Source organism: Lontra canadensis, unplaced genomic scaffold (assembly GCF_010015895.1).
Source record: "Lontra canadensis isolate GAN:19392208 unplaced genomic scaffold, GSC_riverotter_1.0 scaffold63, whole genome shotgun sequence".
Classification (NCBI taxonomy): domain Eukaryota; kingdom Metazoa; phylum Chordata; class Mammalia; order Carnivora; family Mustelidae; genus Lontra; species Lontra canadensis.
This window is the reverse complement of record NW_022631057.1, coordinates 9,180,117-9,430,926: the sequence shown is the minus strand read 5'-3', so window position 1 is coordinate 9,430,926 and position 250,810 is coordinate 9,180,117. Positions and strand designations below refer to the sequence as shown.

At 48.1% G+C, this 250,810-nt stretch overlaps 4 protein-coding genes across 9 annotated transcripts; 3 read left to right on the top strand and 1 right to left on the bottom strand.

Moving 5' to 3' along the window:
- The first annotated feature begins 733 nt into the window (after positions 1 to 733).
- On the top strand, positions 734 to 8,710 carry LOC116879808 (tubulin alpha-8 chain). Of its 2 annotated transcripts, none has more exons than XM_032878292.1 (5): positions 734 to 796; positions 2,460 to 2,682; positions 4,103 to 4,251; positions 6,239 to 6,919; positions 8,406 to 8,710. In XM_032878292.1, exons 1-5 carry the CDS (start codon positions 794 to 796, stop codon positions 8,697 to 8,699), a joined length of 1,350 nt encoding a protein of 449 aa, XP_032734183.1. In that variant the 5' UTR covers positions 734 to 793; the 3' UTR covers positions 8,700 to 8,710. The 2 variants fall into 2 exon arrangements, with proteins under 2 accessions (XP_032734183.1, XP_032734184.1); XM_032878293.1 differs by lacking the exon at positions 734 to 796 and adding an exon at positions 1,406 to 1,424.
- Positions 8,711 to 30,240: 21,530 nt separating this feature from the next.
- Positions 30,241 to 37,230, bottom strand: LOC116879807 (alpha-1,3-mannosyl-glycoprotein 4-beta-N-acetylglucosaminyltransferase-like protein MGAT4E). Its single transcript, XM_032878291.1, is given in 5 exon segments — positions 30,241 to 30,590; positions 30,593 to 31,474; positions 32,310 to 32,406; positions 32,778 to 32,924; positions 37,167 to 37,230. Coding segments are annotated over 5 exon segments (1,350 nt in total). The 5' UTR covers positions 37,209 to 37,230; the 3' UTR covers positions 30,241 to 30,408.
- Positions 37,231 to 43,882: 6,652 nt separating this feature from the next.
- On the top strand, positions 43,883 to 131,702 carry KDM5B (lysine demethylase 5B). 3 transcript variants are annotated; one of them, XM_032878290.1, is made up of 28 exons: positions 43,883 to 44,259; positions 73,145 to 73,222; positions 75,711 to 75,833; positions 76,556 to 76,726; positions 82,367 to 82,501; positions 84,295 to 84,391; positions 85,608 to 85,717; positions 88,329 to 88,487; positions 88,935 to 89,054; positions 90,475 to 90,633; positions 92,674 to 92,855; positions 94,078 to 94,240; positions 98,980 to 99,099; positions 100,129 to 100,323; positions 103,519 to 103,700; positions 103,857 to 103,981; positions 112,376 to 112,526; positions 112,679 to 112,793; positions 113,671 to 114,026; positions 115,112 to 115,250; positions 119,398 to 119,577; positions 120,226 to 120,384; positions 124,832 to 125,317; positions 126,784 to 126,895; positions 128,012 to 128,166; positions 128,592 to 128,672; positions 129,872 to 130,192; positions 130,492 to 130,661. In XM_032878290.1, exons 1-28 carry the CDS (start codon positions 44,056 to 44,058, stop codon positions 130,540 to 130,542), a joined length of 4,629 nt encoding a protein of 1,542 aa, XP_032734181.1. In that variant the 5' UTR covers positions 43,883 to 44,055; the 3' UTR covers positions 130,543 to 130,661. The 3 variants fall into 3 exon arrangements, with proteins under 3 accessions (XP_032734181.1, XP_032734179.1, XP_032734180.1); XM_032878288.1 differs by lacking the exon at positions 130,492 to 130,661 and adding an exon at positions 130,724 to 131,702 and having other exon boundaries at positions 43,884 to 44,259; XM_032878289.1 differs by lacking the exons at positions 128,592 to 128,672; positions 130,492 to 130,661 and adding an exon at positions 130,724 to 131,702 and having other exon boundaries at positions 43,884 to 44,259.
- Positions 131,703 to 147,205: 15,503 nt separating this feature from the next.
- Positions 147,206 to 250,601, top strand: SYT2 (synaptotagmin 2). Of its 3 annotated transcripts, XM_032878287.1 has the most exons (10): positions 215,473 to 215,483; positions 237,729 to 237,735; positions 240,582 to 240,776; positions 241,804 to 241,970; positions 243,361 to 243,480; positions 243,949 to 244,116; positions 244,486 to 244,653; positions 245,938 to 246,055; positions 247,036 to 247,169; positions 248,553 to 250,601. In XM_032878287.1, the coding sequence occupies exons 3-10, from the start codon at positions 240,599 to 240,601 to the stop codon at positions 248,757 to 248,759; spliced, it is 1,260 nt and encodes a 419-aa protein (XP_032734178.1). In that variant the 5' UTR covers positions 215,473 to 215,483; positions 237,729 to 237,735; positions 240,582 to 240,598; the 3' UTR covers positions 248,760 to 250,601. The 3 variants fall into 3 exon arrangements, with proteins under 3 accessions (XP_032734175.1, XP_032734176.1, XP_032734178.1); XM_032878284.1 differs by lacking the exons at positions 215,473 to 215,483; positions 237,729 to 237,735 and adding an exon at positions 147,206 to 147,439; XM_032878285.1 differs by lacking the exons at positions 215,473 to 215,483; positions 237,729 to 237,735 and adding an exon at positions 210,661 to 210,912.
- Positions 250,602 to 250,810: the final 209 nt, after the last annotated feature.

The window sequence follows — 250,810 nt, the reverse complement described above, 5'->3', positions numbered from 1 at the left end:
CATCACTCTTCTAATCACTGGCCCTCAAAGGTGCTCCACAGCCAGTGGAATTATGTGCAAACTCTTCAAAGTAGCATCCATGTTCACCCTACAAGTCCTCTTCAATGTGCTTTACCAGCCTGGAACCCTTGCTCTCTCGCCATCGGAGTCACCTGATCTGAAGCGCTTGCCGCAGTGAAAGGGAGGTAAATCGCAATTACCTGCGCCTGGAATGCTCTCTCCCACACCAGCTTGCCCAACCTTCCCCCACCCTAGCTGCCTTTTGAGCTCTCAGCACCTGGTTCTCAACACAGCATCTTTCCTTCTGTAGCGGTTGCTGAGCTCCCGTCTGTGCCACCGTCCAAGGTTTATGCGCTTTTCGAACTAGGTCCGCCGCGTTACCCGTATAATGACTTAAGACAACAACGGAACAAACGCGTTTCTCCAAAGCGCCAACCTCTCAGATCCAGCACACGCTCCAACAGAGGGGACGAGGGTCGAGCGGCCCGGGAGGACTCGGATCCCCAAGGCTTTCCCTCCCTTTGGCTTTACAAACTGCCCAATGACCTGCTAGGGCGGGGATATTTCTTAAGGGCCCGCCCAATAACGGAGAGGGGGACGGGCCTCGCTGGGAACTCGGCCCAATGAGAGGCGCGGAGGGGGCGGGAGCCCCGCCAGGAGGCATGGCTGGCGGCTGGGCGGGGATATATAAGCCCCAGCTAGCCAGAGTGCTCCGGGATTCCTAGTGTTGCTGGAGACACGTAACGCGTCTGCAGCCAACGACCCTCCGCAAGCATCACCTGTCGGAATAGCCATGGTGAGAGGGAGCTGGGTGCACTGGCGGAGTCCACGGGGAGGGGGGTGCTGCGCGGGAGAGAGGTGCTGGGGGCGCCCGAGGGTCCCGGGTAAGGGCCAGCTGCGCGGGAAGGAGGGGAGGCCGGGCAGTCCGGGGTGTGTTGGGGGGCTTGGGCGCTCACGGCGACTACGGCGTGGGGGGCTGTGCGGAATGCCCGGGACGCCCGCCGCGTCCGAGCGCTGCTCTTCTGAGCTCCTTGCCCGGGAGAGGCGGGGAGGGGCGGACGTGAGCTGGAGAAGTTCTGCGCGCTTCGGCTGCGGACGGGAGGGAAGGGCGCGGGCCAGGCGGGGCGCCAGCGTGGTGAGGTCCGTCCCGCGCTGCGCGCAGCCTGGGGGCCCCCAATCCTGGCAGGGCTGGGCAGCGCGCTCCGGAGTTGGGAGCCTGGACCCGCCCCAGTTTTGTCCCGCGGCAGTCCGGGACAAAGGGGCGCCCGCCCCCAGCTGCAGTCCCCGCCTCCCTGTGAAGTCACACTCCTGCGCTGGAGGCCGGACCCGGGCCTCTCGGCCCACTCCGGCAGGTTTCTCCAGTTCTGCACTGTTTGTCTGGATGCCTTCGTCTCGCGCGGCCAGATTCCGGCCAGAAGTCAGAGGTGCACGACCTTGACCCCTCCCTGGTCAGGCATGTCCGTGAGCTCCTCCTGCCGTCTAAGGAGGGATATCTTTACTCCACTTCTCTTCTGGTTACCCAAGCCCGTGAATTCCCTCAGTTAAACCGAAGAGCTCAGGGTGTGTCAGGCGTCAGGGCCTCCCAGGAATCTTTAGACCCCGCCTGTGTCCTGAGCCCCCGTAAAGGCTCAGACGCTGTTTTGAAGAATAGCTCCTGAATTCGCTAAACTCTTGCCGGTTGTCTTAGAAGACCTCCTCCGCCTCTGGGACGTGTGCAAGCCCTTTCACACTCTAGACTGTGGGCTGAGAGGGTGGAGGACCAGAATAGAAAAGAGTCTGTCCCTTGTAGGAGTTACCTCAGGAGAGCTGAAAGGGCAGGGCGAGTCTTCTGGCTCCATCGTGACCATCCAGCAGCACTTACCTGGGTTGACTGTGTACTGCGGTGGGCAGGGACAAGTGTCCAGAGTCAGGGCCTATTCCCCCCCCCCCAAAAAAAGGGGAGGTTGCAGATGAGTTTTTTCAGACTAGCTCTAACTCCAGAGCCGCTGCCTCTGTTAACCCACAGACCTGAACTTCATCTTCTGCCCCTTCGGAAGGGACACAGAGTCCCCACCATGGGGGACCCCTTCTCCTAGGGGTCCAGTGCTGGAGGCCCCATCTTGGTGTGCAGTACTCTGAGCTTTCCTGTCCCCGCCCCGCCCAGCACACAGGGCACTAGGCAGTGGGACTTGACGGCTTGGTATCGGCTTTCTTTAGTTCCTGCCCCTGAAGACCTAGGCTTTTTAGCCACCTTCATTCTTGAGCCCTAAGGAAATGAAAAGAAAATGAGGTCGTTTGGCTTAAAGTGTGGGAAGGTCTGGAAAGGGAACCCAGGCTTTTGGGTTTTGGACCATGTAACTCACTGTCAGGCCTCTGGCTCCAGGGAGGGAGGATAAAAGGGTGCTTCTAGGGCCTTTTCAAGGCCCACTTGCTTCCCTTCACCATTCACACCACATCATCTCTCTGCTTCCCCCCAACAGCGCGAGTGTATCTCCATCCATGTGGGCCAGGCGGGCGTGCAGATGGGCAATGCCTGCTGGGAGCTCTACTGCTTGGAGCACGACATCCAGCCCAATGGCACCATGCTCAGTGACAAGGCGCTGGGCAGCGGCGATGACTCCTTCAACACCTTCTTCAGTGAGACCGGGGCTGGCAAGCATGTGCCCCGGGCTGTCTTTGTGGACCTGGAGCCTGCTGTCATAGGTGAGTGGGCGGGGTTCCCCTCTCCAGCCTGTATTTTTTTGTCAGCCCCAAAGTCAGTGGGGCGCTCTGCTTAGGGGAAAAGCTGTTGGAATGCAGGCAGTCCCCTGCCAAGAACAACTCTGAAGTCTGCTCTTTTGTCTAGACTCTGACTTCAGGAGGGGTCCTAAGGGCTTCCTGTGCCGAGAGGGTTATCGGTCAAACTGCTCTGCCCAGAAACTGCCAGATTTTTGAGTCAGGGGTCAGATGCAGAATGAAGGCTGCAGAAAAGAATGGTTATAAAAGCCGAAACTTTAAACTTACTTCCTTTTTCCTACCCGCAGACTCTTGAGCTTAACATTGCCTAAGGACCCGGGCACTGAGAACATTCTTAATGGCCCCCTACTCAGCCTTAACTGGAAGGAGCGGGCCCCTTAATAGGATGTGGACCTGTGGGATCTCGGCTGTTGCTGGCTCCCAGGAGGTTCTCTGCTTCCTCCTTTCTGCATCTGGATCCCCTCAGTTTCCTGTTCCTGAAAATTTTACCCTACCCTCTCCCCATCTTTCTCTTTCCTCCTCTCTCTCTTTCTTTTTCTTCCTTCCTTCCTTCCTTCCTTGTGTCTTTCCTTCCTTCCTTCTCTCTCTCTCTCTCTCTCTCTCCCTTCCTTCCTTCCTTTCAGATTTAACATATTTGAAAGAGAGCACAAGTGTGGGGGAGAGGGAGAAGCAGGCTCCCCACTGAACAGGGAACCCAATGAGGGGCTCGATCCCAGGACCCTAAGACCGTGACCTGAACCAAGGTCAGACACTTAACCGACTGAGCCACCCAAGCACTTCTCCATCTCCCCATCTTTCCAAAGACCGTTCTGTAGATGTTAAACTGTGGAGTGGGTTTTCTGCATCAGTCTGTGTTCTAGTCCCAGTCGAAAGTCATTGAGGGCACCTGGGTGGCTCAGTTGGTTGAATGACTGCCTTCAGCTCAGGTCATGATCCCAAAGTCCCGGGATTGAGTCCCGCATCGGGCTCCTAGCTTCATGTGGAGTCTGCTTCTCCCTCTGACCTTCTCCCCTCTCATGCTCTCTCTTACTCTCTCTCTCAAATAAATAAATAAAATCTTAAAAAAAAAAAAAAAAAAAGTCATTGAGATTCCCCTGGACCTCCTCTGATTCCTCACCAAGTAGAAGTGGCTATGAGGGAAGGCGCTGTTAAAGGGGCCCCCTGACTTACCCCCTCTCAGGCCCAGGGAGGACTAACTGACTTTGGAAGGGGGTCTCTGGAAGGCCTTTTGCCATTCATGCTCCCTTTTGCAGTTTTACCTAGGGGAGCTTAGCTTAACAGCATAAATCCTAGCACCTGTGTCCACGCAGCAGCGGTCCTAGCACCTGTGTCCTCGTGGGGGCTGAGACCAGCCTCTCTTACCTTTGCCCTCTTTCTTCCCCTCAAGATGGGGTAAGAACTGGCATTTATAGGCAGCTCTTCCACCCTGAGCAGCTGATATCTGGCAAGGAGGACGCTGCCAACAACTATGCCCGAGGCCACTACACTGTGGGGAAGGAGATCATCGATCTTGTGCTGGAGCGAATCCGAAAACTGGTGAGCATACCGAGCGCCCTGGACACCTTCAGGAGGTCCATGTGTCCTGACTCTCCCTTCCTGGCCTGGGAGGCTGGACATGCGTGGAAGAAAGGGAAACCACAGATCCGTGGCTGTGACCAGGGCCCGTGGTGTCCTGATGGCTCCTTTGGCTTGTCTGTCTCCTCGCCTTCCCCTAGGGGGAGCTGCGTGTCCTGGGTGTGGATCTAGGGTTAGGAGCCGGAGTAACTGGTTCTGCCCGGAGTCTGGACTCAGGCTCCCAAGCGGCTGGTTCCTAGCTTTGGCAGGTCTAACGTCCAATCCAAACCTTCTTTGAGCTTTGAGCCCTCTCTGCCCCCAGCGGGTAGGTGGAAGCTGCTCTGGCCGCTCAGCATGTTCTTAGATTCCTAAGCAGAACTTTACACCTGGAAGAGGCCCCACCGATTACTGGTTAGTTTTTAACCACTTCCCAGTTTACCCCATCCCTTGCCTGAGGCACTGAGAACCAGGAGTGAGGCCAAGTGGGAGCCGGTACTATGGCACTGGTCCTCTAGAGGGACTGTCCAGGCATACTTTTGCTCACTAGTTCAGACAGAGGACTTGCCAGTCATTGACTTGAGGAATGGGATTCTGTGCTCGCAAAAACAAAGTTCCCTTTGGGCTTCGGATTTTCTTTCCTTTTTTTTTTTTTTTTTTTTGAGAGAGCGAGAGATCACAAACAGCAGGGAGGGATAGAAGCAGACTCCCGGCTAAGAAGCCCAATGTAGAACTCTATCCCAGGCCCCTGGGATCATGACCTGAGTCAAAGGCAGATGCTTAACCAAGTCACCCAGGTGTCCTAGGATTTTTTTTAAGAGATTTTTGGGCTGGGTGGTGTGGGGAGGAGGGATGGTTTGCTTTTTGGGTTTTGTTTTTTGTTTTTTGGTTTGGTGAGGTGTTTGGGTTTTTTTAGTTGTTACCAGTTTGCATAAAGCTTGCTTTTTGTTTAAGTGATTTGGGATATAATTGCCATAGCATTAGTTTCAGGTGTACAACAGTGATTCACTATATGGATATATTGCAAATAAATGGAGAATTTTTATGTCCTCACTCCCTGTGCATCTGGTACAGCTTGACGCTCTTCTAAAAAATGTACACTCCATAAAGGGTGCATTTTTTTGTTTTAAGATTTTATCCATTTATTTGACAGACAGAGATCACAGACAGGCAGAGAGGCAGGCAGAGAAAAAGGGAAGCAGGCTCCCTGCTGAGCAGAGAGCCGGGCTGTGGCGCTGGATCCCAGGACTCTGGGATCATGACCTGAGCTGAAGGCAGAGGCTTTAACCCACTGAGCCACCCAGGCGCCCCCAGATTGATGCTCTTCTAGTCCCAAGGTCCAGCTACATCAGAAGTCAGCCTGGGTACTTGTTAAACCCGCAGGTCCCTGGATTCCAGTCTCAAGTTCGGGGCCAGGGAATCTCTATGTTCAACAAGATGCCGCCACTGCCTCCCCCTACCTCCTACTCTCTTGCAGAGTTGAGAGGGCCCAGCTGTCTGACAACAATGTTCCATCCCAGCCCACCCTCCTCACCTCTCCCCTCCCACCGCCCCTCACTTGCCACTTCATGAACACAGCAACGCCCTTTGAGGTCATCTGTCCCCTAGAACTCCAAACCCCTGTAGGTGTTGTGTTCTCTTCTCACCTCTACTGAGAAGAAACAAAAGAGCATGAGAGAACTTTCTGGAGTCACAGAAATTTCTGTATCTTGATTGGTAATGTAGGTATACACACTTGTTGAACCGTTCATTATACCTGCAATAAAATGTAGTACAAATTGTGGTACACGTTTTATTTTGTTTATTTTATTTATTTTGTTTTGTTTGTTTTCTAAATACAGAAGTGAATAAAGTTGTGGTTGGGACACAGTAGCTTTGGGGACAGAAAAGGGTTCTGTTGGGAGAAAGGGGCTGGGGAGCTAGGGGGCGGGGTGGGTCACCTGCCCGCTAACGCTGTTCTCTCCTACCCCAGACAGACCAGTGCACCGGCCTTCAGGGTTTCCTCATCTTCCACAGCTTTGGGGGTGGCACTGGCTCAGGCTTCACCTCCCTGTTGATGGAGCGGCTTTCTGTTGACTACGGCAAGAAGTCCAAGTTGGAATTTGCCATCTACCCCGCGCCCCAGGTGTCCACGGCCGTGGTGGAGCCCTACAACTCCATCCTGACCACCCACACCACCCTGGAGCACTCAGACTGTGCCTTCATGGTGGACAACGAGGCCATCTACGACATATGCCGGCGCAACCTGGACATCGAGCGCCCCACCTACACCAACCTCAACCGGCTCATCGGCCAGATCGTGTCCTCCATCACGGCCTCCCTGCGCTTCGACGGGGCCCTCAACGTGGACCTCACGGAGTTCCAGACCAACCTGGTGCCCTACCCCCGCATCCACTTCCCCCTGGTGACCTATGCCCCCATCGTCTCGGCTGAGAAGGCCTACCATGAGCAGCTGTCAGTGGCAGAGATCACCAACGCCTGCTTCGAGCCCTCCAACCAGATGGTCAAGTGTGACCCTCGCCATGGCAAATACATGGCCTGCTGCATGCTGTACCGTGGGGAAGTGGTGCCCAAGGACGTGAACGCCGCCATCGCCGCTATCAAGACCAAGCGCACCATCCAGTTTGTGGACTGGTGTCCCACAGGTTTCAAGGCAAGCTGGGAATGAAGTCGGGGGTGGGAGGGGTGCAGTGGGGGAGAGGGGAGGCGGTGAGCACGAGGCCTGTGTACCCGCCAAGAGGGGAGATTGCTACAGAGTGGCAGGACTACAAAAGCTCTAGGGATGGAGAGATTCGGGCAAATAACAGCTTTTTTATTCTGCTCAAAATCTTGTCTTTATGAAAGGAAAAGCAGGTTTCACGTTTCTTAGCCTGGCAAATAAGCACTCCCTGGGTTTGCCAGTCGGGTTGGGACCAATCGTTTACCTGTGCCAGGGACATACCCACCCAATAGGACTCCAGCTGGGAAGAGCGTGCTTCTGGAAACGCAGAAAGGCTTTCCATTCAGATAATGGGCACGACATGGTCGGAAGATCTATGAACGCAGCCCCTTCCTTTTGAAGTAATGAGGAAGAATTTGTTTATGCCCCTTTCTTTTCTCGCTCCACATTCCCAGAGGGTACTGAGCAAGTTCAAGTTGTATGGGTTTTGTTCCAGGGTGAGATTAGAAAGATTAAAGGTGGCAGCTGTGGCATTTAGAAAACCCACAGCTTCCCTGCCCGGTGTTGCTATTGCAGACGTGACCATGACGGGAGGGGACACAGGGACTCCGGTGTTAAAGCCAACAGCCATGTGCTGGGACTGAAGAGCTGTCCTGTAGCTCAAAACTAACAACCTGGGCTAGGAAGTGTGGGAGGTGAATTCTCCCAACTCCATATTAGGAAAGCTTCAGCTACTGGGAGAAAGAATAGGCTGCCTTCAGGAAGTAGTAAGCTTGCTGTCTGGAGAGGCAGTTAAGAGGGAAGTTGACTTTTTTTTTTTTTTAAACGCTGAATATGAAATGTATATGTTCTGACAGAGCAATGTTTAAGGTAGGATAGGTTTAGATCCAATTGGAGATCTCACAAGATTTTATATTTTTTAAACTATTTTCTAAACTATAGAAAATTGGGGAGATTAGTACAATTTACATGTACACTGTCTAGATTCAACATCTGACTCTCCTAGGCTTCCTTTATTTTTGCTTTGCTGACCCATTTACACTCATTTACAGACATTTCTGACCCACTGGTCTGTTTTTGTGCCTAACAAAATTAATACTCCTCCAAAATAAGAATACCTAAGTCAATATTTGAACTTTCCCAATTTCCACAAGTATCTCTCATATCCGTTTGCCAAAGTCAGGATATAATCTAGGCCCAGGCATACTATTTGTCTCTTCATTCTTTTAATGTAAAGCAGCCACCCTTTTTCTGGGCGGTGGTTTTGAAGGGACTGGTCTTAGGGTCTTGAAAGTCCCACATTCTGGATCTGTTTGTTTCCTAATGGTGGTAAACTTGCTCCCTTATCCCTGTGTTCCTTATAGACTGGCAAATGCCAGACACCAGGGGACAGCCGCCTCCGGGCTTTGGGAGTCCTTCCGCAGACCCCTCCCCGGGAACCCAGAACCAGGAGCTTACCCTGCTTGCTATTTCTTCTTAGGTTGGCATTAACTACCAGCCCCCCACAGTGGTGCCCGGGGGTGACCTGGCCAAGGTGCAGCGGGCCGTGTGCATGCTGAGCAACACCACAGCCATCGCCGAGGCCTGGGCCCGCCTCGACCACAAGTTTGACCTGATGTACGCCAAACGGGCCTTTGTGCACTGGTACGTGGGCGAGGGCATGGAGGAAGGAGAGTTCTCAGAGGCTCGGGAGGACCTGGCCGCCCTGGAGAAGGATTATGAAGAAGTGGGAACAGAGTCTATAGACGGCGAAGATGAAAGTGAGGAGTTCTAGGGGGTCCTGGCCCCTGCGAAGATGAAAGTGAGGAGTTCTAGGGGGTCCTGGCCCCTGCAGTGCCCAGTCTCTCTACCTAGTTTTGTATTTCTCTTTCCACTGTTTCCCTAACCCCCTACCAATACAGTCAGTGTTGCAAGTGATGTGGAGCTCTGTGATGTGAGGTTCTGCCCAGGCACGGGCCTTCACTAACTTCCCAACATCCTCGTCGTCCTTCTGAGTTAAGGGGCAGGGCGGCCTCTGCCTCCCAGGGCTTCCAGCCAGGGGGTTGCCTACGGGAGGACCGATCAGACCACCCTGACACATAGGCGGGGGCTCAGGACCTGGACTGTGGTGCCTTGACTTCAGTGGTGGTTCCCTGTGTGTACCCCCTTATCCCAATCCCCCCCCCCCAAGGAAAGGTAAACCTTCTAGAGGTTCTGGCGAAAGCTGCTGGAAGTTTGTCTGCCCCTAGCATTCCAGGACAGAAAGTCTGTCTCAGTTTCAATGCCAGGAAGGAGTCAAGTATGCTGGTTTTTGTTTTTGTTTTTTTTTTTAACCTATCCTCCCTCCTCATGGCCAACAGAGGGCAGTAGAGGTTGAAGCCACAAGAACTGACAAGCCAATCTGCAGCCGCCATCTTAAAATTTAGGGCTCGAGCCGGATGCCGTATGAAGTGAAGGCACAGGGTCCAAGAACCAGGATCCCAGAAGACGGGGTCTTTAGCTTGGGGCTGTGAACATCTGAAATACTTTTCAAAGTGCCTATGAGCCTTTTAGACAAAAAAGTCTATATTTTTTTATTTTTAAAGGGGTCCCTGATGAGAAAGGTACAGTTCTAGGACCTGGCCACATACGGTCTTAGAGATCAATGTATTAGTCAGTAGAAGGACCTAGCAGGACCTGGGAGGAAAGTGGAGGGTCCCTTCCAGCATGGCCTGAGTTCGGGGAGGTCTCTTTAATGTGCTTGAAAGCCCCTCGGCCAGACAGGAATGTGTTCTCTAAAGAGGTGGGATATCTCCATTTGACCAAGCTCTGCCCCTGTCAAGGCCATTGAGCGAAACCCAGCCCAGCCCCCACCAGAAGGGTAGGGCCTGTACTCTTCGTCTGAGTCTACCTGCTTTTTATTTTTCAGACTTTGAATTGCAGCGTGTCACTCAGGATGGGTCTCCGCTTTTTTTGGGCACCAGTGAGCCTTGGGGCTACCCGGATGTGTCCGCAGTGGCCTTGCTCTGGGTTCAGGGGACAAGTTTCTTAATGCTAACCTAGGAACTGATTCCCAACATCTATAAGCCTTGCTGGATTGATCCCTGAGGGGGGTTGTTCAGTGTCCTAGAGCTCATGAGCACAGCACTCAGATCCAGACTTTGACCCCTACCCGTGAAGCTGTAGACGTTTCAGAGGGCTTGTGGACCTATGTAAATTGTCAATCCCAGGCAACTGAATGGGTCTCTTCCTGAAGATCCACAAGGACTTAGGGCTTGGGTTAGAGGTAGAGTTAAGGTGTAGTAGGAAGGGAAGGAGGTTAGGAAAACGTGGCCAGCGCCTATTCAAGACCTGGATTAGTCTATGTTCAGCAAGTACGTCCAGCCTGCTCTACTGCTCTACTCTATCTTCACCTAGAAACCGAGAGCTGACATTTTCTCTCCTCTTTCTTTCCCTGCTTTTTGTCTCACTGGACACATGAATTCATACATACTAGCAGTTCTTCCTCTATGGGTTCAAACCACTAAATAGAGAGACCCCTCCTCGCCCTACAGGTGTCCCAGGCATTGGGAAGGAGAACAGCCAGTGGGAATTAGACACCTAACCCCGAGGCCCTCCTGTGATGAGAACCAGGGATCGGGTGAGTCAGTTACAAGTGGGTGGAGCGAGCCAGATAATTTATTTGGATAAACTTGCAGCTGCCATCCTCTTCTCCTATGGCCACAAACTAGAATAGGTATAAGTCACTTTCCCTTCTCTCACTTCCTATCCCTTTTCTGTGTGTATTTTCGAAATAAGCAGGAGGAGTCTTTTGTTACGTCTGTGTCTGGACTCCACCCCTCCCCTCCAACACCCACTGCTGAGCCCCAGATAGAGCCATATCCTTGGGTCCCCAGGGAGAGGCTTGCCCGGTTCCTTTCCAGCTATGGAGTCGTTGGTGGGGTAATGATGGAGAAGCATAGAGCTTCTTGCCGTGGGAGCTGTGGTCTGACACTGAACTCACTCAGTGTCTTCATAAGTACTCTACGTAAAGCATGACCCTAACGTGAGCATTAGGGTGGGGTGTTCATGCAGAGTTTTTCCTGGAGCTGGCAGCAGGTGTGCACCGGCCCTGGCCATAGCAGGGCCTAAACCCAGATGACCTCCTGCAGGTACCCCCTTCCCTTTGTAACAGACCCAGGACCTGGGACTCTGGTGGGAAGTTGGCTCTGCGGAGTCCTTGCAGAGGAGGGTGGTTATCCCGCTGGTGATCAGAACAGGACACTAAAAGGCGTTAGCCTCAATGACAGGGAAGATTAGAGCATCTCTACCGCGGCTAGCCGGTGTTAGAAGCTTGACAAAAAATTCCCACCCTCAAAAAAATATGGAGGCCTCGGCAGTTTCTTTCTCTCTCTGGTGCAGATTTTCACTAATTCCTGGTATTCAGGCCCCTCCTTACCTCTCCCCTGAGCTGTGCCTGAGATGCCTGACACCAGAGCCTTTTAGATCTGACTGCTCCGAGGTGTAACCTTGTTTTCTTCTGGATGTGTTAACGGGTGCCTGCCAGTTCTAAGGTGAAAGACAGGGTCCTGGGGTCTGACTGCTTTTTTGTGAAGATTTTTGACTGGTCTTGCTGTTCTTGCCTCTTCCCTGTATCCCTCTCCCCCTCCCTCCACCTTCCGAACTCCCCAGGGTTTCCAGTCCCTTGGCCTTTTGGAGATCGGTGATGGGAGCCCTCTTGCTTCTTGTAACCACATTGTGTCGTGCACAGTCCTAGCTACAGCAAGGAACCGATCTGGTGCCTCTCTTTGTCTTCCCTCTTCCTTAAAGCTCAGATTGGGGTGAGAAATGTGCAGGGTGCACCTAGAGGACATGGGAATCCCCAGCTCCTCCTTCTGAGAGGACTGGCACTTGAGCCAGATACTGAAGGTGTACTGGGATGGAGAGAAGGCAGGCTGTTCCCGGCAGAGACTGGCAGAGGAAAAGATACAGGAAGCACAGATATATTCTCTTCAGTTTGTAGCTGAAACTTGAGATGGAAGAAGGGGGAGCTAGAGAAAAAGATACTGACCTAAAGGACCTTGGTTTTGCCTTCTATTTCTTGAATGTTTATTGAGTGAGTACCTACTATGTAGCACAGATTATTCTAGATGCTAGACAGAACCAATGAGGCAACAGAGGAGTTTGAATTTTCTGCTGTATAAAACCTTCAGTGGCTGTCAAATGCCAGCATCCAGGGTCACCTGTCCTTAAAGCAGTGGTTCTCAGGCTAGGGTATGTCACAGACGGTTTGGGTTGGCACACCTGCAGAGGGGGTGTTGGGCGTGCCGCGGGGAGAGAGCTCGGCTGCTACTGCAAGCATCCTACGAGGCACAGACAGACCTCTCAACAAGAACTGTCCTGCCCCAAAATGTCAGTCGTGTCGAGACTGAAAACCTTGCCTTAAAGAATTGCTTGGCAGTTGCAAGAAGGGTCAGTTCCCAAGCACAGTGCAGGAGAGGGGTAGAGGCAGCTGTGGTAAGTGAGGTGAGGGCTGATGCTTCACCCAGAGCTGTGAGATGGGGAAGAGAAGAGGTTGGAATCCCAATATTTAGGACCAGCTGGTGTGGCCTATGGAGAGAGTTGTGCATGACCGGATTCCTGCCATGGACGCCATGAGATGCTGTCCCTCCATGTTATTCTGCTTGGGTTTGGAGAGGAATTCGTCTTCAGACACTGTATTCCATCTCCTAAGGCTGCCATAAACCAAGGACCACTGACTGGGGGGCTTATGCAACAGAAATCAACTTTCTCACGGTTCTGGACACTGGAAGTCCGACGTGAAGGTGTCGTCAGGGTTGGTTCCTTCTGCAGCTTCTCCCCTGGACTTACAGATGGCCATCTTCTTCCTGTGTCCTCACATGGTCTTCCCTCTGTGCCTGTGTCCCCATTTCCTCCTCTTATGAGGACACCAGTCATCTAGGACTCACCGTATGACTTTATCTTAATTACCTCTTGAAAGGTCCTATCTCTCATACAGTCCCAGTCTGAGGTATGTCAGCATATGAATTTTGTGGGGGCACAGTTCAGCCTTTAACAGACAATGCTGAGCTTGAGTTCCCTGGGGGTCAGCCAAAGCACACGGAGCCCCCGGAGATGCTGCTCTGAAACTCAGGGTCCGGGCGTGAGATCACCCATGGAGAGTACCGAAGGACAGAGGAGATGCCCCAGAGAGCTCTGCTGTCCAGACAGATAGAGAGACCTCCCAGCCCAGGGGAGAGAACAGTCACAGAAGGTTTGGGGACGGGATGTGTTTTTAGTCCTTGATGCTAGAGTCAGAGCTGCAACAGAGACAGACGGGTACTGGTATAGTTGGGTCTGCAGGTGGGAAGTTGGAATTCCTGGCTTCTGTTTTTTATTTTTTATTAAAGATTTTTATTTATTGGGGCACCTGGGTGGCTCAGTGGGTTAAGCCTCTGCCTTCAGCTCGGGTCATGATCTCAGGGTCCTGGGACTGAGCCCCACATTGGGGTCTCTGCTCGGCGGGGAGCCTGCTTCCCTTTCTCTCTGCCTACTTGTGATCTCTGTCTGTCAAATAAATAAAATCTTTTTTTAAGTCAAAAAATTTTAAAAGGGGCACCTGGATGGCTCAGTGGGTTAAAGCCTCTGCCTTCGGCTCAGGTCATGATTCCAGGGTCCTGGGATCGAGCCCCGCATCGGGCTCTCTGCTCAGCGGGGAGCCTGCTTCCCCTCCTCTCTCTCTGCCTGCCTCTCTGCCTACTTGTGATCTCTATCTGTCAAATAAATAAATAAAATCTTAAAAAAAATTTTTTTTTAAAAAGATTTTTATTTATTTGAGAGAGAGAAAGCACAAGCAGGGGGAGGGGCAGAGGGAGAAACAGACTCCACACTGAGCGGGGAGCCCGGTGTGGGGCTTGATCCCAGAACCCTGGGATCCTGACTCAGCTAAAGGCAGACATTTAACCAACTAAGCCACCCAGGTACCCCTATTTTTTATTTAAAGTAGAAGAATTCATCTTTGGGACACTTGGATGACTCAGTTGATTAAGTGTCTGCCTTCGGCTCAGGTCATGATCCTGGGGTCCTGGATTCGAGTCCCACATCCCTGCTGAGCAGGGAGGGGCTTCTCCCACTGCCTGCCACTTCCCCCAGCTTTTGCCCTCTCTCTCTCTCTCTCTCTGACAAATAAATAAAATATAAAATGTTAAAAAAAGAATTCATCTTTGATTCATTCACATGAATGGCATAAAAAGAATAGGATACTACTCGAGACTTTTGATTTTCTGGGGGTAATGGGAAGAAGCATCCCTGCTCTCTACCCAATGAATCTGAAAATGCCCAGCAGCAGACATCGCCTCACCCCCTCTGAGCCCTCAGGGTCCTAGACCCCTCAATGCAGCCACTACCAAGGAAGGGGTCCCTGGCATTGGGGGGGGGGGCACCTGAGTCTAAGCTTAGAAGGGAAGAAACACAAAGAGGAAGCTACGTGAACAGATTACAATATGCAACAAAGATGAGTAGGAATGGGAATAAAGTCTGGAGTCTAGTCTATGGGGTTGATGGTGACTGGGTTTTGAAGGCTGAATAGGAGTTGGCCAGAAAGGAACAAGGCAGAGGGCACAGCATAACATCTCAGAACTACTACAGCTAGATTTCTGCTGCCAGGGCCAACGATTCAGGGCAGAATGGTGGGAGACAGGTGAAAATTCAACAGGAACAGGCCATGTCTTCACAGCACAGCTATCTTCCTACCCAAACAAGAGGTCCCTATGAAGAGTGAGAAGAAAGGACCCTTCCTGTGCTTGAGCCTTTGAGGACAGGGCCTATGTCTCAGTCACGCCCATATAGTGCAGCCCCATGGTGCCCATTTGGGTACTAAGTTAAGGTGACGGACTCAGGTGTGAGTCAGGAAGATGGGAGTCGGAGTGCTCTGTTAAGGACAGAAAGATGGTGACTGCCTGAGACCTCAGAAGTCTGGGAGTTAAGGTTCAGAAGATGGTTATAAATGCTGCTGACTGCCCACATCCCTGGCTCCTTGTTTCCCACCTCACAGTGAAGCGGGTTCCTTCGTACTGGGGAGAAAGAACAAAGCTGGAGACAAAATTGGTGACAGAGCTCCGGGCCCCAGCCTCAAGCAGAGACTGCTTTTGCACTTCCTGGAGCATTCTGACACACGCACACACACGCACCAACCAACCCCCCCATCAGAAGAGCCAGTGGGCGCTCTGGGTGCTGGCTTGGCCGTGACTTGAACACCTGCTCACGAAGACCTGGGCGGACTCAGCCAAGGCAGCTGTGTGGAATTCCCTTGTTGACAGGAAGGGCTGGGGGTGCTGCAGCCCGCCCGGCTTCCTCTCCCCCTCTTTGCTCTAGCCTTCAGGAGGGAGGCGTGCAGTACAGCAGGCTGGGAAGAGGGATGACCCAGCTCTCAGGGGAGGGGTGGAGACCTCGTCAAGTAATTCTCTCCTCCGGACACTCCTTGTCTGTAAGTTGAGGCCATGGACCAGATGTCCAGTTAGGGACACTTCCTGTGTATGGACATGGACACAGAACCTAGGCAGTAAGGAAGAAATCCAGCGACGTGGGTGTTCAAGGGGCAGGTGGGCGGGCGCGCGCGTGCGCGCGCGCGCACACACACACACACACACGCGCGCACTCTCTCTCTCTCTTTCTTGCTGATCTAGAGTCTGGTTCTTCCCATCAAGTCTGAGCAGGCTCCCCGCCTCAGGCAGGCTCCTTGGAAGGCTGTCGCTTGCCTCCTCTGGGAGGGGCTGCTTTTAGACTATCACATCAGGAAGTCCGCAGGCAAGTCCCATACAGGATTTTCTGGAGCAGCCACTAAAGGTGAAAAAGCAGAACCTGGCCCATTTGGTCACCTTGTACTAACGAGCGGCTTACCAGGGATTAGTCCCCATCCCCACTGGGGGATGGGCCCCTGGAATGGATTTCATAAGCTCTGAGCACAACTCATGTCTAATTGCTATATTTAAGACTCTGCAGAGGTGTGAGGGGCAGTGTGCAAATCCATTCAGCTGGCTTTAAAAAGCACAGAGCAGCTTAACTCATGATTAAGAGCAGACTTTGCAGCCAGAATATCTAGATCTGAATCCCAGCTTGGTTACTTAATCGCTGTGTGGCCTTTGTCATGTTCCCAGGCCTCCGTTTCCTCATCCCTCAAATGAGCCTAGAACACCAGGCCCTGCCTCCTAGGGTGGTTATGAGGCTAAACCCACAGTGCTTAGAACAGGACCTGGGACATGCAGCAAGTGTCTGTTGGCGCTCATTGCTGTCAATACGGCAGTTAGCATAACCCGCTGCAGGGGGACGAGGGGGACTTTCTGTATTGGTCTGAGCATCTTCCATCACTGTTCTCCATATAGAATCCTCTGTTCCTATTCTAAGCAATCACGTCTTTGTCTTCCCTGATGCTCTTCCTTCCCCGCAAATTAAGCTCTTTTGAAGATACTCATTCTCGGTGGTTAATTATTCCAATTTTCCTTTCCGCCAAGACCTCTCACCACTTGCATTCCTCCTCTCCCCAAGTCCCAGTGTTCTGGAGCCCGCACAATTGGCTCTGTGCGTCCAAGCTCTGGCTGTAGGCCCACCCACACAAAGCACCCCTCAGTACCTCTTTGCTCCCTCCCCTGCCCGCAGCCAGGGCCTCGGCATCTCACCCGTGCTTTCAGAAGCTTCTAGGTAGGTCAGAGGGTGCCATTCATTATGTACAAGCAGAACTTTGTCCTAATTCCCAGCCACTCAGCCAGCAGTGAGACCCAAATATTTTATCAGAGCGATAGGCAGGCATTGGCTCTGGCAGAAGGGTTCCAACAGGAAGAATCCCGTATGAATTGTGAAGGCCCTGTGTTTGAACCTCATTCCTGTGCTCTCCTTCCACCTAAAACAAGCCACCCCAAATTTCAGTGGCTTAAAACAACCATGTATTTGCTCATGATTCTGTAATTTGGGCAGAGCTTGGTGGCGGCCGCTCACTGTTGCTCAGTGGGGTTGGCTGGGGCAGCCCGAGATCCCGAGACAGCCTCACCCACGTCCAGTGCCTCAGCAGAGGTGACAGATGTCTGGGGGTGGCCTGCATTTCCCTTTCTCTCATCCACGTCCCTCATCCTGCGGCGTAGTCAGGCATTACAGAGTCGTCGGCCTCCAGAGCATCAAGCCAGAAGCTTGGGGGACTCGGGAGACTGAGGCCTTAACGCCCAGCTTCAGTGGGAGGCGTCATGGGTTGAACTGTGGCCCTTACCCACTCAAACTCATATGCTGACGTTCTTTTGGTTTTTCAGAATGTGGCCTTAATTGGAAGGTCATCATGGAGGAGGGTGGACCCCTACGCCCCTTATTAAAGGAGGAGTTTGGGGCGTCTGGGTGGCTCAGTGAGTTAAAGCCTCTGCCTTCGTCTCAGTTTGTGATCCCAGGGTCCTGGGATCGAGCTCCGTATCGGGCTCTCTGCTCAGTGGGGAGCCTCCTTCCCTTCCTCTCTCTCTCTGCCTGCCTCTCTGCCTACTTGATCTATCAAATAAATAAATAAATCTTAAAAAAAAAAAAAAAAAAAGGAGGAGTTTGGACATGTCCACAAGGAGAATACCGAGGCGGGTTGGAGTTCATGCTCGTACATCTGTCAGGTGCTAGGGTAGAGCCCTGGGGCAGAGACCACCCTAGTGGCTCAGAGGAAATGTGATCCCGACTGCACCTTGATCTTGGACATCTAGCCTCCAGAGCCATAGGACAACTTTCGGTTGTCTTAAACACCCAATCTGTAGGACTTTGCTACAACAGCCCAGCAAACGAATCCCAAAGGGAAATGAAGTCTGCCTCTTGGTGGGAAGGGAGCCCTACACGTACAGGGATGGGGGATGTGTGGCTGTCCTTACAGACCCTCTGCTCCAAGACTGCCCAAGAGTGGACGGACTAGAGAAGCCCAGGTTCTACGCCTGACTGCCCAGAACTTACTGGGTAGTGCTGGAGAAGCCGTGTGGCTCTCACCCCCTTTTCCCGGACACTAAGGACAAGCTTAGCTAAGATGACCCTTTGGACTGTTGCCAGCTTTAAAACTCTGGGCTTCCTAAGAGTTCTTTTGTAGCCTGGATCAGTATCCCCTGAAGGTTTGTAAACACGATGGCTGGTCACCACCCCCCCACTCTCGGTTTCTGATTCTATAGGTCCCGGTGGGGCCTGAGAATTTGCATTTCTAAGAAGTTGGGGCAGTGGTTCCCAGCCCAGTCTGCCTGTTAGAATTGCCTGGGGGGCTTTCCCAAACGCTAAGGCCAGGGCTCTACCTTAGAGCTTCTGTCTAACTGCTCTAGGATCCACGCTCTCGTATTTTTCTGAAAATCTCAGGTGAAGCGAATGTGCAGCCGGAGTTGAAAGCCAGGCCTCAAGGAACCCAGACTTTCACAGAAACAGTACAATAAAGCCAATAAAGTGCTTTTTAAGAAAAATTGTTCCTCAATCTGACCAGCAACAGCCCAAAGAGGATACAGTTTTCGATGATGAAAAAGGTGTTCCCTCAGTTCCTGAGGTTAAGGAATTTGACTTTTAAGTTCCTGTCACCCTCCCGGAACACTTTGTAACTGCCTCTGGTCCCATATCCCTCTCATGACCAACATAGTGCCACTGGTCAAGAAAGAGGTGGGAATTCAGTCCTCACAAGGAGGGAGAAGAGGAATCCCTCTTTTCTGCGTTCCCGCCTCAAACAGCAGCACGGACTTGAGGAGGCTCTCGGCCTTAGCAGATAAACGTTCCCCAGGTGCCTTCAGTAACTTGTTGAACTTGAGTCAAAATAACCCAAACCTACTGGGCACCTACTCTGCCCTTGACCTTGACAGAGCGAGCCCACAGTCAGGAAGTCTCTGGGCTCGTGTGCTTCATTCTTTGTGCTTCAGCGACCTCAGACAGAAGGTCAGCGGGTTCCATGGCACTGAGCTGTAATGACGAAGGCACAGCTAGGACAGGGCACCCTGGACCTGCGCCCACTTGCTGCTGGGAGATGCCCTGCTCCTTGGTTGGCAGAGGGGAATGGGAGCAGGCAGGAGGTCTGCTGACAGGTGAACCTAATCATCCACAGGACAGCCCCCAGCCAGGCACCGAGGCAACAGAGTGAACAGGGAAAGTTCCGCTGGGGTCGGGAAAGGGAGCAGAGAGGGAAGACGCAAGAGACCGGAAGTTCCAGTTTGGGTAGGGAGGAATGAGGAGGGAAAAGTCAGACCCGCCCTCCCATTTCTTCTTTCTGCTGGGCCTGCTGTGTCTTGGGGGTTGGGGGCGATGAGCACGATGTGACTGCTGCAGACTTCAGGCTAAGGGAGCGTCGAAACTGGATGGGAAGCTGCCTCAGATTCTAGGATTCTACAGCTTCTTCTTTTTTTAAGATCTTATTTATTTATTTGATAGAGAGAGAGATCACAGGTAGGCAGAGAGGCAGGCAGAGAGAGAGGAGGAAACAGAAGCAGGTTCCCAGGATCATGACCTGAGCAGAAGGCAGAGGCTTTAACCCATTGAGCCACCCAGGCGCCCCTCTACAGCGTCTTCTTTCAGCAGGTAACAAAATGCCTGCCTTGTACTGTGAAGCCTTGGGGTCCAGGGGTGAACAAACAGGCACACGACTATCGAGAGGCACACCCTCTAGACAGATCTCCCACAGTTCCCAGCTCCAGCTGGGGGGACGCAGACAGAGCAGGTAGCAGGAGGCCTGGCCTTGTGTGGGTGGGCAGGGGAGGCCCCTCTGAGGACCCCTCACTGAAGCAGAGGACAGAGTTAGCCAGATGGATTTGGTTAAGGCCAGGAAAGAGCCCATGGGGAAGCCCCAGGTCTAGCACCAGGTCAGACCCACGGAAAGAACTGCAGGAACCGTGTGGCTGCGGTGGTGGGAGCAGAGATCAGTGACGCAGTTGTAGGCAGTGTTGGAAAACGGGTTTACCCCAAAGAGCCGTGGGGCAGCCCCTGGAGGGACTGTAAGAGGCAATGTCGTGACCCAACCTGATGTATTCCTCGCCTAAAAATTCTGAGCCCTAACACATGCTAATCTCATTTGACTCCCACAGCAACCCTGTGTGGGTAATACCTTCACTGAGAGATAAGAACACTTGGGATTACAGAGGTCAAGTGTCTTGAGTTCACAGATCTGTCCCACTCCTTTCTCCTTCCCCAGGCCAGGGAGACACAGCCAGTGCCCAAGTGGACCAATGGGAGGGGAGTGGGAATGATGATTCCTGGGGGAGGGGCAGGGGGCCTGGGTGGCCTTCCCGTCTGAGCCCTCCGCTCCCAGGATGTCCAGGACTTCACAAGCAGCCCAACCAGAAGGAGGAGGATGATACCCTGAGGTGTCTCTCTGGGAAAATCTGCCCCTCCCCACCCACCCGGGGCTGGGCAGACAACACAAAGGAAACGGTCTACCTGCCCCGGCCTGTCCGAGACTCCCTAGGAGAGGGGAGGAGCTCAGACGCCGTGGGAGGGCTGATCCTGCTCGGTCTCCTAAAGCGAAGGGAGGGTAAACTGCTGTGCTCTGATCGTCCACCCCCCGCTCAGGGTCAGGGAATATTTTAAAATCTCAGCTAGTAAACAGAGCGGAACTGAAACCCATGTTTGGGTGACCCCAAGCCTGAGGGCTTCCCCGTTGAACCGCATTAACCGGGTAAACAGAGTTTACTTATTCCCAGGGAGAGCCTCAAAGGCTTGCAGCAGGATGTGAGACTGGCGCAGCCCCTCACCCCAGGTGTTGAGCACTCAGTGGGAGCTCAGTGAAGGTTTGCATGAATGAGAAACCTGGCGGGAGAGGGCTCGCTGCTGAGTCCTGGGAGTGGGGTGGGGGTGGGAGCGGGAGCCTAGGCGAGGGAGGCAGGGGTCTCTTGCGGGGCCCATTGGCTGGCAGGCTTCTCCCCAACCCTCCCGGAGTGGTGGGTGTCAGGGCTCCCCAGTCTCACCTGGGCACCAGCTGCTGTGCCGCCTGGCTGGGGCGTGGAGCCGGAATCTGGCTACCAAAGGAGAAACGCCATTCCCCGAAAAGGCAATTCAGAGGACATGAAGCAGCTGCTTTGGATAAAGGATGTGGCAGGCATAAAGGGAGGAAAAGAGGCCAGCGAAGGGGACAGCGTGGACCGACCTGGGAGAGCCCAGATGGGATGGGGGGTGGTTTGTGATCCCGCTTCGCTTCCTCCACATCCGCCCCCGCAGCCCCACTGCGTCACCAAGGGCTGGGGGCAGCAGGCGGCTGGGTGGTGACTTCTGTGAGGTTTCTGGGCAGGCATGTCCCTCAGGCATGGGGTTGGGGGGAGGGGCCCAGCCCCAGCACGGCCACCTTTGGCTGCTCTCCTACCGCAAGGGCCTCAGCCAGGGTCTGGGTTGTGGCAATCCCGTGGGACCCCTGCAAACCCCAGGTCATCTGTCTCTCTCATTTGTATTTGTATATTTTAATCTGTAAAAGAGAGATCGCTTATACGGTGTGCTTCTGAAGATTAAATCAGATAAGGTATTCCTTCCTATGAGCTTTATGAACTAAAGTGACTATAAAAAGCAAGGGGATTATTCACTCATTCAGCAAACACCCACAGAGGTTTCGGGCAATGGAATTGGAGGTTAAGCAGGAACTCACTGTCCAGACAAATCCAACTCAAGTTGCCCTGGGAGCTCTTTGAAAGGGCCGCTGAGCTGGATCCTGCGGAAGAAACAGGGGTTAGCCATGCAGAAAAGGAGGGAGGGATTCCAGACTGGGTGGGGAGGGTGTGGGAGACAGGGAGCCAAGGCACACTTGATGGCCACGACAGAATTTTTTTGTCTTTTTTTCCTTTGGGTAATTCTAGCGAAGCCTAACACTCATCCAGTGCTTACTAAGTACCCACAAAATTCTAAGGGCTTCCTGTATTTCTCACCCTTAATTCTCAGCTCTGCGCCTTATTACTTACTAAGTACCCACAAAATTCTAAGGGCTTCCTGTATTTCTCACCCTTAATTCTCAGCTCTGCGCCTTATTACCCCTATTGGTACCTGATGAGAAAACTTGGGTCGGCAGGAGAAAGTAACATCCCAAACTCGTTCTGCCAGTAAACGACCCCTGAGCTTTGGACCCTGTTAGGCTGACACTAAAAGGTGCAGTTGTAACCACTCACTTTAAGACTTCCTTTAAAAAAAAAAAAAAAAAAGATTTTATTTGTTTTTCAGAGAAAGAGAGCATGGACAGGGGGAAGGGCAGAGGGAGAAGCAGACTCCAAGCTGAGCAAAGATCCCCATGTGGGATTTGATCCAAGGACCCTGGGATCATGACCCCGAGCAGAAGGCCAATGCTTAACTGACTGAGCCACACGTAAGACCTCCTTTTTAAGAAGCCCCCTTATGATTGGAGGGAGACAAGCCATAAGAGACTCTTAATCTCACAAAACAAACTTAGGGGGGACACCTCAGTTAGGCCTCTGCCTTCGGCTCAGGTCAGGATCCCAGGGTCCTGAGATCGAGCCCCGCATCGGGCACTCTGCTCAGCGGGGAGCCTGCTTTCCCTTCTCTCTCTCTGCCTGCCTCTCTGCCTACTTGTGATCTCTGTCAAATAAATAAATAAAATATTAAAAAAAAAAAACACCTGAGGGTTGCTGGGGGGTGGGGGGATAGGGATAGGGCGGCTGGATGATGGACATTGGGGAGGGTATGTGCTAAGGTGAGTGCTGTGAATTGTGTAAGACTGATGATTCACAGACTTGTACCCCTGGGGCAAATAATACATTATATGTTAATTAAAAAAAAAAAAAGAAGTCCTCTTACTTTTTTCAACCCTCCAAAATATCCTTTCAAAGCAACATTTCCTTTCCTTAAGCATGACACCCCACCCCAGGGCGCCTGGCTGGCTCAGTCCTAGAACATGGGACTCTTGAACTCAGGGTCAGGAGTTCCAATCCAAAATCTCAATTCCTTTAGCTTTTCGTAAGAGGGTTTCTGGCTTGAGAGAGGCCAAAGTAAGGTTAGAAGGACACACAGAGAAGAGTCAGAGGGATGTATTTAGGAAGGGGCTGAGGCCTAGATTGAACTCAAAACCTGACCAAAAGCTCTGCATCTCAGCAATCCCAAAAAGCCCCAGCAAGGAGTTGGAAAAGCAAGAGCAGAATTTGGGCTCAGAGAAGCATCTTGCTTTCTCATAGCCAAGGCTAGTTTCCTTACAGAGTTTACTTCCTCCAGAGGAAAATTAAGGCAACTTTGATCAGTGACTTCCTTGGCTTCCCCTGCCCCTCACTTGAAAACAGGAACAGAGCATCCCCTTTAAGAGACAGCGTGGGGTGCCTGGGTGGCTCAGTCGGTTAAGCATGTTTGGCTCAGGTCATGATCCCAGGTTCCTTCTCCCTCTGCCCTTCCTCCTGCTCTTGCTTTCTCTTTCTCTCTCTCAAATAAATAAATAAAAATCTTTTAAAAAGGGGCGCCTGGGTGAGTCAGTTGGTTAAGTGCCTGCCTTTGGCTCGGGTCATAATCTCAGGGTCCTGGGATCGAACCCCACATTGGGCTTTCCGCTCAACGGGGAGCCTGCTTCCCCCTCTCTCTCTGCCTGCCTTTCTGCCTACTTGTGATCTCTCTCTCTGTCAAATAAATACATGAAATCTTAAAAAATAATAATAAAATAATAAAATTAAAAAAAAACAAACAAACAAAGAGACAAAGAATGTTCCAGAGAAAGGGGTGGTGGGGAAGGTAAGCCTATAAGCCTCAATCAGACACATGGCAGCCACAAGCCTGACGTCCTCCAAACCTCTGCTTGGACTTCTCTCTCTCTCTCTCTCCTTTTTTTTTTTTTTAAGATTTTATTTATTTATTTGACAGAGAAAGAGAGATCACAAGTAGGCAGAGAGGCAGGCAGAGAGAGAGGGGGAAGCAGGCTCCCAGAGGGCCCAATGCAGGGCTCGACCCCAGGACCCCAAGATCATGGCCTGAGCCAAAGGCAGAGGCCCAACCAACTAAGCCACCCAAATGACCCCTGGACTTCTCTTTAAAAAGAGGTCTGATGGGCGCCTGGGTGGCTCAGTTGGTTGGGCGACTGCCTTCAGCTCAGGTCATGATCCTGGAGTCCCGGGAGATACCTCGATCCATGGGGAGTCTGCTTCTCCCTCCAACCCTCCCCACTCTCATGCTCTCTCTCTCTTTCTCTCAAATAAATAAATAAAATCTCAATAAATAAAAAGAGGTCTGACGAGGCACGTCATTCTCAGCACTCATCACCACAGCCTGTAATCATTCCCCAGTGATGTGGCTGCTTTCTTCCCTAACTGCGTTTCATCTGCCAACCCCATGATGCCTCAGCTCATCGTTGACCTTTACCATTTGGCTCCTTCAAGGTAAGACCCCGCAGCCCCAGAGCATGGGAAGGAGGCCATATTGGGGGGCTGCACGCCCACTCTGGGGTCTGTGACTTCGACACCCGTTGCCCTCCTCGGCTGGGTCAGTCACACCCAGCCAGGACCTGGCCTGAGCTACACCCTAAATCCTACACAGGCGATCTCCTTCGGCTCCTCAACCTTTGGATGACCCTAATCCGTAGTGACAAGGCTTCCTTTTGAATTATAGCACTCAGGGTAAATCATTAGATGGCTTATGCTAAATGGTGTGGTCCTTCTGGAGGACATTAAGCCTCAAATAGGGTGCGGGTGACGATAGGAGGACCCTGGCAGCCTCTGAAAGCGGAGCCAAGAAATGGAGCACATCGATTCGGCCATCTGCAGACGAATCCGTGCTCGAAGATGGATTGTGCGACTGAGGGAGAGGAGGAGGGTGTGTCCTGAGACTCCGTCTGAGTGACTTGTGCTCCTGGAGCAGAAAGGATGGCCGAGAGGGTATCCAAGAATGTCGTGATCTAATCAAGGGCTTTATAACCTGAACTATAGCTGGTAGCCTGGGAAAGCCTCCCCAGAGCAGGGCAGGGTGGTCGCACATTGTGCTCTGAAATTGTGTTTTTAGGGGCACCTGGGTGGCTCAGTCAGTGAAGCATCTGCCTTTGGCTCAGGTCATGATCCCAGGGTCCTGGGATTGAGTCCTGCATTGGGCTCTCTGCTCAGTGAGGAGCCTGCTTCTCCCTCTCCCTCCGCCTGCTGCTCCCCCTGTTTGTGCTTTTTTTCTCTGTCAAATAAATAAACAAAATCTTAACAAATAATAATAATTAAATAGTGTTTTTATATCTTTTGAATCAGTTGCCAGCTTTTTAAAAATTGAGAGGTCTAGGGTCTTAGTTGGTAGAACATGAAATCCTCGATCTCAGGGTCATGAGTTCGAGCCCCATGCTGGGTCTATGTAGAGCTTACTTTAAAACTTTAAAAAAACAAAAATTAAAAATTGAGCAGTCTGACATGAAAATTGGGATTTCCATCTTCTCTTGAGAAATCTCCAGATCGGGCAACACAGGACCCACATGCCTACAAGGCACCCATGCAGTAAAGCTGAGCAGCCCTTCACATGGGGGTGCAGACCCGTAGGCCACAGGCCTCACCACTTTCCACCATCTCCCAGACACTGAGGCTGAGGACCAGCGGCCAGTTAGGACAACAGTGTTGCTACTGGGTTCTTTTTTTTTTTTTTTTTTTTTTTTAAGATTTTATTTATTTACTTGACAGACCGAGATCACAAGTAGGCAGAGAGGCAGGCAGAGAGAGAGGGGAAGCAGGCTCCCTGCTGAGCAGAGAGCCCGATGTGGGGCTTGATCCCAGGACCATGAGATCATGACCTGAGCCGAAGGCAGAGGCTTTAACCCACTGAGCGACCCAGGTGCCCCGCTACTGGGTTCTTACACCAGGCTTTGCTTCACCCGCCGGTGTTACCTCAGGGTCCCAGTGACACGTGAATAAGGCCCAGACACTGTCCAAGGAGAAGGTGCCCTGATAAGGTCTTAGTCCTCTTGCTTGACTTATTCACTTGCACTTGGCGCCTAGAATACTCTTCCCCCCACTCCCCTGCCTGAGAAGTACCTCACCCGTTTGACCGTCACCTCCTCTGTGAAACTGTCCTTAATGGCTCCAGGCACAGTCACTCCCTCCCTTCACTGTGCCCCCTGAGTTCTGTATTTTAGTTGTCCCTCACACTAGACCAAGAGCTCTTTAAGCCCGAGTCCACAGCCAAGGGCCTCTTACCCTGGGGCCCAGGGTCTGACACAGAACGCTCCTTGGCTTGTAAGAGGTTACTCCATGGAAAAGTTTGAACGTGAGCCGAAGTAATAGGTGTACATTGGGGAGGATATGAAAATAGAAAATCATAGAGGTTGAAACACTTCGGGCAGAGAATGAGCAAGATTTGGTAAAAGCATTTTAGACAAGCAATTCTAGGTAATTCTGTTGCAGGTGGTTCATAGACCACTCTTTTATTTTTTTTTTTAAGATTTATTTATTTATTTATTTATTTGACACAGAGAGAGAGAGAGAGATCACAAGTAGGCAGAGAAGCAGGCAGAGGGGGAGGGAGGAAGCAGGCTCCGTGCTGAGCAGAGAGCCGGATGTGGGGCTGGATCCCAGGACCCTGAGATCATGACCTGAACCGAAGGCAGAGGCTTAACCCAACGAGCCACCCAGGCACCCCTAGACCACTCTTTTAAAACGCTCTTTTAAGATTTTGAGTTTAGTTATGTAAGATAACCATGGCCAGAAATAGAAACATCTGGAAGGGTGTCCTGGCTTTTGGAGCAAGCTAAAGAATTTGGTTTCAAGCATGCTGAGCTCGAGATGACAGTGGAAGAACCAAGTGGAGGGTACCTGTAAGAGCCAGAGAGAAGCACGGAGGCTCGGATTGGAGACCTCAGAGGATGCTGCTGACTTAGGTAGCACCTGAAAACTCCTTCAGGTGCCTCTGAGCGTGATCGAGAAATTGGAGAAAGAAGATATAGATGAGAAAGAAGGTATAGATGATGAATATTGGAATATTACAATGACGAACATTGGAACATTCCCATGTTTAAGGATGGGTGGAGGAAACAGTGTCAGTGACAGGGATCACCGTTCAGAGAGGCAGGTGGAAATATAGATTTGGTATAGGATTTGTGGAAGAAAGGTGAGAAAGAGAAGGGAAGAGGGGAGAAAGGAAAGGAAAGTGGGCAATGTCATTTATTAAGTGTCTATTACATGCCAGGTGCTGAGATAGACGCCTGTCTGTATTTCCTTGTTTACTTCTAATTGGATTCTCCATCTGGACCCCCTTCAGAGTTGTTGGCACAGCAGTAGTGATCTTTCCAAAGCACAGCACAGATCGCTTTGCTCTCCTGCTTAAAACGGTTCCATCAATCCCCTGTTGCCATCAGGGTAGTCGAAACCCCTTCCTGTGCTTCTACAGCTTTTTTTTTTTTAAACAACTGCTTTACTGAGATTTAATTCACATACCATAAAATTCACTTTTTTTTTTTTTTTAATAGAGAGAGATTGAGCACAAGCAGGGTTTGGGTAGAGGGAGTGGGAAAGGGAGAATCTCAAGCAGGATCTACGCTCAGCACGGAACCCAATGTAGGGGCTCGATCCCACAACCCTGAGATCATGACTTGAGCCGAAATCAAGAGTTAGACGTTTAACTGACTGAGCCACCTGGGCACCCCAAGTTTGCCTTTTAAAGTATGCAATTCAATAGTTTTTAGATATTCACAGAGTTATGCAACCATTATGACAATCAGTTTTAGAACATTTTCCCTTTCTTTCTTTCTTTCTTTCTTTTTCTTTTTTTCTTTCTTTTTTAAATTTACTTGTCAGAGAGAGAGAGAGCACAAGCAGAGGGAGCATCAGGCAGAGGAAGAAAGCAGGCTCCCTGCTGAGCAGGGAGCCCCATGTGGATCCCAGGGCCCTGGGATCATAGCTGGAGCTGAAGGCAGACTCTTAATGACTGAGCCGCCCAGGCATCCTGAACATTTTCTTTAAAAAAAAAAAAAAGATTTTACTTTTAAGTAATCTCTACCTCCAACGTGGGAGTCGAACTTACAACCTTAAGATCAAGAGTCGCACAGTCAACTGACTGAACTAGCCAGGTGTCCCTAATTTTAGGATATTTTCATTACCCAGAAAAGACAGCCATGCCCATCTTCTTTCTTTTTAAAAATTTATTAGTTTGAGAGAGAGTGAGAGTGTGCAAGTGGGAGGGAGGGGCAGAGGGAAAAGGAGAGGGGAAAAAAATCCCAAGCAGACGCCCTGCTGAGCACAGAGCCCATTGTGGGGTTCCATCTCACCACCCTGACATGAGGACCTCAGCCAAAATTAAGCATCCCTAGAAGTCACTTTCAAATTCCCTCTTCCTCAGCCCTGGCTACTAAACTACTTTGATTTCTGTGGATTTGCTTAGTCTGGACATTTTCTATATAAGGAATCCTATGACATGTGGCCTCTTGTGACCAATTTCTTTCATGTAGCATAATGGTTCATAAATGCCGTAGCATATATCAGTACTCCTTTCCTTTTTATGGCCAAATACTGTTTCATTGTATGGGCATATACTTCATTCTGTGTATCCCTTCATCAGTTGGACAGGTAGATTGTTTTCAGTTTTGGGTCATTATGATACTGGTATGAACATTTGTCTTGGCCTGGATGTAAGTTTCATTTTTCCGAGTATAGACCTAGGAGTGAAATTGCTGGATCACACAGTAATCTCTTGAACATTTTGAGGAACTGCTAAACACTTTCCCAAGGTGGCTGTACTGTTTCACAACCCCACCAGCAAGGATGTGGGTCCCAATTTCTCTAAATCCTCACCAACACTTATTTATCCATGTTTTTTTAATCAGAGCCTTCCTAGTGGGTGTGAAGTGGTATCTCATGGTGGTTTTGACTTGCGGTTCCCTGGTGACCAACGGTGAGCATCTTCTCATGTGCTTATGGGCCATTTCTACATCTTCTTTGGAGAAATCTCTATTCAAATCCTTTGCCCATCTTTAATGGGTTGTATTTTTATATTGAGTATAAGAGTTCTTTATAATATTCTGAATACCAGTCTCTTATTAGATATATGATTTGCAAATTTTTTTCCCATCCTGTGTGTGGTGTTTCACTCTCTTGATAGTGACCTGTGAAACACAGAAGTCTTTATTTTGATGAAGCCCAACTTATCTATTCTTTGATTGCTGATGCTTTTGGTGTCATATCCTAACATACTGTTGCCTAATCCAAGGTCACCGTGATTTACACCTTATATTTTCCTCTAAAAATTTTATAGTTTTTGCCCTTACATTTAGATCTATGATCCATTTTGGGTCAATTTTTTTTATATGATGTGAGGTAGGGGTCTAGCTTCATTCTTTTGCATGTGGATATTCAGTTGTTCCAACACCATTTGTTGAAAAGACAATTCTTTCGCCCATTGAATTGTCTGTAGTCCTTCTCAAACTGGTCCTCTCTTGGTCCTGTGGCTTCATCTTCTGCCCCATTCCTTCTCCATCTCCTGTCCGACTAAATGATTTGTATTTTCCCAAATGAGCCTTTCTCACCTCTGGCCTACTTCTCAGCGTGCTGATTCTTTTACTGGAAAATCTCTCTGACCTTCTTCCCACATTACCTGGATATCTTCTCTAATTATCTTTCAGGTCTAGGCTTGGATATTTTATTTTCCAAGAAGCCTTTCCTAAGCCCCCAAAAGTGTTTTAGGAAGAGTAGTTTTGTGCTTCCAAAACACCATGTACTTAACCCCAACAGGGGCTTTTTTGTGTGCCTGGCACATAGTAGCCACTCAGTAAGTGTCTGAGGAATGGATGCATCCCAGAAGTCAAGGAAGAAGGTTGTTTCAAGAAGGAACACTAGTTAGTATTGTGTATTGCTGTGGAGAGTTTAGGGGAATGAGCTCTGAAAAAATGTCACTGGGTTTTTTACTATTTTTGTCATTACAAATAGGGAAGAGTTTCCATAGCATTGTGGATGTAGAAGCCAGTAGGGGGTGAGGGTTAAGGAGTGAATTGTTGATGAGAAAGTGAAGTTTTAGTTACAAACTGTTTATGGCCAAGTTGTTGAGGAACGGATGAAACTAGATGGGCACAATGAAACAGCTTAAAGGGGTAGAGTTAAGGGCTTAGTTTTATTGCTATCAGTCCATCTGCCACTTTCCTGGATTTCGGAGAATTTGACTTCTAATGAGAGTCACTTTCTTGGCTTCTTATGTCAATTTTAGGGACACCCCAGGATTTCCCCATTTACCCTCCTACTGTCACATTTACACTCCCCCCACCTGTGTCAACATATAATTGGTATATGCACACACACAAACAAAAACAGCATCCCCCCAAATCCAAACATTCTGGGGGTGACTGAGGCCTTCACCAAGGTGGGGTAAGCTGTATCTGCTCCCAGAAAAAGATGTCCTATAAGAATCACTTGTCTGGGTAGAAGAAAAGAAGGAACTGGTCTCTTAACATCATGGCGGCACCAAAAGAACCATAGAGCCTTCTCTCTCTGCCCCTCATTCCCTGGCATCTCCCCTATGTCAGTCAGATAGGCTTAGAATGGAATGGCTTCAAGACTTTAATTTCTTTTACACCCTTATTGATTTATCTCCAACTCTGAACTCCTTCCATATCTTTGGCATTTTGCTCCCAGAGATAAATATGCCTGATTATAAGACTGCCAACCTGATTAGCCTTCACCACCAGCCTTATGCAGCTCACATCGTTCCCCATACTTTTCAGAAATATCTCCTGATTCATCTGCCCTTCGAAGAGATGGCCCAGCAAGGCGAAGCTGGTACAGTACTGGGGCATTCCCTCGGGGTTGTAGCCCAGCTCCACTTGCCCCTTCTCTAGGGCATACTTTCCATCCACGATGGTGCCTGTCAACACTTGCACTTTGCTCAAGTTCGCCGGATGGTTCAAAATGACTGTCAGGTGGTTCCCTGCACTAACGTTGTGGGTCCAGAAGAATGATTCATCCAGAGTGTAGGCTTCCCAGGGGAAATGAACATCAAAAACCTTCATATCTGTGAAAATGGCTCCAGGTGGGTTGTCAGGAATGTAGGAGTTCTTTTTCTGAGCTGGCGTGGCCTTCTGGGTGTCATTAGAGATGTGGAAGAAGAACCTGGGGTAGAAAAGGAAAGGTCTGCAGATGATTGGGTTTTTCTGAGCTAGGAGGGTACGGAAGTGGGGGATCAGCCTGTCAAGGGGCTGTTCCTTGTAGAAGAGGAGGAGGAAATGGGCCAGGAGTGGGAGGTCCTTGCTGTGAAAGAGTTTGCCAAGGAAGCCCAGATTCGAGAACTCCAGGAGCACCCATGGGTCAGACCTCATGGTGTTCACCTTCCAATCAATGTGGGTGATAAAGTTGGGGGCAGAAAAGACATTGTCCTCCAGTAACAGGAAGTATTCAGAGAGACTTGTGGCAAAGCTCACGAGGAAGGCGTGATCTATATTCTGCCTAGAGTAGAATTCCCCATGACGGGCCTCCTTCCTCATGTCATCCACGGAGGGGTAGACATCAGGTGGAGCGTGGATCAGTAGCAGCTGCCCTGCCAAGATCTGTGGGCTGAAGAGGGTTGAAATATGGAGAACGGTTTCTCTGAGCCGGGTGAGGTCAGAATGTGCCAGGTGGACCAGCACTGTGAGACGTTTCTTCTCGCTCTTAGAGGAAGCACGGAACAGAGAGACCAATGTGTGCAAGAGGCTTCTTTGATGTGGTTGTGGCACTGAGGAGATCCCCACTGTCAGCCATGCTGAGGAGAGGCAAAATAGGGACAACTGTCAGCGTCCATTGGGTTGATGATAAAGGTGGTCAAAGGGCTCAGGGTTGGGGTGCTCTTTGGGACCTTTTCTATTTCTTTCTTCCCTCTCCTATTTCCACTCTATTCTCTCTTTTGGTAGCGGGGATGCTTAGATCATTGCTACTCAGAATGTGGGCCTTAGTCCAGTAACATCAGTCTCATCTGGAAGCTTATTAGAAACACAGAATCTGTGTTCTTAGATAAACAGAATTTGCATTTTGACTGTATCACCAAGAACCTAACATGCACGTGAAAGTTTGAGAAGCACTAAGCTAGGTGATGCTGCTTTAGAGGTCCCTTTGAGTCTTCTTTGAGCCAGAATTTTATAGCACATGGTTTACATGCTCAATAAATATTATAGTTATTATCATTCTTTTTGTTTTATCTAGTTCATCTTCCTAAAGCTCACCTTTAGGTGAGAGGAAAAGTACTTCTTCATAAGTCAGGAGTTCTGATTGTGTGACCTTGGGCAAGGCCCTTTACTCCTGAGCTTAGTCCTGATCCACGAAACAGTGGGGTTTGGACTCTGACTCTAAGGCCTCTTCTAACCCAGATGTTCTCTAATGCAGTGACTCTGCCTTCCTTTAACAATTATCTTTTCCCTCCTTCTTCCTCATTCCTGATATGCAAATGTCATGGTAGAGAGGGAATTGAGTGCCAGATTCCACTATTCCTGGGCACTGTCCTGCCTTTTCTCCTCTCCCTTCTTCTTTCCTTCCTAGCTACCATACTTTTCTTGATGTCTTTACTTCCACTAGGATCCCCCATTCTCCTCCTTAGAACTCACTTTTTCTTCTCTGCTGAACCGTTTTAAAATATTTGAAGGTAAGATTCTGCCAGTCTTCTAGTGGTCTCAGGTCTTTCCTTTTGTCATAACTGTCCTCCTAGAGCATTCACAAAAGGCAAAACATGTACCTCCTTTCATAAAAAGAATAGGGTTTAGCCCCTAGAGGCTTCTCATAAGAGAGGGAATGGCTCACTCTCCCTAGAGCGAGCCCAGCACATCCTCAGGATGTCTGACCACTAGCCAAAGTGTTGAGGGCTCCAGCTCTATCTACTCTCTTCCTTACCTTAACAAATATTGGGGGTGGGCGAGCAGCTTCCTTATGGACCAATGGGTTCAGGTTCATATTCCAACTCCCTTTGGAGCTTCCTGCTCTCAGGTGAAAAGGCATAGGTGTTCTGAGGAACCACCTGCCCACACCATTCCCACCCTACACCCTCGATTCCCATACAGAGAAGCAAGGGTTGCTACCTGGCCTTTGATAGTCATCTTGTTTTGATCATGTTCAATTTGCTCTGGGACTTTCAAGGTGATGAAGAGCCACAGGAATCCGATGCTCACAGAGGTTATGAAGCTGCGCCTGATGGAACACCGCATGGGGGCTGTAGGGTGTTGTTCCTATAGCAAAAAGTCAACATGGACAGCAGCTGGGCACTCTCTCCGTCTGTCCATGCTTAGAACTTCTTCGTCCCCTGGAAGCTTTCCCCCACACACTCCCCCATATTCTATTCTTCCTCCTCCTCATTGTTAACTTATTACCAAAGCCTGCTTTTTATCTGAGCTGGGAACAATAGCCTTATTCCCTGACCAAAAGGAATGTCACCTGTCCTGTGACTTCTGCTGCCTTCTCATCATAGGTTTGTTTGGAGATTCAACGTTCCCAAAGTTTTCCCTTCTCCAAATGATAAGGGTCAGCTGGGGCTTCAGTGATGAGGCCCTTTTTATCTTGGAAAACAGTTGCTACCACCCACCCTTGCTATCTTAAAAAACAGCCAGTTTATTACAATAGCTGAACTTGAAGTACTGCTAAGTGCTAGGCAATTTGGTGCCTTTCTTCCTTTTTAATAAATGATATTCCTTAACTTATTCCAATCTTTAATTTTATTCACATACCTTGATCAGAACGTGATTCTGTTAGAGTGAAAAAAAAAATCCTTTTGTAAATGTTAGGCTTTGGACTTCAAGCTAATTCAGCCTCAAAAGCACTTGTCTATAGCTTTCTTCCTCTGTTTCAGTGTCTTTTCTCCTGTGAGAATGTATTTCCCTGATTGTTTCTAAATGATCAGAGGAAAGGCTTTAATATGCCTCGTCACCTGCTCTTGATTCTTTCCTTCTATGTTCAACACACAAAAGAAGAGAAATGGTAGTGGGTAATTTCTGTGTTCCTGAGGCTGTAATATTCTCGAATCTCCCTGTTTTCTGGATCCCTGCCAGTGCAGTATTTCTGCAGAGCTTAACACGCTCCCTTAACCTCTTAGCTTTTTGATAAGAATTATAAAGAGAAAACTTGTACATGGTAGGAAGGCTTCACAGAGTAAACTTTCCTATTTATTTATTTGACACAGAGAGAGAGAGAGAGCACAAGCACAGGGAGTAGCAGAGGGAAAAGCAGGCTTCCAGCTGAGCAAGGATGCTGACATGGGGCTCGATCCCAGGACCATGGGATCATGACTGAGCCGAAGAAAAAAGCCTAACAGACTGAGCCACCCAGGCATTCCAGAGTAAACTTTTCTTACCTAGTTGCCTTAAGCCAGGACTTCAAGTCACTTAGGTGATTCACATACAAACCACTTGATGTCAAAGAGATCAGCTTCTTTCCTCCAGAACATAAATACAAAGATACATATCGGATTAAAAGGCTTTACAATGACAGCTGAAGGAGTTCACGGCCACAGCCATAGCTCCGTTCTCCTCAGCCCCTCCTGGGTCACCTACCAATCACAGCTGGAGGACCACTCTTCTGTAGCCCTCTGAGTTCCACAGACTTCTGGAAGAGGCAGGAGAGAGAGGAAAAGAGAGCTGGGGTGCAGAGGACCAGTCACTCCAGGCACAATGACAAGAGAGGGTGAGGCCAGCAAAGCAAGTCTTCTAGCTTTGAGCTAAGCCCCCTCTGTGATGTTACTCTTGTGTCCCCTTCGCCTACTGCCCCACCATCAGAGCAGATGCAGGACTCACTAGGGCACAGGTGTACATTTCAGAACTGGTAGCTGGTATGATGCATTCCAAAGACCAGCATCAGCATCTTTCAACAAAGAGATGCCAAGAACCATCAAACATTCCCATCACCGTGCCCTCCACTTCCCTGAACCTCAATGCCATACTCCCCCCTTCTAGTGGTTGTGCCCCGACTTCCACCCCCTTCTCACCGTCTCAGATGCTTCACCCCTGCAACGAACCCTTTCTCTTCTGTGTTACTCTCTTTCTCTCTGCTCCGCCATTCCTGTCATCTTGACAAGGAGCTCTACTATATCCCGGTGGGAACAGAGGCAAAAAGCAAAATCCCTCTAAAAATTCCTGGTCTCTCTGAATCCTGCCCATTCCTCTGCTACCCTAACACAGCAAAACTCCTCGAAAGCCTTGCCTCTGTTATGTCGTCCCACTTCATGTCATGTTTTCTCTCCTCTTAGTCAACCTCTCCGCAACTTTTCACGTGGTTGACTACTGCCTCCTTGAAATACTTTCTTCCCTGACATCATTCTTGCCACACTGATGGTTCTGTTTCTTTCCTGGATCATCCTCTTCCCAAACTGTCAATGTAGGAGTGTTCTAGGGCTCTGTCCTTGGGTCTCTTCTTCCTACATGCTCTCCCTGCTGATCTTACCCAGTCCCATGGCTTTAAGTACAAAATATTATATATGTGTGTGTACTGTATATGTATATACAGTACATGTATGCATATTTATAGGTGTGTATACATTATATCTACAGGCTTATATATATATGTATATATATATAAGCCTGTAGATATATACATATATATGCACACACACAGAGATAACCCAGAGCTGATCTTACCTGCAACCCTGACCCCTTATCCTGAGCTCCAGATTACCTGACTATTGCACACCGCCATCCGGGTGAACAAGAGGTACCTGAGCTTTAATAGAACCAAAATAGAACCATAGATTCGACAAACCTCCCCAGTGTATTCCTTCCCAAGTTTTCTGCATCTCAGTAAACAGTACTACCCTTTGCCCATTCACTCAGGGGAAGACTGTACAAGTCATCCTTGAAAGCTCTAACAGTCTACATTCAGTTGAATTAGTCCTGTTACCTTTTCCTTCAAAACGTATCCCCAGCATGAGCTTTTCTCACCCATCTCCACTGCTACAACGTGCGTGAGTCTGGGCCACCGTCATCGCCTGCCTGGACTATTGTAACCGCCTTCTAATTGGTTTCTCACTCCATCCCCATTCTCCTGCAATCTATTCTCCATGTGGCAGAGAGATCTTTTATTTATTTGTTTGTTTTTAAAAGATTTATTTATTTTAGAGACAGTGTGGTGGGTGGGTAGGAGGGCAGAGGAAGAGGGAGAGAGAATCCCAAGAAGAGTCCCCGCTGAGCCGGGAGCCTGACTTAGGGCTCTATCCTGAGATCATGGCCTGAGCCAAAATCAAGAGTTGGACACATAACTGAGCTACCCAAGTGCTCTCAGAGAGACCTTTTAAAATTGTAAATCAAATGCTATCCCTTCCTGGACTACATTCTCCAAAGGCTTGCCATTGAAAGATCAGATCCAAACTCCAAAATTCCAACTCCAGACAGTGGCCTACAAGATCCTGCCTGATCCAGCCCTCTGCCTGCCTCTTTGACTCCATCTCCCTCTACCCACTGGCTTTTCCTGGAGGAGGGGCATCATCCCTTGGATAGTCTAAGCTTTTTGTCTCTCTGTATGGTACTCTTCTTCTTGGAGCTATTCTCTGTAGACTTTCCACGAGCCATCTTCTTCCCAACATTCAAATTTGAGCCCAGATGTTTTTCTTCCTGCCTTAGGTCACTGTGCCTCAAGTAGCCACTCACCACCCCTCCCACCCAGCCTCCTATCACTCTTGTCACGTATTCTCTTTTCTTTAGCATAGGTTTCTACCAGAAACCTTATGTGTTTATTGCCTGTCTCTATCCACTGGACTAGAGCATAATCTCTTGAAGGGTAGGACTTTGTTTTATTCAGTGCTAGGTCTACAGTGCTTTGCTTGGTAGTTGGCCCAGAGAACATGTTCTACAACTAGTTATCAGCTCATTAATTATCAGGCATTATGTGATAATGGTGAATGATCATGTATGTCTTCAACAGGCACTGTGCTAGGTGCTGGGACCGTGCAGTATGCCAGAGAAAGGCAATGTGTGGCCAATGGATAAAGAGTGCAGATGCTGGACTCAGCCTGGGCAGAATCTGGGTTCTGCTAAACTTATTGGCTGTGTGTCCGTAGCTAAATGACTCAGCCTCTCTGAACCCCAGTTCCTCATCCAGAAAATGAAGATGATGTCTATTCTTGAGAGTTCGTATGAGGATTTTAAGAGATCATTCACACAAAAATGCCTAGCACAGCTAGCATTCAGTAAATTGAACAACTATCATTTTCAACCATGACAGCACTGTCATTATATGTTTACGTATATACAGAGTGGGGAAAGGGCAGAAGAAGAGAGAATCCTAAGCAGGTTCCATGCCCAGTGCCCAGCCCGAAGTGGGGCTCAATCTCACGACCAAGATCATGAGCAGAGCCAAAATCAAGAGTTGGATGCTTAACTGACTGAGCCCCCCAGGCATCTCAGCATGGTCTTCTTTTTCCTCACCCTTGGGAGAGCGTCTTCTTTAATTCCTAAACCTTCACCCCAGTTTTCCTTTGAGATTCTTACACTGATGCACGAGACTTTGAGGACCCTTCCGTGTCTTGTCATTTGATTTCCACTTCTCTGAGGGCTTTAGAGGAGACAGAAAATGGGGGGGGGTAGTAAATACTGAAAAGCACCGACACCCCCCAGGTCCCTCGTTAGCATTGCATCTATGAGGAGACCAACTCTGACACCGGGCCTGCTGCCACGGTATGTCCTGGGTGTGCGCTCCGGACTTGGCTGAAAGTCAGAGTTCTCCTTTAAGTCTGGGCATGTGAACCTGTCCCACAGGGTAGGGATGGGGCAGGAGCCCACCCCCATTCTAGCATTTCTTTCTGGGTGCCTCAGCGAGTGATCCCCCTGGCAACCATTGTTCTTTCGGAAGGTCTGAAGTTCATCATCCCCCTGGCCTCTCGAGGACAGGTGGCCCCACACAGCTCACAGCGATCACAAGCCCATTTGATTGGCCCACACACTGTTTTTTATTTTTTATTTTTAAATTTTTTTTCAAAGATTTTATTTATTTATTTGACAGACAGACATCACAAGTAGCAGAGAGGCAGGGAGAGAGAGGAGGAAGCAGGCTCTCTGCTGAGCAAAGAGCCCAATGTGGGGTTTGATCCCAGGACCCCTGGGATCATGACCCCAGCTGAAGGCAGAGGCTTTAACCTACTGAACCACCCAGGTGCCCCTGGCCCACACACTGTTTTTTAAAAAATCTGTTTGAAGATTGAATATTTCAACACAAGGGGAGCTTGTATAAAAACCTAGACTTTTGGCTTCTCTTGAAAAATTGCAGCTTTCTGCTCCCTTCCCCCCTGCCCCCCGCCTGATGGGTGATGGCCCCCGGTGACTGGACATGCATTCTCCCTGTTTCAGATGCCACCTGCTTGACTTTCCTGTTACTTCTGCCCCTTGAAGCATGTGAGTCTTTGGCCACTGCTTTAAGTCAGGTCTTGGGAGACTGGAAGACAATGTTAGATCCCGGTCTTATACTGGGCACCCATTTGGGATAAGGTGCTAAAAAGACGAGGCACAGAATCATCCCTGGGGGTGAAGTGCCATGGTCAAGGGTAGGAAGAAAACGAATAGAGGGTTGCAGACAAGTGAATGATAAACAATGAAAAACAAAAATGAGGAGGGAAGAGATGACGACCAATTTTGTATGTGATGTGGATAACATTCTGGAGGGCTTACAGAAGACGTGAGGTGGGGCGGGGGAAGGGGCAGTGGCCAAAATTCAAGATTAGACGGGTATGGGCAGAGAAAACTCACTGCTTGATCCGGATCATCTTGAAAGCTGCCCAAACAGCAGGAAAAACAAACTGGGCCCTTGTTCAAATGGAGGGTCACAGTCCATTAATGGGTTATACAACCAGCTTCCGTGGATCTTAATTAGCAAGGAAGTACGTCACTGTGTGAGGGCAAGTGATGTTTTGTGAAACTTGTATTGTTTTGTGAAACTCTTGGGATATAAACAAAAGTCCTGGAGATCACAGTCAAAGTGTGAAGCCACTGTGGCTTAGGGGAGAGAATGGCTGCGTGTTGGCACGGGAAGGGGCGGGTAGGGGTGACAGTCTGTGTTCCCTTTCCTCAGCTTTAGAGAAATCAGCTTGGTGTTTGGGAAAGATCAAAGGCTCTAGGATCGCCATTCCTGTCCTGGCTCTGTTATTATCTGGGTGACTTTGGCTCATTAACCTTGCTGAGTCTCATTTTCCCCCTCTGAAAAGCAATGCCACTAATAGCCACCTACTTCACCTTGTTGATATGTCTGAGAGACTCTGAATTACTCCCTGCCGCTGGCCCTGTCTCGTTCATGCTAGGGCAGAATTTCTCGTTGTTCACATATCACCACTTCCGGCCAGGGGAGAGAAGGAAGGGAATTAGCATTTAGTGTGTGAGACCCTGTGCGGGTCACTCAACAGGATTCGGCAGAACACTGGGCATTTCCAAGGAGCGTGGCAGATTTGGGAGTGCTCCCTGAAGTTCTGACATAATTCGTGTAGAAGTCATTTTCTTCCTGTTGGAAGACTTTCATCCCGGATATAGGGAATTCCAAACATTCCAGCTATCCAAGGCCATACAGTGTGCTGAGAGGGTCGCCTCTGTCCCCAGACCTTAGCTGTGGTGGTTTTGCTGCAGAATGAACGGAGAGGGCGTCTCCCTCTCCACCTCTCCACTTCTCTCCTCAGCACAAGGTTGTTCCACAGGAGTCCTGGGCCTCTAAAGTGGTCCAACCAGAAAGGGAGGAAACACCCTGAAGCCCTAGCACCGGGTGACTCTGGCCCTCCCCACCCCTATGGGCAGGGCTGGCCACACCGTGGGAACTGCCCCACTTGCCAGTGTCTGTTGGAGGCTCCGTGGGGAGGGGGCAGGAGGAGGGTCTAGCCCTTTGGGCCCCACACCCAGGTCAACCAAAACCCTGAATCCTAGATCCCCTTGGCTTGAATCAGTAGAGAAGGGATAGAAGGGATAGAAGTAGAGATGGGGGAAGAGATATTTACTTATCAGGTGTTTCCCCAGAATCCAGACCCAGCTTCCCAGGAACAGAAGCCCAGAGATGAGACCCTTGTCCTGGGGTGGTGAGCTGATTTGAAGAGACAGCCCCCTTAGCTGGGGGTAGGGCAGAGGATTGAGCAAAGAAGCCCCACAGGAGAGACAAGCCCAGTAGAGGAAACGGTATTGCTGGTTCCAGGAAAATGAACAGGGCAGGGAATGGGGGAGATGGATTTATCGCATTATGTGGGCCCCCGTCCAGCACATACTGATCTATTGTGGAGGCCAGATTCTTCTCCTCTCCAGCCCAAAGTTGCATCCTCAGCCAGTAGGAGCCACAGACGCTCAAGGCCTTTTTCCGTCCCCTTCAACAAATATTTCTGGGGTTTCTACCACGTGCCTGCTGCCAGGGCTAGCGGCTTCCAGTCTGGAGGAGAGCCATGTATAGGGGAAGAAGGCAATGTTAAAGACAATTACCGAGTTATGAGTGCAGTAAGAGTAGTAACGAGACGCTGTGGGAGTACACAAAATAAATAAAACAGGGAGGCCGAAGAGTCTGCAGCTCATCTCGAGATCTCAGGGTTTGTGAGTTCCCACAGGGAACATCTGACACAAAACACTCCAGGACACCCAGAGTGGGGCGGGGTGGGGGGACAGGGAGAGAGAGGAGGGCATTGAATTGGCCGAGGCGCTGAGACCGACTGTGAAGAGGCGGGGAGGAAAGGCCCGTGCACCGGGGAACTTCGGGGAAAGGAGAAAGAGCAGAGGATCACCAGGGCTGGGAAGGGAAGGGTGGTGTTCGAAGGAGTGCAGTACTCGGAGGGCGCAGACACCAGAGGTCAGGGCGGAAGGCAGGCGCACCGCCGACAACCGGAGCTCTGGAAAGTGGTCGGAGGCGGCGGGCGGCAGACCGGGTGGAGAGCGGCTCCTACACGTGCGCTACGTGCTGCGCGGGCCGCCGCCCCCTCCCTGGCTGCTGGGGAGTCGGGCCGGCCCCTCATCCTGGAGTCCAGTCCCCCCGCAATAAGCTGGGGACTGGCGGATGGGGGAGGGGGTGGGGGTTGGGGGAGGAGAAAGTCGCTCCTCCGGCTTGCAACCCTGGAGCTTGGCGGTCCTGTAGAGGCGACCGGAAGGAACGCGGGGAGCGCCTCATCACTAGGCGGGCGGATCTAGGGGCGAAGGGTGCAGATCTGGGGCGCAGGCCGGGGGCGGAGTAGGATCGCGCAGGTTCGGGGAGTGAGGCCTGGAGACCAAGGGAGCCCGATGAGGATGGAGACCGTTAGGAATGTGTCCGAAGCACTTGGGGCTGCACAAATAGGGGTGGTTTGGGGGACGGAGGCCCGGGTGGGGCGGAGTGTTGTCCAAGAGTAAGGAGGGGGTTCCTGGAGACGTGGCACTCCGAGCGGGGCTTGGTTCCGCTTCGGGCGCCTGGGCTCCAACCCCGCTCTTCCCCGGAAAGCCGGACCGGACCCGCCCAGGCCTCGCACCCAGGCCTCTGGGAGCTCCAGCCCTGGGACCTCCGGACCGGGGTTACCCAGGTCCGGCCTCTGGGGCGTCCGGCCAGCCCCAGACGAGACAATGCGGCCCGGGCCCCGCCCCCGGAGGCTGATGCGGCCCTGGCCTCGGCCAATCACCGCCTGTGGCTAGGCTCTTTAAAAAAAGAAGAGCCGGCCGCGGTGTGGCTGTCAGCTGGCGAGGGATCCCTCCGCCCATGTAAACACACATCATAAAGGGCAAGGGAAGCGTCTGGTGCGAGGTGGGGGAGTTGTCGCCTTGCGGGAGAGCCCCTTGGGTCCCTAGGTTCCCCTCACTACCCTGGCAACCGCCCCCTCCCTCAACGTCACATCGGGTCCGTGGGGAGCCAAACAGCTGCTGCCAGATCTGGGAGCAACAAAATCTCATCACTTAGGGTCACTACCGGAAATGGAGAGAGCTTGGGAGTTGGGAGCGTGAGGGAGTCCTAGTACACAGCCGAGGGTTGGGAAAGGTTTTCCTAGACTCCTTCCAGTGCCCCTCAGTTAAGTATTAGTCATTACTGATATGTCCCTAGAATTTTCCCCGAAGTTACACCTATCCGGGTTGAAGGATGCCAGTGTTAAGTGTGAAAATCGTCTTAACGCTCTCCCAGGAAAGAGCACATGACAGGAAATCAACTGCAGCGAGACCCTCAAAAGCATATATACTCTCTCGGCAAAGAGCAACAGTGATTCTTCTCCCCCAACATTTTATTATGAAAAATTTTCAAATATTCTGCAAAGTTAAAAGAATTTTGCAGCGAATTCCTCTAGACCCACTACCTAGGTTCTACCGTTAGCATTTTATTAGAACTTACTGTATCTCGTATCTATCTTGCACTGAAGACTTTTTCTCCAGCAGGATGCCAGCTGCCCCCTGGCTTAAGCGTCTGTTGCAGTGGGGAGCCAAATAGGCTCACCTAGGTCTGGAGCCCTACAGAGCTAAGACAAGCAGTACCTTCTGTAAAGGACCTTTCTGAACTCTTTTGGGGCCAAGTACTTCTGGGAAGAGTTTATTGAAGTGGAGTCTTCTCTCCTCCCCTCTTTTAAATTGAAGACTCCTTAAGGATAAGAGAGATTTCTTTCTTCTAATGAATCTGAAAGCAGAACTAGGACTATGTTGACCCAAACAGTACTTTCATGGGTTTGGCTGATTTCTGGATAAGAGAGATCTTTTTTGTGTTGAGGTCCTACTTGTTGAATTTCCTCTTTCCTCTTTTCTGGGCAGGACACTAGGCACTCAACCTGTCCCCCTACCCCGATGCCTCAAAAGTGTTCATATCTCTTAAGGTTACGTAACCTCTCTGTGCCTCCATTGCTTCCTCTGCAAAATGGACATAATAGCGGATGCCTGGGTGGCTCAGTCAGTTAAGTGTCTGGCATCGGCTCAGGTCATGATCTCAGGGTTCTGGGATTGAGTCCCACATCGGGCTCCTTGCTCAGTGGACAGCCTGCTTCTCGCTCTCGCTCTGCCGCTCCCCCTGGTCCTGTGCTCGGTGTCTCTCTCCCTCTCTGACAAATAAAATAACATCTTTAAAAAAAAATGGACATAATAGTACCAACCCAACAGGATGGTTCTGTAGATTCAATGAGCAAATATACTAACACACTCAAAGCATTTACAACAATGCTTTACACACAGTAAGCATTAGATAATGCCTATCACTCATATGCCAAAAACTCCAGACTTACATCTCCACTTCAGATACATACTATTCAGCCTGTTAAATATTTCCAGCTGTACCAAAGACACCTCAAATTCAACAATATCCAAAACGCATCCAGAAGTGAACACATTATCTCCCACCTCATATTGATTTCTCCTGTATGTAATCTAGGGGAATGTCTCAGCAATGTCAATGGCAGAGCAACCATTCAGGCACGTACCTTGGACGTCTGAATCATCCTCCATACCTTACTGTCCCTCCCCAATTTATCACTGAGTCCTAATTTTATCTCCTACATTTGCATCCCTTCTTCCTAATGAATAGCACCACTGCCTTAATTTAGGCACCATCGTTTCTCATCTAGATTATTTTTAAAGTCTTCTGCTTCTCTCACCACCGCCTCCTTGTTCTATTGCTCAAGGATCACTCTTTTCCCTGCCTCTTTCCAAAGACAGAGTCTCTATTCCTTATTAGCTGTATGAATTTGTGTAAACTTTGAACCTGTGCCTCACTTTCCATCTGTAAAATGGAAATAAGAGTACCTACATCATAGGGCTGCTGTGCAGATTAAATGATTACTCAGACAAAGCACTCAGAACGGTTCCCAGGATAGCAAGTGCTCAAGAGTTGGCTTATTATTAACATTAAAACGATTGTTTTCTCACCTCCATTTTGTTCTTGCTTTCAATCCGCTCCCCCTACCTAGAAGATCCTTCTCCATTATGCCGGATACTTTCTGCCCCTCCCCAGGTTTTACTAAGTGTATACACTTCTATCATGGCACCTACCAGAGTGTGCCGACATGATTGAATAAGCCACTCAAGTGTCTGATCTTCACCAGAGTATCAACTTCTTGAGGGAAGGGACTCTGGCACGTAGTAAATGGTCAATAAATGCGGGCCTGACTGGACTGTAACGATCAACTCCATCCCCAGGCTAAAGGCCCCGGCCCCGCCCGATTTGGGGGCGGGGCCGAGATCTCGGCGCGGGGGGGGGGGGGGGGGTGGGGGGGGGGGTGGGACTCTTTTTCCTCGCCGTGGCGGCGGAGGCGCACGGCGTGGGTTAGCGGCAAGACGTCGTCGGAGGAAGGCTGAAAAAGCCCAAGGTGCTGCCGTTGCTAATACAAGTCGGATTTGCTGTCGCCGGAGCCGCGTCTGTACACGTCTCGGACCGAGCGCAGCCTGCCGCCGCGGTCCCGGAGCCCAGCCCGTCCTCACCCGTCTCCGACCCGCGGTGATGGAGCCGGCCACCGCGCTGCCCCCGGGCCCGCGCCCGGCGCTGCCCCTCGGGGGCCCGGGCCCGCTGGGCGAGTTCCTGCCTCCCCCCGAGTGCCCGGTCTTCGAGCCTAGCTGGGAAGAGTTCGCGGACCCCTTCGCTTTCATCCACAAGATCCGGCCCATAGCCGAGCAGACTGGGATCTGTAAGGTGCGGCCGCCGCCGGTGAGTCACGCCGGCACCCCGGATCCTGCTTGCGGCTGGGGGAGGGAGCGGGGACTCGCGGTCCGGGGAGGCCCGAAAGGCGGCGGGGCGGGGAGCGGGGTCGCCCTAGAGGCCGCGTCAAGTTTGGGGCTGCCCCAGGGTCGGAGTTGAGGCCGGGGGAGGAGGACGGGGATTCTCCAGGGTTGGAGAAGAGGAGCGTGGGAGAGCGGGCGCTTCGGTGGTGCCACCCCGAGGGCCCGGGCGACGCGCGGCCGGGGCGGACGGGTGTGCAGCTCGGCTCGGGGTTCGGGTTCGGTTCCGGATGGAGTGGTGGCCGGGGTGGGCGCGGGGGTGCTTCCTGCCGGAGGCCGGCGGCGTCGCGGGCGAGGAGGGCGGGCGCCGGGCTCGGCGCGGCTCCGCGGGCTGGGGCTCGCCTCCTCCCCCGGGGTGCGGGGGTGTGTGCTGGGTGGGGGTGGGGGACTTGCGAGTTGTCGTGCGCGGAGGAAAGTTTTCAATATGGCGGCGGGAGCCCCTGGTCCTTTGTGTGGTGGCGGCGTCGGCCCGGAGCGGCCCTCACCTGGGCGCCCCACCCTGCAGGCGGGGGCACCCCCCTGCCCCCCGGGCCCCGGGCCTCCTGCTGTCCCCCGGGCCGAGCTCGAGGAGGGGGAGTCCAGCCCTGCCGGGGGGCGGGGAGGAGCCGCGGGGCCGGCCCCAGAGCCGAGGTGGTGTTGTGGGGGGGCGTAAGTGTGTGTGGGGGGCGCTTGGGGGCGCTTGGGGCGCAGGACCGGCGGCGGAGGGCCGGGTGCCCGCCCGCGCGCCCGGCTGCGCACACACCCGACTTTGTGCCGGGCCGCTCGGCTCCCCGGGGAGGTCTGGGCTGTGTCGTTGGGGTGGGGGCGAGGTCGTGCAGTAGGGGTACGTGTCAGACCAGAAGACCTCCGGAGGCTTCACGCGCACTTCCCGCGCCCCGCAACCGGCGTAGGTTGAAATGCAGCCCCACTTCAGCCCTCTGAGCCCCGTTTAAAGCGCTTCGGGCCTGGGGGCTGTGTGTGTGAGGGGTGGGGTGTTGCTGAAGTCATCCCTAACGGCTCCAACGTTCGCTGAGCAGAGCCAGGCCAGCCCTTCCTTGTCCCCCACCCCCGCCTCCACCCCCACCCGGAACTGGGTGCGCGCCTACACCCCTGTTTTTTTGCCCACCTTGCGGATGGTCCGAGTCCGAGTTGGCCTGAATCCGTTGGGATGGGCCTGGACGGGCTGGAACCGTTGGGAAGGATGTTTAACTGCTTTTCCTACAGTTGAAGAATCTTCTCCCCATTATCCTCCCCAGCCCCCACCCCACCCCCACTCCTACCCCCGCTCCCACACCCGCTGGAGGAAGATTCCGCCCCCCCCCAATCCCTTTCTTTCTTAAGCTTGCTCTTTGTAATGACATTTGGAGTTGCAGGGGTTCTGTACGTAATCCTTCTGGTTTGGAAAGGCAGTTTTGAGGGAGATCTCTGTAGGTCTCCTTTCTCAGGTCTCCCATCTCCTTCTCCCCCGCAAATTAAAACACAGACACCACACTTTGGTTTTTCTTGGACAAGTTTGAAGATGGAGATGAGACCTATGCTTCAGAAAATTACTGCTCAGCTAGAATGGGGGAAATGTTTGAAAATAGAACCATTTGTTTCAAGAAGTGGATAAGGTTGGTTCTTGTTGCTTAAGGGAAGTGTATTTCTTCTAGAGTGCAAAGAGGCCTGCAGAAGTTATAGCTGGGGCTTATTAGAGCAAAGGTTTTAATTCTTGAAGAATAGGTCATGTTTCAAACATTTAGCAGTTTGGCTTTATGTCATATGCTAGGGAGGGTGAATGTGAGTATTGTTCATTTGCATTAATGAGACTTTATTCAGAAATCCGGCAACTTGATTAAGTTCTTGGTAACCAAAATGTGTGGAGTCGGGTTCCTAGGAGTGAGAGTTGTCCTCCATGTTGGTATTGTGGTATACTAGGGCTGGGGTAAACCCTTTATTTTACTTTATTATTCTGTGCCTTTTATAGAACCCTTTCCCAGAAAGATAGTGTTGGCTCTGGTTAGGTTTGGCTACCCATTTCTTCATCTTGGTTAGGGTATTAATGGTAAGCTTTGCAAAATGTGTGATCATACTGCCTTTTCCCATTCTGAATGCCAGACAGACATGATGGCCACCATTTTGTAATGAGAGTAGTACATTCTACAGCCTGAGAAAGGGTGTTAAGTAGGCACAATCTACAAACATAACCAGTGCTCTGTTTTGGAGACCTCCTTTGTGTGAGGGGGGCTTTCTTCTTTGTTTAACAAACTCCTGTGTCAAATGGAAAGAGTTTGTTGTTGATATAACCACAAAAAGGGAAATCTTTCCAGAAGTTGTAGCTCTTGAAGAAGGGTCTTGTTGGAACAAAGGTTTAAGGATGTAAACAGTCTTTGTTTTAGAAACTGTTCTGTTTTAGAAAGCTGTGAACAAGTGGTTTCATATAGTTGAAATAAAGCAACAAAAAACCCAAGAGGTATGAAATATTGTCCCTGGTATGGCTATATAATGCCTGTGTTTCTAGATGGTTTTTATTCTCTAGTTTTTTGGAATACAAGTGGCTGTATTAACATGGAGATTGGGTCTGTTGGTATTTGCTGTGGGAGAGTAGGGGAAGAATTATAAAGCATTTCTGTTTCCTTTTGTTCTTATCTTTGTATCTTTAATTACTATTACTTACACAGTTTCAGTTTATAGCTGCATTCTGTGAGAGTCCTAAACTGTTTTGCTTCTGAAAACTTGGGGGTTCACAGAAATTTGTGAAATTTTAATAAATGTGATAAAAGGTAATAAATTAAGAAGACTGTTAAATTCTGAGTTAAAAGTTTAAAGAAGGAAATAAATGTCTCTCAAATGACGTATGTAGGATAACAAGGCTTATTTCCTGGGCTTCAATTTTTTTAACTTTCCAATAATCTGACTTCTGGTTTTGCTACCTGCAAAATGCACATTTTCATTTCCTCCTTGATGTGCTTAGATGTCTTTTTAAGGGCAGATTTTCCATGTTGCTTTGTGGTATTTGGAAGTGATTAATTTTAGGAGTGTTAACTGTTAAGCAAAAAATAGGTTGGCTGCTCAGTGATACTTATTGAGTCTCCCAAGTTTGATTGGAATATATTTGATGGCTTTAGTAACTTTCTTTGTTGCCCTCAAATGTCTAACGTTTGGCCATAGATAATTAGATTCCACATATTTTATTGGCAGTGTCCAAAAATCAGGGATTTAAATCAAACCCCAGATGGCACAATAGACATATTTTTTTTTTCAACTTTAACTTCCTGTGGGTCATTAGTTTGATCCCGTCCTCTTTATAGGCAAAGTGTAAAACTTTCGAGTATTTTAATGCAGTCAGCATCTTTGAGTGAGCCTGCTGGTTCTACCATTAGGGGCAGGGAGGAACTTAAATACACATTTCTTTGTATGGTTAGAGGTGTTAATGATATGGAGCTCATTTACTCTCATTCCAACCTATCAATCTCCCTAATTTTAGGTTTGATTGACTTTGGCCTAACCCTCTCTGTTGTTTTCCCAGTTCCTTTGGTGTCTCAGAATTTTTCTCTGGTTGGGATTCTTTAGCCACCTTAGACCCCTTTACCATTTGGAGAAAAGGCTTATCAATAAAAACATCCTTGAGTGAAAGAAAAACTTACAATTACTTTTTAAAAAATAACAGCCTTATTGAGATATAATTCATATATACCATGTAATTCATCAACTTAAAATGTAACACGTAGTAGTTTTAAGTAGTTTCAGGGCTGTAAGACCATCATCATAATGTTAGAACGTTTTCATCACTCCCAAAAGAAACCCTGTTGCCCACTTGTAACTGTCTTTCAAGACAAATTTAGGACCGTGCTGCTCAGAAGAAAAACTTTTTTTCTCACTTAGTATACTGGATTAAGTCCTTCAGGTAGTTTGCAAGTGTAAAAACAAATTTCATTTGTTATTAGTCTTTGAATGGGTGTTTAGCTGAATTTGGCTTTGCTAGTAGTAAATTGTAGATTGGTTACACGGGAGCCATGAACCTATCCACCTAGCTGTGATGTTTAGTGAACTGATCAACAAAATTTATAGATTTTTAGAATAGAATGTGAGTGGTGTTATAAATACATGAGCCAGCTCAGCTTAAGATTCATACCCCACTGGAAAAATTTCCCTACCATTGATTATAGGATTTGTTTAAACATGCAACCTAAACCTTTTTCAAGAGCAAAATGAACTGAGAATTGCCTTTAAAAAGTGTTAATGTTGTGTTAAAGCTGGGGTTAAAGCTTTCATTATTGAGATATACTGGTAAGAAAAAATTTGGAAAAATTTATTTAGCCCTCAATTTCAATTTTTGTCTCTGAGGTACTTAATTTTCTTTATGATGTGTTAGCCTAAGTTTAAGAGTATTTCTGTTTGATTAGCAAAACTTAATTATTTGTTTAAATTGAGGGACAGAAAGTTCAGGATGTTTAGGATAAAACTTTAATATGCAGATAGAAATCTTCCAGGGAGAGAATTTTCTTTCAGAAAGGAAAAAAAGGGGCACCTGGGTAGCTCAGTCTTTAAGCATTTGCCTTTGGTTCAGGCCATGATCCTAGGGTCCTGGGATGGATCCCCGCATCAGACTTCTTGCTCAGCACGGAGCCAGCTTCTCCCTCTCACTCTACCTGCTTGTGTTCCCTCTCTTGCTCTCTCTCTCTTTCTGTCAAATGAATTCTTAAAAAAAAAAGTGGGGGGGGGCGCCTGGGTGGCTCAGTGGGTTAAGCCTCTGCCTTTGGCTAAGGTCATGGTCCCCGGGTCCTGGCATCCGGGTCCTGGCATCCGAGCTGAGCCCTGCATTGGGCTCTCTGCTCAGCAGGGAGCCTGCTTCCTCCTCTCTCTCTGCCTGCCTCTCTGTCTACTTCTGATCTCTGTCTGTCAAATAAATAAATAAAATCTTAAAAAAAATATATCATTGCAAACTACTGGATAAAAAAAATTGAATCTGGTTTATGTGCTGTAAATGGGATATTTTTCTAGACTTTTGTAACTTCTTGTTTTAATTGGACCACATTGGAAGTTGGCTATAGAAAGGGATAAAGGGAGAACTTATGTACACCCCCCCCACCATGAAAGTGCTAATTAGGTTCCTGGATTTTTGGTTCCAGGAAGCCTACTTGTGTTACCTCTTTCCAAAGGCTATATAAAGGCTGTATATAGGTTTAAAAAACCAGGAACCTAGAAAATCCTTGCTTTCCTCGTTGTAAAGGCCTTTCAGCTTGATTTGTGTTGAGTTAGTAGTGTGATTTTTTTTTTCCTTTCTAAGAGAATTAGATATTTTGTAGAGATGCTAATATACCTGTTTAAAGTGTAGAACAACCTCAAATAAAACTTTTTTTTTAAACCAATCTCCAAAAAAAAAAAAAAAAAAAAAGGTTAAGTGGGATAAATGTTGGGAATTGAAAGGCTGTCTGTACTTTTCTTTCTGAAATTCTAAGTTTGAGTCACTTGAAGAGGCATTACCAGAGGCTAACTGATGAGTTTAGGGTAAGTGGGTGAGTAGAGTGGTACTTTGGGAAAACCTAACACTTGGGCTTCTCCCATTTTGTTTTATATAAAGTTGAGAGGGGTGCCTGGGTGGTTCAGATGGTTAAGTGGCTGTCTTGGGATTAGGGTTCTGGGGCGGTGGAGCCCGCTTCTCTCTCTCCCTTTGCTGTTCTCCCTGCTTGTGCTCACGCTCTCTCTCTCTCTGAAATAAAATCTTTTAAAAAAATAAAGTTCGAGAAACTTATGACTGGATTTTAAAGTGTAATTTGTGAGAAACTTGTTGGAGACATGAGAATTGTATGCAGCATACCAAGGACTTTTTTGTTAACTGCTGTGTCTTAGCATGGAAAAAAGTTAAATGAGGTGCTACCTTCATACACCTCCAAAAATTCTTCCAAAAGTACTGCTTTTTCTGTCATTAACTATTAGATGATTTCTGTGGTGAATGTGCTTTTTATACAGTCTCGTGTTTATGAACCAGAGTAATGAGGAAAAGCCGCCACCAGGGCACTGAGACATTTCTGTTCCATAATTGTGCCATGTTTGGAATCTGACTAAATGCATTCTTAAAAGCCCCCCCCTTTTTAAAAACATTTCATTGTAGACCATTCCTCTTAAAGTTTCTATCATTGCCTTATACCTTAGACACTGTCTAGAGTCATCCCATCTGGTTTTGTTTTTGTTTTTCTCATTTACCTTTCTTTCTGGACAGAAAGATTACTTTGTTTTGCCAGAGCTATTACTTCCAGTGTATAAAGTCAAAGATTTTTATTATGAAAATGCTCAACCATACACAAAGGCACAGAGAATGTAGTCCCTTTTAGCTATTTTCCTGGATATAGAAGAGCAGAAAGCAGATTAGTAGCATTGGGATTGAGAGTAAGCTAGTGCCTTCAGTTAGTTATAAAGAACAATTTTGCTTACGTTTTGTCTTATAAAGGGTGTGAGTGAGATTTGGGCAGTTAGGAATGGGGTTTCTAACCTTTAGTGAGTGATGGTTTCTTTACCCAATTCGAATGGGGATTGTATTTCTCAATTTTTTTTTAAAGATATTTATTTATTTATTTATTTATTTTTAAGATTTTATTTATTTTATTTATTTGACAGACAGAGATCACAAGTAGGCAGAGAGGCAGGCAGAGAGAGGAGGAAGCAGGCTCCCCACTGAGCAGAGAGCCCGATGTGAGGCTCGATCCCAGGACCCTGGGATCATGACCTAAGCCGAAGGCAGAGGCTTAACCCACTGAGCCACCCAGGCGCCCCTAAGATTTTATTTTTAAGTAATCTCTGTATTCAATGTGGGACTTGAACCTACAACCTAGAGATCAAGACTCTCTCACGCTCCACTGACTGAGCCAGCCAGGCACCCTGCATTTCTCAGTTTTAAGCAGTGGCTTTGTTGCTTTATTACACATTATTGGAACCTATGCAGAAATTTGACCATCTTCGGTCAACTCTTGGCACCCAGAAGTGTGGTGGTGGTGGTGGTTGGAGCAGGTTGGAGTAGGTTGGAGGCATGCTCTGCAAGCATCCTTCCATTCTCTCTCTCCATTTCTGTCTGCCAGGCTAGCTCAACTGTTCTCTCCCTCAGGGAACAAACGGTGGCAGTGTAGCTACTTCCTTATAACATGGCTTGGGATAGGCATGTTTAAAATGCTATTTGCACCAATTACAATTGCTGTAGGGGAAAAGAATCTGAAATTTCTCCTGGAAAAGGAGTTTTAAGAACATGAGAATCAAAGGGGGCTAATGAGTTGTTGCTTAGGCTGTTAGGTTCACTTTTCTGTGAAGAGAGGTAGTTTGGCCTTCAGCCTTGGTGCAGTTTCTGTTTCAGCAGAATTGCTGATAAACATTTCTGTGGTGTCAAAAGTTGAAAAGGGACAGTATGAAAATCAGGTCATTGAAAAATATTTTCTGTCAGTAAGCCCTTAAAATTTAATTGCTTTCCCCACCAAAATAATAACTTAATTTCTCAGTAGGAAACTAGTTAAACAACACCAGGCAGAAGATAATGAATGATAATCACATAATGAATGCTTGTATGTATGTATGTATGTATGTATTTATTTATTTATAAAGATTTTATTTATTTGACAGAGATCACAAGTAGGCATAGAGGCAGGCAGAGAGAGAGAGGGAAGCAGGGGAGCAGAGAGCCTGATGTGGGGCTCGATCCCAGGACCCTGAGACCATGACCTAGGCCAAAGTTGAGCCACCCAGGTGTCCCATGAATGGTTTTTTAGAACTTACTGATTTCATTTCACTTGGTAATGTGTTATTTTACAATAGATGTAAAATTTAAGGAAGATTTTGCATGGGTAAAAGTAAGCTTTATCAAGGGGAGTGTATGTGGAATTTTTTTTTTTTTTTATTTTTTAGGAAGATTTTATTTTTTTGACAGAGAAAGACACAGTGAGAGTAGGAACACAAGCAGGGGGAGTGGGAGAGGGAGAAGCAGGCTTTTTGCTGAGCAGAGGCTTGATCTTAGGAACCTGGGATCATGACCTGAGCCAAAGGCAGATGCCCAACTACTGAGCCACCCAGCGCCCCTGGATTATTATTTTTTAAGTCTGTTCCTTTATTTTTTTAAAAGATTTTATTTATTTGAGAGAGAGTGTGTGTGAGAACGAGCAGGGGAGGGGCAGAGGGAGAGGGAAAAGCAGACTCCCTACTGAGCAGGGAGCCCAACTGGGGCTTGATACCAGGACTCCAGGACCATGGCACTTAACCACATGAGCCACCCAGGAGCCCCTAAAGTCTGTTCCTTTATTATGTAAAAGAAGGAGTCGTGTGTTTCTGGATTTTAGAGCATATTCTGTCATGACCTTGGACAATGTCATTTTTCTCCAATGTATGCCTTCTCATCTGCTTTAAGGGGATCTGACACTGACCTAGGGCTGCTGTCCAGATTAATTAATTGATGGATTGCAAGGAGCTTAAATCCTAAAGCTTTATTTGTTCACTGCTAGGAAGAGTCTGGGAACAGATTTAGTGAGGCAAGAGTTAGTACAAATATGTATTCCTCCTGTTCCCCTACAGTGAAAGGATTTTTAAAAAGTGAAACTTGAAAAGTAAAAAACTCAGCATCAAAACTACTATGTACAGGATGTAATTCTTCTTTTGGTCTAGATGAAGCTTGTCTATTCTAGATATTTTTTTAAATTAGGTTAAAATTAGATTAAAATCTTTGTTTTAGGGATGCTTGGGTGGCTCAGTGGTTAAAACCTCTGCCTTTGGCTCAGGTCATGATCCCACAGTCCTGGGATCGAGCCCCACATCAGGCTCTCTGCTCAGCAGGGAGCCTGTTTCCTCCTCTCTCTCTGCCTGCCTCTCTGCCTACTTGTAATCTTTGTCTGTCAAATAAATGAATGAATAAAATCTTTAAAAAATAAATAAATAAATAAATAAATACAATCTTTTTTTTAAGTAGAGCTGTTATAAACTATTTCAGAAAATTTGCAGGTGTATATGTTAATGTGTGTCTTGTGTAGTGTGCATATCCAGGCAAGAGTTCTTATTAGGTGAGCTTTGTGTTAAGAAATGTTTAAAATCATTTAAATCTCTCCTAGTATGAGATGGCTGTGATGCTGTCAAAGCCCTGTAAATGGAGGGCTTTTATGTTACCTAACAATTTAAATAATCCCAGTTTTTCCTAAGTAGGAAATTGAGTTATTAGATTGAGTCTTTAATGTAATATTCCACAGTAATTCTTCTTGTAAAATGGGGAGAAAAGCAAAAGGCAGCAGGGAAGATGTTTATTTTGATCCTCAGGACAGAAGCCAGATTGTATTTTTTTCCTTAGTAACAATTAGTCAAACTTAAAAAATAAGCTGCTGAGAATTCCCATACAAACCTGGATTCCCCAGTTTTTTGTCCGGATGTATCTTGTTATTGGACCTCATAACATTGTCTCTTACGTAGACCCATATATACTGTTTGTACTAGTGAGTTTTTTTTTTTTTTCCCCTTGGTTTGTTTTTGTTTCAAGAGAGAGAGTGCTCAAGTGTGGGAGCGGCAGTGGGTGAGGGAGAGAAAATTTCAAGCGGAGTCTGCACTGAGTGTGGAGCCTACTGCGGGCCTTGATCCCACGACCCTGAGATCACCACCTGAGCCGAAACCAAGAGTCAGAGGCTCCACAGACTGTGCCACCTAGGTGCCCGTTTCTTTTTTGTTTGTTTTTATCTTGAATCAAGCAGTTTATTCAGTATTGCTTCCTAGATGTATTAAAAACACTCTCCAGTATGTTTAAACAACTTTTAAGTCTTTAAATATTGAGTATTTTAGTTAGGGAACATGCACCTAGCCTAAGAGTTCTTTTCCGAGCTATGTTCCTTATGTGGCCGTAGGTAGATTTTTGTGCATTCCTGTGCTGATTCTTGCCGTCTCACTGGCTTGACCAGATTGTAATGTTCAGAGAACTAAAGTTGAAAACTTAGTGTGTGTTGAGCACTTGGTTGGGGCTTTCATTAAGCTCATATTCCTATGTGGCATACATACTCCAGACTAGATACTGAAATGTTACCATTTTACTCTAATCTCATAACTCCGGAAACAAAGAACAAATCCTTATCAAACCCACACATTTACAAGGTCTTTAAGGCAAGATCGTCCCAGGGGCACCTGAGTGGCTCAGTCGTTAAGCTTCTGCCTTCAGCTCAGGTCATGATCCCAGGGTTCTGGGATGGAGCCCACATCCAGCTCCCTGCTCAGTGGGAAACCTGCTTTTCTCCCTTTCCCGCTCCCCCTGCTTGTATTACCTCTCTCCCTGTTCCTTTCTCTCTCTGTGTCAAATAAATAAAATCTTAAAAAAAAAAAAAAAATCCTCCCAATTTTCTCTGTGGTTGTACCAACTCATTTGGTGATACTTAAACCAGATGGTAATGTCTCATCTTTGCCAGTCTTTAACTTGGAGCGAAGAGATGGGGAGAGCAGGATTTCTTAGGATTTGTATTATGGTATCTTAGTTGTGGGACAGGGGCGAGGGAGTGGAGATGAGAGAGGTCTTCAAAGACAGACTTCGGAGTATAATTTCCATTTTGTAAAACTTCAGATATTCACATATTCAAAGCTTTTTCTTCTCCCAGAGAGGCTCTTATCCAGTGGCATGATGTATTATGGATAAATTGAGAATAGCCACCAGATTTTCCAGTAGGAGGCTGGCTTCGGGGATTTGTGTATGGTGTGGATTTAGGGTTTTTAAAAACTGTGCTTTGTGAGCTTGGGTGGCTCAGTCGTTAAGCATTTGCCTTTGGCTCAGGTCAAGATCCCAGTGTCCTGGGATCTAGCCCCATATAGGCTCCCTGCTCAGTGGGGAGCCTGCTTCTCCTTGTCCAGCTCCCCTGTGCTTGTGTTCCCTCTCTCACTATCTTTCTGTCATAAATAAATAAAATCTTTAAAAACAAAAAGAAAAATTGTCATTAAAGGAAAAATTGTACTTCATGGCAGTCCATTCTACTGGGTTCCTTTCACCACTTTTTTTCACTGCTAATCTGTGGCTTTTCTCCTCTTTGTTTATAAAATAAAGTTTAAAAATAAACGTAATCTTCAACTTACGTTTTAATTGCTTATCAAGATTTTTTTTTGAGAGGAATGGAGTTTAGAATTTGACTTAGGATCCAAGGTAATTTGTTTTTGGAGGTTGGTATTAGCTACGAAGTGAAAACTTGAAGAGAACAGATTCATGGAAAGAATACTAGAGTAGGAAACAAAACATTTGCCTTCTGGTGTGTGTTCCATTGCTAATGTGTTATCCTTGAGCTGTTAGCTTTAAGAGGGTCCTGACTATTTTCAGAGTTTCTTATTCCATTGAACTTGCCTATAAAAGGGATTGATGCTGGCCTTGCTTTACATAGTGAGTCCTAAAAGAGGTAAGTAAACTTACTCATAGTCACCTGACCATTATGTGATGGAGTAAGGATTTGAACCTAGAGTTAGTGCACTTAACCACTACTTAGGGGCTCTTGGGTGGCTCAGTGGGTTAAAGCCTCTGCCTTCGGCTCCGGTCATGATCCCAGGGTCTAGGGATCAAGCCCCACATCAGGCTCTCTGCTCGGCAGGAAGCCTGCTGCCTCCTCTCTCTTTCTGCCTGCCTCTCTGCCAACTTACGATCTCTGTCTGTCAAATAAATAAAATCTTTAAAAAAACCCCTACTACTTATATTGCTTCATATATTCATTGTAAAGATACAGTTACGATTAGATGAGATGGTTGATGGAAAATTATGAATCTTTTATTATTTTATTATTGGCTGTTTTATTATCTGTTTGTATTATTCTTTTGCTTATACATTTCGTGTCCTGGTGTAGGCTACCCTTTTTTTTTTCTGATGTACTCAGCAGAAAACATTTTTGTTACTTAGTTCTTGCTGCTAACATACGACAGTTTCATAGATAAGGAAACTGCTGAGAGAAGTTAAGTGACTTGTCTAAGGTGAAAAATCCTTTTTTTAAGGTTTATTTCTTTATTTGAGAGAGAGTGAGTGTGTGTGAGTGGAGTAGGGGCAGAGGGTGAGGGAGAATCTCAAGCTGATTCCAAACTGAGTGTATTTTTTTTTTTAAGATTTTATTTATTTATTTGACAGGGATCACAAGTAGGCAGAGAGGCAGGCAGAGAGAGAGAGGGGGAAGCAGGCTCCGTGCTGAGCATAGAGCCCGATGTGGAGCTTGATCCCAGGACCCCGGGATCATGACCCGAGCCAAAGGCAGAGGCTTTACCCCACTGAGCCCCCCAGGCACCCCACCAACTGAGCGTAGAAGCCAATGCTGGACTCGATCGATCTTAAGACCCTGAGATCATGACCTAAGCCGAAATCAAGAGTCAGAGAGTCAACCAAATGAACCACCTAGGTGTACCCCCTAAGGTGACACAGCTTTTAAAGGACAGGTTAGAAACTTCCAAACCATGGCTTTACTTCCAAGTTCACTGTTCTTCCTTATTATATACAGTGGCTCTCTTAATAAGTCCCACGAATTAGCTAGCTCTTCTCATTTCCTCTCATAGGCTTTTTGGGGAGAAGAGTGGTTTTCCCTAGCTTCCTTCTCACCATCCAAACACAACTGAAGGAACATCAATAAAATTAGTAGTGATACCGAATGATACTAAAATACCATTTCATTTTTAGTCTGTCTCTAAAGTTTGTTTATGAAAATTTAAATAAATCCTGTATTCTTATCCTTTTTTTAAAATCTTCATTCTTTTAGTTTATTAATATGTATGAGCTTTGCACTTCATTCATATACTATTGGTTTTTAAGCTCATTTGTATGGAAACTCCTGGCTCATCAATTTCAGTAACCACCCAGGTTTAATGGAAGAGTATCCATTAAGCCTTAGGCACCCTGAGTGTAGCCCTAACTCCCATCAAAATCATCCTGGACTCCACCCCAGAATTGAATTAGAATCTCATGGGATGCCCATATATGAATTTTAAGGCATTCCTCTGGCCTCTGGTCATATTTATTTATTTATTAAAAGATTTTACTTATTTTTGAGAGAGAGAGCGAAATGGCGGGGGCGGGGGGCATGGTTGTGTTAGAGGGAGAAGTGGACTTCCCACTGAATAGGGATCCTGGCGGGGGAACTCATTCCCAGGACCTGAGCAGATGCTTGACTGACTGAGCCACTCAGGCGCCCTCCTCTGGTCATTTTAAAAGCCGTCTAGGTGTGTTTGTGTGTGTTTATTTGTTTATTATTTTTTAAGCTTTTGTTTATTTGACAGAGAGAGGGAGAGAACACAAGTAGGCAGCGCAGCACGCAGAGGGAGAGGGAGAAGCAGCCTCTCCACTGAGCAGGGTCCCGGATGTGGGACTCGATCCCAGGACTCTTGGGAAGACGACCTGAGCCGAAGGCAGCGGCTTAACCGGCTGAGCCACTTAGCGCCCCTCCCCCCCCCCCCCCCCCCCCCCCCGCCCCAGGTTTAAGAACTGATTTTAGATAGTTCCCTGATAAGGTTTAGGCAGCTGTTAATATAAGGAATTCTCTATCCGTCGACTTTGAATTAGCAGAATTTCTCAACTCTAGGGCCAGAAACTAGAGACTCCTTTTTTACAGCTCTGGTGAATGAAGAAATGAATTGGGTCCACAGCTGCAAAATCCTTTATTTAAAACCTGCAAAAATAGAAGAGTTTTACGGAGTTTGTCCCTTTGATACCAGGCAGCTGTTCAGATGAGGAGCGATTTTATTAGGCTGCAGTTTCTGCGTATTTTACATTAAAGTGGGTTTTCTTGTAAATCAGATTATTATTAAATGTGGCAGTAAGCGTGAAATCAATAAGGCAGTTGATGGTGCTGTCTCTTCAGTAATACCAGCATGGTTTGAGATCTATCCCAGGATAAATTTAAGACCTTTGGAGGTAAGACCTGTTTATCTGCCATTGTAAGTTGAGCTTGCCTATGTGTTAGCCCATCTTTTTCTCTTTCAAATAGCAGATCTACCCAGCCTTGAACCATGGTCAGAATGATAGCATATTGAGTAGAATTGCATGTTGCCCTAAAAATACTAAGTGATCTGGCAGTGGGATGTGTAGAGCAGCTTCCTAGCAATTCCTGTTCAAGTCCAGACTTCAGTCTTTTACTTCAGATATGGCTGTTAGGGATCATACAGGTTCTAAAATTATTTCCAGTTTTAACGTTAGGCTTGCAGCTAACTGTAGCTGGGCTAAACAGCTGTTAAATATTTGCATCTAGTGAAATGAATGGCTTATTATTTATGTTTCTCTTTTTTAGTACAATTGCCAAATATGTCTTGATATGGAACATCAAGCAAAAACAAAGATTTTGTAGTCTTTTAGTATATTCTCAGAGACAGGGCATTTGGTAGTGTAGTTACTGTCCCTTTCGTGACCTTGATTTTGAATCTTGGAGTGTCCAGTTTGTAAAGTACTAAACCTATAGAACATGTGTTTACAGATACAGCAAGGCCTTCAAGGTAGGGTGTGGGCTGGTTACCTTTCCCTCCCCTCTGTACCCAGGTGGGTTTGGGTGTTGATGAGGGGAAGGTTGTTGGGGCCCAGTCCAACCTTTTTCCTCAACCCCTTCCCTTGACAGATCATTTCTGGAACCTTTCTCTGAAGCATGTAATTTTTTCTTAACCTTGGTAGCCTCCATTTTCTGTCAGAAATTGTCTTTTCCTCACTGGGATCCTACTTGGGAAAAAAAAGAAAAACGGAATCAAAACTACTTAATTAAATTTCCTTGGGGGAGAAACTCTGGCAGTATAGCTACTTGATTGTATTGAAGCAATATTTACGCCAGTTATAATTGCTGTAGGGGAGAAGAATCTGACATTTCTTCTGGTTTTATTTGGTGACTTTTGTGTCGTGAGGTGTCAATGAATGATCTGAAAGAAATAATGCTCTCCTCTTAAATTTTCATGAGTGATCTATCATGTCAACCTATTTGAGTGGAAGATGATTTATACTAGGATTTAGCTTTCTTATGATCCTTCTGGGTGATTTTTAAAAGGATGCTTCTATATAGAAGCATATAAATAAGACTTTTGGGAATATGCCAAAAATTTGTATGAATCACCTCAGTACGTAACTTTTTGGTAGGGGGATAGACCTCTGTTAGGGACTTTTTTTTTTTTTTTTAAGATTTTATTTATTTATTTGACAGACAGCACAAGTAAGCAGAGTGGCAGGCAGAGGGAGAGAGAGAAGCAGGCTCTCTGCTGAGAGATGTGGGGCTCGATCCCAAGACCCCGAGATCATGACCTGAGCTGAAGGCAGCTGCTTAATCGACTTAGCCCCCAGGCACCCCTGTTAGGGACGTTTTGAAAGAGTAAGGTCTTCACGTGATCTTGTTATTCCTTTGCTCTTACTGTTTATAAACAAGGTGGTACTTAGCTTGTTCCTGTAACTGGCCTGGAAAGGAAACCCATCTTTTTTTTGAAGTTTTGGGAGGACTATTTTCCATGGTATTTCCACCTGGTTTTGACAATAATAAATTTAAGTCATTTAGAGGTCCTACAAATACAGATCATTGTTACCAAGTTTTATTATCAGTGGTGAAGATGGGGGTACCTGGGTGGCTCAGTCGTTAAGCCTCTACCTTCAACTCAGGTCATGTTCTCATGGTCCTGGGATCTAGTCCCGCATCAGACTCCCTTCCCCGTGGGAGACCTGCTTCTGCCTCTCCAACTCCCCTTACTTCTGTTCCCTCTCTTATTGTCTCTCTCTGTCAAATAGATAAATCTTTAAAAAAAAAAAAAAAAATGGTGGAAGAGAGGGGCACCTGGGTGGCTCAGTCGGCTAAGCATCTGCCTTCGGTTTTCGTTTGCGTCATGATCCCAGAGTCCTGGGATCAGGCCCTGTGGTGGGCTCCCTGCTCAGTGGGGAGTCCACTTCTCTCTCTGTCCCTCTGCCCCAACACATGCTCTCTCTCTCTTCTCTCTGTCTCCTGAATAAATAAAATTTTTAAAAAGTGGTGAAAGAGGACCTTATTGGGACTGATGCTTAAAAAGTACATGGGGTGTCCCTTTTATACCAGTGTGTTTTCATTTACTAATAGATTCTCCTCCATAGAAATAGTGCTTGGACACTTAATACTCTTATAAAGATGTCTGTAAAATGTAAACTGACAGCTTTTACCAGGTCCTGTCAATTATAGGCATTACAATTTTAACAAAGGTCCTTAATATTTTAGTACAAGTGGTGTTTTTTGTTTTTTGTTTTTAATTTATTCATTTTAGAGAGAATGAGCAAGAAAGAACACTAGCAGGATTAAGGGACAGAGTGAGAAGCAAACACCCCTACTGAGCGGGGAGCCCAACTGGGGGCTGCATCCTAAGACTCTGGGATCATGACCTGAGCTGAAAGCAGACAATTAACTGACTGAGCCACCCTGGTGCCCCTTTAGTACCTCTGTTAATCATTTCTTTATGTTTGCATATGATTAATTTGGTAGTTTCAGGATCTTTTTGGTGGTAGGGTTTTTAGGGAAGACTGGGCTGACACTGGTATACCTTTTCTAAAAAGGTTGGCAGTACACATATAGGTCAAGAAATATTGTTAGTGAATAGAGGAAACACTTAAAGGGACTATTTTTAAAATCTGGATGGATAGAGTTCCTTGGAGGGACAGACTGGTTGGGAATTCTGTAGGGATAAGGATTATTAAGAGTTGTTTTCCAGGGGTTGGTTTTTTTTTTTTTTTTTAAAGATTTTATTTATTTGACAGAGAATCACAAGAAGGCAGAGAGGCAGGCAGAGAGAGAGGGGGAAGCAGGCTCCCCGCTGAGCAGAGAGCCCCATGCAGTGCTCTACTCCAGGACCCTGAAATCGTGACCCGAGCCAAATGCAGAGGCTTAACCCACTGAGCTACCTAGGCGCCCCTGTTTCCAGGGTTTGGGTTGAGGAATGACTCTTGGAGTGTTCTTGAGACCTTTTCAGCAGGTCCAAAAGAACTACCTCTTTTCAACTAAATATATGTAACCAGATATTCTTGATAGGCTTTAAACCAAAACAATATACTACAGCTGATTGATTAGAGAAGAAAATATGAAATTCTAGCTTTTTTTTTTTTTTTTTTTTAAGGATTTTATTTATTTGACTGAGAGACAGCCTCTCTCAGAGGAACACAAGCAGGGGGAGTGGAAAGGCACATACCCAACGATTTATTTCCATTAGCCAGACATTAAAGAGATTCGTAAAATATATGCAACATAAAACAATGCCATTCTTTTACTTTTTGATTATTGTTAAATGAATTTATTTGAAACATTTTATTTTTTTAAGTTTTAATTTATTTGAGTAATCTCTACACCCAAAGTAGGGCTCGAACTCTGGACCCCAAGATCAAGAGTAGCATGCTCTTCCAACTGAGCCAGCCAGGTGCACATAAAAGATTTTAAATTTCTGTTGTCATCAGAGTGAATAGATACAAACTAAATAGACTAAAGCTCTTTGAGGTCCTCAATTTCTAAGAGTTTTCAAAGAGGTCCATGGGACGCTTGGATGGCTCAGTAGGTGAAGCCTCTACCTTCAGCTCAGGTCATGCACCAGGGTCCTGGGATCGAGTCCCACATCAGGCTTTTTGCTCAGCTGGGAGTCTGCCTCTCTCTCTTTCTCTCTCTCGCTGACAAATAAATGAATAAAAGCTTTTAAAAAAAATAGAGGCATCCTAAGACCAAAAGTTTGAGAGTTGTAGTCATAAGAGAAACAGTTCTGCAAAGGCCTGACTCAGGAGAAATAAATCTAGGATCTGTGCATGTGTAAGACGTACACTGGTTGCAGAGGACATTTAAAACCAGTAGTAGAGGGTTTGGTAAGAACTTCAATTATCTGTGCTTCTGTGAAGTGAAATGAAAATTTAAAAGTGTTTCCTAAAGGGAAAACAATAAGCTTCCCGTATAACCAGTATCAACTAAAATGTGAGAAAGTGGGCCTTGTTGGTCTTATTTTGTCATTTTATTAGGTTTTTTTTTTAAGATTTAAATTAAGATTTAAGATTTTATTTATTCATTTGACAGAGAGAGAGAGAGATCACAAGTAGGCAGAGAGGCAGGCACAGAGAGAGGGGGAGGCAGGCTCCCTGCTGAGCAGAGACCACCCCTAACCTGGGGCTCGATCCCAGGACCCTGAGAGCATGACCTGAGCTGAAGGCAGAGGCTAACTCACTGAGCCACCCAGGCACCCCTGTCATTTTATTAGTTTTATAACATTTATAATTAACAGATATGATTGTGTTTTTGCTTTTTTTTTTTTTTAAAGAATTTATTTATATAAGAGAGAGTATGAGTATGTGCGCATAAGCATGCACGCCTGAGTTGAGGGGAGGGCAGAGGGAGAGGGAAAAGCACCTGAGGCGGTGCTGGATCCCAGGACCTGGAGATTGTGACCTGACCCGAAGGCGTATGCTTAACAGACTGAGCCACCAGGTGTCCCTATTTTTGCTTCTTTTCTTAAAGATTTTATTTTTAAGTAATCTCTGCACCCAAAGTGGGACTTGAACTCACAGCTCTGAGATCAAGAGTTGCATGGTCCACTGACTGAGCCAGCCAGGCACCCCCATGTGTTTTGTTTCCCCCCACCTTTTTTTTTCTTTTTTTAAAGATTTATTTATTTGGCAGAAAGAGAGAGAGCACACAAACAGGGGGAACAGCAGGCAGAGGGAGAAATAAGCTCCCACCTGAGCAAGAAGCCCAATAGGGACTTGATACCAGGACCCTGGGATTACGACCCTAGCAAAGGCAGATGCCCAGTCGACTGAACCACCCAGGTGTCCCTGTGTTTTGCTTCTTGAGAGCCACTTTTTCGTCAGAAGTTTGGAACATAAAACATAAAAATTGATCCAAGTAATTTTTTAAATTGACTTTTTTTTAAAGATTTTATTTATTTATTTATTTGATAGACAGAGATCACAAGTAGGCAGAGAGGCAGGCAGAGAGAGAGGGGGAAGCAGGCTCCCCGCTGAGCATAGAGCCCGATTCGGGGCTCGATCCCAGGATCCTGGGATCATGACCTGAGCTGAAGGTAGAGGCTTTAACCCACTAAGCCACCCAGGCGCCCCTGACTTGGTATTTTTAAGAACTATTAGACTTACAGAAAAATTGTGTAGAGTTCCCATGTATTCCTTCACCTAGTTTTCCCTTTTATTAACACCTTACATTACTATGACATCGTTGCTATAATTAATGAATGGACATTGTTATTAACTAAAGTCCACGCATTTTATTTATATTTCCTTAGTTTTATAGCTAATACCCTTCTTTTGTTTCAGCATCTCGTCCAGGGTACCACATATTTGGCTGTCATGTCTCTTTAGGCTTTTTTTTTTTTCCAAAGATTTTATTTATTTGGCAGAGAGAGAGATCAAGTAGGCAGAGAGGTGGGGGGGGAGCAGGCTCCCTGCTGAGCAGAGAGTCCGATGCGGGGCTCAATCCCAGGATCCTGGGATGATGACCTGAGCTGAAGGCAGAGGCTTAAGTCACTGAACCACCCAGGCACCCCTCTTTAGGCTTTTTTAAGCTGTTGCAGTTTCTCAGACTATTTCTGATTAACTTGACGATTTTGAGGAGTACTGACTGGGAATTTTGTCTGCTGTCCCACTATTGGAATTTATCTCTTGTTTTTCTCATGGTGAGACTACGTATATGGGCAACTGATTTTTTAAAAAAACATATTGTTTATTTATTTTTAAGATTGTATTTTTCAGTAATCTCTGCATTCAGTGTGGGGCTCAAACTCACGACCCTGAGATCAAGAGTGACCCTGAGATCAAGAGTCTCATGCTCCAATGACTGAGCCAGAAAGGCACCTCTGATTTTTTTTTTTTTTTTTTTTTTAAGGGCATACCTATTCTTGCAGTCTTGTCTATGGAAGGACTTAAAACTGAGAATTTTTGTATCCTCATAATGAGCATAAACCCTGTGCCACAACATGAGCCTCACCTCACTTGATAGACTAACCCATATCTCAATAAGGAGCATATGTGTTTTTACTAAACTGTTTTCTTCGTTTATGAAGTCTTGTCATCAAGTTTTCTTCATTGGCATGTTTTTACCAGTCAGACCTTTTGACTTTATACTTTTTAGCTTTGTAGAGATGTTTAACATTAACTTTTATGACTAGAATTTTTACTTGTTCAATAACATTTGTTGAACATCCACAGTACTCTTCTGTGATGACAGTCTTAATTTTCAATTAAATAATTAAATAATTTTTATACTTAGATGTAGCTGATAATCTGTAGAGCCAGAATAAGTTGTCATTTTTTTTTAAGTTTTATTTATTTATTTGAGAGAAAGAGAGAGTGTGTATGCACACAAGTGAGCACAAGCAGGGGGAGAGGCAGACTCAATATGGGACTTTATCCCAGGACCCTGGAATCATGACCTGAGCCAAAGGCAGATGCTTAACCTACTGAGCCACCCAGGCGAGCTCCTCTTTTAGCAGATCCATTAAGTACCTCTACCCTTGAATTACATACCTAAAACAATCTTAGAAAAAGCTCTTTAAGCACAGAAACCTAACAGTATATTCTCGTTTAAGAATCAAAGGTTTCAGGGGCACCTGGATGGCTCAGTGGGTTAAAGCCTCTGCCTTTGGCTCGGGTCATGATCCCAGGGTTCTGGGATCGAGCCCCGCATAGGGCTCTCTGCTCAGTGGGGAGCCTACTCCCTCCTCTCTCTCTCTGCCTGCCTCTCTGCCTACTTGTGATCTCTGTCTGTCAAATAAATAAATCTTTAAAAAAAATAAAATAAAAATGAGCATTGGAGAAGTAACTGGGCAGAGGGGTGTGAAAATAAAAGGTAGTCCTTTAACCTGGGTTGAAATTGCCCCAATGCCAGCTAGAGTTAGGCTGGAAGGATAGAGTCCTTAAAGATAAAGCTTAGATGTCCGATGGTCCTTGAAAGTTGAGGCCGCAGTGACTTTTTTTTTTTTTTTTAAGATTTTATTTATTTATTTGACAGATCACAAGTAGGCAGAGAGGCAGGCACAGAGAGAGAGGGAGAAGCAGGCTCCCCGCCGAGCAGAGAGCCCGATGCGGGGCTCGATCCCATGACCCTGGGATCATGACCTGAACCAAAGGCAGAGGCTTTAACCCACTGAGCCACCAAGGTGCCCCCCTGCAGTGACTTTTTGCTAGAAGAAATGATATTTCAGTGATCCGAACTTAATGTAAATATAGTACTTTCTATTTTTGTTTTACAATAAACAGTGCTTTATATTTGTCGTTTTAATTTTCGCCATAGTTCTGAAGGTGGCTCTTGTTTGTACATTTCAAATTGAAAAGTTAAGATCCTTCTAGTGGCGGTTAAAGAACCAAAATGCAAATCCAGGTCTTCTGACTTGTAAGTGCATTGCTCTTTGTGTCCTATACTATAATATCTACAACCTCCTGACATTCTGAGGAGCCACGCATCTTATCCATTATCATGTTTTGGTTAAGTACAAGAAGGGACTGAAAAAAGTAGGTTGGGGTAGTGAGAAAGAACTTGGAGGTACAAAAATTTATGAAAGCCAAACATACTCCCAGGACTTTTTTTCTTTCTTTTTTGAGGTTACATACCCCTTTGAAACCCTGGTGAAAGCTGTGAACTGGCTGGTAAAAATCCACATACACTCAATTCTGTACAATGTAAGAACCTCTGATTTAAGGAAGAAAGTGTGATTCTAAAGTCTAAAAAGAAAATTCTCAGTGTTTTTGTTTGTTTTTTTACTAGTGGCTCACTAAGGATGGGAGATCTTAAACAGACTTTGAACAAACGGGTGGCTAATTAAAGCTGCTTAGTGCCAAGCCTATCCAGAGGGAATTAAGAAAAAAAGGAGAAATTAGTCGTATGTAACACATTTTATTTCTTTTGGGAAGACACTGAAGTCTTGTATTACAGAACTTTCCTGGTAGACCGTCCATCAGTGAGTGGTCGGTGGATTCCACTGAGGGACTCACAAATAGTAACTCTGCTTGTCTTTTAATTTATAAATGGGGGTTTATAGTGATTATGCTCTTCCCAGTTCTTCCTCCTTGAATTTGTCTTAAGGATATCGTGTTGACATAAAACTGTCATACATTAGTATGAGAAAGTAGTCTTTTAAATTGTACTTCATACATACTTCCCATATGTGCTACTCAGATTTTTATTAAGTTTGAAGGGCTCCTGGGTGGCTCAGTTGGTTAAGCATCCAACTCTGGATTTCCGCTGGGGTCAATTCCGCTGGGATTGTGGGATTGAGCCCCATGTTGGGCTCCATGCTGTGTGTTGCGTGTAGTGCCTGCTTGGGATTCTCTGTCTCCCTCTCCTCTGCTTCCTTAACAACACCATTCCTCCCACCACTGAGCTCTCAAATAAACAGCTCAAAAAAATCTTTATTCAGGTTGATAAATCTTGGTGGCTTAACTGAAAAATTTTCTGACTTGAATTAAAATACTAACAGATTCTTTGTTCAGTTCCTTAAAATTTTGAGTTGTCATTTTGTGTTACTGTGTTGATAACCTAGAAACAGACTCCGGATTCAGGCACAAAATTTAGCTCTGCTGCACTGGATTAAAAATCCTTTGAGTTCATTTATTCTGTCGTGACTGGCTTTCATAGAACACATGCAGTTACAAAATACGGTGGTCCTTAGTTAATGTTATTCTTTGTAAACTAACCAGAATGAGCTTTTGACAATGATTTTTTTTTTAAGATTTTATTTATATATTTGAGAGTGAGAGAGCAAACCCGAGCAGGGGGAGGGGCAGAGGCAGAGGGAGAAGCAGACTCCCTGCTGAGTAGGGAGCCTGACATGGGACTCGATCCCAGGATCCTGAGATCATGACCTGAGCTGAAGGCAGATGCCCAGTGGACTGAGCCACTCAGGCACCCCTTGACATTAATTTTTGTAAAAGTTAGTTTGTCTGCAGGAGTCCGAGAACCAACTTCTGGAAAAGCCTTTTGTAAAGTATGTACTTTTTGATTTTTCTTAGTGTTAGATCTCAAAATGGTGATAGCTTCTCTGTATTTAGAAATATTAAGTATTCTGATATGTGGATGCTAGTTGGGGATGATTCGCAGAGTGAATTTTCATGGAGTTTTTGAAAAATTCTTAGCATCCTATGAAAGTTAAGTTAATCTCCCACTGGGCAATTTTATTGCACATTTCTCAGTTAAATGTACTGTAAGTTGTTGCTCAGTTAGTGCTGGGACTAAGGAAAATGTTTGCTTGATGTTTCCCAGGACTCTGACGATTTTGAAGCTTCAACTTCTTATTTAATTGCCTTCCAAGGAATATATTTTTTTAGTGATTAGGAAAACAATTGAACGTTTAAATAATAGTTTAATAATAATAAATAATAATAATAAAAAATAAGCCTTTCAAAATGAAGGCTTTAAAAAGACTTACTTATTTAAGTGTGAGAGAGAGAGAGGGCTGAGGAAGAGGGAGAGAGAAACTCAAGCAAGACTCTGCACTGAGTTTGGAGCCCAACATGGGGCTCAATCCTATGACCCTCAGATCATGACCTGAGCCTAAATCAAGAGTTGTTCCCTTAACTGACTGAGCCACCCAGGCACCTCTAAAAGACATTTTGAAGTTTTAAAAGTGAGTGAATCTTAGCAGGAAATTTATATGGGATGCCTTGCAATCTATGAACTCTTAGAACACCTAGTTAGTATGGAAATGCTCTTTTTATGCTAGAAAAATGATTTGTGAATCATTTTATTGTTCGGGACTAAAAGTTTTGGTTAGATTATATGGTGTTCCCTTTAGATACTTAAGTGTCAAACCCAAACTTATCACACTGTTATTTAATGGTTTCTTTCCTTCTTTGCTGGCTTTTTCTCCCCATTTAAAGGTAGGGTTCATTGAGGCGAGACTCAGCCAATGATATCTTAATTCTAATATTTCAATGTGAGCATTGCAAATAATATGTAATTCTTTTATTGTAGTAAAGCTTTGCAGCTGACAGTGAAAGTCTTGAAACTAAATGGCATCCCATTTTCCCTCATTCTCTGTAACTAGAAGAAGTGATAGTTTTCAGCGATCTGTATTTAATGAAGGAATGATCTTCTGAGTTTTAGTTTTTAGCTTATTATACCCTGCTGTGTGAACTTCCTTAGTGATAGATATGTTCTGTTTTCCTCCTGATGCTTTATTTTTAGGATTCATTTTATTTGAAAAAGCTTCAGTATAAAATAAGCATATATTATATAATATATACATAAACATAAATACGTACATGCAAAGACATAACTCACTGTAGTATATAAAACTTGAATATATAGATAAGATGAAATTAATTTCCTATCATTGTGTTTTGGGATTAGAAGGCCTATTTGGCAAAGAAAAAGGCCGACTTGATTAATCAGGAGATGTCTTACATTACCCATAAGTCTTAGCTTATAAAAACTATTAGGCCATGTGGACAGTATGTTAATCATTTACTTGTATATTCTTACATATTATCTTTGATACGTTTTTGGTGTAACCTTCAACCCAGATCAGTTCATTTCAGAAAGCCTACAGCTTTTATGAGATATTAGAGAGCAAAGCTCTGAGCAACATAAAGTCCTCCTCTTAGCCTGTGATAGAATATTGAGCAATGTGATTGTCTTCCACTACATTGTGTTCTATATAGTTAAACACATTGCTTTCCTTATCTTTAGTTATCAAGCCAAACAAAAATAAATAACTTGCCCCTTTCCGACCCAGGATGGAGTAGGTAATATTTTTAAATTGATTAACAAAGTATAGTATTTCTTTAAATGACAACTGACATTGAAACAGGAGCCATAGTCTTTGTGGAAGAGGCAGTGTGACAACATAAAATACTTGAAACCCTTATCTGTGATGACCTTTTTAAACAGGTAGTGCTGCCACTTTTTTTTTTCTTTTTCTTTTTCCTTTTCTTTTTTCTTTTTTTTGTTTCTTTTTCGTATTTTCTTTTTAAAGATTTTATTTATTTATTTGACATAGACACAGCGAGAGAGGGAACACATGCAGGGGGAGTGGAAGAGGGAGAAGCAGGCCTCCCGCAGAGCAGGAACCCCTGGGCTCCATCCCAGGACCCTGGGATCATGACCCAAGTTGGAGGCAGACGCCTAACGACTGAGCCACCCAGGCGCCCCTCTTTTTGGTATTCTAATAGTAAATAGCTTTGTACCAATTTCTGATCTGCATTTTCCTTATTAAAAGAAATTGTGGTAAGATGTGATCTTTTTTTTAACATAATAGTTTATCAGGCATCGCTGGTGGGCACTTTACTGAAGTCTTCTGATCACTAAAACAAAACCTTCTTTTACTTTTTTTTTTTTTTTTTTTTGTCTAAAGTAAGTTCTGTGCCCAGTGTGGGATCTGAATTAAGGATCCAAAGATGAAGAATTATATTCTCCACGAACTGAGGCAGAATCAGCCAGGTGCCCTAGACCTTGTTTTACTTTTAAACTAAAATTAACCAATAGTAATAAAAATTCTAATAATATAGATTTGAAATAATAATAATCTCTTTTGGGGTACCTGGGTGGCTCAGTGGGTTAAAGCCTCTGCCTTCAGCTCAGGTCATGATTCCAGGGTCCTGGGATCAAGCCCCGAATCATCCTCTCTGCTCAGCAGGGAGCCAGCTTCCTCCTCTCTCTCTCTCTGACTGCCTCTCTGCCCAGTTGTGATCTGTGTGTCAAATAATAATCTCTTTCCCCCTCCTATTATGAAAGTCTTTAAAATTTACATACATGTAATACTGTTGGCACGATTTTACATGTTTTAGGTTTTTTTACTCATTCAGTCTTGGCTGTCTTTCAATATTTAGAACATGTAGATTTTTTTCTTTATTGCAGCTGCAGAGTATTTTATTGCTATTTACAGATATGTCAACATTTGCTTACCTTATTCCTCACTGATAGATACTAAGGGTTTTTTTTTTTTCTTTTTAGGATTTTTTTTTTTTTTAAAGTAATCTCCACAACCAATGTGGGCTCAAACTGAGATCAAGAGCCTCATGTTCCACCCACTGAGCCAGCCAGATGCCCCATTAGTAAGGTCTTAAGTTAATACAATTCTGCAGTTAATTTTTTTTTTCTTTATATTTTGGTGTTGTGAATGGTAACAAATATTTGTAAATTCTAACCTGAGGAATTGCTGGGTCAATAGACCTTTAAAAATTTGATGTTTTCTAATTGACCTCCAGAAACAGCATACTAATTATCAGGGTCCATATTTCCTCACATATTGCTAATACTGGTGGTGTGTATATTTTAAATCATTGCTAACCTGGTAGGTAAAAACACGGGGATCTTGTGTATTTTTTGAATTTTGAGTAAAGTTGGACACCAGTCTTTTTACAGCTAGCCATTTTTTCTTGGTAACTACTAACACAATTTGTCCATTTTTCTGTGTGTTCTTATTTATTGGTATGAGTTCTTCATAGATCTAGAATTTTAAAATGCTGTATAATATTCAGTGTTGTTATAATATCAGTCATCTTTCTAACATTATACTGTAGTTAATTTCATGTATGTTGATTCCAGGTGAATTATTTTCTTAGAACAAACTTCTGGGTATGAAATAGGGTAAAAAGACTGTGAACTTCCTTGTATTGTTTTCTTAATCCAAAGTAGTTTATTTAATATGTAAGAAATGTTATTTAATGTATGTAACATATTTCAGATTGTATTTGAAATGGCTAAGGAAGTAAAAGAAAATCATCTGTAATCCTACCACCAAAGACAACCACTATTAATCGTTTTTGCTGTATATCTTTCCAATGTTATACTTTTATATTGCATAGTCTGCCTTTCTTTTCCTTCTTAACAAATATAAGGAACATCTTTCAGTGTCAATAAATAGAGCTCTACCACTGCATAATTTTTTGTCTTTTTGCTTTTTTAAATGTGTTGAAAATATTATAATATGCATAATAAAGAATTTACCATTGTAATAATTTTAAGGGTACAATTCAGTGACATTAAGTACATTCATAACCATTAACGCCAGGCACCTGAGTGGCTCAGTTGTTAAGAGTCTGCCTTTAGGGCGCCTGGGTGGCTCAGTGGTTAAAGCCTCTGCCTTCGGCTCAGGTCATGATCTCAGGGTCCTGGGATCGAGTCCCACATCGGGCTCTCTGCTCAGCAGGGAGCCTGCCTCCTCCTCCTGTCTCTCTCTGCCTGCCTCCTCCTCCTGTCTCTCTCTGCCTGCCTCTCTGCCTACTTATGATCTGTCTGTCAAATTAAAAAAAAAAAAAAAAAAAAAGTCTGCCTTTAGCTCAGATCATGATCCAGGGGTCCTGGGATTGAGCCCTGCATCCGGCTCCTTGCTTTGTGGGAAGCCTGCTTCTCCCTCTCCCACTCCCCCGCTTGTATGCTCACTCTCGCTCTCTCTCTCTCTCCCCCCGCCGCTGTCTCTCTCTCTCTGTCAAATAAATGAATAAAATCTTTAAAAAAAAAACCATTAAAACTAATATATCTCCAGAACTTGTTCGTTATTCCAAACTGAACTCTGTACTCATTAATGCAGCATAATTTTTCTTTTCTTTTCTTTTTTAAAGATTTTGTTTATTTGACAGAGATCACAAGTAGACAGAGAGAGGCAGGCAGAGGGTGAGGGGGGAGGCAGGCTCCCTGCCAAGCAGAGAGCCCAATGTGGGACTTGATCTCAGGACCCCGAGATCATGACCTGAGCCGAAAGCAGAGACACAACCCACTGAGCCACCCAGGTGCCCCATAATTTTTCTTTTTAAAGATTTATTTATTTATTTATTAGAGAGAGAGAGAGAGAGAGAGAGCGCGCGCACGAGCGCGCATGTGGGAACACAAGCAGGGGGAGCAGCAGGCAGAGGGAGAGGGAGCAAGGAGCCAGATGTGGGACTACTGAGATCGTGACCTGAGCCGAAAGCAGCTGCTTAACCAACTGCGCCACCCAGGCGCCCCCATTAATACAGCATAATTTTTATCCTTTAAATATTCTACTGTGGACATTTAAGTTGTTTGCAGTTTTCTCTACTTACAGGTAGCATAATACTTTTCCTTGTCTGATTATTTCCTCATGACAGCAGTTCTTCTAAGAATCTGTAGCAGTAGATACGTTAAGGACGATTCTTTAAAATTAGTCTTGAATGGCAGTCTTCACCACCACCCCCAAACTTAACTTTAATTTTATAATAAAAGTTAAGGTAACTAGGAAGTTACATATAAAAATTTAGTTTATGGATGTTTTGACGTTAATACAGCTATTTTGTAAAAAGATAACCTTTATGGAATAGAGGAATTTTGATTCTTTCAAAGTCAGTGATTTTTGCGGGGGGCTCCTGTCTGGCTCAGTCCGAAGAGCATGTGATTCTTGATCTTGGGGTGGTGGTGAATTGGAGCCGTATGTTGGGTGTAGAGATTATTAAAAATAAATGAACTTTATTTATTTACTTTTTAAAAAATACTTGTTTTTTGTCTTTTTTTTTTTTCTTTAATTTATTTGTTTGACAGAGACACAGCGAGAGAGGGAACACAAGCAGGGGAAGTGGGAGAGGGGGAAGCAGGCTTCCCATCAAGCAGGGAGCCTGATTCGGGGCTCATTGCAGGCCTTGATCCCAGGACCCTGGGATCATGACCCAAGCTGCAGGCAGCTGCTTAAGGACTGAGCCACCCAGGGGCCCTGTGAATAAACTTTAAAGGCAGGGTTTTTTTCAACAACTTGCGGTTCAGTAACTACTCATTTGAAAGGTGTGAAGAGGCGTGTGCGCAAGCTGCATCATTTGTATGGGGAAGGGTAATCATACATATTCTGCTGTTCTGGTGGAAAAAAGGTTAACTATTATCCATGTTCTATTTTATTTAACTGGTTAGAGATAGTGTGTTTTACTCACCTGGGGTTTTAACAGAATTTTTAAAAAATGTCAGAATTATAAATTTTTCTAATCAAAGCGTTTGCTTCTCCCTTAGGATTGGCAGCCACCATTTGCATGTGATGTTGACAAACTTCATTTTACTCCACGTATCCAGAGGCTGAATGAATTGGAGGTAATATCTTAACTGTTGTTCTGGTGGACTGTATGCCAGAGGGACTTTCTTTGAGGAATCTCTGTCACAAATCTAGTGGCTTTAGTGAAGCTAAATTATGGCCAATTATTGATAATCATGGTAAAACAAATGGCAGTAAGGCCCTCGTAGCAATCAAGATTTCATTAAAAACACCAATTGTAGTCAATCATTGTTGGCCTCTTAATTCATACACATCTAAGTTTAGGTGACAGCCACAAGAATTTAGATTTTGAAAGGAATGTACTTTGAGAACCATCTAATGGAAAAGATTTCCAGCTCTCATTTTCTTCCAAATACACATTTTTACTTAGACTTAATAACACACTTTAATTTCCTAAGAAGGGGTGAGGAATACTTACTTGGGTATTCTCTAGAGAAGAGATGATGTTTCTTCAATTTCTTTGCTACTGAAACCCTAAAGTAGAGGGTGAATGAGAGTTGCGTGTTGATAACCCTGAAATAATGTTTACATCAACCTTTTTCTAATCTGATTTTTTTTTTTTTAAGATTTTTATTTCTTTATTTGAGAGAGGGACAGTGAGAGAGAGCATGGGGCGGGGGTAGGTCAGAGGGAGAAACAGACTCCCTGTGGAGCCGGGAGCCCGATGCAGGACTCGATCTTGAAACCCTGGGATCATGACCCGAGCCGAAGGCAGCCGCCCAACCAACTGAGCCATCCAGGTGCCTTCTAATCTGATTTTAACATTGAATCATGTTTTGCTTTTTTATTAGAAAAACCAGACCTTTTTAACTTAAATGGAGCACATGTTCGCTGGGATCCTGTGGTAGTAGCATGGATTTGGTGGTAGTAGAATCTAGTGTCTGTATTTTTAAGTTGAGCTCCAAAGATACGAAAAGGGTACTAACTTTGAGGTCTTGGACTGTGTTTGGGAACATCTGAACATTCATCTCAGTTTTGCCCTTGAGCAAGATAAAACTCCTAAAACAGTCTGACTTAAACTTAATTTTCAAGGAGGGGAAAGAAAAATGACAAAAAAAATTTTTAATGAATTACAGACAACAGTAATAAAAGGAATAACATTTAATTAAGAAAGTGTCTCCTGGGGCACCTTGGTGGCTCAGTTGTTTAAGGGTCTGCTTTCAGCTCCAGTCATGATCCCGGGTCCTGGGATGGAGTCCCACATCAGGCCCCTTGCTCCGCGGGGAGCCTGCTTCTCCCTCTGCCTGCCGCTCCCCCTGCTTGTGCGCGCGCTCGCTCTCTCTCTCTCTGACAAATAAAATCTTTAAGAAAAACATTTTTTTTAGGGGTGCCTGGGTGGCTCAGTGGGTTAAAGCCTCTGCCTTCAGCTCGGGTCATGATCCCAGGGTCCTGGGATCGAGCCCCGCGTCGGGCTCTCTGCTTAGTGGGGAGCCTGCTTCTACCTCTCTCTCTCTCTGCCTGCCTCTCTGCCTACTTGTGATCTCTGTCTGTCAAATAAATAAAATCTTTAAAAAGAAAAAAAAAAGAAAAACATTTTTTTTAAAGTTTAAAAAAAAAAAAGTGTCTCTTTGGGGCGCCTGGTGGCTCAGTTGGTTAAGCAGTTGCCTTCAGCTCAGGTCATGATCTCAGGGTTCTGGGATCGAGCCCCACATCAGGCTCACTGCTCAACAGGGAGCATGCTTCTCCCTCTCTCTCCGCTTGCCTCTCTGCCTACATCTGCCTACTTGCCGTTTCTCTGTCAAATAAATAAATAAATCTTAAAAAAAAAAAAGTGTCTCCTAGTTTTCTTTTACCTTATCAGGACTCATTAAAATTGATACGGAATCACTGTTGTAAAATCTGTTTTTAGATTTATGTTTGAGAAAATAAGAAAATTTGTGCTTAGAAAAGAACAGACCTTCAAAATATCCCAATTAAGGTGCCTCCTTAGCGCGGTAGGCAGTGTGTCAAGTCTCATAAAATACCTGAATTGTAAAAAGACCTAGAGGGGCATATAGAAACTTACTTGTCATATAATTTTAACCAATAACAAAATTGTGCTAAAGCTAAAGTCCTCCATAAGTGAAGCCCTTTTCAGAGTGCCTACTTAAGGGAGTCTTACTTTGTTTAACTCTTTGCTTACACATGGTAGGCACTGAATTAAATTTTTGTTGAGTTAATGTATATTTATTCAACCAGCTTTATTTTGTATATTTTTTTGCAGTTTCTCTATTGGATTTAGGAGTGATACTTCTTCACTTAAATATCTTTTTTTTTTTTAAAGATTTTTTTATTTTAGAAAGAGAAAGAGCATGTGTGGGGGCGCAGAGGGAGAGAATTCAAGCAGTCTATGCACTGAGCACAGAGCGCCATGTGGGGTTCAGTCTAAGTACCCTGAAATGACCTGAGCCGAAAGGAAAAGTTGGATGCTCAACCCACGGTGCCACCCAGGCACACCTCACTTAAATATTCTAAGAGTGAAAATTCCACACACAGGCTTTTTAAAATAAGCTAGGTGAGATTAAAATTCATTTCTTTGTCATTTAGGCTCAAACTCGAGTAAAACTGAATTTCTTGGACCAGATTGCAAAGTACTGGGAGTTACAGGGAAGTACTCTGAAAATTCCACATGTGGAGAGGAAGATCTTGGACTTGTTTCAGCTCAATAAGGTAAGAGGCCAACGGCCATCTCCCTCATTTTAGTGCTTTTCTGCCAGTATATACTTGATCTTCCTAATCTTAAAAAAAAAAAGTTATTGTTTGAAATGTAAAATGAAATTCTCTGTTTATTTGAGTGATAATTAGGCTCTATTTGTCAGGTCTGAAAGCCTCGTGAAATACTTTGCTGCTACCTTTTGTGGGTATCATTTTAAAACTTAACAATATTTCTGTAAGATACTCCTTTCTGTTTTATTATAGCTAAAAACAACTGGGGCTTAGGGAGAAAATTGACTGAGCTCTAAAGGCTGATACCTGAAATTCAGGTTTACTTTAGCGTAAAGCCTACGTTTTTTTCCCCAAAATGGTGCCATCTCTCCCACTCCTTAGTTTATGGAGATTTTTGAGGGTCACTGCGTTAGACCAAGGATTTGTTCTTTGTTACGGATTTAATTGTTGATCTAGTTCTTCCTCCCAGAAAATCTTGACTGCTCTGGGGAGCTGAGAAGTAGCTTTTGGGGGTACAAAATGTTTATGGACTGTATTGTCAAAAGTGATCTTCTAATTTTCTAGCTTGAAATAAGTAATGCATATATATTTCCGTCTGACTTGGGAAATGTATTTTTAAAAATTACCACAGCCAAGAACATTCTGTTCTTAGAGTTGTACCTAGGTAAGAGGGAATTAGAAGTGATTTCTATATAGACATTTCTGATTTCATTTGCTGTTAACAGTTAGTTGCAGAAGAAGGTGGATTCACAGTTGTTTGCAAGGATAGAAAATGGACCAAAATTGCCACCAAGATGGGATTTGCTCCTGGCAAAGCTGTGGGGTCCCATATCAGAGGGCATTATGAACGCATCCTCAATCCCTACAACTTGTTCCTGTCAGGAGACAGTTTGAGGGTGAGTATTCAGGTCAACTTTAACCTGGTGGGTTTTGTTTGTTTGTTTGTTTTGTTTTAAAGATTTTATTTATTTGACAGAGAGAAAGATCACAAGCAGGCAGAGAGGCAGGCAGTGAGAGGGGGGAAGCAGGCTCCCTGCTGAGCAGAGAGCCCGACGCGGGGCTCCATCCCAGGACCCTGAGATCATGACCTGAGCCAAAGGCAGAGGCCTAACCCACTGAGCCACCCGGGCGCCCCAACTTTAACCTGTTTTATTTCACAGCTTATTGGTATGTTGTCTTTCAGGCTGAATGAAGAGGCCTTAATTAATTCTCTGTGGAAGACTTTGTTTTGTGAATTGTTGAGAAGATTTTGTTTTGTGAATTTTCCCTCTAGTGTTGTGTTGTTCTGTTTTGAGAGCAGCCACCCCTAGAAGTTTGTTTCTGGAACGAATATGTTTGTGGAGGAAATAGCCTTTTGCTGTCCGAGGCTGAAGTCTGTGTTTAACTTCACGAAAACCGCGTCTTCCTTATGACAGGTTGATTATTATCTTGTTATGGTTCATGCTTTTGCATTCACGTACGTTGGCGATCATATTCCTAATTGTCACATGAAAGTGCGACCTGTGAAATAACTTGCCTGCCTGTTCTCTGGCCAGCTGAAATCTCCGAGGAGATTTTCAGATACAATGCTGATATGGGGGTAAAAGGTAGGGGACTTGATAATGGATCCCTCTTCTTATAGTTCCTGGGTAGCCATGTTTGTTCTTACAAAGAGGATATCTGCCAGCTTGCTCAGATAGGAACTTTTTGTTGTAATTAAAATATAACTGTATTATAAAATCTTCCTACTTATTTCAAGACACTGATGGAAAGAGTAATGTCATAATCCGTTTATACCCTTTGAGTTATTCTAAGGCAAGAGGTGTAAGCCCTGTAATTTTAAGAATTGTTACTGTGCTATAGTGAAGTTAGAAAGTTAATAACATAGCTTCAGAGGGTAAACTACTAATCAGAACTCTGTCTTGATATTAGAGACGTACCATCTGTAATGCTCAAATCCTATAGATTTTATAGCATTGCATTTTTCTTTCCTTTCTCCCTTCTCGATTCCAGGAGAGCTTTCTTTTCAGCTTAGAAGAACATGATCAGTCTGATATTCAGAAAGTTGTCATTTTTAAATATACACATGTGAATGTTTAATGAACCCAGGGATGAAATTATTTAGAACGTTGTATTTGGAATCTATAAGTCTCTGTTTTATAGTCAGATCTATATACAGTTGCCTACAGTAGATTTTCTCCTTCATAACCTTTCCGTTTCAGTGTGGAAGTCACAATGAGTAAGAGGAAAGAGTCTGTCTGCTTTATGGGTTGGCAACATTTTAAGAATATCTATAAACTTAGGTAGTGTAAGTTTCATAGTTGAAAAGCATGTAAGCATTTATTCAATTGTAGTTTGAAGGGGAGTGGGTATTTAAAGATACCTTTTACAAACATTACGTTTACAACACAGATAAATACTTATTGAGGGGCCCGTTGTGTGCCAAGTATGTTCTAGGCACTGAAGGGTGTTCATTGCAGAAAGCTTAAAAACAAAGGAAAGTGCGATGAAAATAAAATCACTCTTTAATCCTTTCACCTGTTTTTTCTTTCAAAGCTCTTTTTATGCATATATATACACACTGGGATTGTATTCTTCATTTACAATATTATAATCTGCTTTTCCTCTGCTTAATATATCATGAGCATTTGCCATGTCCTTGAATATTTTTGAAAGTCTAGTTGAATGACTCTGGCATTCCATTTTTTTTTTTAAAGATTTTATTTTTATTTATTTGACAGAGAGAGAAAGATCACAGTATGAAGAGAAGCAGGCGGCGGGGGGGGGGGAAGCAGGCCCCCCGCTGAGCAGAGAGCCCGATGTGGGACTCAATCCCAGGACTCTGGGATCATGACCCGAGCGAAGGCAGAGGCTTAACCCACTGAGCCACCCAGGCACCCCTGGCATTCCATTTTTGTAGCTAGACTTGATTTCTCTATTATTGAATGTTATATTATACCGTGATGGCCAGTTTTTGTACCTAATTTTTGGCTCATTTTGATTTTTGAAAATAACTCTTAGAAAAAGGATAAATAGAATACATATATTTTAAAAGAATGGAGAAAGCAATAGCACAACACACGTATTAGAATGGCCAAATTCAGAACACTGACAGCACAAAGGCTGGCAAGGACAACAGAAGTTTTCATTCATTGCTGGCTGGAATGTTAAAATGACACAGCCATTCTGGAAGACACTTGGCCATTTCTTAGAAAACTAAACATACTCTGTTACCATACAGTCCAGCAGTCATGTTCTTTGGTATTTACAAAAAGGAGTTGAAAACTTATGTCCACACAAAACCTGCATACAGATGTGTTTTAGCAACTTTATTACTCTTAAGTGCCAAGAGTTGAATGCAACCAACCTGTCCTTCAGTAGGTAAGTGGATAAATGAATGATGGTGTATCCAGACGATGGAGTATTATATTAGGCATTAAAAGGAGATGTTAAAAAAAAAAAGAAAAGAAAAGAAAAAAGAGATCTCAAGCCATGATAAGACAAGGAGAGGAGCCTTAAATATATATCACGAAGTGAATGAACCAACATGAGAAGACTACACATATTGTGTGATTCCAAACATAGTATTCTAGAAAAGGCAAAACTATAGAAACGGTAAAAAGATCAGTGGTTGCCAGGGGTTTTGGGGCAAGAGGGAGGGGAGGGGTGGGGGAATATTCAGAGCCCAGAGGATTGTTAGAGCAGGAAAGCTCTCCTCCGTGGCATTATACATTTGTCCAAACCTGCAGAATGTACACCACAAGTGAACCCTAATGTCACTTACGGACTTCGTAGGTTCATCACTTGTAAGAAATGTCCCACTACTCTGGTGGGGGTGGCGACCGTGGGGGAGGCTGCGCATGTGTGTGGGGGGGCAGGGTGTATAGTAAATCTCCACCTTCATCTCAACTATGCTATAAACCTAAAACTTCTCTAAAAAAAATAAAGGCTTAATACTAAGATAAAAAAAATCATGCCCAACAAAGGAATTGTTGCAAAAGGGTGAACTGAAGCCGAGAGCAAGTTTTGGGAAACGTAACGAAAAGTTGAGTAGAGATGTACTGGTGCAGTGGCATGGAGGCTCCACTCCTGTAATCCTGTGTTTTCTTCTGTTTCTCATTTTCTTTTTTTCCCTTTCCTTTCCTCTTTCTTTCTTTCTTTTTTTGTTTCTTCCTTTCAAGGCTTAGATTTATTTTAGAGAGGGAGAAGGAAGGAGAAACTCTAAGACTCCGCCCTGAGCATGGAGCCCAATGCCAGGCTTGATCTCGCGACCCTGAGATCACAACCTGAGCCAAAAGCAAGAGTTGGATGTTGAACCGACTCTGCCACCCGGGTGCCCCTCTTGTATTTCTGTGTTTTCTAAATGTCTCTGTCTCTGTAGCATGGTGTCCTCATGCTGTGGTATCAGTCGCATCTCAGTCCCACTTTCTCAAAGGTTAAAATTAGTCTGATGTACTAGCAGTGGATACAGAGCAAACACATCAGTTGTGTGTTAGGAATTGTGGTTTGGAACAAAATAATAAAACTCTCTGGGTACCTGGATGGCTCTGTCAGTTAAGCATCTGCCTTCAGCTCAGGTATGATCCCCGGGTCCTGGAATCGAGTCCCGCCTAGGACTCCCTGCTCAGCTGGGAGTCTGCTTGTCCCTCTTCCTGTGCCCCTCCCCTAGCTTGTGCTCTTTCTTGCTCATTCACCCTCTCAACTAAATAAAATCTTTAAAAGGGATACCTCAGTGGCTCAGTAGGCTGAGTTGAGTGCCTGCCTTCGGCTCAGGTCTGTTTCTCCTCTCCCTCTGCCTCCTGTTCCCCCTGCTTGTGCTCTCTCTGTCAAGTAAGTCTTATAAAATATATAAAAATAAAACCTTAAAAAAATAATAAGGCTCTCAATCTCTAAAGTCCTTATAGAACAAAGCAGACCATCGTTTATGGAACTATATAGACTTTGTGAGAGATAGGGACCACATATATAATCTCTTAATTTCCTTTAAAAAAAAAGATTTATTTATTTTAGGGAGACAGAGAGCATGTGAGTGGGGAAGGAGAGAGGGAGAGAAACAGACTCCCTGCTGAGTGTGGAGCCCTACGTGGGGCTCAATCTCAGGACCCTGAGGTCATGACCTGAGCTGAAATCAAGACTTGGATGCTTAGCCAGCTGAGCCACCTAGGTGCTCCTAATCTCTGAATATCTGACCATCTACTTTATAAAAGTTCCTTGATTCAGTTCAGTTTGTTACCTGCATGATCACACATACTGTTAGGTATCACGTAGAAAGTTTATAAAATACATAAAAGAGGTTAATTTAGATGATAGGTTTTATTCTCATCTGCATGCTTTCATTAAATATATTCTTTTTTTTTTTTTAAGATTTTGTTTATTTATTTGACTGACAGAGATCACAAGTAGGCAGAGAGGTAGGCAGAGAGAGGAGGAAGCAAGCTCCCTGCAGAGCAGAGAGCCCGATGTGGGGCTCGATCCCAGGACCCTGGGATCATGACCTGAGCCGAAGGCAGAGGCTTTAACCCACTGAGCCACCCAGGTGCCCCAGCTTTTGTTATTCTTGTATTTCCCACCTTTCTCTGAATTCTTTATGCAAACCTTAGGAGGAAGGAGCCAATAGTGAGACTGTATAGTAGTAATGGTACCCGTAGAGCCAGGAGTTCTAGAAGAGTATTAATTTACTGTGTCTTACTCTAGCATAGATGATATACCTAAAGTGGTAACAATTTGGAACCTGCTTTTTAAAAAGTACTTCTTGTGATACTCGTGGGTCCTATTACAAAGGAGTGTTACTTGAAATTCGTATTAGATTCCATGGTAATATTTTGATGTTACTGTGTTTTGTTGTGTTGGCATTAAATACCCTCTATCAGCAAGTTTAGAAACAAACTAAAAAATAATCAAAGCAAGAAGAAACTCTTGTCTGATCAGAACCAGAAGTTATTGCTGTGGGCTACCTATTAGCCTTTGTCTTGGGAGTTAGACCTTGTAGGAATATGTTGAAGTAAGTAAAACTACTAAAGGAGAACATTTCAGTCTTATTACCTGTTTTTTCAGTTCAGATGATATCTTTGATCACAACATTGTTAGTTCTATTTGAAACTGCAGAATTCTAAAATGTAGAAAATCTATTGGGTTCCATATTTTATGATTCTAAACACTATAAAAAATCAAATATTCTTAATATGGAAAGTTATTTTGGAAACTTATAAGAAGCCTATCTAACAGTTTGAGCCTTCAATTAATTGACAGTTGCAAGCAGGGATAATGGCAAGTGGTTCATTGGGAATGCCTTGAGCCTGCTGTGGCCTGGTGTAACCTGATGTCATGAGCAGTTAAATGAGTTAAAGGAGCACCATTCACCTACTAAATTTTTTTTTAAACTCTTACGTGTGTGTGTGTATATGATTGGTAACTGCAGACTTGTGTTTATTTAGATCTTAAAATTGCAGACTTTTTATGTATCTATGCAAACAACTATAAAATATACCTTGCAAAAATACATTGAAATTCTTTAAAAAGGAGGGGAAATTCATTAATAAATTGTGTTTTATTTCTAGTGTCTGCAGAAGCCAAACCTGAGCACAGACACAAAGGACAAGGAGTACAAACCTCATGATATTCCCCAGAGGCAGTCTGTGCAGCCCTCAGAAACATGTCCCCCAGCCCGACGAGCAAAACGCATGAGAGCAGAGGTGAGAGCCTCATGAGGTTGATCAGACAGAATTCTTGAGCCCTTGTACCAATGTCTGTCTGACGCTGGATTTCTCTCATGCGTGTGCTCTTCATAGTTTTGAACCTTGTTAACCTCAGAGAAGGATGCTGTTTGTATTCTAGCTTTTACACTTGGGGAGACTGTACTGTCAAAGCGATAAGGGATTGAAGAATTCTTACTAGGTGTCTGCTGCCTGAACAGACAGCTGCTTTATTGACAGAGTTTGGAAGAATAGGCATTCATTGTGATGGTGTTTGGTTTGCCTGTTACCGTGATGAAATTAGGCAGTGTTTATTGAGGTTTGAGGCTAGGGAATAGAGAACTGGAAACTTGCCTTTTTTCTTGAACCAGAGAGGTTAGAGGATAGTGGAAACTGTTTTTCTCAGGCTTCCTGAAAAGGAGTGTGGAATCCATGGGAGATACTTATGCTAATACAGGAAATAATTAGGCAGCATGGGGGTGGAAGCTTTGAATATATAAGATGAAAGAACATGAGGGATGATCACAAGGAATGAACGGGTAAGAAAGCCAGTTTGCGTCAAGATTTTTCTGCTATGAAAGGTATATTTTGCTGGTTACCTTATTTCTGTACAGAGGTGTGAAGGTTTGGGGTTTTTGCCTACCTTAATTGGACATGTAAATGTTAGGAATCAGTGATAATGTATTAGGAACATCTTAGAACTGGGAAGCCTCGTTGCATTTATCAGGTATTTAAATCAGTCGGTTATTAGTAATTATTGGTCAAGATGGGAAAAAAAAAGGAAAAAGAAAATACCTATTTTGTTTCCTGAAGAAATGGATATAAATAAGGGGATTATTTTTAACTTAGGTAAGTTAGAGATAGGAAAAAATTTAGTAACTCCATTTTTCTGAATTAAGATTGCCTCAGAATAGGAAAATATGGTAATTTGAAGCCCATAAACATGCTTATATTTCATTAGTCTAAAATATTCTTGTTTGAGCACGTCTTGATCATGAAATGTAGAAGACATGCCCTAGTGCTATGGGTGCCTAGGTTTGCCTTGATGAGAGATGCAGAGGGTGATAATAGCACCCTGGGAGGGATTTGGTCAGCAGTGGACACCCTGAGTACATATGAATGAACACGGGCAAAAATGATCAAGTGTAGTATTGCAAACTTCACAAAAGTTGTTTTGCTTTATTAGTAAGTATTACCGCTTTGGGAAACATTGGAAATTTAGACTGACTTAATGATAGGGGAATCCTTAATACTTTAGTGATGTTAGAAGAGTAGCTTGTGTTAACGCTTTAAGAGAAGAATTAATAGAAAATTATTACGGAAGCCGTTTTCTGTAAATGCGAACCAACTTTGGAAGAAGCCAGCAAACTTTTCAAGGCTAATGAAATTATATGATATTTATATAACTAGTAAGGATTTGGCTTAGTGATTACTGAATCAAGCATAAGGTGAGTAGATAAGAACTGGGAAGCTTCTAGGTGGAAAATCAGAGCTGATCCCAGTGGGGTAAGGATACTCCCCCGAATTTGTTCCTGATCCTTTGATTCTTCTCTATTTTTTTCTTTCCCTATTTTTTTTGACCTGTCAAAGTGTAGATACTCTTCTAACTTACTAGATTTTTTCCTTTCCTTAAATAATAGTAATTTTAAGGGTACATCACACCTCTGTGGGGAGAGAGAAGCATGTTTTGAATGTCTGTTTATAAGATTATAGTCACCTGGAGATTTCAGTTGGATTTTAGAAGATTTATTTTTTAAAAGGAAATATTTATGTATATGACAACTTTTTTAAAGGCCATGAATATTAAAATAGAACCAGAAGAGACAGCAGAAGCCAGAACTCATAACCTGAGACGACGAATGGGCTGTCCAACTCCAAAATGTGAAAATGGTAAGAAAGTTTATCTACGAGTAGGAAAGAAGAGTAAAAAGTAAATTAGTAAAAATAAGTATTCATTTTTTAAGAAAACATTACAACAACTGTTGAATACTAGTTAGTGGGTTGGGTCTTGAAATAAAATCTTAGTATGTTAATGTCCCAGTTCTCATAGTGACCAGTAGAAGTAAACAGATCTGCATATTAGAAATATGACTGAGTTTCTCAGCTGTCACTAATTGTTACTTTGGAATTAGGTTAAATGGCATTCGATGAAAAAAGTGATTTATGCGTAGCATAGGTGCCTTTGACTGGATATCTGATAAGTTTATTTCAGGCATGGCAGGCAGACATGGTTTTTATATCTGAATTTTAGTTGATAATTGCTTAGCTGGCCGTTGCTTGATACTACTCACTGAGAGGTAAGTTCAGGACTCTAAAAGAGAAGTCCTCAACCCTATATGGGCAGGCTCATACAAATGAAGAAGTTAGTAAAATTGCTTCTTCTTAGTGATAGGTGAATTTAGTGGAAAGGCTGCACATTGTAGTGGAAAGTAGATGGATTTTTAAAAATACAGATCTGAATCTGAATCCTGGCCTAACCACTAACAAGTTGTATGGCTGTAGATATTTCTTAATTTCTTTTAATGTCCGTTTCCTTGTCTTTGAAATGGATTTGTTGCAAAAGGTAATCTACGGATAGCATTTAGCACAGCACCTACCTATGACAGGATAGTTCATTAATTGATAGTTAACTTTTATAGCTGAAATTGTCAGTCTTTGGAACCAGCATATTGGGGTAGTAAGTAGTCATAGGTTATGGAGGGATACTCTGTAATGTGGAGGAGGTACAGTTAAGGTCAGGAGGAACCTGCTTTCATCAATATATGTCATGCTAAGTATATATGTCAGTATAATATATGTTGGTACATGTTAAGAAGACTGTATCTTCAGCTCCTATTTTATTAAAAGCCTATAGACCTGAGCAACATCTCCAGAAGTACCCGTATCCATATTTATTACCACATTTAAATGGTCTGAGAGTTTTCATTTTATCACAAGCTATCAGCACCTAGCCCTTGAACATGGTAACAGTGGGTGCTGCTCCTGCATTGAAAAGGAACAAGGAAATTGTGTTTGTGTCCTGCGTGTGCTTGGGGGAGGGAGAGGTGAGGGAACAAGGTGAGTCAAGTGTAGTACATGAAGCTCTAACTCGGATTGCCTCTTACAGAGAAAGAAATGAAAGGCATCGTCAAGCAAGAAACCACTGAGAAGAAAGAATACATTGTAGAAAGCGAGAAGGAAAAACCCAAGAGCCGATCTAAAAAAGCCACCAATGCTGTGAGTTGACATGTTTAAACACTTTAACCACTTTTGTGCCTTACTTAGGACTGCTAGTTTAGAGTGTGACAATTAGAAGAACTTTTCATGTCGATTTATAGTATCAGTTTTTAATCGAAGAAATAAATGCATTATGAAGATAATAGTAACATACGGGGGAGGGGGACATTCACAGCCATTTTTCTGGAGTACATGCAGTTTAAAGACAGATAATGTGAGCTGGATTATATATGGAATGTTCCTAAGTCACTAGATCACGTCCAGATGGTCCGAGAGCTAGATCAGAAATCAGGTTCCTGTTTTCCAACTTTACAACAGGGTAGGAAGAGAAAGGGAAAGGAGTTGGGGGAATAGGACCTGAGCACCCAATGAGAATTAAAGGACTAGGTAACTAACCACTTACTCAAATGGAAACTTAAAGCTTGAGGACTTTACAGAGGATCTGGTTGCTTTTCTTCTTCTCTGCCCCTTCTGAGAGCTCAGTGAATAGCTTGACAACAGTGCTTTTTATCTTGGAATTTGAAATTATTCTAATTACGTGTTCTTCTATTCATAAACATCATTCCCACCCTACCACTAAAAGAAAAAAAAATACAATCAGAAAATGATCAGAATCCAGGTTTTTATTTGCTACAACAGAAAGACCGAGAAGATTCCCTATTAGTTGAATTCTTAGCTTTCCGTATTACTGAGTGATGTATTAGTTTTTAGGGGCTGCCGTAGCAAAGTATCACAAACTGACCTAAACAACAATTTATTTTCTCATGGTTCTGGAGGCTGGAAGTCTAAGATCAAGTTGTCTAGGGGGTTGGTTTTTTTTCTGAGGCCCCTCTCCTTGGCTTGTAGATGGTTGTCTCCTCCCTGTCTTCACGTGGCTTTCCTCTGTACCTGTCTATGCCCTAATTTCTTCTTGAATACTAGTCATATTGAATTAGAGCCCACTCGTTATGAATTCATTTTATCTTAACCTCTTTAAAGATCCTGTTCCAAATATAGTCACATTCTGAGGTACTGGGGGTTAAAATATCAAGATACGAAAAAAAAAATACATCAAGATACGAATTTTGGGGCTCAGTCCATTAACAGATAATAACTATGTATTTTTATCACTATGTTTGGGGGAACTTCTTAACCATGAATCCTTAATTAGAATATAAAGTGGTTTATTTTATTCATTTTTTAACTTTTATTTTTATTTATTTATTTTTTAAAGATTTATTTATTTATTTTATTTAACAGAGATCACAAGTAGGCAGAGAGGCAAGCAGAGGGGGCAGGGTGGGGAAGCAGGCTCTCTACTGAGCAGAGAGCCTGTTGTGAGGCTCGATCCCAGGACCCTAAAATCATGACCTGAGCCGAGGCAAAGGCTTTAACCCATTGAGCCACCCAGGCACCCTATTTATTTATTTATTTATTTATTTTAAATTTTATTTATTTATTTGACAGAGAGATCACAAGTAGGCAGAGAGGCAGAATGGGGGTGGGAAGCAGGCTTCCTGCTGAGCAGAGAGCCCCATACAGGGCTCGATCCCATGACTCTGAAATCGTGACTTCACCTGAAGGCAGAGGCTTAACCCACTGAGCCACCTGGGCACCCCAATATAAAGTAATTTAATGTGGTTAATGAACTTAAACATTTTTCTTTTCTTTTAAGCATGGCAAAATGGAAATTTTTTCTTTAAAATTCGGTTTTTGGTTAAGCTGATAATTTATTACTGAACATGTTGTTCTTCTAGAAGATGAGCTTTCTCTAAGCCACTGGAAGCTAGATATCCTAGTAATAAACTTTAAAACACACAGCTGAGGGGTACCTGGGCAGCATCGTCGGTTGAGTGTCTGACTCTTGATTTTGGCTCAGGTCATGATCTCATGGGCTGTGGGACGGATCCCCACTTCTGGCTCCCTGCTCAGCCAGAGTCTGCTGGGGATTTTCTCTTCTCTCCCTCTGCCCTTCCCATGTATACTCTCTCTCAAATAAATACATCTATTTTTCTTTTATTTTATTTATTTTTTTCAAAAAAAGGGAGAGGGGCATGAGATCTGAGAACATGATCTGAGCTAAAATCAAGAGTTGGACGCTTAACTGACTGAGCTACCCAGGTGCCCTACATAAAAAAATATTTATTTATTTATTTATTTATTTTTAAGATTTTACTTATTTATTTGACATCACACGCATCGGGAGCAGCAGGGAGAGGGAGAAGCAGGCTCCCTACTGAGCAGGAAGCCCAGCCCGATGAGGGGCTTGATCCCAGAACCCTGGGATCGTGACTTGAGCTGTATGCAGAGGCCTAAATGAATGAGCCACCTGGGCTCCCCAGAGAAATCTTTAGAAACACACACACACACACACACACACACACACACACCACACACACACAGCTGAAAAAGTTCTGACGTTAGATTTTAGTGTTGGGAATGCATTAAGCATTATAAAATATCTCATAAAAAAGGTGAAGCATTTTTATTTAAAATCCCTCTCATGGGAGGTGAATCATTTTCATTTGAAGGACGGGAATACTAGATTATGCCTCTATCCATTTTGTTCTTCGAATTTCACAAAATCAATGTAGCTCATGCTCTTGTTCTGTCCCTGTTTGCACTGCTGCAGGTGGATCTCTATGTCTGCCTCTTATGTGGCAGCGGCAATGATGAAGACCGGCTGCTGTTGTGTGACGGCTGTGACGACAGTTACCACACCTTTTGCTTGATCCCCCCTCTCCATGATGTTCCCAAGGGAGACTGGAGGTGTCCTAAGTGTTTGGCTCAGGTAAGAATTAATAGCAGAGATAGTATTAGAAAATTTCCTTCACAGTATTTTGTTTGTTTGCTTGCTTCTGGGTTTTGATAACAGTGAGCCTCATGATAAAGAGTGGACTGGACCTGACTAGGAAGGAGGTCTTGGCAGGGAGTCCCACAGCTATGCAACGCACGAAGAGGCAGAAAAAATGTTCTAACTACACTTAAATTTTTTTTTTTTTTTCATTTAAAAAAGCATTGCATGTTCTTTGCAAAAATTCTTAGACCAAATGACTTAAAAGAGAGTATGATTTCACAGTTGATAGACAAGTTATTTTGTTGTATATCCATCCAGACTTTTTTTATATTTTAAACACTACGTAAGTAATTTTACTGCTCTGTTTTTAACAAATATATAAATAAAATATAACTGTGTATATCAATAAAAATATTTTTTTACCTTTTTTATTTTTTGCAGGAGTGTAGTAAGCCACAAGAAGCATTTGGCTTTGAACAAGCAGCCAGGGACTATACCCTCCGTACTTTTGGGGAAATGGCAGATGCATTCAAATCTGATTATTTCAACATGCCAGTCCATGTATGTACATACACACTGCTTTGATTTGGAATTTTAATAACTGTTAGAAAAAAGTGTATCAAGACAATTTCACTAGGCATTTATTTTTAACTTGTCTGATGGTGTTAAAATTAAAAATGATATTAAAAATTAAAATGTTAAAATGCATTCTGATTTTTCACAGTAGCAATAACAGGATGTTAATAAAGGAAATTATCAGGAATCCTTTCAGTTCAACAAATGTAACTTAAAGAAAATTTCACAATTTATTGAATGACTCTTATGTGCCAGTCATCATGCTATGCATTGGGAACACATTTATATATTGTTGTGTTGTAAGTTAGTATTGTAAACTTTAGGATGAGTTCATTTATGCTCTTAGAAGCATAAGCATGTTTTATTCAGCATTTAACATTCTGTCAAGTGAGTGCAGCAGAATTAAACGGTTTTCTGCCGTAATGCTGGACACTTGAGCTGTGTTTTTCTCACCAACAAAGTGCTGTAGCAGACATTTCACACATCTAGATCTCTCTAGTTGGATTATTTTCTTGGGGTTCTTAACTGAGGTCAGATGAGAATATTTACCATTCCCACCCTCCCCACTTCAACGGCTGTATCATTTATGGGAACCCAGCAATGTGTGTGTGAACTTGTTTTTCCCTGATAGCACTAGCATAAGCTGTTAGTTACTTAAAATGTTTGCTTACTTGAAGGGCTTATAAATTCAAGTTATACTCCATTTGAGTTTCAGTTCTTTTGACGCCTCATACATTGTATGATGTCCCGGTATGTTTGCTTAGCCAGTCTTGGTGGTGAGCAAATTTAAGGCATTTAAGTTACCTTTCTCTAGGTTTGCATCAGATTAACAACAGATCCTGGACAGGCCGTCTGGTGGCTCTTTGTACTGCTGCAGGCTGCTGCAAAGGAATTGTTCTTTCTGTTCATATTTTGCACTCTGTCTTTTTCATCATGGTTGTCTGCCTTACTCTCAGCCAGGTCAAGGGCAAGGAGTGAAATGATGGACTCAGGTAGTGTGTTTGAACACATCTTGAAGGATGAAGTGTCATTCGAACACAGCTATTAGTAGTGTATAATGGTCTGCCAAGTTATAGGTTACATTTCTCACACACAAAAACATCTCCATTTTTTATTCAGAATTTTGCTTTCCTTGACTTCCTTTTAGTATAGTGGCCAGGTCAGTGATAGAGGAACATGAATTCTTAATCAGTACTTACTTTTTTAGTTACAAAATTGCTTTTAGAAAATAATGTCTGTGTCTAAACTGCTTGGGATCAATTGTGGAATATTATGGGTATGATTTTCCTTAGGGTGTGTTGTGCTGTGACTCCTGTCACTTAGCTAATCTCTTCAGATTGGTCATGGGTAGTTTGTGAGTGTCTGAAAATTCAGTTTTTTGTCTTCCTCATTGTTTTGTTTCCAGATGGTTCCCACAGAACTAGTTGAGAAAGAATTTTGGCGACTGGTAAGCACTATTGAAGAGGATGTCACAGTAGAATATGGAGCAGATATTGCCTCTAAGGAATTTGGCAGTGGCTTCCCTGTCCGAGATGGAAAAATCAAACTTTCGCCTGAGGAGGAGGTAGGCTCTCACCTGGAGGCACTTCTAGTTCAAGCAGAGACCTGCGTTTAAACCTAATAGTTCCGCATATCCTTATCTAAAGTGCTTAATACAGGATTAATTGCCTTAGTGCAAACATGCATGTAGTTGGAACTTGAATTATTAATTAAAATTCTGTTTGGTTTGCTTGAAATAGTTTATGATCACTTTCAGTACATTTTTGATTACCAGATATTTTTAAAAAATTATTTATTTATTTGAGAGAGAGTGAGCAAGTGCGAGCAGGGAGAGAGGCAGAGGGAGAAAGATAAGCAGACTCCCCGCTGAGTAGGGAGGCCTGACAGGGCTCTTGTCAGGATCCCAGGACCCTGAGATCATGACCGGAGCCAAAACCAAGTGCCAGACACTTAACAGAATGAGCCACCCAGGCACCCCTGATTACTAGATTTTTTTTTTTTTTTAAGATTCTATTTATTTATTTGATAGAGATCACAAGTAGGCAGAGGCAGGCAGAGAGGAGGAAGCAGGCTCCTTGCTGAGCAGAAAGCTGGATGCTGGGCTTGATCCCAGGATCATGACCTGAGCCGAAGGCAGAGGCTTTAACCCACTGAGCCACCCAGGCGCCCCTAGATTTTTTTTTTTTTTTTAAGATTTCATTTATTTATTTGACAGTCAGAAATCACAAGTAGGCAGGGAGGCAGGCAGAGAGGGGGGGGAACCAGGCTCCCTGCTGAGCAGACAGCCCAACGTGGGGCTCAATCCCAGGACCCTGGGATCATGACCTGAGCCGAAGGCAGAGGCTTTAACCCACTGAGCCACCCAGGTGCCCCGATTTTTTTTTTTTTTTAAAGATTTTATTTATTTATTTGACACACAAAGAGAGATCACAAGTAGGCAGAGAGGCACACACAGAGAGAGGGGGAAGCAGGCTCCCTCCTGAGCAGAGAGCCCGATTCGGGACTCGATCCCAGGACCCTAAGAGCATGACCTGAGCCGAAGGCAGAGGCTTAACCCACTGAGCCACCCGGGCACTCTGATTACTAGATTTTTAATGATTTCAAGAAAAGCAGAAAGAGCCCATAGAAGGATTCTAGTCCCAGCTGTTCAACTACATTGTGATGATATGGGAAGATTACTTAAGCTCCCTTTGCTTTCAGTCTATAACTGTGATACTACCTTCTGAGGAAAATTTGAGGGATTGGGACCAGACCTCAATTTATCTTTGAACTTTAGTGTTTATGAGTCTATTATTTTCCACAATAGCAAACATCTAGGAGGGTTTCTATTCCTATTCTAGTAGGAAGTCAGATTTTTAAAGATTTTATTTATTTGACAGAGATCACAAGTAGGCAGAGAGGCAGACAGAAAGAGAGAGGGAGGGAAGCAAGTCCCCTGCTGAGCAGAGGGCCTGATGCAGGCTCGATCCCAGGACCCCGGGATCATTACCTGAGCTGAAGGCAGAGGCTTGACCCACTGAGCCACCCAGGCGCCCGGAAGTCAGATTTTTAAAAATCTTTTTCAAATGTAACATATACACAGAAAAAAGTACATAATAATATGCACACTGAATTTTCACAAATTGAGTATATGCATGTAACTAGCACTAGAACAGGAACTAAGACATTACCGGTTATTACCAGACCTTACCCCAGAAGTTCCCCTTTTGTCCTCCCTCTTTCGCTACCTTCCATGTCTCAGGAAAACCACTTCTCCCACCCTCAGGACAATCACTATCCTAGTTACAACACCATAGGTTAGTTTGCCTGTTTTTGGACTTGATATAAACAGACTCATTGCTATCTTATTTCCTCTGTAGCCAACACAAGGGGGAGGCTGTACAGATACAAAAGTATATAATATGTGAATCTATTTATATTAAGCTCAAAACCAAGCAGAAGTGGGCATCTAAGAAGTTAGCATAGTGGTCTCCTGTCCTTTTCTCTAACCCTTACCCTTTTATTTTGAGGGAGACTATTTTCAGCCAGCTTTTTGAAACATTGAGAATCTGAAATGTTAGCATGCATAGCTAATCCTTTATACCTTTTTTGTTTCCTTTTTTAGGAGTACCTTGATAGTGGCTGGAATTTGAACAATATGCCGGTGATGGAGCAGTCTGTCCTTGCTCACATTACTGCTGATATATGTGGCATGAAACTTCCTTGGTTGTATGTAGGAATGTGCTTTTCTTCATTCTGTTGGCATATTGAAGACCACTGGAGCTATTCAATTAACTACCTGCACTGGTAAGAAGTTCCACATAACCTATGAATCGTATGCGAGCTGGGCTGGAAACTTTTTAAATGTGTCTGAAGAGTAACGAACTGTTTTTTCACTACTGTTGAATCCAGGTGTCTTAATAAGGTAGTGGTTCTTAATGATCCTAGGAAATCAAGTCAATCCCCTGAAATTGCATATATACTATTTTTCAAGTATAACATGTTTTCGGGGAGGGGATAAACAGCTGTTAGTGAAAGAAGCCTTTGCTCATGGAAAGATTAAAAAGCACTGAACATTACTTTTCCTATGGAGAAATCCCATTCTGTGCAGGACAGCCCAGATACCCTTTGGGTAGCGGAATATAGGTCCCAAAGTGCCCTCCAGCTCCTTGGGCCTGTTTTGTTGCGCTGAGTTTTGGCATCATTATACACAGTAGAATGGACTTCATCAGTGCACAAGTGCGTGGAGGCGGGGTGCAGATACTCAGACTTTTTTTACTTTTTGTGTCTTCTTTCACATCTGTTTTTACCCCCTCCGTTTCCTTTGCTTTTCTAAGTACAGAAATATCTGAAGCTCTGTAACTCACTTAAATCCCCACACGAGGAATTTGAGGATGTACCACAAGAAAGAGAGAGTTGGGAAATATATGTGGAGCATCAGTTCTGCCTCCCTTGGCAATTGCTCCCAGCTGTAAAATGAAGATTATATTTACCATACCTCACAGGGATGTTACAGATTAATTGGTTGACAGTTTAAAGTGCTTTGAAGAATAAGAGCTCTTTGGAAATGCTAATTGCCTTATTAGTGTTTGATTTACCCTCGCCTGTCAGAATGGACAAGGGAAAAGGAAGATGGAGAGTTGCCATCCCTTGTCAGTTGCTATAAGAGACTGTGGTAACCACATATCCTGTAGCTAACATATGATGCCTCGTATTTTTAGAAATTCTAGATATTTACATTTTCTAAAGAGTCAGATAAAAATGGGAGGGAAGAGGGGAGCCTCAGATGGAAAGTCTCTCATTTAAACTCTATGTGAAGGGGGAAAATGCATCACATATGTTCAGATCACGTTTCTAATGACACTCAGTTTGAACATTTCCTTTGTGGAATAATCTTACAAAGCAGGGTCTGAAAAACATGACTTGTTAACCATTTTGTTTGTGTTAGTGTTGCAGACTGATTTTTTCTAATGAAATTTGATGTTTATATATTTCTTGAGATTGATTTATTTTTACAATCTGTTTCCAGGGGTGAGCCAAAAACCTGGTATGGAGTCCCGGGGTATGCTGCTGAGCAGCTAGAAAATGTAATGAAGAAACTAGCTCCAGAGCTCTTTGTGTCCCAGCCAGATCTTCTCCATCAGCTTGTGACCATCATGAACCCCAATACCCTGATGACTCACGAAGTGCCTGTATGTTCTGGGTCAATTCTCCTGTACTTAGGCTTAACCCACCACTTCTCTTCCCTGTTACTCAGTTTTTTTATGAAGTTGATTTAGTTATGTGTGTTTCATACTATAACTGGATAGAAAAAATAGCTGTTTGGTGGAATTTGATACTATATTGCAATAAGCCAGTAGGACTGGATCCTCAGACACCATAAAAACTAATTTGTTGCAGCTAATAACTAGGTTGCTAGCGGCCATATTTTGCAAATAATAAGTATGATGCTTTCTTTTTTATTCAGTGTCTATTTTAGGGTTTCTTTTTTTTTTTTTTAAATTTTTTTATTTTTTTATTTTTATTTTTTTTATTTTTATTTTTTATTTTTTTATTTTATTTATTTATTTTTTTAATTTTTTTTTTTTTTTAAGATTTTATTTATTTGTCAGAGAGAGAGAGCGAGAGTGAGCACAGGCAGATAGAGTGGCAGGCAGAGGCAGAGGGAGAAGCAGGCTCCCTGCTGAGCAAGGAGCCCGATGTGGGACTCGATCCCAGGACTCTGGGATCATGACCTGAGCCGAAGGCAGCCGCTTAACCAACTGAGCCACCCAGGCGTCCCTATTTTAGGGTTTCTAAACTATAATTTTTCCTTAGAACTTCTGTCTTTCAATGCAACAAAACAAAAACCTTAATGTTACTTGTCTGTATAAATTACTGTGAAAATGTCTGGGTTCTGTTACAATTAGATCTAAACTCTAGTGTCAGAATCCTTCATACTCTGTCCATACTTAAAAAAATAATTTATGGAATCTACATGAACTTAATTCTGAATGGTAAACTGCAATAATTTACATGCTCAGTAGATATTAAACCTCCACCCCTAATTAAGCTTGCTTGCTTGGTTATTTAATTTTTAAGATTTTATTTCTTAGAGAGAGAGAGCACATGCACAAGTTGGGGGGAAAGGGCAGTGGGAGAGGGAGAAACAGACTCCTGATGAGTGGGGAGCCCCAACATGGGTGGGCTCCATCCCAGGACCCTGAGACTGACACACCCAGGTGCCCCTCAAGAAAAAATTAATTTTAAGCTCCTGGGCTTGGATTTAAGGGAGTCTCTTCTAGACTGAAAGGTACTGTTGGTGATACTGCCTCTGCAGTTGATGTACAAAGTGACACTTACTTGTATACTAATTTCCTGCTGGAGAATGCTCTGAAGATATCTTGGGAGGCCAGATTGAAATGTATGAAATTGAGGGGGTCCATCTTAGTTTGCTAAGTCATATGTAAATGATATATTTACTGTGCTAAGTGAATTCCTAATGCTGCTGTGACCTAAATTTCATGCTTTTGGGGTTCACAGGCTAGTAAATGGGGGCAGATGGAAAGGATTTTTCTTTGAGGGATTATAAATTATTCATGGACAATAGCTTGGAAAATAATGACCAGTAAAATGCCGGTCTCCTCATTGGTATTTTGCACATTGATTTTTCCCCCCCCTCATATTGATTGATCTTTCTGGTTTGTTATAAGTAACTTGCCCTAAATGGGACCTCTGGCCATGGTTCTCAGTTATTAAATTGAAGAACTCTTGAGACTTGATTCTGGACCACAGAGATGGATGAGTGAACCTGTGCATTTGGGGACTCAGCCTGATGCGGGGCGGGATACCAGGACCCTGGAATCATAACCTGTCAGAAAAGGCAGATAGTGTTTACACAGATAATGGCATTGTGGTGTGGTTTGATGGTGGTGTCGAGGAGGCTGACCCATTAACTCTATGGAGAATTAGAAAGGACCCAAAATGACCACTTGAATTAAAACTTGGATCTCTGAGGGGACGCCTGGGTGGCTCAGTGGGTTAAAGCCTCTGCCTTCGGCTCAGGTCATGATCCCAGGGACTTGGGATCGAGCCCCGCATCAGGCTCTCTGCTCAGCAGGGAGCCTGCTTCCTCCTCTCTCTGCTTTAAAAAAAAAAAACAAACAAACTTGGATCTCTGAGAAGGAATATTTTTGGCAGATTTGGGGTGGAGGGAAGGAAGTACTAGCAGTAAGAGGGATTGTGTTCATGTGGTGGGTAGTGGTCTTCAAACTGCTAACTGTACTTGAACCCTGAATGGCAGGTTACAGTACACATGGCTAGGGGCGCCTGGGTGGCTCAGTGGGTCAAGCCTCTGCCTTTGGCTCAGGTCATGATCTCAGGGTCCTGGGATCAAGCCCCGCAGCGGGCTCTCTGCTCAGCGGGGAGCCTGCTTTCCCCCCTGTCTCTCTGCCTACTTGTGATCTCTGTCAAATAAATAAAATGTTTAAAATATATATATATATATATGCCTTAGCTTTTAAAAAAAAAAAACATACACATGGCTGATCCTCACCCCCAGTTTCTTGTTCTGCTGGTCTGGGTGGTGCTCAAGAATTTACATTTTCAACAAGTTCCCCATTCAGTCCGGGAACTACATTTTGGACAACCACTGATGGAGAGAGATACATTGAAAAGCTATTTAATTTTCTTATTTCGTAAATTCAGTCTGAGGGTTTGTGTGCCTAGAGCAATATAGGCTTTTTTAATTAAAACTTTATTGAAGGGGGTGCCAGGGTGGCTCAGTCATTAAGCGTATGCCTTCGGCTCAGGTCATCATCCCAGGGTCCTGGGATCGAGCCCCGCATTGGGCTCCCTGCTTGGCAGGGAGCCTGCCTCTCCCTGTCCTGCTTCCCCTGCTTGCGTTCTCTCTTTCGAGGTCTTTCTGTCAAATAAATAAAACCTTTAAAAAAAAAAAACTTAATTGAAGTTAAGTTGATATATCATTAGTTTCAGTTGTAAATTATAGTGTTCTTACAGTTCTATACATGGCAAAATGCTCACCACAGTAAGTGTAGTTACCATCTGTCACCATACAAAGTTATTATTGATTATATTCCCTATGCTGTACTTTCATCCTTGCGACTTATTTTTATTATTTTTTTATAACTGGAAGTTTGTACCTCTTAATCCCCTTCTGCCTATGCCCCCACCCCCCTACCCTCTGGCAACCACCAGTTTGTTCTGTGTCTATGATCCTTTTTCTGGTTTTATTTTTGTCTTTTAGATTCCACATAAAAATGACATCATTGTAATTTTCTTTCTCTGACTTATTTCACTTAGCATAATATTCTCTGAGTCCATCCATGTTGTTGTGAATGGCAAGATTATGGTCGAGTAATATTCCATTCTATATTTATACCACATCATTATTCATTCATCTATCGATGGATACTTAACGTTGCTTCCGTATCTTGGCCATTATAAATAATGCTGTATTGAACATAGGGGTTCACATACTTCCACGGTGGCTGCACCAATTTCCATTCCAAAGGTTCCCTTTTCTCCACATCCTTGCTAAGACTTGTTATTTCTTTGTCTTTTTGATATTAGCCATCCTAATAGATATGAAATGATCTCTCACTGTGGTTTTGATTTGCATTTTCCTGATGATTAGTGATGTTGAGCCTCTTTTCATGTACCTGTTGGCCATCTGTATATCTTCTTTGGCAAAATGTATATTCAGGTCTATTTTTTAATTGTATTATTATTATTTGGTGTGAAGTTGTAGGAGTTCTTTATCTATCCTGGATATAAACCCCGTATTGGATGCATCATTTGCAAATGTCTTCTTCCACTGAGTAGCTTGCCTTTTCATTTTTATTGATGGTTTCCTTTGCCGTTCAACAGCTTTTTAGCTTGCCGTAGTCTCAGTAGTGTATTTTTTACTTTCCCTTACCTGAGACCTATCCAGAAAAACGTTGCTAAGGCTCATGTCCAAGAGATTGCTACCTTACTACAGGTGGTTTTTGAGTGGGTGGTGGGAAAAGGGAAATTATTGGAGAGAGATGTGTGAGGCCTAAATCAAGATATCTTTATGGGATGATATACTTGAAAAATAATGCAATTTCATTAACTGGTGGTAGGAGATTCTATTTTGGTGTAATAATAATAGAATATTCTTTTTTTTTTTTTAAGATTTTATTTATTTATTTATTTATTTATTTATTTATTTTTTTTTTAAGATTTTATTTATTTGACAGACAGAGATCACAAGTAGACAGAGAGGCAGGCAGAGAGAGAGGGAAGCAGGCTCCCTGATGAGCAGAGAGCCCGATGCGGGACTCGATCCCAGGACCCTGAGATCATGACCTGAGCCGAAGGCAGCGGCTTAACCCACTGAGCCACCCAGGCGCCCTATTTATTTTTTTTTTGACAGAGATCACAAGTAGGGGGGAGGGGCAGCGGCCGTGGGGTGCTGGGGTCGGGGGGGGGGGGACAGAGTCCCTGCTGAGCAAAGAGCCTGATGCGGCCTTGATCCCAGGACTCTGGGATCATGACCTGAGCCAAAGGCAGAGACTTAACCCACTGAGCCACCCAGGTGCCCCTACTCCTAGAATATTCTTAATTGTAGTTATATTTAGGTATGTCCTAATCCTGGATGTAGCTAAATTTTTGTAGTCAAAGCCTAGTGAAAGCCATGTTTTCCTTTCAGATACTAATCAGCCCTCATAATCTGGGATACTACTCCCATCTTGTGGCAGAATTGAGTATCTCTCTGATTATTTTACCGTAATTCTTTCTGTTACATTCTGTTCTGGTGTGTTTTTGTTGTTGTTGTTGTTTTTTTTGTTCTGTTTTTTGGTTTTTGTTTTGGAAAAAAAGCCTCCCTTTCTGGAGAATCATCTGATAGTCTGTGTCCAGATTGTCTTTCATGAATGTCACTAAAAATCCCCAATTTCTGTCTCTCTAGGTTTACCGAACTAATCAGTGTGCTGGGGAGTTTGTGATTACATTTCCAAGAGCCTACCACAGTGGTTTTAATCAAGGTTTTAATTTTGCTGAGGCTGTTAACTTCTGTACTGTTGATTGGGTATGTAATCATGATGTAGTGTGCCTTTTCAAATGTATTGTTTTCCTGCAGAAATGGCATATAATACTTAAGAAGCTTTCAGGTGTGGTTGCTTAAACCTGTTGCTCCTCAAATGGCTGGTCTACAAATTATTTACCATCCACAGCGGGATAAAGCACTTGGCACCACACTGTAAACCAAGCCTTTACTAACTCAACACACTGCTCAGTTCAGCTGATAAGTTTTTCTGCTGTAAAAGTGAGGCTTGATGAATAAAAGAGTGTTGATTTACACTGGGGGCAAAATTCAGTCTCTTATTGCAAACTCATAACGAAGAGTTCTGTCTTAAGACTATACAATGCTACCTTAGATCGTCTACAACATAACTTTTTTTAATGATGCACTTGCTTTCAGTTGTAAAGTAGAATTTTTATATTAGTACTAATACTTTTCATTTACGTAAAAAGATCTCGTTTCAAGTATGTGATGTTAAATCTAATGAATTATAACCTTGTTTCGGTGCTTTACTGAGTAATAGTACTACCTGTATCTAAAATTATTTTCCATTATGTAGTTTGGAGCATCCTTTTCCCTGAAGTAGGTTTAACCACACCAGTTCAGCATAGTTGTTTCAGGAAATGTGTAAATTCACATGTCCATTTAGATTGTACATTGTTCTGGACATTAACTACATTGTTAATACGTTGGGTTTTTTAAAAAGTGTCTTTAATTAATCTCTGCACCCAACATGGGGCTGGAACTCATGACCCCACGATGAAGAGTTGCATGCTCTTTTGACCGAGCTGGCCAGGTATCACTGTATGTTGGCTTTTTTAAACTGCTTTTTAATTAAGGTATCTAATATGCCTGATCTTTGAGATGCAAAGATTTAAAAAAGCCCGAAGCCTCTTAGAGTCGAGTCTGGCTGTAGGGTTGATGTATGTATTGTGACCTGGAATATGATCTTTGGTAATTTGGTAATGGTCAGAAGTCTTTGTAAATAGGAAGGAAAACGATGAATGTCACATACTATCCTGTCTTTTGACACAGCTGCCATTAGGCCGACAGTGTGTGGAGCATTACCGCTTGCTTCACCGCTATTGTGTATTTTCCCATGATGAGATGATTTGCAAGATGGCTTCCAAGGCTGATGTACTAGATGTCGTGGTGGCTTCAACTGTTCAGAAAGACATGGCCATTATGATTGAGGATGAGAAGGCTTTAAGAGAAACTGTCCGTAAATTGGTAAGGTTTCTGGAATCCCTATTGCATGGCTCTGGGTATAACTTAGTAAAATTCTTACATGTTAATACCATTTTAAGAAGTCTTTTCTTAGGCTACTTTCCTCTAAGACCCATTCTGATAGATGTGTATTAATATCTCATTGTGGTTTTAATTTTCTGTAGTGGCCACTGATTTACTGAACATCCTATCGTGTATATATGTATTTATTCTTTGTATATTATCTCCTTGGTTAACTGTTCAGATATTTTCCCCCACCCCCTTTATTATTGGATTGTTGTGAGATGTCCATTCATCCTATATACCAGTCCTTTGTCAGATAAGTGTTCTGCAAATATTTTTTCCAGTCAGTGGCTTAACTTTTCATTCTCAGAGCACTGTCTTTATAAAGCAGAAGTTTATTATTTTGATGAAGTTCAGTTAAGCAGTTGTTTCTTTTATGGATCTTTTGGCAAGGGTGGGAAGGGCAGAGGGAAAGGGAGAGAATCTCAAGCAGATTCCCCACTGAGGTGGGCCTCGATCTCACCACCATGAGATCACAACCTGAGCTGAAATCAAGAGTCAGATGCTTGACCAACTAAGCCACCCCTTATCTTTTTTTATGTCTTTAAGAAATCTTCCTAACCCAAAGTCACAAAGGCCTTTTCTTGTTAGTCATCTAGAATTTTTAGTTTTAGGTTTTACAAGTAAATCTCTAATCCATCTCAAGTAATTTTTATTTATGGTACAAGGTGGGGGTTGAAATTACCCTTTTTTACATACGGTTTTCTCATCGTTTCAGCACCATTTCTTGAGAATACCATTCTTTTTCTGTTGAAATGCCCTGGCACCTTTGTTTTGAAATCAGTTCACCTGTATGTGGCTCTATTGCTAGACTGTTTTACTCTCTTAACCTATGCATTTATTCTCTTGCTATTACCATATGGTCTTGATTACTGTAACTTTGTAATGAGTCTTGAAATTAGGTAGTGTGAGTCCTCCAGCTTTGTTCATTTTAAAAATTGGTTTGGCTATTTTAGTTCCTTTGCTTTCCATATGAATTTGAGAATTGGCTTATTGATTTCTACCAAAAATCCTGTGACAAGTTTCATTAGGATTCCATTAAATCCATGAATATAGTTGGGAGAATTGATATCTTTAACAATGTTGAGTCTTCCAATTCATGGATATAGTAGATCCACCATTTACTTAAGTCTTGAGTTCTTTCTTACTTTGCAGATTGCGACACACGGATCTTCCACATATTTTCTTGGGTTTAAAAATCACGTACTTGGGCTTCTCGGTGGCTCAGTTGGTTAAGCGACTGCCTTCAGCTCAGGTCATGATCCCAGCATCCTGGAATCAGGCCCCGCATTGGACTCCCTGCTCTTTGGGGAGCCCTGCTTCTCCTTCTCCCTTTCCCTCTGCTGCTCTGCCTGCTTGAGCTAGAGCTCTCTTCCTCTGTCAAATAAATAAATAAAATCTTAAAAAAATCACGTACTTTATGTTTTTTGGTACTTTTATAAATGATGCCTTAAAATTTTATTTCAGACAGTTTATTGCTGGCATTTATAAATGTAATTGACTTGTATATTGACTTTTTATGTTCTTCAACCTTGCTAAACTCAATAATAGTTCTATTGGCTTTTTTTAATAGATTGTTTTGGAATCTACAAATAGAGTCACACTGATTTTTTTTTTTTTAATATGACTTTTTAGATAGAATCCTTGAATGTTGGCTCTCTGAAGCCTGTTATGGACGAAGAGCAAGTTTATTCACCTTCCTCTGATATTTTATAGCTTAGGGAACCAATGCCCAGAGGGTTTAAGTGCCTTACTAATGTCTTACATCAAAAATGGTAACTCATTTGAAGAACTTTGAGAACTTACAAGTTTTTCCAGATGTGGAAATTGATAAGTTAAAATTGGGTGAACTGTATATCATTTGTTCTTAACTGAGATCCATAAAGTTGGTCCTTAAGCTCATTTTAAATAAAAATCGCAACCATTTTTTTTTATCTTGTAGTCCTTTTTAATTAGTTCCAGTTAATTTTTTTATTTTACTTTTTTTTAGATTTTATTTATTTGTCAGAGAGAGAGAGAGAGAGAGTGAGAGAGCCCAAATGGGAGGAGCGGCAGGGAGAGGGAGAAGTGGGCTCCCTGCTGAGCAGAGAGCCCAATGCCGGACTCATTCCCAGAACCTGGGATCATGACCTGAGCCAAAGGCAGAGGCTTAACCAGCTGAGCCACCCAGGTGTCCCTGATCAGTTCCAGTTTAAAACCGAAATTCATTCATTAGCGGTTTCTTTACTCTCCTCTGTTTTTGCTGGTCCATGTAATCAGCAGGAAGTGATCAAAAGGTTAAAATACAGAATAAAACAGTAAGACAAAGGAGCTTGCTTGATGGTTCATAAATTGACTTAATCGGATTCTGGCATGCTCATGGTTGGATTTGGATCCAGGTTCGGATAGGGAGAAAAAGTGGTCAAAGCTTGATCTTTCAGTGACAAAAGGTATATCGTAGGGAGGACTCTCTAGGTGTTACAAACTGCAGTTAAAATTTATTGGTTTAAGACCTCATTTTACTTGATACTGTTTCAGTTAGGAAATGATTTATTATGACTTTAGTGTCTTGTACATATTTCTAACATTTCAGATAAATACTATCCCTTTAGGTAACTTTGCCTGTGAAAGCTAATTGACTACTCAGCATCTTCTCATCAGTCATTGCTTCATGATAGTCTTCTCTTCTTCCTTTTAATTACTTTTGTTCTTTTTATGGATTCTCTAGCAGTATTACTCTGACGTTCTGTATAATAATTCCTCTGAAGTAGAAAACATGCATTTCTTTTGCTCTTATCATCTATACCCAAACTGTGGATAGAGCCAGCTCGGAGTAGAATAAAGAGCAAATCTCAATAGTCTATAGTCCTGTTAATTACTGTTTTCATACTCTGAACAAAATGGCCAAACATAAGGACCTACCTTGTCTAGAAAGACATTCTTTCCAAACAAGTGAGGTAGTTTACCTTGCCCATATTTGCTAGGTCATTGTTACTTTGTATTCCACACATTTTTAATCATGTACTCCTTATTTTGGTGAGGCTCCCCCTACTCCCTTCTTAAAAAAATTTTTAAAACTCACCTATTGCGTGTTTGTCTTGGGGGCTGGTGGATTATATATTCCTTTGGAGATCTCTAAAGTATACTTTATTCTAGGGAGTAATTGATTCAGAAAGAATGGATTTCGAGCTGTTGCCAGATGATGAGCGTCAGTGTATAAAATGTAAAACCACATGCTTCATGTCTGCCATCTCCTGTTCTTGTAAACCTGGCCTGCTCGTTTGTCTGCATCATGTAAAAGAACTGTGTTCCTGTCCTCCTTACAAATATAAACTGAGGTGAGTAGGAAGAATGATATTTTTCTGTGGAAAACCCTAAATCCTTAATGAAAGCTCAGTGATATTTGTGTTCCAGGATTGAAATACTGAGTATAAAATGTATGATTTTCTCCAAACCCAAATAGGTCAAAACTAAGTCTGCTGTTCTGTGTCCAGGTATAGATACACTCTGGATGATCTCTACCCCATGATGAATGCACTGAAGCTTCGAGCAGAATCGTACAATGAGTGGGCCCTGAATGTGAACGAAGCTTTGGAGGCAAAGACTAACAAAAAGAAAAGTACGTGGTATACAAAGTGTGTCTTGGTGATTGACAGATGGGGACTGATTGTAATGTAGCCATTGTAGTTATCAACAGATTACTTGAAACAACCTGACTTTTTCCTTGTGTAGTTCCCCTTTTTATTTTTTAAAAGATTTTTATTTATTTATCTGTTTGACACAGACAGAGATCACAAGTAGGCAGGGAGGCAGGCAGAGAGAGGGGGGATGTAGGTTCCCCGCTGAGCAGAGAGCCCGATGCGGGGCTCGATCCCAGGACCCTGAGATCATGACCGGAGTGGAATGCAGACGCTTTAACGCACTGAGCCACCCAGGTGCCCCTGTAGTTCCCCTTTTTAGCCAGGTTTATGGAGTGTAAGCATACGAAGTTTTAAATCGCAAGATTTGGCAGAGGAAAATCTTGATAGATGAATTAATGTATAAGATCATGTTTTTAACAAAGACCGTATTGTTAGGAAACAGAATAACCTTTTACACCTCTTGTCTCAGAAACAAAAATATCTCACATTTTATATGGAACCCTAGGAAAACATTTTAAAAACCTAGAGCTGAAGACAAAGGAAGTGTGTTATATATTTTTTTAAAGATTTTATTTATTTATTTGTGAGAGAGAGCGACAGAGCGAAAGAGTGAGCACAGGCAGGCGGAATGGCAGACAGAATCAGAGGGAGAAGCAGGCTTCCCCACCAAGCAAGGAGCCCGATGTGGGACTCGATCCCAAGACGCTGGAATCATGACCCAAGCCAAAGGCAGCTGCTTAACCAACTGAGCCACCCAGGCGTCCTGGAAGTGTGTTATATTAAATTAGGAATTTCTGGTTTATCACTTTTCAGTGCTAATCAAAGTCACAATTTCTGTCTCTTGTTAAATTACCTTGAAAGTCACGACTTTCCCATCACTTACAGAGTGTAGGAGAAAGGACTGGCCATGCAACAATGGGAAATCTACATTTGCCTTGTTTTGACAAGTCCATTGTCTTCCATCTCTGAAACATTTGCACATTGAAGAGCAACTCTGGGCACTTGTTTAAAACACTCTAAAGGAAAAAAAAAAATAAAAAAAAAAAATAAAACACTCTAAAGGTGCTCCTGACTGGCTCAGTTAGAAGACCATGCAGCTCTTGATCTTAGGGTCATGAGTTTGATTCCCATACTGGATACAGAAATTAGTTAAAAATAAATAAATAGGTCTTTGGGGGGAGGAGTCAAGATGGCGATGAGACGACATCAGGCAGCAGGAGATCAGCTATATAGCTTATCAATCCATTGCGAACACCTACAAATCCAACAGGAGATTGAAAAGAAGAAGAGCAGCAATTCTAGAAATAGAAAATCGACCACTTTCTGAAAGGTGGGACCCATGGAGAAGTGACTCCACAAAGCGACGGGAAGATAGACCGCAGGGGGAGGGGCCGGTTCCCGGCAAGCAGCGGAACAAGGGAGCACAAAATCAGGACTTTTAAAAGTGTGCTCCACTGAGGGACATCGCTCCAGAGGTTAAACCGGGGTGAAGCCCACATGGAGACAACGTGGCCCCAGGTCCCGTGAGGTCACAGAAGGATCTGGGGTGTCTGAGTGTCGCAGAGCTCGCAGGTATTAGAGCGGGGAAGCCGGCTACCGACAGAGCCGAGGAGTGAGCTCTCAGCTCAGGTTACCTTGAACCGTAATCCGTGGCACAGGCCACTACTCTGTGAGTGGGGACCCCACAAGATCCCATAAGACCTCCGCCCGGAAGAGCTCGGGAATCTGCGGGGTTCCGAGACTCCATGTGGAGCTGTGTGCCAGAAACAGAGACACTTGGTCACACCTGGGTGAGCTCAGAGTGTGGCCGGCAGCCAGGGAGATGGGAGCGATTGAGCGCTTTTCTCTGAGGGGGCACTGAGGAATGGGGCCCCGAGCTCTCAGCTCCTCCAGGCCAGAGATTGGGCGGTGCCGTTTTCATTCCCGTCCTCCGGAACTCTATGGAAAGTATTCAGGGAATAAAAACTCCCGAAAGCAAACCCGAGCGGATTACTCAGCCCGGCCCCTGGTAACGGCGGTGCAATTCCGCCTCTGGCAAAACACTCGAGAATCACTACAACAGACCCCTCCCCTAAAAGATCAACAAGAAATCCAGCCAAGACCAAGTTCACTTGCTAAGGAGAACAGCGGAATTCCAGAGGAGAAAGCAAAGCATGGAATTCATGGCTTTCTCCCCATGAATCTTTAGTCTTGCAAAGTTAATTAATTTTTTTAATATTTTTTCCCTTCTGCTAAATTTTTTTAACTTTTATCCTTTCCTCTTTCAATGTTTTTTAACTAGTTTATCTTAACAATACTTTTCATTAAAAAAAAATTTTAAACCTTCATTATTATAGTCCTATTTTATCCTTCATTGTATCTAACTTTATTTTTTGTATACACATAGGATTTTTTCTTCTAAAAAATTTGGGGTACAACTTCTTCTAATAGATCAAAATACACCCTAAATCTAGCACCAGGCTTATTCTAGTCTCCAGCCCAAGCAAATTCTCTCTACTTCCTTTTTCTTTATTCTCCCAACCAACTTATCAACTCCTTTTTTAGAAATTAAAAAAAATTTTTTTTTCATCTTTATAGTCATATTCCATTGCTTCATTGTGTTTACCCTTATATATGGTTTTCATTCTTTAAAATTTTGGGAGGTAGTTTCTTCTAAGAGACCAAAATACTCCCAAAATTAAGTGGGTGACCCTGTTCTAGTCACCAGTCTAATATATATATATTTTTTTCTTTTTTATATTTTTTCTTTGTTTTTTTAATTTTTTTTTTTCCTGAACAACTTTTTACCCCCTTTTTCTCCCCCCACAATTTGGGGTCTCTTCTGATTTGGTTAAAGCACATTTTCCTGGGGTCTTTGCCACCCTTTTAGTATTTTATTTGTTCCTTCATATATATTCTTATCTGGACAAAATGACAAGGCGGAAAAACTCACCACAAAAAACCAAGAGGCAGTACTGAAGGCTAGGGACCTAGTCACTACGGACATTGGTAATATGTCAGGTCTAGAGTTCAGGATGACAATTCTTAAGGTTCTAGCTGGGCTTGATAAAGGCATGGAAGATATTAGAGAAACCTTGTCTGGAGAAATAGAAACCCTTTCTGGAGAAATAACTAAAATCTAACCAAGTTGAAATTTAAAAAGCTATTAATGAGTACAATCAAAAATGGAGGCTCTTACTGCTAGGATAAATGAGGCAGAAGAAAGAATTAGTGATACAGAAGATCAAATGACAGAGAATAAAGAAGCTGAGCAAAAGAGAGACAAACAACTATTGGACCACGAGGGGAGAATTGGAGAGAGAATTGATACCATAAGACGAAACAACATTAGAATAATTGGGATTCCAGAAGAAGAAGAAAGAGAGGGGAGCAGAAGTTACATTGGAGAGAATTATTGTAGAGAATTTGCCTAATATGGCAAAGGGAACAAGCATCAAAATCCAGAAGGTGCAGAGAACCCCCCTCAAAATCAGTAAGAATAGGTCCACACCCCATCATCTAATAGTAAAATTTACAAGTCTTAGCGACAAAGAGAAAATCCTGAAAGCAGCCTGGGACAAGAAGTCTGTAACATACAATGGTAAAAATATTAGATTGGCAGCGGACTTATCCACAGAGACCTGGCAGGCCAGAAAGAACTGGCATGATATATTCAGTGCACTAAATGAGAAAAACATAAAGCCAAGAATACTATATCCAGCTAGGCTATCACTGAAAATAGGAGGAGAGATAAAAAGTTTCCAGGACAAACAAAAACTGAAAGAATTTGCAACCACCAAACCAGCTCTACAGGAAACATTGAAAGGGTCCTCTAAGCAAAGAGAGACCCTAAAAGTAGTAGATCAGAAAGGAACAGAGACAGTATACAGTAACAGTCACCTTATAGGCAATACGATGGCACTAAATTCTTATCTCTCAATAGTTACCTTGAATGTAAATGGGCTAAATGCCCCAATCAAAAGACACAGGGTATCAGAATGGTTAAAAAAAACAAAACCCATCAGTATGCTGCCTACAAGAGACTCATTTTAGACCCAAAGACACCTCCATATTTAAAGTGAGGGGTGGAAAACAATTAACCATGCTAATGGACATCAAAAGAAAGCTGGGGTGGCAATCCTTAGATCAATTGGATTTTAAGCCAAAGACTGTAATAAAAGAGATGAGGAAGGACACTATATCATACTCAAAAGGTGTGTCCAACAAGATCTAACAATTTTAAATATCTATGCCCCTAAGATTGGAGCAGCCAACTATATAAACCAATTAATAACAAAATCAAAGAAACACATTGACAATAATACAATAATAGTAGGGGTCTTTAACACCCCCCTCACTGAAATGGACAGATCATCCAAGCAAAAGATCAACAAGGAAATAAAGGCCTTAAATGACACACTGGACCAGATGGACATCACAGATATATTCAGAACATCCCATCCCAAAGCAACAGAATACACATTCTTCTCTAGGGCACATGGAACATTCTCCAGAATAGATCACATCCAGAATAGATCACATTTATGGGTAATAAATCAGGTCTCAACTGGTATCAAAAGATTGGGATCATTCCCTGCATATTTTCACACCCCAATGCTGTGAAGCTAGAACTCAGTCACAAGAGGAAATTTGGAAAGAACCCAAATACATGGAGACTAAATAGCATCCTTCTAAAGAACGAATGGGTCAACCAGTAAATTAAAGAAGAATAGAAAAAATTCATGGAAACAAATGATAATGAAAACACAACAGTTCAAAATCTGTGGGAAACAGCAAAGGCAGTCCTGACAGGAAAATATATAGCGGTACAAGCCTTTCTCAAGAAACAAGAAAGGTCTCAAATACACAACCTAACCCTACACCTAAAGGAGCTGGAGAAAGAAAAACAAAGAAAGCCTAAACCCAGCAGGAGAAGAGAAATCATGAAGATTAGAGCAGAAATCAGTGAAATAGAAACCAAAAAAGCCAGTAGAACAAATCAACGAAACTAGAAGCTGGTTCTTTGAAAGAATTAATAAGATTGATAAACCCCTGGCCAGACTTATCAAAAAGAAAAGAGAAAGGACCCAAATAAATAAAATCATGAATGGAAGTGGAGAGATCACAACCAACACCAAAGAAATACAAACAATTATAAGAACATACTATGAGCAACTCTACGCCAACAAATACGACAATCTGGAAGAAATGGATGCATTCCTAGAGACATATAAACTACCACAATTGAACCAGGAAGAAATAGAAAACCTAAACAGACCCGTAACCAGTAAGATTGAAACAGTCATCAAAAATCTCCAAACAGGGGCGCCTGGGTAGCTCAGTGGGTTAAAGCCTCTGCCTTCGGCTCAGGTCATGATTCCCAGGGTCCTGGGATCGAGCCCCGCATTGGGCTCTCTGCTCCGCGGGGAGCCTGCTTTCCCCTCTCTCTCTGCCTGCCTCTCTGCCTACTTGTGATCTCTCTCTGTCAAATGAATAAATAAAATCTTTAAAAAAAAAAATTTTTTTTTTTTTTAAATCTCCAAACAAAAGCCTAGGGCCAGATGACTTCCCAGGGGAATTCTAGCAAACATTTAAAGAAGAATTAATTCCTGTTCTCCTGAAACTGTTCCAAAAAATAGAAATGGAAGGAAAACTTCCAAACTCATTTTATGAGGCCACCATCACCTTGATCCCAAAACCAGACAAGGATCCCCTCAAAAAAGAGAATTACCAATATCCTTGATAAACACAGATGCGAAAATTCTCACCAAAATACTAGCCAATAGGATCCAACAGTACATTAAAAGGATTATTCACCACAACCAAGTGGGATTTATTCCAGGACTACAAGGTTGGTTCTACATCTGCAAATCAATCAATGTGATACAATACTTTAATAACCAAAAGAACAAGAACCATATGATACTCTCAATAGATGCTGAAAAAGCATTTGACAAAGCACAGCATCCCTTCCTGATCAAAACTCTTCAAAGTTTAGGGATAGAGGGCACATACCTCAATATTATCAAAGCCATCTACGAAAAACCCACCGCAAATATCATTCTCAATGGAGAAAAACTGAGAGTTTTTCCGCTAAGGTCAGGAACACGGCAGGGATGTCCATTATCACCACTGCTATTCAACATAGTACTAGAAGTCCTAGCCTCAGCAATCAGACAACAAAAAGAAATTAAAAGCATCTAGATTGGCAAAGAAGGAGTCAAACTATCACTCTTTGTAGATGATATGATACTATATGTGGAAAACCCAAAAGACTCCACTCCAAATCTGCTAGGTCTTGTACAGGAATTCAGTAAAGTGTCAGGATATAAAATCAGTGCACAGAAATCAGTTGCATTTCTTTACACCAACAACAAGATAGGAGAAAGAGAAATCAAGGAATCAATCCCATTTACAATTGCACCCAAAACCATAAGATACCTAGGGATAAACCTAACCAAAGAGGCAAAGAATCTATACTCCGAAAACTATAAAGTACTCATGAACGAAATTGAGGAAGACACAAAGAAATGGAAAAAGGTTCCATGCTCATGGATTGGAAGAACAAATGTGAAAATGTCTATGCTACCTAAAGCATTCTACACATTTAATGCAATCCCTATCAAAATCCCTTTCTTTTTTCAAAGAAATGGAACAAATAATCCTAAAGTTTATATTGAACCAGAAAAGACCTCAAATAGCCAAAGAAATATTGAAAAAGAAAGCCAGTGTTGTTGGCATCACAATTCCGGACTTGAAGCTCTATTACAAAGCTGTCATCATCAAGACAGTATGGTACTGGCACAAAAACAGACACATAGATCAATGGAACAGAATAGAGAGCCCAGAAATAGACCCTCAACTCTATGGTCAACTAATCTTTAACAGAGCAGGAAAGAATGTCCAATGGAAAAAAGCCTTTTCAACAAATGGTGTTGGGAAAATTGGACAGCCACATGCAGAAAAATGAAATTGGACCCTTTCCTTACACCACACAAGGAAATAGACTCAAAATGGATGAAGGACCTCAATGTGAGAAAGGAGTCCATCAAAATCCTTGAGGAGAACACAGGCACCAACCTCTTCGACCTCAGCCGCAGCAACTTCTTCCTAGGAACATGCCAAAGACAAGGGAAGCAAGGGCAAAAATGAACTATTGGGACTTGATCAAGGTTAAAAGCTTTTGCACAGCAAAGGAAACAGTTAACAAAACCAAAAGACAGTTGGCAGAATGGGAGAAGATATTTGCAAACGACATATCAGATAAAGGGATTGTATCCAAAATCTATAAAGAGCTTATCAAACTCAACACCCAAAGAACAAATAATCCAAGAAATGGGCAGAGGACATGAACAGACATTTCTGCAAAGAAGACATCCAGATGGCCAACAGACACATGAAAAAGTGCTCCACATCACTCGGCATCAGGGAAATACAAATCAAAACCACAGTGAGATACCACCTCACACCGGTCAGAATGGCTAAAATTAACAAGTCAGGAAATGACAGATGCTGGTGAGGATGCAGAGAAAGGGGAACCCTCCTACACTGTTGGTGGGAATGCAAGCTGGTGCAACCACTCTGGAAAACAGCATGGAGGTTCCTCAAAAATAGAGCTACCTCACAACCTAGCAATTGCACTACTGGGTATTTACCCTAAAAATACAAATGTAGTGGTCCGAAGGGGCACTTGCACCCAAATGTTTATAGCAGCAATGTCCACAATAGCCAAACTATGGAAAGAACCTAGATGTCCATCCACCGATGAATGGATAAAGAAGAGGTGGTATATATACACAATGGAATACTATGCAGCCATCAAAAGAAATGAAATCTTGCTATTGGCGATGACATGGATGGAACTTGAGGGTATTATACTGAGTAAAGTAAGTCATTGGGAGAAAGACAACTATCATATGATCTCCCCGATATGAGGAAGTGGAGATGCAACGTTGGGGGTTCGAGGGGTAGGAAAAGAATAAGTGAAACAAGATGGGATCGGGAGGGAGACAAACCATAAGAGACTCTTTATGTCACAAAACAGACTGAGGGGGTTCAGGGGGAGGGGGGTAGGGAGAGGGTGGTGGGGTTATGGACATTGAGGAGGGTATATGCTATGGTGAGTGCTATGAAGTGTGTACACCTGGCGATTCACAGACCTATATCCCTGGGGCTAATAATACATTATATGTTTATAAAAAATATATAAAATTGATAGTGTCGGGGAACAATTTAAAGAAATAAATAAATAAAACTTTAAAATAATAAATAAAAACACTCCATCCTTAGCCAAAAAATAAAAATTAAATGACAAACTCTCCTCCTGTATTTCATATCACTCATAATAAACAGTAATAATCTCAGATAAAAAATGACCTTTTCTTTATTCCTAGGTCTTGTCAGCTTTAAGGCTTTAATTGAAGAATCTGAAATGAAGAAATTCCCAGACAATGATCTTTTGCGTCACCTTCGCTTAGTCACGCAGGATGCAGAGAAGTGTGCCTCTGTCGCACAGCAGCTGCTTAATGGCAAAAGACAGACTAGGTATTTACTTTGCTTGAGTTTGGACTCTTGTGGCTAAACTTGGAAACCTATTGTAACTAGTTTTTCCTTCCATCCTGTATCCCTGTGACACTGAATCTGAGAATGATGAATGTATCATGTTCTCATGGCTTCTTGGGCCTTTGTCTTTATAGATACCGATCTGGTGGTGGAAAATCCCAAAATCAGTTGACAGTGAATGAGCTCCGACAGTTTGTGACACAACTGTATGCGCTTCCATGTGTCCTCAGTCAAACACCTTTGCTAAAGGTAACTCTTAGAGATGTGTGGGGAAGTACTTTGGTCATCCTCTGTTTTGTAAATCATTTCAACTGACATGATTAAGTCATCTTAGGTGGTTAATTTGTACATTTATTTGCAGATTTTATTTTTGTTTTTTAAGATTTTATTTATTTGAGGGGCGCCTGGGTGGCTCAGTGGGTTAAGCCGCTGCCTTCAGCTCAGGTCATGATCTCAGGGTCCGGGGATCGAGTCCTGCATCGGGTTCTCTGCTCAGTGGGGAGCCTGCTTCCCTCTCTCTCTCTCTGCCTGCCTCTCTGCCTACGTCTGATCTCTACCTGTCAAATAAATAAATAAAATATTTAAAAAAATAAATAAAAATTAAAAAAAGATTTTATTTATTTGAGAGAGAGAGTGAGAGAGCACGAGAGGGTGGGGAGAGTCATAGAGAAAAGCAGACTCCCTGCTGATCAGGGAGCCAGATGCGGTACTAGATCTTGGGGCTGTGGGGCTCAATCCTGGGGCCGAGGGATCATGACCTGAGCTGAAGGCAGTTGCTCAACCAACTGAGCCACCCAGGCGCCCTGTTTTGCAGATGTTTTTAATAACCTGCTGAGTGTTTTGTGTGTGTGTATAAAGAGACTATAACAGGCCTACAAAGGAGAGGTAAAGTTGGAAATTTTTACCTTAAAAGTAACTATCTGCTACTCTTTGCAGTAGGTAAAAGGTCTGTTATAGTCAGTTCTTTCAGTTGTCATTTGGCTTATATATTCTCTCATTTACCCATACTATTGCTAAAATCCTATGAGATGGAGGAGTCCATTTAATATGATTTGAAGATTCTAAGTACGAAAGAATCCAATTACTAAAATTGCTATTTTGATACAAAAACCTGTGTTTTTTTTAGGATCTCTTGAATCGTGTAGAAGATTTCCAACAGCACAGCCAGAAATTGCTCTCTGAGGAAATGCCCAGTGCTGCAGAGCTGCAAGACTTGCTGGATGTCAGCTTTGAATTTGACGTTGAACTTCCACAGCTTGCTGAGATGCGTATTCGTCTAGAGCAGGCCCGTTGGCTAGAAGAGGTGCAGCAAGCTTGCCTAGACCCCAGCTCCCTTACATTAGATGATATGAGACGTCTCATAGACCTAGGGGTGGGTCTGGCCCCATATTCAGCAGTGGAGAAAGCAATGGCCCGGCTTCAGGAACTGCTCACAGTGTCAGAGCACTGGGATGACAAAGCCAAGAGTCTTCTCAAGGCCAGGTAAAAAAGCAAACCCACCTCTTTCTCTTGGGGAAGATTGGGTAATACGTCCCATCGTAGAGCAGTAGAGCACACCAGTGTTCAGAAGCTGCAGATATATGTAGAAATATCTGAGATGTTTGGGGCGCTTTGGAACGCGTGTAAAAGAATATTAATTTTTTTCTTACTTTCCTGATTGTGAAATGAATGGTTCAAAGGGGAATTGCCTTTTCTAGAGTTGTTTGAAATTTCTTTGGACCCCAATGATCCCATCCATCTTCAAGAGAAGAAAAAGTTTTACAAATAAGTAGCAAACTGTTTAAACCCACAGCTAGTAAGTTCCCAAGGAGTCTTGAAATGTTTGAGTTGAAGACATTTACTTGCTGGCACTGTTCTGTAAAATGAAGGTAGTGCCAGTAATTCCCAACAGGAGTAGGAATGTACTTTTTTGCTGTTGGGTAGTAACACGGAACATCTTACCTGTGTTAGGGAGATTTGATTAGACTCAGGATAACCATCAGAGAGAAAGATCAGGCCCTCCCTAGTTTTGCTTTCTGACAGATCTTCACTGGTCCAATTGATGACATAAAGTACCAAAAAAATGCATGGTTACAGACATTCTTCTCTAATCCTAAAATAGTGGTCTTTGAGTAGAGAGCACATTTTTTGATACTATGCTTTTGGTATGTTGATAACCTAGAGAATTTAAATTTCCTTAGTGAAACTGTATGAATCTTAACAGTGTATGTAATTCAATACAGTAAATTATCTTTAAGTTACCTTCTGCAAATGAAAAGTTTGTGGTTATAGCAGCATAAATTCAGGAATAGGTAGAACTTAAATGCTTTATATTGGTTATTTCCTTTATCTTTGATGCTCCAACGTTTTATGCAGACTTTTGAAACTCGTTAGTTGGATATCTAGTAGTTACTGACACTTAAAAATTATTTGCTATCCTGAATTTCTTTTGAAATGGCTTTTCTAGTTTCTTTTGTAAACCTTAAGAAAAACGAACCACAAAAAAAAAAAGAAAGAAAGAAAGAAAGAAAGAAAGAAAATAAACCACAATATAAAATGTTAAATAGTTCTTACATTTCATATTTTAGACCTCGGCATTCATTGAACAGCCTTGCTACGGCAGTTAAGGAGATTGAGGAGATCCCTGCATATCTGCCAAATGGTGCAGCTCTCAAAGATTCAGTGCAGAGAGCCAGGGACTGGCTTCAGGATGTGGAGGCCCTGCAGGTTGGTGTAAGAAAAAAATGTCTTGGGGTGCCTAGGTGGCTCAGTGGTAGAGTGTCTGCCTTTGGCTCATGTCATGATCCCAGAGTTCTAGGATTGAGCCCCACATTGGACTCCTTGCTCAGCAGAGAGTCTGCTTCTCCCTCTGCCTGCCACATCCCCTGCTTATGCTTTTTTCTCACTCCGTAAGAAAAAAAAAAAAAGGTCTTGCATGTATAGGTGCATCTATGAAGAGTAATAATTTAAAAATTTTAAAAGCTACTGTTGACTCTCACCATACAGATTGTTTTCAGTTGGCCAGATTAATAATTTTTTCTATTCAGCCTTACATAGACCTACTTACCCACCTGTTGTCCTGACCAGTTGGCTTAAATATTTAAAGTTTAGGTAATTCAACCAACTTTTTCTGGGAGCTTGGGATCTTCTTAACAAACTTAAGTACTTGGTTAAGTTTCGAAGAAAAAGCTAAAAATGGAAGTGGGAGAAAGGTAGTTTCTGATCTTTGAGTACAGTTGTCTCTAGTTGGCTTGTTAACAACTTAGAATACAGACAAGAGTAACAGATTTAGTGAGTCTGGTTATATGATTACAAGGCAAAAGTAAGCCACGGGGCCTGGAATTTTTCACCAAGTAGTGACTTTTTTTCTTTTTAAAATTTTATTTGTGAGTGAGAGAATGAGAGACTGGGGAGTGCATGAGATTGCAGATGAGAGAGCACATGAGAAGAGGGGAGGGTCAGAGGGAGAAGCAGACTCCCTGCTCAGTAAGGAGCCTGATGGCAGGACTCGATCCTGGGGACTCCAGGATCATGACCAGAGCCGAAGGCAGTCATTTAACCAACTGAGCCACCCCAGTACCCCTCACTAAGTAGTGACTAGACTACTAGTCTAGTGACCCCTCACTAGAACAGTGCCAGGGTGCCTGGGTGGCTCAGTGGGTTAAAGCCTCTGCTTTCGGCTTGGGTCATGATCTCAGGGTCCTGGGAGTGAGCCCCGCATCGGGCTCTCTGCTCAGCAGGGAGCCTGCTTCCCTTTCTCTCTCTCCGCCTGCTCCTCTGCCTACTTGTGATCTCTGTCAAATAAATAAAATCTTAAAAAAGAACAGTGCCTCCCCACCCCACAAAAGAAATGAAACTTAACAAGTTCCAAAGTAATTAGCGCTAAGTGTACGTGCTAGATGTCATACTTAAATGACTTGCCTATATTTTAGAAAAGCGTTAAATTCACTTGTAGCATTTTTAAGGTACAGACAAAATGCATTCTGTGATTTACCCAGTTGCAGTTGGATTGCTTCATTTGAAAAGTGGTTGGTGGATAGTGTCTTGCTTTTGTCTTTGTAATTGTCGTAGGTCAGTCTTACAGACCTATTGAGGAAAAAAGATCTTTGAATTCTTCAACAGGCTAGATTTTTAAAAATTTATCTCATTCTGAGTCTAGAGTTCTGTTTTGTTGAAGCCATTGGATTCTAAAAATAAAAAATACTACCTGGTTTTCTGAATATTTGTCTAATTTTAAATAGTGCTAATTGATAAATTTTGCTAACAAGAAATGCCAAATCAGACAGTTTTAGCCAGATGTTTGTAACAAAACATCTGGTCATCTATTCTAGTTGAAAGGGAAGAGAGAAGACATTATTGTTTGATAGATATTATTACCTAATTAAGGGGTGACTCCAGCTAGCCAAAGGAAAAAAATTTATGTACTATGTACATAAACTTTCTTAATGGGAGTTTTAGATGCAAGCTCTTGTTAATGATGGAGATATTGTTGATTAGGTTTAGTCGTGGTCCCCCTTTTTACTTACAGTTGGTGGCAACCAGAAAGGCAGGGTGAGGTCATTGCAGTAAGGAGAGATGAGCACGTGGAATCAGGAGGAGGACGTACTATATACTACTTAGTACTGTGTTTTCCATAGTGCCCACAAGGACAAAAAGCAAGTCTTGCTCCATTCCTAAAATAATAGCCTGGCCTTTACTTGTACTATGTGCTTAAGGACTAACGGAGGGACGTGATGAACAGCACGGAGCCTCTTCGTACCTAGTGGGTTGTGTACTTTACAATGTTAGTCTGTACTCTACACATAGGAAGCACTCCATTTATTTATTTATTTATTTAGATTTTACTTATTTATTTGATAGAGATCACAAGCAGGCAGAGAGGCAGGCAGAGAGAGCCAGGGGGAAGCAGGCTCCCCGCTGAGCAGAGAACCCAATGCAATGCGGGGCTTGATCCCAGAGTCCTGGGATCATGACCTGAGCCGAAGGCAGAGGCTTAACACACTGAGTCACCCAGGTGCCCTTCCAGTTATTTCTAATTTAAATACTAAAGACGCATGTAATTTGTGAGTCACCTCTTTTAAGTGTCTAACAGAACATTTATGCCCTTACAGTTCCAGCCTGTAAGAATAAATATCAAAAGCAATGAAACAGCAAGTTCCTAGTCTTATGTTCAGTTTTCCCCAGTTTCCCAGAAAATGTCCCTTCTGGTTGTTTATCTCGTCTACCACCACATGTTGCACCTGACATATGGCTTTAAGTTGCTTTGAGTCTCGTGGTGTTTTCTTCTTGAGCCTTCTTTCTTTCATGTCACTGTCTAGAATAGTCACCCCGTGGTGGGTTCTGCCTTCTGGATTTGTCTCCTTATTTCTTTATGGTGTGTTCTAGCTTTGGTATTTCCTCTAAACTGGAAATTATTTTCAAAGAGTTGATGGGTTGAAGTTAAATATTTTTTACTTAGAATAATCAGGTGATACTGTATACTTTGTATTGCATCACGTCAGGAGACCTATTTGGATGACTACTTAGTGAGGCTAGAATTTACCATTGTGTTAGAACAAGCCCTCCAGTTCTCCTACCCCCAATCTCATGTTTTTATTCTTCTCCTATTTGGGTCTCTCACTCTCAAGGTGGTCCCAAGGGGCGCCTGGATGGCTCAGTCAGTTAAGCATCTACCTTTGGCTCAGGTCATGATCCCACGATCCTAGGATAGAGCCCTGCATCGGGTTTCCTGCTCAGTGGGGAATCTGCTTCTCTCTGACCCTCTCACTCTGCCCCTCTCCCTGCTCATGCTCACTCACTCAGATTAATAAATAAAATCTTAAATGTGGCCTCAGTATCAAGAGCATCAGCATCATCTGGAAACATATGAAGAAATGCAAATTCAAAAACAAAGAAAGAAAGAAATGCAAATTCATGGGCTCTTCGCTGGTGACTATCTGCAGATGGGGCCCAGGAAACTTACTTAAACAAGCTTCCAGTTGATTCTTAATGCATATGAACATTTGAGAACCATGGGACTTTTTGCCTTCTTTTAGTTTTCTGAATAATTTATACTGAGCTGCTTCATCATTGGGTGGATTGGAGTAAAATACTGTTGCTTTTATCAACATAAGTCTGTGTGAAAACCTTTTGAGTTATTGCAAATCTGCATTTCTCTTGAATTTTTTTCAGACTCTCTGTAGGGATCAAGATGACAATTGAATTTAGAAGGGCATTAAAAGTCAACAAGAGGGGCGCCTGGGTGGCTGAGTGGGTTAAAGTTTCTGCCTTCGGCTCTGGCCATGATCCCAGGGTCCTGGGATCAAGCCCCGCATCGGGCTCTCTGCTCATCGGGGAGCTTGCTTCCGCCTCTCTCCCTCTGCCTGCCTCTCTGCCTGCTTGTGATCTCTGTCTGTCAAATAAATAAATAAAATCTTAAATTAAAAAACTCAATAAGAGGGGCGCCTGGGTTGCTCAGTCTGTTAAGTGACTGCCTTCAGCTCGAATCATGATCCCAGGGTCCTGGGATCGAGCCCTGCATCGGACTCCCTGCTCAGCGGGGAGTCTGCTTCTCCCTCTGCCTACTGCTGTGCCTACTTGTACTCTCTATCTGTCAAATAAATAAATTTTTAAAAAATCAACAGATTACAGTGTATGTCATGTTCATAGTTGTATCCTTGGCGACTAGTACAAACTAGGTTTTTTTAAAGTATTAAGTGAAGGAATACATGTCACCCACACCCCCACTGCCACTGGTCAGCTGGCAAATTTTATCCATCTCTATGAAATTAACATTTTGAAATCATGGAGTAGGTCTACTCTGAATTGTACTTTTCCCACTTTGCAGAGAAGTATTCTTTTTCCTAAGTTGCTACAATTTTTCTTGACTCATTAGGTTGGAGGACGTGTGCCAGTATTAGACACACTCATAGAACTTGTTACCAGAGGCCGATCTATCCCGGTACATCTGAATTCTTTACCAAGACTGGAATTACTAGTAGCTGAGGTTCAGGCTTGGAAAGAATGTGCTGCTAATACATTCTTGACTGAGAATTCTCCATATTCTCTCTTAGAGGTAAGTTTGCAACCAGCCCACCTACAAGACCTTCGATCTCATAGCTTATAGAACATGCAGTCCCTTCCCTTACAAAGGTGGCATCACTGACTGGTCTACATACTGGGAGTTATTTTTTCAGTAGAGCCAGAGAGATTCTTCTAAACTTCCAGTGAAATAACATTTAAATGTCATCTGGATATACTTAGGGATAGCATTCAGTGTCTAAAGAATAACATTTTTCTCATTGAAGTTCCTCAATCTGGGTTGAAATTGGACTTCTAACCTTGTCCATGCTGCACCATTTGCATTTAATAACCCTGGTAAATGGTTTCATCCACCGCTCATGAAGTGCTGGAGTTGCACTTACTGTATTTTTTGTAGCTGATACTGATGTACATTATTACTAGAATTGGTAAATATCATGTTGAACTTAACTACCGTTTCATCCGATCTATAATCAAAGTCAGTCTTTTTTGTGAAATACATTCCCTCCCTCCTCGGCCCTCCCTTGGTAGAGGAGAGTTTTCTGACTTTAGGGCGGCGTGTGATAGAGGAAATGTTAGATAAGAAGTTTCCATCCTAACCACTGCTTAGGCTTTTATTGTGGGGCTTATTCCTAAGGCTTAATCTGAAACCATCTTACTGTTGTGCTTTGCCCCACGTTAGGTGCTGTGTCCTCGATGTGACATTGGCCTTTGGGGATTGAAGAGGAAGCAGAGAAAGTTCAAGGAGCCCTCACCAAGTGGAAAGAAGAAAAGCACCAAACTAGAGAGTCTGAGTGACCTGGAGAGAGCTTTAAGTGAAAGCAAGGAGACTGCTTCAGCTGTATGTAGTGGGCTTTTTCTTCTTCTTTCTATGTTGCCTAGGGAGGAGGATTTCTAACCCTTTCTTGTTCACAGGGATATTGGTAAGGCATGTAAAAGGATAACCTTAAAAGTACTCCATTTTACCAGAAAGACTTTCTGAAAATTGTCAAATGTGAATGTGAGTTCAAGCCCCATGTTGGGTGTAGAGCTTACTAAGTAAAAATAAATAAATACACAAACACACATGCTTAAAAAAGAAAAGTGTCTTGGATACCTTTGCGTCCGACTGCATTTAGTAAGCGCTGTTGATTCAAAGATGATATCATCATAAGGAGCTGAAGCAGAGTCTAGCTCATGTTTAGTGAGCCATAGTATTAGGACAAAAGGAGATAGGTGATTTGGATGCTTAGTTTTTTTGTGTTTTGTTTTTTCTTTTATAGAGCTGTAATTGACATATAACATTGTTAGTTTCAGGTGTACATAGTTATGGACTTTTTCTTTTTTAATGATAAGAACTTTAAAGATCTGGGGCACCTGGGTGGCTCAGTGGGTTAAGCCGCTGCCTTCGGCTCAGGTCATGATCTCAGGGTCCTGGGATCGAGTCCCGCGTCAGGCTCTCTGCTCAGCAGGGAGCCTGCTTCCCTTCCTCTCTCTCTGCCTGCCTCTCTGCCTACTTGTGATCTCTGTCTGTCAAATAAATAAATAAAATCTTTAAAAAAAAAAAAAAGGAACTTTAAAGATCTATTCTTTTGGGGTGCCTGGGTGGCTCAGTTGGTTAAGTGCTGCCTTCAGCTCAGGTCATGATCCCAAGGGTCTTGGGGTCGAGCCCCACAGCTGGCTCACTGCTCAGTGGGGAGCCTGCTTCTCCATCTTTCTCTCCCTGGCACTCTGCCTACTTGTGCACACTTAAAGATTTAAAAATTTTAAAAATAAAAAAATTTACATCTTAAAGATTTAAAAATCTTAAAAAAAAAAGATCTACTCTCTTAGCAACGTCCAAGTATACAGTATAGTACAATATTATCTGTAGTCAACATGCTGTACCTTATATCCTCAGAACTTCTTTTATAACAAGAAATTTGTACCTTTAGACTGCCTTTACCCAGTTAGCCCACTCCCTACCCCTGGCCTCTGGCAGCCACCAATTTGTTCTCTACATCCGTGGGTTTGGTTTTTTGTTTTTTGTTTTTTGGGTGTTTTCTTCCCCTGGGTGTTTGTCTTTGACTTATTTCACTTAACCTAACGCAGTTACATTCCATCTGTATTAGTGCAAGTGGCAAGATTTCCTTTTTTTTTTTTTAATGGCTGAATAATAGTCCATCGTATATATATACACCACATTTTTTTTTTAAAGATTTTAATTATTTATTTGACAGACAGAGATCACAAGCAGGCAGAGTGGCAGGCAGAGAGAGAGAGGGAAGCAGGCTCCCTGCTGAGCAGAGAGCCCGATGTGGGGCTTGATCCCAGGACCCTGGGATCATGACCTGATCCAAAGGCAGAAGCTTAACCCACCGAGCCACCCAGGCATCTCCGTACACCACATCTTTATCCATTTATCCACTGATGGACACTTAAGTTGCTTCCATGTCTTGGCTACTGGAAATAATGTTGAAGTGAACATGGGGGGTGCAGGTTAGTTAAAACTAACTTTTAAGTTAGTTTTTTTCTTTCCTTCAGATAAATACCCAGAAGTGGAATTGCTGGATCATTTGGTAGTTCGAACATTTTTCATTTTTTGAGGAGCCTCCATACTATTTTCCAGGATGGCTGCACTGATTTATGTTCCTATCAACAGTGCATCAGGGTTCCCTTTTTGCACATCCTCACCAACATATGTTACTTCTTGGCATTTTTTATAATAGCCATTCTGCTAGGTGTGAATTGATCTTGCATTGTGGTTCTGATTTGCAATTTCATGGTTGACCACCTTTTCATGTACTTGTGTCCTCTTTGTCTTTAGAAAAATACTCCTATCCTCTGCCTATGTTTGTTTTCTACTATTAAGTTGTATGTGTTCTTTATGTATTTTTTTTATTTTTTAACCCCTCATCAGTATGTGCTTTGCCAATATTTTCTTCTGTTCTATAGGTCAGCTTTTAATTCTGTTGGTTTCCTTTGTTATACAGAAGCTTTTAGTTGGATGTAGTCCCATCTGGGTGCTTTAAGTGGCACAAAGTGTTCTCCGCTCTTCCAGCTTTTTCCCAGTCCATTCCTTTGTAGCTGTCTGACTTCTGGTGATTGACATGGGATTGCCTTGATTTATGTATTTTGACACAGATTTCCTTAGGGCATATTTGTATATTGGTCAGATTCTAGTCAGATTCTGCTGCTTGAGCATCATTCTGTGTTTGTTTGTTTTTTAAGATTTTATTTATTTATTTATTTGACAGATCATAAGTAGGCAGAGAGGCAGGAAGAGAAGTGGGGGGCATAGGCTCCCCGCTGAGCAGAGAGCCCAGTGCAGGGCTCAATCCCAGGACCCTGAGATCAAACCTGAGCCAAAGGCAGCCGTTTAACCCACTGAGCCACCCACGCACCCCTCATTCTGGTTTTTTTAAGGTGCTGCTTTCCACTGTTAACTTCTATGGTCTATTTTTGTAAATCCATTTTCTTGAACTTCACATGCTGTATCTTTCAGAGTCTAGTCTCTCCTCATCTAGTGTATGAAGCCATGGCTTAAGAACTCAGACATTACTTGTTGACTTCATAGTAGAACTCTGAAAGACAAGCTGTCGGCTCTCCATTTGTGAGTTCTAGGAAGGCATCTTATCACATAACCCATGTATATATTGCCTGTACATTGTTTTTGTCTACAGAAACAGTGGATTTTTTAAAAATATGCCAAATTTTTTTGTTACCTAATTTACTTCTAGATCTTTTTGTTTCTTCCTACTCATTCATACTTTTTTTTTTTTCCCCGTTCCAAAAAGATAATGGAGAGTTCATTTTGGCCTTATGACTCAGGGCACCTCATCTGGTGAATCATAATGGGTCTGATGGTGGGTGGGTGTGATAACTGGGAATGGTTTTAACTGTAACAGGTTAACATTTTAAGGATTTGTGAATAGAATTGGGGAAAGGAATGGTTCCCACAGCCTGTAGCTTCTGTTTCTAGAGGGAGGAGCTCCATTTTAAAAGTCTACACTTTCGGGGCGCCTGGGTGGCTCAGCGGGTTAAGCTGCTGCCTTCGGCTCAGGTCATGATCCCAGTGCCCTGGGATCGAGTCCCGCATCGGGCTCTCTGCTCAGCAGGGACCCTGCTTCCCTCTCTCTCTCTCTGCCTGCCTCTCTGTCTACTGTGATCTCTCTCTGTCAAATAAATAAAATAAAAAAAAAAAATCTTTAAAAGTCTACACTTTCTCCTCCATTTATCTATATTTCTGTATCAGTGAAGTGCTGTTGGAGGACCATAGTGGTCCAGCCTTTTATAGGGGAAACTGGGTATTAAGTTCAAGGTGGTAGTAGCTAACTCTTAACGTAGCCAGTGATTTTAGTTTATCACATTTAAATAGCTTTTACTTCATGGTGCATAATGGATAAATCTGTAATGTCTAGACCTAGTTTATGTATTGGATAGCTTATATAGTTCATGAGTCCGTTCATATAAAGGTTCTAATTATGGACATCTTGTAAATACTGTTCAGGAATATGTTCAGTGTCACCTCAGGTTTTTACTGTGAAGTTGCTTCTGTTTATGAGTTATTTTCAAGACACTTATACAGGTTAACTGAGCTCCCCACTGTTCTGGGACATGGCTCGTGTATTAATAGGGAGGAAAGATTTTCCAATTTGAATATACCTGCCACACTCTGCACAAAAGCAACTTGCTTTTGTCTGTGCCCCAATGAGCTTATTTTCTAGCATGGACATGTGCGTGTGTACACGTGTGTAAGTGAAGTCTGATAAAGTGCTATTTAGTTCTTTCATGAGGTATCAGGTTCATTATCTACAATGGCTGTGTTCAGCACACACAAAGGCCTCAATGTTAAAGATTGTAGGAGGCATAAACTACCAGTCGTGTAGTGGCTGCTTTAGAGACTTTTTTACCCAAAGTGCCTCTCTAAAAGAACAGGAGCTAATGGAACTACGAAAATATGGAGAACCCCGGGAATTAGAGCATGCAGATGTGTGAGAAGCCTGTTTCTTTTAAGAGAAGTAAATGTGCAAGGAAGTTAGACTTTAAGTAGTAGCGTGTGCTCAGTCATTGCTCACATTGTTCACTGTGTGCCAGGCACAGGGCTGCCTCGCAGTCATCCCTGCAGGCCTGGGAGGTGGGCTCCGCTGTGAACCCCATTTAATACATGTGAACATTGAGCTGCAGTGGAATGTGCTGCCCAGGGCCACTCACACAGCTCAGTGAGCTGGAGCCAGGATTCGAACGTAGATCATCTACTCTGGGACCTGGGGTTTAGGAGAGGGCTAAATTCTCTCTGACGTTGTCCTTGATTGGTAACTCCTTTTTAGATGGCAACACTTGGGGAAGCTCGCCTAAGGGAAATGGAAGCCTTGCAGTCTCTCAGGCTAGCCAATGAAGGGAAGCTGCTGTCACCTGTCCAAGATGTGGAGCTGAGAGTCTGCCTGTGTCAGAAGGCCCCAGCTGCCCCCATGATCCAGTGTGAACTCTGCAGGGATGCTTTCCACACGAGCTGTGTGGCGGTACCCAGTATTTCACAAGGCCCCCGAATCTGGCTTTGTCCCCATTGTCGGAGGTCAGAGAAGCCTCCATTAGAGAAAATTCTGCCCCTGCTGGCCTCCCTGCAGCGTATCCGCGTTCGCCTTCCTGAGGGAGATGCACTTCGATACATGATCGAAAGAACGGTGAACTGGCAGCACAGAGCCCAGCAGCTGCTCTCATCAGGGAACCTCAAGTCTGTGCAGGATCGAGTGGGCTCGGGACTGTGGTATAGCAGATGGCAGGCCTCAGCGGGACAAGTGGCCGAGACAAATAAGGTGAGTCTGGACTTGTCTCTGCCGGTTCCTGGGATCTGCCCAGCTCTGTCCCTTTCCCTAATACCTTTGCTCTGGGACGGCTGCTGCTCCTGGCAATGGCTTGATACCAATGCTGGTGCCAGTGCTTGGTACCAGTGCTGACTGCGCAGCTCTCCACTTCGAGGGCTCTGTGTCCCTGCCGTGTTGTTTTCGTTTCCTCTGTTCCCGGCACTGGGAAGATGTCTCTCAGGCAGTCTACTTCTGGAGAGCAGTTTTCACCTTTTCATAGATAACGTAGCTGTCTACGTTTTCCCATTCTGTGGGATATATACTTAACGTACATGAATTTTTGGAATTTTTGCTTGACTGTTTTTTTCCCCTTGCTTCCTCTCGTGTAAGTCACTGACTAGAGGGGAAGGTGCTTTCTGCCTTGTGTCTCTTACTGCCCCTTGGGGAAGAAGTAGGTTTTGAAGTGTCTTGAGGACTGTGTTGCTTCTGAGGAAAGGCAGTGGCTTTCATACCAGCTGTGATCTTTCTGCTATAAAAGCCAGATTCTCCTGGCCATCACTGGGGTGGGCATAGTGTTTTGTCTTCTTCCATAGAAGGTGGCTGCAGGAAAAGAATGTGAAATAGCAGAACAGTAGAGTCAGGAGCGCCGTATTCAGTTGTCTTAAGAATTTGACCTGATTTTCAGATCTCGTACAGATTTTTCTAGCCGAGATCTCATAGCTTGCTTGTGCTATACTAACACAGACAGCGAATTATGAGTTAAATTGTTCAGCCGACCAAAGATAAAAGATAAAAAAAATTGATTTCTATCATATGTTTCCTTGTTTTCTTTTACATTTCTTTCCAGGCTTGTGAAATATAGGCAGTGCCTGGCACTTAGCAAATGATGAATTAAATTCTTGTTGCATAGGGTGAGTTGTGGTCATTTGGGTAGCCTACAGGGGAAACATGTATGTTCTTTATGTAAGATAGGCTAGAAGTTTACTTCTATTGATAAAAGGGGAGGACATAACTCATTTAACTTATTTACTAGTTCATAGTCAAAGGAGTGTTTCTCCTAGCACTTTTTAATAAACACTGAGGAAGGGAAGAAGGTGGATATGCATGAGATCTGGCAGTTCCTCACTCGGTTTGCTCAAAGGGGCACATGTCTGTGTTCATTGTGTTACAGCCTTCGTTAGGAGAATTACATAGGGAATACAAGGTTGTATGATCTGTTCTCATGCAAAGAAAATGCCTTATCTCCCAATGGTGGTCTTGATCTCTGTGGAATCAGTCCAGGTAAAACCAGGAAGACTAAAGGTTTGTTGGATATGAGTTGATTTAGCTTGATCTAAAATAATTAGAGACTTCTTTCAGTTGGGAATTGAAATCCTTCTTTCCTGTTTACCTGCTTGATAACCCAGACTACATTCCCTGGACTAGTAGAATTTTTAATCCTGAAAAAGCCTTTCTATAAAATGTTTTCCTTCCATTAGGTGTCTCAGCCTACTGGCACAACCTCCTTCTCCTTGCCTGATGACTGGGACAACAAAGCCTCATACGTACACTCTCCCTTCTCCAGTGGCCGAAGTTGCATCCCCCTCCATGGTTTGTATTTCGGATGAGGAGGAGCGGGGAGGGCTGGGTAAGATCAAGCAATCTTGCAGTAGGGTTTTGTTGTTCAGGTCCATACAAAGACTTTAGCCTCAGATTCGGATATGGGTTACTGTGTATTTGCAAGGTAGGAGAATGATCATGCTTGAAGGCTATAAATGCAAAACAAATAGAGAAAGGCTTTAACACACTGCTTCCAGGGACGAAAGGGTTAATCCCGTGCCAGCTGACATTTAAATACCAGTCATTTCAGTCAGATGCCATGTCACGGGTTCTGCTGGGATCTTAGACATAGTCTATACTTGAACCCTACCTCCTTTTTTTTCTGTGTTGACTCTTGAACAACACAGGTCCACTTAAACACAGATTTTTCTCAATAAATACATGACTGTAAATGTATATTTTCCTTGTGATTTTCTGAATAGTCTTTTCTCAGCTTACTTTATTCTGGAAATAGTATATAATACTTAAATATACAAAACGTGTCAATCAGCTTTATTGGTAAGGCTTCCAGTCAACAGTAGGCTGTTTTGGGGATGTATGAAGCATGAAGTTTTGTAGCATGAAGTTTTGGGGAGTTGAAAGTAATACGGATTTTCAGCTGTGCAGGCATGCAGCACCCCTGACTCCGTTGTTCAGGGGTCCGCTGTGCTTGTGTGTACATGGCTGTCCCAGGAGTTCTGCCTGGAGCCACAACCTAAGTTCTGACCCTTAGTCAGGCCCTCGTAGTATTTGTTTGGTAATGGGGTTGGAGCTACTCAGTTCACCCAGACTGCCCACGTCTTGCCCTGTTCCCTGCTTTCTGTTGAAGGCAGAAGCTATCCAGGCAGATGTACGGCCTCTTCCATATTAGCAGTAATTGAAAGTGAAGAAGGGATTCCTTGTAGAATTAGTACTTCCCCAGTAATCAGAAGCCTGAGAAAATCTTGTTTGGGCTCTTACTATATTATGGCTTTAAACACATTATGTGAACCTGACTGCAACTGAATATAATTTCCCAAGGAGAGAGTGGCAGTGGTTTGAGGGCTAGTCCTGCTTTGCTTGCATGTCCGCGTCCATGTGGAACACCCTCCATTTGTCGTCATTACGCTTTGGTGTGTTCTTTGACAGGTGTTAGTCCAGAAGTGAATGAACTGTTGATGGAAGCCCAGTTGCTCCAGGTATCCCTTCCTGAAATTCAGGAACTTTACCAGACTTTACTTGCAAAGCCAGCCCCTGCTCCGCAGACTGATCGAAGCTCACCAGCTAGACCCAGCAGTGAGAAGGTGCGTGTCCGCCGGGCAGCCAGGGAATACAGCCTGGCGTGGGGGGCATCCCGTCGAATTCGTTCAGTGAATGGGATTCTGTTTTCCATCCAGCAAAGGATGCAGACTTCTACCTCACAGCCTCCTTTCCTAAGGCTTTGATAAGCAGATGGGGCGGTAGGCATCACTCTGGCCTCACATCCTGGAGTTTGGTGCTGTTTTTTAAGTGACTGTGAATTTTTTTTTTTTTTTCCTTTTAGCATGGTGCTTTTCATCATCTCCATATGATAATAGCTAGAAGTAGAATTTTTTTCCTGTAAGAGAAAGACTGTAGAAATGAAAATATAATTATAGCTGGGAAGGCTTTTGGTACAAAGCTTTCAAAACTTAAAGAATATCTTGGAGTTAATGTTTAACAAATGTTTTAACTGCTCTAACCCTAACAGGACAGCTGGTGCGAGGACTGGGTCATCAGACTGAGGGGGCCCGTTTTGAGTGCTGACTTACTTGAAGGGGATAGATACCATGTATGTCCTACGTCTTAGCTTAATGATACTGCTACTCTTATGTTTCTTATGTTAGTGAGCTAGCTGACCTATAACATTCAGAACTCCTGATGAGGGTGCCTGGGTGTCTCAGTGCGTTAAGCCGCTGCCTTCGGCTCAGGTCATGATCTCAGGGTCCTGGGATCGAGCCCCGCGTGGGGCTCTCTGCTCAGCAGGGAGCCTGCTTCCCCCTCTCTCTCTGCCTGCCTCTCTGTCTACTTGTGATCTCTATCTGTCAAATAAATAAAATCTTAAAAAAAAAAAAAAAAACCCTCCTGATGAGAATGTAGTCAGGGTGAAGAGAAGAATCTCATTATCAACTATCATTTAGAATTTTATTTTTTTTATATTTTTAAATTTTAAAAAGATTTATTTATTTATTTGAGAGAACGTAGAAGGAGAGGGAGAGCAGACTCTCCACTGAGCATGGAGCCTGACGTGGAGCTCGATCTCACGACTCTGAGATCATGACCTGAGCCTAAAACAAAAGTCAGACCAGACGCTCAACCAACTGAGCCTCCCAGGTGCCCCTAGAATTTTATTTTTCATTATGATACCAAATAGTAGTGTAGCACCATTATTGATGACGTTCATTTAAGGCACTTTATTACTTTAAGGGGTTGGGATGTATGTCCTTCAGGAAGGGACGTATCAGCACGGTTCCTTAGAAGTCTGTGGTAAGAGGATAAGCATACACACCTAGGTAGGAACTACATGGTAGTCTTTTACTCCTGTAGTTGGTGAAGAGAAGAATGTAGGCATCTGCCCATCTTCTGCTGCTAATTTGAAAGCTAATCATGTCTTTAACATTTCCTTTTTCTACTCTTTCTTTTGATAGCACTAGCAGTTAAGTTAGCTAAACCCAAACAGGTTGTCCTGTAGGACGTGAGAGGACGTGGTGGCAGGGGTGTTAGGATGCGGGTTTGGGTTTTTTTGGTTTGGTTTTTTGTTTTGTTTTGTTTTTTCTTCAGTAAGTCTTCTCTACACCTGATGTGGGGCTCGAACTCACCCCCAGGTAAAGTTGAGTGCTCTTCCCCGACTGAACCAGCGAGGCGCCCCGGGTTGCAGGCTTTTTTAATGTTGATGAGAGATCATCCGGTTTCTCATACAGCTAATAGTTCACTAGTTTGGGTAACAGGCAGACGGCCGGCTAAAATCCAATTTGCCTATCTTCCACCCAGAATGAGTGCTGCCGCGGGAAGCGAGACGGAATCAACAGTCTTGAGAGAAAACTGAAGAGACGCCTGGAAAGAGAAGGCCTCTCCAGTGACCGATGGGATCGAGTTAAAAAAGTGCGGACCCCCAAAAAGAAGAAAATCAAACTGAGCCACTCCAAGGACATGAACAGTTTCAAGTTAGAGAGAGAGCGTAGCTATGAGTTAGTCCGTTCTGCCGAAACTCACTCCCTGCCCTCAGATACATCCTATTCGGAACAGGAGGACTCTGAGGATGAAGATGCCGTCTGCCCCGCTGTGAGCTGCCTGCAGCCAGAAGGAGATGAGGTCAGTGAGGTTTGGGCCATAGAGGACGTGCTTTCCCTTAACTCAGAAACCCTGTAAGCTACACCTCATCTCGCTGGGTCTTTCTCTCCTGCTTCTGTGCTTTGAGCTGATCTGAATGGATTGCTCAGCCCTCCCCCACTGATACCTCTGCTCTTACATCGTTCCTGGGCCTTCTCCCTTCTCTTGAAGAAACTCTTCCTCTTCCCTTTTTCCTTTTCCTGCTCTTCCAGCTTTCACCTCCCGGCGCTAAGAAGGTGGGAGGGATGCTGACGTAATGCCCTTTTGCTTACTTATCACAGGGCGGCGCTGTCTTAACCCCAAAGCAGTCACGACTTGAAGAATGGCTTTGACTTGGTTGCTTTGGCTGGTGGGCCAGCTGCACTCATGTGGCATAGCTGTTGTGCCGGAGGTCCCAGCGGTGGGACGGTGGCCGCTGGTGGCACACGGCCTGAATATCTTGAGGCTGGCCTGCCCAGCGTCGCATCACATTTTTTCCTCTGAAAACCCCGTCTCCCTGCTCTTTGTAACCAGGTGGACTGGGTCCAGTGTGATGGCAGCTGCAATCAGTGGTTTCACCAGGTCTGTGTTGGTGTTTCTCCAGAGATGGCAGAGAAGGAAGACTACATCTGTGTGCGCTGTACTGTGAAGGACGCACCAAGCCGAAAATAAAAACACAAACACAAACACAAACACCCCCACCCCCAACCACTTAATGTAATTCAGGACTCCAACCAAGAAGATTTCTTCAGTTTCTCAGCAAAGCTGCAGGACTGGTATTCAGACCAGCCTGTAAACGGTGCTATTTCTATTCCTTACGGGATCATTTTTCCAGAACTCTTTGAAAAAAAGAAAAAACAACTAAAAAATTTTTTGACACTTTTTGTATTTTTTTCCTTAAGAGCTGTTTGTGGTGGTTGAGGTGTGAAATGCTGACTGGTTTTTTTGCAGGGGTTTCCAGCAATTTGGAAGGCATTGGAGCTTTCACCTTTTCGTGTACAGCATTAAAGTCTTACCTCTGTCTGGGATTTACCGGCTTAAGAGTCCAACTCCGTTCCAGTGCCCAGAAGGGCTGCAGAGATTCCAGTAAATCCTCATTTGAGGAATTTCTCTCTTGTTTACTCTGTTACCATATTGGGGAACTTAAGTTTTTCACTTTTGGGGTTTTTGTTTGTTTCTTTATCCACTTTTCTTTTTCCTGGTAGACTAGGTTTATTTATCAAAGCAATAACTTCTATGTTGGTTTCAGTGGCTGGAATTAAAACAAAACAAAACAAACTTCCAAACAGTGTGTTGGTGCTTTAGCATTTGGTTGATGTACAGAACACAAATGTCTAGTTTCTAGTGTCACTGATGAACTAGTGATGTAGAAAAGAGACTGCTCTGTAAGTAATTGCCACAGCTGTATTTTGGCTTTTCCCCTGCCCCTTCCTTCCTCTCCTACTATTTTTTTGGTAGCTTGTATCAAATGTTGCAGTTTATATTGTGGAATAAATCCTTGGTCCTAATTTAACACTAAATGCTGGTTATTTAGAACCATTAGACTACAGCTTCATACGCCCCTCTACTTGGTGGGCTTGGAAGAGCAAGAGGGGGGTTGCTTGCTTTTGCCTCTGCCCAAATAGGCTACAGCAGCGGTGGACGGTTCTTCTGTATCCTGTTCTGTTTGGTGGGCCATATGCCTCCCGTCTCTACTAATAAAGAACCCCACCTAGTCTTCAAGGAATAGAACTTGTCTTTAAAGCCATGATGCTTTTCAGTAAGCTTTTCAGAATGGTGGCAAAGCATTCCAGTCCTCCTTGTGAGAATGATGTCTTCATTATATTGGAATTGATAGGAAAACCTGGTTTAGGGTTAAGATGTCAAAAGGAAATCTAAGGAAGATGGTCTTGCGGAGGGCTGGGAAGGTGTGGGTCAAGGGACAGCTTGTAAACATGCAGGCTCTGCCTCCGACACTTCCTTCCCTGTCTCTGACTCTAGCTGTTGTTACTGGTTGTCCGTAGTCCACAGTCTTTCTCCTCCTCTCTTTTTTAAAAGGCTCTGTTCTGCAGTGAAGAAGGCCTTCTGCTGAACAGAACACACTCTCGCTTGGGTTTTCATCTTCTGTCGGTCATACTTATCCACCACCACCACCCCCCATTCTATAGCCATAAACCAGGAGATGGGTACAACTAGTGGGTCTTGAATGAAAGAAAACAAAAACAGCAGTTTGTGATGTAGCAGAGATTGAAATGATGCAATTCAAATAATTAAATCTCTTTAAGAATGACTTGCAATTGTCTGCAGTTTTCCCACAGTTGTTGTGATGTCTGTTCTCGTCTGTTGAGGGTTCTGGGGCCAAAAGAAGAGTCTCCAGAGGACAATCTGGAATAATCGTGCTTTGGCCTTTTTTAAGTATCCGAATTCTTAGAACCCCTGACACCGGGACAGGATGCCAGCTGTCCCAATTCCATTGCGAATATAAGCTAAAAGGATACACTGCAGTTAAAATAAAGCCTTTGCCTTTAGAGAGCTTTTGCCCATCTGGTATGTACCTCCTGTGCCCCCTCCTCGTTTTTCTTCTCACGTGTGGGTTGTCCACAGTCCCTGACGACAGCGTTCCCAGTGAGGTAGCTTCTCTGCCTCTCTGAGTCAGAGGGGAAGGGCAAGAATGTGTGTATTTGCTGCCCCCTCTCCCAGGAGAGAGCCTCTGATGTTTTCACATACGATGATACTGAAGTTGGAGAGAGTTGTCACCTGCCCACTGTTAAGAACCCAGATCTCGACTGCAGAGTGGTATTATCTAAGAACTTGTTTACGCGGTGTTAGCTGTGAAGCCGGGCTGTGTCCTAGAGAAATTTCTGCACCTGAGAAAGAGGAGAAAACACAGAGAAACTGATGCTTCACCTCCGTAGTCCTGCAGCTGCATGAGGTGTGAGAAGGAAGGACCGTCAGCTGGAGTCTGAGCTGGGAGGGGGAAGGAGTCTAGTGAACTCAGCTCCAGAGGGCCGATGACTGCCTCTGCCTCATGCCGGTGGCTCTTGTGTTTTTGTTTTTTCCTTCTTCCAAATCAGACTAGTGGATTTCTTACATGGACTCAAGAAAGGGCTTGTTTCTTATGTAGGCTCTAGGCTGGAGAAAGGTTGTGTAATTTAGACTAGCTGTAAAGGAGTTAGACTTCTTTTCACAATTTCATTTCAGTATCGTGGGAGGTGGAACTTATTTCTTCTATTTCAAGGTTAGCCTAAAGCCAGAGATGCTGTCCATGGTGGTGGAAGTTGGTAAAAGCCTGCATTTCCGTGCTTCATTCTGCCATACAGAGCTTCAAAAAATGCTATATAAAGATCTTGAGACTTTAGGTCTTCCGTTTTGACAGAAGTATCTGGTATTCACTTAATTTGCTGTTACAATTAACCTGACCCTTTGGTATTTATGCAGGATAACCGTGAGAACAAAGTGGAGGCCTACCTGGAAAGAGGGTAAAACTTGGTGTTGCATTGTACGTTTTGTTGAACTCTGAAGGCCCTTTTGTAATGGGTTTCTGCCTCTTCTGTTTTTTCATAATCTTGCTGGGTATTTGGCACTGTATTAAGACCTGCCTCTGGCTTGGATCAGGCACTGAGTGATATTTTGTGCTCCTGGGTGTTCTGGGCTTAGCCCTGCCTAGATTTCTTGCTATATAGCACAGATTGGAATGGATTATAGATGCTATTATATACCTGTAACAGGAGATAGAATTGAACGACAGATACTTCAAGAGTGATTACCCATCACCATTCAGTATCTGTGCTAGTCAGTGATAGGTGTCTACCTATATTAAGAGGCCTTTCGTTGCCATATTGATGTAGAAAACACAGTCCTCTTCTGATGAAAGTTTACCTGTTGGGAAGAAGAGCTGAGGAAAACAGTGAAGATCCCAGTGCCTTGATTTAGCTCCATATGAGAGTCGGAGTCCTTTCTCAGCTCCTGTTTGGGCACCAGAGCGATGGCCTCACACCTTTTGCCCCTGTCATCAGCCTCTTGCATGTAGCTCCTCAGGCTTCCCAACTTTCTGAGAGGTTCCATGTGTAACTAACTTGTAATTGAAATGTTACTGAAAAGCTGCCTAAACAAAATATTGTATAAAGTAGGAACTTGTGTAAAGTAATACTGTTGTAAATCCATTTCGAAAGTATAAAGAATCAATTTGTAAAGTGTATATTTCACGTCTTCCAAATTTATGTAAAGTTTTCATGTATCATGATTGCTTACATAGGAATACATCTTTACATTTTTGTCAGTATGAATGGAACCCAGCAACAGGCCATCCAGCTCCCTGTCCTGGCTCTGGGTTAATTGTAAAGAATGGAGGGCTGGGACATGGTGGGTTTGGACATGTCTTTTATTTTCAGGACAACTGCTGCATTGCCATCGAGGGATGGAATTGTGATGTCATTTGATCTGTTCCAGGTGAGTGGAGGCCAAAAGACTATTCTTTGTTTCCCCTAAGTTGGAAAAACAGAGAAATTAAAAAGTTGCCTTTCTGGGGAAACAAAAGTTACTATTTTTTTTTTTTTAATAAATGCCCAAAAGCACCCTCTCCAAAACATAAAAAAAATAAAAAATAAAAATCCAGCTCCCAGCAGTCTCCTCCCCACTCAAAGTTAGAGAGGAGTGCATGTTCTAGCCCTGACTCCTCCTCTTGTCCCGTGCCAGTGGTTTCTCACCATAATTTTAGTGGGAATTTAAACAAAAGCCGCTTTTACATATGATTGGGATGGGTAGTTTAACAGTTAAAAAGTCAGTTGAGTGTGAAAAAGTTGTACACTTAAGTTAGCCATACAGCATAGTTATCATACATATGCTTACGAATAAACTCTAAAAGTGAGGAAAATTATGGTTAGAGGGCAAGGGACCTTCATTCACAATAATCATGATGAATGATCTATGATTTTCAGCTTGAACTTTCTTAAAGTGAACCCTACTCTAACATGGGGCTCAAATTCCGCACCCCGAGATCAAGAGTCGGCGTGCTGTACTGACTGAGCCAGCCAGGAGCCCTAGCTTGGACTTCTTTTAAAATGGATAAAGAATTTAGACATTGTGAAGGAACTGGACTTCAGGATTCTAGATAATTTACTCATTTCTCCAATCTATAGTTTGACCTAAAGCTAATTTAATAGCAAGTTTTATAAGCATCTCAATATTCACATCACTTGTATGCCTAATGTGGGACTCGAACTCACAACCCTGAGGTAGAGAGTCACATGCTCTACTGAGTCAGCCAGTCACGTGCTCTACTGACTCCCCCAATCTAGTTTTTATACAGGTTCTTTTCACACATTTCATTGGTTGTGCAATAATGAGAACATAATTACTTGCACAGATGAAGTAGTATAGGATGAGGAACAAATGCGGCTCCACAGGTGATCAGAAGGGAGCAAATTACCAGCGCTCTTCAGGCCAAGACCACCAGTACCTTTTACAGAAAGTACAACAAGCTTAGCTTAAGCTAGACTTGGTCCAGCTCTTGTGAGGCTTTCTCAGCCACTCGGAGGAGGCTGTTGTTAGAGATGACCTGTAGCCTCTGGAACTGGCCCTACGCGCTGACCAGTTAGCGCACAGAGAATTCTGTTCCTTTAGTGCTAACGGAGTCCCTGTCACGGTCACTGTTCCTTAGGGTGACGTCTCAAGGTGTAGGTAGCAAGTATCCCTATTTCACAGGTTTAAAAACTAAAGCAAGCCTGTCCTAGGTCAGGTGGGCTTAGGAATGTGAGGAGACTGATCTGGAAGAACCAATCCCTCAGTGTGGTTTGTTGGTTTCTGGTCTGGGGCTCTTTGAGTCTCAAAGGACTCAGCATATTGGCTCCTGGCATTGGTGACGCCGCTTTACCCTCTGCCCCAGCCCCCACCTTCCTCTTGTCTCCAGACAGTAGGCAAGGAGTGGGCAAGTATGACCGAGGTCGTAGTCCCCAGTGGGCCATTTGTTCTGTTGTGACTGTGGTTGTGAGAGTCTTTTTATTTTCTAGAGATGACATGGTCCAGCAGCCATCACTAGCCTTGAAGTGGCCACTCCTGAATGGGCAAAATGCCCTCAACAAGTTTCGTTTTCCTGACAGTGAGAACACGGTCCATAACGTGTGTCCCATGAGAGTGCTGGCCCTCCAGAGACCTGTGTGTCCCCTCAGGCAGTTTCATGAGCGGAGGCGGGTCACGGGCACAGGCCTCTCAAACTTGTCGTGTATGCCTTGCAAGATGACTGAGCATGGCGGGTGCGAGTGTCCAGACTGTTCTCATGATCTCTTCGTTGCTGTCCCACCCCGTTGTCACCCCACCTGAAGAAATTCTTCAAGGGGGGAATAGGCGGCTTAGAGTGGGGCTTCTTACCGAATCCAGGGGAAGTGGTGTCCAGAAACCGAAGCAGAGGAGAGTCTGAAGAAGGAATAAGTCCGTGTGGGCGCTCTGTTGATTAGGCAGCTGCCTTCGGCTCAGGTCATGATCCCAGGGTCCTGGAATCAAGCCCCGCATCGGGCTCCCTGCTCAGCGGGGAGCCTGCTTCTCCCTCTCTCACTGCCTGCCTCTCTCCCTACTTGTGCTCTTTGTTAAATAAAATCTGAAAAGTGTGGCGGGATACGAAAGCTCTCAGACTTCCTAGTCTATACATGGGTGCGTGTCCCTGAAGGAGCCACTACTAGAGGCAACCCTGGCTGTCGCTCCAGGCTTGGCCACCAGGGAGCGCTACTTGGTTGCCATAAACGCCATGGATCTTCCTGCCATGTTGATGTAGGTTCTCTTTAGATTGACCGGGAGGGAAACAAATTAGGCTATTTTTAATAGGAGTTAAGGCTCCAGTCCTTTCTTGCACACGACCCCCCCCCGACTTTGGTTTTTTAATAAGTTTATAAATCCAAGGGAAAATGGGAAAGGTAGAGATTAGGAATAAAGGTCCTCTTGGTTCAGGGATTGGGATATAAGGGAAAACCCCAGAGAGAGGCTGGCCTGATCAGAGGAGTGAGGTGAGCTGATTGGAAGCCTGTGTCTTCCTCAGGGCCACCCTCATTGGGCCATAACAAAACTGACATGTATAATGGAGGGCTTTCTATGAATCCGTAGTGGCTGGGTCCTCGAGGAAGCAGATGTAGGAGCTGGTCATTATCTCTGCTGGGTGGTGATAGACTGAGTACTGAGGAAGTTGGGGAGTGTAGGATTTGCGCTGAGCTAGAATACGGATAGAATTTGTATGAGGCTTGAAGCCAGTTGCTGAGCCAGACCTCAAACCCATATCCTGCTAATACGTGGCTCCTGCTTTTTCCACTGTGCTGTGACCTCTACCACATTCCTAAGTTCTTTTTTAAAATGCTTATATAAGGGCACCTGGGTGGCTCAGTCAGTTAAGCAGCTGCCTTCGGCTCAGGTCATGATTCTGGGGACCTGGGCTCCAGCCTTGCATGGGGCTCCCTGCTGGGTGGAGAGCCTGTTCCTTCCTCTCCCTCTGCCTGCTGCTCTGCCTGCTTGGGCACGTGCTCTCTTTCAAATAAAAATCTAAATAAATAAAATGCTTATACAACACAAATGGCCAGGTAGTATTCTTCGGGGCTTTACATCTATTAGTTAATCCTGCTAACAGAAACGAAGTAGGGGGGCCTGGGTGGCTCAGTGGGTTAAAGCCTCTGCCTTCAGCTCAGGTCATGATCCCAGGATCCTGGGATCAAGTCCCCAGTCAGGCTCTCTGCTCAGCAGGGAGCCTGCTTCCTCCTCTCTCTCTGCCTGCCTCTCTGCCTACTTGTAATCTCTGTCAAATAAAATAAAATAAAAGACAACCAAGCATCTTTAAAAAAAAGTAGTAGTAATATTTCCCTCTGGGTATGGGTGGGTGGCAGGATTTTGATGCAAAATTGTGCCCTTAATTGTTAGCTTTAGAATTTGAAATAGGAGGGCACCTGGGTGGCTCAGTGGGTTAAAGCCTCTGCCTTCGGCTCAGGTCATGATCCCAGGGTCCTGGGATTGAGCCTCGAATTGGGCTCTCTGCTCAGCAGGGAGCCTGCTTCCCCATCTCTCTTCCTGCCTCTCTGCCTACTTGTGATCTCTGTCAAATAAATAAAATCTTTAAAAAAAAAAAAATTTGGAATAGGGAGCACATCAGTATTTCTTTTGCTCCACATCCAGATCCTTTGAAGGAGGGACATTCAGGATTCCTATACCTTTTTGCCCAGGAAGATAGCGGTCTATTTCCTAGCTGAACTAATGGCAATTTCAGTTCTCTTTCTTGCTTCTACTATTAATGCTCTAATACACTGCTGCCCTGGGGCGGGGCGGCGTGATTTACTGGGGAGGAAAGTGGGTGTTTGCCCGGGACCTCAGGACAAGCCTACAGAAACGTCTCTTACTTAATAAGCAACACAAGAGGGCAGCAGAGGACCAGGATTGGGCTGTTTTCCTACCCGGTTCCCAGAGCTGGTATGGAGCCCACTGGAGGGGAGGCCGTGGTAGGCTTAGACACTCAAGATCATTCTTTGTATCTTTGCTTTTCTGTAACCTGCCTTCAGACACAGACTAATACGATGTTAACCCCTTTACAAAGTTCAGTTCTTTGTCTAACTCGCTGTTTAGAAAGAGCTTGAGTTGTAGACTTAAGATCGAAGCCCAGGCTTTGGGTCCTCATTCCACCTAAGGCAGAGCAAATTCCTAAACCGCTGGCTATCCTAATCATGTGCCCAGCATACTGAGCACCTCCTATATTCTTAGCCCTGCACTAAGTTTTATAGACTCAGGGTGGATAGAACATGGACATTGCACCCGAGGAGCTCCAAGTTTAGCGTAGAAGATCTCTATGTGAACAGTTTCTTCTCTAGTGGGCATGCATAATTGTGATGGAGCCAGAGGAGAGCAAGGCTTCGGAAAAGTGAAAAGTTGACACTTGAACTATGTCCTTCCCAAACTGGCCTTGCTGAGGATGAAGGCTTAGCACATTTAAAATGAAGACTGGTTGGGGCGTCTGGGTGGCTCAGTGGGTTAAGCCTCTGCCTTCAGCTCAGGTCATAATCTCGGGGTCCTGGGATCATCGAGTCCTGCATCGGGCTCTCTGCTCAGTGGGGAGCCTGCTTCCTCCTCTCTCTCTGCCTGCCTCTCTGCCTACTTGTGATCTCTGTCAAATAAAATCTTTTAAAAAAACAAAATGAAGACTGGTTAGAACGCCTGGGTGGCTCAGTCGGTTAAGTGTCTGCCTTCAGCTCAGGTCATGATCCTGGGGTCCTGGGATTGAGTCCCACATCCAGCTTCTTGTTCAGTGGGGATCCCTCCGTTTGTGCTCTCTCTGACAAAATCTTTTTTAAAAAATTAAGACTGGTTTACAAGATCCCCAGGGACATCATTCCTCCCTCCCTCACCCAAGTTTGGTTTAACAACAGCTACCTAGAGCACCACCTAAGGTAGTCAAACAGGGACAGCAAATTGTTCCAGCGACTGAGTAGGAGTAGGTCTTACCTAAGAGTGGGACACTTGGATACACGCACTCTGCTGTGTGAGTGGAGAAGGAGGGAAGTGGTCCTATGAGTCTGCTTAGCACCTGCAAGGATTCACAATGTGACCAGAGCAAGATGTACATCTGGGGCAAGCTGAGGAAGAAGACATTTCGGGCAAAGAAGTGCCATGTAATAAGAAGGGCCAACCCAGCCCTTAGTGTGTGCCAGGCATTCTTCTGAGCACTTTGCATATATAAAGTAATTTAGTCTTTACAACATCCCAGTGTGGTTGGCACTATCATACCCATTTTACAGATGAGAAACTGGAACTTAGGTTAAGACTGAAGGCCATCTAACTGGTACGTAGAGGAGCCAGGATTCTAACCCAGACAGCCTACTTCCAGGGTCTGGACCCATAAAAACAAGATAGAAGCTCTCTTGAGTCTAGCCTCTGGCTCTCCAAAGCAATCAGCCCTTCCTAAAATTCCCCAGCAAACCTGCTGCCGCCCTTCAATGCTGCGGGTTTTCTCCTTCCCACCACCAGTAGGCTGAGGCTTATAGAAGCCTTATTTTTAGAGGAGTGAGTGAACATTCTTCTCTTTCCTAAACTGGTTTGGGTGTTCAGCTGCCTCATTAACATCCCGCTATCTGCTGCCTCGGGGTACAGGGTGCCAGTGGCATACAGGCCCGTGTGCAGGGACCCTGCCCTCGGGGGCTTCCTGGGGGAGGATAGTGGCTCCCCTCAGCTCCCCTCCAGCACCTCCGCCCACCAGTAGCCAAGTCCCCTTAGTTGGGACTGAGGTCAGGCAGATTTATTGTGTTCCTGGCAACAAGACCAAGTCAGTACGAGAAAACCAAGACCTTTAGTGATAAAAGTTGCATAAGCATAAGTCTGGAGAGTCTCCAGGTGACTGGCCTAACTGGAAAGAGGACCTGCCCCGAGATCAGCTGCCCTTGAGGGGCCAGAAGCTGTGGTCAGTGGCTCCTAAGCCCCACGCAAGACCCAGCAGGCCTGCGTTGCCTGTGGGGCTTAGCTGCACGCACACAGAGCCCTCTTCAGTCCAGACAGGAGCTGGCACCTAACATGGCTCCCTAGGGGGCAGGGGGCAGGCTCAGAGTTCTGGGTCCTTTTCGAACCTTCCCCTAGCAGAGCTGGCTTCTAGACTTACTGAAGTTCCCTGGGTGCTCTGGGGCCAACGGGGAGGCGCCTCTTTGGTGCCTCTTAGCGCCAGAAGCAATAATTACTGCTGAGTGCTTACTAGGGTGTCTGGTACAGTGCCAGGAGCTGGATCCCCTCAGTTAACTAATCCTGTAAGCCCATCTCTGTGAAGTCACCTAACTTGCCTGAGGGCTTGTGAGAGGCGAGTTGAGATTTGAATCCTGGCAACTGGGCTCCAGAAGCCCAACTGGTGACCTCTTTCCATACCGCCTCTTTTGAGAAGCCAGCAGGGGAAGGGACCTTACAGGATCTCCAAACCTACCCCCTAGTGAGTGGTTTTTCCAAAACATAAAACTGGCCCTGCGCTTCTTGTGTTCCTTCACAGTTTCTCTGGCCTCTGAAGAAAATCCAGACAGCCTGATCTGCCGGACCCATCGTGATGTTGCTTTTGCCCCCCTGATCTTTCCTGATTCCCCAGAGCCACCCCTCACTCCATAACCCCCCCGGGAGCGATTTCCATTTCCTTAAGCAGAATAATAGTCACTATCTTTTATTAAGACCCCGCTTTTACATTATTTGATCTTCACAACAATGCCTTAAGGTAGGTGGCGAAGTCTCCAACAGAGAAAGAAATGGAGGCTTTAGAGATGTTAAGAAATGTGCCCAAGGTCCCAGCTTCCTGACTTGGACTTTGAAGATCTGCAGTGAGTGCGGTACCTTCTTTAACCAGGCAGGTGTCTCTGCTTGGAGCACCTTCCCCTTCATCGCCCACCTGGACAACCAGCCCTTCCTTTGAAGGCAGCTGAAGGTTCTTGCATCAGGGAAGCCTGCCATTAGTTCTTGCCCTCCTACCCTGTGGAGTTGGTGGCTCTTACCGCCTCCATGCCATACACTGTATACTCTTCTGGCGCGCATGTCTCACTCCCTGCACTGTGGCTGCTTATTTCCCCGCCCATCCTCCCTAACTAGGCTCTGAACTCCTTTGGTACTCACCTCCACGTGGCCAGACCCTAGCACAGTGCCTGGCAGACAATATCCTTGGTGGTGGTAAAACTTTGTGACTAGGGTGATGATGACATGAGTCAATGAGTCTGCAGTTTATGAGATTTTGTTCCAGATTTACACCTAAGACCGAGAGGAAGTTGGCAGATGGCCCTGGGACCCCCAAGCAAAGAGCATATCCTTCCTAGAGCTTCTTCCCCAGATGTCCTCTGATCTAGCTTCTGATGCTTCCCTTCCACAGCTAGGGCACACACCAACGGCACATCTGCAATACAACCTCAGTTTATGGAGGGTTTTTTTTTTTTTTTAAGATTATTTATTTATTTGACAGAGATCACAAGTAGGCAGAGAAGCAGGTGGCAGGGGGAAGGAGGCTCTCCACCGAGTAGAGAGTCCGACGTGGGGCTCGATCCCAGGACCGATCCCAGGACCCTGAGGGGCCTGAACCAAAGGCAGTGGCTTAACCCACTGAGCCACCCAGGCACCCCAGTTTATGGAGAGTTTTAATGGACAAGGGAACATTAAAGGGCCAGGGTTAATGATTCAAAAAGTGTTTCAACTGACTTGTTTTCCATCCCCTCGATGACAAGTAGCTTTATTTTTGGTTTAAGATTTTTTTATTCCTCAAACTCTATCCCCAATGTGGGGCTCCTACTCCTGTCCCCAAGGTCAAGTCACATGCTCTCCGGACTGAGCCAGCCAGGTGCCCCAGTGATGGGTAGCTTCAAAGCCCATGTTCGCTCCCTGGGAAGAAAAGACATCCTTCCCTTGTATGATCTCTAGTTCTGAGCCACTCATTCTTCACATTCCAGAAAGCAAGCACATCTCTGCGCATACCATCTCCTGCTTCTTTTTGGATTCACTGAAAGTGCAAGTGCGAGGGGAAGTGACTGGAGAAGGAGACAGTTTGGACATTGGGCAGACTAATCCAGAAGAACCATGTCCTCTATTAGAGGAATGAAAAAACGCTCAGACTGACTTACCTAGGACATGAAGCTGTGTGACAGGTGCTTCCCTGAGGAAGGAGGACCAGTCTATTCTGGTGGTTAAAATTATTAATCCTTTTGTTTTATTTATTTAAATAATTTTTATTTAAATTATTTAAATAATCTTTATTTATTTAAAACTTCAAAGTTTTATTTATTTAAATAATCTCTACACCCAATGACCCCAAGATTGAGTCTCACACTTTTCTCACTGAGCCAGCCAGGCGCCCCTAAAATTATTACTCTCTCTGAGAAAAAAAATAATTTCCAGACAAATTAGGAGATAGAAGAATGTAAAAAGATGAAGTCCCCATGATATAAATTAGTTCTTGGAATCTGATAAAATTCTGAGATTATTATTTGTGACTTTGTGAATTTCTTTTATATGCCCAATATGGTCCAGAAAACATTAGAATGTCTCCCCTATAGGAGTGTAAAATTATAGATAGGAAGTCCTCCTTCACCCTCCTCCTCATTCTGTTGTATTTAAGAGTTTTATTTGACTCCATTTTACTTATTGTTTTGTTCCTTGCATGGGGAATAATTAATTACAGTCCACTTAATCAGCTTCCTGGAGGAGCTGGCCTTCACTGGCCTTTTGGAGGCCAGGAGTTATTATTTTTCTTAAAAGATTTTATTTTTTTGATAGAGATCACAAGTAGGCAGAGAGGCAGGCAGAGAGAGAAGGGGGGAAAGCAGGCTCCCTGCTGAGCAAAGAGCCCAATGCTGGGCTCCATCCCAGGACCCTGAGATCATGACCTGAGCTGAAGGCAGAGGCTTAACCCACTGAGCCACCCAGGCACACCGACCAGGGGGTATTTTTAATTTAGACCTAAGATATTGTGTAGCGTGTATACTTTTTTTTCTTTCCAAATAAGAAATTATTATTACATTTAAAAAAATCACAGAACTCCAGGGGCGCCTGGGTGGCTCAGTTGGTTAAGCGTCTGCCTTTGACACTGGTCATGATCCCAGGGTCCTGAGGTTGAAACCCCATGTCTGGCTCCCTGCTCAGTGGGGTGTCTGCTTCTCCCTCTCTCTTTGCCTCTCTCCCCAGCTTGTGCTCTCTCTCTGCCAAATAAATAAAATCGTTAAAAAAATAAAAATCAAGAACTCCAGACTGAATATTATTACACACACACATACACACTCACTCAATTCAGGAGTCATCTCCTATCCCGCCCCCCTACCCCACTACTGACGTCTCAAAATCTGGCTGAGTTCTGCCGCAGGGAAATTTTCCTATTCAACTCTACACACCAGCTTAGGATAAACAGAAACACTGAGGTCTTTAGTTTCACCCACAGTTCCAGAATGCTCTTACAGGTCAAGTATTCCTTGGAGGAGCTCATTTTTGCTGGGATAGAAATCACGCTGGGGTCATCACTGCCCTGGGTTGTATGATATTTAACTTTATTCATGTTTCTTTTTTTTTCCCTCCCCATCTAATGAGTTAATATCTTCTGGATTAAAACCATTTCTAGGCAATATCTGAAAGTTAAGTGGATTTTAGTATGAAATATATTAATTTAAGTAAACTTTAAAATACAGTTGCAGTTGGCATGTCCCCAAACCCAGATCAGAAGATGAAAACCAAGATCTTTGCCGACAGGACTTGCATCTAAGGAAGTTTTTACAACTGTTTTCTCAATGCCCACCGGTAAAGCAGGTGTTGCTTCTTCAGTGGAGAGTTTAATCCTTGTTTGCTTAGTTGTCAGGAACAGTAGAAACTGCTCCAGAGGAGAAACGCAGGCGTGTGCAGGGGGGAGGATGGGAATAGCAGGGGGGTGTTCGTGCTGGCATTCGTGAGAAGAGAAAGCAGGAAACTGGAGCTGGCTGGCCGGGCCTGCGGTAAGGCCGGCTCGCCTGTCTCCGGCTCTTTTCTATTTGCTCTGATGACAAGCAGAGCTTTGGAAAGCTTGGTGGAGACAAAGACCTCACCAGAATGAGGGGAATCCAATCCAAGTGTGAGGAAGTGCAAGTGCTAGTGGTGGTGGGGGTGGGGAGCAGGGCGGGGTTATTTAAGCTGAAGATGAGCCACCCACTGGGGAGGGCGCAGGGAAGCTGGGTCCCCACCCAGGAGAGGTGCGATGGGGGCGATGGTGCACTTCCCTGCCCTGTCCTCTTGCTCCCTATGGAAAACCAGAAAAATGAAACCTCCAGGCAGCACTGTTCAGTGGAAAGTGTTGAAACCACCTGTAGCCAGGGAGTTACAGACTCTTTCTCCCTGGAAAACGCTTGGGATTATTCGGGCAACCCTGTCTCCCCAGCATCGCCATGGGTGCGATGGGATATGGTAAGGAGCCAAAGAGGTCAGTTACCTGGATGGTCCCTGACGCAAGTCAGAGACGGCGGGTCTAAGACTTCCAAGGGCTTGTCTTTTTACAAGGACCAACGGTTGAAAAGTAAAGTACTTTAAAAAAAAAAAAGAAAAAAAAAAAAGTAAAGTACTGGCTAATTGGCTGGGTGTGGAGGGGATGGATGTCTTTTCCATTCTTTCCTTTTCCAGCTGAAGCCTGGGGGGAATAAGCGTGAGGGAGGCTGAGCTCCTGATTAGGTTTATAACTCAGACACTGCTGGTCCTGATGAATTAAAAGAACATTAAGGCCATAGCCAGGGACACCGCATTTTTCATTTAACCAAATTGATTGCAGCACTGACTCTCTAAATTATAGTCTGGAAAGGCAGGCTGGCTTCTTCTACCCCTCCACCCCAAGCTCCCAGGTGGACTTAGGAGAACTTGGGGGCAGCAGATGGGTTACAAGGTGAGACAAGCGGTGGCCCATGAGTGGGAACAGTTAGCTTGGCTGGGGTCTGTGTGAGGAGGCTGCAGCTCTCTTTGGCCTCCTCCCCAATGAATGTCCTGCAGATTCAATGTCACGGAGGAGCACACTGAGCCCCTCTGGTGAAGCCACAAGTTCTGGGGTGCTCCCGGCTGAGGGTGGGACTGAGTGTCCTCTGCGGACACTGGATGACTTATTAGTCTGGTTCAGTCCCTCATAGATTCAGACTCAACTCCCAACTTCCTCCTCTGCCCCTTGCAGCAGATGCCCTGCAGGGGAGTGGGGATGACCTCTGAGCCTCCGGGGATGGCAGGCACGGCTTCAGTCTCATTTAGGACTGCCTAAAGACCTTCATCACCTCTTTTGTGAGAGCCACTGAGTGGCAGCCCTGGCCCCTTGCTTTGAGGCAAGGTGGCTGGGCATGGTCTCCATGTTCTACCTGACATTACTGGCAAAGGGATCCGAAGAAGCCCCCTTCGGTGCTGCTTCCCTCCCTGCCCCCAAGCCTGAAATCCCATTTCCTCTTGCAGTCCTTCAGCTAGTCTTTCACTGGGTCACTAGGGATTGAGGACTGATGTCAGGTCAGATCCGGATGGGAGCCTCTCCCAGTATCCACGGGAGAGGAGAGGCAGGGTGCTCATGTCTTATTATAAAAGTTGACTCCAAGGGCGCCTGGGTGGCTCAGTGGGTTAAGCCTCTGCCTTCTGCTCAGGTCATGATCTCAGGGTCCTGGGATTGAGGCCTGCATCGGGCTCTCTGCTCTGCAGGGAGCATACTTCCCTCTCTCTCTCTGCCTGCCTCTCTGCCTACTTGTGATCTCTCTCTCTCTGTCAAATGAATAAATAAAATCTTAAAACAAAAAAAAAGTTCACAAGATTTAAAGTGAATATTCAAATTGTGCCATAAGCAAGTCCTGGCCCTGGCTCCTGGGCAGGTGAGGAAGGCTCCACCTTGTCCTCGAAACTCTTCTCCCCAGGCTCTTCCATGCCACCCCCGACTGTGTGTCTGTGGCTTCTTACCCAAAGGACCATACAGAGACTGTTTCCTCACTGCAAACTACTCGTGACCCTACCTTAAAGGGATGTCTTAAGCATTAAGAAACCAGCATGGATTTCCAGCATGGAAACCATGTCATTTAATAAATGGGAGTTTCCTCTTTTCCTTTCCACCTCCTTCCAGATCCTCCCTCTCCTCCCACCTTTCCTTGCCCCCTCCCCCTGCTTTCTATCCCCCCACCCACCCTATTCTCCACCTATAACTTCTCCCAAGCATCCCCTTCTTGGTGATCAACCCCTTAGGCTCAGAAGCCCCTACTCTCCAGGTGGGGCCTTAACTTGGAGAACCAGATGGGGGGGGAGGGGCTCAGAGATCCCAAATGGCTACACGGGCTCCTGAGGCCAATAATGGAGCCTTGAGCTGCGGTGGGTTTCGGGGGTTGGGAGAGGGAGCTGGCTCAAGAGTGACAGCCCTTCGCGGGTGGGGACGAGGACGCCTGGGTCCCGGTCCGACTCTCTCGGACCCCGAGCTGCAGCCGTGACCTTGAGCGGGAGGCGGGGGCGCGAAACGGCCGGGGCCCCGCAGGGCAGGTCCGCCCCGCCCCGCCCCGGCCTCTCCCGCCCCGCCGGCCCCGCCCCCCGCGGCCGCGTCTCCTCCCCTCACTGCAGCGCTCGCCGCGCTTGCCCATCCATCAGCCGCCTCCCGCCGCCGCCTGGGCGCAGACTGCCAAGCTCAGCAAGTCTTGCGGCAAAGGCACTTCGCACCGAGTTGGGGCTGGGGCGGAGCGGGGACTCCGGGCCCCGGGGGAACGGACGCCCCTCTGCGCCGTGGCCAGCGCGGCGCCCTTGCAGCCCGCCGCCCCCTCACTTCGGGGACCCGGGATCCCTCCTGCCTGGCGGCTCCGGGTAAGTCCGTCCCCCGCGCCCGTGGGGGGGCACCGACTCCCCCTTCCAAAGTTTCTCTTCCCCGGGCGGGTTTTCCGCTACTGAGCGGAGGGGCCACTCGGTGGGTCGAGGGGGCTTCCGGCGGGGGTGGGGGGTGGGGTCCGGGAAGTTCGACGCCGAGGGGGCCGCGCGCCCGCACCGTCCTTCCTTCGGAGGCAGTTTGGACGCGTGCGGGTGGGAGGTTCGTTTGCGGAAGCTGGACCCGAGGGGCTAGGAGTCCGCGGCTCTGCGGGCTTGGGGCGGGAGGAGGGAGCAGCTTTCCTCCCTGGGCTCGGGTGGGGGAAGAATGAGGTGCAGAGCGGAGCGGCGGGCCGACGTCCCCGGAGCTCTGGGTCCCCGCGGCTCCCGCCCTGTCTCCTGGACGCCCCCCGCCCCGCGTCTCGCCCGCCCCCTGCCCTTCGGGGCCGTCTCCAACGCAGCTTCCTTGGCCCCCGCCTCGCGCTTCAGGGACCCCCGGCCCCGCCGTCGTGGGAGGGGAAGGGAGGGTTTGTGGGCTCTAGGAGGCGAGGAGAGGGCGGGGGGCCGCGGGAGGGCGGGGGACAGACTCCAGGGACTATCCGGAAGTGAGGGTCGAGAGGAACTGGGACAGGGACGCGGGAGGGGGATGGAAGCACCCCTAGTCTCTCTCCAAATCTCATGACTCAGCACGACCTAGGACGTCCCGTCCCTGCTTCAGCCCTCCTCCCCAGGGCTGGGCTCCCAGACCTAGGCCCAGAAAGTGCAGACAATCCCACCCCGCTTTTCTGGACTCCTTCATTTACCTTCCCCATTTGGGGTCCCCCCCTTCCCCTGTCTCTGTTCACCCCCTCCCTTTCTCTCAGGACACAGGGGCTTTATTTTTTTAACTAAAAGGGTAGATGGTTTACCTATCTCCTATCCCTTTAACCCAATACCCCCTCCTTTCTCCTTTCTACCCTTCCGTTGTTGCATTCCACAGGTGCCTTCCGGACACCCCCAGCCCATGGTGTATGTGGGGGCCTCCAAAGTCCCATCGCGCCCTCTGCAGCATCCTCCCCCCATTCACTGTTGAGGTAGAGAAGTAAGTGTTCTGGCTGCTTTCTCCTGTGGCAGCAGAAAGGAGTGCAAGGACACAGGAGGTGGCCCAGGAGGGGGGGCGCTGCAGTGGGGGAGAGAAGGGCAGAGGCCTGATGGGGTGGGTGGACCCGGATTGGAATGGAGTAGGTGGAAGGATGGAGAAGTCCTTAGGCTCTGTGTACCCAGAAAGACAGGAAGGTGGGCCATGTCTAACCTAGAGAGAGCTGGGGGTGCCCTTCCCCCTCCTCCTGCTGCCATCCTGAGAGGGTCTCCCATGTGTAATAGATTATCCTCAACCTGAGTCATCCAGCCCTTGGTAACAAAGCCCTTCATCAGATTGTGTGACCACGAGGAGCAGGATAGCCCTTAATCTTCCAGTCCTCTCCCCCTGCTTAGGTCAAAGTGCAGATTTTGGGCTGCTAGAACTATCTCTGTGCCCACCAGAGGAGCCAAAAGAAGAGCCATGCCCTAAGATGGGGCCAGAGGGGCAGGTGGGAGGGATGGGGAGGCTCTGATGCAGTGGGACGTGCGTGCCTGGCGTGCGTCCCTGGCAGCCACTACTGGCTGTGGCCTGTGTCAGGGCCCCAGGGGTGAGTCAGCGTCAGGGGTCCAGAGCAGGCAAACTGAGACCTGGGCCAGGGAGCCCAGCCCCAACCCTGCTTCTCTTCCCCATGCCCCTGGGAATGACTGGTACCAGCTCATCCCTCAGTCCTGGGCTGCTCTGGGGTGCTGCTAGCCTCTGTCCTGCCTGGCGCTCAGACAGACCCTGGCTTCACCCTCTAGGACACTCCTGGGGGGACTTGCTTCTTCTGGGGACCTCTTGGGCTTGACCCTGGCCCGCTCTCCATGCCTTGCCCAAGGAGGAGCTGGGGAACTTCTGGAAAGCTGAAAAAGGGGAAGGCAGATATAAGTGTTCTACTTCCAGAATCACAGAGACCTGGCCGGTTGTCCCTAGGAGAAGGGGATCAGAGGTCATTCTCCCTTTCACTCTCAGTCAGCTGCTGTGCAGGAGTGACAGGAATGTCCCTGGCCCTGGAGGGAACTGTGGGCGGGTGGGCTGTGGATATGGCTGGAGAAGCCTCTTCCCTGCTCCCCCTGAGCCAGTATTCCCCAGCCCCAGGCAAGCCTGATCTCCCGTCACCCTTGTGCCTCTACCTGGACTCTGTCCATTCTCAGTGGAGTCTCCTGTCTCTTCCCGCCGACCCTGTGGAGTCTGTGGAGCCCTGTCAGGAGAGCGGATAGAAGGCCAGCAGTGCTCTGGGATCCAGGGCGTGGGAAGGATAGGACAGAGGATGGAGGGGGAGGAAGTTGAGGCTCAGTGGGCCGGGAGAGTGGCTCGTCCTCCCCGTCCTCGGACAGAAGCATCCTTGGGGATAGTCAGAGACCCTGGAGTGTAGACTTGTTATTTCGTTTGCCTTTGGGATTTGGGCTTTCCTGGTCTGGGTTCTAGCTGAAGCTGGATCTGCTTTGTTTGAGCGAGACACACACAAAGTCCAGAGTGATGGAGATGATTTCTGGGAACTGGAATGGCAAGCCAGAGGGAACAGTAGAGGATGTTTACTCAGGACAGGGTAGCGGTTAACAAAGGAAGCAGCAAACCCAACAGGTTTGGGTCCATCATCCCAGGGCTACTAATTACACAGCGTGTGACTTTGTTCATTCATTCATGCGACTTATTTACTGGTGAGCACCTGCTGTGTGAGCGCCTACTATGTGCATCGTTCTAGTCACTGGATACAGCAGTGAAATGACAGAAGCCCTGGGCGCTGTGGATTTTGCATGCCACAGGCCTAGACAAGTTGCTTAGCTACTCTTGAGGATCAGTTTCTACACTCATTCAACTATTAGCTTACGAGAGTCTGCTGTGTACCGGGGGGTTTGCTAGTCCATGGAGACACAGCTAGAAACAAAACAGGCCTGGTTCCTGCCCTCATGGCACTTACCATCTAGTGAGTAACACACAGGATTAAGCAGATTATTACATAAATAATTCATCATAACTGTGACACCTGTTAGGGAGATGTACAGGATGCCTCCAGACCGTGCCGTGGGGTCACCTGACCATGTCTGGAAGGCTTCATCTGTAAATCCGACAATAATATAACAATATATTATCCCACAAGGTAGGAAGCATCCAGTAAATGATAACCTGTTCATGTGGTGCTGTGGATAGATACAATTCCAAATTTCCTCCATGCCACGAGTTGCTTATTCGTCCTCCACTAGGTCAGAGGAACCAAGGTAGAGACGCCAGGATCCGCTCCTGGGTTCTCATGAGGACAGGGAGCCTGCGACCAATACCACGGTTCCACTGGTGAGAGGTCAAGTTGTGGAGATGGTGTTGTGCCTCCAGCCAGATTGCCTGGGTTCCTCCTGGTTCTGCCCCTCCCTCTGACTTGGGGCAAGTTAATCAAATTCTTAGTTTCTCAGTTTCTTTCTCAGTCTGCCTGTCTATGAGTGGAGATAAAACCTGAATCTGACCTGGGCGGTTTTCGGCCAAGGCAAAATGCGTGAATTCCTGGAAAGGGTTAGGGCAGCGTCTAGCAGCTGGTGAAAGCCCGGCAAATGTGTTCCACTGTTGTCCTGTTGCCTGCTGGCCCTCCTAGCCCTTTCCCTGCCTGCAGCCCAGAATCTCTCAGAACACTCTCCACCTCTGTTAATCTTAAAAACTCAAAGGAAGGAACTGCTATAACTACTTTGGTGGCCATTCCAGAATTCTCTTCCTCTGATTTTCACGCAGTTCTTTATGCCCGACGAGGCCCTATGTTGTCAAAGCTTAATTTCTGGGAAGGAATTGTCCCAGCAGTCTTTCATTTTCCTCCCAGGAACTGATAGTTCAGGGTAGGAACTAGGGTCCCTTTGATTCTGGGCCTAGAGGGACATGAGCAGTCCTGCTGAGTCAAGAGCATAGAGCACCTAGCTGTTAGCCCCCTCTCTCCCCACCCAGCAGACACATGCAGAGGTCTGTGCTTCGGCAGGGGGGTCTAAAATTAAACATCAGGAAGGGTGCCCCAAATATGCAGTATGCAAGAGATGTTCTAAACCTTCCTCCCTGGATAATTTCCGGACTAGGACAGACCTCCCCATCTGGCGGGTCAGCAGACCGCCCGACTGAATGCCCGACTGAATGCCCGGGATGGGGAGGTTGGCTCCTTAGGGAAGGAGGCTGGGAGTTGCTCAGTCTGTTATAGCCACTGTTGCTTGGAGGGGTGGGAGCGGGCCTGGGGCAAGAATAGAAGAGGACAGCCCTGCTCTTGTAAAGTTGGGAGAACCCCACCTTCTGACCGTTTTGTCCAGGGGCCTTGGCACTCCAGCTTTGGGTGTAGGCAACACTTGGCTCTCCAGCCCCCCCCCCCCCCCCCGCCCCCACCCACTCCCGTCTCAAGCTCCCCTCTTTGTTTCTCCTTCTATGATAGCGCTTTTCCGCCTCCCATTCCTGCGGGCCTCAGGACCACAGAGGTCTCGAGCAGACATCACAGTCCCACTTCCAACAAAGAGGCAAAGGCCCAGAGAAGTTGCGTGACTGGTCTAAAATCTCTCACCGTGGAGGCCAGAGCCAGGTCTCAAACCCAGAATGTGGGCACTCTGGGGAGGGGGGGTGTCTTTCCAGGCCGCTGTAGCTGATAGGTCAGAACTTTTCCTCCCCCAGGAGCCTCCCCTCTTCCTTCTCACCAGCTCCATCTAGAGTGTGGAGCCTGCCCACATGGACAGGGGTCCCCCGGGTCATTAATGCTCTGAGTATAAGCAGGGGACCAGTCATTGAAATCACGTAGCAGGCTTTTACAAAATTAGGGAGTGATCCCTTGGAGAAAGGGAATCGGCTCTCCCTCTCCAGTCTTGGGTTTCTCTGGGACTCCCCGTGAGGAATTTGGCATCTTCAGGAGCACCTGCTCTGAAGTGAGGAGGGAGGAGCCCCGGCCAAAGGAGCAGAGCAAATGCCGGGGCACCCAGGGACTCTGCCCCCAGCCTCAGGCGGCCTTCTCTGAATGGGGTACTGGCATCTTCAGCAAGTCCCATCTCGGTCAAGTCTTCTCTGAAGCCCAGAGGACCCAGGCACGGGCAGAGATGCTCATGTCTGGTTGGTATCTGACTGCCTCTTTTCTTCAGAAAGTCCAGGCTTGAGAAGTCAAGATCCCCATGGACTTAACAGCCCAGCACTCAACCCTCTTGTGTAGCGGCAGCTAGAGTCCAAGCAGTGGCTGAGCCAGAGCACACTGTTCCTGATTTCCCGCTTTCCTTCTTTCCCTTCCACTTCCAGTTAAGATGGACTAAGCACCTGTTCTAGAAAAGGCTCTAGGGCGGAATAACCGCGTATTGTCCGTTGGCCTGGGGTTTCCCCAAAGGCAGACAGCATGGGGCTCCCTCTCCTCTGCTGGGTGCCCCCCAGCCCTCGGAGTAGTGCTCTGTAGCCAGGAGCATTTGTGATGGCTGGGTGCAAGGAGCCTGGGCTCCCAGAGCTCCCCGACCCCAGGATAGTTGCCTGCCAGGACCAGATTTCCCTCGGTCCTTGGAGCCTTGTGCCCTTCCTGTTTCTGCAGAGAGACTGAGAACCCCAGGGGGCTCATCACTGGACAGCCTGGGACTAGGGTGGAGCAGAGGCTGGGGGGGGGGGGAGTCAGGGAGACCCAGGTGTCTCTGGGTGGGACAGGGAGTCCTCAGGCCTTTGAAACCCCTGGCAGGGCATCTGATAATTGGGTTGAAGTGGTAGCTCTGGAATTTAGCAGTTAGAGAATTTTGCAATTGGAGGTGGCAGTCACCCATTATCATGGCATACATCTTAATATTGAGTGTAAATGGTTATAATGAGGAGCTTGGCACTAGGGAGCTGAGGAAATGGAAATGAATGGAGGAATGGGATGGGGGGTCCTCTTGAACAGAGCATGGGGGTGGGGCATGGAGGACATGACCTAGTGGGGAGACCAGGCTGGGTCCCCTGCAGATGGCAAGAGGTGACTGTGGTCGAATCAAGGAGACTCACCTGGGCCTTCAACATGCTCCTTTAGCTTCCTGTTCCCCCAAGTGATTGGGGAAGCAGCTTTTATGGTCTTTATGGAAAGGAATTCCTTTCTGATGTCTTTCTGCTCCACCTCAACTTCATCCCCCGCCTCCCTCCTGGAGAGGAGGAGAGCTTGACAGGTGGCATGAGGGGGTCCTGGGCATGGGCCCTGCATTGTGGTCTCACGGGACCCTCTTTGTCTCTCATTTTTTGTGTTTTTTTGGAGAAGAGCATATTAAGCAAACACATGGTCCTTTATCTCTATCCTTCTTGGGGTTCCTTGGCTCCCCATTTTCATTGTTAGCCATGGATCCCTTATTGTGCCAACTGCCATGGACCAAAGTCATGGGCCAAGTGATGGGCTTGGAGAATAGGTGCCAGAACCATTGCGTTCCCATGTTTCCACCCTGTCTGAGGAGTATACAGAGGATGAACAAGAAGCTAGCATTTTAGTGCTCTGGGATCCTACGGAAGCATACCTTGGGGCTGAAATCCAGCCTCATCACTAGGAGCCAAGGTGAGTTAGAATTAAGCCCCAGGAAGCACAGGGTGGCGGCAAGGTGGGGTTGCAGTCAGCAAGACACTTGGAGTTAATTGAGGGAAGGCAAGAGGGCTCCCTCTCCCAGTCTGACTCTCCCGTGAGGAGGAAAAGGCATCACTTTAATAAGGCTGCCCTGGTTCCAGATCAATCCTGGCTTTGCAGGAGGCGAGTGGGGAAGCACACGGAGAAATTGGATTAGCTCTTTGATGCCTGATGCCGGCAGCTGCTCTAGGAGGCAGGGGAGTAGTGAGGGCTGAGCCTGCGATGGGCAGGCAGCTCAGGCCCCCAGAGTTTGAGGCTTCCCGGAGAGACCTTGGTCCCCAGCCCTGGCAGGTGTCCTTCTGTAGAAGAGTGACAGAGGTGCCCAGGGGGGACAGACTGTAGCAAAAGCTAGGTCCTCACCACTGCAGAGGCCGGCAGGTGTCCTCAGGCTTCCCCAGGGATATAGATGGTGAGCGCCAAGGGCTGGGGAGGACAGGTGATGGGCAAGGCGGAAAGGTGATGCCCGACACCCCCTGGGTCAGTGCCCCACAGCTGTGAGTTTTGCAGGGCATAACAGACACTGCACCTGCCCTGTCCTGCCTGTGTCTCCCCAGGGAAGCGACTTGGACTGAGCTGCAGGTTCTCATTTGAAAACGGCGATAGTATTGCACAAGGGATATAGCCCATGGGACGAGTACACGAGATGTCCTAGCACAGCAGTTCTCAAAACTGTGGGCTGTGGACCTCTGAGGGTCCCCGAGAATTGTTCAGGGGGAGCCATAAGGTCAAAGCTATTTTCTGAGTAATCGTAAGGTGATCTGCCATTTGTAATATGGTGGCAAGTGACGGTCCCGAGGCCACGGGTTGAACTCCTGGTACCGTAGTGTGGATCAAGGCAGAGCCCCAAACTGTTCTGGTCGCTGCATTCTTCCCCACCACATGCCTGCTAAATAAACAAATAAATGCTGGTTTCACTTAAGAATTTCTTTGATGGGGCGCCTGGGTAGCTCAGTGGGTTAAGCCTCTGCCTTCAGCTCAGGTCATGATCTCGGGGTCCTGGGATCAGGCCCCGCATCGGGCTCTCTGCTCACAGCGGGGAGCCTGCTTCCCCCTCTCTCTCTGCCTGCCTCTCTGCCTACTTGTGATCTCTCTCTCTAATAAATAAATAAAATCTTTAAAAAAAAAAAAGAATTTCTTTGATGGAGGAGTAAAGATTACAAGTTTTATTAAATCTTGACTCTCAAGTGCTCATCTTTTTAATGTTCTTTATGAAGAAATGACACACAAAGCCCTTCTTGTTTTAGAGCATATGATTTCTCACCCTCTTTGTGAGTCTCAGAAAGGGGAATGTCCCCAAGGTCACACTGCTAGTTGGGGGCTGAGTCAACAGACAAATACAGGCTTGGGTGCCCCCCCCAATAAAGAGCTGCTGCTGCTGCTGGGAAAAAAGGGGGAGGGCACCTGGGTGACTCAGTCTGTTAAGCGTTTGCCTTTGACTCAGGTCATGATCCCAGGTCCTGGGATCGAGACTTGCATCCAGCTCCTTGCTCCGTGGAGAGCCTGCTTCTCCCTGTCCCTCTGCTGCTCTCCCTGCTTGTGTTCCCTCTCTCACTGTCTCTCTGTCAAATAAGTAAAAAATCTTAAAAAAAAAAAAAACCAAAAAAACCTCCCCCTGCCACCGCCCTACTTCCCCAGACTGCACACTTTGGATGGGGCTGGTCAGGCTGGACTGTGTGTGGGTGGGGGGCAATCAGGCTAGACCATAGATAGATGCCCACTACAGACTGGTATTCACAGGGCTCTCTCTGGAACTGGTCATGCTGGGGGAGTCTGGACACTGGTTCTGTCCACACAGCTCTGGGGATGCAGAGGAAACCTGGATGTCAGCCCCCTTTAGAAGTAACCTTTAGGCTTCCTGTTGCCTATCTTGTATAGGGCACCTAGAACTCCTTATTAGACAGGCCCTCCAAGGGCCACCTGGTGGGAAGTAAAATCAGTCCTTAATGGTAACCCCCTAGAGTGAGGAAGTTCTTTGTTTCGAACCGTATCTCTCCTGCTGCAGAGTTCCTATTTCCTCTTATAAAATACATCCTTTGCCGCCTCCTGCCAGGTGAATCTGGGGGTCATTGTATGCAGTCCCGCAGCCACAGAGAGGCTGCGAGCTGGATCCTGCGTTACGGGCTGTGTCGCCTGGGCACCCGCCTGTTGTAATGAAGAGTCAGCACCCTGATCTAGAGGCCGGGAGGTGACTGCTCCTGCCTCAAGGATAGGCAGTCTTCGTGGCTCTTCTGTGGCTTTTGTGTCTTGGGCACTGAGGGAATGTGGTCGGTTCGTCCTGGGAGGACAAGTGGAGAGCAGGGCAGGGAGGCTCTGGAGGACAGTGGAAGAGCCACCTTCAGATGAGATCAGGTGTCTGCACACGCACATCTGCCCCCCCGGGGAACACATGTCTCACAGATCTTCAGTGGCCACATGGCTGGGGAACTGATTATCCTGGCACCTGGCTCCTTCCCCGGCTCAGCCATCCTGGACTCCTCATCCTAGACCAGGAATGGGAAAGACTGAGACATAGTAAAAGATGGAGACCTTCCTGGATGAGAGGGTCACAGGAGTAATTTGTCCTTTCTTGGGAGAGGGGAGGGAACATGGAACCCCTGGAAGCCATCCTATGATGTCGCTGAGCTAAAGCAGGATTTGGGTCCCTGATCCACTCTCTCAGCCCCATGAATGTGTTTCTGTCCCTCTGGCTCTTTCTCTCGAGGCAGGAGATGCACTGGAGAGAGATCCTGGGCTTGGCAGCTGGTGGGCAGGGGAGACTGAACAGTAAATTTGGAAACACAGAGAGACAGGATGGGGCTGCCTCCATAGGGCAGGGTGGTACCCCCAGGACTCTCAGTTTGGGGTGCAGAGCTCTGGTCTTTAACAAGCTAGACAGAGTCCCAAATAGCCCTTCCCAGAGTCTATCCCATTGCCCTACTTTCAGAAGCATTTCCTTGTCTGGGGTTTGTGACATCCTGGAGCACTTGGCTCGGAGTAGGGAAGACTCACAACTCCACATAAACACACAGATGCAGACCTACCACACACACACACACAGCTCTTGGCAGGTTGCCTGTGGGCAGTGGGGCCTCCCTCTCACATTCCTTGGAAATTGAGAATGAAATTGGATCTGAGACCTTATCTTCAGGTTGGAGAGGACTTCTCCAGGTGACATGTGCTCTCCTTTTCCCTCCACCTGCCACTTCCCCGGCTAGGCTAGGAACTGCTGGGGGCGGTCCTAGGCTGAGGTCTGGCATGGTGGCCGGGGGCGGGGAGGCCTGGGGGCAGCGGGGACAGGGGCATGGCAGCTCTCTGATCCGCTTGCAGGATTTGGACCCGTGGTTTCTCCCATAACTATTGCTGCCTTTCCAGACCCTATGGCAGCTGCCATCTGTGATTAGGAGTTAATGTAGGTGAAGCCTGCTTGGCGGTGGCTGTTAGCTTAGACCTTTCTGGAGGCAACATTGATGGGGGTGGTGCTGTGTTGCTCAGAAGCAGGAGGCTTGGTGGGAAGGTGAATGAGACAGTGTGTCTGGGTCCCGGGCTTGGGGCACCAGTCATTGCTCTAGTGATAGAGGTGATGCGGCGGAGGTGGGGGCGGGGAGAAAGATAGGTAAGAAAATATGTAGACTCACTAAATCCTTTCCCCAACCACTTGAGGTGAAGGGCTCACCTAAAGCAGAGCGCTGCTTCGCGTGGACCCCATAGTGACAAGTCTCCTTTCTGTGTCCCAATTCTCTAGTGAAGGGAGAGTGGTGACATTACCTGTTCCTCTCCTCAGTGTTGGAGGCAGGGCAAGAAGCTAGGACCCCCTAGCCTTGCAGCCTCTCTCGTTTCACACTGGCCACGGCCACCCCTGCACAGGCCCCACTCATTCATTTATTTATTCAGTCGCTCAGGGAACCTGGGTGGCTCAGTTGGTTGAGCGACTGCCTTCAGCTCAGGTCATGATCCTGGAGTCCCAGGATCCAGTTTCCCATCAGGCTCCCTGCTCTGCAGGGAGTCTGCTTCTCCTGCTGACCTCTCTCCGTTCATGCTCTCTCTCATTTCTCTCTCTCAAATAAATAAATAAAATCTTAAAAAAAAAAAGACTTTATTCAGTCGCTCATTCGTGTAATGAGCACTTAAGAGCGAGGCTGCAGTGGTGATAAAGTTGGTCTGATCTTTATAGTCTGAGGGAAGCAGGGCACTGAAGAAAAGAAGCACACCATTGATTATTCAACGACAATTATGATAATTGATGTGAAGTAAAAAGAGCTCAATGCTCCTAGGGCTTATAATGGGGGTACCTAGCAGGGTGGAGCTAGTGGGCATAATGGCCCCCATGGCTCCTGAACTCTGGAGAGCCCTAAGCACTCCTGGGCCACTTAAGGTCACTGCCAGGGAGCTGCGAAGCAGGCTCTGGGTTGCAAAGGGCAAGGGAGTGTCCGGCTCTGCTACTGATTACACTGGTGACCCTGAGCTTGTCATTTTCCCCCTTTGAATTTGTTCATTCCTCTGTAAAATGGGGATCTTTGACCAGAAACCCCTGCCGTCCTTTCTCAGTCCCAGCAAAAGCATTAGAGATATTCAAATGCCGAACTCTAGTTCTCTTGGAGACTGAGAAGAGAATTCAGGAACAAGGATGTGAAAGCTCCTTGGCCACTGACTCCAGAGAGCAGTGGGGAGAGAACAAGCCCAGAGCTAGGGGATCATGGTTCTTTGAGGTCACAAAGGGGGGAGTGAGCATGGCGGTGTCCCCCCGGAGTGGCTGGAATCAGGGATGGAAACATAACAGGATAAGGCTGCTGTCATTGCACCAGGAGCAGGACTAGAGCAAGGAGTGGAAACTGAAGCAAGCCGGGTTTTGGTTAGATCAGGCAGCACTCTCATGCATGTTGCACTGAGATATCTGTCAGGCCATCAAGCGGGTGAAGAGAGAGCGTCAGGTATTCCAGAGAGTAGAGAAAAAGCTTTTCTGAGGGAATGTTTGTGTGGAGGTGGGTGCGGGGGCGGATAGATGACCTTACTAGGCCTCCCTCAGCCAAGCGAGTCTGTGGATATCTTGCATTGCCACTGATGTCAACGCTGTCTGATGTCTGTGAGAGGAAGATGTCAGGTCCTCTTGGAAATGAGTTTTTGAGCATAAACTATCCCCAGTTCACATCTCTCGGTGACACATGTGGCTAACTGCAATTGTCACACTCAATCAAATCGAGCCCAATTACACCTTTGCTCTCTTGTCCAGCTGTAATATAAATATGGCTTCTGAGAAGTGTATTAGTTGCTGTGATCGCTTGGGAGGCTGGGTTTGGGGGCTAAGGGAGGCCAGGGTGTTTTATGTTGCAGATGCAGAAACAAAGGCTGGAGATGGGCTTCTTGAGGGCATGGGATTGAGCAGCCCACGAGACCGTTTTCTCAGAGGACCCTGAGGCAGTCCTCTCTCCATGAGTGGGGGATAGATCCGATGCCATCTCAAGGGTTCTTTGTGACCTTGGACTTCTTTGTCATTATTTTCCGCAGTCACAGGTCCTCCGTGTGTACGTAGGTGGGGTGAGTATTGTCCTGGTGCATGTCTCTGCCTCTAGACTGAAAGGTCCAATGACACCCTGTCCCCCCAAGGAAGACTCTCTTCATCTTCAGTGATTCATAATGTCAGAATAGCATCCTAGAGCATGAAGAATTTCAGGTAAATACAAAGAGGAATTTCTGAACGGTAAATGTGGTTAGACGTTGTGACAGAAAACCAAACTGATGGTGAGATCTCCAAAGAGAAGACTGTCTGGGAAAGGGTATATATATATATATATATTTTTTTTTTTTAAGATTTTACTTATTTATTTGACGGAGAGATCACAAGTAGGCAGAGAGGCAGGCAGAGAGAGAGAGAGGGAGAAGCAGACTTGCTGCTGAGCAGAGAGCCCGATGCGGGGCTCGATCCCAGGACCCTGAGAGAGAGCCCGATGCGGGGCTCGATCCCAGGACCCTGATACCATGATCCGAGGTGAAGGCAGAGCCTTAACTCAATGACCCACACAGGTGCCCCGGGACAGGGTAGATATTTAGAAAGGATAGACTGACTGCCAAGATTTTCTGCATCCCAAGGTTCTTGAGTGTGGAGGTAGACATGCTGAAGAGAGTTGGCTGTGTGCACAGTTGTTACAGTTGTCTTGTATTCAGTGGTGTATCACAGTATGGGAGGGGAAAAGGAAGAGGAGGAGGAAGAGGAGGAAGGGGAAGAGAATAATGCTGTGCATAATAGGGCTCAGGAGAGTAAAAGCCCTTTATCAGTATTAAGATGATATCTCTGAGGTAAGGGATGGTGTGTGTGTGTGTGTGTGTGTGTGTGTGTGTGTGTGAACTCAGCATCAGGAGACTTCCCTTAGGAGAGTCAAACCTGCAGCAGAATGTGTAGATGCCTGCTATCCTGTGAGCTGCCTGTTTAAGTTCAAGATGCTGTCCATCTCTTGCTAGAACAGCTCCTGTTGGTTTGTTTTAAGTAGGCTCTACACCCAACACGGGGCTTGAACTCACAACCCTTGAGATCAAGAGTCGCATGCTCTAACAGATGAGCAGAGCGAGCACCCATCAGACAGCTCCTTTGTTTGGGGTCCATTCACACATGCTGCGGATTTGCTTTCCCAACAAGGCACCGTCATTCGGCCTCCATATTGAAGAGAGTACAGAGCCAGGGACTTTGTGAAGAATATGGCTTCTGGATTTCTCTCAGCATGGACTCCAGTTTGGGGCTCAGGCTAGACGAACCTTTTTAGAACAATCCCGACAGTGGATTTACTTTTCACCACCGCTCTCCCCCGACTTGATTCCAAGGAACCACAGAAGGGTCCCAGTCATGATTCTGGACTTTCGGGGTGTGACCTTGAAAGATCCTGATATCCAGTCTCCATGTTCATGGCAGGACTTTTCAAAATCCCCCACATCTTCTGAAGACTCTCCCGTTATCTACATATACTCCAAATTTCTTTTGGCCTTTGCTTCTGGTGACTTCTTTCTTAGAAAATTTCTCTTGGAAACTTTGAGACTAAACACTGTCAGTCACATAGTTTTCTCACTTTCAGCTTCTCTGAAAGGACCTGTATCTCAGTATCTTAGAACCAGAAAGCCATACCCAGTTCAAGAGGATGAAAAGAGGATGGTGCACCGTCCCCTTCCCCATTCTCTTGCACATCTTGCCTGTTTATCTCCTTGGAATTAGTCTCTCCTTCCATTACATAAATGGTCTCCTGGATTATATTATCAACTTTCCCCTGAATCTCCCATAGCACCCTTGCGATGCTACAGGTCCCAACACCGACAGTGCTTAAAATTGCAGGTCTTGACGGGCGTCTGAGTGGCTCAGTCATTAAACCTCTGCCTTGGGCTCAGGTCATGATCCCAGGGTCCTTGGATCGAGCCCCACATCAGGCTCCCTGCTCAGCGGGAGGCCTGTTTCTCTTTCTCTCACTCCCCCTGCTTGTGTTCCCTTTCTTGCTATCTCCCTCTCTATCAAATAAATAAATAAATTTTTTTAAAAATGTAGGTTTGAAAAAAAAATAAATAAAAGTAAAAAATTAAAAATAAAGGCAAACTTAGACTGCTTGGACTAGGAGGTTCAGCACCATGGACAGAGCACTGCACCTGCACACTTTCTGTCCAGACTGGATGGTCACAGGCTAAGCCCCAACTTTCCAATTTTGGAGATAGAGGCAGGGGTGAGAGGAACATTGGTGTTGTAGAAATTTGTTATCACCCTTTCTTGACTGTGAGTCCTTGGCCAAACTACCTCTTCTTCCTGGATCGCACTTTTTACTCTGTAAAATGAGAGGGATGAACTCCAAACATGCTATGAGACTGAGTGTCTACATAATCATCTTTCCCAGGAGGTCTTTAAAAGTAGCTTTGACATGCCTGGTCTGGGTTAGGGGAGGGTCAGTTTAGCTTGTAGGTGATAGGAATACATGACCTCAAATCCTGGAATCTGGCTGTCGTCTCCTGGAGTCCGTGACCTGCATCTCCCTCCAGTTTGCTGAGATGTGTAAAGCAGGGGCATCTTTCCTATAATATTCACTATTCCAGATACCCGAGTGTCCACTCCACTCATAGGCAAAATCTAGCCTGGGTTGGTGGGAGGGGAGGGCTTTCGTGGTAGGGTGCAGTCACATGTAGCTTAACTGAAGACAGAGTGCTGAAATGAAGCTGGAGCTGATTGGTCATCCCTGCAGGGGAGGGGACTATGTCGGAATTTGAGTGGAGAATCCAGTCCTCTCCCTGTTGGGAGGTCAGCAGGGTGTTAGAACTGAGCCCCTCCCTCATTTGTGGGAAGGCTGGGCTGCTGTGGGAGCAGGCCTGCAACAGGAGAGGAGGAATGGCTGCATTGATTGGCATGGGGCCAGGTGTGGGGGTAGGGTGGGCAGAGACTGGAAGCTCTGCAGAGCTCTGAGGACTGGGGGAGCCTGTGATCGTGGGAGAGAAGATATCAGACCATATATCAGACCATGACTGTACCAGAGTATCAGACCATGACTGTGTCCTTATGTGCCTGTAGGAGGATTACACCACCTTTTCAGCCTCTTGGTTCATCTGAATGGGGTCATTCCTCTGCTTTCTGCCCCCCAGAAATCCTGTAAGGGGAGCGAAGCTCTTCTTTTCTGTCCTCTGGTTCCTTCTTTTCTCATTTTCCCCGCATCTACATTTCTTTGCTGACCACCATATATTTTGCTAAAATGATAATCCCAACGCTCCTTGTTTCCCTGTCCAGGGCACTTAGTGTGGGGGAGAGTGTGTACCTGTCATTCTGTGGGTCATTAGAGAGGCAGCTCGGGCTCTGCTTACTTGGTGGGATCCCTCGGAGCTCTTCATAACTTACCCAACACAAAAGGCAAATTCCAGGCAATATTCCGGTTACCTTCTGTCTCCCCTCTGTGTGCTTCTCCCCTTAGAGATGTCAAGTGCCTCCCAGCTGTCCTGTCCTACCCAGTCCTCCCCACTCTGGTCTGCTCACCTCATCTCCCCTTCGCCAGCCCCGAGAACAGTGCAATATGTCTTTTTCTGCAGCCCCAGGAACAGATTCAAGCTGCTCCTCTCCTGAACATGGCACTCCTCCCAACAAAAAGGCATCTGCATGTTGAACAGGCAGTGATGCCTACCCAGAAAGGGCTGGATAAATAATGATGGGATTCCAGGCCTGGCGAGGCCTACTGGTGAACATATTTAAGGCAGTGCTTTCCTCTGTCATTTATAACCCTGCCTACCTCACCGGTGGGCAGAGCCCGTTCTTGGGAGTGGAGTGGGGACAGGAAGAGGTGGAGCAAGTCTTTTGTTTGGCAGAGAAGACTGGCATTTGCATTTGTGCAAATTTTTTAAGATTTTTTTAATTTGTTTATTTGACAGAGATCACAAGTAGGCAGAGAGCCTGATGCGGGACTCGATCCCAGGACCCTGAGATCATGACCTGAGCCGAAGGCAGAGGCCTAACCCACTGAGCCACCCAGGCGCCCTGTGGGTACACTATTCTTTTTGGGGGAGGGAGAACTAGGGGCTTAAACCACTAGCACCAAGAGTGCCCATTGCTCAGATCCAGTCCTGAAAACCATTGTCTAACCATGACCCTTTGGGGTACAAGTTCAGCCTGGAGGAGCAAGCTGGGTCCCACAGTCTTACTCCAGTGAGCCCAAGGCTTTGGTCTTAAAGATAATCGATTCTATTTCTCATCTTCTGCTAGGTCTAGAGAGCACAAGACACGTGGACACTAATTTTGACCCACCGTGGGGAAGATAGTTCTAATAGAGCAAAAATTTGGTCTGTGTTGGGTGTAAACCTAGTGTCTCATTCAGCGCCTGGCATGTGGAAGACACTCAGCAAATATTTACTGAACGGCTGTTGAAGGATTAGTACATCCAAACACTCAGTGGCTTTTCTCAGGAGACACAAGCATCCTGTCCCCAGGTGCGTTCACTGTTGTGTCTCTGGAGGGGCTCCTGTGACACTGATGGCTTGGTCTTCAGGTCCCTTTCTCTCCAACTCTGAGAGGACTCTGATTTCTTTTGAAGAAGGGAGACCTTCGGAATGGGGCCAGAACTGGCCTGACCGTGGGAGTCTTCATCAGGGACAGATAGCCCTGTACCTGTGGCCCAACCCCCTCTGTGAAATCAACCTGCTGCTGAAGACGCTTGTTGAACTTGATAAAGGAGACTATCTCTCTCGTTTCTTGGAAATCCTCAGCGTGCGGCTGGTGTGTGGCAGCCTCAGCTTGGCCTGTTACTTGCTTGGCCATCTCTGTTCGGTGCGGTGATGTCCGTCTGACTGCCGTGCTCACTTTTTGGAGATGTGTGCTCAGTAGGACCCTCGGTGGGCCGGGGGGATGGGAGGGATTGCTGGTCGCCTTCCAGGGGGAGTGGAGGTGGAGTGGGTGTGGGTCCCAGCGCCAGCTGCTCCCAGCTGCGTCCCTGGCCTGATGAGGATGAATAATTGATGGTGACTAATGGGTCCTTTGCTCCCGGATGAAATATTCAGCAGGAACTGTGGCAGGTTTGTGTAATCAGATGTTTCATGCCGCCCTCCTGGTAGGCGTGGGACTCCTGGGTTTCCCCGACTCTCAGAATCCTGGGGGGGGCGCACTTCCCCAAAGAGAAGTAGGTTCAGTGCAGAGGGCCCCTTACAGCGGCCTTTTCGGGGTGCACTTTACAGAGAAAGGGGGCGGGGCCCATAATCCTTTCTTCTGGACTTGCCTGCTCTGTGGGGCAGTGTACTGCCCTGCTTTCAGGATGTTGAACTACAGAGAGGATGATGCCACAGACGCCCCTGGGCTATCTGAGAGGGGACAGTGAGATGCTGACTGGCATAGAGGATGGGGGAAACCCCCCTCTCTCACAGTGCTCCCTGCCCCTGGGGTACTTTAAACAACTCTGTAGAATGGCCTTATTATGCAGATGAGGAAGAATGCTTAGAGGGGTTAAGCGATTTGCCTAAGGTCCTACTGTTCTAGGGTTGCGGAGCTGGGCTTCTCCCACAATGCCTCCTAGAGCTGGGTCTGCCGGTGACAGTCTCTTGGCCCTTTCTCCCCTCCCCAACTCTGCCTTGTCCCCTCCTCCCCTTCCCCACTGACCCTGTGGGAATGATGTCATTGGGATCCCGGGATTGAATTACAGCCCCAAGCAGCTGTGCAGAGAAGGCTGGCTGGTCCACTGTGGGGGATGGGATGATGGGGGGGGTAGGGGAGAGCGGGAGCGAGAGCGAGAACGAGAGCGTGTGTGCGTGTGTGTGTGTGTGTGTGTGTGTGTGTGTGTGTCTGAGTCTGATCAGCTCAGCAGGGAGGAGAGGAAGCCCCTGAGTATAGCAGAGCCAGGAATTCAAGGAGGACACTGCCAGATTTGCAGTGAGGGCCTGGCTCCATAGTAGGGTTGAAAGGAGTGCCTTCCCTTGCTATGCCCCAGCCCACTCTGTCAATATGTGGTTGGCCTTCCTGATGCTGCTCCCAGGAGCATTTAACCTTCCATGGAGCTCTAGACCCCAACTAGAACCCATAAATCCTGACTCCCATAGATCTTCCTTCTGTCCCCATGTCTTCCATCCCCACCAGAAGCTAGGTCAGGGGCTGCCTAAGGACAGGATGAACAACCTAATTCAGCCCACCCTCCTAAGTTCTGAAATAGCCTGAGGAGAGGGAGAGGGCCACTGCCCCTGGCCACCCATTTCCACATCTCACCAGCTCCTCCCACCATCAGGAAGTTCTTCTGGCTTCTAGTCCCGTGGCCTCCTGCTGCAGCCAAGTGTATCCTCTGTTCTTCGGGTCTGCAGTTCTCTCCCTCTGCGGTCCCTGTAACACCACAGGCGTGGGAGATGGATGAGTAATGCTTGCTTAACAGAGAGGAAAACGCAATTCAGGATTTGGGGTTTAGAGCCAAATCCCTGTGTCGCTATCTCTCATTTCCAACTTGACACATTCCTCCGCTCGATACCTGGGTGCTGTCCAGGAGGCCAAATCAGAACATGTAGCAGGACGGTTCCCTGCCTCATGTAGACCCTTGACTGTGTCCTCCCACTGGGGCAGGCCAGAGTGTTACAATAAAGGGGTCATCCTTGCTAAGGAATGACTAAAAACCTCAGTGGGCTTTCATCACCTCCCTCATTTCACCCTCCTGATGCTAGGGGTAGAGAAGGAGTGAGGTCACTATGGCAGATTTCATTAGCCCATTTTACAGATGGGGAAGCTGAGACTCAGAGTAAAATGGCATGCCAAAGTTCACACTGCAGTGGGAGTGTGAAAGTGGTGTTGGTGTTCTGCTCAGAAATCCAGGCCCTGGGTATGGGGAGTGAGCATGACCAGAAAGCCACGAGGATCCTACCTTCGAAAGTTGTCTCTTGGGGCGCCTGGGTAGCTCAGTGGGTTAAGCCGCTGCCTTCGGCTCAGGTCGTGATCTCGGGGTCCTGGGATCGAGTCCTGCATTGGGCTCTCTGCTCAGCAGGGGGCCTGCTTCCCTCTCTCTCTCTCTCTCTGCCTGCCTCTCTGTCTACTTGTGATCTGTCAAATAAATAAAATCTTAAAAAAAAAAAAAAAAGTTGTCTCTGTTCTCTTGGCCTCTGCTGCAGGAGGGGCCCTGGCGGACTAGATGGGCTGAGGCAGAGTGGGCCCATGCTGCCATCTGGGGCACTGTCCCTATTCCATTATCTTTATTTATTATTTTTCAAAGTAGGCTCCACACCCAGCATGGAGCCCAACAGAGGGCTTGAACTCATGACCCTGAGCTCAAGACCTAAGCTAAGATCAAGGATCAGATGCCTAACCCACTGAGCCACCCAGGCATCCCTCCCTGTTCCATTAATATGCTCTCTGAGTTGTGATGGCTTCGAAGGCTATTCTTGCTTCTTTTAGCTTCAGTTCCGTGTTAGGTGCAAAGGACTTGGCAAATAGGAAGGCACAGGGTTCGAGGAAAAGGATAGCTTTCATGCCTCGGGTTCCCAAAGGGAAATATTAATGGTATGCAAGAGCATCTCTTCTTTAAAAAAAGAAACAGGGCCACCTGGGTGGCTCAGTGGGTTAAAGCCTCTGCCTTCAGCTCAGTTCATGATCCCAGGGTTCTGGGATCGAGCCCCGCATCGGGCTCTCTGCTTAGCAGGGAGCCTGCTTCCTCCTCTCTCTCTGCCTGCCTCTCTGCCTACTTGCCATCTCTGTCAAATAAATAAATAAAATCTTAAAAAAAATAAAAATAAAAATAAAAAAAGAAACAAACAAGGCTATTTCTCACAGAGCAGCCCTCCTCCTTGTCTGAGTCACACGTGCCTTTGGAGTTACTGTCCCCGGGCTTACTGTCCAGCACCTGGTTGAGGGGACATCCCTCTCACAGAGCTCCCTTCTCCATCCATCAGTCCCTGAGTCTTCAGGCTCTGCTGCAGGGCTACCGCACACCAGCCCAGGGCTAGGCTGTGCACGGCCAAAGACTCCTCTCTGCCCTTGGGTGACATGGAAAAGATTCAGACTAAACTCCCCTGGGGGTGAGGGAAATGGCAGGAGACGGCAACACAAACTTTTCACGGGGGGGGGACAGTCAGCATCGGGGGGGGGGGGGAGTGGGCAGCCACACAAGACAGGAGGGTGAGGAGACCGAAGACTGCTTTGTTGCAGGCTGGAGGACCTCCTGGAGGAGGACACTTACATCGGAAGCACACCTCACTGGGGTCTTTGAGAGCTCACTCATTCATTTTACAAATATTTCATTGAGTACCTATCATGGACAGGCACTATGAGTGCTGGGGGTAGAGATGCTTAATGATGACATGTGCCCCTCCCCCCATGGGCTTAGGGTCCAAGCACATCAGCAAGTAATTTCAGGATAGAAAGGTAAGTGCTGAGATAAATTTACAGTGTACAGTAGGGCAAGGGAGGGAGCTGTCCTTTTTTTTTTTTTTTTTAAAGATTTATTCATTTATTTTAGAGAGAGAGAGAGAGCACATGCTCAGTGAGTGGGGGTAGGGGTGGGGCAGAAGGAGAGGGAGCAGGAATCTCAAGCAGACTCCCTGCTGAGCAGGGAGCCAGCCACGGGGCTCCATCCCAGGACCTTGAATCATGACCAGAGCCAAAACCAGGAGCCAGATGCTTAGCTGACTCTGCTACCCAGGCGTCTCTGTCAGTTCTGCTGAAGGGAATCAGGGAGGACCTCAACCAGGAGAAGCCTGAGCTGGTGCTAGAAGAAACGTCAGGCATTTTCCAGATGAACAAAGGGAGGATGCTCATTTCCAGCAGAGGGAGTCACCAGAATGGAGACTTGGAGGTTGGAGTTATCCTGGGGGGATTTCAAAGGCGGGTGGGGGGGGGGCAAAAATAGTGGCAAAAGGGGCAGTGAGAAATGGGGCTGAAGGGGGACAGGCAGGGGCCACTCCCAGGAAGGTGGTGAATGTTCAGTGGGAAGGACGGAGGTGAGCTACTTGAGCCCCTGGGGCTCTCACTCAGACAGGGTGCAAAGAATGGCGTGGAGAGCGTGGTAAGAGAGAGGAAGCTAGGGTTGGGGACTTGTTAGCGGCATTGGCCCTGTAATGTGGTGGACAAAGGGACTGGTTGGAGCTGGAACCGGTCTCTGCCACACCCCCACTCAGCAGAGTGTAGGGAATGGGTGTCAGGATAGCTTGTCCTTGGCTCCTTGGGAAACCTGGGAGTGGGGAACCTACCCCAGATTATGCCTTTGCTTTCTCAGTCTAGTAGAGATAGGCATTAGAAATCTACCTTCAAGAAAGAAAGAGAGACGTTGTGGCTTCAACTGTTTTTCTTGAGACCCTGTCTGTCTGTCTGTCTGTCTGTCTAAAGTAGGGATGATAAGAAGACAGGCTGGCTCTGGAAGGCCACAGGGGAGCACCCAGGGAGCACAGTGTTAATGGGAACCAGGGTCACATCCCCCGGGCTGATCCTCTCTCCAGCGGATGTGCCTGTCCCTGCCCCCGGGGCCTCCTGGCAGTCGCCCCCGGGAAGGCGAGAGCTCTGTGCACCTGTGCACCCCATGCCCGGACCCCATGGGACTGTTTCCCAGTGATCTCATTTCCCCCGCCTCGCTTGCGGGGACCATGCCTTCTAGCCATGTGAGCCTGTTTCCCTAGCTAATGGAGCTGGGGAAATGTGCATTCATTTTTCCCCTGAGCTGTGACAGGCAATAGGAAATTTGCCCTGAAATATGCTTCATTGTGGATTGAAATAAAACACTTGGTGTATTTTGCAACAGAGCATTAAAAAGGAATAATGTGGGGATCTCATCCAGACACCAGCTTTCAAGGGGACATTTCCCCCAGACTTTCCTCTGTCCCCGACCTGAGCATCCCTGTGTGTGGGTTGGGTGGGATGAGGGGGTGAAAGATGTGGGAAAGGAGCTGTGGAGGTTCCAGAACCCCAAAGTGCCAGAGATATCGCTAGAGCTGAAGCCTTGTATTTCTAGAATGATGGTGACTTTAGAAACACAGAAGAAAGAATAGGCATGTTTAAAGCTCCTGGATACCTGGGCCTGAATAATTAAATTCCATTGATTCTCTGCATTGCTAGTGGAATTCCTGTTGGTGTGAGCAATGGAGCTGTTAGGATGGGCCTGGCACCCGGGGGTGTGTGGGCACTGGTGTGAATCGGGTTTTTCTCAGCACACCCCACTTCTGTTTCTCATAACCTGCAAACAGACTGTACCCAGAGAATGAATAATGCCAGCCAGGTGAATGGGAAATGGCTCTATTTTCGTTTATTTTACTCCTTAGGAGGTAAAAGTACTGTTTGTTCGGGCAGTTACTTCCTCAGCGGGCGGTTTGCCAGGAGAGGGCTGAATTCCCAGAGCCGGATTCTGCCAAGGGCTCTGTCTCCCTCCCTGGCAAGGGGGATGTCCCTAGGGATGATTCTCGATTCTAAGCTTCTGCAGCCTTCTCTTCATGCTGCTGCCGTCATCCTATCTAGACCAGTGTCCTGGCACCCAGGGCTTCTGGTCATTCCCCAGCCCCCACCCCATGCCCACGGCTACACTGATATCCCTGAACTGTCATTTGAGCATGTCCCTGCCTTCCCCTCCCCCACTCAAATGCTGTTTCCCAGAAGGTGTCAGGGAACCAGAGGGAGGGTCTGGGTGTTGATGCCAACAGCGGGCGAGTGGGTTGGAGGTGAGTTAGCCGGGATGGAGAGTTGACAGATCCTCATAGCTTGGGGACAGAGAACATGTTGAGTTTGGCGGGGTAGGGGAAGGGTTCACTCCCAACTGAGACCCATTATATCGGGGGCAAGAAGGAGGGGGGACACTCGGGACAAATACCTGGGGACAAGGTTCTGCATATGCTCTCTTTTTAAAAACCTTTGACTGAAATATAAACCCAGAAAAGTGCACAGATCCTAAGTGTATAGTTGGGTGAAATTCACAGATGAAACGTACCTGTGTCTCTTGTGGCCAGACCAGGAGATAGACCATCTCCAGCCCCCCAGAGGGAGGAGATGCACCGGGTAAATGAGAAATGCCTCATTTCTCCAGCCATGGCTTCCAGCACTATAGCTCAGTCTTTGAACTGGAATAATACATTTCAGAGTGCACTCACCTGTGACTGTCCTCTTCCACTTCACGTTTGTGACATTAACCATGTCATTGTCTATACTTGGAGTTTGTTTCCTCTCATTGCTGTGTCACAGCCCATTATGACAATGTACCTCAATTTATTTGTCCATTCCATTGTTAATGGCATGTAGATCGTTTCTGTTCTGGGGCTGTGGTGAACGGTGCTGCTGTGACTTATTTCTGTATGCCTCTCAATAAACACATTTCTCCTTCTGGGTCTTGGGGTCCATCCATGGTTTGTTTTGTCACTGGAGGCCATGCATTTTCCAAAATGCTCTTGCCAATTTACACTCCTATTAGCGGTGTTGGCGGGTTGCTGCTGTTCCATATTGCCAACACTTAATACTATCTGTCTCTTTATTTTAGCCATTCTGGTGGGTGTTTATGTTCTCTCCTTTTGATTTCAATGTACACGTCCCCTGTGACTGAAAAAAAGCTGAGTCTCTCTCCATGTACTTGTTGGAGGTTTGGACAAATTTATTTATTTATTTATTTATATTTATTTATTTTAAAAGATTTTATTTATTTGGCACAGAGAGAGAGAGAGAGAGAGCATGAGCAAGGGAGCAGCAGGCAGAGAGAGAGGGAGAAGCAGACTCCCCACTGAGCAGGGAGCCTGATGTGGGACTCCATCCCAGGACCCCGGGATCATGACCTGAGCCGAAGGCAGATGTTTAACCGACTGAGCCTCCCAGGTGGCCCCGGACAGCTTGTTTTAAAATTACTCTTCTTTAAGTCTTCTGCTCATTTCTCTGCTGGGTTGTCTATCTTCTTCTTGTTGATTTGTGCACATCAGGCCTGTTAGGCCTACTTCTCTTAAAGGTCCAAGCCCTGACCTTTCACTCGTGCTCTTCTTCGAAAGCACAAGAGCTGGGTCGGGCAGTTCAGGAAACCAGGACCTGGCTGGTTAATTGCACGTTCCCTGATTTCCATCAACATTGACCTGTTTGGATCCAGTTGCTGCTTGTCTAGTGTCCATGCTTGGCCCCGCATCAGCTCTCGGGCTTTATCCCTCACTCCTCCCTGCATCCCACTCAGAAAAACCCTGGGCTGGGTCAGACTAGAGCACACCCCAGCCTCAGATCCACTCTCTGCTTCCCACCTCCGGGCCTTTGCTCTTCACCCGGAATGCTTTCTAGGAGCCTTTTGGGGTATTCAAATCCCAGTGCTCCCCCAACCCCATTCAGATGAAATCCCCCCTCTTCTGTGAGCGTTTTCCCACCTCCAACAGCTCACCATGGTCCCTTCCCCTTTGACGGTTGGCCCTTTGTGTCTGTTGGCCTCCTTTAGCAATTAATCACCCATCCATCCATCCATACATCCATCCATCCAGTCAGTCAGTCTTGTGACACCTCTTCCATTATTGTCTTATTTTGTTGACTTGTGTGTTTTTGCCTCATCTCCCTGAGTTGGTGGTGTCACTGTGTTTCCGCAGTGCCTGGCACGATGTAGTTGCTTACTTGAGCCAGGAAAGGGGAGGGGGCAGTCAGAAGTCAGGTCACAGGACAACATCATCATCCTCCCTTTGTCCTCTCTGTGGACCCACTTGTCAGGCACTCAGTCAACCAACACGCCTTTTCTGTGCCTCTGCTAGGTGCCAGCTCTGCACTGCAAGGGTAGGGATGTAGCCATGAGCAGTACCTCCCCTCCATGAGTTCACTCTCTTTGGGGAGACAAGACAGGGACCCAGGAGCTGTAGAGGTGGTGTGAGAGCAGGTGTGGGCTGGGGGATCCAGATTGAGAAACCTGAGGTCACTGCCAGGCTGTGGCCCCGACCTCATTAGGAGGTCCTATAATCAGAAGGCTGCACTGTTGACTGGTTGATGGGGTGGCTGATGAGGTCACTGTCCCAGATCTGATCCCCACCAGGGCTCGCAGCTGCTCTCAGGAAAGCAGTGTCGCTCACCTCTGTTTCATGCATCTCATTTCCCGCCTCACAGGGGAGGCTGTGCTAGGAGATGGGAATTCTTCACTTCCTACTACTTCGGTGTGCTTATTAGTGCTATAGCTCGGGGGAACGGGGCTGTGGGGGAGACAGGGATAGCTGTTGCCACACATTCCCCACTGCTGGGAACAAGGAGCCCCTGCTGTCCGCGCCCCCCCCCCCACCGCCCCGGGACAGCATCGAAGCCCGCAGAAGGGCTCTGCTGACCCTGCTGCCCCCACTCTGGAGGGTGACTCATTCTGCTCCCAACTGAGCCCCCTGGGGAGGCAGAGGGGGTGTATTCCCAGCCTTTGCTCTCGTGGCTGCAGATTCTCCTCTGGTCTGAAGCCTGTTCTCAGCCCTGGAGGCCGATGGGCTTTCAGTGGGACCTCTTAGAGATTCACTTAACATTTCCTGAGTGCTCCTGTCTGCCGGCCTCACCTGGAGAAGTTAAGGGCCCTGCTCTGGGGGTTTCCCCTGTTAAGTAAGACGAGACAGAGACACCGTGGGGAGGCGGTGGGTCCTCTATAATGGCCAACTTGCGCTTTCCATCTCCTGGGGCGGTGGACTCTTCCCTCTAGTTCGCTCCCACCCTCCGGGCCCCCTGGGCCTGGGAGCATCACGGGGGCCCCCTTGAGGTTAGGCCAGTGGGTAGAGTGGGCCTCGAGAACGCTCTGAGCGTGATGGGCAGCAAGGGAGGGTGGGCTCCTGATGCCCAGTGGCCGTGGCTGGGGGCGGGGCGTGTGTGTGTGTGTGACTGGAGCGGGATGTGGCAGGGAGGCTGGGCCCTGGCGGTGCTGAGGGAGCTCACACCTCGCTGAGGCACTGGCCATGCTGCATTGGCTCAGCCAGAACTACCTGCACTTAAGTGAAGGACTTGGGCATGACGCCATCTTGGAGGCATAATGGCGGGCTTCGGGCGCCAGCTGCGGGGATGGGACAGCTGTTTTTGCCAAGGACTCTTCTCTGTCTGCTCAAGTCACCCGATAGCGTAGCTCAGGGCCATTTTCCTGGGTCCACGGCAGTCAGTGGGGCCTGCAGAAATCCGCGTGCTCACTCGGGAGCGACGGATCATTCCAGCCTCTGTCTACATTCCTTCTTGGCAGGTTTGCTTCAGGAATTTGCTGTTGGACAACACTAAGGGTTCATTGCTGTGGGCTGGGGCTTTGGTTCTCTGGGAATGCTTTTAGGTGGAGAGAAGCAGGGGCAGCAGGTAGCGGGGAAGAAGCTGAGAATGTGCGGGAACCATGCAAATTCTATGGTGAAGTGGGATGTGGGGTTACTATTCTGTTCTCCTCTCGGGCACCTCCCTCCCACCTTCTTGCTCCATCGCTTCTGACAGTGACACTTTTCATCACCAACGGGTTCTACATAATGAGAGGAAGAATCATTCACAAATAGTGCATAGGTAGGTCCTATTTGCTAGACCCCCTAGAGGCAGAAGCTCGCATGTTCCGGTTTCCTCTTTCAGCAACAATTACATGATGGCCCATATTAATTAGAATCCTCTGAATTTTCATGTTTGATTTAAGGAAGCTCTATATTTAGCCAAAATGTATGGAGTCCCAACTCCATACACTCCACATTCACTGTGTTGGCTTCTGAGCTACAGAGATGATCACGGCCCCGGCTTTCAGAGAGCCCGTGTCCCAGGGAAACTGACATGCAAGACGGTACCTCAGTTCAGCAAGATGACGTTCAGAAGGATGGGAATACTGGGTGTGCTAAGGAAGACCTGGTGGACATCATGGGGGAGGTGTCATTCCATAAATGTGAAGGAGTAGAGGTCGCTTGTTGAATAGAGTGTCCTGGATGGAAGGAACGAGATGGATACGAATGGAAAGGCATGATGAGGACTGAGGGCTTTCTGGGGTGTGCAGAGAAGTTGGGAATGAGGCCAGACCATGAAGGATCGTGCATGGCAGGCTGAGGAGTTTGAGTTTTATGCTTTGCCGGATAATAAGCAGGGTTTTGATAAGTAAGACCAGACGTGCGTTTTAGAAACTTCAGTCTGACAGAGGTGCGATTCCTGGTTTGAAGGGGGGCAAAGACAGAAGGCAGGGGAAGCGGCTAGGAGATAATTGTGGAATGTAGGTGAGAAGCGATGAGGCCTGGGCCTCTGGGAGCTGGAGTCTGCGTTTGAGAGCTAATTAGGAAGAATAATGCACCAAACCTGATAACCAATTATACGCGGGAGGCAGAGGGGAAAGGGGGCTGGGGATGATCACTGAGCCTCTGAACCCAGAGATGACTGAATGACGATGGCGCTGTGCATTGAGAAGGGAAGTGGGGCAGGAAGGATGGGTTTAATTCAAGAGATGAGAATGAATTCAGTTTGGGATGGAGTGAGTTCAGAGTGCCTCTGGGACGTCTGTGTGGAAATTACAGATAAACAGCTGCAAGTGTGAGTCTAGTGCTCCGGAGGGACGGGGCATGGGGGTGGGGTTGCTGAGGATGAGATGTCAGGGGAGGTGTGGGGAGAGCAGGGAGGGAGGACAGGGAAGGGAGTAGGGGTGTCTGCCCCATGGGGTGGTTGCTGAGGATTAGATGTCAGGGGAGGGGGGGATGGGCAGGGAGGGAAGACAGAGAAGGCGGTGGGGTGTCTGTCCCAGCAGGACAGGCGTGGTGGGGGAGGGGAGCAGTTGCTGCAGAACAGAAGGTGGGTTATTGCCCCAGAGCAGCTGGGCAGAGGGAGGTAAAGGGGCTGGGACTATGTAGATGCCAGTGAGGTCAAGCAAGGCAGCGGCTGGAGGTGTCCCTGAGAATCGGCCCTCCAGGGGCTACTGCCAGAGCCAGACCCTGTCAGATTATGGGGCCAGTAGGTCTGGGGTGGGCAGGAAGGGGAGTACGTGTGCTCCAACAGGTGATAGCAGTGTTTGTGTCGGGAAGAAGAGATATGTGTGCATGGCTGGAGGTTGTACGTGTGTTTAAATTTATCAATGGAATAAACTTGAGCTCCTCTGTACGTGGAAAAGGCAAGGCAAGTGGAAGATAGAGGAGCTGCTGGGGAGAGACGAGGAATAGGACCGTGGTGGGAAGTGTGGGGAGAAGGGCGTAGGGAGACTTGTTCATGCTGGAATAAGGCCAGTCCTTGCCTTATTCTCTCTCTATCACATTTGATAGATATCTCTCTATCAAATAAATAAATAAAATCTTTTTTTATTACTATTATTTTTTTTAATTTTTTTAAAGATTTTATTTATTTATTTGATCTAGAAAGATCACAAGTAGGCAGAGAGGCAGGCAGAGAGAGAGGAGGAAGCAGGCTCCCTGCTGAGCAGAGAGCCTGACGCGGGACTCGATCCCAGGACCCTGAGATCATGACCTGAGCCGAAGGCAGAGGCTTTAACCCACTGAGCCACCCAGGTGCCCAAATAAATAAAATCTTTAAAAAGAAAAAGAAGATGGTCCATTCACACAGCCAGCAAGTTGGTGCTAGCTGTGGTTGGGAGTGCAGTAGAGGGCTATGTGGACTGGGGACTTTTGTTCTCCTTCTCCACACGAGCTCCCCTGTGTGTTGCTTGGGCTTCCTCACAGCATGGGGGCTGGGTTCCAGGAGTAAGCGTCCTAAGAGAACAAAACGGAAATACATTACATTTTTATTACCAAGCCTGAGTCACATGGCATCACTTCTGCCATAATTTTTTGGCCAAAGCAGTCACAGAATCCACCCAATTTCAAAATGAGGGGACGCAGATGGACAGATGTGGACCGTCAATGTCAAAGTCACATTGCAGGAAGACTGTGTTGGATGGGAGGTAACAGTTTGCCACAAGTGTGTTTAATACTTTGACCTAAACAGAATTTTATAGTCTGTACTCTTCTTTTCTTTGCTTTTCTCGCTCAGCATCATGTTGTGAAATTTAGAACTGAACTTACTTTTTTTTTTTTTTAAAGATTTCATTCACCCGGTTGACTGAGAGATAGAAAGAGCACAAGTAGACAGAATGGCAGAAAGAGGGAGAGGGAGAATCAGGCCCCCTGCAGAGCAGGGCGCCCAACGCCGGGCTTGATCCCAGGACCCTGGAATCATGACCTGAGCCAAAGGCAGACGCCCAACCGACTAAGCCACGCAGGCGCCCCACTGAGCTTATTTCTTATACCTGTTGTAGCTGGCGTTCAGGTTCAGAGAGTGAGGGAGAGCTGTTAGCAATATTATGGGTTTGGTTTCAGTGTAGCCCTATATTAGTAAGGCCAAATGCTCACCTGGTGGAAAGCTCTTGCTTTGATGAGTGCTATCATTGCCAAAAGGCTGAGCCTGGTTGTCTGTTGGGAAATTCCAGATTCTTGCCACTTGTTCAACTGTAAATCTCAGCAAGATAAGGCAAAGAGAAACGTAATCAGTCAAAATGAATTCCGTGAGAGTCTGTATGCTGAGTTGTAAGGCAGGCAAAGAAATATAAGGCAGGGTTCTTGCCCCTAAGAAACCAGTAATCCGGCAGAGGAGACAAGCACCCACAGGGATGGCGAGGTCTGTAAGTGGAGTTCAGAGGGTGTGATCAGCAGGGGCTGAGTTAGAAGCTGCCTTTGGGTGGGGTATCCTGCCCCTGGGCTCCTGAGGCTAGTGTGGTTCTCACCCAGCTTCCTGTCCCCAGTCCCCTGAAGGGCTCCCGCCTTCTAAATGCATGCCGAATGCAGGAAATGGGACTGGAGTTGGTGGGGGAAGGGGAGAAGATGGGCATTCCGTGGCAAGGGGCTGTGACCTGGGTACCTGGGTGGGAGTGACAGCGAGTCACCTGCCTGGCTGCTTGGATGGAAAAAACAGTGGCCTTGGAGAGACTGTCCTTTGTAGTGAGTTGGGCTGGGATGGAACCTGCCACTTCTTCCACTTCCTCGTCGGATGACTGGGGACAAGTTATTTAGTCTCTCCATCTGTAAACTAGGCAGACGAGGAGCTATGATGGCCATGCAGGCAAAGGCCAGGGGATAGGTGGCCGGAACCTCAACTGAAGAGCTTGACTTTGGTCCTTTAGGTGTTTTTCAGGTTATCAACCTGGTTGGGTGGGATGGGTAAAGACGTGGGGGAAGCTGGAGCCAGACCAGCCAGGAGGCCACGAGAGAAACCCATCGGGGTGTTAGCAAACGAGTAGGTTTCATCCTGAAAGACCAGAAGTTCTCCCTGCTCTGTGTCCAGGACCTCTAGTGATGACAGCTGCTGAGGAATATACACACTCAGGATGGGAGTGCAAAGTGCAGCCTTTACTGGTGTTACCTCAGCCCAACCATGCCTGCAGCCTTCGGGAGTGCGTTTGTTCAGTTCTCAACACAACCGTGTGTCCTGGTCAAAGCTCTCTGGGCTTTGTGTTCCTAGTCGGGGCATAATTTTATGTTTTTGAAAATTTATTGTGTGCCTCCCCCACTAGTCTGTAAGCTCAATGAGAGCGGGGCTTATTAGCATGTCCCCAGGGTCTGTTAGAGTGTCTGGTAGGAGCTCAGTAAATATTTGTTGAATGGATGACTGTATATTAAATATAGGGTAATAGAGACTCATTCTAATTCCTGTGCCCGGAGTCCACGGACACTCACTGCATCTCCTTTTTCCTTATGTGTATCTCATGATTGAGCATGTAGAGTCCTTCATTCAACAGATACTTACTGAGCCATTTCTGGGTGCCAAGCTGTTCTTGGGGTACAGACATAAACAAGAAATCCAGGGTCCCCCCTCTCTCTCTTGCTTTGTCGTGGAAGGCAGGGACAGATCGTAAACACAGTAAATACAGGAAGAAGATCATTTCAGAGGGCAGTAAGTGCTCTGAAGAAAATGCTATGGTGATAGAATGAGGAGTGACCTCTCTGAAGAGGAGACATTTGAACTGAGACCGAGTCCTTATGTTCCCTCCCAAATTCATATGTTGAAACTTAATCCCTAATGTGATGGTATTGGGAGGTGGGGGCCTTTGGTGTTGGCTGGGGGGCTCTGTTCCCACGTCATGAGAACAGAGCCCTCATGAATGGGATCAGTGCCCTTATAAAGGGGACCCCTGAGAACTCCCTTGTTCCTTCCACTGTGTGAAGACACAGTGAACAGATGGCCATCTGTGAACCAGGGAACAGGCCCTCACCTTGATTTTGGACTTCCCAGCCTCCAGAAATATATTTCTGATTATAAGCCACCTAGTCTATGGTATTTTTGTAGGAGCCGGAGCAGACTAACGCATCTGGGGGAGGAGGGGTGGAAGAGTGGTGAAGGGCCCGGGGCAGGGGCTACAGTCTGAGGGGTCCTCGAGTATGATGGAAGAAGCCAGCGTGGTGGGTGGAGGAAACACTAGGGAGCTGCTGTGACCAGAGCAGTGCAGGAGACGCTTCCAGTGGGATGCTGAGGTCCGTGTGCTGGACAGGCTGGACCACACGAGGCCTTCAAGGTCTGAATAAGGACTTGGGATTTCATCCTAAATGCACCAGGAACTCTTGGAGCATTTTAAGCTGAAGAGAGGTAATGTGGCTCACTGTTTCGGAAGAACCGTCTGGTCGGTAATGGACTGTGCTCCCGTGGATTATACAGATACAGGTGTGGGGCTGAACATGTGTGACTGTGGTATGCACACATCGTCATCAGATAAAGCTCCTCTTCCTGGGTGGCTCCGCTGTTGAGCGTCTGCCTTTGGCTTGGGTCATGATCCCAAGGTCCTGGGATCAAGTCCCGCCTCGGGCTCCCTGCTCAGCGGGAAGAAGCCTGCTTCTCCCTCTCCCACTCCCCCTGCTTGTGTTCCCTCTCTCACTGTGTATGTGTGTGTGTCTCTCTCTCTCTGTCAAATAAATAAATAAAATCTTAAAAAAAAAGAAAACCTCATCTTCCCTCTGTTCGTACATGTATATGGATAGCACCATATTCTGCAGACTTCCATGCTCTTCCGCACAGATGTCCAGATGCTTGACTGTGCCATGCCGACCTCTGGGCTTAGGTGTAGTTAAATACACCTGCACTCTCACCGCATTCGAGGACGCTCATGCACCAGCCCGCCCACACAGGACTTCCACGGGACACACGAATTTCACGTCCATGTCAATGCACACACACACATTCACTCCTACCCGGAGTCGGCCAACTCGCGCCGCCCATCACCCAGGCAATCTCATCCAGGTTTCTAATGGCAAATGAGATCAGAACTCTGTGAGGAATTGTCCTTTCTGTTGAGCATGAATGTGCTAAATAAATCTCCCTACCTCGAATAAATCTTGTACAGATGTAGAAAATGCATTAAAGTCTTAGCGACTAGAGGCGGCTGTAGACAGTGGTGGGGACAGAGTAGTAAATCTGTGAGGGGTGTGCAAGCAGCTGGGGCTCTCCACTTGCCCGAGAGCGGGGAAGGCAGCTGGAAGGTCACCCCAAGGTAACGGAGGCTTCCTTCCCTGGGTGATGCGTACTGTCAGCCCTCGCTGTCCGGACTGCCCCCAAGAATGGGCTGAGTGTTGTTGGTCCTCTTGACATAGAAACGTCCATATGATTTGATTCATTCTGGGAGGAGAAGCGTTAGTTGAGTCAGAACTCACTTCCAACTGTTTTTGGAGTATCTAGCCAAAACATCTGTATCTTTCTGGGGCCTGAGCGGATACAGACTGCTGATTCTTTCCTGGAAAGTCACTGAGGTTTCAGACCCATGGTTTTACAGTATTGTTTGGGCCTTTTCACTTATTTTTTTTTACTTCTATGTCCCAGTGCTGAAGTTGACCTGCTACACGGTCTTGGAAGATTTATCCTGCTGTTTATTCTAAAAGACTTCTCATTCGTATCACTAAGCAAGACTTAATTGTACCTATCACTTAGACGCCTGTCTTTTCTTGGTTGGTTTGTTAGAATGTTCCATAAATGGGGCGCCTGGGTGGCTCAGTGGGTTAAAGCCTCTGCCTTTGGCTTAGGTCATGATCTCAGGGTCCTGGGATTGAGCCTCGCTTCGGGCTCTCTGCTCAGCAGGGGGCCTGCTTCCATCTCACTCTCTGCCTGCCTCTCTGCCTACTTGTGATCTTTGTCTGTCAAATAAATAAATAAACTCTTAAAAAAAAATGTTCCATAAATCCAGGCCCACCCCTCCATCTACACTTGGCAGACTCACATTTCTCATTTCCTTCTATTTCCTATCCCCGAGATTTTCTTTTCTCCCTCCCCCCACATCCATGGGCCCAGATGTCTAGGCAAGGAGTAAAAAGTATCTTCATTCAGCTTCCATCCTAGCAAACTTCTGGATATCATGAGACAGCAGGCGTCTGTACTGCTCCCCTGATTCTTGGTTTGCTTGCTTTGGCTCTATATTTTTAAGATTTTTTTCCTTTGCTTTTCTGCAGTTTCTCTTGGAGATGTCTGCTGTGAATTTCAGTTCCCGTTTTCCACTTGGGATTTGCTGGGGTCCTTGAATCTCCTATCAACTCTGAATATCAGCCCTGGATATCTGTCCCAGTCTTCATTTCTTTAAATATAACCTCTGTCCCTTCAACTCTTTTTTCTTACTGTAATTCCAATGAAATAGATATTTTCCTCTCACTCTTGTATTTATTTGTTTATTTATTTATTTTTAAGATTTTACTTATTTATTTGACAGAGAGAGAGATCACAAGTAGGCAGAGAGGCAGAGGTGGGGGGAAGCAGGCTCCCCACCGAGCAGAGAGCCGGATGCGAGGCTCAATCTCAGGACCCTGAGATCATGACCTGAGCGAAGACAGAGGCCCAACCCACTGAGCCACCCAGGCGCCCCTCTTTTTTTTTTTATTTATTTATTTGACCCACAGAGAGAGAGAGGGAGACACGCAAGCAGGGGGAGTGGGAGAGGCAGAAGCAGGCTCCCCACTGAGCAGAGAGCCCCATGTGGGGCTCGATCCTAGGACCCTGGGACCACCACCCAAGCTGAAGGCAGACGCCTAACGACTGAGCCACCCAGGTGCCCCTCTTCTCACTCTTTTCACTAGGTCTCTTCACCTGTCTTCTGCATTTGCCACGTTTCACCACTGTGCACTGATTAGTTCTTCTGATCATTCCTTTACTTCATCAATTTCTTCTTCAGCTATTTAAAACCTGTGGTTAAATCTGTCCACTGAATTCTTATTTTCATTTGTTGTATTTATCACTTATGAAGCTTACACTTCATTCTTTCAAACGTATTCTCTGTTCCTTACTACAGTTTTTGGTTCCCTGCTGAAATTTCCATGGTTGGCTTTTTATTGGCTTGAACATAGCAAACAGTAGTTTCGTAATCAGCATCTGCTAATTCTCATTCCCAGAGTGCCTGTGGGTCTCTTTCTGTTATCTGTTGTGCCTGCCCATTCTCATTTGAGGAGTCTTGTTTCCTGGCGCATCTGATTTTCTTCAGTGATGTGCTCATAAGCACTACATTGGGCCAATTGTATGCTGTCTTCCCCTGGAGGGGATTTTTGTTTGCTTCCACAGGCTGCCTGGGGACATTCCTAGAGCAGAGTACCTTAATTTAAGTTCAGGCCTTAAGTTTCCTTAAATCAGAGAGCAGAAAATCAGACCAGAAGTCTCTTTCTGAAATGCATTTAAAGGATGACACTATAGTTTAAAACAATAGGTAGTTTATCATAGTCCTGCTTTGGCGGGCCCTGGGCATTGACTCGAATTTCCCCTGACCCAACGCAGCTGCCAGAGGGGTTGTGGTGCTGTACTCAGTTTCTCAGAGTATCCTCCTCATGGACAAAAGTGGATTTTCTTCCAGACTTGCGTCTGCAGGCTTTTGTTGTCTTCTAGATTTTGGCTCAGGGCCTCCTCATTACCTGGTTGGGTGTTTGATGCTTTTAGGATGATTTCATATTCATTTCCTAGCTGGCTCAGTCAGAGGAGTGTACGACTCTTGACCTCAGGGTCGTGAGTTCAAGCCCCACTTTGGATGTACAGATTACTTAAATAAAACTTTTAAAAAAAAGATGATTTTGTATTTCCTCAAACTTTTCTTAGTTGTCCTCAGTGGGAGGGTTGATCTTCACTCCCTAATTTCCCTTTGCTAAAGTGGATCCCTCTGTTTTGGCCTGTGCACGCTTGGCCCCCCGCAGCCCCATGGCCATGACTAGTGTGGTATCCTGGAGCTGTGAGCTTGTCCCACGAAGGTAGGGACACGTCTCTCCAGCTCTGAGGTTATAGGTCATACAGCTCTGGCTCTGGTCTTCACTCTTCCCCAAACTTCTTTTAGCTTTTTTTTTTTTTTCAGGAGTCAGAGAGGATGGTCACGGAGTTTTTGTGTGTGAAGGGGTGAGGGGCGGCTGCTCATGTCCCTTGTCCGCACGCACACTGGTTGAGGACTAGTGTGGCTTTGGTTGCTCTGACTGCTTCATGAGACCAGCTAATGTCCCAAGGAGATGATGGATCGCTTAGCTAAACCGATTGGTTCTTTGGCTGGACTCCCCTAGATCAGCACTGACCACGTGAGCAGACACAGACTCCGCTGGCCTGTCCATCACGGGGAGGCCTTGGTATGGTGCACATTTAGGGTCCAGAAAGGGGAGGAAGAATCTGTGAAGGGACGTCACATTTCATCTCAGCCTCCCCATCCACAGGCCGTTGAATACATTGCTTTTCTGTTTTATCCGTGGCTGGGTGTGACTTCTTCAGAGCCCACACTGATCAGAACAGATGAAAGAACTGGGACGAACAAAGGATGAATTTCCATGCAGAGCAGTGACCCAGGGCTGTCGGGGGTGCCTTCCTTTCACCCTGCTTCCTTCACAGCTGCCTTCAAACGTCAGGTGCGAGAGGGTTAAGGTGCCCATCCCATCCCGCCCATGCTTTTCAGATCCAGACTCCGCCATTATAAATGGCCATGCCCACATTATGCTCGCAAGCTCCCAGGGAGAGCAGTAATTAATCCTGGCGGGAACTTCATTAATCTTGATTTAGTGCCCAATGTACTAGCATCCCCCTTCCCCCTTCCCCTTCATTTTCTACACAGCGAATGGCTCAAAGAAGAGTGTTACTCCTGGTGATGTCTAGCTGGGGAACGGGAGATTCTGGGGTTCTTCAGCTACTTGGGGCCTCAGGTGCCTCACCCCAACTTTGAACCAGTAGCTCACTGGTTGTGAAAGGACATTTGGCGAGGTCCAGGGGTTAGAGAGTTAACTTCTCCCACTTTTCTGTTAGCCTCAGCCCTGTTCTCTCTGGAGGTTCCTGAGCTTCTGGAATGATAGACAGCCTGTCCCCAGTTCCTTCTCCATCAGCTCCAGAGCTCCCGTGAGGGAAAGTCTCTCGCGGGACCTGGCAGTCTACAGGGGAGCTAAATTCTAACATTCAGGCATCACCCTAAACTCTGAAAACCCCGTCCCTCAGTCCCTCTGGCTCACAGCATGGGGGTGTTCTGTGGGTCTCCATCCTTTCTGGGGCCGCTGTGGGCTCTGTTTCCTCCTGAGCGCCGCCATATGTATCTGAGCATAAAGGCAAGTGAATCAGTGCTTGGAGTGGAGTGTGACGCCGACCTCCGTTGGGTCTGAACGTGCAAACCTTGAGTTCTTCAGACCTTCTCCTTCCACATCAACTAGGAAAAGCTGTCACCAGGCAGAGGCGGTGTTTTAGTTATGCCGTGATCTGAAAGGCCAGGGCTCCCGGGTAAGTAGACTGGGTAAGGGGAGCGTATTTGTGTCTTTCTGCTCGACTGTGGTTCCTAAAATCTATTAAAGTTAAGGATTAAACTTTAGCCAGTATTTCTGAATGGTGTTTTAACACATAGTTTAATGCAAAATTTAAAGAGATGCAAAGACGTTGGCTAGTTATGTGACTCACAATATCTAATTTTGTATTAGTAGCTGATATTTTCGTGGTTTGTGTGGAATTCAAGCACTCTGAATTTATTCATAGAGCTCAAGACTTTCAGAATCACCAGAGGGTTCCAAAATTTCTGAAGGCTTGACAAAAAGGAGATACAAATAGATAACCTGACCGCTGTGTTCTTCTCCTCCATTTGGCCATTTTTTCCTTACATCCTTTCTACCTGACTTAACTGTTCTTTGCTGCTGCTTCAAGAAATACCCGTGGCTTCAAAATGAAAGCCCTCAGGTTCCTGGGGTACCCTTCAGCAATGCCTCGATTCCCTTCTTTGAGGAGATGCCTTACATAGGGGTGGGTGGGACTCAGAACCATACAGACCCAAGCCCCAAATCCTGGCTCTGCCCTTGGCAGGCGTGAGCTCTTCCCCTGGTTACTTAACCTTGTCTCCTTTGGAAAACTGGAAGAGTAATGCCTGCCTCTCAGAAATGCTCCAAGGGGTAAATAGAAGCGTACACATAAAATAGTTGGTGTCTGGTAAGCATGTGATAAGTGGGTGTTGTCCTTATGATATTTTCCCCAAATAAAGGTTCCTCTTTATTGATCCCAGAGTCTTTATTTTTATTTATTTGTTTATTTATTTAAAGATTTTATTTATTTATTTGACACAGAGAGAGAGATCACAAGTAGGCAGAGAGGCAGGCAGAGAGAGAGGGGGAAATAGGCTCCCCACGGAGCAGCAAGCCCGATGCGGGGCGCGATCCTGGGACCCTGAGATCATGACCTGAGCCGAATGCAGAGGCTTTAACCCACTGAGCCACCCAGGCGCCCCCATCCCAGAGTCTTTAAACCTAGTAAGTCTTCTAATAATTCCACCTCTAACCATCACGAGCAGGCTTCATTCACAACAAACTAACTACAGAATAAAGTTGGAATCCAGGTTCCATTTTTCTGCTTGTTTGAGTAATGTGCTATAAACTCCATAAACCGCTTTTACGTGGACTACTCTGTTTACATCCCACACTGCTCCTGAGAGTTCCAGACCACAATAAAAAAAGATTTAAAGCAGATATTATGTGCGCTAGCCGCAGTGTAAATATGTGTGTCTGAGTATACAAATGGGTGAGTGTGTGAGCCGATGCTTATCTCCACGTGTCTGTGAGTAGGAGGGCCAGTCGGCGGAGGTATATTCCAGATCTTTCTAATCTGGGTGAACTTCCGGCCTCCTTTCTCTATTCTGGTCGCGGCGGGCGGTCCACCTCCATCCCCCTGTGTGCTGTTGAGCTGCTCTGTGAGCTTGGATAGTGCAGGGAGGAAGAGCTGCCTGGAATGTCTGAGAAACCTGCTGCAGGCCCCGTGAATTGCTCTCGTGGGGCTTGCTTAGAATGGCCGGCATAAGCTAAAGTATCAGTACCTCTTGCTTTCTGGCAATAGCTATACAGACATGCACACATACAACTACAACAACGACGACGACAATGACTATTTGTGCACACACGCACACACACACGCACACACACACACACACACACACAAACATGTTGGTTCTTTGCCTGCCCTCAGATCCGCTACCGGCCCTTTGCTCGGCTCTGACAGCAGGAACTACATTTCCCAAGCTCCTTTCTTAACTGGCGTCTGGGCCAGTTCAGCCAAAGGTCGACTGGAGGGCTGGAGGGGCCTGTCTCCCTTTGGCTCACTGAGGCCTCTCTGGCAGCATCTGTGTTTCCTCTGTGGCTCTATTTCCTAAGAGATGGCCCCAGATTCTGGGTCCTGATGGTACCCCCTCCTCTTGCTTTCCCTGTACCAGCTCTAGGAGTGGTCGGGGTTTCTTGCTTTTGTTTTCCTTTGCAGTAACTCTTTGCCCTTACTTGGCTTCTGCCCTTCACCCTCTCCCTTGTTTTGATGTGTTATGTAAGACCTGAAGATCGTGTAGAATCCTACGGGGTCGTAATCTCTGCAGGATTGCTCCGAGGGGTGCCAGTCTGTCCCAGGTTCCTGGATGGGAGATTTCTCTGGGTGAACAGAAGTTTGCCATTTCAACAAGCAGATTGGACCCAGATTCTGCTGAAGCTATCAGTCAAGCTGTCACATCACCAGGGAAATTCAAGTTAAAGGAGTTGTTTGCTCTCATGAAGGCCAAGGACCAGGTCATCCTGACAAAACTAACTCATTTTAGTGAGATTTTTAAGGAAATAAATTTGTGTCCTATTTATCTGCTTCTTAAAAAGCATATCAAATAAGCACCAAAAAATAACAAAAATTTAAGTTTTGGACTAATGACCAGCTAATGTGGGTAGACAACAAGGGAGCGAGGGATGGGTAGGGAGGGGAGAGAGACATGCTCAGAGGCTCTGTGAGAGACCCTCATGTACAGAATAAGATAGTAATGTAGAGAAATAACGTATAATTCACCAAGTGATGCCTCTCTCCTGTGGCCTTTCAGGATATCACAGGAAAGACTTAAGTAGTTTTATTTCCCAGCTATAGGCATAGACCCTATCTGAAGGCAGATCCCCAGAGGTCTCTGCAGCTCTAGTCCAGGGTAGAAACACGTGTTTATCTGCCTGCCTCCCTGACAAGTACCTTGAACTCAGGAACCTTGTCAAGTGTCCTCAGCCCAGGGATAAGGACATAGTCGGTGCTCATATATTTTTTTTAAAGTAATCTCGACTCCCAACATGGGGCTCGAACTCATGACCCCAAGATCAAAAGTCACATTCTCCACTGACTGCGTCCTGCTGCTCACATTTTTTTGATGAATGTCACAGAAAGGGAATCAGAGAGCTGAAAATCAGTGTAAGAAGTATTTGGTTCAGCCTCTCCCCAGTCCAGGCATAACCTTTTGGACTTCATGCTGTCTGTAAGAGGTAGTAGTAGAGAGTCTCCTTTTTTACTCTTTTTTTTTTGCAGTTTTCCTTTTTTAACTTTAACATGTTCATCCCAGAGACAAACTCATTTTTCTCTTAGAAGGCAGCAGAATTTCTTAGAACAGGAGACTGGGGGAAGGGTAAGAACAGAAGACATAAATCACCTTTAAATTATTATTTTTTTTTTTTCAGTACAAAAATGTTGGTTTTTTTTTTTCTTTTAAAGATTTTATTTATTTATTTGACAGAGAGATCACAAGTAGGCAGAGAGGCAGGCAGAGAGAGAGAGAAGCAGGCTCCCTGCTGAGCAGAGAGCCCAATGTGGGGATTGATCCCAAGACCCTGAGATCATGACCTAGGCTGAAGGCAGAGGCTTAACCCACTGAGCCACCCAGGGGCCCCCAAAAAGATGTTTTTATTAACGCATGGAGACAGGACCCATGGGCAGAAAGAACTGCCTAAATTATCTTAAATTGAATTTAAAATTAAATAGGTTCTCCATATAATGGCATACTATATTCAGCAACAAAAAAGAATGAATTGCTATCAGCAACAATGTGGGTGAAAATCAAAACAATTATGCTGAGTAACGGAGGCCAGTCCAGTAGGGTATGTACTGAAGGATTCCATTTAGATGAGCTTTTCAAACAGATGAACTCATCTATAGTGAGAAAAACCAATCAGTCGTTTCCTGGGGCTGGGGATGATGGGGGGCTTGAGCACAAAGAGTCACAAGGAAACTTTTGGGGTGATGGGGATGTTCTGCCTCTAAATTAGAATGGTGGTGAGATTAACATAATTCATCAAACTGTACACTTATAATTGGTATGTTTTATTGTATTATGTAATTATACCTTAATAAAGTTGATTAGAAAACATGAAATTAGGGGCAGTGAAAGAATTGGGCTTTGCTGGTGTTGTGTGTGTTGGGGAAATCTAAGTTGGATGTAATTGAGTTGCCTTCTTGCCGGCTAAGGCTGGACCAGATGGCGGGGCTTGAGGTTAGACCTCATAAGGATGTCTTGACCTTATGTTAAGAAGAGGGACCAGGAATTGGTTTCCTCATTTCATGTGGAAAGGTCATCCCAATACTCCCTTACCAGTCACGTCTTCTGTTTGGGGAAGCCCGGCTGCAGGTGATGGGTAAACCTGCGTCCCCAACTGTGAGCATGAAGAGAAGACAATTACTTGAAGGTAGTGACAAGGAATAGCACAGGGCAGAGTAGCTGATTCCCCCCACCCCCAAATTCTGCCTCATGGTACAACCCCAGAGGGCACTCTCATGGAATCTTGGGAGTTGGTGATCTGGCTGACTTGCATCCTGGAGAGGAACTTCTTGGGTTTCAAGGCCGTCAGAAAATTTGTGCAGTGGAGAGAAAGGGGAACCCGTTTTCCTGAGAGCCCAATGCACAGAGCACCCGGGTGCTGGGGTCTGCTGGGGGCTGTTGAGTATCACGGTGCTCAGGCACGGGGACTGGCCACCGGCCCTGTGGCCAGAGCAGAGCTTCCTTAGCCCACCTGGGGAGCATCTGTTTCCAGTCCACCGAAAGAAGCCTCGAGGGGCGATGGGGTGAAGGACAGGCAGGGAGGAGATGTGAGGTGCAGGAGGGAATTTTCACTCCCGCTCCCTGCAAAGGAGGCTCCTCTTGCTCCGTGGGTCCCTGTTTCTGTGTGCCTGTGAGCTCCCAGCGCCTGGCCAGAGAGCGCTTTTAAAACCCTGTCATTGCCCTAGGCTTTGTGATCCCAGGGCCATTTCTGGGGGACTTGCATCTGTTCTGTAAATATTGATTAAATGCTTATGATGGAACAGACATGGTGTTAGGCCCTGGGGGTGGGAAGAGGATTAAAAGCCAGTCTCCCCTTCCCCCACCCCAGGATCTCCCAGTCCAGGGGGAAACATGTAAGTAAACGGGTAAATGAAGAACGTGGAGGCGTGAGCTGTGACGGGAAAGCAGAGGAAAGCTAAACCACACCAGGAGGACTAAGTCAGCCCACCCCCCAGAGCAGGACACGGTGCAGGAGCAGTGACCTGGTTTGTGCCACAAAGCAGTGACCGCAAAAGGGAGACAGAAGGGTTTTTCGTAGAATAAAGGAGACTTACTGGATATGGTAACCAAATGCAAGGTGTGGACGCAAACAAACTGACCTTGAAATCTTTTTTTTTTTTTAATTTGTATTTATTTATTTTTGAGAGAGAGAGAGTGAACACATGCACCCACAAGCAAGCAGAGGACAGAGGGAGAAGCCGAGTTCAGGCTGGCTGAGCAAGGAGCCCGATGCAGGGCTCCATCTCAAGACCCTGGGATCATGATGAAGGCAGACGCTTAACCGACTGAGCCACCCAGGCACCCCACAAACTGACCTTGAAAGGGCAAAACTGTACTACAAATCTACAGTCATCAAAAATGGTATGGTACCGGGGCGCCTGGGTGGTTCAGTCATTCAGCGTCTGCCTTCGGCTCAGGTCATAATCCCCGGGTCCTGGGATCGAGCCCTCCATCAGGCTCCCTGCTCAGCAAGGAGTCTGCTTCTCCCTCTCCCACTCCCACTGCTTGTGTTCCCCTCTCTTGCTGTGTTTCTCTCTGTCAAATAAATAAAATCTTCAAAAAAAATGGTATGGTACTGGCATCAAAGCACCCACACGGATCAACAGAACAGAATAGAGAGCCCAGAAATAAACCCATATATACGTGGTCAGTGAGCTTATGACAAAGGAGGCAAGAATATTCAACGAGGAATGGATGGTTTCTTCAATAAATGGTGTTGGGAAGACTGGACTATTATCATACACCACACGCAAAAATTAACTCAAAATGGATTACAGACTTGAACGTAAGATGAGAAACCCTAACAATTCTGGAAGAAAACCTAAGAGGGAGAAAGTATATTTGAAGCAATCAGAAAAGTTTGAATATGGATGGTGTGTCAAATACTACTGAAGAATCTTACTGTGCTAGGTGTGATAGTGACATGGTAGTTACGAAGATTGTGTTTTAAAAAGGTTTTTAGAGGGGCGCCTGGGTGGGTGGGGCGCCAGGGCTCAGTGGGTTAAAGCCTCTGCCTTCGGCTCAGGTCATGATCTCAGGGTCCTGGGATCGAGCCCTGCATCGGGCTCTCTGCTCAGCGGGGAGCCTGCTTCCCTCTCTCTCTCTCTCTGCCTGCCTCTCTGCCTACTTGTGATCTCTCTCTCTCTGTCAAACAAATAATAAAAATCTAAAAATAAATAAATAAATAAATAAATAAAAAGGTTTTTAGAGAGCTATGCTGAAGTATTTATGGGAAAAATAATATGATGTCTGGATTTGCTTTAAAATACTCCAGAACGGGATGCCTGGGTGGCTCAGTTGGTTGGGAGTTTGCCTTTGGTTCAGGTCATGATCCTGGAGTCCTGGGATCGAGCCCCAGAGCCCCATGTCCGGCTCCCTGCTCAGCGGGTGGTGGGGGTTCTGCTTCTCTCTCTCCCTTTGCACCTCCCCCCTCTCGAGCTCAAGCTCTCTCTCTCAATAAATAAGTAAAGTCTTCAAAAAAATAAATAACATACTCTAGGAAAAAAAAAAAAGTGTAGAGGACGCTAGGTAAAACAAGATGGTCAAATGTTCATAAATGTTGAGGTTGGGTGACAAGCCCATGAGGCATATTATAGTCTTTCTTCTTCTCTGGAAGTTTGAAAATGTCCATAAATAAAAAGTCTTTTTTTTTTTTTTTAAGATTTTATTTATATATTTGACAGACAGAGATCACAAGTAGGCAGAGAGGCCGGAAGAGAGAGAGGAGGAAGCAGACTCCCCGCTGAGCAGAGAGCCCGATGTGGGGCTCCATCCCAGGACCCTGAGATCATGACCTGAACTGAAGGCAGAGGCTTTAACCCACTAAGCCACCCAGGTGCCCCAATAAAAAGTCTTTTTAAGAAGATGTCCCGAAGGGTTCGAAGCAGAGTAGACCAAGACACAGGGGTCCACGAGCAGGCACGGGGAAGTCAGGAGGAGGAGCCTGCTTGGAGGAGTTTGCACGGAAGGTACTGTGGAGCGGATGCCGGTGATGGGGTCTAGCAAACAGCTGGAAAGGGGAGGCCTGGCCTTGGGAGCAAGGCTGACATGCTGGCGTGGGAACCCAGCCTCCATGCTAGAGGGACCACCGAGGAAGCGTGTTGGCCCAGAGGCCTTCTTCTTGCTGAGGTTTATTGGTCCCTGTTGTCCCTTGATACAGTCTTGGCTCCTTTGTCATAAACTGACTATATATGTGTGGGGTAATTTCTGGTACCTTGGCCCCATCCGTGGCCCCACCTACCCATCATCTCAGGCTAATCAGGGGAATGGGACCACCATGTGCTCACCATGAGCGGGAGCCTGGTTCTGCAGAAGGCAGAGACAATTTTATTACACTCTTGCTACATGCAAGCAGCTCCCAGGCACAGGCTGGGTCATTCGCATAATAACCCTGTGAAACAGTATTTCCATTACAGGGAAAAACAAAAGCAAGAACCAATGAAGCCAAGAGACGAGTCATTTGGGCCAGTTCATTCAGTTAACTCTGGGCAATGGAACTGTGTCCAAGGACCCAGGGTCCTGTCCTGCTGTGGCTTCTGTCTGAGAAGGAACGAGCTCCTTCGCAGCCCCCATCATGTCTCCACTGTTGTTACGTCCAGGTTACTGAGCACGTGCCAGGCCCTTAGGCTCGCCGTTCTGTACACACCGTGTTGACTCGTTGGCACGGGCGTTAGGAATCCTCTTTTGTAGACGAAGATCCTGAGGCTCAGAGATGTTGTCTGACTTGCCCAAGGCTGCTCAGCTAGTAAGCGCCTGAACTAGGATCAGACCAAGCTTGGAATGATGCCAAAGCTTGTATCTCTCATCACCATAGAGTCTCCCGGTGAGCTTGGCATACCGGCCCAGGAGGTGGGGGACATGTACGGTCAGCTCAGAGTCTGGGGGCAGCTCGGCTTCAGGGTCTCCAGCCTGCTGACTCCACCCCTGCCCCCTGCTGACGTGGAGCCGCCTAACTGTCCTGTCCCTGAGCAGGTGCAGGGGTCGCACTTGGCCCTGCTGGCATCCGTGCCTGCTCTACCTCCAGAAGGGCCATTGGCCCCAGCAGGTATTAGTAACTGGCTTGCTCCCTTCTCGAGGTCACCCTGGACATCGCCATGAATTAGAGGGTCACCTCTCCCCCAGGCAGGCCTGGTTCCACAGAGGGAAGTGTAATTCCTGCATCCCTAGGACCCTAGGAAGCCACAAGGCTGCAGAGGGAGGGCAAAACACTGGAATCTGGAGATCTGGGCCCAGTTCTACCACCAGTGTTGCATACAATGAGCCTCTTGTCACTTCCCGGTCTTTGCTTTTTTTTTTTTTTTTTTTTTTTTTAAAGATTATTTATTTATTTGACAGAGAGATAGAGAAAGAGAACACGAGTCAGGAGACCAGGAGACGGGGAGGCAGAGGGAAGCAGGCTCCCCACTGAGCAAGAAGCCCGATGATGCGGGGCTCCGTCCTAGGATCTGGGAATCGTGACCTGAGCTGAAGGCAGATGCTTAACCACCCAGGTACTCCTCCTGGTCTTTGCTTATGATGTGCCCTCTGCCTGGGATGCCCTTCCTGTCCCATGTGCTTGGGTGATTCCTATTTTCCCTCTATAACTCTGCCCAGAAGCCCCCTTGGCTCCTTTCTAATCCTACCACACACATTAGTGTGCTAACTATATTAAACTCTGGTGATGTGTGTCTCCTAAATGGAGTGTGAGCCTCTTGAGGTCAAGGACTGTGTCTTGGTCATCGTTCCATGTTCAGTGATGAGCAGAGCTGTGGTACCTAACAGACTCTCAAGGTGTTTGACAGATGAATTAATGAATGGGTAAATGAATGAATGAGGTAAATACACTAGCTTTGTGACCAGCTCTGAGCACATTAAGGCCCTACCGTGAGCCTCAGTTACCCCACCTGCAAAGTGAGGGGATTGGGTTCTTTGGATTCCAAAGACCCTCAGTGCTTTTAAACCCTCTGACAGGGGTAGTGGGAATGGGCCAGCGTCTGCAGAGCATTCTCGCTGAACACCTGCCCCCTTGGAGCAGAGACCGGAGCTGGCGGCCTGGTGATGGATGCAGGACTGGCAGGAAAAATCAAGGCCGGGGCTGAGCCCCCGCTGCCAGGTGGCTTGAGGGCCACCGAGTGGCGCAGTGCAACAGCAAGGGACTGTTATCGATGGCCTGACACCGTGTTTGGGGGAATTGGCTCGTCCTCACATGTAATTAGGAGGCACAGGATTATGTAAAGGGACAGGGCTGGATCAGGAAAAAAGAAATATTTTGTATCCAGCAGTGACGATGAGTGAGCGGGGGAGGAAGGGCAGGCCATCCATCTCTTGCAGATGGCTTCTGCTTAATGATCCCACCCAGCATTTGGTGGGGCTGGCGGATGGTCCCCCACAGGTTGCCTCTGTGGGGGAAGGGGCAGCAGCCAGCCTGACACTGCCCTCTGCCTTGGGGTTTGGATCAGAGAGTCCCCAGGGGCATGTGGTCCCTAAGAGCATCTCTTCCTTGCCCTTATTTTGGACAAGAAGGACTCTGAATGTCAACGCTAGCACCTAGCCCAGTGCCTGGGAGAGAGTAGGTGCCTTGTAGTATTCACTGAATGAATGAATGAAAGAGTGAGTGGCTGAGTGCGTCAATCAGTACACAAATTATATGGTCTGCAAGGCCAAGGATTTCTGTCTTACTCGCTGCCCTCTGTCCAGCACCTAGAAGCGTCTGGAACCCAGTGGGCACTCAGGAAGGATTTGCTGAACGAGGACCTGACTGAGCAATGTGGGAGCCAAAGTGTGAGCCTGCGGCAGGGACAAGGCACAGGAGAGGCCTCGCACCCAGAGAGGAGGAAGGCCTGGTTGGGGGAGAGGAACAGGGGCAAGGGTTAATCCTTGAGCCAAGGTCTTGGGACCATCTCTCCGGGGGCTGTGCTTCTCAAAATGTGTTCTGTGAACCATCCATGTCATAGTAACACAAGATGCCCAAACTGAACCTACTGAGTCAGAATTTGGGGGGCTGGGCCTGGGACTCTGTACTTTCTGGAAGCTTCCAGGAAATTTTTAATGTACATTAAAATCTGGGAGCCTTGGGGTGCCTGGGTGGCTCAGTCTCTTGATTTTGGCTCAGGTCATGATCTCAGGGTTGCGAGGTTGAGCCCTGAGTTGGGCTTCCCTCTGGGCTGGAGACTCTCTCTCCCCCTCCCTCTGCCCCTCCTTCCAGCCTTCTAAAAAAATCTGGGAGCTGTTTGATTAAGGTTGCTGAGGTGGAGATTCCCTGCCTTTCTCACCTACTCTCCCGGGTTGTAGTATTAAAACAAACAGCTGTCACTCCCCCAGGTGTCTCTGCACTTTGTCCTGTAACTTCCCAGCAGCCCTGGAAAACACAGCTATTAGAGGAGAGGAAACAGGCTCTGAGAAGTTAAGGAACTTGCCCCGCGGCACACAGCAAGACGGTCGCAGAGTCAGAACCAAAGTGTGGTTTATAATCACTGCACACTGCTTGGGATTCCCTTTGCTGTCCTGGTGGGGTGTTTCCTGGTGGCTAACCTCGATTCCCCTCACGGTCCTTGGAGTGGAGTCCCTTGTCCGGATCTCAGGGAGAAGAGAAGCGCTGTCACTTTCATCTACAGCCTGTGCTTTGATGGAAATATACAATGCAGAAGGGGGCGGAGGCTTGGTTTGTTTTCATTTAAAGAACTCCCCGCAGCTCAGAGCCTGGAGGCGCCTCCTGTCTGGGGCCTGGGGATGGGGATTCTGCAGGCAGCAGCTCGGACCCTGCCAGCCCTGAGCTCCCTGCCCCTCAGCCAGGATCTGCATGTCGCTGGCCGTCACCTGCTCGGCAGATGGCCGACTGGCAGCCCCTGTCCCTGGGCTGTACCCAGATGGCTCGGCTGTGTCCTGGCTGCCCCTGAGCTAGAGCCATCTGTGCCCGAGAGACCCAACGCCACAGAGAAGGGCAGACGGGGCCCTCAGAGCCCCTCCAGGTTGTGGAGAGAGAGCTTAGGGCAAGAGAGAGCACCCAGCCTTACCTGCCCCTGCAGAGAGAGGGTTTTCAAAGACCTTTTTAAGGAGGAAATGCCATTCCCCTAGCAAATGCTGCTGACCCGCACTCCATAGTTATTCATCTAAGCTCTCTGCTGCTGCTGCTTTCTGTCAGCAAAGAGCTCACCCCTGCTCCCCGTGGCCCCCCCCCCCCCCCCCCCGCCAACCCTTTTGGAGTTCTGGGGAAAAAGAGGGAAGGGGAGGGGTGGAGCTGGTAGGGATAGGTCTTCCCCTGTTCCCCTAGACTCCTTGTCTGGCTTTATTTTCATAGCTGATTGAACCCATCACCTTTTTAGTTGGGAGAGCGGAGCTGGATTAAAAACTTCCCTTAAGGGGCGCCTGGGTGGCTCAGTCAGTTAAATGTCTGCCTTCAACTCAGGTCTTGATCCCAGGATCCTGGGAGCCTACTTCTCCCTCTGTGTGCTGCTCCCCCTGCTTGAGCTTGCTCGTGCGCTCTCTCTCTCTCTGTCTCTCTGTCAAATAAATAAATAAATAAATAAAATCTAGAAAGAAAGAAAGGGGAAAGGAAAAGAAGGAAGGAAGCAAGCAAGCAAAGTCCCCTTAAAATGAAACCCAAATACAGAAGAACACAGAAGGGGAGTGTGTGCAAGGTGAGCGGGCTGTGTGGTGGAACAGGGGAGAAAGATGGTGGTTCAAGTTCTTGGCCTCCTAGGAGACCCTGCAGCAGATTTGGTATTTGACACTCTAAAGAGGGGCGTTGTCCCCCCTACACCCCAAAAAATGCTCCTAGAGAGAGAGAGAGATGGATTCTCTTTGAATCTGAAGGCATCTCTGCCTCAGGGAAGGAGCTTTAAGCCGAAGCCCCCGGGGATCAGGAAACTGACAAGTGCTCGAAATCAGCAGATATTTAAGTTCCATCAGCCTGTGTCCCAGGCCTTGGGAAGCGAAGACGGGCCCCTTCCTGCTCCTTTGGCCTCCCGGTTCCTCCAGGAGCAGAGGGCAGGGGGCTGTACCCCAGCAGGGGTTGGGGGTGGGGGGCACCACGCTGAAGTAGAAGGGTTGACACATCTCCAGGCAACCTGGCCACTCCTTTCTGGAAGCATTTGGCTGCACATTTCCCTGGGAAATGAGGACTTTTAGGGAAAAAACTAACAATGACCAAAAAAATCCTGCCACTGCATTGCAGTGCCTGTGAGATTGGTGCCGGCTGCTGGGTGTGTGCTCGAGGCTCACACCCGCTGCTCGTCCTCACCCAGCCTGCACCCTGCACAGTCAGCCCCTCAGGCAGCTGCCCACACAGCCCTGCCGGCCAGGGGCAGGGGCAGCGGGTCACTAGCCCTCCTGCCACCCAGCTCCTGACAGGCCCAGGCAGGATTCCAGGGGTGCTGGAAGAGGCAAAGTTGGGGATGACAGAGCCGGGGAAGGGGAGAGAGCAGGGGGGACCTGGTGGCTGGGCTCTGTCACAACCCTCTGGGTATCTCCATGCCCGAGGGCACATTTAGCACAGGCCCATCCCTGATGCCACCCGCTGGGAGACATCCCTGTCATTTTCTCCTCCAGAAAAGGGGCCGCACAGCCTTTGCTGTCCCCCCACTTCCTGCCTTCTAGCTTGCAGACTCTTAGAACCATCAGAGGTGAAAGGGACCTGAGAGGCCATCTGGCCCAATCCTTTTATTTTATCACCCAGGAACCTGAGACCCAGAGAGGTGAAGTGACTTGTCCAAGGTCACTCGGCGAGCTGGGGTCAGAGCTGGTCCTAGAGCAGAGGCCCAGAGGTAGTACAGGAAGTGATGGGGACATGCTAAGCGAGACCAAGGGACAGCGCACTCCCCCACCCCCAGGGGTCCAGTGGCTTTCTTTTGATTGATTAATGAATTCATAGGTTAGCTGTTCAAGGCAGCCAGGGAGGAGGTGCGGGATCAGTGTCACCCGCCAATACTCTGAGCTCCTCCAGGGGTAGTCCCCACTGGAGCCCTCTGTCCTCACCCTCCAGAAGCCCTCTCTCTACTGCTGCTCCAAACCCATCTTCCAGAACTTGTCAAGGACAGTGAGGGGGCCCTCAGGGTCCTCCTCTGTGCTGGCAGCTCTCAGTTTCTGGACCGGGGTACTGACATCCAGGAGAGAGGCCGAGCAGGGGGGCACCTTCCATTCATCGCCCCAGGAGCCGTGCCCCCAAAGCCAGCTCACAGCTCCCTCTGTGAGGGAGGAGAGGGAAAAAGACAGAGATCTGCCAACCTTTTCCAGCTCACAGACTTGTCCAACTTCTCCCTCCCACCCAACTCTCCCCAGGGCTGTGTGATCACCCCTCCAGTCGTCCCTTCTAAAAGCAAAGAACAGGGGCGCCTGGGTGGCTCAGTGGGTTAAAGCCTCTGCCTTCGGCTCAGGTCGTGATCCCAGGGTCCTGGGATCGAGCCTCACATCGGGCTCTCCGCTCAGCAGGGAGCCTGCCTCCTCTTCTCTCTGCCTGCCTCTCTGCCTACTTGTGATCTGTCTGTCAAATAAATAAAAATCTTTAAAAAAAATAAATAAATTAAAGCAAAGAACAGTTCTGTCCAGGGGCCTGACCCGCCCTTTCCCAGGCAGGTTGCTCCAGGTCTGCCTGGGAGGAGACAGACTTATGGGTGGGCAAAGAGGCCCTCCCCTGGTCCTGAGCACACCTCCTGAAGCCTGCCGTGGGGACCTTCTGGGAGGTCGCCCTCAGACCGTGGTGAGTGTGCCTCCCATGTGCGTGTGTTTGGACCAGTTCTGCTCAAGGCGGATGAAAACATTTGTGTGCCACTGACCAGAAATCTCAGTCAGGTCTGGGTCACTCTTGAGAACATCTCCAGATAAGATTATGAATTATGTAAACAGTCAGTGGTCATAGGAAGTACATCCGTGGGGGAGAAATGTAATCATACCTCTTGCCCAGGGCTCTGCCAAAGTCTGATGCCGGGAATTTGGCCTCCCTGGCTCTTATGTAGGGTCAGTTGTACCTCTCTGGATACCCCGTTTCAAGAAGGACAGACAGACCAGATCTTGTCCGGAAGAATTTTGGCCGGGTCAGTAGAGGCAGTGGCAAACGCTGAAAGAAGGATGGAGGGAGCCTGGTAGATAGACACGGCCACCTCTGGGGGCCCCAGCGGCTGTTGTCAGAGAGTGGGAGGACCACCAACCCTTTTGGGCAGCTCCGCTCTCATCGGCAGTGGAAGCCCCAGCAAAAGATTACAGTTCAGGCTAAGGAAGCCCGTCTTAAAGACGTACAAAGTGGGAAGGGGTGTCTCCTCACTTGGGCCACTGCTAGAATGTGCAGGCAGAGGCCAGGTCATCAGGGAAGGGGACAGGGAGTTCCTGCAGGGAGCAGGAGCTGGGGCTGTGGACAGCCTCGCAGAGAAGCAAAGGGACCTCCAGTGATGGCTGTGGCTGGCCCTCTGCACGCGGTGGGTCTGAGTGGGTTGAGTCAACGTGCTTTGTAATCCTCAAAACTTCGCAGCATCCTTGCTGAAAGAAGTGTCGTTTTCTGCTTTTCAGGATGACACTTGAGCCCTGGAAAGGTTCAAGACTCTTCCCCAAGGCTGTCCAGCTTAGGAAGCAGCAGCCAGGACTCAAACCCAGGCCGGGTCCCTCGGTCTTGGCCCCCTCCCAGTCTCAGCTTTGAGTCTCAGGTTCTCTGGGGCCCTGGAGAGGAGGGAGCGGCCAGATGCCCAGATGGAGGACCACATCGCTCCTGCTCTGGGTCTAGAATAAAAAGCAGCAAAGTCAAGGAGAGAGGGGAGCAGAAGCAGCCCTGGGGAGCTGAAGGTATGGCGGTCCAGAGAGGATTGTTTGCCTTGGAGTCATACAGCTACTATCATTCAGCCCCTGGGTTATCCCAGCCCCTGGATTATGACTGACCACCTCCACTGACTACCCCTATTGGGGTGTGTATGCGCGTGTGTCCCTGCATATGTGCGTGTACACTGGTGTGTCCCTGCACGCACACGTGTGTATCCCGTAGCCCGCCCTGCCGGCAGTGCCTCACAGTCCCTCACCCGAGCCGACCACGAGCTGCTGGACCAATTGCTGGAAACACCTGCTGTTCTACCTCTAAGCGGCTGCGGCTGGGAGGACTTCCCGGCTTCTGTCCAGCTAAGCCCCCTCCCAGATCCTCCACAGCCCCAGTAAGACTGGGTCCTACCCTCGTTTCCCACTGGCAGTGAAGCCCCCAGGGTGGGCAGCAGGTGGGGTGGGCAGGACGTGGCGGGAGCCCCTTGGCCCTCGGGTTTGGAGTCCTCGGCACCCCCCTAACCTAGCTTGCCCTTTTCTGCTCCCACTCTTGTGTGCGGGCTCACTTCTCTCACCCTGCGCCCCCCCCCGCCGCCAGCACAGCCTCCTCTGGGCGCACAGGCCACGCTTTCTGGTCCCACTCCCTGCCTCAGTCTCCCACTTTTGCGCTGACCAGGAAGTCACTGGCCCAGACCTCTCCCCGGTTTGGCCCAGCACTTCTGGCCCCCGGAGGCCCCTGTGCCCTCCCTACCTGCATCTTCACAGGCCAGGGAGCAGCTGGAGGAAACCAGGTACGGAATCTTCTGGTCCCCAGTGCTCTCAGGGTCTCTTAGGTTCTGCAGCACACACCCACCGCTTCTGGGGAGACACACGTGGAAGTGAGAATGCATCACACAGGCCTGACCCTGGGAACGCTGCTCACCTCTGTGAGCTCTGCATCCTGTTCTGAAAAGCAAGGACAGGGGTCTCTGCCTCAGAGACGCAGTGAGTGAAAACAGGGAAAGACTCGGCACAGTGCCCAGCTGAACCGTGGTGTCCCTTGTGAACGAGGCAGTGCTCCCTTGTCACCGGGAGAGTCTCACTCACACAGCTGTCGGTTTAACAGGAGATAAAGGAAACAGGAAACCTACCTGACCCTGAGAGAGGAAAAGAGAACCAGATGACACTGTGGAAATGGGGCGCACGTTTGCATCTGTCGTCTCGCAGGGCTGCGGTTGGGGCCAGTTGTACCCGCTCTCTCGAGCCGCCGCTCCCAGGACAGTTGTCATCTGACCAACCACACCCTGCCGCATCAGCCCCCACCTCTTCGGAGGGGACGTGTAGACGCGCATTTCCAGCGCAGCCCGCTCTTTCCGCTCTTTCCACGAACACCCGCCGCTTGATCATCTGCGCATTCGGCTTCCCTGTTTGGGGGCCTCAGAGGCACCTCGGCATCCAGCTCATGCTTATACCCACCTGCCCACACCTGTCTGACTCTAGGGTTTTCTGTCCCAGTGAGTCACCTCCCCATCCCGCCAGCAGCACAGACCAGAAGCTTAGGAGTGATTATTAACGCTTCCCCCACCCCCTCCCTTCATATCCAACCCCATACCAAAGCCAGTCCCTTCTCTCTTGAAACCCTCCACTTCTGTCCCTCTCCAGCACTCTGGTCCAGCCGGTCTCTTACCTGCATTGCGAAGTAGCTGTTCACCCTGCCTGAAATGCACTTCCCTCCCTCCTCTCTGGTTAGTTTCTGTGCAGCCTTCAAGCTTCAGTTCAGGGGCCACTTCCTCCAGGAAGCCGCCCTTGATCTCTCCCATGAAGTCTGTCTAGTAGAGTTGTATAGTACCGTCTCACACCCCTTCACAGTGCTGACTATAGTATGGATTTGACGTGCATGCGCATGCGTGTGTGTGTGTGTGTTTGTGGTCATAGGATTAGTGTCTTATCTGTAAGTAGACTGAACACCCCGTGGGGCACAGCCTTGTCTGCTCCTACTCCTCATTGACCCCTCAATGCCAAGAACAGGCTTTGACACATGAGGTAGGCAACTAACACAAAGCTGTTGAACGGATGAATGAACTGGTGAGGGAGAGCGTAGAGCCCTGGGTTTTGCGTGTGGACAGAGACTGGAGAAGGTTCTGGTTCCTAAAAGATCCGGGGAGTGTAGAGCACGCAGGGTGGGGGCAGCTATCACAGGCTCCCCCAAAGCCTGGTCCGACAGAGACTGGGGGCCACAGAGTGGCCTTCTTGGGACGTGACTGAAAATATGAGTCCTCAAGAACAATTAGTTAAATTAATTAGCTCATCCATTTAAGCAGCAGCTAAAGCAACAGGGCCTGAAGACCGTTTTGGGAAAGACACTCAATTATTTGCACCAATGTCACCCTAATTTCCCCAGTAAGCTTGGCTATGGCTGGGCCAAGGGTGGGACATGAACACACAATTTCCCCCATTTGGGGCCTGGAGGGGGAAGGAGAGAGGGACCCTGGGGGCTGAAAGTAGGCTGCCCGGGCACAGGTTGACCCGAGGAGCCCCCACCCCCATCCGGGACTCTAGCCCCCGGTCTCTCTTCCCACATCTGGAAACTGAGGCTAGAGTCTTTGAAGTAGGATTCAAGAGCCTCCCCCCCCCCGCCCCCAACGCCCTGCTCCCAGTCTCTGGGGACAGTCTTGGGTGCAAAGCTTCCAGTCTCTTTCTGACATCCCCATGAGTGATCGGTCCAGAGTGATTAAGCACCTACCAGGGGCTCGATCCAACTGCTAGGATGAGCCCTGACATCCCCAAGTTTACAGTTTTCCCTGAAGCAGCCGGAGAGCCACACAGAGAGCGAGTAAAGGAGCATGGAACGGTGTGTCCTCGAGGACCAGCCAGGGAGGACTGGCGCCAGGAGGGAAGAGACGGTGTCTGGGGAGGGGAGGGGTTTGAGGGACAATGAAAGGTGCTCCAGGTGGCTGTTTGAATATGTGCAGGGAGACCAGTCCCTGCACGGGCAGGTGCAGACGGCTGGATGGGTCAGGAGGGTCGGCACTGAGGGCAGAGCAAGGGAGCTGGAATGATCCGATGGGGCCAGTTCAGGAAGGGCCGCGATGGCCAGAGGGCAGCCTTTTGCCTGGCTGCCGCTAGAAAAGGGTGATGCTCAGGGTTTTCAGTGAAGGTAATGGCACCGCGGTATCCAGCCACACATGCGGAGTCAGTGGGGGACACCAGCCTGGGGGAGAGACCTATCTTCCGCGGGTTGCCAAGCTGGGGGACTTCTCGCGAGTTTTGCTTAAGAGGAAACCCCAACCTCTGAGGGAGTTGGAGGTTGGGGGCCGAGTGACAGGTATCAAAGGGCAGCCCAAGCTCGAGGCACGGTGCTGTATGTGTTCTCTTGGGTGAATTGGCTCTGAACGTTCCTTCAGAGAAAGAAACAGAACTCAGGAGAGTTTAAGTCATTCATTCAAGTCGCACCATTGACAGTAAGGCAGGGCAGAGACTCCGGGTCTGACTCTGAAGCCACGGGGCAAGACCGGTTCTCAAGCCGTCCGTGCTCACCCTTGGCTACACAGAGAATGACGGATGCCCGGGCCCCTCCCAGGCTAATTGAATCTGAATCTCGGGCGGGGGCAGGGGGAAGCTGGCCATCTTTCTTTCCAGCTCCTCTGGTGACGGATGGACGGTGAGAAGCACCGCAGCAGGTGGCCTCCCGCCTTGGCCCTGGGGCTCCAGCCGTCCCACCATCGCAGTCCCCCGGCGCTCATCCGTTGTTGTCAAGGATGCAGAAAGCAGGGAAGACAGATTGATCTGGGATGGGTCTCCTGCAGAAGGAGAGGTACCAGCCACTGAAGGAGAGTGAGAGAAAAGAAGCTTAGGAGGTCTGTGTGGTGGATTCTGGGAAAACAGTGAAGATGGGAACTGAACCCCCTCACACTCCCTGTCCCCCCCCCAACATCTGCACGGCCCATGAGTTCCAACTTTGCCACCACCACAACCCTCAACACATGCCCACTTCTCCCCAGCAAGCCAGACTTCCCAACTGTCCTTCTGAGCTGAGATGCCACTCACTCAAGGCAAAGGGGTAGGGGGTGTTCTCTCTCCAGCGGCGTCCTTTCCGTGGGCATCGACTGCCACCCGCTCTGCAGAGAGAGAATCTCAGAGAGAGTTCTGGCTGAATGGCTGTGATGGACACTACTTCAGACTCTCTAATCAACTTCTGTGGCTTATTTTTAAGTGCGTCTCGACTTTCCAATTCTGTAAAATGGGTAGAATAATATTGGAATAGAAATTTACACCTGAAAAGTAGTAACTATTTTTAAAAATATTTTTACTTATTTATTTGACACAGAGAGATGGATAATGAGAGAGAGAGCACAAGCAGGGGGAGCAGCAGGCAGGCAGGCAGGCAGAGGGAGAAGCAGGCTCCCTGCTGAGCAAAGGGCCTGATGTGGGGCTCGATCCCAGCACCCTGGGATCATGACTTGAGCCGAAGGCAGCCGCTTAACCGACTGAGCCACCCAGGTGCCCCGAAGTAGTAACTGTTAATAGGTAGGATTGTGCTGAGGTGGGAGAAGTAACCAGCATAGGGATACAACAGCTGGGGGTCAGAACCAGTTGCTGCCACTCACTGGGTCATTAACATCTTCAGAGCAAGGTTTTCTCTCTGATTTATTAATCAGTGACTTCCAAAGGCATATCTCCTGTCTAAGCCTCCTTCCTGAACTCCAGGCCCGTGTTTCTAAGTGCCCACCAGACATCTCCTAAATCTAGCACAGGTTCCCCACGGAACCCACCTGCAAATGAACTCACAGCTCACATCCCCTTCCCTCACCCGCCCCGCATCCCCCTTTGGGGGAACTACTTCTCTTCGTGAATGACTCCACCATCTTGGAAGGTGGTGAGACACAAGCCCGACATCAGAGCCATCTTGGGCTCCTCTCCCCCACCCTGCACTCCCAGTCACCAGTATGGGGAGTCTTCCTCCCCTTCCTCTTCACTCCCCCTGTGTTCCCTGTCCAGGCTGGGATCATCTCTCACCTGCCTATGGCAGTGGCCCACCTCTTCTCTGTCCAGTGTGGCCACTGAGCTCACTGCTGCTGACAGCACACTGCTTCCAGGCCTTGCACGGGGCCCTCACCTGGGTGGCTTAAAGCTGCCCCCTCCAGGGACTCCTGGGTGGCTCAGTCGGTTAAGCATCTGCCTTCAGCTCAGGTCATGATCCCAGGGTCCTGGGATGGAGCCTTGTGTCAGGCTCCCTGCTCCTTGGGGAGCCTGCTTCTCCCTCTGCCTGCCGCTCCCCCTACTTGTGCTCTCCCTCTCCCTCTGACAAATAAATTCCAATGACCCACTAGACCAAAGTCACGCTAAAAGGAATATACGCTCATGCTATGTCCTGTACATATATCCTCTGACCAGTAGATGGCGACAGAAATGTCACCTTGTGCAAACACGAGTCCCCTCTGGTGATTGTCTCAGGCCAGCTAAAATCCCTGCTCGCAGGTGGGCAGACTGACCTGGAAGCGTGAGGCTTGCCCAGGTAGACAGAGCTCCTCGGACTGCCGCTTACACACCCACGGTAATGGGAGCTGATTACGTTGGCTTCCTGAATTCTCTGGGAAGATCCTCTGACACAAGTCCCTTTCCCTCCTTAGGGCCCCCTGCCAAACAGCTGTTCTTAGATGGCCTACATGTCCGGCCTGAGACTAGAGAGCACTCGGACTCCCTCATGTCCAGGAAAACGGGGGACATGGAGATGATTTGTTCTCTTGTGACAGTAAGACTGGGGCTGAACTTACAGCAGCCTGAGAGACTGGAGGTAGCTGGGTGGTCTTGGACAAGTCATGTCACACCCCAGGAGCTGGATGAGGGCCCCATAGGCCAGCCCTCGGATCCCGGCTCTGGCACTTCCCAGCTTTGTGAACTTGGGCAAATCATTTGCATTTTTGAGCCTCAGTTTACTCAGCTGTGAAATGGGGACAAACACTGATTTCATAAGGTCGTTGTAAAAACTTATGGAGGACCCAGTGTCTCCACCCCTGTCCTGCTTTGGTTAGGAACAAGGGCACATGCTAAGGATTGGCAAGACATGGGACAGAGGAATTGAGAGCATGGCCTCAGAAGCAGAAAATCAGAATCAAATCCTGCATCTTCCACTTCCTAGTTGCATGACCTTGGCAAGTTACTTTACCTCTGTCTACCTCAGTTTCCCCATCTGTAAACTGGGAATAAGAAGATCCTCGGTCCTAAGGTTGTTGCATTAAGTAAGTTCATGCTGAACACTTAAACAGTGCCTGGCACAGAACACGCTCCCCATGTGTGTTTCCTGTCCCCACGGCTGTCACTGTGTTTTAGCATCTCAGTACCCGCCCTGCATCCGCTCCACGCACCCACCTGCTCCTACAGGAAGTCCAGTTCCTAAGTCTGCCGCAGCCGGTGCCTGTGTGGGGTCCTCCTAACGCGTGCTGCCACGTGGCTCTGGGCTGACCCTGCTGTCGGTGTCTTGGTGTCTTGGTTCCCCACACCTTGTCATTGTCCCAGCTGTTCTTTGCAGCCTCTCCCTGCTCCTCCCTCTGATGTGCCCATCAGCCCCGGCTCTCCATCTTTCCCCTGCCCCGCAAGTGCTCTTTCAAAGGGGAGATGGAGAGCAGTATTCCCCACCCCCCACCGTGAAATACTCATCTGAGGGACAGGGTGGCCTGAGCCCGAGGTGTCAGATTTGGGAAGCCAGCCCATGAGACCTCTCTTCAGTTTACACACAGCTCTTTTTCTTTGCAGACCACTGAGTGAGGCAAGGTCAAGTGCCAGCCACTCTCCTCAACCTGGAGGGTCACTCCCTCTAACCCTCAAGCCCTCCTGTGGGGTCTGGTTTATTTTGTCAGCCATATTCCTTCTTTTTGACTATCAGAAACTTCCCGTGTCTAGAGCCCATTACAGGCGAAGTTCAAGCTTCCCTATAATGTGTAACCCCCATGTAAACCAACGGATGCAAATACATACTCCAGAAGAGGAGGGGTGTCCGTGCACACCCCAGATTTAGTGTGTGCAGATGGTTCTTGGCCGTAACTGTCCCAGACTTCTCGCCCCCGACAACACAAAAACTGCCTAGCACACAGTTAATAAACAGCAGCTATTTTTATCAGTTTCCTCACCTGCAAAATAGAGATAATATAAAAATAAGAGCTAACATGTACTAACTACTTATTATGTCCCAGACATTGTTCTAAGTGTCTCACATGTATTGATTCATGTAATATTCATAATGACTGCACAAGATAGATAGCATTTTTGTTCCTAGTTTACAGATGAGGCGCCCAGAGGTTGAGAAACTTGCCCAAGGTTATACAGCTGGAGCCTGCAGTTTTGTTTTTTTTTTAAATATTTTTTATTGATTTATGACAGAGAGAGATAGAGAGGGAATGCAAGTACAGGGGAGCTGGAGAGGGAGAAGCAGGCTCCCCACTGAGCAGGGAGCCCGATATGGGACTCGATCCCAGGACACTGGGATCATGACCTGAGCTGAAGGCAGATACTTAATGACTGAGCCACCCAGGCGCCCCGGAGCCTCAGCGTAGTGTCCACCCTGTCACCTAGGACTGCTGTGAAGATCCCATGATTCTAAGTCTTATGGCCCCATGACAAACACTAGAGACCGCTGCTCAGTGAAGCTGAGGGGGAGGGAGGGACAGGAGTAGGGGTGGCGGGGGAGAGGAGGAGCGGTGCTCTGTTAGCACTAGTGCTAACACTAGTTGGTGGCGGCTGCAGGATTTAGAAGCTCTTTGCAGAAATCCGGTTGCATTTCTGGAAGGGAAGAATGGAGAGTCATTATTTTGTCTGGACAGGTCTGGAGTGGGGAGGGAACTTGGTCAAGGTGAAGAGCTAGGTTGGCTTTTCAACTGTCCTCTTCTATCTCCTCCCCTCTTTCTCTCAGTCACCCTGGGCTCGGGCTGTGGCCTGGGGTTTTCCAGCAAGGCTGCCTTAGCTGCTCCTCCAGAGCACCGGGTGTGGGGCTACTCGTGGAACAGGGCTGGGGGGAAGGGGCTGTCAACCTGCTAAGCACTAGCTTTCAGGAAGGCCCGGGTCACTCACACAGAAAGGAGGACATCCGACCAGCAACAGGACGCCAGCCTGGGGAGCCTGCAAAGTCCTCTTCAGGACACCTCTTCCCCACATGGCCCTCCATCCCCGGGCCCAGGAAACATATGGGCCACAGGAGCCCGATCCTGCGGCGTTGGCCTAGAGCCCAGAGCTCCGGGGCAGCTCCAGAATTTCTGTGTAGGAGGAGCTCAAACTTTGCCATCTCACCGGAAGGGAGGTGAGGGGACTGGTTTTAGCTGGAGATGATTTTCTGGGAGATGCTGATACAGGTCAGGAAGGAGGCTACCTTGCTGCCCTGTGCTAGGTTCTGCCAGTGCCTTCTGCCAAGCTCCAAGCGGGGTTGGGTTGTGCCAGCCGCTGAAGCCAGCGCAGGGTCAGAGCAGAGAAGCCATGTTGGGCTGAAAGGCAAAGCCTGGGTGGGGAGGAAGGAGCCACGGCAGATGCTGACTACTTGGTCCTGGAAGCCTGGGGAGGGCAAGGAGAGCAGATTCACTGAGCACCCCATGGAGAAGCTTAGAAGCAGAGGAATATGGGCCATTCCTTTCTTCCTTCAACCCTCATTCATTTGTATTTCTTTACAACCTTTATTTCTCTAACATGGATATGTGAGGAATGGCACTGTTAGTCTCTCTACATTAATTACCCCTTGTAATCCTTGAGATAACCCTATTTTATAATTAAAATCCCCACATTGCATGTAAGAGAGCTGAGGCTCAGAGAGGTTATGTAATTTGCCCAAGGTCACACAGCATAGCACACAAGTGGCTGTGCCAGGATTTGAGGACCCTGAAACTTAGAACCACTAAGATTTATTGGGTGCTGACTGCACCAGCTGGATGGGCAGGGTTTCCTTTCCCTCCTGGAGCTTACAGTCTAGTTGGGGGGGGTAGTTTCCAGCAGGAAATGGCAAGGGTGACAAGTGCTACAGATGAGAAGCACTGGGTACACAAGAGAGGTCCCAGGGAATTGAGATTGGCAGGCAGTACGGAAGGGAGTTGGTGTGGTGACGTGGGGCAGAGAGGACAAGTGTCCTCCATCAGAGAACAGCTTGTGCAAAGGCTCTGTGGCAGGGAAGAGCACAGCCCTTTCCAGACCTGCAAGATCAGGGCAGCTGGAGCTCAAAGGGTGAGGGAGTTGGGGGATGGCAGGCCGAGCTGGAGGGTGGGCAGGGGCCACATCTAGAAACATCTACAAGAAGGCGGTAGGAGAGAGCCCCTGGGGAACAGGCCCCAGCTGGAGCTATGCAACTCAGCTCAGAGGGTCAGCATGTGAGGTCACAGGACCCAGCTCCATGCTCTTAACTCCCTACCAAAACAACACAGGCACCTGGGGGAGTCACTCCCCCTTTGAGGGCTCCCTATACCTCAGTGAAGAATTGTCCCTTTTTTGCCTTGCTACCTCCTGGGATTGCTTGAAAGGATCAAGTAAAATCACGGCTATAAGCTGTTGCTACCACTCTATAGTGGACTGTGGTGGGGGTGCCCCTCTGGGGCCCTAGGGGCTCTCAGCGAACCCAAGCTAGCTTTTCTCAAAGGACCACACTGCTCCCCCTTCCCCATCTTGACCCAGCCCCCTGCCTGTGCAAATGTCACCTGATCCTTCCCTACCCTATCAGAATCCCACTCCCCCAGGAGGGGAGAGGCCACAGTGGAGGAGGCTTATACATTGAACACAGGGATTTTCATGAGCAGACACAGTCCTATATAAATGCTTTATTTTCTGTCATTAGACCCAATTTAACTGGCAGAAGCTTTGATAAGACTCAGGTATCTTTTCCTCCATTTTACCAGAAAGAGCCAGGGGGTTCCTGTCCTCCATCCCCCAGCATCCACGCAGCAGTCCGTTGCAGTCATCAAGGCATCCGCTGTCCCAGTGTCTCAGGACATCCCAGTCTGTGCCCCATCCAGGCCGCTGAACTTTCAGCCCTTTTATCCCTCCTCCTGGCAAAAAAGCCTTTGGTGGATCTCAAAAGAGAAGCGTTTCTTCCTCTAGAAAAGCAGCAGCCAAGTGACAAGCCCCCTGCAGTGTGGGAGGCCGGCAGCCCTGTGGTCCTCAGTGTGGTGCTGTGGGGGAGAATCCCTAGTGTCCTCCCTGCGGAGCATCTGACCTTGAAGCTTTGATGGTTGATCCCCTTTTCCATCCGAAGGATGGTGAGGGGTCAGCAGAGCTGACCAAAGAGTTCTCGTCGGGCCACGTCCCCTAGCCCACACCTAAACACACACACAGCCGCGCACACACACCCCCTTCCCAACAGCGATGTGCGGCCCCACATCGGTGGGTGGCACACGCTCCCCCACCCTATCACAGCCTGGAAATCCCCGAATCAGCTATTTCTGCAGCCCAGGGGCCGTGACTAGCGAGCTGCTGTTCTAAAGAGAGGCTCCAGCCCAGCCAGAAGCGGCGGGTGTCGCAGTATTGCAGTGGCCAGGCTCTGGGGTGATGTTGTCAGGGGGCTGGGCCAGGGAGAGGGGATTCGCTGCAGGTATGGGGAATTCCCAGGGTTCCTCACACTCTGTGGAGATAAGAAGCCCTGGAAAGCTCTGAGGGACGCCCTCCCCAACACATACACATATGGGAATTTTTTTTGGGGGGGGGGCGGTGCGTGACGGGAGAATCACCTCCTGAGTCAAACCCCAAACTTGATTCTTGAGTCTGGATCTGAAGTGCAGGAGCAAACGGGAGGAAGCTGAGGGGGAGGGGAAGCCGTGGGGAAGAGGGCAGGGGTGGGGTGGGGGGGGGGCTGGGAAGGTCCAGGGATGGGTGGTGGCACCACACCAGCACAAACTGGACGGGGTGAGCTGGAGCCCTGAGGGCGGAGGCACGAGGGTAAGGCCCAGGCAAAGGAGCCCGACCCGGTTCGCAGCCCTCCCCTCCCCTTCCTGCCCTGAGAGTCGGGGCAACTCCTGGTCCTCTCCGTGCTCTGGGAGGGTTGAGGCCTGGCGTCCCCCAAGAGGGAGAAAGAGGAGTTGTGGCAAGCGGGGAGTCTGGGTTCCTCCGGCCGGAGCCCTTTCGGTGGGTTCCTACCTGGGGGCCAGGCCCAGGTCCCGGGCAGGGCACACTTCCCCCTCGGTCCCCAGGGTCCCCTCCACCCGCTTCCTCCCCTTCCCGAGAGACGGGAGGAGAGCCCCGGGTGCCCGTCCCTACTTAACCCTCCCGCCCTGAAGCGGGGGCCTGCGCCCCGTCCGAGCTCTCCGGGCCAGACACCCCCACCGCCCCTTCTCCTCTGCTCTCTGCCTTTTGTCTCCATCACTCCCCTTCTCCCTCCCTTTTCTTTCCGTTCCCGACTCAGGAAAACCTTCATCCGTATCCCCTGAAGCAAATCGGCTCCCTCCTACCCGCTAGTCTGTTCCCGACCGCGCAGCGATCCCCCTCCCCGCGCCCCTCCCCCAGCCAGTCCCCGCTCCCGAGAGGCTCGTAAAGCTCGTGGGTGGCGCGGGTGGGGTGGGGAGTGTCGCAGGAGGGCACGGGGCGGGAGGGAACTCCTCCGCATTGCCCCGCGGGGCTTCGGGGACCCGAGGCCGGCCCCACCCACCGCAAACTTCTCTAGGGGCGCGCCGGGTCGAACCCCTTTCCCCCACGCCGCCTCTCCCTCGCACACACCTCCCCTTCCCTGTCGCCCCTCCCTCCCCGCCCACCGGCGGTCGGGACCCGAGCAGGGGGGCGCGGGGCGTGCGGGGGCGGCCTCCCCCGAGCCGGGATTGCTGAGGTGGGGGCCCTGCGCCGCGGTTTGCGGGGATCGCCCTCGGAGGGGCCGGCACGCGCCGTGTGCAGGCGGATGTGAGGAGCATCTCAATTGGCGGGCGGGGGGAGCGGGATCGGGCTGTTACTACTGCAGAGAGAGAGAGAGCGCGGGCGAGCCGGCGAGCCGGGAGCCGGCGGGCGGGAGGAGAGCCGCAGCGGCCCGGCCCGCCGCGAAGTGGAAAGAGGGGACCGCGACTTCGAGACCCCGGCAGTCCCCGCGCTCTGGCCTCTGGGCGAGCTCACGCCGCACCGCGCACGGACGTCCCCGGTAAGAGCCGCCCCGGGCGGGGACACCCTGCGAGGGCAACGCGTGGTCCCGAGCGCAGCAGCGCGCCGACCATCCGCGGCCACCCGGAGGGCCTGGGGCGCGGGGCGGATGGATGCAGGGTCGCCAATCCGGGACGCTCCGACTTTTTCTGGGCTCGGCGCTCACAGCCGGATAAACTAAGTGCGGGACGGAGCCCGCGGTGGGGGCAGTGGGCTTCGGAAATCCACTTGCTTCCGAACCACCGGGGGTGGGGGGGTGGTCCCGTGGGAAGCGTCCTGAATTATGCCGGGAACCCCTCGCCATTGCCCTGCTTCTCCTCGCGAGTAGCGCGGGACGCGCGCGGGGAGAAGGCGAGAGAGGCCGCGGCGCGGGCACCCGGGGCTAGCGGGGCACGGCAGGAGGCGGTGCGGGGGAGGCCGATGGAGTGGGTGTACTGTGAAAAGTGGGTGCGGGGCACGTGGGGCCCCCCGCCGCCCCCGCCGCAGTGAGGCTGAGCAAAGAGCCCCGCGCGCGGAGCTCGGGAGCCCCCTGGCGCAGAGCGGGACGCGCTGTGGACACTGGCGGTGCGCGGAGCTCTATTCCCTTCCGCGCTCCCAGCGCTGCCGCAGCGCTCTGGGGCTGGAATGGACCGCGGCATCTTCGCCCCTTCCTCTCCTCGAAACTTTTTCATACTCCCAACAAGCGCGGCGGCTCCGTTTGTTGGAGGAAGCCGGGTCCTAAGGATTCTGGCAAGCGGCAGAGCTTGGAGAGACGGGTGGGGGTTGGGGAAGGGGCAACAGCGCAGGAGGAGGGCGTGCTCTATTCAGTTTGCTGTGTGACCTTGGACAAGTTGTTGCACCTCTCTGAACTTCACGAAGATGGAGACACTTGGTGCTCCAGTCAGGAATGGGGACAAGGTGGGGAACAGGGTGGTCAGGGGAACCAGCCTCCGGGATGCCTGTCCCTTGCTTTGGAGCCTAGGAACTCACGCCCTTGATCCAAGGCCTCTCTGCGGGGAGCTCCGGGCTCACTTCCTGGGGAGGAGATGGCAGTGTGGAACTGTGTACCCAGCGTTCCAGGGGAAGTCAGGAAGCTTCCATTCTGACCCAGCCTGTGACCTTGGACAACTCACTTAGTCCTCTGAACCTCAGTCTGGTAATCTGCAGAATGGGGTTTTGGAGCTTCTGGATCTGAAGTCTCCCCGTTCTGACACCTGCAGGCCCCAGCATGCAGGGGAGGCCATTGGAAGGAATGGATGGGGTGCAGCCGCAGGAGCTGCCTTTCTGCTGTGACCTAGCCTCTGGGGAAGCTGTGGGTCCCCGCCCCCTAAGAAAGTCATCAGGGCCTTGAGACCCTCTGCCTGCTCATCCATCATTTCTTCCCACTCGAGAATTTCCAGTCCGCCTGTGAGATTATCCGGCTTCGTAGCGCCATACGTCCTTGCAGGGCGCAGAGCTTCCCTGGGAAGAGATTCCCAGGGACAGATAGGAGTCCCCTGGGCAAAAGGGGGGACGTCAAGGACCCCCCAAGGTCATGCTGTCTGGCCCCTGGCTCTGGACAGGGCTGCATCCACCTCAGACAAGGGTGATCTGAAGGAATTATGTTTAGAAAGATCCTGTCTCTGATTAGAGAGCTCTCCACTACCGTAGCCCCCAGCACTCCACTGGGCAGCCTCGAAGCCTCTGCCATAGGAAAACCTCGTCTCACTCCTTCCCCGGTGAACTCTGGTTTTGTCTGCAGGTGGGATGGGACCTTAGCTTCTCCCTGGGCCTCAGGGTGTCATGGGGGAGAGTCCTGGCTTAAGACAGGAGGCAAGAGTTTCATTCCAGGCCCTGCCTCCAATTTGTGTAACCTTGTGTGACCTTGGGCAAGCCCCTTCCTTGTTCTCCTCACCTGTCCAAGGAGAGGCTTGAACTGAATCACTTCCCCCAGCCCTTCCCACCTTGTGGTTCTGTGGCTGGAGTTCTGAACTGGTGTCTGAGTAGCCAGCAGGGGGCTTGGCTGGGTGATGGGGGCAGGTGGTGCTCCCCAGCCTCAGCCTCACACATGCTTCTGTCCCCAGTGCTTCTGTCCCCAGCGCAGAGACCACCAGAGCCTCAACTACCTATATGGAGGGACCCCTTTTAAGGCCTTGCACGCCAAGGAGTGAATCCTTGGGAGACCCTGGGCTCTACTGGTTGTTAGCTGAGTGACCTTGAGCGAGATACAGGATTTTACATCTTTGAGTTTCAGTTACTCGGTTGAAATGAAAATAGTCGTGGTATTTTAGGATTGTTGTGAGGATTAAACAAGAAATGCTCAAAAAATGCTTCATCCAGTGCTGAGCCCTCTGTGTCCTCAGTGAGTGGTAGCTGCTAGTCATGGTACCCAGAAAGCCTGCTGGAGCCGGTGTGCCTCCCTGTGGAGGGGGCCCTGGGATCTCCTCTGGGCTTCCAGAGCTTCCCTATGGGACGGCTGCCTCTCTCCCTCCCTCTCTCCCTCCCTCTCTCCCCCCCTCTCTCCCCATCCCTCTTTCTCCCTCCCTCTTTCCCCCTCCCTCCTCTTCTCCTTCCTTGTCTCCCTCTTTCCCTCCCTCTCTCCCCCTCCCTCTTTCCCCTTCTCCCTCTCTCTTTCCCCCTCTCCCCCCTCCTCTCTCATCATTAACATCATTCTGCAGCAGAAACTTCATGTGAAAGAAAAAAAACTGCTTGACTTTCCTATAACCTCATACCTGTTTGCCTCTAGCTCTCCCTTCCCCACTGTCTGCCACACCTCTGGTCCCTTCCATCCATGGTGAGGACACATGAGGGTTTGATTCTACTTCCTGAACTTTCCAGGAATGAGCCCCCCCCCCACAAGCCTAGGGAGGGCTGAGACTGGATCCTCAAGGGCAAGGAGCCAGAGGCATGTCTGGGCTGGGTGGAAGGGCTGGCAAAGGTCCTGGCTCAGCCCTGGGGGAACTCTCAGGATCCCAGACCCCAGAGCCAGACCGGATGGGGTGCACTGGTGGGCTGGGAGGAGGGGTGGCAGGACCAGCTCTTGGGGTGACTTTAGGCAAGTGCCATCCACAGTCCTCTGATTCTTCATCTGCAAAGTGAAAGGTTGCTTGAGATGAATCCAAGGTCCTTCCAACCCTTTGGGTTCAGGGCCTGGTTGGCACTGCCCTCGCTGAGGCTCAGTGGGTTGGATGGGAGGTTTGTGGGCATGATCTGGGCATCAAGACTTCCTGCCCCTTGATCACAATTCAAGGACAGCCTGGGGAGAGGGGATGCCGTCTTTCTCTTAGTAAGAATGCTGAGGGTTAAGAGCAAAGGCTTTGCACGTAGGCAGACCTGGGTTCTCATCTTGGCTCTCTCTTCTTATGAATTGTGTGAAGTTGGGCAAATTATGTAAGCTCTCTGAGCCTCAGCTATCTCATCTGTGAATTGGGAAGAAAATTACCTATCGCCTAGGGTTCTTATGAAGATTACATGAGAATAACTTCTATAAAATTCTTCCCAGGACCATGAGTATGGGCATTTCTAGGTGGGGACTGGGTGCTGCATAAGCAATGAGTTTTTGAGGCTCTGTGTTGTCACTAAGGGGGGCTTGGGTTAAAGGAAGGGTGGGGACAGAGCCCACAGCGGTGCAGTTGTCACCAGGCACAGGCTTCTGAGACCGGTTCCCTCTGTGCCCTGGCTTGGGCTTCAGGAGTCTGGATGCATTGGTCCTTGTCCCAGGGCCCGTGGAGGGGTGAGCTCAGCCACAGGGGGCTGCAGGCAGAGTGTGAGACTGTCAGAGAGAGCATGGAGGTTAACAAAACGCGCCCCGTGCTGGGGCTCAGGGAGTACAAGCTGGAGGCGCCACAGCCTTCCACTCAAGGTTAGTCGCGAGGAAAAGGCTGTAAAATGAGGTCTTGGGGAAAAGGCATCTCTGCTCCTGGGGATGGGTTAGGTGAACGGGACCACAGCACGAGGCACTGGAAGAGGCCGTGCGGTTCATCTTATCCAGTCTGACTTTGATTATGGGCAAACTGAGACTCAGGGAGGGGGAGCCCCTTGCCCAGGACCACACGACCTGTTGGTGCCAGGGGTGGCACTGAGTCAGCATCTGGGGGCCCTCGTGCAGTGCTCTTTGCACTCTCCCCAGTAAGTACCAAGCAGGTATTTTCCAGATCTTCTAAAATCAGAGAGCACAAGGCATTATGCCTTGATGGCCACGGAGAGGACAGGGGTCATGGGTGGGAAAGCACCTCCAACCCAATCCTGAGAGCATCTAGTCTGACATTCCCATTTTGCAGATGAGAACACTGAGGTCCCAGAAAAATGACAAGACTAGCAAAAGGTTGCCCCATGTCTGAGACTGTAATTCCCGGGCCAGAGCTCTGGTCGTTTGCCAGATGTCGTAGGCTGTCTCTCCTGGGTCAGACACGCTACGTGGCCGCAGGACAGCCAGAAGGTGAGAAAATAAAACCCAGTGTGCTTGAGAAAGGGACAGAGGACAGAAAGACAAAGCAGAAGAAAGAAAGACAGAAATATTACTCCCATGACCATGATATTCCTTCCAGGCTTTCTTTCTTGACGCGTCTCTGTCGGCCCCTGCTCGGAGCTCTTCTGCTGACAGCCTGCCTTGCCCTCGCCGAGGAAGGAGACAAAAGCCAGCCCCGCTGGTCTCAGTTCCACTGGCAATGCTGAGTGAAAGAAAGTCAATATTTGCCCAGTGGCAAAGGACGGGAAATAAGTCTGACTTGGGATTGAGGTTTGGTGGGGAGGAGAGGGATTCTGAAAAGGAAGGTTGCCGAGTGTAGGGCCTCCCGTGTGAGTTCTTGACTTCTAAAGGAGCCTTTGGGTTTACCGCATTAAATAACCCTTTGTGTCTCGGACAGCATCTGCCTGCTCCATCCTCCTGGCAGCCCTGATCCCTAATAAATTTCCCTTATTGTTTGGAGCCGATGCCTCCCCCAGCTTCCAGCTCCCTGGAGAAATGGGACTTTGAAAGCTTTTACAGAAAGGCCTCGGAGCAGATGCCCATTGAGCGAAGCTCAGGCAGAGCCATACAGAAGCTGCTTCCTTATCTGGGCCTCTGAGCCCAGGGAAAGATGTGGAAAAAGTCCTTGGCAGGTCAAGAGAAGCTGTGAATGATTTTTTCTCCCCCTGCCGTTGTTTTGTTATCTTTCCCCCTTTTTTTTTTTTTCCTTTTTTTCCTCTGCATCCCACTTACTTGTTCTCTGGGTCCTGAATTTGGATAGGGGCTGGGGGGAGGAGGGTTGAAGCCCCCAGCCTTTTCTCACTGAAATGAAATTCTTGACCCCACGGCAGCTGCCGGCTGGTTTAATGGCTTCTGTGATGGCCGTGTTGCTCGTGGAGTCGCATCTTAGCAATGTCACAAAGGGTGCCTTTGGAAGCAGAAGCATTTCTTGTATGAGGCAAATGGGCTTGGTTGAACTGCAGCAGGAAGGACTCAGGTGAGGTATGAGGAAGGACTTCCTAAGGTAGGACTCACCAGCTCTCGGTGAGTCTGCTAGCGGGGAACCGTGGGGGTGAGCTAGCTTTCTCACCTGCCCCGGGAAGAGGCTGCAGTGACCTTCCTGGAGGTCAGCCCTGCCCCCTAAGGCTAACCCTGGTGCTGTAGCTCCCAAACTAATCAGCAGAACCGATGGGCCCTGGAGACCATGCAGCCAGAGTGACCTCCCGCCATCGGGGCCCACTCTGCTGCTGCTGCGGGCTTGGGGCTGAGGGGCTGAGCTGGGGGGATAAGGAGGGCCCTGGGCCTCCCCACCCAGCCTCTCAGGCCCTGGCGGCAGGAGAGTCTCTCAGAGCTGCTGCTCGCAGTGGGGCAGGCCAAGGCTGCCAGCTCGGGGCCTGCCTTCAGCCTGCTCCCCGCTGCTTGGCCAGGGCTGGGCCTTGGGAGCGGCCAGCTGCTCAGGGACAGATAGCAGCCTGTCCCCAGGCTTCCCAGCACATGGCCTCTGGGCAGGAGCACAGCCCCGCTTCCCCGCATCAGGGCTCTATCTTGAGCAGACTCCCTGGGCCTGCCTGGGGACCTCTGCCCCCCCTTTTGGTGGGATTTGGAGCATAAAGATCCTCCTGGGTCCTCGGTACTATGGCACGGTGGCTGAGATCTCGGACGCCAGGGCGCTAGCTTGCCCCAACTCCTTTGGGATTTTGTGGTTTAAACACTTGGAATGTCAGTTTCTTCATCTTTAACATGGAAATAAATCAGCTGGTACGCCAGAGGGTTGACATGAGAAGTTCAGGAAGAGCAAGTACCTGGCGTTCTGTGCTAGCACAGCTGTTGTTATGGGGCTTCTTAAAACCGAAAAAGGAGGGGCGCCTGGGTGGCTCAGTGGGTTAAGCCTCTGCCTTCAGCTCAGGTCATGATCTCAAGGTCCTGGGATCGAGCCCCGCATCAGGCTCTCTGCTCAGCAGGGAGCCTGCTTCTCCCTCTCTCTCTGCCGCCTCTCTGCCTACTTGTGATCTCTCTCTGTCAAATAAATAAATAAAATCTTAAAAAAAAAAAAAAAAGAAAAGGGACATTTTGCAGAAAAAGAAACGTGACACTGGAGCTAGGAGTGGGGTGAGGCAGATGTGACCGTAGTTGATTAGAAGGATCTAGAAGCCAATGATTTCACTGCTGAGTTACTGCACATGGTCCCACACACGCTGTGTCTTCCCACATTGGACTTCATTTGTCCCCATTTGAAAATGTGGAGAAGGATGACTCTCTCTCACCTCTGCCAGGATGCCCTGTGGATCCAGTGAGGTGGGTGATGGTCTGGAAAAACCAGTGGGCCTGGAGGATGCCCACCCTGGTGTCCTCCTGTCTGAGCCTCTGTGACGCAGGCAGGCTTCCTGGCTGAGGCTCTGGCCTGTTGAAATTTCTACAAATGGCACCAAACCCAGTGGGCTGCTCTCCCAGTGAGACCACTCAGACTCTGGGTGATTCTGGGGGGAATCTGGCCTCTCTCCAGGTCTGCTCTTCTTCATTTGGCCAGGAAAAGGGATGATGGTTTTGTGTCTCTCCATGCTTCCTAGCAGTGGGACAGGAGCGCTTCTGGACACGGCCCACAGCTGTACAAACAGGGAGCAGGAGGCTTGACCATCTCCTTCAAGCTGGGACATCCTGGCCAGGAGCCACAGGCAGACTGGGGTCATGCCTTCCCTGGGATGGCCAAAATAGGCCACACTTCCTTCCTCCCACCCTCAGCCAGGCTATCTGCAGTGCAGGGAGGCAGAGGGGGCGCTGCCTGGAAGCAGGGTAGTGGCGCCGGTCATATTCAGCACCTTTCCTGCCAAGTCAAGGACCCTGCTTGATAGCGCTTTTATCCCCTCTCTTATCCGTCTCCTTCCTGGGGTGGGAGATGGCACCAAGCTGACCTGCTGACAGTATTGGGTTGATGATTAGGCCAAGGGTCTCACACAAGGTCACCAAAGGTCTCTGCCGAAGACCACAGGGGTGACCAGGCTCCAGATACCCAAGCCGGCAACTGACAGCTGCCCACTGTCCCCATCCCTCACAGCTGGTCATCTGGGGTGAATGGCAGATCTGGAGAAGGGAGGACACTTTATTTCAGAGTTACTCAGGGACTTGGAAATGTCTCCTCTGGAGCCCTCCTCAGAGCCTCTTTCTAAATATCATTTTACCCAGAGCCCCAGAGATGAGGTTGCTTTGCCAAGGTCACCTCCAAAGTCAGCCGTGAGCTCATGCTCAGAGTCCACTGTATTTCATCCACTCCATTCCCCAGGCTTCCTAAAGAAGGCGTTGGACATTGGCTAGAAATGGAGGGGCCCAGCCTGATGCCTGTCTCCTGTGACCTTGGCTTTGACCTCAGATTTCCCTGTACCTCATATCTCAGGGAGTTGGAAGGACTTAGATTAAATAGCAAGGAGAGGGGCGCCTGGATGGCTCAGTGGGTTAAGCCGCGCTGCCTTCAGCTCAGGTCATGATCTCAGGGTCCTGGGATCGAGTCCCTCATCGGGCTTTCTGCTCAGCGGGGAGCCTGCTTCCCTCTCTCTCTCTGCCTGCCTCTGTCTACTTGTGATCTCTGTCTGTCAAATAAATAAATAAAATCTTTAAAAAAAAATAAAATAAATAGCAAGGAGAATTTGCAGAGTAGCTTTGTTAAGAAGAGAGAAAGGAAGATTTCCCCAAAACATTTGGGAGTCCAGGTTGGATTAGGTCTTAGGAGAAGCTTCGGGAAGGAGCCTTGGACTCAGAGTTCAATAACACCAAGTCCAAAGTCAGATCCTACACACTCTAGCCCTACTGGGCTAAGTGCTGGATCTCTCTGAACCTCATCACCCTCCCTCCCTAGATGTGATTGGAAGTTCCTTACTTTTACTGGGGGATATCGATTTTTTACTAAAAAAAAAAAAAAAAAAAAAGGTTTATTGAGATATACTTCATTCATTGAAAGTGCACAATTCATTGGTTTTTAGTACAGTCACAGAGTTGTATGAACACCACCACAATCTAATCTCAGAATTTTTTTTTTCAGCCCAAGTAGAAAGCTGTACCCGTTAGCAGTCATTCCTTTCTTCAAGCCTAACCCACAGATGGTCTACGGCTTGTCTCTCCACACCTGCCTGTCCTGGATATTTCATATAAACAGAATCATATAATACATGTTCTTTCATGTCTGGCTTTGACTTAATGTTGTCTTCAAGGTGCCTCTGGGCTGTACAGATTCCATTTCATTTCTTCTCATTGTTAATCATGTTTCACTGTGTGGATAGACCACACTTGGTTTATCCTTTATCAGTTGATGAGCATTTGGGTTGAACTATTACGAGTGCTATGAGCATTCATGTACTTTTTTTTTTAAGTAATCGCTACTCCCCATGTGGGGCTTAAACCCACAAGTCTGAGATCAAGTCGTGTGCTCTACCCACTGAGCCACCAGGGGGCTCTGCCTGTCAAGGCTTTTGAGAAAACATGTATGTTCACTTCTCTGGGGCACATTCGTGGGAGTGGAATTGCTGGGTCCAATGTACACTTATTTTGAAAGTTGACTTCTACCAGGTCCTGTTGTGAGTATTTTACATGGATTATCTCCTTTACTCTGTGAGGCAGGTGCTATTATTAGTCCCATTGTGCAAAATGAGGAGACCCAGGCCCAGATAATGTATTTGGGGGTGCTGAACTAACAAGGCCAGGACTTGAACCTCGAGTGTCTGGTGGTAGTGCCAGAGCATCTTGCTTCTGTATGTGAGGTTTAAATGAGAGTGTTAGCACCAGAATGTTCCCAGCACACTGCCTGGCTTATAGTAGATGCTCAGTAAATGTTTGTTGTATCCTGGGGAAGATGGCCAGACACCCTGCATTTCTCTGTCTGGCCTGCTGTGTGGCCTTCGGAACATCTGTGTCCCTTTGAGCCTTAGTCCAGTTCCTTCCAGAATATAAAGCTTCCAGTGTGGAATTAAGGCAGAGAGGACCTATGACCCAGGGTCAGGGTGTGGCAAGTGCAGTGCAGTGGAAAGCATCCCAGATTCTAGCTCTGACTCTCTTACTGACGTGAAAGTAATTTCTGGGGCTCCTGGGTGGGCTCTCAGTCAGTCGGGCACCCGACTCTTGATTTTGGCTCAGGTCATGAACTCGTGCTTGTGGGATCGAGCCCCATGTCGGGTTCTGCGCTCAGTGTGGAGTCTGCTCCAGATTCTCTCTCCCTCTTCCTCTGTCCCCACCCCCCCATGCTCTGTCTCTCTAAAGTAAATAAAAATAAAATCTTAAAAAAAAAAGCAACTTCCCTTCTCTGGGCCTTGGTTTCCCTTTGTTCCAGAAGGGGCTGGAATAATCTACCCTAAGGTGCGTTGCAGCTCTTCTGTCCTGTGTAAGCCCCATGCTGTCTCCTCAGTGGCCTGAGCCCCCTGGGAGCGAAGCCTGGAGTAGATGCCCAGGGTCTTGGGTCACCATGGGTGCTCAGCAATACTTCTCCCACCCGGTATGTTAACAGGCCAGGTTGGGGCTGAGTGGGGTGGTGGGCGAGACCTCCCTCCCCCCTTGGTGCCCCCTTCATCCTAGAGCCCTTGGACTGGGGACCTTCTCCTATGATCTAACCCAGAAAAGAGCCATTTCACACCCCCCCCCCCCCCCCCCCGACCTCTACCCCTCCTTCTCGGTTTCCCTTCTTTTGAGTCCTGCACTTCTGGAATTCTGCTGTCTAGAGTCACTGCAATCCCCACACCAGCAACTACCTCGCTGGCTTCTGGTGCTTGGCCCCACCTCCTGGTTTGGGACCACCTGTGGAAAAGAGCAGAGCACACAGCAGATGCCCCGTGTGTGCTGGCTGACGGAATCTGGTTCCCCTAGTTTCCCACCCTTTTTCAGTGAGAGCCGTAACTGTTTTCCAAACCCCGCCCAGCACCACCAAGCAAGGCAGCCACAACAATTCTGCATCTTCTTCGGGCCATGGCAGCCTTTCCCAGGCCTTCCCTTTACTCCGCATTCCCTGCTTCCTGGAACCTGCCAGAGGTCCTACTGTGTTCCAGGCATAGCGGGGCTAGTGCATGTAGCCCTACGTGGTGGGGATCCATGGTGTTTCTGTTTTATGGAAGAGGAGGCCAGTCCAGGAGAGGGGAGTGCCTTCTCCAAGGTGACCAGGCTGGTAGGTGGCAGCGGGAGAATTTGAGTAAAGGCGGTCTAATCCCAGAGCCTGCACAGCAGACTGATCAGAAAGGTGGTATAAAGGACATTTGAGGGGTGCTCGGACCCAGGGAAACCGAGTAGTGTCTGTGAGCAGGCAGGCTCTGCAGTCCTCCAAGGTAGGTGTGTGTCCCGCTGCCGTATCTCTGTCTGCATCTGCACGGAGCTCAGTCATCCTCTGGGGTGCGGCGTCTCCAGCGGGGTCCTGCTCCAAGCTTACCCGGGGAGATCAGGTGAGATCTAAGCAAACTTTCCTTCCCCTGGGGATGGCTTCAGTCTCTCCAGGGGTTGCTGTTCCTGCCTCTGGGGTGCTGAGCTGGTTTCAGGCCCCAGTTCCCCTCCCCCCCCACCATGCCTGTGTGTCTCACTATTTTTAAGCTCCGTGGGCTTAATGAGCTGCCTGCCATGACACGTCTTCAACATTCACCTTTTTCTCTAATGAACCTCGGAGAGCTGAGCGGGCTCCCTTCTCACTTGACAACCACCCCCAATCAGGAGGCCAGCGCTGGGCTGTGGCCTGTCTGGGTCCCAACTCTGCTCAAGGACACCCACCCTCCCATGTGCCCCCCAACTTGGCCTTGGTGATGGCCACACTGGATTCCAGGCCTCCCCTTCCCTCCATCTCGTCCTTTGTCCTGGTTTTTCCCCCCATCCTGCCCCAAGCCCAGAAAAAGCAAAATTGAAACCACCAAATCAATAAATAGTATTTAGTGAGAGTTTATTGTGCATTTAAGAACAGTTGGTGAACTGGGAGCTTTTAAATCCAAAGACTGATAAGAAGCTCAGGGACCTGGCATCACAGGATGGCTTATCAAGTGAGAAGGAAGTTGTTTACCCTTTACCAAGAGTGCCTTATTACAATGGAGGTTTCCACTTGGCAGGGGATTGGTTAAAGGTGATTATCTTACACCGTTTTTTCAGGAAGGCAGTTTTTTTTTTTTTAAACGATCATCGGAGGCATTTACAAGAACAAATCTAAGTTAAATTTTACTTATCAAATAAGCTAGATTTAGTTTTGCTGATATGTCCTAAATGGTCTTGTCTGCTCAGGGAATTCTCCAGTCTGGTCTCTGTTTTGTATTTAATTTCAATACCCCGAAGCCATTCCTGCAAGAGTAGTGATGTTCTGAAGAGAACTGCTGAGCGCCCCCATGTAATCCGGTGGTGGCTTCTCTTGAGGACAAAGAGCCTGGGAGCAAGTGAAGCCAGGGGCCAGCAGGCGGTGGGATTAAGAGTTAGAGGTTTGGAGTCTCATGGGGTTGGAGAGGGAACTTTGAAGTTCATCTAGGCCAACTCTGTTTCCCCTCCCTGTCTATGGCATCCCTTCCTGTAGTGTCTAATCTCAGCTTGAATACCTTCCATGACAGGGTACTCATTACCTCACGAAACCACCATCCCATCAGGATTTTGCGAAGTGCTGACTGTGCAAAACTCCTCCCTCATTTTGAGCCTGGGGAAGAGTTCATCTTCTTCCCCAGCCCTCACACTGCTGGAGTTGAAGAGGGGAAGCAGAGGAATCCCTCAGCGCAGTGTGGGGGGCAGGGGCAGACTGGCCTCTGAGCCCTGGAGGTGTGCTATGGTCCTCACCTCTGAGGGGGCTACCAAGGAGAGCCAAGATGGCTGCCAGAGAAAACTGAAGTTAGTTGCCTGAAGCCTTTCCTGCTTCAAGTGTGTGAGGAGCTTGAATTTGTGGCAGAAAATCAAAATGACTGAAACAGACCGGCTCCATATATGGAAAAGGTGAAATGCGGCTTCCCGCTTACCACCACAGGGCTGCGGGGTCTGATGGGAGCCACGCCAGGAATTCCAGCTAAAGTTTTAACCCGGGCCCTTCCATAGGGAGACGGAAACCCCTGATGTTCACATCGTGCCTATTTTGGGAAACTTTCTAGACCTGAGGGTTTTGCCGGCTTGGAAGAGCACTGAACCTGGGAGCAAGGCTCTGCCCCATGAACCCTGTGACCTTGGGCCAGTCAATTCCTCCTTCTGGCTCGGTTTCTTCTGCTTTAACCTGTGTTGCATGTGGCCCTTCAGAAAGGACGTGGGCATCTTCGCCCTGAGGTTGCTGAATGCTGTCCTGCTCAGTGTCCCCGGTTGCATGGAGGGGACAATCGCCCGCCCGATGCCTTTTCGGGTCTCCTTTAGCCTATGGTGGAGAGGCTGGAAACCTGTGTGCCTTTTGCCCCTGACTACGGCCTGGCTCATTCCCATTGTGCTTGGCAATGGTGGATGTAGAGCAGTGCTTCAGCTCCCGGAGAGAACGCCTAGAGGCCTCTGGTATCCTGGCCCAAGGAGACTCTCCTGCCCCAGATCAGGCTCTGGGTGGATGTCCCAGAAGGTGGGGTTTCTCGAGCCCGGGCTGATGTCCTACTGCCTGTCAGATGTCATTCTTGCACCTTCCGGGGCCATGGTGGTGAGTGGGCCCATCTCATCTTGTGGTTGTCAGACACCCACCCCTGCCACCTGCCAGATCTCTTGCCTAGAACTGTCCAGCCCCTTCCAGGTCCACGTCTGTGTCCCTGGCTTGCGGCTCAGGAAGCCTCCCACCAGGGGTGCTCCCTGGTTCTTTCTTTGTGCCTTTGCTCCGTGGTCTCTCAGCAGGAGCACCTGTGCATCACGGAGGAAGCAGGTGCGCTGCTTGGTGCCCGGCGCCAGGGGTAGGGGCCGGGGCCATGTTAAGTCTCCCCGGGTGGCCCTTTAGTCTGGCTCTTGCGGACCAAATGGAGCATGTCAGTGCGGAGCTGGAGCACTGACCACGGGTCTGCCGGGAGAGCTTTCTGCTCTGTGTCTTCTTTGTTCTTTCTGATTGAGGTGGAACTTAGATTAATACGCACAACTCACCGGAATGTTCTCCCGTGCGAGCGTCCCAAAAGACACCTGTGTCCCCGCCCACTGCTCTTTCCTCTGTTGCTGCCCAGCCGGTTTTCTCTTCTTGCTGGTTCTCCTTCCGTACTTGACTGTGCTTCCTCTGCCTGGCATTTCCCTTCTTCCTGCGAATCCTCTCAATGTGGATGTTCCCCGGAGCCCGTCTCTGGTTTCCTTCTCCCTGGGGTGACTGTTCTCCCAACACCACCCCCCAACCTGTGCTAATGACTCCCAGACCCTAGTTCTCCCCATAGCGCCCATTCCTGAGTGCACATGAGCCTGCCAGGCACCTGCCGATGTCACCGCCCCTTGGTGGCCCACTGGCATGGCTAGGGTGCAGCTGGGACGTCCTCTGGGCACCAGTACCCCTAGCCCCGTTGCCTCCAGGCTCTGTTGCTGCAGAATGGGGGTGCTGGCCAGAGGCTTAACCTGGGCCACTGTAAGTGCTTGGGAGAGGCCCACCCGCCTGCAGGTTCCCGCCCTTCAGGAACAGGACAGGTCACTGTCCCTGAGCTTCACAACCCTCCAAGGCAGGAACTCTCCTGGTTCTCATCTCAGGGTTGGAGAAGCAAGACCCGGAGAAGCTAAGCTACCCGCCCAAGTTCGCAGGGCTGCAAGTGGCAAAGCTGAGACTTGAAGCCAGGTCGTCTGACCCCAAGGTCGGGTGCTAACGGGCACCACGTGGCTGCCCACCGCCCCCCCCCCCACCTGGCCCCAGGGGCTCCGTTTCCTTAGTGGTCCTGCCTCCCAGGTTGGGATCCACATAGAATCCGAGCTGGACTTTCCAACTTGGAATTTTCCTGCATCTCTTCCCTCTTCCAGCCCATTGGCATTTTGAGGACATGGTTTGCCCCTGTGGGCCCCTATTCCCCAAGTCTCTTCTCACTCCCAGGTCAGGCAAGAGAAAGTCGGCTTCTTCGGGGACTATAATTGTGCCCCCAGGACTTACGTGACCCACTTTAGTTTTTGGAGACCATGAGCTGTCACAGGTGTTGGCAGTAATGGGCATCTTTATCGGAAAAGTGAAGGGCATGTCTTTTTCCCCAGGGCCTGTCCAGCATCTGGGGGGATGTGGGGGGAGCAGACAGCATCCCCCCTCAGCTGACCCCCCGCCTGGGTGCTGAGAGCGCACTGGGCTCCCCTGACTTCTGACTGCCCCCGGCTCCCTACTTGGCCCCCGATGAAATACTCTGATCTCAGTATTTCAGAGTATGAAATGCTCTGCCCCTGAGGGCAGCTCTTCCCATCCTATGGGGCAGGGGAAATTGGGCACGATGTGAGTGTACCCTGCTCGGCCTCAGTCTCCTCATCTGTAAAATGGGAATATTGTACCTACCTGACATGGCTGAGCATGAATGAAATTCAGTGTGGCAGGCAGTAGAAACTCGAGGAAGGGAAGCTCTCCTTCCTTTCCCCTGACACACACCCCCACCCTGCGGGCCCAGGGCCTTCGTGATCTCTTCCCCCGACACTTGGTCCCACGAGCTGGGGCTGACTGTTAGGAGGGAACAGAGCCCTGGGCTGGGTGCCAGGAAATCAGGGTTCCAGTTCACAGTGAGGCCTTGGGTACGTTGATCTTTGAGCCTCAGAGGTCTCCTGTCACTGGGGAGAATCCATCTGCTCCACCTCTGAGAAAGCCTGAGTGTGTCGTCTTGCCCCGAGCTGCTTGAGGATGGGGCTGAGTTTTCTTCATTCGTATTCCCGGCACTTACTTACCCCTGACATGGCCTTCAAGGTTGGATGAGGCGGGCGACCTCTGCGCGGTCCCTCATAACAGAGGGAAGGAATTTTCACGCCCTTCCTCGGCCTGTGTCTCTCTTGAGGTCTGAACCGCATGGTACTGCCTTTCCTGAGAGAGGAGCCCGAGGGAACAGCCTGCTGGAGGCTGTCTGTGTCTCAGCTCCCTGCTGAGCCGTCCAGGGAAGCAGGCCTGCCTCTCCTGGACCTAGGACGGCTCAGGCCCTAGGCTGTGGGGGTCTGGCCTTGACAGCATGCCTCAAGCCTCGGAGTCTCTCCCCTCCCCTCCGAAGCAGGGAGCTTGCTGGTGTGGCTGCCGGAGGGGAGGATGCTGTGCCCTGTGACACCCCCCCTTCTCCATTCCCTGCCTGTCAAGCCCAGCAGCCAGGCTGCTCCAGGGTGCAGGGCCGGTGCCGGCAGGAAATGCGGAGGCCAACAAGACACCTCCCACCTCACAGCCTCATGCAGGGACTGTGACACAGGAGTGGCGCAGTCTCCCCGAGGACAAGGCAGGGCTGGGGGGAGTCAGGGACTCTCAGCCAGGGCTGCGGGCTCCTTTTGGGGACAGGAGCCCTGACCTGGGGCCCATGGTCAGCACGGACGCTGCCAGCCCCTCTGGGGAGTGGTGAGGAAGGGCAAGGCGTGGGCACTCGGGCCACTCTGTGGCGGTGCCTCGTGGCTGATTTTGTCCTCACGGGGCCCTGCCGGGACAGGCACCTCGCCCTGTCTCTGCTGGGGCCTGAGCCCTGCTCCCAGAGGTGCCCCACTGCTAGGCGCAGGGTCCCACCCAGAGGTCAAGGTCTCCAAGCATCTCGGAAGGTTACGAGACCACCCAGGGAGGTTCGGAGGCACTTTCCAGAGAGTGGAAGGAATCGGGGAGACACCAGGTCCCCCCATGCTTCCATCAGGTCCCGTACCTCAGGCCATCTGAGGAAGCAGAGGATCCTCTCGCCTGGGGACCAATGAGAGGTGACAGGATTGCTGCAGTGGGGCCTTGTTGGGGGGTGTCTTACCTTCCCCGGTTGGCCTGCTATTACACATTAAAACTATTTACTCAAAAAAAAAAACAAACCCAAAAAACAAAACACCCCCAGGGCTCTGTGGTTTTGCAAGGTGCCCCAAGCTGGGGTCCGTCCTGCTTGCCATCCAAGTACAGGGTCTTCCCATGTCACCCCAAGCCCTGGACAAGGGTATGGTCTGGGACTCCCCAGTTTTCTCTTCCTAGGGCTTCTCACACTCCTGTATGTGGCTGCGTGACACACACATTTACTCGCTTGTTTACACACGTGTTCACAGTGCCGTGCACACGTGTTAGCACAGTGGCACATGGTGTCACGTACAGAGCCTCTCCGGTACCTCTGCCCTTCACTCTCCCAGTCCTTCAGTGGCTGCTGTCGCTTGGCTGGGCTGGGCCTGAGGGGTGCCAAGCCTCCCTTGTCTCCCAGCGGCTGCCAGCACACGCCATGGAGCCGCAGTTCTGCTCCATCACTCGGCTAATGGGGCCTTCCACCATTCGCCCACCTCCTCCTTTCTGGGCTGTGAGCGTTGAGTGGGGCCTAGGAATCCGTGAGCCTGAGCAGGGCTGGGGGGCCTCATCCATGGCCCCCCATGTGGAAATGGAGATGGGGCCGGCCGGCTGCAGCCTCCTGGCAGACAGTGGGGGCACCACCGGGGTCCCCATCAGCCAGGCCGCCGGGGAGGAGGCTCCTGGGGTCTCTCACTTCCTCCTCAGAGCCACGTAGGGCCCCTGTCACCTTGCTACGGTTTCCTGCTCCTGCCTGCTCCTTCTTTCCCCAACCACCCACACTACCCTCCCCACACACACATCACACACTCACGTTCACACGCTCGCCCCCTCCGACACGCTCATAAACTCATCCCACGCACCAGCCCGCACCGCCACACACACACACTCAAACTCAAAGACCTTTGCTTGCAGCCCAGCCCCTAACCCCTGGTCCCTTACTGGGGCAGCACTGAGCAGAGCTGGTGTGTTCGAAGCTCGTAACGTTTAGTCAGGAAGAAGATGCATCAATTTTTAACGGTTTTTAGCTCAAAATGAAGATGTGCATTTGGCATGCAGGGTAACAGGGCCGTGCTGGGAAGTGCAGAGCCGTTCACGTGGCAGAGCAGGGAGCCCGTGGACTGGTGTCAGGTAATCACTACTAAGCCATTGGGTTCCTCTTCCGAAACCAGTGCTTCCCCATGTGCTACAGGAAGCGGCTCTCCTGGGTACCCTTGACAAGGGCACAGCCCCCTCCCTGCCCCGTACACGGAGGCTTCGTGACATTTGGGGGTCAGGCCTCTGTACCCCCACTGCACCAGGCAGCCTGGGAGACACGTGTCCCCAAGCTGCCATGTATCCCCACTCGGTCAGGGTCCCCCAGCCTTCCTAGCCCGTTCCCAAGCATCCTGATACCCAGCCCTTGGGAAACCCTTTCCTCCGCCCCAGGAGAGCTGCCTGTGGGTCTGGGAGACATTATCTGGGAGACATTGTCAGGCAGCAGGGCTCTGGACCAAGACCCAGGATTCTGAGTCTTGGGAGAAGGGGGAGGGAAAGCAGCAGGTCCCTGGGGTAGAGGGGTAGAGGGACCCTTTAGACTGGTGGCACGGGAGCCCCCATCGGCTGCTCTGCATAGGCCAGCGGCTGGCAGGCAGCCTGGGGAGGCTGCTGACTCAGCAGCTTCTCAGAGCCTTTTTGCTCTGAGGAAGTCAGGACCCTGGCCCCTCTCCCCACCGCCCAGGGGGTGGGTGGGTGCTCCTCCCTCCTGGTTCCAGCTGTGGTCCTGGCTGGGGTGGCAGAGGGACGCAAGTCCCTGGGGCCTGGCCGGACTGGGGCATCCCTGCCCACCCCCCACGGCCCTCCCTGCACCCTGCTTTCCTGTGGGCTGCTGGGGTTGGAGCAGGGGTGACAAAGAGCGGGGAGTCGAGGACAGGACTGCTCCTGCCTCTCTGTGCTCTGCCTTGCTGCTTGTGTGAGGTGAGAACTCACATCCCTTGGGGGGCGGTTTCCTCACTTTTCAGACAAGGGGTTTGGACTGCGTTGTCTGCTGGGTTTCCTCAGCTCTCACTCGTCCGTGATGAAGAGTAGCCGCGCCTCAAGTATGGATCCGGGGACAGACGCCCTGCGCCAGGTGTGCGGCCTTCCCCTTCGGCACCATGATCGGGCAGCCGAGAGGGGATGGTTAACTTAGCGAGGTGCCAGGGAAGGCTCCGGAGGGACTCAGTCCCGCTCATCACCCCCATCTGCCCTGGGCCTCTCCTCAGGTGGCCTAGGATTTGCTGACCTCAGCCTAGATGCAAAAGAAGGGAAAGGAGTGTGGAGTGTTGCAGTAGGAGGGATTGAAGTTAGACCCTGAGAAGGACTTTCTAGCTCCCTGGGACCTTGTGGTGGGTCCACAGCAGGCTCTGCTTCTATAGAGAAGCCGTGGCGACCTTGCCAAGTTGCGGGACGTGTGGCCTGTCCCAGGCCTCGCTACACAAGGAACTCGCAGAGATGGTTCATGTATTTCCAAAATGAGCTAAAAAAGTAATTCGTTGAAACTTTATCTTCTGCCTCCCGGACCAAATGAGGGATCAGAGCATTGGTTCAATAAAATAAGAAAGTAACTTATCCTGAAGTATTGATCTTTTTAGCTTGCCCGGCTTTGGTGAGCGGTAGCTTGCTGGTTGTGCATTTCCATCTCGTTACCGTGGTTTCTGCAAATACAACCTGAGGAGACATTAAATACGTTGTATCCAGTTAGCGCCCCATGATCTGGGCCTGAGTGTGGTAATCCACAGGTGTGCAGTGTCCCCAGATCACTGAAGAGGTTTGAGGTGGCAGTTGGTGAGTGTGTGTGTGTGTGCGCGTGCATGCACGCTCCTGTGCTTTGGGTGGGAGGTGGGGATCAAATGTACTCAGCTTTGATGTGGGGTCAGAGTCTGATTTTGAAGGGAGTCTCATCAGGGAGGACACCGTGGGGGTCCAGGGGCCCCTTTGGAGAAGCCTGTGGGGCCTCAGAGCTGCTGATGCTTTCTAGGGCAGAGGAGAAGCAGGGGGAGGGAGCAGGGTGGGCTCTGGGTAGGGGAGGCAGGGGAGGTCTCGGTGACCCCCAAGCTGGGTGATTCCTGGGTCAGCTACACAAGCCCCCTCCTTTGTGCCGTCTTTTGCAAGGCTGGGGACTGGGCTCCTGGTTCTGGAAGCCCCCCGGGGCTGGGGAGGGGACAGGCAGATTTACCTGTGTGCTTCAAAACCCAGGCACCATAGCAGGGTGCACAGCGATCTATCTTTCAACTACTTCCCAACTCCCCTCCCCTGAAGCAGTGACAGCACATGTCACCAATTCCCTCTGCATCTTTCCAGGAGCAGTCTCTGAATATATAAGCCCATATCTACACGTCTCCTCCCCGCCCCCACTGATATTATGCTTATCCTCGTGCATATTCATTCTTTGATTAACATTCTCTTGAGGTCGCTCCATATCTGCACCCACAGATTGAAGCCCTGGGGCAGATTAACCTTCCTCTTGCATCTGGTCACCACGAGCTGAGCAAAGACCCCAAAAGCAGGGCATTGGAGAACTTCTGTGGGTATTGAGGGGGTGCGAGGCTGGCTCATGCCACCTTCTGCCTCTCGTCTGACCCCCCTTCCATCCTGTCGGACAGGTTGTGGTCAAGGGCATCTTAGATAACAGCTAAGCTTGGAGCGCCTCTGGCTCATGAGGAGATCACCTCCAGGGGCCTGTTTCTGCTTGCTGGGAGGGCTCTGGAGAAGGGGGTAGCCCTCCTTGTCTTGCTGTACCCCAGGGCTCTCTGTTCATATGCCCTGCTTAACCCCCACGGGCTATCCTGTTTCCTCCCATGCTCCAGGGCACTTCCTCAGGTAGATGGGTAAGATAAGGAATAAGTCAACCAGGTTGTCACTGGCTCCCCTACACTGCCACCCGCCCAGCACCAGTGCCTGCTCATCCTGCCAGAGGGGCAGAGGCAGCAAGCTAGTGTTCAGAGATCCCAGCGTGGTTCTGAGTGTGCAAGGACTCTTAGAACACCTGTACCACCTCACCTGGCCCTGCCCACCCAAGCCTGCCTCCCCTCTTTGCTTTTCTCTGGGAGAGTGCAGGGGTGGGGGAGGAGGGGAAGCTGGGGATGGAGTATGTGCAGGTGGAAAGGGCTCATTGAGTGGTGGCTGCAGCCCAGAGGCCCAACTGACTACCGCTGAGGAGGGAAGGGAAGCCGCGGCCAGAGTGCTGAGGACTCAGACCGTCACAGGAGCCAGGTGTCCATCCTGGACAGACAGACAGACAGAAAGATGGCAACCAGTGAGCTGGGGGCAGAAGGGAGTACCTGCGGGGGTTCTCCATCCACCCAGCTACCTAGCTCAGCTCCACCCCTGCTCCTGGGGCTTCTTTTCCCACTGTTGGAGACTCCCCCGTCCTGAGCTTCCGCTGCGCCCCTTCCCCCCGATGCCACCCCGGGGTTGGGGGGATAGGAGTGGGAGAGCAGGAGGGGCCTCAGGCAGACTTGGGCTCCAGTCATGATGCTGACTGTGGGGCAGGCACTTAGCTGAGCGGAATTTTTGCCGTATCTCTGATGGCCGTGCCCTCCCAGGCGGATTCACGGAGAACAAGACTGGAGACCTGACTACTCAGTCCTTCCTGCCTGCCTTTCCTCCAGAAGCCTGCAGAAGGCGCTGTCGCAGAGCCTTCAAGGCTTATTTGACTTCCAGGCACTGGTCTTGAACTTTAACTTCCCCTGACAAGCCTCTCTGAAGTCTTAGAACCTCAGTTCCCACAGTGTGGCCCCTGAGCTCCTGTGTCACGGTGATCCAGGGCGCTTGCGGCTGCTCAGGGGTTCCAGGGTCACACTTCCACCCCACTGAGCCAGGCTTTGAGGGCACAGGCTGTCGGTGGGGAGGGGTGTGGGTCTGCGCAAGCTTCCCAGGGTTTCCCTAGGAATGAGACTCTCCCTCATCCCTTCCTCTGTCTGTCTGCTCCTGGCTGGGTCTCCTGGGGAGCCCCTTTGCCCCCCCACTGTCAGACCTTGACCCCCACCCTGCAGGCCCAGAGCGGGCACCTCCACCCAGCCCCCAGCCCATCTCCCAGCTGTCCCAGTGTTGGTGTCACAGCACCTGATGGTGCCATTTCATGCCTTCCCGCTCTGGCGATTCTCACCAGACACAGGCGTTCACTCCGTCCTGGGAGTCCCCGGAGCCTCTAATCATTTATCATCCTCAACCCTTCCAGCTGGCTGCCTTCCCCAGGACTGCAGCCTGAGCCACGGGGGAGGCCACGGCAGCTATAAATCCCGGAGGATTGGACTTTTCCTCTTTTTCTGTGCTTGTCTCTGCGTCTGCTCAGACCCTGGAAGCCTAGAGTGGGGAAGAGCCCTGGAGACGAAGGAGGTGGTTCTGCTGGGAGGGAAGGAGCACTGGTTGGGGCTCCAGAAGATTCTGCTCCTAGCACTGCCAGCAGCATGGGCTGTGTGCCCTTGGACAAGTCACTTCACCTCTCTGGGCCTCTGTTTTCCACAGGACTGTTGGGAACTGGCACCCAGTCTTCAACCTCTTGTTTCCTTAGCTTCTGGTGGAATAAGTAGGGAAGAAAACACTGACCCCCCTAGGCTTACCCAAGAGGGAACATAAAACCTCGTTGTTTTTAGAAATGCATACGTGCTCTAGAAATGGTTGGTGATGTCACAAACATTCACAACTGGGTGAGTTCTAGGAGACACTGCGGACATGAAAGGCATGGGACTCATCCATTCCTGACAGACGGTTGGGAGGGCCTACTGTGTACTAGTCAGACATCCCTGTGTTCATGAATCTTCAAGTCTGGGGAGTGGAGACACAGATAAAATGATAAAATACAGCATGTGTCGGTTGGTGAAGTGCTATAGAGAAAAAAAGTGGGGGGAAGAAGTGCCAGTGGCTGGTGGGGTTTGCACTTTCAAAAACGGTCATCACTGATGACCTCGCTGGGCTAAAGACGTAGCCATGTGGAAACCTGCAGGGAACAGTGTTTCAGGCTGAGGGAACAGTAGGTTCCAAGGCTCTGAGTTAAGAGTGTGCTTGGCATGCATGAAGATCTGGAAGGAGGCCAGCGAGGCAGAGGGAGGGGAGGAGGAAGGGCACGGGCTCCGTGTGCAGGGCCTTGATGCTGTTGGGAGGACGGGGTACTTTGAGGGGGAATGAGCCACTGTAAGCGTTTTGTTTTTGTAACAGGATCCCTCTGCCTGCTGGGCTGACAAACTAGAGATGGACAAGAGGGAAAGTAGGGAGCCTACGGTCCTCCTTGTCCTGACAGAAAGGCCCCCTGAGGGGTCCCTGGTGGCTCATTTGTTTGAATATCAGCCTTCAGCTCAGGTCATGATCCCAGGGTCTTGGGATCGAATCCCGCGTGGCGGGGGGGCGGCAGTTATGCGGGGAGAGAAAGAAAATAACACCCTGGGAAGAGCAGGCCTGGGAGGGCTCCAGGGCAGGGCAGAGGGGCAGAGAGGCCTGGAGCCTCTAGAGGGCACTGTGGGATTATGGGGTGGTGGGGAGAGGGCTTGGGAGAATGAGGGAGGAGATGAGTCATTGAGTCACTTCGGAGGGAGTGACTCTAGAGGGGAAATGGAAATGCAGCCCAAAGAGCAGCCTCGGAAAGAGGAGAAGCACTTGTCAGTGTTCCGGGCAGGCGCAGGGCCCTGGAAAACGCTCTCACCAGCCCATTTAATCCTAGCCGAGACTAAAGGCAGGAGGAACGCCATCTGTTTGACAGTGAAGCCATCTCATGCTCAGGGAGGTCAAAGAAACCAGCCAGGGTCAGACAGCTCATCTGGGAATGTGCCTGACTCCATGGCAGGGGCCTGGCTGCCAAGGGAGAGGAAGGGTGGGCAGCCCCCAGAACTGTGCACACCCCCACTTACCTGTCTTGTCACACACACGCACATGTGCGTGCACACACACTGAACCCAGCCTGGGGACTACTGGAGCAGTCGGATGGAGTCTGTAACATGCTTCTGGAAAGAGCCCCGCCAGCAGAGTCAGTCAGTGGTGCTCCCCGTGTCCGGGGAAGGATGGGCTCTGGAGTCATCTGTGAGATGACATAACATGCCCAGTGATCTAAGAGTCTGTGTCCTGCTCACTCACTGTTCCAGTCACATATCAGATGTTTACTGAATGCCAGTGATATGTCAGATGCTGTGGTATCTGCGAGGGCACGGTCAGCAAAGTTTCTCTTAAAGGACTAGAGAGTAGAGACTGTAGGCTTTTTGGGTCACCCAGGCTCTGCCACAGCCACTCGGCTCTGTCGTGGTGCAGAAAGCAGCCAAAGGGATCGTGTGAATGGATGAGTATGGCCGTGTTCCAATAAAACTTTATTTACAAAGATTAGGCAGTGGGCTCCGTGTGACCCGCAGGCCAGAGTTTACCAAACCCTGCCCCAGAGCTACAGGAGTGAGCAAAACAAGCGTGGTCTCTGCTTAAATAGTTACGGGCCATGTAAGGGCTGGGAGAGTGAGGACGGAGCCACAGACCCATAGCAGGCCTTGATCTGGTGGGGGTGGCGGCAAGGAGCCGTGGGTGTGGTCGGGAAGGCTTTCTCGAGGAGGTGCCATCTGAGCTGGGCTGAGAGGAGTGTGCAGGCTTTAGCTCCGTGAAGCTCCGTGAAGTTGGGGAGAGGGGGCACAGCAGGTGCAAAGGCCCTGTAGTGTGTGTGTGTGTGTGTGTGTGTGCGCGCGCGCGCGCGCGTGTGTGTCGGGGCGGTGCATGTGTATTAGAGGAAACAGCAGAGGGCAGGTGTGGTTGGTGTTAGAGACTGGGGAGGGGAAGAGGAGTTGAAGTGGATACAGAACAGGACGGCCTCGTAGGCCACGTTTGGGATGGCGGCTTTTGCCCCTGGGATGGCTTTTAACCATAGTGACGTGGTCAGATTCATGTTTTATGAAGGTTGCTTCAGTGGCACCGGCAGAACTGATTGGAGGTCAGCAAGAGGAAATACAGGGGACGGAGGGTCTGTGTCAAGGGCCTGGCTGGACCTCAGGGCCTCGGAGCTCAGAAGTAAGGGGGGTTGTGACAGCTGTTGGAATGGGGATGTGGCCGAGGCCAGGGTGTGCCAGAGGTCACCTGGGGGGACCCTAGGCCTGAGGAGAGAAGGCTTGAGGGCAAACCTTGAGGCAATGGATGGAGTCTAAATTAGGATGAAAATCAGGAAGTGGTCGGGGTGAACACGAGGGAGGTCAAGTATGACCAAATGAAAGGTTCTGCTGGGCTCAGCGACCTTGCGGTCATCTGTGGCTAGGCAGAGGGCCACATCAGTGGAGTGATGGGGCAGAAGCCGCCAAGGGGGCGCTGAAGGGAAGGGGGCGAGGAAACAGAGACCATGTGGTAGGTGTGACCCTGAGGGGAGGAGGAGACTGAGGCATCTGAAAGAGGAGGGGCAGGGAGGGTCTTCATTGCTTGGTTGGTGGTATTTTAAAATGGGAAAAATCCAGCACACGGAACCCCTTCTTTTTCTTCTCTTTTCTTCTTTTCTCTTCTTCTCCTTCCTTCCTTCCTACCTTCCTTCCTTCCTCTTTCTTTCTTTCTCTTTTTCTCCCTTTCTTTCTCTTTCTTCTTTCTCTCTCTCTCTCTTTCTTTCTTTCCTGATTTATTCACTTATGATTGAGAGAGAGCGAGCAAGTAAGCAGGGGGGTAAGTGGAGGGACAGACTCTCCAGCGGGGCCTGACACAGGGCTTCGTCTCACAACCCTCAGATCATGACCTTAGCAGAAATCAAGAGTCGAATGCTTAACTGACCGAGCCACCCAGGCGCCCCAGAGAGGGAACTTTTCTTATCCCTGGCCTTGCCCTGTTTCCATTTTTGTTTTGTCTTGTTTGTTTCTGTTATTTGCACTTTGTATTTGTTTTGTATCCCTCACCAACTGCCAGCTGCTACCAATACAGTGGTGGCTCAAATGACAACATCCACTGTTCTAAAATAATTCCTGAGCCTACAAATAACTTTTCTTACTAGTGTATCTTTTACCATTGAAGAGGTTGCATGGTCCAGAGGAAAGTAGGATTGGGCAGGCTTTAGGAGACCTGGTGACCAGTCCCGGTAGGCTATGAAGCAACTAGACCTGAACGAACTGGTTGAGCAGGAAAGGTCAGGCTAAGGAAGACCACAGATCAAGACGGTGTCCTGGGGTCAGAGGGGTCGCCTCCGACCGAGATGGAGGGCCTGGTCTTCCATAGGAGGAAAGTACTCAGCTGAAACAGGCTGTCATGAGGAGAGGGTGGGTGGCTTGGCCTCTGGTGGGGCATTCTCAGATTTCTTTCAATGGCTTAATAATAATGGGCCAGCTGTTGGGGCCATGGAAATAGAAGGGTCACGTGGCCATGTCAATTGAGAAGGGAGGCGGAGTGAGTTGATGGGGCGTGTATGCAAAGGTTTCCATGTTGAGCATCCGGGGGGCACCCAGCTGCCTTCATGTGGGCTGCTCACCCGCGGTGCTCGGTGGTCTGGGGGGCAGCAGAGAGGACGACGTTGATAGTGCGGGTCTTAGCTCCGATTGCCATACAAAATACCATAAACCAGGAGGCTTATCCGTGACAGAACTGTCTTTTTCACAGCTCTGAAGGCTGGGACGTCTGAGATTGGGGTTCCAGCACCGCTGGGTGCCGGTGATGGCTCTCCTGCAGGGTGCAGACTGCAGATGTCTGGCTCCCCACATGGCGAAAGGAGCCGGCTAGCTCTGGCCTCTGCTTCTCCCACCCTAACCCCATCCCAGAGGCTCCACCCAATCACCTAAATGCCTCCCAGACCCTGCCTCCTAACGTCATGATGTTGAGCTTGACATCTCAACATAGGAGTTTGGAGGGGGGCACACAAACACGCAGACCTCCCGGGGGAGGGGATTTCTCCAGGTGGTGTTTAGCCTGGCGGGCGTTGAAAAGGCAGAGAAGGGGAGGAGATGTAGGGAATTAGGGAGAAAGTTATTGGCGTGCTGGACCACTCTGGGAGATGAAGACAGGAGGGGGTGATGGTGCCTCAGGGAGGTCAAGGAGCTTTCTGGAGGAAAGGCAGGCTAGGCTGGGGGAAAGTAAGTGTGAAAGTTGTGAGTCGGGTTGGTGAGCCTGTGACCTGCAGCCAGAAGACCACTGGGGCAGGAACTGAGGGGCTGAGAGCAGGGGAGTTAGGAAATGCTCCAGGGAGCCAGCAGGGGCCAGAGGCCAGGCCAAGCAGAGATTTTATCTAAGTGTGATGAGAGGCCATTGGAGGGTTTTCAAACACATGGCTGGCTGCCTCATGATTCGACTGAGCAGAGGAGAGCGGGAAGCTTCCAGACAGGTGGCTACCGTGGGACTCCAGGTGGAGAGGTGGAAAGTGGCCGGACTTGGAAATCACTGCGAGTGGAGCTGACGAGTTTGCACACCCCCTCTGGGGGTGACGGCAGGTGAGGAGCTCAGGATAACTCTAGAAAGTGATGCATCTAGAAAGTAGCACTTTCTAGATGCGTAGCTGAGCAGGTGGGCCCTGAATCCACCCCATCCATCTCCGCGCTCCTGCCCCTGCCCCTGCCCCTGCCTTGTGTCAAGAGCCATCTTCTCCAGCATCTCCATTATTCCCTTGCTTAGCTGGGCAGTTTTGTTCTCATGCTTTTTGGCCAGAAGTGGATTTAAAAGGGCATTCCAGGCTCCGGGCCCTGGAGAAGCCACTGCTCTGTGCTGCGGCCTTATTAACAGCCCCCACGTAACCTCCAAGCCGCTGTTGTCATTCCCCTGTGGGGATTGCCCAAGAACAGGAGAATCTTTCATGGGAACTTGGGAATGACATGACATCCATTATTGGCTGTTTTAAATTCTTTCCCCTTCCCTCTGGAGTCAGGTTGCCTTCTAGGCTTTTACTCACTGGCGCCAAAGTGCAGTTTTCAAAATGTATTTTTGTACACATTATCTGCATCCTTATAACCCTCTGACAGCTTCCCATTACTCTTTTGGTGAAGACAAAGTCTTTGCTGTGGCCTATGAGGGTCTGTGCCTGGGTCTCCCCGGCCTGCTCTTCCAGCTCCATCTTGACTCAGGCTCCCTCCACTCTGATTTTCCTTCAGGTTCTGCACTCAGCACACTGCTTCCTGCCTCCGGGCCTTTGCACATGCTGCCCTGTCTGTTCAGGCTTCTCCTTTTTCTCCTCCTCACTTGGATATTTCCCACTATCCTCAGGTCTTGGTCAGTTCCTTGGGAAAGCATTTTTTCTCTCCTAGATTTGGTCAGATGTACCCCATTATAAACTCATACCACCAAGTATCACTCCTTTGTGGCATTTCTCAGAATTACACTTTTATTTTCACTTAGAATGAATGAATGAATGGTTCTCATATTTGTCCTCTCTAGTGCATCCCCTGTGTTCCTACTCTGGTCTGGATCCACGTCGTCTCTGTCTGGTCTGTGGAACTAGCCCTCTGCTGGCCCTCAGCCCCAGCCTCACTTCCTCCAGTGCCTGTAGAGCTGTCTTCCCAAAGCCCCACTTTTAACAGAGCAGGTCACTCCTCTGCCTTAAACGAATGCCACCAGAGTAATATTTTTACCAGCAAAAACTTGGAAACCGTCTAAATGTCTAATAGTGCAATGGTTAAGCAAATACAAGACTTCCACGGAATGGGGTGCCGTCTAGTTATTTAATAATAAAGGAAGATGTTAATGACAAGAGAAACGGTTGGGGGCTCCTGAGTGTCTCAGTCTGTTAAACATCTAATAACTCTTCATTTTGGCTCAGGTCTCGATCTCAGGGTCCTGGGATCGAGCTTCACATCAGGCTCTGAGTTCAGTGGGGAGTTCGCTTCTCTCTCTCTCTGCCGCTTCCCCCACTCACCTGTGCACATGCTCTTTTTCTAAGATAAATAAATAAATCTTTTTTTAAAAAGATAGAGAAAAGGCTTATGATAAAATTATATATTTAAAAAAAGCAAAATGGGGGACGCCTAGGTGGCTCAGTTGGTTGGACGACTGCCTTCGGCTCAGGTCATGATCCTGGAGTCCTGGGATCGAGTCCCGCATCGGGCTCCCAGCTCCATGGGGAGTCTGCTTCTCTCTCTGACCTTCTCCTCGCTCGTGCTCTCTCTCATTGTCTCTCTCTCTCTCAAATAAATAAATAAAATCTTAAAAAAAAAAAAGCAAAATGGGGCGCCTGGGTGGCTAAGTGGGTTAAGCCTCTGTCTTGAGCTCAGGTCATGATCTCAGGGTCCTGGGATTGAGCCCCACATTGGGCTCTCTACTCAGCGGGGGGCCTGCTTCCCCCTTTCTCTCTGCCTGCCTCTCTGCCTACTTGTGATCTCTCTCTCTCTCTCTCTCTCTGTCAAATAAATAAATAAATAAAAATCTTTTAAAAAGTCAGGGTCATGAAAAAAATAAAAATTAAAAAAGCAAAATGCTGAATTACACGTAGTATGGTCTCATCAAGTCAAACACACCCAGAAAAACTTAAAAATGCTGCACAATGTAAATGTGAGTTATCTCTGGGTGGTAAAATTATGGGAAGCTTCTCTTTCAGTCTCTTGTCCTCTGTTTTCTAGAGATGCTGATGTAGACTGAGGGCAGGGATGGTGACAGCAGGAATTTGATAGGAACCGGCAGGAATCTAGGCAGAACGAGGTCATGGAAGAAGTTAAGGAGAAGACAGGCTCAAGAAGAAGTCTTCCATAGCATAACCTTGCCTCCTTCCTAGAGTTGTATGTTTAGATTTAAATGAGATATACGAAAGCCATAAGGTTTACAGGCTTTGGAGTCAGGCCAACTGGTTCATACATCAGTCTCAGAACTTACCAGCTAAGTGACCTTGGGAAAACTGGCTGACCTCTCCGGACCTCCATTTCCACATCTGTTAAAAGGGAATAATAATCAAACATTAGGCTATTGGGTCATGATCCTGGAGTCCCAGGATTGAGTCCCACATAGGGCTCCCTGCTCAGCAGAGAGACTGCTTCTCCCTCTGCTCCTCCCCCCAGCTTGTGTTCTCTCTCACTCTCTGTCTCTCAAATAAATAAATAGAGCAAAAATTATTAAAAAAAAATTAGGTAATTGTTTGGATTAGTCGAGGTCATGCATGGAAATACTTTGCACCATGCCTGACTCAGACATCGTAACTTGATGATGACTATTATTGTTGTTGTTTTACCATAGTTGTTAATATTACAGGAAATATCTTTGAATTATAAAGGGATTATTTGAATAGTCTCACTTTTTTTTTTTTAAGATTTTATTTATTTATTTGTCAGAGAGAGAGAGGGAGAGAGAGCGAGCACAGGCAGACAGAGTGGCAGGCAGAGGCAGAGGGAGAAGCGGTTTCCCTGATGAGCAAGGAGCCTGATGTAGGACTCGATCCCAGGACGCTGGGATCATGACCTGAGCCGAAGGCAGCTGCTTAACCAACTGAGCCACCCAGGCATCCCTAGTCTCACTTTTGAAAGAATTTTTCCAGTCCTTTGGGTAGAGCTTTCTGTAATCAGACCCCTGGAACATTCATCTGCTCCTGTTCCCCTCTCATCTGCAGTGACCTCCTCTGCCACCATGAGGAACATCTTCAAGAGGAACCAGGAACCCATTGTGGCTCCTGCCACTACCACCGCTACAATATCAACTGGGCTCTTAGACAACTCTACCGAGAGCGGGGGCGCTGGGGAGAGTAAGGAGGACATGTTTGCCACGATAAAGGACAAATTCTTCAATGAGATCCAGAAGATCCCCTGTGAGTGTCCCAGGGGGCTGAGAGGGCGGGGTGAGGCTAGGGTTAGTGAAAGGCCTTGTGGGCAGGGCAGGGTGGGGAAGAGTGGGGAATGCCAGTGGGATAAGATTGGCTGCATGTTTGGATTTCAGGATGGGTTATTTGGGGAGTCCCTTCAGGAATGGGGGAGAGTGTGGTCTGGCACTAATAAAGGGAAAAAGGGTTTTATATGCCCCAGTCTTCCGGGGGGAAAAAAAGACTCTTAAAGTTTAGAAAATTATCAAAATTTGAAACCAAAGGAAGATGAAAAATCACAAAACGGAAGTTATTATTGAGGTTTTCCAGTCACATTCTGAAACTACGTTAGTGTGGAAGACAGAAAATACCTCCCCTCATCTCCCATTGCTTTCTGAATTCTTGGCAAAGGCTATATAGGATCACCAGAGATGAAGGGGAGCAGCCCCCACCCGTGGGAGATGGCGCTTCAGAACCACGGAGAGCAGCGCAGGGCCTGCAAGTTCTGCCAAGTTGAGCCTTCTAGGTCCTAAAGGAGCTTGGCCTGATGGCTCTGGGTCAGCCGTCTCAAGACTGGGCATAGGCAGTGGGTTGGAGGGGCTCTTCCTATACTTGGTCCAATAAGGACCATCCCATTCTCTCCACTATAAGCCAGTTTTCCATAGATCAAAGGAGTCAAAACTCAACAGAGCCAGTGGGAAGACAGCTCCACAACCAGAGTTGATGTTCTTCCTCCTATACACCTGGCTGCTGTCTCTCAGGGACCTATACCACAAGGGTAGTAGGCTAAGGAGAGAGGAGGGTATTAATGAAAAGACACGCAAAAAGGATAAGCAACTTCTATGTCAATCACTTGTGAGTGTGTGGTTCACAAAGGTGGAGTGTGGGCATTGGAGTTCATAGTCTCCACCCCTTCTAGCCAGTGCTCTGGGATCAGGGGCTGTAAGGCAGTCTTCTCTGTGCGGGGATCAGGGGGTGACTTCAGGGTCTTCTCTGGGATCAGGGGCTGACTTCGGGGTCTTCTCTGTGCGGGCAGTACCACCCTGGGCACTGATCGCCATTGCTGTGGTCGCGGGCCTCCTGCTTCTCACCTGCTGCTTCTGTATCTGCAAGAAGTGCTGCTGTAAGAAGAAGAAGAACAAGAAGGAGAAAGGCAAAGGCATGAAGAACGCCATGAACATGAAGGACATGAAAGGGGGTCAGGTAGGACAAGGCAGGGGTGGGAGGAACGGAAAGGGGCCCAGGCCAGCCATTCCAGATTCTAGAAGGTGAAGCAAAGACTTCTGGGCTCTACAGCCAAAACAGCTCCCCTTCTTAGAACTCCACATGCCCCCCACCTTCGTGCCTATTGGCTACATCTCGAGTGAACTATTGTCTACCCATCAGCTGGTGGGAAGGGGGAGCTTAGTCACATGTTAGCACGGACTCCTCCTTGAAAACACAGAGGACGAGAACAATATATTGATGCCCAACGAGGCTATGGGACAAAATGTTGGAAAGAGAAACCCCAGCCTGCCAAGAAACCACCATTGGAGAGACCCTGTGTTTTCCTGCCGGAAGAAACTAGAGGACAAAGTCTTGCTGGAGGCCTCTGCTAGGGATGGGTGGGGGACCGAATGAGGTAAAAGAATGGTCACGAGGCACCAAGACAGGGCCAAGTGGAATCCATCTCTCACATAATAAATGGGCTTATTTACCCCTGTTTTTTGACGTTGATTGGCCCGGAAAGGTCCTTTGATAAACTCTTGTTTCTCCTTTTGAGTTTGCAAAGGCCCCTGTGTGCTTCACTTTTGCCCTCATTTGTTGTGGGAGGGATGAGGGGAAATCTCTTGCTCAAGGAATCAATATGGAGGGTGAAAGGAAGGGCTTGATTTCAAGAAGTCAGCCAGAGATTTAAGCCTTTGAGGGCTTGTGCGTGCTCGTATATTCCTGCCTGTATGAGTGTGTGTGTGTGTGTGTGTGTGTGTGTGTGTGCGCGCGCGCGCGCATGCGCGTGCCCAAAGGAAGCCTGCAGTATACAGTCGAGGGCGGGGGAGGCAAGACTCCAAGAATGATCTGGATGTAGCCCAGCCTGCTCTCACCAGGTGCTTGTGACTTCAGGGGCTGGTCTGAGCTGTAGGATTTTCTCTTACATCCTTTTTTCCTTCCCTTCTCACCTCTGTGGACTCTCCATACTCCTGAATGCCCGGACTGTGCTCCTGGTAGGTCTTGCCCTCGGGGGGGGTGGGGCCTGAGCTGGGGAAGCACCGAGGAGAGGCTAACAAGGGAAGCACGTCTCCCCCGCCTCAAGAAGTCCGAGAGCATTGGCATGGTGCCTGGGCTCACAGGACTGTGTCTTGCAGGGAGAGGGGCACACCCAAACCAGAGCCGCGTCTTCCAGACATAGGCTGGGGTCCTGACGGGCTGCCTGGGGGCTTTGAGGGGTTGTGCAGAAACAAGTCCCCCCGGGCAGTGCCGCATTCCCACTCCTCGCCCCACACCCAGCTCCGAGTCAGGGTCTGCACAGAGGGGCTGGCTTCCCGCTGGCCCCGCACTGGCCAGGCTCTGTTCTCTCTCCTCTTAACTCGCCCATCCTCTTGCCCAGCCCCCACAGGATGATGACGACGCAGAGACCGGCCTGACTGAGGGAGAAGGTGAAGGAGAAGAAGAGAAAGAGCCAGAGAATCTGGGCAAACTGCAGTTTTCCCTGGATTATGATTTCCAGGCCAACCAGGTATAGGACCTGGCTGGAGGGTAAAGTGGGGGCTGGGGCAGAGGGCTGCGATGTGGGTGGGAAGGGGATAGCAACAGCTCCACACTCCCACACACCTCACTCCCTCCTCGGCCCATAGGCATTGCTCCTTTTCATGGAGTGGGGTGGGCTGGAAACCACAGGCATGTACCCCAAGACTGCCTTGGCCACCACTGTGCTCTAGAGAAGGTTCCCTGGCTCGGATGGGCTCTGCCGTGAACTTGCCTACCAACCTTGGGCAAATCAGTTAACCTCTCAGCTCCGGCTTCCACCGATGTCATGCCAAGTTCTTGGGGTGGAGATGGAGACCGGTCTTCCTCTCTAGCACCAGCCTGCTCCCGCCTCTCCAGCTGCCCAGCACTGGAGAAGGGTCGGTGCGTGCTGGGTCCGGGGCCACGTCTGGTGTTGGAGCAGTCCCGAGACTCAGGGCCCCTCTCGTTCTCTCCACAGCTCACCGTCGGCGTTCTGCAGGCTGCTGAATTGCCCGCCCTGGACATGGGAGGCACCTCAGACCCTTATGTCAAAGTCTTCCTTCTTCCAGACAAGAAGAAGAAATACGAGACCAAAGTCCATCGGAAGACCCTGAACCCTGCCTTCAATGAAACTTTCACCTTCAAGGTGATGCGGCCGGAAAGGATAATGCCAGTTCCCTCCCTGATCCCAATTCCATTTCAGTTCTTCAGACCTTTCCTTGGTCCTTGGCCGTGCCTAAGGCCCTGGAATGAGCTCAGGCTGGAACAATGGCAGGTTGGACTGTGGGCTTATGGGTGAGGTCACTACTCAGGCTCCTGTAGGACGGTGACATCCCACCTTCCCACACACACTCTTCTCCCCTAGACCCCGAAGTTGTCTCTCTGTCTCTACAAACTTGCCGGGAGTCCCCTGGGTTAGGGGGAGTAGAGCTCAGACCCAGGGTCCCGCCCACAGCCGCCCCTGGAGGTGTGTGAGTTGCTTTGACCCCTCTCTGATCCTGCTTGTGCCCTCCAGGTGCCATACCAGGAGCTAGGAGGCAAAACCCTGGTGATGGCCATCTACGACTTTGACCGATTCTCCAAACATGACATTATCGGAGAGGTAAAGGTGCCTATGAACACCGTGGACCTTGGCCAGCCCATCGAGGAGTGGAGAGACCTGCAGGGTGGGGAGAAGGAGGAGGTGAGAGGAGAGACCGGATGGAAGATGAATGTGGCTGCCCACCTGGGTTGCCACCTACTGGCACGACAGGGAGAGGGAGGCCTTTAGAGTGGGTGGGCTGGGTTAGGATCCCAGCTCTGCAGCCCGAGCTGTGTGACCCTGGGTACATCACTTAATCTCTTTAGACCTGGTTTCTCTCCTGTAATGTGTTTTTGCAGGTGAGAATTACCTATTTCTGTAATGCCCCTGGCACCCAGTAGACATCTGGCATCTAGTAGGTGCTCAAGTAAAGGAGAACACCATTGTTAATTTACTCCTGAGGTTCTGCTGTCATTAGGGTCAGGGTGTTCCTGACTTTGTGCCTCAGTTTACCCCCAGGGAAAGCCCACATTTATTATAAAAGCTTCTCAGCATGGGGGCTTGCCCTCCCAGCAACTGCTACGGCACTTGGTCACTTACCCAACATTTATTAAGCACCTGCGTGCCATATCCTGTGCCGAACATTCCATTTTAGCCACCGCTCCTTCCAAGCATCCGTCCTTTGTCTCAGCCAAGCCCTTGCTGTGTGCCCAGTGCAGTACTGGGTGGTAATGGGGGGGAGGTGAGAAGAGACACTTACAACACCCTTCCTTCCCTTGGGGCCCCTCTGAGCACCTCGTCTCTGAGCAGCTCGACTCTGGCCTGGTGTTGGTAGAGCTCTTAGGACCCACCAGCACTGGGCTCTCCCCCTGCCCCCAGTGCTAAATTGTTGTGGACTTTGTGGAACTCTCACTGGTCACAAGGAACCCCCACTTATCTATGTGAAAGCATTCTGGGGACAGTCACCCAAGAAAGGGGATGCAAAGTGCTTGGAAGACCACAGATCTCTCTTCAGGCGGAATGGTTGACCCAGAGCGGCCTCAAGGGCGGGAGGAATCAGGGAGGAAGACTTCTGAGACAGTTTCCCAGTGTCCTTGGAAATGAACCCTTTCCAGTCTACCACACCCACTCCTTCCCACCTCCCCTAGGCCTGGGGTAGGAGCCGGGCCACACCCCGCACCCCGAGTCTATGATCACCCACAGCCTGTGCTCTGCTCCTCTCACTCTGGAGGCCATGGCTCCTGCAGCGCCACTCTCAGGGGCTTCGTTGAACTGCAGCAGGAGGCTGGGAGACCTCAAAGATCACAGATATGGGGATGGGGACTGGGGACCGAGAGAGCTGGGGAGGACCACTGTCTCGCCAGTCTCGGCAAAAGGAGGGTGAACCATGCTAGAAGTGGCAGGATGGCTGAGATGACCCTGAGTCCCGCTGTTCCCCCTGGACAGCCAGAGAAGCTGGGCGACATCTGCACCTCCCTGCGCTATGTGCCCACAGCCGGGAAACTCACTGTCTGCATCTTGGAGGCCAAGAACCTGAAGAAGATGGACGTGGGTGGCCTTTCAGGTACTTGCAGGGCTTCTGGCTGCCATTGGGTGGCAGCAGCGAGCCGGTCACAGCCCAGAGCCCTCCGTTCCTGCACTGGTTTCAGGAACTCTTTCCTGTCCCTGGAACCAGAGGCTGTCTGAGCAGCAGTGGGTCCTGGGGCTGGACCATGGAACAGGAGACGCCTGTTTCTCCAACAGGAGACGCCTCCTTTCTCCAAGGGTGCCCTGCCCCCACTCTGAGCTGCCAGGCAGTATGGGCTGTGGAGGAAATGATTGGAGTCTTATCTCCCAGATGAGTTAATGACTTCTCCCCGGGAGGTGTAGGAAGCGGACAGGTTGCAGGCCAGCGCTTGTTTCTCTGTCGTGTCACCAACCACCTGGCACACTTCTCTACGGGTGGCCCTGCTGGCTCTACCTTGGAAGGGGACTGCGGGGTGGGGAGCACTTGGAGTGGGACTGGCCCGTGGCAGGGGGTCTGCTGGGACAGGGGAGCATGCTGTCTCTGTGGCGCCTTGCCAGGAATCAGGCCTGGCAGCTAGTCCCCCACTCTGTCACAGACCGGCCATGAGACCGAGGGCACGTCATTTCCCTTCTGTGGGGCTCAGTTTCTCATCTGCAAGGTCTGGAGGGTTAGATTGAATCGGGGATGGCAGATGTGTGTGGTGCCTGTGGCATGCTTCTGTCCCCTGCCCAGGACAGAGAGCAGCACATGACCGCTTCACTCCTTCCGGATGAAGCCTTACTTAGTCTCAGGAATGGCCCACATCCAATGCTCCAGGCGGCCACAACCAGTCAGCCCGCGCTGGTCCTCCCAGGGCAGCCTTCTTGCTGTCCCTGAACTAGACACTCACTCTGCTTCCTTGGGACTCAGCCACCTGTGCCTCCGGGCTTGCTGGACGCCTGGCCCTGGCCCGGGGACGCTCTGGGGGGCGAGGGCATTTGGTGGGAGGGTGGGGGGCTGAGGGGGGCCTCTCCGGGGCCGCGGTTCTCCCTGCGCAGATCCCTACGTGAAGATCCACCTGATGCAGAACGGCAAGAGGCTCAAGAAGAAGAAGACGACGGTGAAGAAGAAGACGCTGAACCCCTACTTCAACGAGTCCTTCAGCTTTGAGATCCCCTTCGAGCAGATTCAGGTGCTCGCGTTTCCAGGCGCGGGGGCCCAGGCGGGTGGGGGCGGCAGGTGTGTCCTCGAGGGGCGTGAGGGAGCTCACCCGCAGACCTGGAGCCGCCTCGATCGGCGGGGAGGGCTCTGGCTCTCACGGTGCCGTCCTGGGATCTCCTTCCCAGGCCCCCTTCTAGAGTTTTTCTGAGATGAACACGAACTACTCAAAACGATTCTACCCGGGGTGGGGGGCACCCGACTGTGCGATGGGCCGGTGAGGTTGAGCTGCCGAGGAGGTGGGCGGCAGCCTCCTCCTGGCCCGGCCACTTCCCGCCTTGGTCGTCCTTTCCCCACTTCTGCTGCTCCCTAGGTCTGCTCCCAGCTCCCCCTACCGCCCCCTTCCTCTCCCCTCTTTCCCTCCATCCTTCCCTTCTCTGCTCTCTCCTTCCTTCCTCCTACCAGCAAGCTTGGTAAGTGAGAGATCTGGGCATCATTTCAGATCATCTGCCCTTTTTCTTTCCTTCCTCATTTATCCAACATACTTCGCTGAGCATTCCCTAAGTGCCAGGAACTCGTGAGGCGCTGGAGAAACACAGGTGTAGAAGACACAGTCCTCACTGTCGAGGACCTCACAGTCGGGAGGGACCGCAGGAACAGGCCACCGAAACACAGGGAGATGGGGCTTCAGTGTGTGTGACTGCAGAGCACGGTGAACAACTCAGCTGAGGCTCCCCGGAGCAAGTTTGATCCTAAAGGATGAGCCTGAGATGGGGGAGGGGTGGAGAAGCTGGGGGGGGGGTGGCCAGGCCAGAGGAAGGTACTGATTGTCCCCTCGGTCAGTCCAACTGACCCACAAAGTCCTCTTGATTCTCTCCACTCAACACCTCTCCAGTCTGGCCTCTGCTTCCATTCACACTGCCCCACCCCCCCAACCCTGCTGCAGCCCCCCAGCCAGGCCCAGTCTCCCTCCAGTGAATCTGTGTCACCTCTGTGAAGCCTTTCCTGACTGACCCGAGGAGGACGGTCACCTTGTCCGTGTTCCCATAGTACCTTCTACTTACCTCTCTAGCTTAAACTTTATCACTTTGAGTTGTATGTTTCTGAGTACGTGTCTGCTGATTTCGTTAGAGGTGATGTTGCCTTTTCCCTTTTCCTCACCCCCCTCCACCCCCTGGCCCTCAGCAGTGGCCGGAGCATGGCACGTGCTCAGTAAGTAGCTATTGGTAGAAACAAAGGCTGTTTCCAGAAGGTGAAGCCCCTGCCTGTGTGTAAGTCCAGCCTTCTTGGAGCCAGAAAGGGAAGCAAGGTGCTCTCCTTGCCAAGCATTTGGAGTAGAGGAGGGAAGAGGAGAAGTTCGGTCACACGATCACTCGTTTTCACCTGCCAACTCCTTCCCTCCTTTGTTTCCTCACAGAAAGTCCAGGTGGTGGTCACTGTGCTGGACTATGACAAGCTGGGCAAGAACGAAGCCATCGGCAAGATCTTCGTGGGCAGCAACGCCACAGGCACGGAGCTGCGGCACTGGTCCGACATGCTGGCCAACCCCCGGAGGCCCATCGCCCAGTGGCACTCACTCAAGCCTGAGGAGGAGGTGGACGCGCTTCTGGGGAAGAACAAGTAGGCAGCAGTGGCCGGGAGCCCGCGCCGTGACAGACACTGACAAGATCCAGAGCTATCAATACCTCAGTTATGCGACCTTAGAGGTTTTCTTTCTCATTTGTTTGTGGTTGTGTCCTTGTTTTTCCTTCCTTCATCTCTTTTTAAAGACCAACTTCCCTCTGAAGGCTGTGTGAGGAGAGTCCCCTAACAGGTGAAAGAGAAGCCTGGCTCTTTTCATCGTCCCAGGAGCTGTCCTTGCTGCATGCCCTGTCACGTTTCCCTCTCACTCCTTCAAAGCTTCTCTGAAGCCTCAACCTGAGTGAGGCCATCTTCTGGCAGAAAGTCTCAGCACTTCCTGTTTTTTGAGCGTTCTGGACCAACAAAATGGCAGCACATCCTGTTTCCTGACAGGAAAGGCAACACAGTGGCCTACGATGTGTATGTGTGTTTGTGTGCATGTGTGTGTGTACGTGTGTGTGTATGTGTTTGAGTATCTCTCTGCATTCCTGGAATGAGCCATGGACAGTCAAGTTGTGTGGGAAGAGAAGGCTCTTCAAGGACTCTGAAATGAAGAGACGTCCACTGTCTAAGTGGGAGATCTGTCAGCTCGTGGAGAGGGCTCAGAATCCTGGCCAGATGCCAGAAACTCCCATACTCCTTGTGGGTGGGTGTGGGAGGCAAGATGTGGAGACTGGATTTGTCCAGAACTAGGACCAAACCCCTGATGCAATCATAGACTTCCTCCTGTCAGGCATGTTTTCCCCACAAGTGTGGTTTCTGGGACATTCATGGACATGAACTATTACTAGATCGGTCAGGCTCTAACAAGGGACCATCACTCCTGGGATCTCACTGTTGTTGACAGTTAACATCAAACTATGAAGAAACAAGACCCATTACCTAGAAAGACCAAATGAAACTCCTGGATCCTCTTCAGTCCCTTCCAGTGGGAAACACAGATGCTTTCTCCCTTTCCAGAATATAAGCTCTGCGGTTGATTTGCATTGATTCCCCATCATGCCTTTGCTTCTGTTTTCTCTTTTAATCTAAGTGGAGCAATGCTATCTGAAGACTGTTATCTGTACAGAGCCAGAGAACTCTTAAAAGGAAGGTTTAAGTATTCTTAGTTCCCTTGAGGTCCAGGTAAGAAGGGGGAGGATGGTGGACAGATGGTAGAGATTTCCTGGATGAGATGGGTGGGAGTGCTGAGGTTCCCCCCCAGCTCCCACTCCTCTGCCTTCCATGCCAGACAGCTTATGGGTAGCTGGCGTGGCCCAGGGAGACCTGTGGGGAGCCCCATCCTACCATTTCTTAGGGAGGATTCTCTCTATGAAAGCCAAGAAGCAGGATATCCATTCCAAATGGGAGGTGGAGGACAGCTGTGGGGGTTTCTACCCCACGCTCCATTGTGTCCCATTCCTTCTTCACATTTTGTCCCCAACACTGATAAAAAGCCATATATATGTTAGACAAGTTTGCACTGAGACTCCTTCCAAACATTCAGTCTGGGTAAGAGAGTTAGGCCCCACACGGCCTGAGGCCAGCGCCACTTCCTTCCGCCCCTTCCTCCCATCCTTGCCTCCCTTCCTTCAGCCTTCAGCCTCTCTCTTCCATCCATGAAGCCCTGAGGCCCTTGTCATCTCTTCGCCACAGAATACTCACAGCTTCCTCAGAACCTTGGGGATCTCTCTCTTTCCCGGCAAAAATGGCAGCACTTCCTGTCATGCCCCATCTGGGCCACCTCAGCTTTCTCTAGGTACTTGAGACAGATGGACAGTGTTAGAGAAAATCAGGCTTTGAGGATCCACATGAAGAAGATGCAGAGTGTCTTTTTATTTTGTTAAAAGAAAGATGGGTTTTTTGTTTCTGCTATGCCAACTTTTTTGTTTAGAGTTGGGGACGAGGGAACACCTCCGGACTGGGAAGCAGGGCTCAGCCTTGTTCATCTCTCAGAGACCCTTCTCCTTCTTGCTAGTGGCCCTTGGTACATGGGAGATTGTATTTTACTGGACCCTGTGTGAGTGTGGGTGCGTACTCAATGATCAGAAGGTAGGACTCCGACAAGGACTGTGA

Excerpts from the sequence above, each read along its gene's own strand:
- LOC116879808 (XM_032878292.1), top strand. Across the intron at positions 2,683-4,102 it reads CCTGGAGCCTGCTGTCATAG|ATGGGGTAAGAACTGGCATT; the intron begins GTGAGTGGGCGG and ends CTTCCCCTCAAG. Across the intron at positions 6,920-8,405 it reads GGTGTCCCACAGGTTTCAAG|GTTGGCATTAACTACCAGCC; the intron begins GCAAGCTGGGAA and ends ATTTCTTCTTAG.
- KDM5B (XM_032878288.1), top strand. The coding sequence starts at position 44,056 with ATGGAGCCGGCCACCGCGCTGCCCCCGGGCCCGCGCCCGGCGCTGCCC. Across the intron at positions 75,834-76,555 it reads ACTTGTTTCAGCTCAATAAG|TTAGTTGCAGAAGAAGGTGG; the intron begins GTAAGAGGCCAA and ends TGCTGTTAACAG. Across the intron at positions 84,392-85,607 it reads AACTCCAAAATGTGAAAATG|AGAAAGAAATGAAAGGCATC; the intron begins GTAAGAAAGTTT and ends TGCCTCTTACAG.
- SYT2 (XM_032878284.1), top strand. The coding sequence starts at position 240,599 with ATGAGGAACATCTTCAAGAGGAACCAGGAACCCATTGTGGCTCCTGCC. Across the intron at positions 243,481-243,948 it reads ATGATTTCCAGGCCAACCAG|CTCACCGTCGGCGTTCTGCA; the intron begins GTATAGGACCTG and ends TTCTCTCCACAG. Across the intron at positions 246,056-247,035 it reads GGACGTGGGTGGCCTTTCAG|ATCCCTACGTGAAGATCCAC; the intron begins GTACTTGCAGGG and ends CTCCCTGCGCAG.